General features: G+C 45.6%; 1 protein-coding gene and 1 long non-coding RNA gene across 11 annotated transcripts; one reads left to right on the top strand and one right to left on the bottom strand.

The window, feature by feature from the left end:
* Positions 1 to 100,021: 100,021 nt before the first annotated feature.
* On the bottom strand, positions 100,022 to 110,129 carry NR2F2 (nuclear receptor subfamily 2 group F member 2). Of its 2 annotated transcripts, none has more exons than XM_085644502.1 (3): positions 109,021 to 110,129; positions 106,904 to 107,452; positions 100,022 to 102,775 (listed from the first exon to the last, which is right to left on the bottom strand). In XM_085644502.1, exons 1-3 carry the CDS (start codon positions 109,442 to 109,444, stop codon positions 102,501 to 102,503), a joined length of 1,248 nt encoding a protein of 415 aa, XP_085500628.1. In that variant the 5' UTR covers positions 109,445 to 110,129; the 3' UTR covers positions 100,022 to 102,500. The 2 variants fall into 2 exon arrangements, with proteins under 2 accessions (XP_085500628.1, XP_085500629.1); XM_085644503.1 differs by having other exon boundaries at positions 106,904 to 107,431; positions 109,021 to 110,127.
* A 3,364-nt stretch (positions 110,130 to 113,493) lies between these two features.
* On the top strand, positions 113,494 to 250,644 carry LOC146860595 (uncharacterized). Of its 9 annotated transcripts, none has more exons than XR_014978837.1 (7): positions 113,494 to 113,915; positions 142,194 to 142,270; positions 199,732 to 199,843; positions 204,766 to 204,843; positions 225,401 to 225,498; positions 233,394 to 233,458; positions 240,083 to 250,644. It is a non-coding gene; the product is annotated as an uncharacterized LOC146860595 (long non-coding RNA). The 9 variants fall into 9 exon arrangements; XR_014978834.1 differs by having other exon boundaries at positions 225,395 to 225,498; XR_014978839.1 differs by lacking the exon at positions 113,494 to 113,915 and adding an exon at positions 127,926 to 128,554 and having other exon boundaries at positions 225,395 to 225,498.
* The last annotated feature ends 37,714 nt before the right edge of the window (positions 250,645 to 288,358 follow it).

Below are 288,358 nucleotides of genomic sequence, written 5' to 3'. Positions count from 1 at the left end.
CAGGATTTAGGTGCTGCCTCTTAAGTGAGTGAGGGACCCTGTGAAACCCACTGATCTTGCCCAGCAGTAGGAGGACCCAGAGAACCTCTGCCCAGCCTGACTAGGAAGGACCTAGTCGCCTTCTCCATCCCTACCCCCTGTAACAGAACCCCTTTAAGGGCGCCAGATACATCTGCGCCAACAAGACTTCATCTAACATCTGAGAACAGAGACTTATATGCCAAGCACTGAGACTGCGTGTCCAGATTGAACTCTAAATTTATATGCCAAGCACTGAGACTGCGTGTCCAGATTGAACTCTAAAACTTATATGCCAAGCGCTGAGACTGCGCGTCCAGACTGACCCCTGAAGCCGTATGCAAAGCAGATTGAAGAGCCACCGGGGATCGACCAGGTATTAGCGCTGTGACCCCTGCGCTCCCTGACCTGGTCTGGGACCCCCGGCAGCGTGCTCCGCTGAGCGCGGAACCCCCATCCTTAACTTGAGCACCCCCCTGTGACGTGGCAGCCAGCGCGCTCACCGCCGCGGCCCGGAGGCCTGAAGAAGTGCCCTGCAGAGTCGCGAGGCCCGTGAGAAGCCCGGGGTCCTGCCGCTGCCGTCGCAGCTGTGTGAGAAAGTAAGCGAGGCCTGGGCCGAGTTTCCCCATCGTCGCTGGAGCGGATGCCTTCCGACGCCGAGAACGAGGTAAGCCCGGAGGCTGGGATTGTCCCTGGTGCGCCCCCTACTGGTTGGGAGCCACACCGCACCCTCAGCCCGGGTCCCCTCTCCGTGGGAGTTCCCCCCTGTCATCGCGACGGAGAGACCCCGCCGAGGGATCCTTTCCTTGTGCCCCCTTGAACAGTACTGAAGCGTGGTGCCCTACGAACTGCACCGGAGCTGGGAGACTCGCTCCGCAAGTCCCGTGCGCTCCCTGCGGACAGCCCCCGTGTGAAGCATTGACTGCCCCGGAGTACGAGTAGCGCTCTGATAGCCCTGTTCCGACCTGAAGTGCTAAACACCCGTACTCACGAGTAGCGCTATGTTATCTATGCTCCGTAGTGAAATGCTGAATGTCATTGCTCACGAGTAGCGCTCTGTTATTCATGTGCCATATTGAAGTGCTACGTGCTATTGATTACGAGTAGCGCTCTGTTATTCATGTGCCATATTGAAGTGCTACGTGCTATTGATTACGAGTAGCGCTCTGTTATTCATGGTCCATATTGAAGTGCTACGTGCTATTGATTACGAGTAGCGCTCTGTTATTCATGTGCCATGTTGAAGTGCTACGTGCTAGTGATTACGAGTAGCGCTCTGTTATTCATGGTCCATATTGAAGTGCTACGTGCTATTGATTACGAGTAGCGCTCTGTTATTCATGTTCCATATTGAAGTGCTACGTGCTATTGATTACGAGTAGCGCTCTGTTATTCATGTTCCATATTGAAGTGCTAAATGTCCTTGACTAGCAGTAGCTCTCTGTGCTAGATGCCCCGTTCTGAGGTCATCACCGATTAGCGCGCCTAGCGCTATAATCACCCCCCTAAGGCGCTACAGGAAAGTGAAGCGCGCGAGTACATATATGTGAATGGTAATTGTATCTCAGGCAGTACTGATATTTCATGAATTGCATTTAGGGTATGACCAACTTTTATAGCTCCTGACTGACATATATATCGCTAGGAATTGTGTTATTAGCTTATGAAATGTACTGCTACCTCATGAACTGCATCTTACGTGATCTACTTGGATAAACTTGAGTATTTACATAACTCCTCCAGTGTGGCGTCACTTATTGTGTGTGTTCCGCGTCCCATGTGAGGTGCGTGTTGTATGGTTGCTTTACACACAGACCTTTGGTAGCCCGACCGCTCGTGTCACGTTACTGCCCCATAGGGCCTGGAGACCCCAGGTCCTACAACCAACTACAAATTAAAACAAGACGTGAAGCATATTTACAAAGGAGGGGTTGATTGACAGCCCAAACGGAGCGTATATATTGTTAAATTTCGGAAAATATTCCCGTACCCCACGCCACAGGATTGTTGAGGCTTGGAATTACCACCACAATAGGAATTACTATCAGTATTATTGTTCAGCCGTGAACAAGTCGCGTGTATGAAATTACAGAGGCGACAAAACACGTGTTGGCATAAGAACATCTTACTGGATTAAAGATAAAGAGAGAAAAATAAAAGAATGTGACTAAATGGATTAATTTTGTGTTGTGAATAACAAAATAACCACAGTTTGAATGTTACGTGTGCTAGGGTGTCAAACCATTGTACTTTGTTGCTTTTGCTACAATAACTTGGGGAGGCTGGTGGTTCTCCCTCTCCTTATAGCACCGTCTGGAATCAGCAACTCACCTTTTATATTTGGAGCGGAACTACCTCTGGCGCCTAGATCCTATTACCTATACCACCCAGATCTTTCCCAAATAACTCCTGGTGGCTTGCCACACTGGGAACCCACCACCATATCCCCACCGTCCACGTGGGCAACCTTGGCATCATACTGGACTCCTCGCTCACAATGAACTGCGTGATCAACTCCATATCCTCCTCATGCTTCCACACGCTGTGCCTGCTTCAGAAAACCTTCAGATGGATCCCCACCAAAGCAAGAAAGACGATCACCCACTCACTCATCACCAGCAGGCTCGACTATGGCAACGCACTCTTCGCCGGCATCACCTAGAATCTCCTCAGGAAACTACAGAACTTTCAAAACTCCACAGAAAGACTGGTCCTTAACATCGCCCGCCGAAGCCACATCACTGAAAACCTTTGCGAACTACACTGGCTCTCAGTCAACAAAAGAATCACCTTCAAGCACCTCACTCACGCCTGCAAAGCCCTCCAAGACGCTGGACCAGCGTACCTGAACCACCGCTTCGCATTCCACGTACCCTCCAGACACCTCCGCTGTACCCAACTGGCCTCCGCTGTACCCAACTGGCCCTTGCCTCCATCTGTCAGATCCACCAGACAAGAACCGGAGGAAGAACCTTCTCCTTATCCCTTTGCCTAGACCTGGAACACCCTGCCCCTCCACTTCAGGGAATCCCCGTTGATGACCCAATTCAGGAATGATCTCGATACCTGGCTCTTCGACTGAACCCAGATGGAGTAGCAATCCTCACCCCCCCCCGCGCCTTGACACCCTCATCAATCAATCAATCAATCATCGCATTTATATAGCGCGCTACTCACCCAGAGGGTCTCAAGGCGCTGGGGGAGGGGGGTCCGCTACTGCTCGAACAGCCAGGTCTTGAGTTGCTTCCTGAAGGCGAGGTGGTCCTGGGTCAGGCGGAGGTGGGTGGGAAGGGAGTTCCATGTCTTGGCGGCGAGGTAGGAGAAGGACCGTCCCCCTGTGGTGGCTCTTCGGATGCGGGGGACGGCGGCGAGGGCGTGGCTGGTCGATCGAAGCTGGCGTTTGGGAGCGTAGAAGTTGAGGCGGCTGTTGAGGTATCCTGGGCCTTGGTTGTGTAGGGCTTTGTGTGCGTGGGTGAGGAGACGGAAGGTGATTCTCTTGTTGACTGGGAGCCAGTGCAGGTCTCTCAGGTGTTCGGAGATGTGGCTGCGACGGGGGATGTCCAGGATGAGTCGTGCTGAGGCGTTCTGGATCCGCTGGAGTCTCTTCTGGAGTTTGGCGGTGGTTCCGGCGTAGAGGGAGTTGCCGTAGTCCAGACGGCTGGTGACGAGGGCCTGGGTGACCGTCTTCCTGGTCTCGGTGGGGATCCACCGGAAGATCTTACTTAGCATGCGCAGGATGTTGAAGCACGACGAGGAGACGGCGTTGACTTGTCTGGTCATGGAGATGGAGGAGTCCAGGATGAAGCCCAGGTTGCTTGCGTGGTCTGTTGGTTTGGGTGCGCTGCCTAGGGCGGGGGGCCACCAGGAGTCGTCCCAAGCGGCGGGTGAGGATCCCAGGATGAGGACTTCCGGCTTGTCCGAGTTCAGTTTCAGGCGGCTGTTCTTCATCCATTCGGCTACCTCTTTCATCCCTTCGTGAAGGTTGGCTCTGGCGGTGGCGGGGTCGTTGGTGAGGGAGAGGATCAGCTGGGTGTCGTCGGCGTATGAGATGATGTTGAGGTTGTGCTGGCATGCGATGTCTGCGAGGGGGCTCATGTAGACGTTGAAGAGGGTTGGACTGAGCGAGGAGCCTTGAGGGACGCCGCAGATGACTTCAGTGGCTTCAGATCTGAACGGAGGGAGACGGACTCTCTGTGTCCTTCCGGCGAGGAAGGAGATGATCCACTCCAGTGCCTTCTCCTGGACTCCGACGTTGCTGAGGCGTTGTACTAGGGTACAGTGGCAGACAGTGTCGAAGGCCGCGGAGAGGTCGAGAAGGATGAGGGCCGCTGTTTCTCCGTTGTCGAGCTGCGCTCAGATGTCATCGGTGGCTGCGATCAGGGCGGTCTCGATGCTGTGGTTGGCCCGGAAGCCAGACTGCGAGGGGTCGAGGGATCCGTTCGTCTCGAGGAAGGCGGCCAGCTGCTTGTTGACGGTCTTCTCGATGACTTTTGCAGGAAACGGGAGCAGCGAGATGGGGCGGTAGTTCTTGAGGTCGGTCGGGTCGGCCGATGGCTTCTTGAGTAGGGCGCTGAGTTCGGCGTGCTTCCAGCTCTCCGGGAAGGTGGCGGTGTCGAAGGAGGTGTTGATGATGTCCCGCAGGTGGGGTGCGATGACAGCGTCGGCTTTGTTGAAGACGTGGTGAGGGCAGGGGTCGGTCGGAGATCCGGAGTGGATGGAGTTCATCATGCGGACGGTGTCTTCGGTGCTGATTGGAGTCCAGGCGCGGAGGGTGGTGGTGGAGGGCGGTGGTTCGGTCGTGGCGTTCGTCGGTTGAGTGCTGAAGCTGTTGTGTATGTCCGCAATCTTGTTGTGGAAGTAGGAGGCGAGGGAGTTGCAGAGGTTTTGCGAAGGGGTGATGTCGTTGTTTCCGGCGTTGGGGTTGGAGAGCTCTTTAGCGATGTTGAAGAGTTCCTTGCTGTTGTGTGCGTTGTTGTCCAGTCGTTCATTGAATGCAGTTTTCTTGGTGGCGTGGATTAGTTGGTGGTGTTTTCGGGTGGCGAGCTTGAGGGCAGTCATGTTGTCCGGTGTTGGGTCTCTGCGCCAGGTTCTCTCGAGGGCTCGGCAGTTCTTCTTGGAGCTCTTGAGTTCGTCGGTGAACCATGGGGCTTTCTTGCTGCCGGGTCTGCTAGGCAGGGGCCTCAGGGGGGCGAGCTCGTCTGCGCAGTCGCTGATCCACTTCGTGAGGTTGGTGGCCGCCTGGCTGGGGTTCGTTGTGCTGGTGGGAGGGTTCATGTTCAGGGAGGTCGTGGGCTGGTCGGCTGTGATCTTGTTCCAGCTCCTGCGTGCAACCTGTTGCTGGTGGTGGTGGGTCGTGGTCCTTCCGAAGCTGAAGTGGACACAGCTGTGGTCCGTCCAGTGGAGTCCGGTGGCGTGGCTGAAGGCGATGTCCTTGCTGGATGAGAAGACGGGGTCGAGTGTGTGTCCGGCGTAGTGGGTGGGGGTGGTCACCAGCTGCTTGAGTCCCAGGTTGGCGAGGTTGTCCAGCAGGGTGGTGGTGTTGCGGTCGTTGTTGTTCTCCAGGTGGAAGTTGATGTCCCCTAGGAGGATGTAGTCAGCGGAGCAGAGGGCGTGCGGGCTGATGAAGTCGGCGATGTCTTCGCTGAATTGTGTGCGTTGTCCCGGGGGTCTGTAGATGAGGGTGCCTCTGAGGGTGGTCTTGGGGTTGATGTGGACCTGAAAGTGCAGGTGCTCGGCGGTTGCGAGGGTGTCGTCGGTGTTGGTCGTGATGAGGATGGTGTTCCTGTGGACGATGGCGATGCCTCCTCCGGTGTGGTTGATGCGGTCCTTTCGTATGATCTTGTAGCCGTCTGGGATGGCGATGGCGATGTCGGGCGCTGAAGAGGCGTTCATCCAGGTTTCCGTGAGGAAGGCGACGTCTGGTGAAGTAGTGTCGAGCAGGTTCCAGAGCTCGACGGCGTGTCTGTAGACGGAGCGGGTGTTGATCAGGATGCACTTTAGGTGGCTGCTGCTGTTGCTCGCCGAGGTCTTGAGCACTGCTGGAGTGGTGCAGGTCCGTATGCAGGTGAACTTGCAGGCGTTGCAGCAGAAGGGTCCGTGGGTGCGTCTCGGGGTGGCTCGGTAGCACCCCGGGATTCTGCCGGCGTTGAGTGCGTAGAGTTCGGTGGCGTCGTAGGTCCGGCGGGTGGGCTGGGGTCTGCGGGGGCCAGGGGTCCTGGCACTGGGTGCGGTCCAGGCGCGGACGGGCGCAGACGGGCTTACCTTTGGCGCACCTTCGGCGCTCAGTCAGTGCTCCCGCTGCACGCGTCCGCTGCGCGGTCGCTGAGGGGGCGACATAAGAAGGGATCCGGGAGGGCGGGTCAGCTGGGAGGCGGGGTCGCGTCCACCAATCGTCTGGCGAGGGGGCAGGGCCGCAGGCAGGAAGCAGCGGGAAACGTGATCAGGCTGAGCGGGCGGCCCTGCGGCGGCTGGGGCGCTGCTATCGGCGGCGGTGAAGAACACACTCAGCAAGGAGGTCTGGAGCAGGAGCGTAGAGGAGCGAGGGGGCAACCAGGCCAGAGGCGCAGTGGATTAGTAGCTGCACTGTACAAACTCCTGGTTGATTGATTAACATGCAAGTACATCTGACTCCACGGATTTGAACATAGCCCGTGGGCCCAAACAGTTCAGTGTAGAAGCGTGTAAATTATACCCTTCAATTCAGGCTCAACAACTGCATGGAGCAGTCATGGTCAGGTGTATGCTGTGCTAAGCAGGGGCATATCACACTACTACATAGCATCAGGATGTTATGAGGCTCTTGCCTTGACTGGCTGGAATGTCGTTGCCCCACACACTAGCCAAAATTTGGCAAAGAACCCACACTCGTGGGAATGCTATTCAGCACCCAGAGGGGTGTGAAAATTATAACTGGGACACAGTCACTAAAGTTCACATGTAGGGGCACTAAATTTGCACCCGTTACCCACATATATTATGATGATAGGACCAGACGAATTCTGAGAAAAAATGTACTACTCTAACTAACCTCCAGTTATGGTTACAATGTTCATTGGCCACGAGCACCGACAGCTCTGGGGACATGTGCAGGATGACACAAAGCAGCCACAAAACGGGACCTAAAGAACTGACAACCCGGCAATCCTTGCATGTTTTAGTTGCTTTTTACTGCATTGAGCTCAGCTCAACACAGTGGGTCCCTAAGCTAAATTCTGTTGATGAGGTGCAAATAGGCTGAAACCAATTCTCGGTTGGTTGTATCCTCATTCCGATGTGGCCTAGCCAGGTAGTTCAGGATGGACTATTTATATTGCAGCAAAAATAAGGCCGATTTGAATATGTCTGAGTTGGCATGGTAGGCAAAATAAATGGAGCACTCGGATGTGGCCCGGAATAACTACCAGAGGTAGAGATTATTTGAATTATTCCACCCATTACATTTTTGTTTTCTTCCATGCATGAGTGAAACGTGTCATAGTGATGTTTAACAGAGTCGCCTCATGAGCTGGTTCCAACCAGTTCAGGTGTAAATGTGGATGCTGGCCCAGACAGGAGGCCAATCATTTGGTGGCAATGAGTAAGCAGGAGGAGGGGGTGGGGATGAGAGCATATGGTGTGGTACGGCCTACCGCCCCCTCCTCCCCTGACTGTGACACAAAACCAATATAACATTTTGTTTGGAATAGGGGGTCGTTGACCCCCGATCGTATTTATTAACAAACAAAACAAGTTATATTCATAATTAGAATACGCAGAAATGACAAGACAGGATTCGGTACATTTGTTTCAATCCTAGCTTTAACAAAAACTCTAATACATAAATGTTCCTATCCTAGTCTAAAACATTACTGATCATATTTCTGCGTATTCCGCACGGCAAGGTCAAAAAGCTGGCCCCTCCCCCTTTTCACCGAATTGTCTCGCGCACCCCAACCGGGACGCGCATGTGCAGGAGGCCCAGCTGACCCGGAAGTACTTACCCCCAGGCAACCCCCAAACGTTCAGGACTTACTCCATAAAGGGGCCATGCAGACAGCGCAGCTTACTTACGCCCGCGTGCGGGGTGGCCAACCAGCCAATGGAAAGCGTAACCCCCCCTTTGTCCCTGCACCGTTCCAACCAACCGGTTGTAACTGCCCCTGGAGTCTGGTGAGAGCCAAATGTCCCTCCCCTCTGGGCGCCCCACGTAATAGGACGCCCCAAAAGATGAGTCAATTTAGTCTGCCCAACCTATGACCTTACCGCCCGCACATGGAATATGGCCTAAAAACACAACAAAAAAGGTGTAAATAACATATCTCCAATTGGCATCCTGTGGAAAAATTACAGAACAAACATACATTCTTCAACAAACTCTTATTTCAGGTATGGTGGGTGGGGAAAAAAGATTAAGGGACCTCCCGAGGGAGGATGTGGCACATGCGACGGATGTGCTGCCGAGGGGAGGAAGAGATCGTCTCTTGCGCTCCCCCCGGCTTTAAGGTCTCCGAGGGTCGCCCATGCCCCCGGAAGTGATCAGATCGCTTCCGGGGCGCGGGGGAGCCTCCCATGACCCGGAAGTGATTCAATCACTTCCGGGGCAGGTCCCCTACCGCAGGCAGGGACAGCGAATGGGGCACAGGTTCCGGGGGCACGGCCGACCCCCATAATGGCGGCGGGGCCTATGCTGGCCCCGCCTTCCTCTATGGTGTGGTACGGCCTACCTCCCCCTCCTCCCCTGACTGTGACACAAAACCAATATAACATTTTGTATGGAATAGGGGGTCGTTGACCCCCGATCGTATTTATTAACAAACAAAACAAGTTATATTCATAATTACAATACGCAGAAATGACAAGACAGGATTCGGTACATTTGTTTCAATCCTAGCTTTAACAAAAACTCTAATACATAAATGTTCCTATCCTAGTCTAAAACATTACTGATCATATTTCTGCATATTCCGCTGGGCCTACTGCAAGGTCAAAACGCTGGCCCCTCCCCCTTTTCACCGAATTGTCTCGCGCACCCAAACCGGGACGCACATGCGCAGGAGGCCCAGCTGACCCGGAAGTACTTACCCCCAGGCAACCCCCAAACATTCAGGACTTACTCCATAAAGGGGCCATGCAGACAGCGCAGCTTACTTACGCCCGCGTGCGGGGTGGCCAACCAGCCAATGGAAAGCGTAACCCCCCCTTTGTCCCCGCACCGTTCCAACCAACCGGTTGTAACTGCCCCTGGAGTCTGGTGAGAGCCAAATGTCCCTCCCCTCTGGGCGCCCCACGTAATAGGACGCCCCAAAAGATGAGTCAATTTAGTCTGTCCAACCTATGACCTTACCGCACAGGCCTGCATAGTAGACCGACTATCAGCCCCCCCCCCCCAAAACCCCAGATGATACTTACCAGTGAAAACCCTCTAGCCACGCTAAGATGTTACCCAGGAATAACTCATTACCCAAGCGTGACACGTGCACCCCGTCTTGCACATAGCACATGTCCCCCTTAATGCATCCATGCGCGATTACCTGCAATCTGGGGGTCCTAAACAGTTTGTCTATGTTGTTATTGATCCTCCGGGTAGAGTGATTGAGAGCCTTCACAGATACCCCCCCACGCCACTGAAGTCTTGGTATCATGTGTGACCACACAATAACCGTCTCAGGGCAGCGCTTGGCCAGCCATGCCGACTCTGACAGCACCGTTTCTAACAGGACCCTCCGATTGAGATGCACCAAGTCATTGCCCCCCAGATGCAAAATTATAGCATCGGGAGCGGTATCCTAAGAGGAGAGCATGTGGCCTACCCGTTCTCTGAACCTGTCAAAACGCAGGCCCCCATGGCCGAAAAAGGAAAGCCTCACACCTAACTGCGTTGCGCGCGCTGCTCCATCGCCTGCACTGAAAAACTTGCCTAACCGTGACACATAGGAATGACCAAAAACACATGCATGACGTTCCCGCTGTGCCTTCGGGGAAATCCTCGCCGTCTTGACTGTGCCACGCTCTTGGTGGGGTGTCGCCGTCTCTCTTCCTGCGTGACAGGCCGAGGGAACTGGTAATAGAACAAGAGAAAAGTGCCATCAGTACCGTTAACCCATGGGTCACAACATATCAACACGCACATAACGCTTAAAACAGTTAGAGGCCCACCGCCCAATCCTACGCACAGCCTCCTCCCCAAGACCTTGCGCAACCGCCTCGGTGGCGGCACCAATCCTGAAGGAATGTGTCCCAAAACTACCGGGGTCCAGTCCTGCCCTGACTATTGCCTTGTCTAAAACCCGTTTAAATTGGAATTTTGTCAATGGATCCCCTCCCGTGTGCATTAGTAAAGACCCCCCCCCTCCCACTCGGCCTGTGGGGCAGGAAAGCCTCCACATGAAAAACCGGACAGCAGGGATTGCCCGGTGCCCGTCTGAGAAACACTACCTGGCCTTTCCCCTGCTGATCTGTCTTTGAACGGCGGATTGTGACCTGCAATGCCCCGTTATGGAAGTGAATGTCACCCAACTGTAATCCACCCCCAAGTCCCTTTTGTTCCTAGCCACCAATTCCCCTATTCGAAAGGCCCCATAGAAAGCCAGAGTAAAGGCTGCCCTGAATAACAGGCATTCATAGAAATAGTCGCAAGTCTGATCTAACGCTGCCATGACTGATGTCAAGGTAGTCAAACCTATCGGGCGTCTAGTATCCGGTGCAGACCCCTGTAACCGCTGCCAACCCTTCAATGCCTTGCGCACAATGAATGACTGCGTAGGGTCCCGCCTGCCGCCCATCTGGGCAAAAAATGAAATGGCTGCAACGTGTTTCCTGGCCACCCCTACCGACTTCCCCTCGTCCCGCAGGGCTTGCAAGTACCAGCACACCCCGGCCGAATCAGGCCAATGTGTCCCACCCTGATCTGTTAAGAAATTACAATATGCCCCAAACGCCCCTTCGTATGCTTTTCTTGTTCCTGGCGCTAGACTCGCTGCCACCAAGTCTGGTAAGTGTGGGCACCAATCTGCCAGAGCTGTTCGGGAAAAGGCGTTGGGCATGGCGCTGCTCCGGGGAGATGAGCTCTGAAAACCTGCATCTTGAAACGAGATAGAGCGTCAGCAGCATGGTTCAACACCCCCGGGACATGTTTCGCCCTAAACAGCAGATTCAACTGGAGGCATCTCAATACTATCTCCTTGACCAAACGCAAGATCATTTTACACTTTGCTGATTGTTTGTTTATGCACTCCACCACGGCCATGTTATCCGACCAGAACACTACTGCTTTGTTGCGTAGCTGCTCCGGCCAGACCCACAAAGCCACCCAAATGGGGAATAGTTCCAGAAAACCAATGTTAGCGGTGAGCCCATTGTCCACCCACCATGCTGGCCAATGCTGCGCCACCCACTGAACGCCCAGAATGGCGCCAAAACCCTCACTGCCCGCGGAGTCTGTCATTAAACCCAACTCCGCGGTAGAAGTGACTGGGCCGGGCCACAGGACAGAGCCATTGAAGTCCCGCAGGAATGCCAACCAAATCCGCATGTCTTGCTTGACCTCACTGCTCAATCTGGTGTGGTGATGTTTCTGTTTAAGGCCTGACATCGCCTGTGCTATGGACCTTGAAAAGGGGCGTGCCATAGGGATAATGCGTAGTGCAAAATTTAACTGCCCTACCATCTGTTGTAGCTGGTGCAACGTTACCCTTTTAGCTTCCAGACATTGCCTCAGTGTCTCCCCAAACCTAATCACCTTGTCAGCGGGAAGCCGTGAGCACCCCACGACTGAGTCCAGTTCAATCCCCAAGAACTCTATAACCGGGGAGGGCCCCACAGTTTTACCTTGCGCTAGGGGTACACCAAAGCTCCTCATCAATGCACAGAACTGCTCCAGCGCCTGCCCACACCCTGCGCCCCCCGGTGGCCCCAGGAAGAGAAAGTCATCAAGGTAATGCAGCACATGCCCATGGCCTGTCACCTGTCTGAAAGCCCACTCTAAGAACGTACTAAACATTTCAAAGTAGGCGCATGACACCGAACACCCCATCGGCATGCACATGTCCATGAAAAACTTGCCCTCAAACTGGAAGCCCAGGAGGTGAAAATCGCTCGGGTGTATGGGCAGGAGCCTGAAGGCAGACTCTATGTCTGATTTCGCCATCAGTGCCCCCGGCCCTAGACCCCTCAACATGTCAATAGCCTGATCAATAGATGCATAACGCACAGAGCAGCAATCATCTTCAATGGAGTCATTCACAGACTGTCCCCGTGGCGCAGATAAATTATGAATCAGCCTAAACTCACCAGGTTCCTTCTTTGGGACCACCCCCAGGGGGGAACAAACAAAGTTATGCACGGGTATGCTGTCAAAGGGCCCTGCCACCCTACCCAGTCTACATTCCTTTCCAATCTTGGCCGCTGCCACCCCAGCATTCTGGGTGACCGATACCTGGTTCCTGCAAAACGAGGGACCCACAAAATTCTCCACGGGAATTCTAAAACCGTCTCTGAAACCCCCAATTAAGATTTTTGCTGAAGTCGCGCACCTATATCTATTTAACCAGGGCATCATGGCATGGAGGAGGATGGGTGTCCTAGCTCTGATGGAAACCCCTTCCTTCTGGTTTCTTCCCCCCCCCTATCTTTCTGCTTCCTAAGGCACTTTGCCTCGCCATGCCCTGAGTTGCCACAGAAACTGCTCGCATGTCTAAACCTGCATGTCCCTGGTGCCCTAACGCAGGAGCGCCTGTTGTAATCCCAGCAACATCCCTTCTTTCCGCCCCCCCGCCCTGTGCAGCTGGGGGGAACGCCCGAAAGGGCTGAGGTTTCGGCGGGTCACTGGCAGCCTCAGTTGAAAGGCCGCCCACATGATCTAACCAGGATATTCCCTCCACCTGATTCCACTTTAACGTAAGATCAGATGCCCTGATGCGCCTAAACTTCTTGTCATATTCCAACCACCCCGAGCCCCCTTTTGTCGCCTGCGCCGTGCTGATCCTCGACATATAGCAAGCCATCGCAGGCGCCTCCTCAGGGAAACGCTCTGTCATCACTGCCATGTAAATGTTGTAGGCCAACATCCAATGCCTGATGTTCTCCTCCACCCTGTACTTCAACATTTCGTTCGCCCACTCACGCGCAGGCATATAATCCTTCTTCCTCTTCATTTCCTCCCTCTCAACCTCATCTATCAAGAGTGAAAAAATATCGATATATGTCCCTTTCCAAATTCTCTCCTTAACCTCCTGCGACAGGTGGCGTGAGAGAGATTCGTAAGACGTGCGTGCCTCCCCCATGCCCAACAGTGGCAACGTCTGTGGCTTACCCTGCGAAGGTCCCGGGGTTTCCTTGGGGGCCCCCACCGCCGGCATGTCCTGAGGCTTGGCTAGATCGATAAGCTGCTTCGCCCTTTCCAATGCGTCCGCCCCGACAACACCCGCCCCACTCACGTTTAAACCCATGCCCCCCAGCCAGGGAAGCACCGCTGCTAAACTGGAAACAAAATCGGGAGGAAGTGTTGGCACCCCCACGGGTGCGGGGGGAAGAGGTACCGAAAGTGCAGGCACCGCCAGCACTGGCATTGTTGGCGCGGGGGTCGGAAACGCAGGTGCGGGGGGAACAGGTAAGGAAAGATCAGGCACCGCTGGCACCGGAACTGCTGGCACTGGCACTGCTGGCGCGGGAGTAGGGATAGGGTGCGCAGGTGCTGGTGACGGGATAACGGGCATCGCGGGGGGCAAGGGAACAGACCCCCCACTGGATCGGCAGGAGAAGGCTCGCCCCCCGGTGCATCAGGGAATGCGGGAAGTACAGGCGAAATTGGGGGCCCACCGTTCCCAGGTACAACCTGCGGGCCTTTCTTTGCCCTACTCTTCTTCGGCAAGGGGGGAAATGCCTCCCTTGGTGGCAAAGCGTCCCTGCGCGACCTCCCAGATGGCCCTTCCTGCGCATCCAGCCTCTCTGCCAGCTGCGCCATGGTACTATCCATCTCCCCAATCTTTCTCATGAGCGCGTCTAAAACAGTCGCTATACCCGGGTGCCGCTCGCCACGCTTAGTCTTAGGGGGCATGTCTACCCTGCTACCTGTACCAACTTTACCAATGTTTTGATGGAGGAAACACGCGGGCCACTTCACCCCCGCTACCGGAGCCTCACTACTGGCTAGCCCAGCAAGACAGGTGGGCAACAGGCTCCAACCTGCTTGGCTCCCAGCAGCGCCGGGATGCAGACCCCTGACCGTGTCCTCGGGCACCCTCTGCGCAGGTCTCCACGTCACCGCCGCGTCACACCAGTGAGAAGGCACCTGTAAGCACTTGAAGCTGCTTTCGCGATCGGTATATACTCCTTTACCAAGCTGTGATACAGTCACCGCCTTCCTGTTATGCAAAACAACAAAATTAGTGATCAATAAAATGCTTCATCTGTGTAATCCAACTATTAGGGGACCTAATGACACACTTCGCGCCCCAGCAGCTGTGAAGAGCAGGATGAGCTATGAAAAAACAGTATGCGAATCAAACTGATATCCCCCTGCAGACTTGCACCCAAAAGTTTCAAAACAAATAGGCCCAATGGGCTGGCACACCGCCTCAAAATTCTCCCCCTCCCCGCGATGTCAACCGATTACTGCTGTGTCCCACAACGCCCAGAAATACAAATCCACACGTTCCCAGTGATCCGCCCGGTGAGCTGACACGAAGCGCCTCGCTATACCCCCTCCCCCGCATGCGATACAATGAGTATGGGCCGAGAAGCCTGTGCGTGGCGCCGGGCAGCCTCCGAGGGCCAACACACACTACCTAGAAGCACTCACCCGTACCTAGAAGCACTCACCCGTCGACCGGGAAGGCCGCACGCACACCGCCCAAGCCCCCGACACCTTACCTCAGCAAGCGAACGATGATATCACCAACGCGCGTTCGATGCGCACTTGGACACAGGAGCTAGAGCGCTAACCTCGCTGTATCAGAGAAGCCACCTGAGAGGGTTGAAACGCACTGCCCGCGTCCCCACTGGGAGTCTGCCCGTCCGTGGTTCAAAAAAGGCGCCAAAAGCAGACCCAGCCTCCCGCTCGCTTCCGATGCCCGCTGCTTGTAACACGAAAAGCCTCAAGCTGCCACGAAACCGCCGGCGAGACTTCCTCCGATTCCACAGCAGCGCCGACACCTAGAAAACAGAAAGAAAAAAGATTAAGGGACCTCCCGAGGGAGGATGTGGCACATGCAACGGATGTGCTGCCGAGGGGAGGAAGAGATCGTCTCTTGCGCTCCCCCCGGCTTTAAGGTCTCCGAGGGTCGCCCACGCCCCCGGAAGTGATCAGATCGCTTCCGGGGCGCGGGGGAGCCTCCCATGACCCGGAAGTGATCCAACCACTTCCGGGGCAGGTCCCCTACCGCAGGCAGGGACAGCGAATGGGGCACAGGTTCCGGGGGCACGGCCGACCCCCATAATGGCGGCGGGGCCTATGCTGGCCCCGCCTTCCTCTTCTGCAAGCGGGGAGGAGGATACAACGGCAAAGGAGGACCCTGTCCCGCCATCTCACCCCATATGATGCTACAGCCCTTTTTACTGAAACGTTGTGGTTAGGAAAGGTATCATACAGTGCAGGTTACAGAATAGTAAAGTAAAAAAGAGAGTTTCTCTTGGGTGTATCAGACCACCTAACCTACAACCATATCAAGTTCACTCCGACAATACAGACCAACTCTACTAAGGGTCTAAAATACCCACAACAATAGCCGCATATATCTCAAAGACAAAGAACAAAATAAAGTAAAAATTAATATTGTGATTTATTGATAACAATTTGTCCACATATCAGTGATTGTGCACTCAAATTCATATAAACAATCAAAAAGAAAAGCATAAACAATGTCTAAAAACATAAAAGTTAGAGAGCAAAGGTACAATGTGAAATTGTACCTTTGCTCTCTAACTTTTACAGACTCATGCTGTGCTAAAAAAAGAATAGTGCAAAAAATCAAACGCAATGTGAACAACAGCCGCTGGTGTTTTGTTGTTCCAGTTCATTTGCTGTACATTTTTACTGTGAATGGAGTGTTCAGGGTACATTTTTACAGCGAATCGTGCATAATGACATGAAGTGGCATAATAGAGAAATTTTTACAATTTCGCGTACCAAGGGTACTATAAATTCCGCATATTTAACTGGCGTGATTTCAATTTCGCCCAGACCTACTTTCGTATAGATGGAAGTGAAAATCCACGGATATTAGAGACAAGCAGAATCTTTTAAGTGGGGGAGACCAGTAACATTTTCTGCTTCAGAAGAAAGCTAATAAAAATGCGTGTTACTTAGTAGAACTACTGCAGCCACCACTGCCAGACCCACAAAAGCTCGAGGGTAGTAGCCAAGATTGATGCGCCCTGAATGTCATTTTACCTCAGATTCATGCGTTTGGGTCTCAGTTAATGTAAACAGGAGGTCCATCACTTACCATGCATGATTGTCATGTTCACTAAGGTAAAAATTAAAACACCTACTCTCACACTGCAATGTCACGGCCCGTTAATAAACTTAGAGGAAGGGCGCAGGCTCGCTGGAGCCATGCAGGGGACATTGCCTTCCTCGCAGTAACTCTTATTACTAGGATCAACTTTTTGTAGTTCGTTCATTCTAGTAACAATGTATTAAAGTTTAATCTAAAACATTTTGCAGTAACAAATTCACTTCTTGATATGAGGTACAATATTCTTCGATATGTAATGCCTTTCACTGTATGGTGTCTCGGGACGCTCTAAGTGTGCACAAGATGGATGTTGATACCGTCCCAAACAGAAAGAATTAGGCTGAATAAAGACATGCCTCTGTTTCTTGTACACACGAGATTCTGAAGGCGTGTACGTGCTGTGCACACCATCGGTGCCACTGTGGCAAGAGCTGCGCCTGCACTGTTGTATTACCTGCAGCCTGTCTGTGAGTGCCCCCCTTCCCTTCCCTTCCCTCCCTTTCCCAGCACCGATGCCGCTCCCTGCAGAGAACGCTGGAACTCATGCCCACTGTCCCGCGCGCGCCACCGCGCGGGAAAGCCCCTCCATTACTCACGCTCACGCGCTCCTAATGACCTGCCTCGTTGGCTGGCACGAGGCTCTCTTTCCAGTTGCAACGGAGAAGATTTAGCCTGGGTTTAATGTGCTTGGGTTTATCAAAAAGCACTGCGGCGGCTAGCACGGGGGGTGTTCCTTCTCTCCATTAGCGTTAACTTTGGCTGTTTTTCAACCCCGACATGTTTTCTTTCCAGAGTCCTGTCTGAGCGCGGGGCACTATGGGGCTCGAGATTAAGACTGCCTATTTTACATGATAAAATGGATGATAAAATGGGTTAATGTGCTTTAATGTGAAGCAGGTGCTCCGCCAGGTACTTGGAAGGCGGGCTCCGTCTTCACACTCCTCTTAAAGACGGTGTGTAGCACGTGCATAGGGTATGCAAAATAAAAAACATTTTCCATCATACCTACGCTCACACATGGACACGTCTACATTGATCTACCGTAAGGCATGTGACAAGAAAATAGCAGTTCATTGGAACAAAAACCAACAACACGCAGAACAGAAATCAATTAATAATATACATGTATGTACGCAAATAAAAAACAAGAGCACAATCTAAATGGCGGTGGCTTGTCCAATAGGGGTCGGGTTTTTGTACGTGTAAAAAAACACATGAAGACAAGCACACCCAGTCACACACATACACAAACATATATATATATATATATATATATATATATATATATATATATATATACACATACACATTTACATACTTATATGTATATTTATGTGAATATATACACACATATACATACACACTATATATATATATATATATATATATATATATCACAATAAAATAAAAGCGATTATGTTATCGTCTTCATTTATGTTTTCAACAGCTTTTTTCTTTCGGACATGACACCGCAACTAGGAGTGTGCTTTTATTACTGTGTATCAATGTGTATTATTCATTGATTTCTGTTCTGCTTGTTGGTTTTTGTCACAATGTATTGCAATGTATTTACATGTCACAAGCCTTACAGTAGAGAGAAACGAATCCTCTCACAGTATACCTGTTTGTTGTTTATATGCTTATAAGTGTGGGTGTATAGACGGATAGATAGATAGATAGATAGATAGACAGACAGACAGACAGACAGACAGACAGACAGACAGACAGACAGACAGACAGATAGATAGATAGATAGATAGATAGATAGATAGATAGATAGATAGATAGATAGATAGATAGATAGATAGATAGATAGATAGATAGTTAGTTACAGTCATGCATATATACCCACGTCGGTGTGCTGAATACATTTGTTTTGGTTTGAAAAAAGGGTTTTGTTTGTAAGGATAAAGATACCCACAAGGGCTTTTTATTGTATTGAAAGAATTCGTGGAGTCCGTGCACAAAAGTGGCGTGTTCTGCAAAAACAATGTCTGGTCTGTAATTTGAAGCAAGCGGCAGACCTAGAATCAATAGTTCAGTGGACTCTGACCCCGCCCTCTGCACGGATCAGATTCAGCCGGAGCTGCTGGGCTCTGGTCTCGATTAATATTTCAACAAAGTGATAAATTCATTTCTTCCCATAGCTCTATCAGCAAACCGAATTAAAAGGCAAAAATTACCCCGCTGCACACAGCGACGCAGATCGAAAATGTATCAGTGATATAGATATTTCTTATCAAAGTTATCTGCATTTCAAATGCCCGAAATGTTGTCAATGAAAGTGGATACTTATAAAAGAGGGCTCCCGCATTAGGCAAGCTTACAGTAGCTGCCGGCGGACATTCAAGCCCCTCAGCACTGAGTTTGTGAGTTAGGGGTTGTGTTGTCTCTTAGTGTTTAAACTTTATGCAGCTCCGTAACTGGGGTGATTTTGTCTTTCATAAATACAATTTTGAAAATACAATAATAGATTTTCGTGAATAAAGGAATGCTGTGTATTGATTCTGTAGTTTTTTTCAGTGATTTCAATAGTTTTTAATCCCCCATTTAAAGTAGCCCTGACTCAGGTGAGGCGTAATGCATATACAGTGTGCTGTAGAGGTTTGTTTCCGATTGCAGACCTGAGACTCGGTTTTTCCGGGTGTTTTGTCTTTTTAAAGTCAGTTAAAAATCAGATTAAAAAACAAGGTTGAAAGCAAAACATCAGATATCCATCTTCCTTGTGTAAAAACGTTGGTGGTTGTGTGTGGATCTGGGAGGCGTGTCTGTGTACCGTGTCTTTCTTTGTGCTTTTGTGGGCTACGACATTCTTTATATGTTTTATTCATTATTTTTACAGCTCGGTTTTCGCGTCGCTTTTCCCCCTTCTTCATCTTGATAACATCACTACGACCATTTTAGCACCAATTAAATGAATATTTTTTTTCAGAAAGCTGACATTTCAGAGCTTAAAAGTTGATGTCTTGCTTCGAGGATGTCACATCTTGCCTTTTTTTTCTTTTTACTTTGCTTTCAGCTCGCTTCTTGCGATTTTACTTTGTGTTCCGTCGTAAAAGTATCCGTAAGATGTGCTTTTGAGCACTTCCTTTAGATCTGACAAGCTCGGCACTCAGTCTGAAACCTTTTGGCATAAAGGATATATAGTCTTGTACTTGGAAGGGAGGCCAGAATTGTAACCAAGCTGCCCTAGAAGTTCCGAAAGTCAATGCGAAGCCATAACTTAAATACCTACATAATCATATATGTGGAAAAAGAAATTGGAAGGTACTGGAACCTGAAAATAAAGGCATTATCGGATATAGATAGGCGACTGTTTCCTGCTATTGATGGAAGGCACTAAAAATATGTGAAGAGTCTTGGACATCGAAGTGCTTCTCTGGAGCTTATTTCTTCTAGTGTAACAATCTATGCCCACGTCATCATCCCTGGACTGAGGTCTTGGCGCGAGTGTCTTAACCATAAATAATATTCTTTTTGTGTAGCCCTACACATGAAGATAAAAACGGAGCCCCGGCGCTGGCGACAGTGGTGGACTCCATGCCGCGCTTCGCGGAGCTCTGGTCCGAGGGCGCGTCCGCGCGACGGGAGGGGAGCCCGCTCTCGCGGCGACTGAGGAAACCCGGTCCGGGGCGGGTGAGAGGGCGTTACACTGCGCACTTCTGCAGTCGGTCTATTTAAAGGAGTTTGGGGCAATAAAAAGTCACAGTAACAAGCACTGCCAGATATCTTTGTCGGGCTAATGCGAGTTAATTAAGCTGGTTAACATTTTAACAGCGACACTATTACGGCTGGGAGTAGAAAGTGATTAGCCGATGATGTGCGTGTCTCTGTGGAGGCAATCAATGTCGGATCTCCACTGAAACCCATCCTGTGCGAGGCCTCTGGTCCGTGCGCGGGAGCCCAGGTAACAACACACGCCCCTGTCACTGTAGGGCGCTCACTAAACCAGTGAGTTGATGCTCTAGTGAACTTCGTGCCAAGTTAACGCGGGGGATCGTTTCTAACGCTTCTGTTTACGTCTCTCACATAAGTGCGCAAGGAAATACACTAGCTCTAGCAGCAGCGGGTTGCATTAGTTGTAACTAGAGGGCCCCAGCAGGCGTTGTTTCAGCCGAGGCTGCCTGTCAAGATGCAGTCTCTGGGCTCCTTTTGCCCCGGCTGCTCTGTAGTGCCCGATATCACAGCCGTGTCAGGGTGTATGCCTCAGAGAGGGAACCGCTGCAGCGTGGCCAGGCTTGCAAGGCGCTAGCAGAGCTCCCTTTCTGATGGCCCCCCACTGGCCAGAGCCCGGCCTGCGAGCGCTAAAGCTTCTAATCCTTCAATCGTGTGAAATTTTTCAAAAGATCTCTCGAAGCAATCTCAAGCCGCCTGACCCCTGACAGACGCCGATCCCTTCATGCCTGTGGCACGCTGCACTTCATTTGTGGAGATAGATCTCCGCCTGCACCTCCAGATGATAACCTGACTACTTATTATGTGTACACGGACCCCAACTCTTTCATGGCCGAAAGGGAGAGGCGGATTTAAAAGCATGCAATCCAATTCAGCTTCGCCTTTTAATGATTTCCAATTGGTTTATTGTAGTGCCGCTGTGGTGGTGTGTTACCCGTCACTCGTGGTATCTATCTATCTATCTATCTATCTATCTATCTATCTATCTATCTATCTATCTATCTATCTATCTATCTATCTATCTATCTATCTATCTATTTGTCTGTCTATGTCATCTCTCTATCGATCTATATATTATATATCTGTCGAGCATCTATGTATCTGTATCTGTCTGTCTATTTTTACTTATCTGTCTGTCTATCACTCTAACTTCAGTATCCCGGTCTGTGGCTATTATTAATCTAACAAAGCTGGTGTGTGTCAATATCACAATCTAGTTACGTGTCTACTTAGTTTCCTACAGGCACTCTAAGCTTCTGCTAGCATGTCTTCTGTCTTATGTGGTGCCTAGACCTGTTGTATGTCTATATCTGTTTGTTCGTTTTCCTTTAAATTCTTTACTCGACACATTGTACAGGTTTAAATTCCAGTTTTCTTCAGCTTTTCAGGCGGTGTTAACGTAGTGCATTCCTTCGCCTACGAAATATACATGCCCTAGCTGTTAGTCTGTGTCCGTCTGCCTGGTCTCTGTGCGAGTCAAGGTCTATTGGTTCAATGCGTGTGCCTGTCTTTAGGGCCACTTATCTCACTGTCTGCCTGCATGTCTGGCTATGACCCATCCACGCACCTTTGTGCCTGTTTCTGTCGCTCGGTACTCTATCTTTCTATACCTTTTCTGCCTCTGTCTGCTTTCCGTCTAACTTGCCGTGCCTCATTCTCCTCACTCTCGGCGCCTAAAAGTTTGGTTGTTTCAAACAATGTTTTCTTCGGCTATTTCACTCCTTCCTCTTAAAATATGCAAACGAACTCGGTGCTCATACCTGTGCGACTGCGGATACTTGCGCCTGGTCCGTGGGCAGTGTCTTTAGAGCCAGCCCTGGCACCCTGAGCGCAGGGTCTGAGGTGTCTACCCTGCTGTAGCGGGGCAGCCGTCTTCTGCCCACGGACCGCGCGTGCACCCCAGCCCGACTGCTGCTTGACCTCAGAGAGCAGAGGGCAACAACAGACCCTCCCGGCTGCCCCTTCGCCACAGAACTCACGCGCAAGGAGATGGGGCGCTTTTTTTTTAGCAGGTTTAAAAACACAACCTCAAGCTGCCACTAACATGTTTTAAATCAGCAGTGTACTGTCCCGGATTGAATTGGACGGGAAAAGGGGAGCCTTGATACCCCCCCCCCCCCCTCCACACACACACACACAAACACACACTCCCGCCCCGAGTGGTGTGGCCTGTCTTAAACGTACGTTCACAAGGTTCTTTATTTTATCCATGTAGACTAAACACTAACGAAAATAAGCCGTTAATAATCGTGTGTAAGTGCCTCTAGTGCGCACATGGGATTAAATAACAGTGGCGTGTTTCAGAATTATTTATTTTAAGGAAAAAACTTTCTACGGATTTGTATATTTGTGTGCTCGTCAATATTGCCATATCTAACACTAACTACCTTTGAAGTTTGGTTGTACTGACTAAGAGTGTGTTTTATGACAATAGTTATCATAATGATGTGTGACAACAGTGTAAAAAACACACATCCACTTCACAAGCATTTGTTTAATACATGTTCTGGAAAACAATCCGACACAATTTACATCACATCTTTAAGTAGGGAAGTAGATGGTCTGCTAAGAATGGCTCAAAACTGTGAATGCTTTCTGAGCGAGCAAGAGAGGGACATCGAGGGGAAGGGAGGGAGAGAACACATGAGAGGGCGGAGAGAAGGGGACACAAAGGGGGAAAGGGAGGCAATGAAATAGAGAATAGAAAGAGAAAGACAACGAGAGACAGCGAGTTGGGAACAAAGGGGGTACAGGGGGAGGGAAATACAGAGAACGAAAGAAACGGGCAAGAAGGGTAGACAGATGGAGAGAGAGACCAACAAAGCAAAAAGAGAGACGAGAAGAAAGTACGGAAGGACAGTACATTACAGTATATTCGTAACTGAGTACTAAGGCCCAATAGTGGCAGAGACGGGGGGAGGGGAGCGGAGGGGCTATCAGCATTTTAATAATTAGGAGCCCAATGGCCCAGCAGTTTGTAAAGGTACCTGAAAATTCATTTTCATCGTTGGACCATAATATACCCTTTACAATATTTTCAAATGACATGACTCTTCAATGACAAAAAATGTCTTGAACCATTACTATATTAATGTCTAGACTTCCTTTTGGTTCAGTTCTACAACTCATCGATTTATGGAAACTTGGTGCGGCATTATTCACAGTCAATATGGGTAAAGACGTTTTGATTTGATGACACCCACACATATATTCCTCATACACTTGCACACAATCACTCTCACAATAATATTCCACACACACACACACACACACACACAAACAGAGAAATACATACATTCCCTCCCCTTTGAAATAGACCGCAGGGACTGTCATTAGATCAGATGGCAGTCTTTATAGAAAGTGTTTTGCATAATTACATACCAAAGCCAGAATAGTCACCCTCGCATTTTATGGGTCACAAGCCATCAACAATTGCCACATTATTGCCCATGCAGCCCGAAGCCCCGTCCAGATAGAGACAACTGGGCCGCCTTAATCTAGGACTCGGGAGATTGAAATTTCTCCCACTAAGAAGCCTGGAGAAGATTATTCGCGAACGGCCGTGTTTACATCTACTTCTAAAGTTCAGAGGAGGGACGGGGAAGAGGGGGGCTCCGCAACGTGATGAAGAACCGCTGCCTGGCCTCAAACAGGCATCCATCAAAAGAAAGCCACTGAAAGGCCGGCCTAGTGCGGGCCTCGGCCCTCCTACCTCTGTGAGGCAGTAATTAAGATATTCTTCTGCGGCAGACAGCTATCGCGATACCCGAGACCAGAGGCCACACTGACTGTTACCACATCAGTCTCTAGTGTCCAGCACCCTGGACCCCAGCGTCCGTCTTCTAAAGTATTGCATCTAAAGTAAAACATCTCTTTCATGCCTGGGAAGGACCACGCCTCTGGGGACCGGTGGACCCACCACCACAAACATCATTTTACACCGTGAACCTGAGATCCCCCGTGAAATGTGTGGGGTGGGTGGGGTCTGACTGGCGCACACGGGGCCCTCAGCGGAGCAGCTCAAGGGGTCCCACCCTCTAGGCTCTGCTCTGGGAGATTCTTCCTGAAGACCTCTACTGGCCCATTGACAGCTGGGAAGATGGTGCACCCTAACCCCCGAGCATGGAACCGCGGCTGGCGGCATACTCCCGAGGCCTGCTGCTTGCGAGGGGATACACACAGCGTGAGAAGGCAGAGAAGGAGCGAGCGAGGGACGGAGGGAAAGATGGGCCGGAGGGAGAGATAAAGGGGAAAGAAGAAGGAAGAGAGGGAGGAATTAAAAGAACGGGAGAGGGGGGAATGAGGAAGAAAGGAGGCAATGGGGAGGGATGTAGTGTGGAAAGGAGAAAGGAAGGGATGGAGGGAGATGGGTAATGACTGAGGGAAGAAGAAAGCCAGGTGGCAAGGAATGTCGGAAAGGAGAGGCAGGAGGGAAGGAACGAGGGAAACAAGGTAGGAATGGAAGAAGGGAGAGGGGAAGGAGGTAAGAAGTGGGGGTTGTGAATAAGAGCATCGGAAAGGAACGGAAGGAAAGAGGGGGATGGTGGAAATACGTTGAGAAGTGTTTAAATGGAAGTAAGGAAAAGGAGGAGGGAGCAGGAAGTAAAGAAGTAAAGGAAACAAGAAACAAAGGAAAGAAGGAGGGAGGTAGGAATGATGGAAAGAAGGAAGCGGTGTTTTAATAGAATGAAGGAAGGGAAGGGGGAGGGTGGGTGGGAGGGAGAAAGAAAAGAAAGAAACAAAGGAAGGAGGGAGGGATGATGGAAAGATGGAAGCAGTGTTTTAATGGAAGGAAGGGAAGACGGGACGGGGAAAGACAAGAAGAAAGAAAGGAGGGAGGGGTGATGGAAAGAAGGAAGCGGTGTTTCAATAGAATGAAGGAAGGAGGGAGGGAGAATGAAAAGAAAGAAACAAAGGAAGGAGGGAGGGATGATGGAAAGAAGGAAGCAGTGTTTTAATGGAAGGAAGGGAAGGAGAAAGAAACAAAGGGTGGAAGGATGATGGAAAGAAGAAAACTGAGTTTTAATGAAAGGAAGAGAAGGAGGGAGGGAGAAAGAAAAGAAGGAAAGAAAAAAGAAACAGAATTGAAGGAAAGGGGGTGATAGAAAGAAGGAAGCGGTGTTTTGGTCAAATGTATTTTTCTTGCCTTTCTCAGGGTGCGATGACACTCTTAGGAGCTTCCGTGGCATATGTTTCTCTGGGTGTCCTGTGCAGTACATTTCTAATATTTTGGTGAAACTATGCAGATGGAATGATCAGTGTGCCACAGTGCGTTCTTTGCTGTATAATTCACAGGGTGTGGGGGAGCTATTTACTTGGAATGATCAGTGTTTCTCTGTGTGCACTCTGTTGTGTACCTCCTGGGGTGTGGTGAAACCGTGTAGTTGCCGTCATTAGTGTTTCTCTGTGTGGACCCTGTTGTGTACCTCTCAGGGTGTGATGAAACCGTATAGTTGCCGTTATCAGTGTTTCTCTGTGTGTACTCTGTTGTGTACCTCTCAGGGTGTGATGGAACTGTGTAGTTGCTCTCATCAGTGTTTCTCTGTCATCAGTGTTTCTCTGTGTGTAGTCTGTTGTGTACTTCACAGGCTGTGAGGAAACCGTGTAGTTGCTGTCATCAGTGTTTCTCCTTGTGTACACTGTTGTGTACCTCTCAGGGTGTGCTGAAATTATGTAGTTGCTGTGATCAGCGTTTCTCCGTGTGTTTTTTATTATGTATCTCAAGGTGTGATGGGTCTGTGCAGTTGCTGTGATTAGCGTTTCTCTGTGTGTGTTTTGTTGTGTATTTACCATTGTGTGATAGGACTGTGTAGTTGCTGTGATAAGTGTTTCTCTGTGTTTTGTGTTGTGTATTTCCCAGAGTGTGATGGGACTGTGGAAAAGCACGTACTGTAAGATGCGTGCTGGACAAACGGTGGGATTTACTTCCGGGTGAATGTTGTGACGTCACTTCCTGCCGGTGGCGGTGCTGGAGGTGGAGGGGATGGTGTGGCCCTATGTAGGGCTGCTTGCCCAGGCCCTCGTCCTCTTTCCTAATCAGCGCCGACCTCTTGTACAGTGGATCCCACGAATCAACCACCCACCCATCCCTTGGAGATAGAATTTGAGAAGGTGTAGGAAGTCAAGCTATGAGTGACGGTAAGGAGGCCACATAGATTGCCTTACATTGTAAAGGGGAGTCCTCCTGCATACTCCCTAAGCCAGCACTGAATGGGTACACCGGCTGGGGGCAAGGGCGCCAGGTTACAAGCTAGGGCATGGGGCTGCGGCCCCTGGATATACCCACCGAGCCCCCTTGGGCAGCCGGTGGTGGAGGGGTGGGTCCTTAGGGTTGCAACAAGGACCAGATGGCAGGGGCTCAACTCTCAAGGACGCAGGTGTGTTGCGTCTGCGTGGTTCTCAGTTGGGGGACGCGAGCCAGAAGGCCCCTTTGTGCTGGAGCAATAGACAACATCTTTTATATATAAATTATGTTCTGTCCTTTGTGCTGATGGATTATGATGTGATGATGGACATACATGTAAATCTTAATGTGGTGATGCAATTAGTTATATGGATACTTCATATTGAATTGGAAGCATACTAGTTATGGGATTGTCATGTCTATTTTTGATGGTTTGTAATAAATATGGCCTCTTTATACCCCCAGCACTTGTTTTCAACTCAGTTATTTGTGGATTCTTGATGGGTGTGGGGCAGGGAACAACCTGGGGAGTCCGGGCCCTATGTAGTTGCCGTAATCGTCGTTTCTCTGTGTGTTCTTTGCTGTGTATTTCACTGGGTGGGATGGGACCCTGCAGTTGTTGTGATCAGCGTTTCTTTGTGTGTTCTTTATTGTTTATTTCCCTGAGTGGGATGGCATTGTGCAGTTATGTGATGTGTTTCTCTGTGTGTTCTGTATTGTGTATCTCTCAGGGTGTGATTGGACTATGTAGCTGTTGTGATCAGTATGATCAGTACTTCGTTGTGTGCTCTTTGTTGTGTATTTCCCTGGGTGTGATGGGAATGTGTAGTTGCTGTGATCATTGTTTCTTTGTTTGTTCTGTATTGTGTATCAGGGGTGATGGGACTGTGCAGTTGTTGTGATCGGTCCCCTCTGTGTGGTCTTTGCTATGTATTTCCCTGGGTGTGATGAGACTATGGCTTGCGTAGATGTGTTTCCAGGTGTGCTGTGAATTTGCATTTCACAGGGTGTGGTGCTACTATAGAACTGCACTGAAAGTTTCTCGGTGAGTTCTGTTCTGTGTACTCCCCAGGGTGTGTCAACACTATGGGGCTGCAGTTCTGTGTTTCTCGGTGCGTTCCGTGTGTATTCCCGAGGGTGTTCTGTGCTTTCTAGTGAGCGGTGGATCTCCTAGGAACTCCTCTAATGTACGTTTTTTCTTACACTTTTTACTTCTTTAGTGTTCTACCGCCGTCTACCACCTGCACTTTGTGTTCCCTCGCTTGGGTTTCGTCGGAGTTTTTCGCCATATTGTGTGTCATTTTTGGTGGTTAATTTTGAACGAATGGCTTTTCATTTTTGCGTTTACTTCGATATGGGTAAAATCGTCGCACGAAGAAAGGTTGCAGGTTTAGACATGCCTTTGGGCGGTATTGAAGATAAAACCAACTCAATTTTTCACAATTAAAACTGCTGGTGAATCCGAAGTGGTGTACGAGGGTACCGACCTCCTTACGCTCAGTGTCGTTTCCATTTGATCAGAGGGACTTTGGTGAACTTAGTTCTGAGCCCTTTTTTTTCACAGTATCAAAAAAGTGGTGCTAGGTTGCTTACATCATCATTACGGCTGCCACTGTTCACAGCATACGGCAATTGTTTTTGGCCGGGGGCCAGCGTGCACGACACAGCCCCCTCCTTTTATCAAGCACCCCTAGTTAAAAACTGCTGTGTACATTCCTAGTTCCATGAACTTCAACAACGTCTAGGAAAATAGCGACGCGAGTGGAATGTATTTTTTATTTTTCTGTATTTCTTTACTTGCACCAGGTATACATTGACGCATAACCAAACTCATTGTTAAAATGCGTTGTGTATTATGAAATCCCATTACCGAGTAAATTTGTTCTTCCCTCTGGGATGAAAATTACCCGCAAGGCTTCAGAGCCAAGTCCTCTCGCCAGTCGCCTCTCTTGCAGCTCGAAAGTAATAGGTTTTGACAGAGACTTAAACTAGATGATTGAGGGAAAAATGTGAAGAAATTCATCGATGATCGACAATAATTTAAAGATCTGCAGGAAGTAATTTTCTGAGAGAGAGCCCTTTAAACTTATAAGCAAACAACAGTAATCCGTGTGTCGCAGTGAGAATGATTGCACCCCTGAGGTGCGTGTGCTGTTTATAGATGGCAGAGAGTGAAAGTGCACATGTGGAAGGTGTTCGCACTGTGCTCTGGTGCCAGAGAGCAGTGTTGCACTCCTGAGGTGAGTGTGCTGTTTATAGATGGCAGAGAGTGAAAGTGCACATGTGGAAGGTGTTCGCGCTGTGCTCTGGTGCCAGAGAGCAGTGTTGCACCCCTGAGATGCGTGTGCTGTTTATTGATGGCAGAGTGAGGGTGCACATGTGGGAGGTGTTCGTCTTGTGCACTGGTGACAGAGAGCATAGTTGCACGCCTTGGAGCTGAGTGTTCTATTTATTGATGGGAGAGTGTGAGAGTGCACATGTGGGAGGTGATCATGCTGCACCCTGGTGACAGAGAGCAGTGCTGCACTTCTTGGAGCTGAGTGTTCTATTTATTGATGGGAGAGAGTGAGAGTGCACATGTGGGAGGTGTTTGTCGTGTGCACTGGTGACGGAGAGCGTTGTTGCACTCCTTGGAGAGGAGTGTTGTAGTTATTGATGGGAGTGAGTGATAGTGCACATGTGAGAGGTGGTAATGGTGTGCACTGGTGCCAGAGAGCAGTGTTGCACTCCTTGGAGCTGAGTGTTCTATTTTTCGATGGGAGAGAGTGATAGTGCACATGTGGGAGGTGTTCGTCGTGTGCACTGGTGACAGAGAGCATTGTTGCACTCCTTGGAGCTGAGTATTGTATTTATTGATGGGAGAGAGTGAGAGTGCATATGTGGGAGGTGTTCGCACTGTGCACTGGTGCTAGAGAGCAGTGTTGCACTCCTAGGAGTTGAGTGTTCTATTTATTGATGGGAGAGAGTGAGAGTGCACATGTGGGAGGTATTCATGCTGCGTACTGGTGACAGAGAGCAGGTGCTGCACTCCTGAGGTGAGTGTTATGTTTAATGATGGCAGATAGTGAGAGTGCACACGTGGGATGTGTTCGTGCTGTACACTGGTGACAGAGCAGTGTTGCGCTCCTGCGAGCTGAGTGTGCTGTTTATAAATGGCAGAGAGTGAAAGTTCACATGTGGAAGGTGTTCATGGAGTGCTCTGGTGACAGAGAGCAGTGTTGCACTCCTGAGATGAGTGTGTTGTTTATTGATGGCAGAGAGTGAGAGTGCACATGTGGGAGGTGGTGTTGTGCTCTGGTGACAGAGAGCAGTGTTGCACTCCTTGGAGCGGAGTGTTCTGTTTGTAGATGGCAGAGAGTGAAAGTGCACATGTGAGAGGTGTAATGGTGTGCACTGGTGCCAGAGAGCAGTGCTGCACTCCTTGGAGCCGAGTGTTTTATTTATTGATGGGAGAGAGTGAGAGTGCAGATGTGGGAGGTGTTCGTCATGTGCACTGCTGACAAGGCATTGTTGCACTCCTGCGAGCTGAGTGTGCTGTATATTTATGGCAGAGATTGAGAGTGCACATGTGGGAGGTGGTGATGTGATATGATGACAGAGAGCAATGTTGCACTCCTTGGAGCTGAGTGTTCTATTTATTGATGGCAGAGAGTGAAAGTGCACATATGAGAGATGTTCGTGCTCTGCACTGGTGACAGAGAGTAGTGTTGCACTCCTGATGTGAGTGTGCTGTTTTTTTATGGCAGAGAGTGAGAGTGCACATGTGAGAGGTGCAATGGTGTGCACTGGTGCCAGAGAGCAGTGTTGCACTCCTTGGAGCCGAGTGTTCTATTTATTGATGGGAGAGACTGAGAGTGCACATGTGGGAGATGTTCTTTGTGTGCTCTGGTGACAGAGAGCATTGTTGCACTCCTTGGAGATGAGTGTTCTATTTATTAGTGGGAGACTTTGAGAGTGCAGATGTGGGAGGTGCTCGTCAGGTGCACTGGTGACAGAGCCTTGTTGCACTCTTTGGAGCTGAGTGTTCAATTAATTGATGCAAGAGAGTGAAAGTGCACATATGGGAGATGTTCGTGCTGTACCCTGGTGACAGAGAGCAGTGTTGCACTCCTGAGGTGAGTGTGGTGTTTATTGATGGCAGAGAGTGGGAGTGTTAACAACATGGAGAGACAAAAAGGGCTTTGTGGGTCCAGCATATGTGCCCTGATACTGATAACAAAGATAGGAGTATGCAGTTCCTGAGGAGGGAGTATGGGGAATCCGTCGGGCACACTCAGTGGGGGCTCTTTGGCTTAGATCTTATATTCCTTGCCGTATGGTGAGTGTGTGTACGGGGCCCTAAAGTGTTGAAGTGTAGTGTTGTGGTTTCTAAAAAAGATCAAGTGAGTTTAAAACAGGAAAAGGGAGGATCAGGGCAACTAATTTAATAATCCTGTCTCCCACCCTGATTAAAAAGAGTAGTGGCGACTGTCTATAGTGATGTTATAGGCAGTTGCGCTATGCTTCATGCGGTCAACATTTTTCTAACCCTTGTTGTCCCAAGAGGGATCAGGCGGCAATTCTTCAGGACCTAATATAGAAGTTTGAAATCTACACTATGTGGTTGATAATGGGGTGTAGTAACCTAGATATTACCAGTCTGATAGCACCAGTGGCGTAGGGTGTCCGTGGGTGTGGTAGCCAATCTAAAATTTGTTCAAGACTGGCACCATCGGATATCGGCATGGAGTGGACACGTTGATTCAACGTGTGTCGGTAGCTCGCGCCCACTCGGCGGAGGACCTAACCTGCAGTGCCGGTTCCGGGACAGTTTAATGCAAATACTTTGAGCTGTTCAGTTCAATGTTGCATTGATTGTTTACCTTTAGGACATGTCACGCAGACATTGTGCATTATTTGGATGACTTAATGGTGATGGGCCCAGCATTCTTGGGGGTCTGTGGGAGGGCTTTGGGGGATCTAGTGTCAATGTTTGAGGAATTTGGAGTGCCCTTAGCACCAGGTAAGACGGTGGGCCCAGCAACATGTATGTCTTTCCTGGGGATTGAAATTGACACTGTTTTGGGTGAGAGCAGATTGCCATTAGACAAAGTGCAAGCTTTCTCACAAGCAATTGACTCCACCCTGGCAGGTCCTAAGGTCATGCTGCATCAGCTGCAGGTATTAGTGGGCCAATTAAACTTTGTGCTGCGCATCATAACCATGGGCCGCCCCTTTTGCAGGTCAATTGCGAGAGCAATGTCCCGTTTGACAAAAAAAGCACTATCATACCAGGTTGCAAGCAGAAGTGAAGGAGGACTTAGGGGTGTGGCGCAAATTTCTGCAGGATTTTAATGGTCAAGTGGTGTGGCCATCGCCACCGGTCACCAATGAAGCCTTATGACTGTTTACGGATGCGGCAGCCAGTGGGGGTTTTGGGGCACTTTTAGGGCCATTGTGCTGTTGGGATGATTGGCTTGTGATTTGGCAATCAAGCGAGTTGTCAAGAAACGTTGCCTTTTTGGAGCTATCCCCCACTGTTGTAGCGGTCACCGTATGGTCAGATTTCTTCCGCAGCAAATCTGTATTTTTTTGGTCAGACAACATGTCCGTAGTAGAGGCCATCAACAGGCAGGGGGCTTCTTACAAACATGTGTTGAGGCTGTTGAAACATTTGGTTTTGGTGTGCTTAAAGTTGAATCTAGTGTTTAGAGCTGTGCATATCCCAGGTGTTGATAACCACGCCTCTGACGCTTTGTCTCGATCCAAGTTGCAGGCGTTCTGGAGGTATCACCCTCAGGCAGCGGCCCAGAAGAGAGTGTTCCCGAGATCTCCGTGGAACATTAGAGCTCCGCGTTAGCAGGGCTAGTGGGGGCTTCGCTGAGCGAGCGCATCCGGAATGCGTACCAGCACCATTTAAAGAATTACAGGAATTTTGTGCAGCATCAGGGGGGTGGGGACTGGTTCTCAACGGAGTCTATACATGCCTTTTTGCAAGCGCTGAGGGACCAGGGCAGACCAGTGTCTTATGCCAGGGCTCACTTGTCGGCGGTCAGTTTTTATGCGAAGCTCAGGGGTATGCAAGATGCAGGTAACTCTTTCCTGGTTAGGAAGGCCTTAGCGAGTTGGTCCAAATTGGAGTGTCCAAAGAAAGATAGTAGAAGGCCCCTTAATCTACACATGCTGGAGAAAATGTTGCATGCATTGCAGTGAGTGTGCGCATCCATCTATGAGGCGTCCGTTTTTTCCGCTGCCTTCACTGTAGTTTCTTATGGGGCATTTAGAGTAGGTGAGTTGGTGGGGACTTTGAAGTCGGATAAAGTGGGTGTCCTGCAGTGGCAGGATGTAAAATTGGAGTCGGGCGGCATTTCCATCTTATTGCGTAGATCAAAGACGGATCCCTTGGGCAACGGGCCTGCAATTCGGCTTGAACCCGCTCCTGGGGCCCTGGAGTGCCAAGTCGCGCGAACTGCAGCATACTTGGCGGTTCGCCCCTAGGGCTGCTACATTCTCTTTTCGTACACGAAAATGGGGAGAGTCTATTGAAGTATCAATTTATAGCTGTATTCAAAAACACCTTGCGTAGTGTGGGATTGGATACTGCGGGCTACACTTCTCACTCCTTTTGAATTGGGGCTGCAACATTAGCAGCGTGAGCAGGTCTCTCCTTTGATGAGTTGAAGCGCGTGGGTCATTGGTCTTCTTCCTGTTTCAAGCGCTATGTGCGTCCCAGGTTATTATAGTGCTGCTGAATTGATGTTGTGCGAGGCCATGCTGATATTTGTTTTTCTTTCTGCAGTAGCATGCCCTCTAAGGTGATCTGGGTGTTGGGACACTCTTTCTTGCGGTGGGCCACTTACCATTTGCAGCAGCGGCGTAAGGCGAAGGTGGCGGGTTTGGATGGGATGTCATTCCTGTGGCGGGCATTGGAGGTCTCTAGATCAAGAAATTACAGCAGTTGGTGAAAGAGACGAAGGCTCACGAGGGACTACAGTCCCCGGACTTAATCATCCTTCATGTGGGCGGAAATTACATGGTAGAGCTGGGTCGTCGTGCTGTCAGAGATTCGTTGCTGGCAGAGTTTGCTTCGTTGGGAAGGACCTTCACTGGGGCACGGATTGCTTGGTCCTTTATGATTCCACGGCAGAAATGGGGCCCTGGAGTGAGGTCAAGGGCTCTGAACGTGTCAGTGAGGCGCTTGAACAGGGAATTTACCAAGCTGTGTTCAGGGCAGGGCCGCTTATGTCACATACCTCACAGGTTGCTGAGGGGGGACCACATGTTTCACCAAGATGGCGTGCACCTGTCGGACATTGGGATTGATCTATGGATTGACGGCATTTGGTTGTTCGTGCGGACTTTGTTTTGTAGTGGGGAGGGTGAAGGGCCGGTTGGCCCTCGTCGCCCTTGTGGCGCTAAGGAGGCCACATAGAGTGCCTTGCATTGTTAGGGGTTGTTCTCCGGCATATTCCCTAGGTCAACACTGAGGGGGAGAGATGGTAAGTTCACCCCAAAGAGAATGGATACACCGGCTGGGGGGCAAGGGTGCCACGTTACACACTAGGGCATGGGGCTGCAGCCCTTGGTGATACCCTATGAAACCCCCTTGGGCAGCCTGGTGGTGGAGGGGTGGGTCCCTAGGGTTGTGTACAGGGACCAGATGGCAGAAGCCCACTTCTTAAGGACGCAGGTGGGTTGTGCCTGCGTGGTTCTCATTTTGGCGGGATGAGCCGGAAGGCCCCTTAATGCTGGAGTCAGAGATAACATATCCAAGCTGATGATGTATGACATTAGGGTGAGCAGATATGTAACTAATAATGTGTGAGAAATTCTTAAAATTCGTGATAAGCGTTGGATTATTAAATTGCTAGTTATGATTTCTCGTGTTTATTTGAATGGTTATGATGTTATTAAACATGACCTTTTTCACCCACAACTTTGGTCGTTGAATCACTGATTTGTGGGGTGGTTGGTAGCGGGGTTGGGAGCAACCTGGGGGGTCTGGGTCCTATGGAAAAGCGCGTTCTATTGAAAAGCGCGCCATTATGGGTCCTGGTCACGCCCCCCCTGTTGGCAGCCTGAGAGCCGGGCCGGATTGGCTAACACAGCTGGCGAATGCTTCCGGTGCATGGAGGACAAGATCATAACGGCACTTACGGGCGGGGCCAGTGCTGGGGGAGGGGAGGATTAATTGAGGCCTATTTAGGGCAAGTCGCCCGGGCACTCGTCCTCTTTCCTTTTAGCACCGGCCCCTGGAGTCTGCTGTCCTCCCAGAAAATCCCACCCACCCAGCCCTTAGAGCAATGGTTTTTTGTAGGTGTTAGTCTAGCTCGGTGAGGTGGCTGTAAGGAGGCCACATAGAGTGTCTTGCATTGTTAGGGGGAGTCCTCCGGCATACTCCCTAGGCCAGTACTGAGGGGGAGAGATGGTAAGTTCACCCCAGAGGGAATGGATACACCGGCTGGGGAGCAAGGGCGTCACGTTACACACTAGGGCATGGGGCTGCGGCCCCTGGTGATATCCTACGAAACCCCCCTTGGGCAGGCTGGTGGTGGAGGAGTGGGTCCCTAGGGTTGCGGACAAGGACCAGATGGCAGGGGCAGGTGGATTGCGCCTGCGTGGATCTGATTTGGGGGCGACAAGCCAGAAGGCTCCTTAGTGCTGGAGTCAGAGATAACATCTCCAAGCTTATGATGTATGATATTAGGTTGAGCAGATATGTAAATAATAATGTGTGAGAAATTCTTAAAATTCGTGATAAGTGATTGGATTATGAAGTTGCTAGTTATGATTTGTCTTGTTTATTTGAATGGTTTATGATGTTAATAAACATGGCCTTTTTCACCCACAACGTTGGTTGTTGAATCACTGATTTGTGGGCTGGTTGAGAGCGGGGCCGGGAGCAACCTGGGGGTCCGGGTCCTATTCTTTTTATTGATGGGAAAGAGTGAGAGTACTCCTGTGGGAGGTGGTGCTGGTGTGCACTGGTGCCATAGAGCAGTGTTGCACTCCTTGAATATGAGTGTTCTGTTTATTGATGGGAGAGAGTGAGAGTGCACATATGGGAGGTATTCGTCATGTGTACTGGTGACAGAGAGCATTGTTGCACTCCTTCGATCCGAGTGTTCGATTAATTAATGGGAGAGAGTGAAAATGCACATATGGGAGATGTTCGTGCTGTGCACTGGTGACAGAGAGCAGTGTTGCACTCCTGAGGTGAGTGTGCTGTTTATTGATGGCAGTGAGTGAGAGAACAGAACCCCCAGGGTACTCTATGGGGGCTTCCACCAGTTGTTGGACATTTTCCCTGTGGTAATTGCACGTCCTGTAAACAGACGATTACTACCAAGGAGGTGATTTTGTCCGACACCCTAACTTGGTCACTGGCACGCCACACTAATTCCAATTCCACCAACTGCATTTATCTATTACAGTGCCCCTGTACATTAAACTACATAGGGATGACGACACGGGCTATTAAAACACGCATCACTGAGCATAAAAGTAACATAAGATGCTTGAAGGAGACCACAAAACTGTATTCACACGTCAAGAGTCTTCACCATACACCAGACTCCCTGAGATGGGTCGATTTGGAGTCACATCCAAGAATTACAACACAAGCTTTGTTTAGACTCGAACAAAGATGGGTGCACAGACTCTCATCTGAAACGAGAGGTTTGAATGACGATATACCGTGGGGTACACTAACACACTGATATTTTTATATTTTTACACTCTTCCCCTATATTGTCAATGACCTTACCACCCCTGATAGACCAGGGGCGGACTCAGTTACTTATTGATACGGCAGTGATCCCCGTATATCTTACACCATTTTCTGGAATCCCCTGATACGTGACCAATACAACAGTAACCCCGTCAATGACCTTACCACCCCTGATAGACAAGGGGCGGACTCAGTTACTCACTGATACGGCAGTGATCCCCGAATATTTTACACCATTATCTGGACTCTACTGACACGTGACCAATACAACAATAACCCCGTGGGTAGTTTGGTTCAACTCGCATTACCTGATCCTTTGCACGATGCATACAACCCAGTTATATACCCTGTCAAGCAGACATTTACCCGATTAACTACATAATATAGGACCAGAGCGAAATGGATATCATTATTCCTCTTGGGGTCCTCCTCTAGCCACTGTGAGACACCAATCACGACCTGATGCTGTAGCAGCACCACATTCCAAGATGGCGCCCATAGTCACTCTACTTGGGTGGGGCTTCCGACACCAGTCATCTGACATTAGACGCCCAATCAGAGCTCGCCTACACTTGACCGGACCAGTTCTTATTGGAGCATTGGAAAGTGAATCACACTTCCCGGTTTCGGCGGAGCGGGGTAGGTTTGCAAACCACCCTTGGGCAACAGAACCGTAAGTAACTACCACCTGGTTAGCATCACTATGATCGAACGGTCTGGGATTCCCTAGACGCCGGTGGACGGCTGACCGCTGCTTTTGTGACTGGCCGACCCCAACGCTGTCATGTACCGCGGACCACCGTGGGTGGTGCTTCAGGCTTGGGGTTGGCTCGCTCCTCGAGCGGTGGTTCCCGGTGACCGGGGTTGCGGGGGACCTTGCTTACCAGTTCCTTTGACAACACCTAGCACCAAGCAGGTGTATTGTATGTATACACCTACCTAGTTGAGTCTCTTGTTTTAGATACAAATTATAGCAGGCTACCACGCCATCCCAAGAGGCTCGCCACGCACCGATTGGAGCGGCACTAGCTCAAACCTTAGGTGAGCGTTGTCAGACCTCGTGACGATAATTCAGATTGTTTTGGATTTTTGTCTTTTGGATCACTTGACACGTGTTTTACACTGCATCCACTTATGCATGATCACTCTTTTCGAGCGCAATTGCTTTGTGTATTGGACATGCATACGAGGAGTCCTTGGCTCCAGATTACTATGTATATGAACGACTAAGTGTATTTTAATGTTCTGTGTTGGCCTGTTATGCTTCTTTTCTCCTTTTCCTTTAGGCCATTCCCATGCGGAAGTGTTAAGTTTTCTCCACACCTCCATAGGGTAGTTTTATCCAGGCACTAACACAATATTTCAATATCCTGTCTTACACCCTCACGTTTTGTAGATAGTTCACATTTCATTGGTCCTGATGAATTGCCGCTGGATCCCCCTGACCGTGAGGCGAGAAACATGTTGACCATCTGAGTAGAGTGGAGTAGTCTTTGACTCATTGTGTCCAGACTACCGCCACTCATATTGTTTTTAATAGGGTGGTTTACTGACCCAATAAACTTATTATTCAGACTAACCGACCCTGTTTTAAAATACACTCACCAACGTCTACACTTACCTGGCCCTCACTTGCACTCAACCTTCGGCGAGGAACAAAAGATCTCCGTTAAAGAGCCCCATCTTTGGGTGCCCGTTGGGAATTGCAGCGCCGACCCGACGAGGAGCAAAACCCAGATGATGAAGCATGACACCTAGCTTGCTGGGTGTGTGAGGGTTTTAGTTCCACCAGTGTGGGTTCCCCTACCCATCACATGCTATAAGTTCCTAGGCTGTCTAGACATTATCCCTCACTTTGTCTCTATCTTGGGGTAGAGTGTACATTTCACACTAACTCCCCTGACCAGGAGGAACGGCATACCCTTCTTTCCTAATTACCTCAGGGCTTGTATGCTGGACCTCGTTAAACATAGCCCACCCGGTTTTATTTCCTTCTCTTGATTGTGAGAGAGTGAGAGTGCACATGTGAGAGAGAGGTGGTAATGGTGTGCACTGGTGACAGAGAGCAGTGTTGCACTCCTGAGGTGAGTGTGCTGTTTATTGATGGGAGAGAGCGAGAGTGCACATGTAGGAGGTGGTGGTGGCATGCTCTGGTGACAGAGAGCAGTGGTTCATTCCTGCGAGCAGAGTGTGCTGTTTATTGATGGCAGAGAGTTGTATGACAGAACCCTGCATGCCTTTACAATGCAGTTACTACCTCAACTGCGACATTACCACGTGTTCCTTTACCATACAAGCTGTGCCATACGAGGCTCTAAACTTTGGAATAGTGTTAATTACTTTTCCAGCTTCAGTCTAGGCAACACCAGTTAAGGTGTTGGCCTTAAAAATCCAACAACAATCCAGCAACCTGCCCTAAAGCAAGTTGTTGTAATGACTTGCGAATTAAAGGAACGATTGGTAATATCGCAGTCAGGGTAGTGACTGCATTGTAAAGGCAGGTCATTGTTGTGACTGCAAGTAAAGGATGTTTCACATGGCAGAGAGTGAGAGTGCATATGTTGGAGGTGTTCATGGTGTGTGCTGGTACGGAGAGCAGTTTTGCACTCCAGCGAGCTGAGTGTGATGTTTATTGATTGCTGGGGGTTGTATGACAGAGCCCTGCATGCATTTACAATGCAGTCACTGCCGCAACTGCAACATTACCAAGTGTTACTTCTTCATGCATGTGGTGCTTTAGGGGGCTCGGGTCTTTGGAACAGTATAAATTACTTTTCCAACTCCAGTCTATGCAAAAGAAGGGAAGGTGTTGGACTTAAAAATCCAACACCAGTCCAGCAGCCTGCTCCCGAAGCAAGTTGTTGTAAAGACTTGCGGGTTAAAAGAGCATGTGGTAACGTCGCAGCCGGGGTAGTGACTGCATTATAAAGGCAGGTCGTTGTTGTGACTGCGGAGTAAAGAATCTTTCCCATGGCAGAGAGTGACTGTGCATATGTGGCAAGTGTTGATGGTGTGCTCTGGTGATGGAGAGCAGTGTTGCACTCCTTGGAGCTGAGTGTTCTATTTATTGATGGGAGAGCGGGAGAGTGCACATGTGGGAGGTGGTAGTGGTGTGCTCTGGTGATACAGAGCAGTGTTGCAATCCTTGGAGCTGAGTGTTCTATTTACTGATGGCAGAGAGTGAAAGTGCACATATTGGAGGTGTTCCTGTTGTGCACTGGTGACAGAGAGCAGGGTTGTACTTCTGAGGTGAGTGTGCTATTTATTGATGGCAGAGAGTGAGAGTGCACATGTGAGAGGTGGTGATGGTGTGCACTGGTGCCAGAGAGCAGTGTTACAATCCTTGGATCTGAGTGTTCTATTTATCGATGGAAGAGACTGAGAGTGCACATGTGGGTGGTGTTCGTCGTGTGCCTTGGTGCCAGAGAGCAGTGATGCACTCCTTGGATCTGAGTGTTCTATTTATTGATGGGAGAGAGTGCAAGTGCACACGTGGGAGATAGTGGTGGTGTGCACTTGTGCCAGCGAGCAGTGTTGCACTCCTTGGATCCGAGTGTTCTATTTATTGATGGCAGAGTGAAAGTGCACATATTGGAGATGTTCGTGCTGTGCACTGGTGACAGAGAGCAGTGCTGCACTCCTGAGGTGATTTGCTGCTAATTGATGGCAGAGAGAGAGAGTGCACATGTGAGAGGTGGTGATGGTGTGCACTGGTGTCAGAGAGCAGTGTTGCACTCCTTGGAGCTGAATGTTGTATTTATTGATGGGAGAAAGTGAGTGTGCACACGTGGTAGGTGTTCGTGGTGTGCTCTGGTAACAGAGAGCAGCGTTGCACTCCTTGGACCTCAGTGTTCTAATTACTGATGGCAGAGAGTGAAAGTGCACATATGGGAGATGTTCGTGCTGTGCACTCGTGACAGAGAGCAGTGTTGCACTCCTGAGGTGAGTGTGCTATTTTTTGATGGCAGAGAGTAAGAGTGCACATATGGGAGACATTAGTGCTGTGCAGTGGTGACAGGGAGCAGTGTGGCACTCCTTGGTGCTGAGTGTACTGTTTATTTATGGTAGAGGTGAAGTGCACATGTGGGAGGTTGTGGTGTGCACTGAAGACAGAGAGCAGAGTAGTGCTCCTTGAAGTGAAGTGTGCTGTTTACGGATGGCAGAGAGTGAAAATGCACATGTGGGAGGTGGTGGCGGTGTGCTCTAGTGACAGAGAGAGTTGTATGTCGTTACAAAGCATTCCGTTGCAACGCATGCCTTTACCTTGCATGCGTTACAACGGAATGCTATTTCCACGCATAACCTTTACCACGAATATTCCTTTACCACGCATACCTTTACAATGATTTTTGTTGTAAATGTATGCATGATGAGGGAATGCTCTTGGTAAAGGTTATACCTCTCCCCTGTACCCTTACGTGAACCCCCAGCCCCCAATCCTTCTTATAATTACCCCTGCCCTGAACCCTCAATCCTTATATATATATATATATATATATATTTTGGTTTTAACTAAAATTCCCCTTACCTCTTCACGTCGTCTCTTCTCCTTCTTCTATCCCTAGGTGAAGTCGCACGTCGTAAAGAGGAAGCGGAAGTTTCTTAACGTTTCCTCTCAAACGACGCCGATTGCCTCCACTTCGCGACGTGACATCAGGTGCGTGTTTTTGTTGGGGGGGGGAGTCCCCCCCCAAGTCCCCTTTTTTTTTTTTCCCACGCTTTATTTTGTATTCTTGGGGGGAGACCCCCCAAGCCCCCTTTTTCTAATTTTAGCCTTTACCACACATGCCTTTACTACGTATCTCGTAGTAAAGGTATGCAGGATAAAGGCTTTCGTGGTAACCACGCATGCGTTGTAATGCATGCCTGGTTAAGGTTTGTGTGGAAACGGGGGCGTTGTAGTGGCTGTTTCCCGACAGAGAGCAGTGCTGCACTCCTTGGAGCGGAGTGTGCTCGCTATTGATGGCAGAGAGGGAGACTGCACATCTGGGGTGTGTTTGCGGTGTGCACTGGTGACAGAGAGCAGCGTTGCACTCCTTGGGACTGAGGGTTCTGTTTATTGATGGGAGAGAGTGAGAGTGCACACGTGGTAGGTGTTCATGGTGTGCTCTGGTGACAGAGAGCAGTGTTGCACTCATTGGAGCTGAGTGTTCTATTTATTGATGGCAGAGAGTGAAAGTGCACATATGGGAGATGTCCATGCTGTGCACTGGTGACAGAGGGCAGTGTTGCACTCCTGAGGTGAGTGTGCTGTTTATTAATGGCAGAGAGTGAGAGTGCACATGTGGGAGGTGGTGGTGGTGTGCACTGGTGATACAGAGCAGGGTTGCACTCTTTGGAGCTGAGTGTGCCGGTTACTGATGGCAGAAATTAAGTGTGCACATGTGGGAGGTGGTGATGGTGTGCACTGATGACAGAGAGCAGTGTTGCACTCCTTGGAGCTGAGGGTCCTATTTATTGAGGGCAGAGACTGAAGGTGAACATGTGGGAGGTGGTGGTGGTGTGCACTGGTGACAGAGAGCAGTGTTGCACTCCTGAGGTGAGTGTGCTTTCTATTGAGGGCAGAGAGTGAGAGTGCACACGTGGGGACGGGGGTGTTTGTCGTGGGTTCTGGTGACAGAGAGCTGTGTTGGACTCTTTGGAGCTGAGTGTGCTCGTTATTGATGGCAGAAAGTGAGACTGCACATCCAGGATGTGTTTGTGGTGTGCACTGGTGACAAAGAGCAGCGTTGTTCTCCTTGGGACTAAGTGCTCTGTTTATTGATGGCAGAGAGTGAGAGTGCACACGAGGGAGGTGGTGTGCTCTGGTGACAGAGAGCAGTGTTGCACTCCTGAGGTGATTGTGCTGTTTATTGATGGCAGAGAGTGGGAGTGTTAATAACATGGAGAGACAAAAAGGGCTTTGTAGGTCCAGCATACGTGCCCTGATACTGATAACAAAGATAGGAGTATGCAGTTCCTGAGGAGGGAGTATGGGGAATCCGACGGGCACCCTCAGTGGGGGCTCTTTGGCTTAGATCTTATATTCCTTGCCGTATGGTGAGTGTGTGTACGGGGCCCTAAAGTGTTGAAGTGTAGTGTTGTGGTTTCTAAAAAAGATCAAGTGAGTTTAAAACAGGAAAAAGGAGGATCAGGGCAACAAATTTAATAATCCTGTCACGCACCCTGATTAAAAAGAGTAGTGGCGACTGTCTATAGTGATGTTATAGGCAGTTGCGCTATGCTTCATGCGGTCAACATTTTTCTTACCCTTGTTGTCCCAAGAGGGATCAGGCGGCAATTCTTCAGGACCTAATATAGAAGTTTGAAATCTACACTATGTGGTTGATAATGGGGTGTAGTAACCTAGATATTACCAGTCTGATAGCACCAGTGGCGTAGGGTGTCCGTGGGTGTGGTAGCCAATCTACAATTTGTTCAAGACTGGCACCATCGGATATCGGCATGGAGTGGACACGTTAATTCAACGTGTGTCGGTAGCTCGCGCCCACTCGGCGGAGGACCTAACCTGCAGTGCCGGTTCCGGGACAGTTTCATGCAAATACTTTGAGCTGTTCAGTTCAATGTTGCATTGATTGTTTACCTTTAGGACATGTCACGCAGACATTGTGCATTATTTGGATGACTTAATGGTGATGGGCCCAGCATTCTTGGGGGTCTGTGGGAGGGCCTTGTGGGATCTGGTGTCAATGTTTGGGGAATTTGGAGTGCCCTTAGCACCAGGTAAGACGGTGGGCCCAGCAACATGTATGTCTTTCCTGGGGATTGAAATTGACACTGTTTTGGGTGAGTGCAGATTGCCATTAGACAAAGTGCAAGCTTTCTCACAAGCAATTGACTCCACCCTGGCAGGTCCTAAGGTCATGCTGCATCAGCTGCAGGTATTAGTGGGCCAGTTAAACTTTGTGCTGCGCATCATAACCATGGGTCGCCGCTTTTGCAGGTCAATTGCGAGAGCAATGTCCCGTTTGACAAAAAAAGCACTATCATACCAGGTTGCAAGCAGAAGTGAAGGAGGACTTGGGGGTGTGGCGCAAATTTCTGCAGGATTTTAACGGTCAAGTGGTGTGGCCATCGCCACCGGTCACCAATGAAACCTTATGACTGTTTACGGATGCGGCAGCCAGTGGGGGTTTTGGGGCACTTTTAGGGCCATTGTGCTGTTGGGATGATTGGCTTGTGATTTGGCAATCAAGCGAGTTGACAAGAAACGTTGCCTTTTTGGAGCTATCCCCCACTGTTGTAGCGGTCACCGTATGGTCAGATTTCTTCCGCAGCAAATCTGTGTTTTTTTGGTCAGACAACATGTCCGTAGTAGAGGCCATCAACAGGCAGGGGGCTTCTTACAAACATGTGTTGAGGCTGTTGAAACATTTGGTTTTGGTGTGCTTAAGTTGAATCTAGTGTTTAGAGCTGTGCATATCCCAGGTGTTGATAACCACGCCTCTGACGCTTTGTCTTGATCCAAGTTGCAGGCGTTCTGGAGGTATCACCCTCAGGCAGCGGCCCAGAAGAGAGTGTTCCCGAGATCTCAGTGGAAGATTAGAGCTCCGCGTTAGCAGGGCTAGTGGGAGCTTCGCTGAGCGAGCGCACCCGGAATGCGTACCAGCACCATTTAAAGAATTACAGGAATTTTGTGCAGCATCAGGGGGGCGGAGACTGGTTCTCAACGGAGTCTATACATGCCTTTTTGCAAGCGCTGAGGGACCAGGGCAGACCAGTGTCTTATGCCAGGGCTCACTTGTCGGCGGTCAGTTTTTATGCGAAGCTCAGGGGTATGCAAGATGCAGGTAACTCTTTCCTGGTTAGGAAGGCCTTAGCGAGTTAGTCCAAATTGGAGTGTCCAAAGAAAGATAGTAGAAGGCCCCTTAATCTACACATGCCGGAGAAAATGTTGCATGCATTGCAGTGAGTGTGCGCATCCATCTATGAGGCGTCCGTTTTTTCCGCTGTCTTCACTGTAGTTTTTTATGGGGCATTTAGAATAGGTGAGTTGGTGGGGACTTTGAAGTCGGATAAAGTGGGTGTCCTGCAGTGGCGGGATGTAAAATTGGAGTTGGGTGGCATTTCCATCTTATTGCGTAGATCAAAGACGGATCCCTTGGGCAACGGGCCTGCAATTCGGCTTGAACCCGCTCCTGGGGCCCTGGAGTGCCAAGTCGCGCGAACTGCAGCATACTTGGCGATTTGCCCCTATGGGCTGCTACATTCTCTTTTCGTACACGAAAATGGGGAGAGTCTATTGAAGTATCAATTTATAGCTGTATTCAAAAACACCTTGCGGAGTGTGGGATTGGATACTGCGGGCTACTCTTCTCACTCCTTTTGAATTGGGGCTGCAACATTAGCAGAGTGAGCAGGTCTCTCCTTTGATGAGTTGAAGCGCGTGGGTCATTGGTCTTCTTCCTGTTTCAAGCGCTATGTGCGTCCCAGGTTATTATAGTGCTGCTGAATTGATGTTGTGCGAGGCCATGCTGATATTTGTTTTTCTTTCTGCAGTAGCATGCCCTCTTAGGTGATCTGGGTGTTGGGACACTCTTTCTTGCGGTGGGCCGCTTACCATTTGCAGCAGCGGCGTAAGGCGAAGGTGGCGGGTTTGGATGGGATGTCATTCCTGTGGCGGGCATTGGAGGTCTCTAGATCAAGAAATTACAGCATTTGGTGAAAGAGACGAAGGCTCACGAGGAACTACAGTCCCCGGACTTAATCATCCTTCATGTGGGCGGAAATTACATGGTAGAGCTGGGTCCTCGTGCTGTCAGAGATTCGTTGCTGGCAGAGTTTGCTTGGTTGGGGAGGACCTTCACTGGGGCACGGATTGCTTGGTCCTTTATGATTCCACGGCAGAAATGGGGCCCTGGAGTGAGGTCAAGGGCTCTGAACGTGTCAGTGAGGTGCTTGAACAGGGAATTTACCAAACTGTGTTCAGGGCAGGGCCGCTTAAGTCACATCACTCACAGGTTGCTGAGGGGGGACCACATGTTTCACCAAGATGGCGTGCACCTGTCGGACATTGGGATTGATCTATGGATTGATGGCATTTGGTTGTTCGTGCAGAATTTGTTTTGTAGTGGGGAGGGTGAAGGGCCGGTTGGCCCTCGTCGCCCTTGTGGCGCTAAGGAGGCCACATAGAGTGCCTTGCATTGTTAGGGGGAGTTCTCCGGCATATTCCCTAGGTCAACACTGAGGGGGAGAGATGGTAAGTTCACCCCAAAGAGAATGGATACACCGGCTGGGGGGCAAGGGTGCCACGTTACACACTAGGGCATGGGGCTGCAGCCCCTGGTGATACCCTATGAAACCCCCTTGGGCAGCCTGGTGGTGGAGGGGTGGGTCCCTAGGGTTGTGTACAGGGACCAGATGGCAGAAGCCCACTTCTTAAGGACGCAGATGGGTTGTGCCTGCGTGGTTCTCATTTTGGCGGGATGAGCCGGAAGGCCCCTTAGTGCTGGAGTCAGAGATAACATATCCAAGCTGATGATGTATGACATTAGGGTGAGCAGATATGTAACTAATAATGTGTGAGAAATTCTTAAAATTCGTGATAAGTGTTGGATTATTAAATTGCTAGTTATGATTTCTCGTGTTTATTTGAATGGTTATGATGTTAATAAACATGACCTTTTTCACCCACAACTTTGGTCGTTGAATCACTGATTTGTGGGGTGGTTGGGAGCGGGGCCGGGAGCAACCTGGGGGGTCCGGGTCCTATGGAAAAGCGCGTTCTATTGAAAAGCGCGCCATTATGGGTCCTGGTCACGCCCCCCCCTGTTGGCATCCTGAGAGCCGGGCCGGATTGGCTAACACAGCTGGCGAATGCTTCCGGTGCATGGAGGACAAGATCATAACGGCACTTACGGGCGGGGCCAGTGCTGGGGGAGGGGAGGATTAATTGAGGCCTATTTAGGGCAAGTCGCCCGGGCACTCGTCCTCTTTCCTTTTAGCACCGGCCCCTGGAGTCTGCTGTCCTCCCGGAAAATCCCACCCACCCAGCCCTTAGAGCAATGGTTTTTAGTAGGTGTTAGTCTAGCTCGGTGAGGTGGCGGTAAGGAGGCCACATAGAGTGTCTTGCATTGTTAGGGGAGTCCTCCGGCATACTCCCTAGGCCAGTACTGAGGGGGAGAGATGGTAAGTTCACCCCAGAGGGAATGGATACACCGGCTGGGGGGCAAGGGCGTCAAGTTACACACTAGGGCATGGGGCTGCGGCCCCTGGTGATATCCTACGAAACCCCCCTTGGGCAGGCTGGTAGTGGAGGAGTGGGTCCCTAGGGTTGCGGACAAGGACCAGATGGCAGGGGCAGGTGGATTGCGCCTGCGTGGATCTGATTTGGGGGCGACAAGCCAGAAGGCTCCTTAGTGCTGGAGTCAGAGATAACATCTCCAAGCTTATGATGTATGATATTAGGTTGAGCAGATATGTAAATAATAATGTGTGAGAAATTCTTAAAATTCGTGATAAGTGATTGGATTATGAAGTTGCTAGTTATGATTTGTCGTGTTTATTTGAATGGTTTATGATGTTAATAAACATTGCCTTTATCACCCACAACGTTGGTTGTTGAATCACTGATTTGTGGGCTGGTTGAGAGCGGGGCCGGGAGCAACCTGGGGGTCCGGGTCCTATTCTATTTATTGATGGGAAAGAGTGAGAGTACTCCTGTGAGAGGTGGTGGTGGTGTGCACTGGTGCCATAGAGCAGTGTTGCACTCCTTGAATATGAGTGTTCTGTTTATTGATGGGAGAGAGTGAGAGTGCACATATGGGAGGTGTTCGTCGTATGTACTGGTGACAGAGAGCATTGTTGCAATCCTTCGATCCGAGTGTTCGATTAATTAATGGGAGAGAGTGAAAATGCACATATGGGAGATGTTCGTGCTGTGCACTGGTGACAGAGAGCAGCGTTGCACTCCTGAGGCGAGTGTGCTGTTTATTGATGGCAGAGAGTGAGAGTGCACATGTGAGAGGTGGTGATGGTGTGCACTGGTGCCAGAGAGCAGTGTTACAATCCTTGGATCTGAGTGTTCTATTTATCGATGGCAGAGAGTTGTATGACAGAACTCTGCATGCCTTTACAATGCAGTTACTACCTCAACTGCGACATTACCACGTGTTACTTTACCATACAAGCTGTGCCATACGAGGCTCTAAACTTTGGAATAGTGTTAATTACTTTTCCAGCTTCAGTCTACGCAACACCAGTTAAGGTGTTGGCCTTAAAAATCCAACAACAATCCAGCAACCTGCCCTAAAGCAAGTTGTTGTAATGACTTGCGAATTAAAGGAACGATTGGTAATATCGTAGTCAGGGTAGTGACTGCATTGTAAAGGCAGGTCATTGTTGTGACTGCAAGTAAAGGATGTTTCACATGGCAGAGAGTGAGAGTGCATATGTTGGAGGTGTTCATGGTGTCTGCTGGTACGGAGATCAGTTTTGCACTCCAGCGAGCTGAGTGTGATGTTTATTGATTGCTGGGGGTTGTATGACAGAGCCCTGCATGCCTTTACAATGCAGTCACTACCGCAACTGCAACATTACCAAGTGTTACTTCTTCATGCATGTGGTGCTTTAGGGGGCTCGGGTCTTTCGAACAGTATAAATTACTTTTCCAACTCCAGTCTATGCAACAGAAGGGAAGGTGTTGGACTTAAAAATCCAACACCAGTCCAGCAGCCTGCTCCCGAAGCAAGTTGTTGTAAAGACTTGCGGGTTAAAAGAGCGTGTGGTAACGTCGCAGCCGGGGTAGTGACTGCATTATAAAGGCAGGTCGTTGTTGTGACTGCGGAGTAAAGAATCTTTCCCATGGCAGAGAGTGACTGTGCATATGTGGCAAGTGTTGATAGTGTGCTCTGGTGATGGAGAGCAGTGTTGCACTCCTTGGAGCTGAGTGTTCTATTTATTGATGGGAGAGCGGGAGAGTTCACATGTGGGAGGTGGTAGTGGTGTGCTCTGGTGATACAGAGCAGTGTTGCACTCCTTGGAGCTGAGTGTTCTATTTACTGATGGCAGAGAGTGAAAGTGCACATATTGGAGGTGTTCCTGTTGTGCACTGGTGACAGAGAGCAGTGTTGTACTTCTGAGGTGAGTGTGCTATTTATTGATGGCAGAGAGTGAGAGTGCCCATGTGAGAGGTGGTGATGGTGTGCACTGGTGCCAGAGAGCAGTGTTACAATCCTTGGATCTGAGTGTTCTATTTATCGATGGAAGAGACTGAGAGTGCACTTGTGGGAGGTGTTCGTCGTGTGCCCTGGTGCCAGAGAGCAGTGATGCACTCCTTGGATATGAGTGTTCTATATATTTATGGAAGAGAGTGCAAGTGCACACGTGGGAGGTGGTGGTGGTGTGCACTTGTGCCAGAGAGCAGTGTTGCACTCCTTGGATCCGAGTGTTCTATTTATTGTTAGCCGAGTGAAAGTGCACATATTGGAGATGTTCGTGCTGTGCACTGGTGACAGAGAGCAGTGCTGCACTCCTGAGGTGATTGTGCTGCTAATTGATGGCAGAGAGAGAGAGTGCACATGTGAGAGGTGGTGATGGTGTGCACTGGTGCCAGAGAGCAGTGTTGCACTCCTCGGAGCTGAATGTTGTATTTATTGATGGGAGAAAGTGAGTTTGCACACGTGGTAGGTGTTCGTGGTGTGCACTCCTTGGAGCTCAGTGTTCTAATTACTGATGGCAGAGAGTGAAAGTGCACATATGGGAGATGTTCGTGCTGGCCACTGGTGACAGAGAGCAGTGTTGCACTCCTGAGGTGAGTGTGCTATTTTTTGATGGCAGAGAGTAAGAGTGCCCATATGGGAGACATTAGTGCTGTGCAGTGGTGACAGGGAGCAGTGTGGCACTCCTTGGTGCTGAGTGTACTGTTTATTTATGGTAGAGGTGAAGTGCACATGTGGGAGGTTGTGGTGTGCACTGAAGACAGAGAGCAGAGTAGTGCTCCTTGGAGTGAAGTGTGCTGTTTACGGATGGCAGAGAATGAAAATGCACATGTGGGAGGTGGTGGCGGTGTGCTCTAGTGACAGAGAGAGTTGTATGTCGTTACAACGCATTCCGTTGCAACGCATGCCTTTACCAAGCATGCGTTACAACGGAATGCTATTTCCACGCATAACCTTTACCACGAATATTCCTTTACCACGCATACCTTTACAATGATTTTTGTTGTAAATGTATGCATGGTGAGGGAATACTCTTGGTAAAGGTTATATCCCTCCCCTGTACCCTTACGTGAACCCCCAGCCCCCAATCCTTCTTATAATTACCCCTGCCCTGAACCCTCAATCCTTATATATATATATATATATTTTGGTTTTAACTAAAATTCCCCTTACCTCTTCACATCGTCTCTTCTCCTTCTTCATGTTCCTTGGTGAAGTCGCACGTCGTAAAGAGGAAGCGGAAGTTTCTTAACGTTTCCTCTCAAACGACGCCGATTGCTTCCACTTTGCGACGTGACATCAGGTGCGTGTTTTTTTTGGGGGGGAGCCCCCCCCAAGTCCCCTTTTTTTCCCAAGCTTTATTTGTTTATTCTTGGGGGAGACCCCCCAAGCCCCCTTTTTCTAATTTTAGCCTTTACCACACATGCCTTTACTACGTATCTCTTAGTAAAGGTATGCAGGATAAAGGCTTTCGTGGTAACCACGCATGCGTTGTAATGCATGCCTGGTTAAGGTTTGTGTGGAAACGGGGGCGTTGTAGTGGCTGTTTCCCGACAGAGAGCAGTGCTGCACTCCTTGGAGCGGAGTGTGCTCACTATTGATGGCAGAGAGTGAGACTGCACATCTGGGGTGTGTTTGCGGTGTGCACTGGTGACAGAGAGCAGCGTTGCACTCCTTGGGACTGAGGGTTCTGTTTATTGATGGGAGAGAGTGAGAGTGCACACGTGGTAGGTGTTCATGGTGTGCTCTGGTGACAGAGAGCAGTGTTGCACTCATTGGAGCTGAGTGTTCTATTTATTGATGGCAGAGAGTGAAAGTGCACATATGGGAGATGTCCATGCTGTGCACTGGTGACAGAGGGCAGTGTTGCACTCCTGAGGTGAGTGTGCTGTTTATTAATGGCAGAGAGTGAGAGTGCACATGTGGGAGGTGGTGGTGGTGTGCACTGGTGATACAGAGCAGGGTTGCACTCTTTGGAGCTGAGTGTGCTGGTTACTGATGGCAGAAATTAAGTGTGCACATGTGGGAGGTGGTGATGGTGTGCACTGATGACAGAGAGCAGTGTTGCACTCCTTGGAGCTGAGGGTCCTATTTATTGAGGACAGAGACTGAAGGTGAACATGTGGGAGGTGGTGGTGGTGTGCACTGGTGACAGAGAGCAGTGTTGCACTCCTGAGGTGAGTGTGCTGTCTATTGAGGGCAGAGAGTGCACACGTGGGGACTGGGGTGTTTGTCGTGGGTTCTGGTGACAGAGAGCTGTGTTGGTCTCTTTGGAGCTGAGTGTGCTCGTTATTGATGGCAGAAAGTGAGACTGCACATCCGGGATGTGTTTGTGGTGTGCACTGGTGACAAAGAGCAGCGTTGTTCTCCTTGGGACTAAGTGCTCTGTTTATTGATGGCAGAGAGTGAGAGTGCACACGTGGGATGTGGTGTGCTCTGGTGACAGAGAGCAGTGTTGCACTCCTGAGGTGATTGTGCTGTTTATTGATGGCAGAGAGTGAGAGTGCACATGTGGGAGGTGGTGGTGGTGTGCCCTTGTGGAAATGTGTCTTTTAATGAGCACACCGGTGTATGGGTCACCCTTCTCTGTCCACGGGTCCATAGACCAACAAAATAGAGATTGGCACTGAAGCTGGAATTCAAATAACAAGTTTATTAATCACTCATGAGTGGGCAAGTCCATACAACACCCTCAGGTGTTGCAGGAGGTAGTACATTGAATACACAGACAGGCTTTTATACACACTTTGTTGCAGAGTAAGCATGTAGATACAAATAGACGGTACAGGCCTACACAGAAATAGTTACCGACAAATATGGGCAGATGGGTGCTCACTTAGTCAGCAAAGTGGGAGGGGGAACAGAACTGTTTACAACAGCAGAAAATAGTTGACAGTTACATCTTTAACCAGGTGCATTTTAGCAGCCAAAGGCCTTTTCTCAGCACGTACATTGCTTTGGCTCAGTACAGAAGGAGTTAACTAAAGCTGATGACACAAGTAGAATAGAAGAGCAAGCAACAGTGAAGACTGAAGAATTACATAGCTAACAAAATGGATGCCACAACTAAGATGGCTTCAGCTTATGCTAACGAAAATTATTTCAGATTTCCACAGACGACCCTTTTAGCATATGCTGAAGACATTTTCTTATGCTTTTGAAGGAATACGAAAAATATCATGGAAATCAATCTGTATCATTTCATTAATTTCTTGATCACTTGCTAGTCAGGCATTTACATTCTTAACTTTCTGTTTAGTCGGTATACACGAATTACAAGTAGAAACACAAAGGGAACAAAGCATTGGGTTGCATTGAATACGTAGCAACAAGTGAAAAGAATAGCAAGAAATATACATAGGGCTGACAATAGTTTCCAGCCCCATACAGTAAACATGTTCCATAGCCATCCAGTGAAAGTCATTGTTCCTGAATCCTGATGGATTTCTGTGGCTATTCTATGCATCTTGGAAATTGCATCAAACACAGAAGGGGCGTGGTCAGGAATGTATACACAGCAGCTGCTCCCGATAATGCGACATGCTCCACCACGGTCAGCCATGATGATGTCAAGGACCATTCTATTTTGGAACGCCACAATTCTCGCAATTTGTAGTTCTTCTGTGATATTTCCAAGCGCCATTGCTGTCTGATTGGTTACAGCCTCTACAACACGTGTTAAGTGTCTGATATTTCTATTGTTTAAGGCCGCACCAACAAAGAAGAATAGTCCCACATTAAAGTCAGTGTACTGCGGTAGTGCAGTATCAGTTTGATCCACTTCATAATTATTTATTGTTCTTTTGATTATGCTCTTAGAAATGTCATAATACAGTTTAAAGTCTTTATGGTAGGATGCAGGTGCCAAAAACACAGGTGGAAGCAAAAAGAACACGTAGCAACTTCCAGATCACCCAATAGGTAGGTGGTAATAACCTTTACTTCCGCAAATGAAATAGGTGTTGTGTGAAGACAAAAAACTGCTATTGTTCATTCCAGTAATATTCAACACTGAAGTACAGCCACTTTTTACCACAGGAATATTGCCAATACTGCTCACACAGAGATCTGCTCAAGCTCTAGTAAAGGCGTTAATAGGAGGCTCATTTCCCTTGGTTGTTCGAGTGTTAGGAAAAACATAGTGCCTGAGGAATTTCCTCGATGATACTCCTCCATTTCCCATACATTTCCTTCAGCTTGTGGATCTCCTTCCTCATCAGGGTAACAAACTTTTTTCAACTGAGCGTTTAGTCTTCCTACATCAGCATAAGTGATATTAGCAACTTAAGAAGCCCACAACAGTGCGAACCAGGCTCTGCAGGTGCCGTTATGTGAACACGGCAAAGGAATAAAATGTGTTCCTACCTTTTTCTGATGAGCTGGCATCATTCCACATACCCAGCAGTTGGTAATGTTCGTAGCATTGTTTGTATAGTACAACGTCTGAATGAAAGTGTTATTGAGGTAGGACATCCTGTGCTTCTGTTCATGATAAGGAAGAGTGAAGTAATGGTGTTCAATGGGGACAGGAGCTACTTCCTCTACAGCCCATGTTATTATAGCAACAATTACAACAGTCAAGGTGAGTCCAGCAACAATAATTGTTCTTTTGCTACAAACTCTTGCAACAGTCGGTTTCTTTTCCTTAGGCATATTCATTTCGTCGACAAACAACAAAACAGATGGTGCCCTAAGGTCCTGGGCAGACGTTGATTTCTTCACTAACAATGAGACGAATAGTCACTAAAAGGCTACCCCCCTTTGAAGTTAGTCTTTCACCACCCAGGACAGTGGCTCAAACAGTCTTTTTCAGCAACAAAGTGTCTTTCTTCCTGGGTCGCAGCTGATATTGAGATGCATCAGGAATCGTGTGGTCCGGGAAGACTTCCTCAGATCCTTCAGGTGACACAGCTTGTCCTGTCTCTGTGACCAGCGTATCGCGGTGATCTGCCAACGCAGCTGGGCTCACTAGGTCTTGCAACACTTTTCTGAAGTGTGTCGCATGGACCCAGTTTTTCCGGTTTGTCACTCGAACTGCAGTCCTGGTAGCCAGCAGCACTTGCTCAGGGCCTCACCATCTCGGTGCTAGGGAGCTGGTCCTCTGAAAGGATCACCACAAAGTCACCAGGGGGCAAACAATGGCCCTCACCTTGCGACCTCTCTGGAAGAGTCTCCCGAACTTGTTGAAAAATAGAAGACAAACTATCAGTCAACTGAGACGAATAGTCATTCATCAATACATAGGGTACATCATGTATAGGGCGTGGCTTAGGAATCCCCCAAATATTCATTGGCCTTCCAAAAACCACCTCATACGGTGTGAGGTCAGATCATGTATGTGGTATCGATCTAATAGATAACAATGCTAGAGGCAGTGCATCAGAGATGTGGAAGCCTGTATTTTAGCCAATTTCAATTTCAGGGTAGAGTTGTAATGTTCCACTAGTCCTGCTGATTGTGGGTGAAAAGCAGCATGAAACTTCTGCTTAGTTCCCAACCTTTTCATGAGGTACTCAACAACTTGCCCAATAAAATGGGGTCCGTTGTCACTCCACAAAACTCGACAAATGCCGAATCGGGGAAAAAACTCCTTTAGGTGCACTTTTGCTGTAGTAAGAGCTGTATTATCTTTTGTAGCGTATGCCTCCACCCATTTACTAAAGGCACAAACCACTACCAAGACATACTTTAGGTTGTTACAATGCTCAAACTGTATGTAGTCCATTTGCAGGACCTCAAAAGGTGCGGTGGGTATTGCAAACCCTCCTATTGTAATTTGTGTTCCCTTTCCAGGATTATACTGGAGACAGATCAGACAAGACTGGACTATTTTCTTAGCCGTACCGACAATATCTGGATGATCCCAAACTTGCATAAGTTGCTTTGCTATTGAGGATGCTCCAACATGTGCCGGCCCACGTGCCATGTGAATCATAGGATGTAAATAGGCTGTGGGTAACTACCATTTTGTCATTTCTTTATTCCTCCAACAGCCCTCATCATCCAATGCTCCCTCCTTGGACCATTGGTCTAATTCATCAACAGAGGCTGATTGTTGCATGTCCAGCACCTCTTGCCTGGCATCATGCCAACGTTTAGCCTGTGATTTACTACATACATAGATGTGGCACTTCGATGCATTGCAGTCTCCCGAGCTGTGTAATCTGCAAAGGCATTGCCTGCTCCTATTTTATCGGTCACTTTCTTGTGTGCACTACATTTAACAATTGCCACTTTCTTAGGCTAGGTAAAGGCAGTAAGGAGATTATGTACTAATTCCCCATGCACTATTTGTGTCCCATGTGAAGTGAGAAAGCCTCTTTCTTTCCAAAGCTGCTCGAAGTAATGCGCCACGCCGAAGGCGTATTGGCTATCAGTGTAAATGTTAACAAGCAAATCAGTACTAAGCTCACATGCTTGTCAGTGCTATCATCTAGGCTGCTTGAGCTGACTTCTGTGGGATACGAGCTGTCTCAACTACTGTCTGAAGTGTTGTAATTGAATAAGCAGCAGACGTCGTGCAGGACCCATCGACCCACAATTCTCCATCAACACTAGAAAGAGGTGTATCTTGTAGGTCAACACAACCCTTTTTTGTGTTCTTCAGTAAGAGATATACAGTCATGTAACTCTTGTGACTGAGACTGAGTAGCTGAAAGTGGCAATAATGTAGCAGGATTCAAAGTCAAACATCTTTTCAAAGTGATATGAGGGGCCAAAAGTGTCAATTCATATCCTGTCAACCGGGCACTAGTCAGATGCTGTGTTTTCGTTTGATTTAACAAGGCATCAACTGAATGAGGTACTAACACAAACAATCTATGTGACAAGACTATTCCCTCACTGACGTATGGACACAGCCGCTTCCGCCACTGCTCGGAAACAACCAGGCAGCGCGCGAGCATCTGGATCAAGGACAGCTGAAAAATATGCACAAGGACGTTGTTTATCACCGTGTGTCTGTGTTAAAACCGAGAGGGCACAACCTTCCCTCTAGTGTGGATAGAGTGTGAAAGTCTTAGTGTAGTCTGGAGTTCCTAATACTAGTGCAGAACAAAGAGCTCGACGTAGCTGTTGGAAGGCATTCTGGCATTCAGTAGTCCATGGGAGAGGCATTGGAGTGTCTTTAGTCAAAAGGGCCATCAAGGGTTTAGTAATGTACGAAAAGCTAGGGATCCACTGCCTACAGGAGAAAGTAAGGCCAATCAATGCATGGATGTCCTTCTGAGTATGAGGCACAGGAGTATCTAAAATGGTCTGAATGCGATCTGGTGTGAGTACACGTCCCTCCTTCGACAGGAGGTGACCTAAATAGGTAACCTGCTATCTACAAAATTTCAGTTTCCTCCGAGAGACTTTGTGATAATGAGAGGCAAGAAATGATAAAAATGACAGTGTTCCTTCTTTACACTGTTCAGGGGTATCGGCAGCCAACAAGATGTCATCGACATATTGAATAAGAGCCACCCCTTTCGGTACAGGAAAAGAATCAAGCTGCCTTTTCAATGCCTGACTATAAATGCTAGGACTCTCTGTATACCCTTGTGGAGCTCTACAGAATCTGAATGATCTATTATTCAAAGTGAAGCCGAACAAATAACGGTTGTCAGGGTGAATAGGTATTGAAAAGAATGCATTCTTCAAATCTATTCCACTAAATGTAGTGGCAGTGGGAGGAACCATAGTAGGAAGTGTCGTAATGTCAGAGACTACCGGGTATTGGGGCACCACAATTTTGTTACCCTCTCGTAAATCAATAATGAATCTGTAAATTTTAGTATCAGTGTCTCTTTCCAAAATAGGAAACATAGGGCTATTACAAATGTTATAAGGAACTTCTTCCACAAACCCTACCTTGATCAAATCCTGAACAATGTGCGTCAATGCTTCTTCGCCTTCCCGAGATGTTATATTGGAGCAATCGAGGCAATGAAGCACCTTCCTTCGCTTGAATATGCTCTGGTGGAATAACCATTTGTCCCACATCGGTATCTGATGTAGCCCATAAAGTACTAGGTAAAGATGCCAGAGCGATATCCTCTTTAATGAGACGAGACCTCTCAACCATTGGATAGTTATCATTTAAGATAACACGCACACCTTCTAGGGAACAACGTATTGTAGCACGAAAATATTTGAGCATATCGATACCCACAATGTTATCCGGCGTGTTAGAGGAAAGCAAAAATGGACATGCTGCAGTGAATTTATCAAGACTGAATGCAAGTGGCTGTGACAGTGGGCTAGATGTAGGTGTCCCATCGAATCCTATCGATGTTATCATTGCGCCAGAGAGGGTAGCCCTAGGAACCAATTTTTTAGACAGAGCACTACGAGTTGCTCTTGTATCAACCAGAAACCGATTAGTAGAGCCCAAGACATTTGCATCACGAATAAGGACCTTTCCGATCTACTGGGGGATCACTGACATAATATCGACTACAAAAATATAGACTTACAAAAATATCGATGCCAAAATATAGAATACCAAAATATCGACTCCCTATCTCCAAACAGGAAAGTACAAAAATATAGAATCCAAAATATCGTTGTAAATAATATAGTTAGTCAAAATATCGAATTTTTTAAATGCCTTAAAAGTAATGTAAAATTAATGAAATAATACATATAATTAACTGACACATACTTAAAAATACTTAAATAACATTAAAATTAACAAATATTTAATGTAAGTAAAAAAAAAAATTTATACATATATATTAACGTAATATTTATTAAAAATATTCAATATTTTCTGTGTAGGATAGCGGGCGGGTAAAATTTACTATTACCACTCCAGTAAGTGCAATAGTAGGGAAAGCGTTGGATAGCGGGAGGGTAAAAATTACTATTCCCACTCCAGAGAGTGCAACAGTAGGGAAAGCGTTGGATAGCGGGAGGGTAAAATTTACTATTCCCACTCCAGTGAGTGCAACAGTAGGGAAAGCGTTGGATAGCGTAGGGGTAAAAATTACTATTTCCACTCCAGAGAGTGCAGCAGTAGGGAAAGCATTGGATAGCGTAGGGATAAAAATTACTATTCCCACTCCAGAGAGTGCAACAGTAGGGAAAGCGTTGGATAGCGGGAGGGTAAAATTTACTATTCCCACTCCAGTGAGTGCAACAGTAGGGAAAGCGTTGGATAGCGTAGGGGTAAAAATTACTATTCCCACTCCAGAGAGTGCAACAGTAGGGAAAGTGTTGGATAGCGGGAGGGTAAAAATTACTATTCCCACTCCAGAGAGTGCAACAGTAGGGAAAGCGTTGGATAGCAGGAGGGTAAAATTTACTATTCCCACTCCAGTGAGTGCAACAGTAGGGAAAGCGTTGGATAGCGTAGGGGTAAAAATTACTATTCCCACTCCAGAGAGTGCAACAGTAGGGAAAGCGTTGGATAGCGTAGGGATAAAAATTCCTATTCCCACTCCAGAGAGTGCAACAGTAGGGAAAGCGTTGGATAGCGGGAGTTCAAAATTTACTATTCCCACTCCAGTGATTACAACAGTAGAGAAAACGTCTAATGGCGTAGGGGTAAAAATTACTATTCCCACTCCAAAGAGTGCAACAGTAGGGAAAGCGTTGGATAGCGTAGGGATAAAAATTACTATTCCCACTCCAGAGAGTGCAACAGTAGGGAAAGCGTTGGATAGCGGGAGGGTAAAATTTACTATTCCCACTCCAGTGAGTGCAACAGTAGGGAAAGCGTTGGATAGCGTAGGGGTAAAAATTACTATTCCCACTCCAGAGAGTGCAACAGTAGGGAAAGCATTGGATAGCGTAGGGATAAAAATTACTATTCCCACTCCAGAGAGTGCAACAGTAGGGAAACCGTTGGATAGCGGTAGGGTAAAAATTACTATTCCCACTCCAGAGAGTGCAATAATAGGGAAAGCATTGGATAGCGTAGGGGTAAAAATTACTATTCCCACTCAAGTAAGTGCAAAAGTAGGGAAAATAATAAATTAATATTTTGTTAAAAATTAATTAATTATTAATACCAAAACAAGTATTACAAATAATTACCAATCACACAAGATTTAATAATTGATTATTTATAAATTCCAATATATTTTTGTTTAATTAATTACCTATTAATAATTAATTAACAACCAATTGTTTTTCAATAACAAACATTAATAAATGCTAATAATACCAATTAATCATTAATGAATAATATATTGATTAACGATATACACAAATTATTTAAATAATTAATTGTTTACAATTATATTACTTCCCACCATATTCCCCTATAAACACACTACCCGCTACAGATATTAAATGAATACAATTAACATAATTATCAATTAAACAATTAATACAAATTAATTACCAATTAATACAAATTATTTACCAATTAATAATTAATCAACAACCAATTAATTTTCAATACCAATTAATAATTAACTAATAACAATTAAATTACTTCCCACCCTATTCCCCTATAAACCCACAACCCGCTACAGAACTCAAACGCTAAATTAAATTAAAGATATATTAATTAACAATATACACACATCAATTAAATAATTAATTATTTACAATTATATTACTTCCCACCATATTCCCTATAAACACACTATCCGCTACAAATATTAAATAAATACAATTAACATGATTATCAATTAAACAATTAATACAAATTAATTACCAATTAATACAAATTATTTACCAATTAATAATTAATCAACAACCAATTAATTTTCAATACCAATTAATAATTTACTAATAACAATTAAATTACTTCCCACCCTATTCCCCTATAAACCCACAACCCGCTACAGAAGTAAAACGCAAAATTAAATTAAAAATAATTAATAATTCCTATAAATTATTATTTAATGTACTATAATTAAATTACTTCCCACCCTACTCCCCTATAAACCCACAACCCGCTACGGAATTAAATTACACAAAAATAAAATAACATAAAATTAATTACTTTAAAAATATACTAACATACATTACAATATTAATACATACTTTTAACACATATACTAACACTTAAAACACTATAAAAAATTCGATATTTTTAACAACTATATTATGACTTTCGATATTACTTACTTCTATATTATTGCAATCGATATTTCTTACCTGTTTTTCGATATTCTTCACCACTATATTTTGGCAATTCGATATTCTGTCCATTCTATATTTAAAACTCGATATTCTGTCCACTCGATATTTTTTTTCGATATTATGTCTATTTACCCTACTGGGACCTCAAACTGTTCCTTACCACATCCTAGGCATTCCTATGCGTAATCAGAATCCCCAAGACCGTCAGCCGAATAATCTAACATTTGATATTGATTTCGTCTATCAAAGGTATTTGAATAATTTGGTCTGTGTTCAACTGCCTCACATCTGGTACGATTTCCTATTCCTCCCCTATTTCCTGAATTCTCTGGGCGTCCTCTCATACTTCCACTACCCCGTTGATACTGCTGACCTCGCAAAAGGGGGCACTCAGAATGCCAATGTCCAATTTCTTTACAATAAGCACACTGATCAGAAGACAAAGTTGATCAAGAGAAAGTGGGTATGCCAGAGGTATATACTAGACGTCCGCCTCTACCACCACTTCTGAATGGTGGACCATATACTTGAGCCAACATAACTTTCGTCTTTAAATCCTGTACGTTCTTATCCTCTTTGCCTTTTGCTTCCAATTCCTGACGCTCATAATACTGGGCCATAGTCAAAAGGGAGACTGGGGAAGACGTAGTCCACAAACTCTCACTTAAGGCGACTAGCTATTACTGGCAACATGTTAGCGACAAATTTGTTGACGAACAAATGCTTACCTGTGTCATCTGTCAATGACTGCCCACTAAAGTCATGGAATGTCTCTTCAAATCGTGTAAAGAAATCAGAAACTGACTCATCCGCTTTCTGTTTACAAGAGGCTAACGTTGTCCAATCTATTTTCTTAGGGGGTATAAGAGTTTTCAACTTAGTCACAGTAGCTTTGGGAAGATCTAATATCTCCTGTTGTGGTTTCTGCGCAGGCTCTCTAGCCACATCTATTTCTTCTAAATGCACCCAAGTATCACCATATGCTACATTATCATCTATTTTCTGAATTGTTCTCCACATATCAGGGGGCAAAATAAGTCCAAAAAACATATCGATATCTGGCAAGGTCATAGTGCAGGAGCTAATGGCTCTCTCCACTTCTTCATAGAAAGCAACCGGATTTGTTCGTGGGTCAGGCAAGGAAGCCCTAAGAGCCATAACATCTGCTCTACTCTAAGGAGTATAGACCCAATTATAAACAAAATATCCCTTTGCATCATCTGAAGTTTTATCGTCATTTGTTCCCGCACCCCTCGGAGAAACATACAGAGGCACAGCTTCACGCATTGATTTTACAGTTACCACAGTATCACTAGGGTCATTGTCTGTCCCCAAAACTTCTTCTTTTTGCACTGGGGTCTGAAAGGTTTGTGCAGTTTTAACTTTACTAGCTGATTTTTGCTCCGCTTTTAAACGTGTATCATGTCTTAATTTAACCACTCGCCTAATTAGATCAGGTATATTTGAAAAAAGGAAAGTTCCCTCATTTAATTGTTTAGAATCAGAGTTGATATCAGTGGGCTCTAAGTTTTTAGAAACGTTTCTAAAACTAAGTATTACCTCCCAAGTGAACTTCTCTGCAAAATATAACTGCTCTAAATCCTTCCACTGCTGAACCATTGCTACAAGGTCTGGAGCAGAAGTAGTCCCACGAGCTGCTTTGCGAGCAGTAGATCTGATAGTGGCTTTTTCGTCAGTAGTCTTTCATTTGAAAACTTTATTTGATTCTTATGAATCATAAAAGTACATAATTAAAACAGAAAAACAATACATAAAAATTATTCCAAATTACATTTTGCAAAACTAAATATAATCAAGTAGCATATATAGTTTCAGAGCATGGTTTTCTATAAACTACCCATTTCTTTATGTCAATCCAGAGGTATCAAAATAAATAAATTGCTTAAAATGACTTAAAACCCTAATTCCCAATTTCATTATCACAGTTCATATCTTTTCCTAAGTTGTAAAGCAGTCCTAATAAAATTTAGCACAGCACAACAAATGGCGGCATTGGGCAAAGATCGTAAGTAATTAAAACCATCCTGATGTGGACAGGGGGCAATTTTCCTCAGGATGGGCCTAATAAAACGTGCCCTTACATCTTTATATAAAGTGCAAAAAGGCATAACGTGCATTGTGCTTTGGTCAGCTGAATTATTGCATGGGCAGGGAGTCAGTTTCTCACACCAACTCGCCTGGATAGGGAAAGCCACTAAAAAGTGCAATGTGCAGAGGCGAAACCTTGTCAGAAGAAAGCGGGAATGTGTATGGGTGCTAAAAGGTAAATAAAATTGTTGGATATTTGGCAACCCATAGAGTGGGGTCTCATCATCCAGGTTGGATATGGCTGGCTCATTATAATAAGCATTTTTAATCATTGATTTTATGTTAGTTAAGTTTACTTAAAGCATTTTTAACATAACAGAGCCAGGGAATGGACGATACATTTACTAAACTTAAACAATCCCTTATAATCTCTGTGGTGAGTATTAATTCTTCTGATGACCACACTTTCCCGCGCGATTTTGACTCTATCTTCAACAAAATCCAGTCCCAGCTCTGCATGGCAACATTTTGAAGGAGAGCTTATGGGAACCATCAGCAATCTTTTTATGAATTTGTTTTCCAAAATTTGCAGATGACTGGTTTTTTGACTTCCCCATACTCCAGCCCCATAAGTTGTGACTGACCGACATTTTGATTTATATAAGGTTAACATTTCTGCCACTGGCTTATGACCCAATTTGGATGCAAAGCGAAACAGGCCCTCGATAATTCTACTAGTCTGTTGGGCCCTAGTCGCGATCAAATTGTCCCAGTTTAGTTTATTATTAAAAACATTCCCTAAATATATAAAAGAAGGGACTTTTTTGATGTTTACCACAAATGTCCTCGTTTTTGTGTTTTTCGGGCCACAGACCATAATAAAAGACTTATTAAAATTAACCTTACGGTCCAATTTCGTCATAAAATCAGTAAAAGCAATCAAGGCTTTTTGGAGAATATTGGCCGTCAAAGTCATTAATACGGTATCATCCGCATATGATAGCAGTGGAACCGGATTTCCTCCTACTGTAGGATAACCCAAGTGCTGCTTTATTAGGAATTTCTCCACCTCATTTGTGTATAAAAGAAATAAAAAGGGGGCCAAAATACATCCCTGTCGTACACCCTCTGTAGATGCGATGGACCTTGATTTTTCTCCTCCTGGTCCATAACGTGTAGAAACAGAGGTAGATGAATGCATCCTACGTAAGAGGAAAATAAGTGCCTCTTCAAAGCCCATCTCTTCCATAAGTGACCACAGCTTCCCCCTATTAACTGTGTCAAATGCACTGGATAAGTCCATGAAGGCCAAGTGTATCGATCCCCGCTTGGCCTTCATGTACTTACCCATGACTAAGGACAAATTGAGGCATTGTTCATTAGTACCCATCCCCGTTCAGAAGCCGTATTGTGAGTGGGATATCTGGCCTGTCTCATTAGCCCAGAGCTCCAGGCGGGCAAGGATTATCCTCCCGAAGACTTTACATGTTGCGTCAATTAGGGAGATAGGCCTGTAACAAGAGGGATCATTCCTACTGCCCTTCTTGTATATTGGGACCACCACGGCTTCTTTCCAGGAATCAGGGATACGGCCCACTATTACCGATCTAAAAACATTTGCCAGCAACGGTGTCGATATTAAGGGATTACCTTTAAACATATCTAAAGGGACACCGTCTGGCCCTGGGGCTTTTGTAGAAATACCCTTCAACAGAGCAGCTTCAACCTCACCAATCGTAATAGACAAACTCAGTTGGTTTGCAGTTGCGGAGTTAACGGCTAAGTCTTCTTTTTGATGTTGCAAAGATACACACTTAGGATAAAAAAAATTGAGAAATACATTACCCATGCTTCTTCATTTATTAACGATTCCATATCTCTAACCTTATCTGTAAAAAAAGGGCGATTTATGACTTCCCAGAAGCCTCTGGAATCCTTGAGGGCACCAGCTCTCTCAAGGTCATCCCAGGCAAGGCTTCTTAACTCTTCTTTTCTTTTCCCAATTACTGATTTATACATTTGTCTTGCTTTCCTGATTAATTCCCCAGAACGGGGGACTATATGCAGGGCTTTTTTGAGGTCTTTTTGGGCCTTAGAGCACGCAGCATTAAACCATTTTGAATCCTGTGGTCCTTTTCTCTTTATAGTACTAGTCAAATTACCAGCTACGTCTCTACAGATTTCCTCAAAGCTCTGTATGACCTCCTCCAGGGTAAGAACATCGGATAGAGATATCATAACCTTGATATTGAACCTTGTACTGGACAGTACAATGTTCTCTTCAAATTCAACTGGGTTTATTTTACTCCATTTTACTCTCACCCCTTGGTTAGGGTTATAATTTAAGAGGAGGTCATTACCATTGCCCTTTGTTACCTTAGTTCGCAAGCTGACGACCAAGGGGTTATGATCACTGGTAGGGTTAAGTTCCACCACAAAACTTTTCACCAAATGGGAGAATTGCCTAGAAATCAATATAAAGTCTATAGTACTTACCCTACCACCTCCCTGAAATGTTGGATACTGTTTGAGTGGGGTGCAGACCAGAGTTTCAACAAAACATAAGTCGTTAGTTACGATGATATCTTTAAAGCCTCAACCTGCTCAGTATGTTTAAAGTGCGAGAGTGGTTGATTTTCAATATCTAGTACCCCACAAACCGTATGCAGGCTATGCTGGCATAGGGTGCAATTGAAATCCCCTAACCAAATTATGCAAACAGGAAAACATTTGACTACGGCCTTGTTTATCTTGTCTTTTAAATTAGTAATGACCCCATTGTCATTGTAGTCAAAGATGTTATAATACCAATTAATTAGTAAAATTGGGACATCCGTTAGGTTTGAGACCAAAATGATCTGAAACCAAGGGGAGTCCGTAATCTTGTCAATCTTTATCGCTCCGTATTTTACAGAAATTAGGATGGCTATACCACCCTTTGACCTCCCTGCAGCAGATGGAATTGCCTGGGCACTAGATGACCAGAAACCATCAATTACCACCTCGTCCCTACTCCAAGTTTCTTGGAGACAAATAATATCAAACATCTTAATGTATGATAACCAGACCTCATCTGAGTTTCTCAATCTAATACCCGCAATATTCCATGAAGCCATTCTTAGGACATGTGAGTTTTGGGTGGATATGTCCATTTCTCCCGCACCTGCTTCAACATCCGAATATTCTAAAGACAAACTACGCATTTCCTCATTAAGCTTCTCACAAACTACAGGTAAGGGATGGTCAAAATTATCTACCTGACCAATTGTATGTAAACAATCTGCCGAGACATTAAGGGGGTCGGGGGCTATCCTAGGATTACTATTTACAATATCCAGTTTATGCCTTTCTAATATAGTTTTAACTAATCCTGGGGATCTGAAAGATAGGACAACACAATCTCCCTGTAATGCCCAACCCACCCAATCTGACGAACCATTTTAAAATCTGAAAACAGTGAGTCATCCATCCCCGTCTTCTCTCTCAAGAAATAGAGTGATTTGTTCCTTAATGAGGACCAGTGCTCAAATGCACCTGGTAACAGCGGAGGAACGTTAGCTAATATTACCGTATAGGGGGTGGCTTCAGGGGGTAGATGGAGGTTTGTGGGTTCACCCTCAGCGGAATTTTGCTTTCCACCTATTTTATTAGAAATAGGATGTCGTTCGTTCCATAACTGATTACCATTTGTGGCATTTGGTACCCGAGCTTGAGTGAGAGCTAAATTCCTTTCATGTGAAATGTCCACCACTCTATGCTGTGACCGCCCCTCTCCCCCTGCACATAACAGACTGTTCTGGTTGTTAGCAGTACGGCAGTTGTAATTTTGTCCGCATTACTATTAGTAACATCAATCTCCTCTCTATTGCAAGTAGTCAGGATCATGTTGCTATTTGTCGTAGATCTTTCAAGGGCCGACAATCTAGTTTCAGTAGTCGACAGCTTTTGAATCAGTGGGTCTAGGAGTGCCATTACCGTGGTTTCAAGCTTTATCCAGTAATCAACCTCTGTAAGAATTGGCCCCCCTAGTACGGCCTCAGCATTGGACATGTTTAACTCATGGATAGGCTCCTTATCAATAGATTTATTCTTCCGAAGCTTAGGTGGCAACAGTTGTTGTTGTTTGCCCACAACATGACCTTTTCTCTTCATTGGAGGTGGTGCGGAGCTATTCACATGATTAGTTTTAGATTTAGATTTTTGGCCCCGGGTAACCAGATTAGGTTTAGATGGAGTGCTGGAGATATCAACATTACCCCAAGTGTTTTTTGGGTTTCTTTGTCCTCTGTTACTTGGTCTATTATAGCTGAGGGATGATTTTGGGTTACAGGTGCCTCCAGGGTTAAACATGGGGTGGGAGCAATAGAAACAGTGGAAGATTGGCCCGTAATTTCAGATCTGTTATCAGTATTTATTACAGGCACAAGGGAGAGGCTCCTCTCCGTTAGTTCAATTTGGTGCATCAGTACCGACTCAGCCCTTAATAAGAAAGCGTCCAAAGTGCCCACAACCCCCGACCCGTTTCCATGCCTAGGCATACTAGCGAGGCCTTTTAAACTATAATACTGATTTTTGTTTTTCTTTCAATGGCTTAGTACCTTACGAATAACTGAGAGTCCGCTGTCCGCAATCCTCGGGCGAAAGTAGATGTTAACAATGTGGCCCAGCCCAGCCTCGATCAGTCTCGGACGGGCTCAGCGGGTGCCGCGAGGTGTTCATATACGCCCCTGGGCGCACAGCAGCAGCGGCAGCGGCGGAGCCACCTGGTGCGAAGGCAGGCTTTCTGGGAGTTGAAGCCCCCTTCACAACCACTCACTCGTGGCAATTACAGGCAGGCGAAGCAGATCCCGCGCAGCGGGTGCCGCAAAGCGTTCTTATACGCCCCCTGGGCGCGCAGCGGCAGCGGCGGTGCCTCCTGGCGCGAAAGCAAGCTTTCTGTGCGTTGAAGTCCCCTTCACAACCCCTCTCTCGTGGCAATTACAGGCAGGCAAAGCGGCTCCTGCGCAGTGGGTGCCACGAGGTGTTCTTATACGCCCCCTGGGCACGCAGCGTCGGCGCCTCCTGGCGCGAAGGCAAGCTTTCTGGGGGTTGAAGTCCCCTTCACAACCCCTCACTCGTGGCAATTACAGGCAGGCTACAGTCAAAGTAGAGCGAGTCTGCCGCCCATCTTGCTTATCTAAGTCTTTATCGTCTGAAGACAAATGTTCTTCTTCAGAAAGATCATTCTCAGGGGCAGAGGGAAATTTATACGGGGGCAGAGGTCGATCTAACAAAATGGAGTCATCCTGAGGTTTATTAAGTATGAGATAAATGGGGCGACTAATAGGGTATCCACCAGTTACCTCTAAACAACGCTCCCTTTCCTCTTTTTCTTTCATTCCCTTCATCTCTTTATTTTTTAATTTCAACGCTTTTTGATATATTGTTTTTCGCTGTTCTTTTTTTGCTATAGCTTCTTTTTCTTCACTCTCTCTTTCACTTCTTTCTCCCACATTCATACCCAATCAAACATATCTTGTCGACTTTTAAACAAGCACTGTTCTACATATTGAATCTTCTTAAAGTCGAATGACCTATTCACTGGCCATTGTAGATCAGGATCCTTTTTCGTATATTTGTTCCACAATGTACTATACATTATGGAAGAAATACCATATTTGACATACATATGTATATAAGGTGTCCCTTCTGGGGGAGCCAGCTGACTTCTTTCTAAATCCGTTTTGATACCAAATAGACAGCAACACAACCTACAGAGTGTGCTGGAAACAGGCATGATACCATTTTTTTGTAAAATATTACTTTTCCGAAATATTCAAAAGTAGAGAAAAATCTCCACATTACCTGCCTTTATCTTTTGCAAAAAATAAATCAAACAAACAAAACCAGAATCTTGGCCAAGCAAATCAAGAGTGCCGCTTCAGCGACCTTACCAAACAAGAGTCTCCAACTTCCACCTGCAGATCTCTTAGTCGACCTAATGGTCACTGCAAATTTTGCATCCAAAGGATAGCTCAGTCGGGACTGGCCAACATCCGAAGGGTCAAATCGAAAAAAAGGGAAAAGTCACTTTAGCTGCAAAGACAAGGGTCTCCTCATGCAGGACGTCTCCTCAGTAATATTCCACTCTTACGTCTAGACCACTCCTTCGGACGGCCGCATCCTCGATGAGGCCCCACGTGTTGGGCACCAACTGTGGAAATGTGCCTTTTAATGAGCACACTGGTGCAGGGGTCACCCTTCTCTGTCCACGGGTCAATAGCCCTACAAAATAGGGATTGGCACTGAAGCTGGAATTTAAATAACAAGTTTATTAATCACTGAGTGGGACCACGTCCATACAACACCCTCAAGTGTTGCAGGAGATAGTACATTGAATACACAGACCATGGGGCTTTTATACACACTTTGTTACAGAGTAAGCATGTAGATACAAATAGAAAGTACAGGCCTACACAGAAATAGTTACCGACAAACATGGGTGATCACTTAGTCAGCAAAGTAGGAGGGGGAACAGAACTGTTTACAACAGCAGAAAATAGTTGACAGTTACATCTTTAACCCCTTCGGTGCTCATGACGGAACGGTTCCGTCATGAGCCACGGTTGAGCTGTGCTCATGACGGAACCGTTCCGTCATGACCACGCCCGCGCAAGAAACCGTCAGCACAGCGGCGGAATTTGCGCAGCATGGAAGGGGTTAACCAGGTGCATTTTAGCAGCCAAAGGCCTTTTCTCAGCACGTACATTGCTTTGGCTCAGTACAGAAGGAGTTAACTAAAGCTGATGACACAAGCAGAAAAGAAGAGCAAGCAACAGTGAACACTGAAGAATTACATAGCTAACAAAATGGATGCCACAAACAAGATGGCTTTAGCTTATGCTAACGGAAATTATTTCAGATTGCCACACCCTGGTGATACAGAGCAAGGATGCACTCTTTGGAGCTGAGTGTGCTGGTTACTGATGGCAGAAAGTAAGTGTGCACATGTGGGATGTGGTGATGGTGTGCACTGGTGACAGAGAGCAGTGTTACACTGCGAGCTGAGTGTGTTGTTTATTGATGGCAGAGATTGAGAGTGCACATGTGATGGTGATTGTGTGCACTGATGACAGAGAGCAGTGTTGCACTCTTGAGGTGAGTGTGCTGTTTATCTGAAGAAAACACGGTAGTTATAGATTCCTTACCTTAGAATTACCCCCAGGCGTCAGACTGGATCCAGAAAGTTTTTTCTTCAGCAGTACCTCTGCGCGTCAGAAGGTGGTGTTGGTCGGCTCCTCGTCCGTCGTCTGCATCGTGGTCGCCGGGATAACGTCGCTGCAGCTTCTTAAAAGCCGCCCTCGCGCTCTGACGTGGTGTTCCTGCTATGTACTGGTGCCAGAGAGCAGTGTTGCACTCCCTGGAGCTGAGGGTTCTATGTATTGATGGCAGAAAGTGAGAGTGGCCATATGGGAGCTGTTCGTGGTGTGCTCTGGTGACAGGGAGCAGTGTTGCACTCCTGAGGGGAGTGTGCTCCTAATTTATGGCACAGAATGAGAGGTGCACATGTGTGAGGTGGTGGTGGTGTGCTCTGGTGGCAGAGAGCGACGTTGCACTCTTTGGAGGTGAGAGTGCTCTTTATTAAGGGCAGAGACTGAAGGTGAACATGTCGGAGGTGGTGGAGGTGTGCACTGGACAGAGAGCAGTGTTGCACTCCTGAGGTGAGTGTGCTCCTAATTTATGACAGAGAATGAGAGGTGCACATGTGGGAGGTGGTGGTGGTGTGCTCTGGTGGCAGAGAACGACGCTGCACTCTTTGGAGATGAGTGTGCTCTTTATTGAGGGCAGAGACTGAAGGTGAACATGTGGAAAGTAGTGGTGGTGTGCACTGGTGACAGAGAGCAGTGTTGCACTCCTGAGGTGAGTGTGCTGTCTATTGAGGGCAGAGAGTGAGAGTGCACACGTGGGGTCTGGGGTGTTTGTCGTGGGTTCTGGTGACAGAAAGCTGTGTTGCACTCCTTGGAGCTGAGTGTGCTCGTTATTGATGGCAGAGAGTGAGACTTGTGATTAAACAAAGAGGACTAGCTTAAGTTGACCAAAGTGTTACAGTACTCAAATTGAGCAATGATGAAGCATGCCACCAACTAGGTTGGTGGCTGAGGGCTTCATGAATACACCAACAAGGTGCCCGTGACCGAACTAATTTGAGTACTGTAACACTTTGGTCAACTTAAGCTAGTCCTCTTTGTTTAATCACATATAAACCCCCGGGGACTCGGACTAGCTAACTAGTCCTCTCTCTCCCTCTTGTTACACGCAGAGTGAGACTTCACATCCGGGATGTGTTTGTGGTGTGCACTGGTGACAGAGAGCAGCGTTGCACTCCTTAAGACTGTGTGCTCTGTTTATTGATGGCAAAGTGTGAGAGTGCCCTCGTGGGAGGTGGTGTGTTCTGGTGACCGAGAGCTGTGTTGAATTCCTTGGAGCTGAGTGTGCTCGTTATTGATGGCAGAGAGCTGTGTTGCACTTCTTGGAGCTGAGTGTGCTCGTTATTGATGGTAGAGAGTGAGACTATACATCTGGGATGTGTTTGTGGTGTGCACTGGTGACAGAGAGCAGCGTTGCACTCCTTGGGACTGAGTGCTCTGTTTACTGATGGCAGAGAGTTAGAATGCACGCGTGTGGAGTGGGGTGTTTGTCGTGTGTTTTGGTGACAGTGAGCTGTGTTGCTCTCCTTGGATCTGAGTGTACTGCTTATTGATGGCCGAGAGTGAGATTTGTGAGAGTGTGAGTGCTCACCTCGGAGATCCATGTTGTGTGTTAACGGGAAAGCGAGAGTACTCTTCAGCGGTGGGTGTGATATGTCCTTGTAACAGGGAGAGTGCAACCGATGCAAAGAAGAAGCGCGTCCCTGTGAGTTGGCAGAATGTGTTGGAAGAGCGCGAGCCTGGGTGAACGCGCCATTAGGGCCCAGGCCCCGAGCCACACACCCCATTTTTCCGATTCTGGGATTGGCCAGTAGCCCGGTGGGCTACTGGCCAAACCAAGTCCTTCCGGGTCAGGCCGCAATGTATTTCCGGTCGGAGGCCTGACCCGGAAGGGGGGAGTCAGGGTGGGGGCTATTTAGCCCCTGGTCTTACCTGGCCCGCCCTCTCTTCACCTGCAGCCGCCCCCTGGATGAGGACAGTTTTCAAGCTGGTCGTGGTCGTCGCGGTCTTCGTGGTTTTGTGGTCGTCGGGGTCGATGTGGTCGGCGCGCTCGTCTCTTCGTGGCAGCGTCCTAGATCGTGGGTGGCGGAGTTATTGTGACGGTACGGAACGGGATCCCTGAGGTGAGGTGTCTGGGGCCGGGGGAGCGCATGGTAGCTGCTGGTGGTTGGCGCGGGGAGGCGTGTGTACTTTGTCGGCCTTCCTCGCGTCAGGTGCCGGTGGCTGCGCACGTTCCCAGGGATTCCTTCAGGGATTCCGGAGGCGCAGCAGGGATTTGGTGGTGTGTGGTCCTTGTGTACCCGGAAGCGCGGGGCCGGGAGCCGGTAGCGCGCCTTGCGGCTGGGGGAATCGCGCGCTGTGTTCTTAGGCGCGTGGTGCTGTTACGGGAGCAAGTAGTGGAGAGGCGCGCTGGTATAGCGCGTTAACAGCCGAGCGGCTTTATCGTAGGGGATTAAGGAGTGAAGCCAAGCAACGAATCACGCTCTGTGTTCATAGGCGCAGTTACGGCAGTAGACGGGGGGGTTTATTGTGAGCTTCCTATGAGTCAGGGCAATTCATTGCTAAGCAGCAACTAGGCGCGCTGGTGTGTACAGCTGAGCGGCGCTTAAACCGTGTAACCCTTGATTGGGAGCGCGCGAGCAGGGTTGCTTTTGCGTGCAGTGTTAATTTTGTTTGGCATTGTAGGCCACCAGTGGGTAAAAATAAAGTTGTGTTTGCGTGGCAGCAATATTGACAAACCCACGGGGGAAAGTATACACGCTTGGTGAGGCTGATTGCTTACTGGTGAATTGACGGGGGTTTTTTTGAAGGGGTAAGAAGATTGATTGGTTTTCTCTGCAGTAGTTAGCTGGCGCAGAGCATATCTGTTGTGTAGGGCAGTAGCCACTGTAGAATATGCCTCCCAAGTGCAATCCAAAGAGAAAAGGGGGAGAATCTGAGATTGCGCAATTACTAAAGTTGGTCCTAGAAAAGTTGGGCAGGGACGATGCAGAAAGTGAGGAGGAACAGGGGGGCAAGGCTCCAGTGTCCAACAGTGAGGATGTCGCTGAGCCAACAGAGAGCCCGCCCCCGGAGAACAATAGTCTCGCCCAAGGCAGCATTTCCACCTTTAGTCAAGAAACCTAAAGTGGCTAAGAAAGAAAAAGGGGGTAAGGGATCAGGGGATGCACCTAACCTTCCGGTGATGCATCAGCAGCCGGTCCTCCCACTGCCGGTGGGGCTCCCAATTCCAGTTTTAACTACTTGGGGGGTCCGGGCTCTAAAGGTCGCCGTTCGGTAATGCATGCCATATTTAACTATTAACACCTACCCTGGCCTCCATGGTATTGGATTCAAGGAGCCTGGAGCTGGTGGGGTGGGTGCGGAATACGCCTCGTGGCGCTGAGGACTGCATGGATCTGTTGGTATGCAAGGCCGAGGGATGTGGCCTCGTGTTGGTGAGTTCATGGCGTATTCTAGTGAATCATCTGGGAAATGTGGTGTGACAAAGGCGGCTCCCGAAGCACGTGCATGCAGTAATAGCTGGTGCACTTGACATGATGCAAAAATGCCTTGCGGTGTATCGGGCATGTGGCAAATGGGGTATATTTATGTGGCAATTGTGACCACCAACGGCAAGTCGGAGCGACAAATGTGACTCTCGAGCATGTGAAAAATAGTGTCCAAAGTGGCATGCACATGCAGTCACCTTGGTGGCCCCAATGGGAAGTGCATTTGGCAAACGCAGCTCCCAGGGGCTTATGTTGGGAACCTAGGCACTGCTCACCCTTGGAATATATCCTCTCCAATTGGATCGCTGTGGTAAGAGCCGTAAGAAGCAGCCCTTGATTTATTTTGTAAAGTTGGCGCCCAGATCTTATAACCACAGTAGTAACCACACCAAGGCGACGGGCAGTGGGGCTCACCCTTCCGAGGACTATACATCTAAATCTTCGTTTAGGCTTAACGCGACTTGTTTAATGTTCAGCATAAAGGCACACATACAAGTGATATAAATCATTGAGAGAATGAAATGTGCATTTTTGCAAGCTGCCCTTCGTTTTTTGATGTAGTTCTTTTTGGCGGGCTTCGGAGGTCAGTTTGGGTGTAGAGCCAGGTCCTCTAGCTGTGGTTTAACAAGACACAATCCTGCTCTCAGCTCCATAGTTCGTGTAGGGCAAGGCAGCCTCGCAGATGAGGCGGCAGAGCTCGCCCCCTGTCAGGACTTGGTCCCTTGAGGAGCCTCATGTGGACTATGGTGTCACCCTCCTCTCCTCCTGCCTCTGACGTCAGTGGGGGGACCTCTGGCGCCGGTGGTGTGTAGGGCACGTCTCAGAAGGATGCAGGGGGCAGACCGGGGGTACTGTGGGGGTCTCCGAGGATAAGAGCAAGCGGAGCGTTACTATCACTTAAAATCAAAAACACACTATAATTAAAAGACTATTGTCACTTCCCATCAACTCTGCTCGCCCTACGCCAAAGAAATGGTTTGCGTTACCCGTGGCGCCGAAGACGCCGCATATAGTTGAATCAGTCGCGATGCCCTCGGGGGTGACAAATCAGACCCACAGGAAAAAGAGGGTGCTGCTAAAGCTGACGTGAAGATGAGTGGCTGCTATATATATTTATGTATATATATATATATATATATATATATATATATATATATATATATATATATATATATATATATATATATATATATATATATATATATATATTTATATACACACACACACACACACACACACATACATACATACATACATACATACACTGTTCAAGCCGGGAATCGGGATAGCACGCCGACTAATCGCATATTTTAGCTCTATTTTCAAAAACTAGCACGCGTATTGTATGTGCCTCACAAACTGATGCACTCTTATTCCAAAAGTAACTTGACAAGGCTGTTATAAACACAAATCGTTTTTCATAGTGTGGATTAAATTGTTTGGTCCAACTGTTTTCACCTAAATGCACAGTTTAAAACGGAGAAGCAATAAACATGCACGAATAGCTTACATACATTATTGCAATTAATGTATACATTGTATGCATACATATATATATTCATAACGTACATCCATCACTGCCCACATCAATCTCAATTTCTTCACACACATATATATTCCAGGACGTACACCTATTAGCAAACATGCACTTGTCTGCTTTTGCTCAGCAGGGACAGTGTTAGCCTACTGCAATAGAAGGAGACGCCTACTCCGCTTGGCCATCCCCCAGCAGCTCAAGGCATTAGTTAAAACAGCAGCCACCCCCAACCCCTCTCCAGCAGCATGTTTTACAGGCCTGTTGATACCGGCAGACAGGGTGACGACTCATCAGACTCCATTACTTTTAAAAGCTGTCTCTTTCAGATCTGTCACTTTTCATCACCTGGACCCACAGAAAGGCTGGAGGAATGAATCGAGGGAGGCCGCCAGATCATGGCGGTAATTCGCTGCCTCGTCGTTTACACCCCGGTGACCTAACCTGCTTAGCGCCACCTAAACCCAATTTGAGCTCCAATCGAGCCCGGAGTTGCGGGAATAGATGAGATCTTTACCCAAATACGAAAGGGCGACTGCGGAGGGGTGGGGCTGTAGTGAATACTCGTTATCCACTGTGCAGTCATTCCGATGGACAGTTCCCTGAATAAAATGCAAAATGTGTTTAGATAGCGAAAACCAGAGTCCCTAGATTGGTGGGTGGGTCTCGAGTAGGACATACTGCCCCTTCCCACCATTGTCCGACTATAGGTTTGTTATTTGGTATTTTCACGTGTATTTGTTTAGTAAAAGGATTTAACAAAACCAAGATTAAAGGGGTTGGAATCCAGCAGTAAAACAACACCATATTATGAAGGCCTCGTGACAGTTAAGAAAGAAGTTTCCCTGTGTAAAGTTACTGTAACATACATGCATTTAGTGACGCTGTATACTGTTTCTCTGTTGTGTTCCTCTAAATAGCATTCAGTTGAATTTACGTGTGTGTGAATACACACGTACACAAGTGTGTGTGTGTGTGTGTATGTGTGTGTGGGTGTTCGAGCCAACAGGTTTGAACAGCATCCAAGCCTCTAAGTCCCCCGATTCTGTGTTGAAATGCCTTGTTGTCATTCTGCCGCTGCCTGTGTGGAGTGTTGAATGTCATTCGTCCACTATTTTATTAATCTGAGTATTTAAATGCGTGTGTGCATATAAATTATTTCTATAACATGAACGAGTAACTGCTTTTATTGATCTGTAAATAAAATAAAAAGCGCACAGTTCTCATAGTGCACTTTTCACTTGAAATGTATTTTAATAATTACATATAATTAAAAGTAGCGCGAAATAACATTGCGAAATTAAATACAAACTGATTTTTACACCAGGTTTTTTAACTCGGTACATGTTTTCCTTTGTGGTAGTGACACTTCGATATCCTTATGTTCGCCAACGAATTTTGTCTGAGTTACAATGTTTTCGTGATCAGCTCCCATTATGGTTACACGTTCACCTGGCCGATCTGCTGCAGGAAAAACGTATAAAAATAATAATTTTGATAGTGGGAAAAAAACATTAAGTTGTGCCAACAATGCATTTTTCACATTAAAACATCTTTCAATACAATTTTTTGTCAAATGGGTCAATCGATCAATTATTATACAACGGCGTATAAAACGTTTCTATAACTGAGCCCTAGAAACATCGACTGTGGTAAATTTCTAGGCATTGCCGTCGTTTCCTCTGAGAAATGTCTGTGTTAATTGTGCGCCTTTGTAAACTGCTTCCCCACCGCAGACTTCTGCTAATGGCGTCCGTCCTCGCTGAATCCGAGGCTCACTCGAGCGCCTTGCAGCGCCACCTAGTTACCACATCTATAAATGCACCTTTAACAAGAGAAACAATGATCCGCAATCTGAATAATATACTCGTACGTTTGAAAATGAAAAAGCTAATGGAGCCGGACACTCAGAAGTGCTCCTCGAGCAATCAGTTTGAAAGACGTTCGTTTCTGACAGCACTGAGTAGGTAGGCTAGACCCCGTGCAATGAGCTGATGGCAGCTGCCTGCCCTCGAAAAGTTTGAGCCCAGACGTCGCACCTTAACATATCGTACGTTTACACTGGGCTACGGGGCGCACAGCAACCCGTTGCACTTCCGCATCCTACGTTTACGCGGCGTTTGGTGGACGCGCAGGCGGACGTCGCACTCCACGTATGACGCATCGAATGTTTACCCGGGGCTGGAGGACGCGCACACGCCTGCTTTCTAAAACAGTTAGACGTCGGCTATATATCTGCTCGGTGATAGCCGTGGACGGGCGGAAATCAAGTAATTAGGCATTGTCAGTCAAATAACATGACAGGTATTGGTTTTTAAGAATTTACTTCCACAACTAAGTGAAGGAGGCGCCGCAAGGCAATGATTTAACGCCGTCTGGCTGCGGAGTGTATGCAAGAAACCACGGAAGGTGTTTTTAGTGACACAAAGAAACCAGGTCACATTACTGTAGAAAATGCGTTTATGTCCTATTCGGATGCTCTCCTGACCCGTTTCTAGGTCGTTATTAATAATAAATTCCCTGGACATAATAGGATGTTCTTTTGCAAGGAAATGTGTATTAATATTAGTTCATTCGAAATTATCGACACTTTTATTTTCAGTAGGTTTCTCGGTCACTAATATTATTTTTGTCACTGTAATCAGATATTATAATTAGAGATTATTAGCAACACTTGGTCTCTGATATCTGAACGCCGTGTTTTAGCTACTCAGGGTCATACGAAATCTCTGCTATGCCAGATTGGCTAACGTGAGTTCTAGATTCCAAATACACACTTTGGGCTGCAGAAGCAGGCGATACGTTTTACATGTCTGCTTTTTAGAAGGCTGGCACGAAAGGCAACGAGTAAAGTGCACTGTAGTGCTGACTGTATGTCATAACAGGACATGAAGGCAGAGCCTCCGGTCGTGTAGTGTGATGTGACTAGATTGGCTCGAGATCAGTCGTGGTACTGAGATCTGCTTTGACAAAACTTTATTCCAGATGTGTACATTGTCGCTCATTTATAACACTACAGTTTTTAGACAGAACACTTTGCAGAAAATTGCTACAGTTTGGCAAAATGAGTTCTTGTATAGTATTAGCTAATAACGAACCTCTTTGGTAATAGAGGTTATATTAATAAAGCCATCCAGAGATCTGTTCAGTACATCAGCTGCACGGGGCGGAAAAGTACACAGGACATTTTAAAACACAGTTGCATGTCTTATGGTGGATGTTTAATTAATTACACACGCTGTATATTTCCTTCGATGTGACAAATGGTGTGTGTGTTTTTTCCAGCTATATCTTTAGGAGTATTCAGCATTTTTTGTTACATTATGCCCGAGGAACATTTTTTGTATAGCTATTACACATCTAACCACGGGATTCAAAGCGAGTCGACGGGGTTTGTATTACAAGTATGCCATAATGTTTCACTGATGCAAAACATGTAGCCAGAGGGGGCTGTTAATGATTCCTGGGCTTGGAGAGAAGTCGAGGAATGAGGGAAGCAAGGGAGGGGCAGACCTGGATGGGGGAGGGAACAAGATACGTACATGAGGTGGAGGCAGTAAGAGACAATATGAATTGTAGAAGTGAAAGAGAAAGGAGAGAAGTGAAGGAAATAGATATGCAGCTGAAAGTGTAGACATAATGCCAGTGAAAGATAAAGGGCTGAAATGATAAGGGGGATATGGGTAATAGAACTGGTCGGATCGGTGTATGTAGAGTGAGAAACGAGTAAGGAGACGGTGAGAAGTCGGGAACAAATGAGAAAGTGGAAAAGTGAGACGAGAGCAATGGAAATTCGAGGACTTAGAGGAATTAAAACAAGCGACGGAGATACATGTGGAGGGAAGAAAAAGGTCGAAACAGTTAAGAGAGGGTGTGTGTAAATGCGCGGGGAGACTTGACAGGTATATGAGTAAAGGTAGAAATAAAAAAAAGGACACTTCAAAGCGAATTAAGAAATGGAATCAAGAAAGGACGTAGTAGCATTGGAGCAATAGGTATGAAGGTCAGCTAACGAATGACAAGCAGGATTGTTTTATATCTTAAAGTGTATTAAATGACAAAAAGTAACAATGATAGGCAGGAGAGAGGTAGGAGGATAGTGAAAAAGAAGAAAGAGAATGTATATGCGGATGTGTGTGTTTGGTGTGTCAGTCACAGACAGGGAGAGATGGGAACAGATTTGTGAAGCGGCGACACGGAGAGACAACAGAGGTAGAGAGCATTCAATCCTATTGGCAATCCAAGTGATAGAAGAAAAGACGAATTTAAAGAGGAGTTATAAAAAGAAAAGGAGAGAAAGCAGGGTGAAAAGAAATGAACAATTAAGTAGAAGACATATGCGGAAGCACAGACGAGATGAGGCACAAGGTGGCGAGTTCAAATGCAGCTGAGGAAATAGCGCTGTGGGGGATTGGGGTGCACAGGAGAACTGAAGCATTGAAGTTTGCGGCCCAGGGAGAGTGAGAGAGCATGTGGAGTAAGGCAGTTGTGACTCCAGGTGAAACATGGGAAGTTAGGGGAGAAATCGATGGCGCATTGGAGGGTCGGGACATACATGATTTGAGGGGCAGGTGAGGAAAGTAAGGGCATGTGAGAGATGATTTTGAGGCGTAGGGTTTTGAGGGCAGAGGACGCACCATACAGAAGATGTAACGTGAAATACGGGGGGTGGCCAGACAGGTAAGCATTGGGGCGCTGAGTGATATAAAATAGGAGAAGTGAGGGGAATAAAAGGTGACAGACAGATGAGGAAAGACACATGGGTGCGACACGAGCGGTGAGGCACAGGCTCATGACGTATCCAGGATTGAGGCGCACCGCATGTTTTCCACGGGATAGGTGAAGCGAGAGGCGGAGACGCGCAGGAAAGGGGAAGGGCATAATGCCATGTGAGGCACACTAGAGGTGAGGCACTATAGAAGAGATGAGAACATACCGGAGAGAGTGAGAAACGAAGTAAAGACCAGAGTCGTCTTGTCCGTGAGCAGCACACAAAGGGAGAAATGCCTTTTGTTCGCGATGAAGCCATCTCAGGGCTCACAAAGTTGATGTGAGGTTTACTTTTACAAGCAGAGCAAGTTTATAATAACACTGCCTTGTGTGCTGATCAAACACCATCAACATGTTAACGTGTCCAGAGCACATGGGACGCAAAGTTGGATACAGCAGCCGTGAAGGCAAATCTTCTACAACATGCGATAACACAACTATTACTCTGAATCCACCGTATAGAACGTGAAGATTAATGTTATTTTACAGGGAGTCAAAGCCTCACAGATATTTAAATTCTTATAAAGCGGGATTTTTCCATTGTGGAGCAATACAAATAAAATGTCCCTTCAGAGTAGCCTGGAGGCTCAGGCGTCCTACACATATGTACATGCCTGTGGTGTTATTGGAAAGCAGTGCATGCTAAGAGAACATGCAATAAGCCTAATGCATTTAACCTGGTTTATAGCACTGAGGACATCCCGGGGTAGAAGTGAGGCTGTATGCGAATTCGATTCATATTCTTTATCAATAAAAGCGATATATCACTTTACCTTGCGTGTAACTATCTGGCCCTTGTCGGTAACTATCTGGCTTAAATGTGTGCACTAGTAGACGGACAGGACAGTGTCACGTTCATTTTACACAGGCGAGAGTTGGAGGCGCAAGCTTAACTGTCGCGCCATGACGGCCACCCAGCAGTGACATCCTTACTTGCACTACACTGTGGAGTGTTCCAACTCAGACCCGAAGGAGAAGCGACCACCCTACTAGGAATTTCCAGAAGTAACTAACGGGACTACAGTGTTCTTTAGCAATGTGTCACTGAACATGTGCCTGGACATCCTTTCACATATCCTTGCACCTTTCCAATTGTCTCTATACACATAGATTGCATGGAAAGGCTTGAATTAAACCCCTTTATCGCACACACTCAAACACACTAATATTAATTGCTAGAGCCTTGCAATGTGTGTGTGTTGGCTGGAGAGTGTGATAGAGATGGAGAGGGCGAAGAGAGAGACATCATTATATGTATCCATGTGGATCTCCTAATGAATTCATACTCTACTGTAAACCACTCCAGCGGCCTGGATCCCCCCCCCCCAATCCGCCCCCCATGTGCATTTTCTCCACCTTTATAGTAAGACATTCTTTAACTCGATGTTGATAACAGTGGCCCTTTCTGCATTGCATGAGGTGTAAGTAAGAAAAGGCCCTGCTTCTATCTACACTTACTCCCCCAGCCTCCATAGCCCTCTGAGAGGTGGTCACCCAGAGACATTGCACACTGGAGCTCTGGATACGTGTTTATTGGAACTGGTGATATCTTTACGTGCTCCTGTGTTTGAGATTTGGGCACATGTGTACCCTGGGAGGAGGCGTGCACAACTCATGACAGCCCGGAGAACACGGGAACAAAACGATAGAAAAAGGAAGACAGACGATATGAGTAAGTCTGAGAACCCCGACGACGGCCACGCCTCCTCCCGCTACAGGCGGCGCCTCATTATGCAGAGGTGCGGCTGCTACCGCGGCGCCTTTGTGTCCGAGGTGGACCTCAGCTGCTTCCGAGAGCGGCGGATCACCTACTTCACAGCACTGCCCCTGCACGCGCCCGGGTGGGCCTGGACTCTTTATATGCACGTCATGTGGTACCCAAGCGAGCTCTGCCACCTTTGCACACACACACACACGTCCCTTCATGTGGCACCCGAGCGGGCTCTGCCACCTTTACATACTCACACATACACGGCCTCTTCATGGGGCACCTACGCGGGCTTTGCCACCTTTACACACACACGTACATACTGCCACTTCATGCGCACAGGTGGGCTCTGGCCACTACACGCACTGCCCCCTCATGTGGCACCCAAGCGGTCTCTGCCACCTGTACACATGTACACACGACCTCTTCACGCGTCACCCAATCGAGCTCTGCCACCTTTACACACGCACATACGGCCATTCATGTGGCACCCACGCAAGCTCCGCCACCTTTACACACACGTAGGCACTGCCACTTCACGCGCCCAGGTGGGCTCTGGCCTCTCTACACGCACGGACCCGTCATATGGCACCCAAGCGAGCTCTGCCGCCTTTACACACGCACACAGGCCCTTCATGTGGCACCCGAGCGGGCTGTGCCACCTTTCACACGCGCACACACGGCCTCTTCACGAGGCGCCCAAGCGGGCTATGTCACCTTTAAATACACAAACACCACATGATAATGTGGCTCCAGGGCGTTTCTGCCACCTTTACACACATGCACATATGATCACTCCATGTAGCTACGACCAAAGAAGCACAAACACATAGACATAAAAGCACACAAACACATGTGAACACATAGGCACACTTACACAGCTCACCAAAGGTGGTAAAACAACCAGATGGAGCAGATTTCCCACATCTGACAAGACATTTGTCATTTTAAGAGAGAGAACACCTCTCGGATAGATGAGTGAGCGGTAGATTAGCCTCTTTTTTGGGGGGAGGGGACGGGGGGGGGGGGTTGTCTGCATCAGGTTACTAACAATTCCTGTGAATATTTAATGCAGCTGCTACAAGAACCGAGCCGGGGATTTAACCGACGTTTGACGAAATTGAATCAGGAAGCCAGAACTCCATTTATTGAAAGGATAAACCAGCAATTATTCAAATCCATTTATCAGTTCATTTGCTGGAATTATCTACACTATTTGGCCACTGCTGCGTCTCCTTTCGATTATTACTGAATAATTCTCATCTCTAGAAAAGTTTCTCTTTTTCTTCCCGTGTCTTGTGTAGAACTATATTTCTTAACTATGCCATTTCTTATCTTCCTGCCTCAATTCTAGTGCTCTTTTTACCCATCTTTGTTTGTTTCTTTCTTTCTTTCTCCCTCTCCACTTCTTCTCTTTGTCTCGTCCCTTCTTCATCTTCCTCTGCCCTGCTCTCCTATCCATTCCATATCCATGTGTTCTGTGCTTTTCATGACTGTAGCCTGTCCCATGTTCACTGCCTCCCTTTCTTGTCCCACCCGCCGTGTTTTGGATGCCCTTGCACTGTGCGCCTACCTGGCGCTCCCTTTAGCAGCCTGTTCAATGTATTCGATGCCCTTCGTGCTCCAGTGCCCGGTGAACCCATACCCATGGGCATGTACCACTCTGAGGTGTGAGCTTCAGGGAGCGCAGCCGTGCCACAGTGCAGGCTCTCTGTGCTTGCAGATGTGTCATCGGTGAGGAAGTCAGCGCCCTCCCGGGGTCAGGATGTTTAGTGAACTGCTGGTCCAGGCACAGCCGATGGAAGCGAAAGACCGACTTCTGCCCGTGCAGCCCGAGGGACTGGCGGAATATCCTCAGCCCTAATGTCTTCTTCATTCATCTGGTCATCCTTTTCATGCAGGTGCTGTCCTGAGAATCAGATGCACTTGCTACTAAAACACACACACACACACACAATAATACACAAGTATGCGTGGCCAGCACTTGCTTCACTTCATTACAGCTTCTTTAATGATATCGAACATGTGACGTGACCTGAATCTAACCTATGAAATAAAAATAAATTACAAGGTAACATAACATAACGTGCACGTGTAAATGCATGTTCACCCTGTGGGGCGCCTTAGCCCTGTTTAATAAATGGTCATTGTTAGCCATCTAAACCAGTCCCCAGTTTATCAAGGGTCGGAGGATGAAAGGCTAAGTTGACCCTCCTGCAGGGGATGCATTAATCACATCACTGAACCAGCAGAAGCTTCGCTCCGTTGAAGGCAGTTGTCCCCGAGACTTCTCAAAGGAGCATGGACACCAGGAGCACACGAGGAATGTGCTATTAGTGCACCAATGGCGTCGCTTTCACCACGGTGCTGCAGCTGTGCTAAAATGAGGAAAGGTTAAGTCGGATCCGGTGGGTGGGAAACCATTACCTGGAGATCGCACAGACCTCCACAGCTGGTGTGTTCGCGCATAGAGGTGCTGTTACCACAAATCCAAGCACTGCACCAGCTATAGCGCCTACTGGCACAGCTGTCTGGGCGCCGCACTGAAAGGAGGACAGTTTACTGGATGTTCGAATCTGTGGTCTAAGGTTTGAGCACAGCTCTCCCAAGCACGGGCTCTCACCGAGCTCCTTCCCGGAGGGAGTCACCTATAGCTGGGGGGGCACCGTACAGGTGCTTATGACACCTCGCCAGTTTGAGCACTCTGTAAACCACACTAGTAGCAACTAACTGTGCCAATCCGCTCACAGCGCCTGGAATCCAGCCGCTGCAGAAACCTTGCACGAATTAACCCTGGCATCCCACTTGTTGTTTATTTGATTGCAGTGTAATTTTGGTGCAAGCCTCTTGTTGGGCACAATGATGTACCTCGACGGTTGATAGCCAGAGCACATATGATCAAATAAAGTGATCACTTGGCCGGAAATAGCGCTTTTATTTACGCGGTTGAAATGTTACATCCTTCACTTTGTGCACTAGTAATACTGTTTATCATGGGCGATGCACGATTGTAACAGGCAGGTACTGTAAAAGGGATTCTGCCTGCTGTGGCCGTGCACTGAAGTCTGCACCCAGTGCGCCAACGCACGTGCACTCGCTCAGAAGGCTGCACCAGTAAAAAGGGGGGTCGGGGGGCTTCTTGGCTATGAAGCTTTGTAATGTCAGGGAGCTGGCGGGATATTGTAGTGCGCGACATCGGGCAGTTAGCACGTACAGGGAAATGGTGTGAAAGACAGGGTATCTTTTACAACAGAGAATATGCGATTGGACCCATATTATTTATAAAGCACAGAGAGAAGGAGAATTTGAGTATGCATATGGGCGCGCAGGACGCATACCTGTCTTTGCTATAGGAGGAAAAAATAAAACTATCGGGGACTGTGCAAATATAAAGTTTCAGTGGGTGAACACACACACACACACAACACACATAGACATATATACACTCATACAAGCTATGTGAGAGAGGGTAGATGTTTCAATCTCTAAGAGCACAGAGCAGCGCTTGCATGTGTAAACATGTTTATGAGGCCAGTGTTTCGTAGATCGTTCTGTCACATGCTGCAGGGCTGCCTGGCGCTGGGATGACGAGTGTGTGACGCAGAGGTCTCTGGGAGCCCCGGAGCCCATGCTGGATGTATCCTGTATGGACTCAGGAACCGACTGAGCACACAAGGGCAGAAAAGAAATAAATTTCAAATCAACACATCACTTCTCTGGGTTAGTTTCCGGCCAGACTGTGAGGCGGGACAGTAGAAGAATCGATTTTATCAGGAACTGCGACATTCTTAAAAAATCAGAAAGTCGATGATGTCGGTGTCCTAAAGCGTCCAGATGGCAGTGTGGATGGTGTAAGGGAACGTAGCCCGCACGGTGCTTCTGCGAATTCGATCCCGGCAGGACCAAGGCTTTTCATCGTGCCGAGGGGCTCACACCAGTATCTTCACACTGCATTCTGCAAGCACCCGTTTTTCACGGCGCTCAGAAACTGCACAAATTGCTCTAGCAAGCGATGTACAAAAATCATGTCATATTTTATTGTTGGCTAATGATTCTTAGCTGCTATACTAACTGGAAAAGTTGCATTTAAAATACTTAAAAAGATACACGGCCCAGTCCAGTCAGGTCCGAATCAACAGCAGAGCTGGAAACAGAGACTGGGTGAGTGCGTGTGGTGGTAAAGAGCCCACGTTCTTCTTCGCCCTTGTGCATAATGTGATGTTTTCTAATCGCTGCCTCGAACTCCCTCTTAACCGCCCCCCACCCTCCCCGGCCCCTAGCCGCACCTTTTCAAAGCAGTCTCAAATGTAGACGTGTAACGTGCAAAAAGAGACACGAATGCACCCACATTTCAAGGCCATGCTTAAAGGTAACGCAGAGCTGTTTTTAAGAGCAATAGTTCGCAAGTGGGTCGGAATTCGAAATATAAGTTGGCGACTTTGGTGTGTGTGCACTTGGCCAAGCTAAGTGGTGTGTATTTTTAGACAAATGAGGGCGCGTCGAAGCGCTAGCACACCGCTGCGGACAAAGCGCCTGCTGGGCCAGGGATCATTGCTCCGTTAGAGGCAGTGATTTTGTAGCGACGCTGAGCCTGTTCTCTGGTCGCACAAGGTGCGGAGGAGGAGGCGGGACGGCAGCTCATGGACATTCACAGTCGCACACACCTTCCAGTCGCTGGGAGCGCGTGCAGCCGCCCTACTTTGAATAAACATCAGGGTCGTGGCGTCCAGTGGTGAGCACATAGAGCGAACAGGGAGGCAAGTGTTGCGGCCCCCTCCCAGGACCGCAGTCAGTCACTTCTGAATCCTAGCAGAACATGGGCCAGGGCGCGATTCGCCATCAGTGCGGTGTTGGCGCTTACGTGGGCACGCATGCCCGCTTGGGTCCAGAGGGGTCGGGTCTTGCCTGGAAGAAATGATGCCGCGGGGGACCTCTGCCTCAAAGAGCCAGCTCGCAGGTTTCTTCACAGCAGCGACAGGGGTGTTAAAATATCGACAACGCTAATATGGCGCGATGGGGCATAGATTAAACAGGAGATCATTCAGGTGAAACCTCAGAGATCAGGTGCCGAAAACGCGCAAACTTTACGATTACATACATAAATCCCGTAGAAACCTGCTTCCGGCCCAACATATCTGCAAAAAAAAAGGCTCAAACAGACGCACGTGTATTGTGCTTTATTGAACAGGGAACAGCTTTTTCAAATAACATGGTAAATAAATTGGTTATCAGTGATTTGAAGAAGAAAAAAAAAGGTCACTTTTAAATTATTAATTTCATATACGCAAGCAAGAAAATGAAAATGTTAATCCGGAATTTAATTATACTGTGACTACGTTTTGCAATGAATGCAGACGCAGGATTGGTTTCACGCGCGCCGTATTGCACGAGCAAGAAGCAGGAGATGTTACTTCAGCAGGCAGACCTTGGTATTTCACGTTTATTTCACTGCAGGCACTGGGACAAGCCATGGCTTTGTTATACATAGTGTAGCTTCCTCCAGATCGCAAACACGGCAAGAAATAGTGTCACCAAGGAGACCTAAATGATGTATGTTTTCCTAGATCAGTACTGTCTTGGAGACCTGTGATGCCTGCAGCCCTGGGCAGTGGCTCTGCCAGTCGCCTGAGTAGGTGCCTCTCTCGCTCCCCACACTGGCGGATTAGTGTGTATGTGTGTGCTTATTTATCTCTCTCTCTCTCTCTCTCTGTATGTATATATATATATATATATATATATATATATATATATATATATATATATATATATATATATAGAGAGAGAGAGAGAGAGAGAGAGAGAGAGAGAGAGAGAGAGAGAGAGAGAGATCACTGCATCAAACCCTTAGAACACACACACGCTGGCGCAGAGTGGCCGGACGCCAGGCCTGACACTCTCCCCCGCCCAGCATTGCAAGCACCGAGCACAGCCGCAGAGCGAGGGGCAGCCGTTGGTGCGACCCTCCTTTCAAGGAAGAACAGGCATTCTGTTTATATGTGATGTGAGTCCGGTTGACCTCGGTGTGTATGGTGGCAGCGGTGAGTGCCTGTGGGTGTGAAGCTTGCACCATCCTTCCCTGACAGCAGCCGTGTGCTTGTCAGAAGGCTGCGGATGGGAGGGCCCTGCGGCTGCAACCTGAGACCGCTCAAGTGCACCCCAGCACAGCCCTGCAACCAGCCGATGCTCACCAGACGGGGCAGGGCTGCAGCCTGAGACAGCTCAAGTGCACCCCAGCACAGCCCTGCAACCAGCCGATGCTCACCAGACGGGGCAGGGCTGCAGCCTGAGACAGCTCAAGTGCACCCCAGCACAGCCCTGCAACCAGCCGATGCTCACCAGACGGGGCAGGGCTGCAGCCTGAGACAGCTCAAGTGCACCCCAGCACAGCCCTGCAACCAGCCGATGCTCACCAGACGGGGCAGGGCTGCAGCCTGAGACAGCTCAAGTGCACCCCAGCACAGCCCTGCAACCAGCCGATGCTCACCAGACGGGGCAGGGCTGCAGCCTGAGACAGCTCAAGTGCACCCCAGCACAGCCCTGCAACCAGCCGATGCTCACCAGACGGGGCAGGGCTGCAGCCTGAGACAGCTCAAGTGCACCCCAGCACAACCCTGCAACCAGCCGATGCTCACCAGACGGGGCAAGGCTGCAGCCTGAGACAGCTCAAGTGCACCCCAGCACAGCCCTGCAACCAGCCGATGCTCACCAGACGGGGCAGGGCTGCGTGTGCAGCCCGGCTGCGTGTGGACTGCCTGGCAGCGGTGACTCGAGCTACAGCCCAGGGTCCCAGGAACAAGGGAAATTGTAAAAAATGGAAGATGACGCCACAACCAGCTTTGTAAACGTATGATATCCACATGTTCCATCAGTTGCACACACACCATGACGTCATGAACAAGGCAATTAATCCATTCATGAAGGCGGGTTTCCTCCCTATCCCTCCGTTGTTGTTATTATTGTCAGATGTCTCGTAATGACGGTCCCTCCCTATGCACAGGAAAGTGTGTGTATTTCTGGGTAATGTTCCTCCATACAGTCGTACACGTTTATTTGACATTTGATCGAATGTTAACGCGCGCGCACACATACTGTTGAACTGCTATGTGGGAAGTCTGTTGTCACCCTATCTAAACAGCTCAACGGCGACAGAATACAGCCTTTTGCAAAAAAAAAGAAAAACAACTCAGCCGCCCTGTTCCGTTAAAATAGCTTTAAGTGAAAAAAAACCTTACTGTGCGACAATGTGGAGAGACGATCCGAGTTCAGCTGCGTTTTAGTGCAGCCGTCTTCTGAACTTTTATTTAAACGGACAGGAGGAAAAAAGAAGAAAAAAAACGTTGGCAAACTTTATGTCCTCTTCCTGGAGAGCTCCCGACCGGCCGTGCTAAGCCCCTCGGCCCGCGAGCCGAGATTTATTGGGAGTGGAAAGAAAAGAGGCATTCGCTATAAAAGGTTAACGCACAGCTCCCCAAACCGTGACTGGCATTGGAAGGGGGTACGCCTGGTCAGCACAAAGACGCTCCAACCATACCCTTTCGACAAAAACACACACAGTCACACAAACACACAAACACGCTCTCACACTTCAGCCTGGACTGCATATTTCTTTTCATTTGTACTACTTTCTGCCACCACAAAGCCCTGGGACCCCTTTGTAGGTAGCGGTGCTTTTTTCCAGTTGAACTTTGCCACTTTTGTGTCGACCAGCCCCCTCTTTTTTTTCTTTCACATTCAGTTGGGAGAGACTCGGTCAAACGATTGAGATGTAAAGAGGAAGAAGCGTGCAAAAAAAGGAAAACAACACCACGGGACCACGATTGGGGAGAAAACCTTCTAATGCTAAGAGACATAAGTGAAATACAACATTTACGAGCGCGAGCACAAGCGCAAGCCCACTGGTTCTCAAAAGCAAAGACAGTCGGAGTGGAGTTGTGCATGTGTGTGACGAGACCGCGAGAGAAGCAAGAGATAGTGTGCGTGTGTGAGATAGTGCAATGTGGTGAGTAGAGGTATGTGCGTCTGTTGCTGTGTGTTAGTGCTTTTACTGGTTTGAAAGTGCATGTGAGTGTGTTTTAAAGTGTTTTCGAGAATGTGTTAGTCTGTGTGTGTGAAAAAAATGCCTCTGTGTGAGAGAGAGCGAGTGTGTGTCAGAATAGGCCTGGGTATATGTAATTAAGTCTGAATTTCTGTTCGTGTGGATGGATAGATAGATAGACAGACAGACAGACACGGATATGCAGCTACCTTAAGCACACATTTGGGTTGATTTGAGGGGAGGAAGAGAGATGTACTGAGAGAAAGAGACTGATGCTGCTGGGGAGAGGCGAGACACATCGAGTGAAAGGAATACTGTAAGAAAGGATGGAGAGGTAGAGACGAAGTATAGAATAGTGAAAAAGGGTGAAGAAGAGCGGAAGAGACGCCAAGGACAGGAGAGGGACGTTGAGACTCTTCTCCTCTGCAGCAGAGTGTGCTGGCGAAAATCTAATTAGCGAAAGATAACCACGCCGTCAGTTCCACTGTGGAGGGACCGGTGCTGGCACGGGGTTCAGGGCTGTGCTCCCGGTGCAGTGATTACACCGTGGAGAGAGCGTGTTAGCACGGGGCAGCAGACAGTGCTGTTCTACAGACCCTTACAGTGTGGAGGGACCGTGCTCTCTCGGGTCTCTGGCCTGTGCCCCCCTCTGCAGTCTGTTACATGGTGAAGGCATCGTGCTCTCACAGGGCTCTGGGCTGTGCTCCCGTGTGCAGTCTATTACAGTGTGATGGGACCGTGCTCTCACGGGGCTCCGCGCTGTGCTCCCCTGTGCAGTCTGTTACAGTGTGGAGGGACCGGGCTCTTCGGGCTGTGCCCCCCTGTGCAGTCTGTTACAGTGTGGAGGGACTGTGCTCTCACAGGGCTCCGGGCTGTGCTCCCCTGTGCAGTCTGTTACAGTGTGGAGGGACTGTGCTCTCACAGGGCTCCGGGCTGTGCTCCTCTCTGCAGTCTGTTACAGTGTGGAGGGACTGGGCTCTTCGGGCTGTGCTCCCCTGTGCAGTCTGTTACAGTGTGGAGGGACTGTGCTCTCACAGGGCTCCGGGCTGTGCTCCCCAGTGCAGTCTGCTACAGTGTGGAGGGACTGTGCTCTCACAGGGCTCCGGGCTGTGCTCCCCTGTGAAGTCGATTACAGTGTGGAGGGACTGTGCTCTCACAGGGCTCCGGGCTGTGCTCCCCTGTGCAGTCTGTTACAGTGTGGAGGGACTGTGCTCTCACAGGGCTCCGGGCTGTGCTCCCCTGTGCAGTCTGTTACAGTGTGGAGGGACTGTGCTCTCACGGGGCTCCGGGCTGTGCTCCCCTGTGCAGTCTGTTACAGTGTAGAGAGACTGCGCTCTCCCGGGGCCACAGGCTGTGCTCCCCTGTGCAGTCTGTTACAGTGTGGAGGGACTGTGCTCTCACGGGGCTCCGGGCTGTGCTCCCCTGTGCAGTCTATTACAGTGTGGAGGGACTGTGCTCTCACAGGGCTCCGGGCTGTGCTCCCCTGTGCAGTCTGTTACAGTGTGGAGGGACTGTGCTCTTGGGAGGCTCTGAACTGTGCTGCCATGTGCAGCTTGTTACAGTGTGGAAGGACCGTGCTCTGGGGGGGGGGGGGCCTCTGGGCTGTGCTCCCCTGTGCAGTCTGTTACAGTGTGGAGGGACTGTGCTCTCACAGGGCTCCGGGCTGTGCTCCCCTGTGCAGTCTGTTACAGTGTGGAGGGACTGTGCTCTCACAGGGCTCTGGGCTGTGCTCCCCTCAGCAGTCTGTTACAGTGGGGAGGGACTGTGCTCCCAGGGCCACAGGCTGTGCTCCGGTGTGCAGTCTGTTACAGTGTAGGGAAACTGTGCTCTCCCGGGGCCACAGGCTGTGCTCCCCTGTGCAGTCTGTTACAGTGTGGAGGGACTGTGCTCTCACGGGGCTCCGGGCTGTGCTCCCCTGTGCAGTCTGTTACAGTGTGGAGGGACTGTGCTCTTGGGAGGCTCTGAACTGTGTTGCCATGTGCAGCTTGTTACAGTGTGGAGGGACTGTGCTCTCACAGGGCTCCGGGTTGTGCTCCCCTGTGCAGTCTGTTACAGTGTGGAGGGACTGTGCTCTCACAGGGCTCTGGGCTGTGCTCCCCTCAGCAGTCTGTTACAGTGGGGAGGGACTGTGCTCCCAGGGCCACAGGCTGTGCTCCGGTGTGCAGTCTGTTACAGTGTAGAGAGACTGCGCTCTCCCGGGGCCACAGGCTGTGCTCCCCTGTGCAGTCTGTTACAGTGTGGAGGGACTGTGCTCTCACGGGGCTCCGGGCTGTGCTACCCTGTGCAGTCTATTACAGTGTGGAGGGACTGTGCTCTCACAGGGCTCCGGGCTGTGCTCCCCTGTGCAGTCTGTTACAGTGTGGAGGGACTGTGCTCTTGGGAGGCTCTGAACTGTGCTGCCATGTGCAGCTTGTTACAGTGTGGAAGGACCGTGCTCTGGGGGGGGGGGCTCTGGGCTGTGCTCCCCTCTCCAGTCTGTTACAGTGTGGAGGGACTGTGCTTTCACAGGGCTCCAGGCTGTGCTCCCGTGTGCAGTCTGTTACAATGTGGATGGACCGTGCTCTCACGGGGCTCTGGCCTGTGCAGCCTGTGCTCCAGTGTGCAGCTTGTTACAGTGTGGAAGGATAGTGCTCTGGGAGGCTCTGGGCTGTGCTCCCCTTTGCAGTTTGTTACAGTGTAGAGAGACTGTGCTTTCACGGGGCTCCGGGCTGTGCTCCCCTTTGCAGTCTGTTACAGTGTGGAAGGGCCGTGCTCTCGGGGGGCTCCAGGCTGTGCTCCCCTCTGCAGTCTGTTACAGTGTGGAAGGACCGTGCTGGGGGGGGGGCTCCGGGCTGTGCTCCCGTGTGCAGTCTGTTACAGTGTAGAGACTCTGTGCTTTCACGGGGCTCCGGGCTGTGCTCCCCTGTGCAGTCTGTTACAGTGTGGAGGGACTGTGCTCTCACAGGGCTCCGGGCTGTGCTCCCCTCTGCAGTCTGTTACAGTGTGGAGGGACTGGGCTCTTCGGGCTGTGCTCCCCTGTGCAGTCTGTTACAGTGTGGAGGGACTGTGCTCTCACAGGGCTCTGGGCTGTGCTCCCCTCTGCAGTCTGTTACAGTGTGGAGGGACTGGGCTCTTCGGGCTGTGCTCCCCTGTGCAGTCTGTTACAGTGTGGAAGGGCCGTGCTCTCGGGGGGCTCTGGGCTGTGCTCCCCTCTGCAGTCTGTTACAGTGTGGAAGGACCGTGCTCTGGGGGGGGGGGGGGGCTCCGGGCTGTGCTCCCGTGTGCAGTCTGTTACAGTGTAGAGAGACTGTGCTTTCACGGGGCTCCGGGCTGTGCTCCCCTTTGCAGTCTGTTACAGTGTGGAAGGGCCGTGCTCTCGGGGGGCTCCGGACTGTGCTCCCCTCTGCAGTCTGTTACAGTGTGGAAGGACCGTGCTCTGGGGGGGGGGGGGGGGGGCTCCGGGCTGTGCTCCCGTGTGCAGTCTGTTACAGTGTAGAGAGACTGTGCTTTCATGCAACTTGTTACAGTGTGGAAGGATCGTGCTCTGGGAGGCCTTGGTCTGTGCTCCCGTGTGCAGTGCTTCCCTGTTCAGCCCATTACAGGGTGGCGGGACCCGGGTACACACGGGCCTCCGGGTTATGATTCACGAAACTCAAACTACCACTCGGGATTAAAGTCGTGAATACTAAAAGAAAGAAATGTAACTTTGGTTTCTGAGTCATGCCAAAGACAGAGGTCATGACCCCCGATGCTCAGTTGTGTGTGTGGCTCTCACATGAACATGTCCTCATCCCTTCCAATAAAAGGAAGATTCGAAAATGATATAATAATAACCAACTCTCTCGGCGAGCACCAAGGGGGTGTGCGCAGAGACTGTGGGCTTTGTTGTAATGTGCAAAACAGATACCGCTCCTTGAAAGTAAAAGGGGGTGCAGGCAGGATGTACGTGCCGTCAAATGGAAGCACTGGTCAGCTACACTTATTTAAATACTGTATTTGTTAAGAGATGCGAGGGTGAAGTAGTTCTAAGACTGCCATGGGAAAGGAAACACAAGACAAATGAAACTGTCAGAGGGTAATACATGCATGTAGTATATTCTACGTTGTGGCATTTCTGCCATTTCTATGCACTTTGGGTAATAGTTTTACTATTTGCCAATTGTTCTCATTGAACCGAATTCTGAAGGATGAAAGGGCGCGACAGCCTGGCGGCATACGAAATCGTGGCCTGCCTTCCACCCATAGCTAAACAGCAACGTTTAGTTCACTGAGCCATCGTGTAGAGACAGACCCCGAGGGGTAGAGGACAACAGGAAGGTGTTGTAATAATTCAGAGACACACGTAGTTGGTCGGTTGGTTCGATGTTTGTACAGACAAGGCACTTTGCTGACTAGACTGACACTTAGTTTAAAATATGTCATTTCGTTTATGGCATCAGCCGACACCAGGAGCTGCTGCAAATGTCCCCTGTAGGCGCGCGGGGCTTTGGGACCGGTCCTTGGGGGGGAAAGCAGCTTCACCACACATGTATTCAATGCCATGGACAGCGTGCATCAAGTGCAAACACGGGTGCTACCTGAAAACTGCGGAAAGGCTGAAAAAATACACTCAGTCACAATAAAACAAGGGTGAGTGTAGTAGGAAAGAGGCGTGTTATTTCTAAAATGCGATATGGTTTGCAATTAGCAGAGAACATTTACAATATGCTTTAAATAAAGAGAAGACGGGAGTGTTACTTGAATCCACCATCGGAACAAATGAAAGGCGGAAGAAGATATTTTACACGAAAACTCCAAAGTTTCAGCATGGTTTCTGCTCAATCTAAGTCAGCTTTCAGTCACAGCCCCCTGCAGAATTACTGTTCCAGCCTGCCGAAGGTCTCTGGTGCGGATTTATTTAGCCAAAGGAGAGTTCGATATGTATTGCTTCTCGGGACATCTGCCTGCCAAGCCTCTTTGTACAGTTTTCAGTCTCTACTCCGAGCGTACGCCTACGAAAAATACTTTGCATTTTCCCATACTCAAAGAGTTGAGGGTGTTCTGTTTTTTGCACTTTTGCATTATAGCGTGAACTCGATCCGAAGGTGTTGGAGCGCCTTACCTGAGCACCAGTCACTTTAGACAAAGCCCCCTTCATTTTTTTCATTAGGGGGGTGGGTATTAAGTCATTTGCCCAGAATAACACGCTGTTGAGCCGACGCCTACACTCGAACCTGGTTCCCCAGTTCGGAGGCTCTGGCCCTGACTTCGCATCGTCACTCCCGAAGCTGTTGTGATTGCACTACCTGGTTGTCACAGGCACACAGACAGCACTATACTAGTTGAACTGGGTGTATGAATGCAGTCCGGTTGTTAAAAACTCCTGTTTTGCTATGAAACGTTAATTGTTGGCACATGCTTCCATACACATGATGAACATATACACAAATATATGCTATGAATGTACATGTGTGTCTAGGCATATGCATAATTATATGCACATATGTGTGCGTGCTTATATGCGGATATACTTATTTATAATGGCATGTGTGCAGGTTGCCTTGTAGCTGAACTCTTTTACCTCTACGTATTTAAAATAGGCACACGTATGCATGTATGCATGCAATTTGAAAAAAATCGTTTGTAATTTTCCGGACATATTGTATCTGTGTATACGAGAAGCCTATATGCCTTTTTGCCAATGCAAAATGCACGATTTTTTTTAAAAAAAGTATATGTTTAAACAAGCACAAATATAGTTTCATATGTATATATATATGTATATGTGTCTCTCCACAGTTCCACTAAAATATCCGTGCCTTTCAAGTGACTGCATTTATCAATCCTTTTGCCTCAGTAGTTATAGATTGAGCTCTAGTTGTCTACAAACCCCTCTCTCTATATATTTTCTGGGAGAAAACAGTGGAACGAGGAGCTTGAAAATATATATATATATATATATATATATATATATATACATACACACAAACACACACAGACTCACTCTTTGAGCCACACAACTGAAGGATTTAGGCTAACTGCGCGCGCACACGTATTCCTAAATAAAAATATAGGTGTGTGTATTTCTGTGTGCCTGTGATTATTCGCGGCTGTATGCTAGCGCGGCTCAGAACTCTCCTTAAGGTACACTGAAATGATAAATAAAGTGTAAAGAGGCCCTCGCCGCCTGAATGCCGCGCGCTGACTGCGTGGGAGATAATTCCGACCCTCACGTGCAGCCGTCCGCTGCGCGCGGCCCATTATTGTGCCTTGAAGCTCCTGCTTCGCGTCTGAAACCTCCAAACCGCGGGCTTGCCTCGCTGCTCCCCCTCGCAGGCCACCCTTTGACACGGCGCCATTGAAGTCGGGCTGGAGGTCTCGGGAGGTCCCCGCCTGTGACAGTACTTAGAATAGCGGGTAGATGGCACAATTTTCTTACATTTAGAAAGAGGGCCTCACGCTGCGAGCAATGAGCCCGTTTAAAAAGCCCTTTCTCTGGGGTGAACAAAGATAACTGACAGGCGAGCCGCAGAGATATCTCAATGAGGATCTGTGCAAAAGAATACACACTCGGGCTGCACGAAAATACAAAACTAGGGTTTCCTTCGGCATCACACAAAACACAGCGCGCGACGTGCTCCAGATGGGCGAGTGAGAAGGTCTTAGCACCACAACAGGGCTCATGTGAAGCAGCAAAATTGTGCACAGTGCTGTGTTTGTGTGCGTTTTTCGAGGGGGGGGGGGGTGGAGGGGTGTACAGAGGGGGCGGTGTCTTTCCCTGTTATATGTTGTATTTTTTTAAGTGCTCTCTATATCTATCTATACATATACATAAAGAAAACACAACATGTATTTAATCGCTAAGTGTGTGTGAGGGGTCTGCGTTCAGAGCTGCGCACACACTATATTGCAACGTTGCTGCCTGGCAGGTCCCTAGCGCCTGGCCCTTCATTCGTGCATTCGCTTCTGTGTCAGCGAACTGAGAACAGAGGATGGAAAGCGGGTTTAAAAGAGTAGTGGAAAGAGACAAAGGACGCTGTGCCCGCCTGGCCCGGTCCTTCTCTGCAGGCCTGACATGCCATACATGGCCCCTGAAATAACCAATGTGAATGATGCAGCGACCCAGACTTCTCTCGCACCCGGAGACCCTCAAGCTTCATACAGCGCCACACAACCGTGTAACAGACACACGGAAGTGCCCGAAGACGGATTGCGAATAATGAGTGTTTTGTCACACTCTATGAAACAGCTATTAGCGTGGAACTGAGAGCCCGAATAAGACAGAGAAGACAGATGCTAGTTTACCCATCTCTATCAAAACCTGAAAACACGATGGCTGGTGGTGCTCGCAGGGGGTACATTGACCCGGACGGGGTCACTTTGCTGACCCGGATTGGATCACATTGGGTGTGGGCGAGTTTTTCTCTTGCGGTTGGCCGGGGTTGTCTCCTGTGCCGAGCCCTCCATTGTGTAGCTCTCTGTTTACAGCTTGAATACAGGGACCCACAGCGGAATCCACGTACATTTGCAGGCCGGTAAACTGTATTACACGTGTTTCAGAGAGCCATCCGGGGCCTGCCTCACCCCTAGTAAATGGCTGAGCAAGAAGAGAGCCTTAAGCATTAATTGACTGGAAGGGAAGAGCTCACGGGTGAGACTGGGGAGACATGAAAGACACGCTTACGAAAATGCTGAAAGGCTGAGCGCGGCCGCATGGAAAGGCCATGCTCTTCTCTCTCCTTGTAAGGAAGGCTAGGATTCCTTGAAATGTGTCTTCAGTGCACGCTTGACACGGGTTTCATACTCAGCCACTTTCTTCTTCACCTAGAAAGAAAAGTGGCGAGTGGGTGACACTGACTGTGCGCCAGCCTCCAGCACTGGGCTTAAATCCTGACGAGGATAGACATCTTACAGGGGCAACATGTGGCGAGCAGTTTAAACACGACAGCAGAGCACTGTCTGCTACACTGCAGCAACTGGGATTCGTTCGGCGCCCTCCACACCAGGGTCCACGGCTGCAACACAAACACGCGAAAGGGGGGGCTTCTAGGGGCTCCTAGGGTCCATGGCTCCCATCCCCGGGTATTGTCTGCGCTGCCTGCCTTGGTGTGTCTGTGCGAGGGTATATTACGTCCACTAGTGTTGCGCCAGAGATGCGCCTCCACTCAGGGACCGAAGCAGTCACTTTTTACGCATCGCGGACTGTAGGCAGGCCCCTCCTGATACGGGGGCCCACCCGAGCGCAGCAGAGGCTCCTCCAAGGAGCCCGTGTCCCCTTGAAAGTTTCCAGGGGACATAAATACAAGTGACACTGTGCGAGGGGAGAGCTCATTAGTTCGCTGTCCAACCCTAATAAACAGAGTGAAGTGCAAATTATATAGTTCAGTCTCAACACACGCTCTGTCAACTGGAATCAGCCCGGCGCAGGCTTGATTCAGATTGCTGCTAACTCGCCCTGCGATGCCCCCTCCCCCTCTCCTCCAGGGGGAGGCCGTTCGGTGGAAAATAGCGCTGAGGGGGGGTGGGGGGGGGGAGGGGGCTGGCGTCTTGGCTTAAAAGACTGGGCCTAGGCCATGCACCACTTTCTCCCATGTATGTTCACGGTCAGCTGTGCATGTGACGAGCACCGACGCAGGTTTAATAACAATACCACCCCGCACATTAACCCCCTCCTTTGTTTCAACAACCAACTGAGCCCACACCGGTGAAGCAGATGTGTTGTCTTAGCTAATCGCAGGCCTGGTGGTTACTGGGGACCTCTTTCCACGGGTCTTTTGTTATTTTTGTTGTTGTTGGGGTAGCTGTATTTTATTCGGGCGCCCAACCTCCCATCCTTTTTTTTGTACTTGATCTGAACAGCCCCCCGTCCCATAAACCACCGGCGCACTGAGCCGAGCACCTTATCTGGGGGTTTGAAATGCACTTTGGGGGTTGTGTTATTTCAGCTGCGGCACCAGAGGAGATAACGTTCATTGTTTTTTACTTCACGTAAAACTACGAAAACGCTCTCCAGGTGCTACACAACACCAGTATGCTTATATTTACAGGAATGTGAAAGCTACACTGACTCCTAGCCGGTGCCTCTGCCGACTGGAGTGGCTAGTGACCCCAGTCTGTAAACTCCAGAACTCGATAGAGAGGGGTCAGAAGTCTGACCCCCTCTTTCGCTCCTCGGTGGAGTCCTTCCCGCCTCCCTCAGAGATGCAGCTTCAAAAGTACGTGTAAATTCCGCCTTTAGAACGCGCTCTCCAGTTACCCCGGAGCCCCCTTTCCTCAGTAAAACTGGTCAGTGTTTTGCTTGGGTGCACAAAGGAGCGACCCCCCCCCCCCCGCACAAACAACATTCAAAGAAAGCTTCGTGGGGCTGGGGGTCCCATTACTAATAGGCGAAGGGCGCTAACTGCTTTAAAATCGCGGAATAATTAGATTGTGTTGCATATCGCCATTAATTAGGCAGGGACCCTGCAGGGGGGCTGTCGAATCTGAGAAAGTAGGGTAAACCACACGAAACTTTTTTTTTGCCAAACGTCAGCGCATTCCATGCTGAAGGCCGGAGTTCACTAAATCTCATGCGTAGTTCTGCGGCTCCTGGACAGTCAGTGCAAAGAAACGTGTACTTTAACAGCACCCCTTACCGCCCACGCAATGCCACAAACACCTGTTTTACTAGTCGCGTGCGTCTTTCAAATAGCCATAGCCCTGTGTAGAGTGTATTGCATCTGCATCTGCATGACGTATATCGCGTATTTAACTCTGTCGAGGCTCCAGTAACCATGATAGATTTAACGCCACTGTGCACTTTCCACATGTGGATTCATCATATGTGTGTGAAATCTACTTGTGTTCATGTGTCACGCATGTATGTGTTCATAATCAGATAAAGGCGCGGCATCAAAACCCCGCTTCTCTCGCTCTCTCCCACTCCGACACGTATACCACACAGGCGCACGTACACACCCAAACAGATACACACAAACAAACAGAAAAAAAAACCACCGGAAAACACACTAAAACTCAGACACAGACACGGGAGCACGCGGGCGAACAAACATACACAGAGACACAAAGAGGCACACACAGAGACCGATAACCATATACATGCACGCAATTAAATAAACACACACATTTAAACACTTATACAAAGATGTAAACAACTAGACAAAAATAAACTCAACGATTTAAAAACGTTGCTACAAACAGAAATAGCTACATGTTGACGCACACTGCTACCACTCAGGGCTACATATCCATTGGCACGAATATCATACACACGCCGCCTCGAACACATACCTGGAGCCACATACTGACAATAATAACAGTCGCATATTGACATGGTTGTGAAATGGGCTCGCCTTCCCACGTAGTCACAGGCAGGGACACCGGCCAGAGGGTACGGCTGTCCACAAGCAGCAATCACCGAACAGAGAAGGCAATCCCCAGGACTCGCTGTGGCTACAGGCAGCCAGCACTGTCTCCGGCAACAAACAACCAGCACAGCCAGGGCCGGGCTCCGGCAACAAACAACCAGCACTGCCCGGCGCCGGATCCGGCTACAAACAGGCAGCAATTCATGACCAGAACTGTGGCTACAGACAAACTGAGATCCCCGACCCTAGCTGAGCTTACAGACAAACACAACCCGCGTCCGGGCAGCGGCTACGTACTTTAATCATCTGTCTGTCTGTTGGTACAGACAAACGGCAACCCCTAGCCCAGGCTACGGCTACATACAAACTGCAATCCCCGGCCCGGCAGTGGATACAAATAGCAGTCTCCAGCCATCGCACTGCGATAGACCGACAGACAGCAGCGATCCCCGCCCTAAGTCCCGGGACTGACATCGGCTAGAGATTGGCGGCTCTAGCCGGCCTTCGGCTGCCTCTCCCTGCTTCGGCTGCAGGCAGGCAGCTCTGACCGGCTGCGGCTGCCGACAGACGGCTTCCCCTGCTCCCGTTTGCCGTGCACTCCCTCCTCGGCGGGAGAATAACTCGGCAACATTTCCCGGAGACTTGGGCCTGCCTGAAGCCGTAGACGAGTGGGCCTGAGCTGAGAGCGTCCCCGGCTCTCCACGGCACACGGCCCCGAGCCCAATGTGTTTCCCATTACACGGCTGACCGTGCTCTCCGTGAAGGCTGCACTGGGAGCCGCCATGTTGGCTGAGCTCACAGGACAGCTCTGTGTCGACTGCAAAGGCAGACTTTCACACGCTAGCTCTTCCCCTGCAAGCATCTACTTGAAACCACAACGGCACCCCAGAAAAACACTCCTACATCGGAGCCAGAACTCCGCTGGGCCCACGGAACGCGCCTTCACCCCGGCTTCAACCAGGGTATAATGTGCCTGCAAGGAGTGTGGGCGCTTTCCAGCACCCCGCCTATATTAACTAAATACAAGCTTTTGGCCGCCCCCACACCCCTACACCACCCAGGGATCATAAATCCATGTCAAGCAAATGAGCCAGGAGTCTGTGGGTTACAGAGGAAGGAGCTCGTTCGGTGTTAGGGCACCCATCCCCCAACAAAACACACGCATCTCAAACATTAAACATTCCATACAAGCCCGTGTGGCTCTGACACTCTTTTCAGCCTGGCCGATTTCAGCGATTCCTTCACCCCAGTCTTCATTTGTCGAAAAAAATAAAAACATTTAAAAAAAATCGGTGAATGGAAGTAAAGCAGATCAGACGGAAACCAGAAAGGGTGGTGGGGGAGGGAAGGGACACTTACAGGAAAGAGTCGCCATGTTTTTCAGCTTTAAAAATCTCGTCAAATTCACACAAGACAAGCCCTGCAGCCCAGCCTCCCCGCCTTTGTCCCATTTCAATTGATGGGGAGAGCTTTTGTTCTAACCCAGCGTGAAAAGAAAAACTTTCTTTAAATGCCATAAACTCAGACCGAGCAGGCATCTGTAAACACATCTTCTCAGTGAATCCCCAAAGCACACCCCTGTTTTTGGGTGAAGACACCATTCTCACGAATCTGCACTTTGTAAACACTGCTCACAGTGGAAGGAGTCAAGGACACAGAGGAAGACGTTTGATTTGAAAATCATAAATTATAATTTAATACCAATAACAATTTACAACAAATGCTTTGTTTACAATAGGCTAACACAAAACAAACGAGAAGATATCCTGTGTTTTAGTCGTAATATAAACTTCACATACTCACATGTCACTTGCAATAGAAAAAGCTAGCTCTAAAGTCAGCAATACCCTTCAATATTATTTTATTTATATATGTATATATGTATATAAAGAAGCCGTGGGTCGGATGTAAAACTACTTTTCAAAATCACAATCATACATTATATTTTTTTTGTTCTGGTCCGGAGTGCCTATTTGGAACAAGCTGCAAACCAGTGTGTGTTTGCTCGACTTTTAGGAAATTGCCCCTCGCTCATTGTGGTGAGGGCTGACATGACACAAGACTGTTCGCACGTGTGTGGCAGAGAGCCGTCTCAAATGAGGACATGGCGGCAAGCTTCCCTACACCAAGCATCTGCTGCAGACCAAAAAAAAAAAAAAATAGAAGCAAATTTGCTGAAAAAATAGCTTCCCCTCCAAACCAGCTCACCCTGTTCAGTTTCTCGATTATTATTACAAGGGCTATATACTAAATGCACAGATTGCATTTACACAATCAAAAATGTACATGTATATATACATATATATCTCAGATTTAAAATATGGTGATGACCTGCTGTCATGCTTTCACAGTCTAATGTAGAAAAGGAGGCATATGTGGGTCGTATGTACATTAAAAAACCTTCAGTGCTAAGTCACTAAGTTTTGAAGCCCTCCCAACAGCTACGACGATGAACCGGGACCGTACAATAAAGTTGAAATCACACACAGGTTTGAAAAGCGGCTCTGAAAAGATCTGACCTATATTTACAAATACTGCTTTTAGCTTGCACGAGTGAGCTGTGCCTGTGACTCTGAAATGTACAAACACATGGCATGTTTATTATCAGAAAACGAGATACTGATCCCACGCTTTGAAATACTTTTCACAACAATACCTTCGCTATGCAGGCACTTAAGTGTGACAAATATAAGGGCCTTTTTCTGCAAAGTCCTGGTTAGTTAGCAGGAGGGCGAGTTATGTGAATGGGGAGGTTCACAATCACGCAGGAAAACACTGTCTTCTGGGTCTGAGATAATACCATTCATTTTTTTAATGCCTTCCCCATGTTCAGTAGGCAAATTAACTACCACCTGCAAGCCAGTGGGCAAACTGTTTGTGGCAATTAAATAATTTGGGAACCTAGAAATAAATACTAAAAAATAAACCAAGGGATACTTGTGATTCCCTCTTAGTCCAAAAGACATTCGTGGTGTCCAAGCAACTTTCAGATATGAAATAATGTTTTAATTTCTAAATGCTTTTCAGTTTTTTTTTCTCTTCAGAATATAACACACAACTCGACCTGACAGTTTAGTTATTATAACTTTTACAGTATTACATTAAATGCTGCACTTAAAAAACTCAGTTTTAACACAAAACTGTAATGTCTGAGATATTGAACCAATTACATTATCTATAAGTGCCAACAGTGTTATTTGTCATGCTGATGTCAATTGTATTTTTTTAAAGGGAAACATATCAACATTTATAATACAAAGTGTTCGCAGAAATACAAACAGTTGTGGGCTTGGATAGCAACCATGGTGGAACCCAGTTGAAATTCCAAGAAATATTCAAGTTGTCATTCAAAGTCATACTGTGTCTTAGACACCACCCTCTTACTGAACGGAAGTTCAATTTTTAATGTGTTTATCAGATTATGGAAAGCTTATTGGGCAATTTATGTGACGTGATTGGTTCATTTGGGGAGTTTAAAATTAAAGCTCTCAGCTGTCACAAAATTTAGAAGGGTCATCACATATAAGTGCGCATTCACTGCATGTCTCATTTTGAGTCCCATGGAATTTCCTATGATATTTTTATGAACTGTGTTTTAGTTCTTGCAGAACACATATATTTTAAGGATACCATTTTCTATTTTTAAAAAAGAAGCCAAGATTATATCAAAAAAGTATTACTTGAACCACAGAATAAACTGGTTTGGAACCAGAAAAATACAAAAAAACAGCTATAGATACATTGACACAGGACAATTAGGAATTTGGAAAAAAAAGACTTACTTTTTCCTCTCTGCTAATTTTCTTCAAATCTCCTTAAATGCACTTTTAGCGATATTTTTTAAAAGTTTACAAAAAAGACTAATTTCTTTCCTTTTTTTTTACAAAAATGATAAGTAGCAAGTTGTTGTGAACGACACAGGAGTTTTTGTTTTCAGTCTGTAAAAGTTCAATAACAAGTCTTTTTTTCACTTCACAGTCCATTAAATTGTTCCCCTCACTCTCGTCTTCTCGTAAACGTGTTGTAACAGCGTTATTTTTAATTTTGATTTCTCCTTGCTTAGCAGGAGGACTTCAAGCAAACTGACCCCAAAGTCTGTGCACAGTCCTCTCGTGTTCCCGTTTTTCTCGTGCAGTGTCTGTTTACTGGATAGACATGTAAGGCCAGTTAAAACTGCTGCCAGACAGTAACATATCTCTTATTAGGGTCTCTATAGGGGTTTTACCTACCAAGCGGACGAAAAAAAGTTGTTCTATGACCGAAGAAGAGACGGTACGGAGGGATGGCAGGCGAAGCAAAAGCTTTCCAAAGCGGGTGGGCTGGTTGGGGTACTGGCTCCTGACATACTCCTCCAGGGCACACTGGGACTTCTCCTGCAAACTTTCTACGTGGGCTACATCGGACAGGCCACAGGCATCTGAGGGAAAAAGATACAACATATGCAATCATCACTTTTGAAAGATTTGAAGGGGAAAAAAACAGTCATCAGGTGCGTTAGGGGTAAGTAAGGCAGTCATTTGACACACACAGGCCTGCTTAATTGAGTCTGAAGGCCTCGGTGGGCGCCCGAAAACACACTATTCACGTTCAGTGGAAACATTTTGCAGACATTCTGTTTTGTCCGAGCTGGGGCGGGCTTGGGGGACTGAGTAAGGAGGGATTCTACCGGTGGCACACGGCAAAGGTTCGAACCCAGCCTGCCAGCAGGGGAGGCGGCGGTGTAAACCCCCATTGTTGTTTAGGGGGGCTTAGCTACAAGGGGCAGCGAGCGGACTCCCTCCCCGGATTCACGAGGGGCTTCTCAGAAGGCCGATCAGCGGTTTTTTCCCTTTCTACTTTGAAACTGACTTAAGTGGCGCTTTTAAGGGGGTCTTGTCAGTTTACCCTATTCAGGGGCAGCCATGCACACCGTGATCTCTCTCTTCAGTTCAGCCGACTTTTTTTTCAACTGTATCCCCGATCGAATGTGTACTTTTTTAAAAATGTTCTGGTGGGTGGGTTGCGGGTAAAAAGAGAGAGTTAAAGGGAAATTGGTCGAGAAATATAAACAAAGCAAATAAGAAAGGGGCCCCCGTTAAAGCGGAGGCGTCTGGGCACAGCTCGCAGGCTGTGACCTGACTCGCCAGTGTGCTGCCCCGGCAGCGCCCAAACATGCCTGCTCCCACACCCTCCAACGCCACTGGAAACAGAGAAAAAGCCTGTCCTTGTCTGTCTTCTAGCCACCAACATTTAGGGTCCTAAGCGGCCTGAAGCATGTGTGACCCTGCTTCTTAAAACGCGTCGCTAACTGGGAGGCAATTTGCATACCCAGCACAGCAGGCCCTGTGCTTTCCAAACAACGCTAAATCACCCCTAAGCAACGCCAGGCTCTGTGCTGTCAGCCCTGGAAGGCTGTGCCAGCGAGGCTCCCCCAACCCCAGAGCTCGGCTAAATGCGAGCTGTTCCCGTGGAAAATGTCAAAACACAATGTCTGTTCTAAACTGAGCAGAGAGGATGTTTTAATGATTAACTGGACACAATTAAAAGGCGTACTATTTTTACATGTGCAAACAGTGTATACAAAATATAGCGCGATTCACAGTGCAAGAACGAGATGACGTCAAAGAAATGACCTGGGTCTTAACAAAGCAGGGGGAGTTTGTGAATCGCGTGTCCCCATAGCCTCTCACCAGTTCTTTTTCCTGATATCCGGCTTAAAAAAACTGCGATGAGCCATTGCCGTGCACAGCCAGGCCCTGCCCCAGTCACTGGGACGGCTCCTGAGGCCCATGATTCTCCCAAAGACCCCTACTGTAAACCTGGACCTGCCCCAGCGTTCACATTCACAGCAGCGACAGAGTGAAGGCTTCAAAAGGACTGCCCCGCGCCGATCATTTCTATCGGAAGCAGGGCTCGAAAGGGTACCCTGCGGCAGGCCTCATTACACAGCCCAACATCGCCGGATTTGCATACAACAGGATGTGGCCTCGGGTTTACTGTCTTGGGGAAGTACTATACAGCGCCTCGACTCGAAAAAATGTGGTGCTGAGGCGACAAGTGCCAGGTATCATCAAATAACCCCTGGTCAGCAGTTCCAGGTTATTTGGGAAGAAAACCGGCTTTGTGTTCAGGCACACAAAGGGCGTGTTAAAAGCGTCTTACATGTTTACAAAGTATTTCTGAATTATTCGACTTTTTAGAGTGCTCTTCAGTATGTAGGGTTAGACTATGAGGAATTTCCACATGATATGTGCACATCTTCAGTCCCATCTAGTGAACAAGTGAGTGAGTGCTGTGTGCGTGTGTCTGGACACACACAAACACATATGTGGATGGATGGATGGAAAGATAGATAGATAGATAGATAGATAGATAGATAGATAGATAGATAGATAGATAGATAGATAGATAGATAGATAGATAGATAGATAGATAGATAGATAGATAGATAATGGAATCTGTTCACAGCATGGCTTCCTCTTGCACTTCAGTGCAAAGGCTAGCGAATCTTTACATGTTATAGTGTTCCTTTCTAAGGGGATTTCACTCCAATAAACTCATATTATTCTGCGCACCATGGAGCGCAAAGAGCTGCAGGGATAAGGACAGGCCCTGCAATGAAATGACCTACGCCTGAATGTTTATTTTTCGTCAGGGAGTGCTGGGCGCCCAGTATAAGGCATGCCTGGGATTTGTTGCCCCTTCATGTTTACATTTTTACGATGGCCACACTGAGCTCTTTCGAAGGGCAGTGGTGGTGAATTAAATGCTGCAATACTAGTGTGCGTGTCTTTTACATGTTGTAGGGGCTGGGTATCCAGCAGACGCGATTCCCATTCTCTACACAATAATGTCTATATTTACAAAATGCCTAATGTACATGACAACTGTGGTAGGTTGGGCGCCACAGAACACAATTTATTATAAGTGGTGATTATTTAAATAGACATGTACTCTGTGCCAGTGTTTATTTTGCTTTTGCCTAAAAGGGAAACTGTGTGCTCGTATTTCCTTTAGAGGGGCGCACGTTCAAGGGCTATAAAGCGAGGACCTGTACACGGTATTTTCCAGAGGAGCACGTGTACAAGGTCAAGCTTTGTATGGGCATATGGGCATACCTGCCCTTTGGAGGGGCACTTTACATGGGCATTCTTTGGAGGGGGCATGCTCAGGGGCATGATTTAAACTGCGTGCGTGCACGGTATCTGACAGATGTGGCAAGCATGTACACGAATACCCCTTAGTGAGGCACACGGCACGCGGATCCGGGCCCTGATCCATGCACAGTGGTATTTGTATATGTACGAATCTGTTTTAGTGGGGACCTCGCGCATGCATGTCCTTTAGAGGGCGCACATGTACCCGCGTATTCTTTGCTGAGGACTCGAGGGCAGAACTATCTTTTAGGACTGGCATGCACAAATGTGTAATTGAGGGGATTAGGTGTAAACGTTTTTCGAGTTTAGGAGGCACATGTGCATGGTTGTCTTTTAGGGACAAGTGTTTCTTCTTTATGGATTCCTTCGCGGTGGTGTCCTTCAGATGGTCAGGAGTACACACGAGTCTTTTACAGAGATACGTGCACAAAGGTGATCTTTTAGAGCTGAAAGTGAACATTGGGACACATGAGCATGTGTGTCTTATAGTGCCGTCACATGCACATAGCCATGTGTGCACCTCAGGCGCGGCACGCGTATAAACACGTATGTTATGTTGTAGGTGCACATCTGTGAAGACGGTACATGTATACGATTATCTTTGAGGGGTGGTACATGTGCACGTTTATCTTTGAGGAGTGGTACATGTGCACGCCCGAGTGGTGGCACATGCTTATCTTGGAGGGATGGAACATGCTTATCTTTGAGGGGTGGTATATGTGCACGCTTATCTTTGAGGAGTGGTACGTGTGCACGCTTATCTTTGAGGAGTGGTACGTGTGCACGCTTATCTTTGAGGGGTGGTACATGTGCACGCTTATCTTTGTGGTGTAGCACATGTGCACGCTTATCTTTGAGGGGTGGTATAGGTGCACGCTTATCTTTGAGGGGTGGCACATGTGCACGCTTATCTTTGAGTGGTGGCACATGCTTATCTTTGAGGGGTGGCACATGTGCACGCTTATCTTTGAGGGGTGGCACATGTGCACGCTTATCTTTGAGTGGTGGCACATGCTTATCTTTGAGGGGTGGTACATGTGCACGCTTATCTTTGAGGGGTGGCACATATGCACGCTTATCTTTGAGGGGTAGCACATGCTTATCTTTGCGAGGTTGAAATGCTTATCTTTGAGGAGTGGCACATGCACACGCTTATGTTTGAGGGGTGGCACATGTGCACGCTTATCTTTGTGAGGTTGAAATGCTTATCTTTGAGGGGTGGCACATGTGCACGCTTATCTTTGAGGGGTGGCACATATGCACGCGTATCTTTGAGGGGTAGCACATGCTTATCTTTGCGAGGTTGAAATGCTTATCTTTGAAGAGTGGCACATGCACACGCTTATCTTTGAGGGGTGCAGGGTTGGAGCGTGCAGTCTAGCCCCCTCCCACAAGCCCGGGGTCCTTACCTGACGTGAAGAGCACGATGGCCTTGAGGCAGCTGTACTCGGCCGAGTCCACGTGCAGCGCCTTCAGCTTCTCCACCTGCTCCTGGAAGATCCGTATGTGGTCCATGAAGGCCACCACCCGGTCGGCGGACATGGGCGAGGCGTGCAGGCCGGCGGCGGCCAGCAGGGGCGCCACGTGCAGGGGCATGGAGCACTGGGCGGCGTTGAGCACGAAGAGCTCGCTCCAGGTCAGCCGCAGCAGGGCCACCTGGTCCGTGATCTGCAGGTCAGGGAAGAAGGGGATGTTGCGGGCCCACTCCACGGCGCTGAAGAGCATGCGGGCGGCCAGCTCGCAGATGTTCTCGATGCCCATGATGTTGTTGGGCTGCATGCACTGGCTGCCGAAGCGGGACGTGGGGTAGGGCTCGGCCCGCAGCAGCAGCGAGATATATCCGGAGAGGTAGGAGTGGCAGTTCAGAGGGTCCCCGTTGGTCAAGGCGAACTGGCCGTGAGTGGGCTGTGTGGGTGGCATTCTGCCCCTCTGGACGGCTGCAGTGAATAAAGAAGAAACTGCAGCAATTAATACCTGAATTGTGCTGGGAACCTACACGCAACAAACAAACAGCCTGCCTGCCCTCTGTGGCTGGAGAGGGCATTCCGACTTCTGCCCCCTGCTTTACAAGCATACAGACAAGCCCTGCACACACTGTCCCCCCAAACAGCACCACTCCCCCTCGACTAAACAGCCTTTCCCCCTTAAAATATATTTCTGCTGTGAATTATTCCCGAAAACACTTCCTGTTTCCCTATGTAAACACAGATCAATTTCCCACGGTCGGTGTTTCAATTCTCTTTTACGTCTTTTTTTACTAAAACAAAAGTGTTTTTTTTTCATGCATCACATTTCTTCGCAGCCGCGGGCATTAGCCACAACTGTCTGGCTGCGGCTACCTTCACACCCTCATTGTATTTTCTATACATGAAGCACGTCAAAAGGCAGAACAGAAAATAACATTCCGAGTTCGTCTCCACGCGCTGATCAGCTGCTGCCTGGCTGCGAGGCCTTTCTTTTTGCTTTCGCATTTGCATGGCGAGATAGACAGACAGTTAAGCGAGGGAAAGGGGGATTCTGCAGACAAAAGGAAGCGGGAGGGCGAGGAGCCAGGCGAAAAGGCTTTGGGGTGCTTGGGTTCAAGCTGGGCCCTTTGAACGCTTAAGCACAGTTACTGTTGCAAAAAGAAACCAACGTACAAAGAAAGCCCGGGCACTTCCCTCACCCTTAACCTACATAGCAGCAGAGCTGCTGGAACACGCCACGACCACTCTGGAAATTCCTTGTACGGCTCACGTTTCCCCCCACCCTCCCAGGCTAAGTTAGTATCAGTGCGACCCAACTTTGCTGCACGGTTGCTGGGTGCGAATCCACCCGCCACCTCGCAAAACGAGCCGAGCTGACGACACAGATGCATGTCGGGCGTTTAAAAATAAAACGGGATTTTAAAATGCAGGATCAGACAAAAGCCAAAGGAGGGGGCGAGGGGAGAGCCATGCTGGCTGCAGGGAGGGCGGGTTTGCCTGGGGTGTGTTAGGCGTGCAGTGCAAAGCTGACACATGGGCAGCCGGGCTGTAATCTGAACCATCTCTCAGCTCCCTTTTACAAGATGACATTCTCGGGCGAAGAAAGAGGGGGTGGGGTATGGATAATGTAAAAGGCGAGCGACAAAGCAAACCACTTTCGCTTCTGCTGTGGGTGTTTGCATGTAAACAGTGCTGAAACACACAGGGAGATAAAGCACTAAACAAAACGTATGCCAGACACAAAGGCAAGAAGGCACACACAAGGACAGCAGGAAGACAAACACAAGAAACACTGGCGCACAAGCGGAATAAAATACCGAGATAGGGTCAAGCACATGTTAAAGTGAAACCGAAAGGAACATGCTGATTACAGATGTCACTGGGAGCAGCGTGAAGCTGACTGTCTCCCCTCCCCAATATTGTGTAGAAAGTTAAGTTACCCAAACCTTTTTAATCTGCTTTTCTCTCCTCCCTGACTCTAAGGGTTTAAAGCAAACACAAAACCGGAATTGGAGCGGGATGGGGTGGAAAAGGCTGGAAAACAAATGAAATCCCAATACCTTCCCGTCTCATGCCCACTTTGAGGCACTTCTTGAGGCGGCAGTACTGGCACTGGTTCCGGTGGTGCTGGTCGATGGGGCAGTTCCTGTTGGCCCGGCACGTGTAGCTGAGGTTCCGCCGCACGCTGCGCTTGAAGAAACTCTTGCAGCCCTCGCACGTGAACTGCCCGTAGTGCTTGCCGCTGGACTTGTCCCCACACACCACGCACTCAATGTGCTGTTGTTGCTGCTGCTTGTCCCCCTGGCCCTGCTGGCTGGACTGGTTCGAAGGGTTGGACTGGGAGGTCGGGTTCGGGGGGCCCACGTGCCCCGGAGTCTGTGAGGCTCCGCCGGGGGGGCCAGGGGGCCCCTGCGAGGGCTGTGTTCCCTGGGTGACTGGCACATCGTCCTGGGGGTCTCGCCAGGCGCCGACTACCATTGCCATATCTCTGGGGCACCGTTTTCAAACTTCGTGGTCCACCTTCTTCTGTTAGGCTGGGGTGGGGTCCTCTTCCTCCTCGCCGTCCTCCCCCCAGGTCAGCTGGCAGGCTGTGGAGATGAGAGGAGCCCCAGTGCGGGGGTGCGAAGGCAGCAGTCAGGGCGAGGACCTTTCAGACCTGCTAAGCAGCACAGGAGGGCAGGAGGGTACCAGGGGGCCGGGTCCAGGACTGCGCAGCCTCAGCCATTCAAGAAAGCCATGAGCAGGGGAGAGCGCTTCGAGGGGTGCCGGGGGACGCAGCCCGCTCTCCTCTCCTCTCACTGGCGCCTCAGCCGTTCCTCCCTCAGCTCTGAAGTCCACGCGCACCGCCAGCCCCGGCTGCTTCTTCCTGGGAAGCGCTCAGCCTCGAATGGCATGCACAGGAAGGAGTCCAGCCTGGCGAGGATGGAGGGGGTGGGGGCATGAGAAAAGGGAGCTCACCACCGCCAGAACATCCTCCAGGCTCCAGTTAAAAAAAAAAAAAACACAATGCAAAAAATATAAGACAGGCAGAGAATGGAGCAAGGGGGAATCAAAGGGTTCCAGGATGCTAAGGAGGGGGCTCGGCGGCGGGCTCTGCGCTTTAGAGGAGCAGCCTGGCAGAGTGCTTTCTCTCCCAGCCGCTCACAGAGCTCTCTATATAGTGAACTTTGACACGACTGCTGCAACTTAGCACACGTTGCCATGGCGACGGCTCGCCTTATAAGGAAGGAGGCTGTGTTTGACTGGCCAGGGCAGCCGACCCTCCCCTCGCCAGCTATTGGCCCGGCTGCCTTGAGTGGCTGCTGACTGCCGAGGGCTGCCACGGAGCCCTGCCTGGTCCTAACGCGAGATTCTGCGTGCCTTGTCTTAGATCAGGACTGTGTTCACAAATAAATAAATAAACACAAAAATGTGCATATGTATTTTACATAAGTTATGTTTTTCACGTATGCCTCTTAGCAACGCCAAGATGCAGGCTGGTAGTGGCGGGGAGGGGTAACTGATAAAATACACTCTAACAAGAATCAGGTTGCCCATGCACAACATATATTGCATAAACAGCATTCATTTCAAGTGCATGAACCTTAATACAAACGTGTGTGCAGGGTCCATAATGGAGGTCTCGTGTCCCTCCGAACAGCCTGGGGGCAGCAGCCTGTGGTGACCCGCTGGCGGCAGGTGGGTGGGGTGAGAGGGCCAGAGGGCTCTCAGTGGAGTGACACTTCGCAGCAGAGGTTAGACCAAGTGCACGCGGGGGCAGACCCTTCTCTGCAGCAGTTCTCCGAGGCGGCGACTGCCACGAACTTCAAGGGGTTTCGGCCCCTTCACCAGGGAGCAGAGGTCCCTGCGAGGGATGCTTACATGGGCGGTGGTGCTTTCAGCCTACTTCATAGCTAAAATAAGCCCACAGGGGTCAGTGGGAAAGCAGTTTTGTGACCGTTAAGGACCCGAGGACCTTCAGTGGTCAAAGTCCAACCTAAATGGTGTGGTTGAAATGTCGAGGAGATGTATATGTCATGGTAACCAGGGCCTGTGCGGACATTTGTCAAAGTGATGTGGGACGAGTGAGGCACAGATTGTATAGATTGTCACAGGCGCATAGATAGATAGATAGATAGATAGATAGATAGATAGATAGATAGATAGATAGATAGATAGATAGATAGATAGATAGATAGATAGATAGATAGATAGATAGATAGATAGATAGATAGATAGATAGATAGATAGATAGATAGATAATGGGTGGATAACACAGCCCAGGCAAATATGTGTTCACTTTCCCTATAGTACAGCATTTATATGTGTAACATGCTCACTCACACATATTAATCGACATAACATATTTATAAAAATGTAGCAAACCTTTTTCTATTGCGTATCTAATTTCATGTACTTGTTTTTAACCTCTACTTAATCTTTCTTTCTTACTCCTACCCGACGTCCAGTATACTCCTACTCGATGTCCAGTATAATTCTACCCTATGTCTAGTATACTTCTACCCCTAGGTCCAGTACACTCCTACCCGAGGTCTAGTATACTGGTAGCCGAGGTCCTGTATAATTCTATTCTCGGTCAGAATACTCCTGCCCGAGGTCCACTATACTGCTACCCTAGGCCCAGTATACTCCTACCCGAGGTCCAGTATACTCCTACCCTAGGTCCTGTATAATTCTACCCTAGGTCCAGTATGCTCCTGCCTGAGGTTCAGTATACTCCTAGCCGAGGTCCAATATACTCCTACCCGAGGTCCAGTATACTCCTACCCGAGGTCCAATATACTCCTACGCGAGTTCCAGTATAGTGTCACATTGCCTTCTGACTGCAGCGAATATTATAAGTTAGCGATGGATTCACATGCGACTCTATATTGCATCACCGATGCTGACAGATGGAAACATGGCCACCTCCTGCAATTATACCATCTATAATATCACCTAGGCAAGTATGTAATTAAAAACACACACATGTGTGTATATATGTATATATATATGTATATATATATATATATATATATATATATATATGCATTACACACATATGTGTATGCATTACACACATAAATGTATAGTGCAATTTTCCTTTCCTGTCTTCCCTAAGCAAACTCCTATCAACCACTAAAACTGCTTTAATCCTTTATCCACTCATCCCCAGAGCAGCGATCACCGATATAAACCTCTATATTCGATTGTTATAAAGCCGAACAAAAACTCTTAAAAAATAAGGCTCCGTGAGCGGCGATGAGCAGCGCGGGACGAGGCACGCACGGACACGGGGTTAAAGCACGGACAATTCGTAATCACAGAACCTAAGCACTTTTAACCTAACCAGACGGAGTGTTGAGGCTTTCAAATGTTTCAGGGGGCGCCTCATCCCTTCATTCCCAGATTTTAAAAGTAGAAAGTGCGTTGTATAAAATATACAGACGCACGTCCAGTTTGCACTAGGCGTAGCCCGTAAAGGCCTTCACTAGGTCTCACAAGAAATGTAATATGAGGTAAAATAATTTTAAAATCAGTACGCGCCCCCTGACCCCCCTCCTAAAATGGCATTCGCTTCAGTTACAGAATAGAGCATATGAAAAATGTCCCAGTTTTTATATGAACACTTTGGAGCAGTCTGTACTTAAGTGACTGTTAATTGAATCATTGGCGTCTGATCACAGACACTACACAGCCAGATTTGTCAAATATAAACAGACACGTTTGTCAAATGTCTTGCAATGCTTGCCTTTATGACAAAAATCACCCCTCCATTGCTGCTTTTAATTCAGTATCTCTACACTGAGCCGTGGAAACACCGGCCGCTCGGGGCTAAAGGGTATTTAGTTGTCATGCTGAAAAAGGAGGTAAAGCAGAGAGAGCCAGGCCGTCAGCAGCAAAGCACCCTGCTCACAGAGAACACACGTCTTTATTCATCTCGGGTGAGGCGCGGCTTCTACGCCACACTGGGGTCTTGGCTCCAGTGTATTTTTGCAACCCTGTTTACTACATTGTTCTGTTATGTGTCGGGAAGTCTGGCCGTGGGAGGAAACTGCTTCAGCAGAATGAAGGACGCTGACTACCTGAACCGCAAATGGTGCATCACTGCTTCTGCTTAAGCAACGCAGTATTCAGGCTGCGGCGCTGTGAGTGGCAGGGCGTGGGTCAGTGCGTGACAGAGCGTTGGTAAATGCGTGGCAGGGCCTGGGTCAATGCGTGACAGGGCGTGGGTCAGACCTCTGGCTTCATCCCAAACCCATTGGATGCAAGGTGGGAAGTCGGGTGCCTTTGAGTGTCTCTTCTCAGTGAACCCAGACAGTGTGTGCTGCCCTCGCCCCTCCCCCACCCCCCACCACCACACTCCAGAGCGCCCCGAATAGTGGAAAGTGACTCCCATTGTGCGCCTCTGAACTTCCAAGTCAATGTCATTTTTACGCACTAGCTTGTGGTACTTTGAAAAGCACCAGGGGCTGTCAGGGCGGGATCCTCTGACACAATGTGCAGTACTAAATCAGAGACAAGGCTGTGGTGGGGGCGGGGGTGTAGAAATCTGCAGAAGGTTGGGAGAAGTACAGTATCTGTCTGCCCCCTAGTGTATGCCTCTCATCCGCCTCAAACTCAACTTCCAAAGGAAAAAAGCTGAATCTTGAATGAAAACGGCGTTTGCCTCGCCATCTATCTGGGGACAGGGAAGGGGGGCACTTGTGCACATCCGAAACAGTCCCTTTTCAAAGAATCTGGGGTCAAATGAACTTTTGTGGACATATGCAGGACCGTTCCGGACCGGAGATGCCCTTCTGTCTACGGCAGGAGTCAGCGTTCCGCGGATCTCGTGCCTTGCTGCGCGAGAAAGCCCGGGCTGGGAGGTAGAGAGGCGGAGAGGAGACAGCGCCTCCGACGGGGCTGCCTGCCTCCCAGCGCGGTGCACAGAGACCCCACACGTGCCCGCCACTGCCGCCCCCCGGCCGCACAGGTGAGTCCCTTCAAGTCGATTATCGATCTGGCGTTCGCGATGTATCAGACCCCCCCCCCACCCCACACACACACACCACAACCACGACCCCTCAACCCCAGCTTCACCCACCAGCACCCCACGCCTCACACAGTCTGCAGGGCTCCCAGAAGCAACACTCGTACTGCAAATATGAATGCTCAGAAGTGAGTCGACTTTTTGCTAACATCGCAGTCTCGAGGTAGAGCAGTTTAGCGGACTGGGTCCCGGCTCAGCTTCCTTGCATGCACCCACATATGCCCAGACCTGAAGTGCCGCGCACAATCGGAGCACTACCCGGCACTCGCAGGTGAGAAAATGAAGAGGCAACTACACGCACCTTTTAAGCTTCCCACAGAAAGAGTGGCCGCGCGCACTGAAGCACCAGAAAGGCGAAATAAGGAAAAAAGGAAAATTATAAAAGCAGACATACCAAAAACATATTTTCCTTGCTCCGCGTCCCACATGGCTTGCATCTTCGCTCTAAACTCTGGATAGCCCTTTTTTTAGTTGGGCAGGTGAAGCGTGGCTGGTGCCCGCACCTGGAAAAAGACGTGCGCCTTTTGGAAAACACACAGTCGTCCTTTTCTGTGTTTATTTAGGAGATCGCACAAACTGATCGGGGAGGGGGGTAGGGAAGTAAAGCAGGCGGCTGCAGCCTTGCAGGAAGGAGAGGAAAGGTGAAAAGAGAATCCCTCCAGCCCAGAGGGGGCTGCTTCCCGTGTGATATTTGGCACCCGGGCGGGCTCTGAGAAGGCTGGCGCTATAACTTTAAAAGCGCAGGGTTTCCAGGAGCTGCGCCCATGGCTGGCGAGGAATGCCTGCCGCGCCTTTAAGAATCCCCCTACAGCTCCCTAGGTAACAGATGCCGAGCACTGCTCCCGCCGCCCATAGCACGCCTTAGAAGGAAGGGAGCGCTACTCCGCTCTGCGGCGGGGCTGGCAGAACAAGGCAGACTTTGGGAGGAACCCTGCCCAGCTGGGGGGGAGAGAGAGAGAGAGAAAAAAAAGCTGTAACTTAATGAGTTTGGGAGACAGATGTATTGTAATAACAAGAGGCCCGCTGATGCAAGGGAACTGGGACCTGCCCGGGAAGAAAGTAGAGAGGCGCAAAATAAAGTGCTGGTGCCTGGTGCAGCGTTTACTGATGTAAGGAAACAACATGTTGACTATTAGGGTCTGCGTGTCTGTGCGTACACACACATATATAATCATACATATATATGTATTTCTGTGTTATATATACATGCATATGTGTGTATTTATATAAATATCCTTCCCATATACGAACGTGTGTGTGTTCTGTTTGTATACATACATATATATATATACACACAAACACACACAATCTGCACACACATACACGCATTTATATATATATGTATTGAAAGAGAAGCAGACACGCAGACAAGACATGCTGACAGAAGCATACTCAACACACATATGAATATCGCAGTTGCAAAAAATAAGTGTCTTTCCCTCTACTTTTCTTCCTCTCGCTTTCACACACACATTTTCTCTCTCTCTCTCTCTCTCTCTCTCTATCTCTCTCTCTATCTCTCTCTTTCTCCCCCTCTCTCCCTCTCTCTTGGTGCAAGAGTCACTGCAAAGCCTTCCTTGGGAGAGCCTGTTTTCGGCGTCACACCGCAGACTCCCTGGAGTTACCTGCCAGTCCTGCACATTGAGCTGCCCCCTGAAATCAGAACAATGCACACTAAAATCCCCAGTAACACCCGAGAACACACCGGCCTGGCGGTGGCAGTGTGGCAAAGCTTTTACCAATTCATTCTGCTTTTTCTAAGGGTAGGAAATGGCGTCTTTAATTTCTTTGAGCAAACTGTTGTGTTAGGGTGTGTGTCAGCCTTGACAAATGGTGCAGACGTTCTCCGCACTCCTTGTCCTTGCCTGTAATAGGAATTAAGTTAAACACACTTCTGCATGCTAATTGCATGTTTACTGGCTAATGGAAATTACAAATGGTTTTCGCCACCTCAAACGAGGACGGCGGCCCACGACGAGCCTGTAATTAAATACTTTGAGGGAAACATAACTCGCGGTATTGATCAGGCGAGGGTAAATCTTTTAACTGTTCATTAATACTGTAAATATGCTGTACAAGAAAGCTGCCATTGTTGTGGGGGTAATCAGTGCATGTGGTATGGACGAGGCAGCCCTGCTGCTGGAGATAACGTGTTCTGTCTGTCTCTTTGCCAGGGGGGACATTGCCGTCACAAAAGCCCCACACACCAGCCTGGCATTAATAATGAAGCCATGATGAAACGCACGTGGTGCGTCTTTAGATGTGTGCCCCCCCCCCCCCGCCTTTCCACCCCTACAGAGAGACGAGCGTCACTTTATAAACTATAGAAGTTCCATATATATTCATTGCATACAAACTTATATCTTTCACATATTTTATACTTGGCGTGCGGTGGCGGGACTTCTGTGTACTTACACCATAGAAGCAGTGCAAATCACACAATTCCTGTAAAAAATAAAATATATATATATATATGTATATACACACACACGTTTATATATGTGTATATCTACGTGATGTATATATAATATATATATACATACACAGACTATATATATATATTGAGAGAGAGAGAGAGTGAGAGAGAGATTAAGAAAGTGCTTTTCCCTGTCTTCAGCTGACAGAGTCCGTGTCCGGGAGCAGTTCTAGATCAGGTCTTTTAAACTCTGGCCCGACTTGTGACGATAGCTGCAACTCTGATCCCAGAGGTCAAAGGTGATCACGTTCCTACCCCTTCACAGGAATGAGAGAGCGGGGTTATGAACAGCACGTGCATTTCGTCTAGTCGTCGTGGAATCAGAATGTGTAAAGGTCCGCAGGTTCCGTTCGTAGGGGTCCGGGTTCGTCGCGAGAGGGCTTTGGTGAGCACATATCTCTTCCCAGAGCCTTTCATTCTGTGCTCAGGAATCCACAACGTCCCCGGGCTTTGTCTTAGAAGCAAAGGGGCCCTGAATGGTGCGAAAGGGAGCGAGGGGGTCGCTTCCAATCGATTTCGCTTGTCTCCGCGGTCTTCGCGGATCAACGCCCTTCAATGGACACGTAGGTGCTCTGTCAAGCACAAACTTGGCGACATTTTCTAACCGTGTCCTGACTCACTACAATATCACAATCCTACTGGGTGCGTGTGTGTCCATATAGACAAGAGACAACCCTACGCACAAGGATAGCTACGCACACTTGTAGGCACATACATGTATGTATACGTTTCTTTCATTTCTGTACATGCATATACGTGTACGCCTCTGTTTGTGTGCGCGTGCCTGCGCATCCGTTTACATGTCTACGGGCTTGAATGGAAAGCAAAACTTAGATATGAAACCCCACTCTCTAAATATTCATGCACTCTTATGTGTTCAATAAAAGCCCAAAACGGAGATAGGTTAGTGCATTTGGTGTGCGGCCTTCAGCAGACCATGCTAGGCGTGTAGGTATTCATACGTAACTAAGAAACTGTCATTAACAGCTGCTTAATTCACAACACGTTTTGGGTCCTTCAACCGCAAACTGAGGGCAGCAACAGTGCCCGAAAAGAGAGAGTGAAGACGAGACAGAATGACAGGCTGCCGCTGGTATTGTTTTTTTTACACATTCTGCCAACTCACCCGCCTGCAGGTGATCACTGCACTCGAGCACGCGCAGGTCTGTCGGGATAGCAAAGTTCGGATGAGGGCCTCCCCCCCCCCCCCCCCCCCCCCATCACTGCACTCGACTCGAGCACGCGCAGGTCTGTCAGGATAGCAGATGTGGGAGGAGGGACATCCCCTCACCCCCAGGGATCCTGCACTCGAGCATGCCCCGGGACATCAGCCCCCCAGAGGTCACTGCACTGGAGGACACACAGGTCTGGGCAGGTAGCAGAGGTCGGAGAAGGGACATCCCCCCCAATCACTCGAGCACCCGCGGGTCTGCCCCGGGACATTAGCCCCCCCAGGGATCACTGCAGGGGGGCCATGGGCGAGCTGTGTCCATGGCGCCAATATTCCGAGGGGCACATGTAGCTGTGTGCATTAAGGTTATGCCAACACCAGCGCCTTTCCCTTCTTGCTCTAGCCTTGTCTGTTCGCTTCCATCTGAAGTTCCAGTTTAAAATTGGTGCAGTCCTGCGTTATATTATGGTGGGTGAGGTTTTTAGCAGCCCTTTAGCCCCCTCCCTTCATCCTCTGACCCCTGCTGGCACACATCAACGGAACCACCATCTGGGTGAGGCAGCTAAGCCATGGGTGATTTAGGTGAGATGGGGGGGGGGGGGGGGTGTTTGTGCTCAGGGGGGAGTCCCTGCTCTTCCAGGTACTGACCAGTGAACACAGAATGGGCCCCCGGCTGCCTCGTTTCATTCACTACCGTCAGGAAGTGCGCCACATTTGTCTCTTCCCACGCCCAGGGCACTATTTTAGCAAAGGCCCCAGGGATCAGTACATTGAAGCACGCGCAGGTCTGCCCAGGTGACAATGATGGGTGGGGGGCTGGGGACATTTCCACCCCCACACCACCCCACTGGGATCAGCTGGGATCGTGTGACCCAGAAACCAGCCTCCAGCAGCACCCTTTAATCGGTCTCTATTCCTTAATGGCTTTGAACGGGTGACTTCAAGCTGGAGGAGCAGACATGGACACCGGTCGATTATTGCTGATGGTTATTCGACCGTGTGAAGTGGAGAGAAAACAGCCGGCCTCGCAGACTTCCCAAGCGCTAGAAAATGCAAACACAGGTCTTTGAGGGCGAAATACTTTGATTTGATTTGCTAAAAATCTTATTAGGGTGGCACAAACCACCGGAGATCTTGTGTTTCCTATGTACACTATAACGCACAGGCCTTTGAGGGGTTAAAGGTCGATACCATTTTGAGTGACACCGAAGAAAAGTCTGGATTTTTCCAGATTCAAATAAACAGAGCAGCAACATAATAAAGCGCCACACGAAGGTCAGGGGTGGATTCGTTTCATCCCGCAGTGGCAAAGTGTAAACACTGCAGAACAGACCGGAAGCGGAAGTGATATGGTTGGTTGCGGGTGCGAGACTGTAAAAGGGGAAGGCAGTAGGAAGGGAGAAAATTGAGTGTTATGGGGGCACGGAGCAGAAAAACAACTGGCGTGGGTGGGAGAGACATGAATGACACATTGAAAACAGGGGTAACATGGGGTGCTTCTAACGTCAGCGCTGGGACAAGAGACACTGTGCATGGAGTGCAGGAGGGGGGCCGATGGGGGCTCGAAGAGGAGATGTTGAGAGAGAGCGGAGGAGGTACTGGGAGCGGAAACACTGGGGGAGTCCTTAGAGGTGGCACTGCCAGAGGGGCTCGGGGGTGGCGATAGATTAGTTGGGGGGCATGGGAGAGAGATTCTGGTTAAAGGGTGTCTAGAGAGGAGATATTTGGAGAAGGCTCCCTGGGTGAGGGGATATTGAGGGAAGGTCGGGAGAGAGGCTGGAGAGAGAGAGAATACAGGAAGAGTGGACGAGGTGTGAGGAGACAGTAGTAAGATGAAGGCGTCTGTGGAAGGGAGGGAGTCATGGGAGAGTCAGGGGCGTAATGCAGGCCCCCGCGGCGCAGAAAGGGAATCCTTGACCCCCAACCCTTCAAAGGGCTCCCATCTAGCCCAGAACAAATAAATATATGTGAGAAGGGAGTCTGGTAGTGGGGTCTTCGTATTTTGTATGGGGCTCCGCCATTTTCTGTTACACCACTCGAGAGAGTGTCTACTGTTGGGGCCAGCGTTGGAGAGGTGATAGGGGTTCAGGAAGAAGGGGGGCTGGGAGACGGGCTACAGAGAGAGGGGGGCTGGGAGAGGGGGGGGTCCTGGGAGAGGGGGGCCCTGGAAAAGGGGGACTGGGAGGCGGGATTCTAAGAGAGGGGGGCCCTGGAACAGAGAATATTGGGAGAGGGGGCCCTGGAAAAGGGGGACTGGGAGACGGGTTCTAAGAGAGGAGGCCCTGCAAGAGTGTATCCTGGGAGAGGGGGCCCTGGAAGAGGGGGAGTGGGAGACGGGTTCTAAGAGAGGGGCCCTGGAAGAGAGTATCTTGGGAGAGGGGGCCCTGGAAGAGGGTGACTGGGAGACGGGTTCTAAGAGAGGGGCCCTGGAAGAGGGTGACTGGGAGACGGGTTCTAAGAGAGGGGCCCTGGAAGAGAGTATCCTGGGAGAGGGGGCCCTGGAAGAGGGTGACTGGGAGACGGGTTCTAAGAGAGGGGCCCTGGAAGAGAGTATCCTGGGAGAGGGGGCCCTGCAAGAGGGGGAGTGGGAGACGGAATACTAAGAGAGGGGGCCCTGCAAGAGGGGATGCTGTAAGGGGGAGCCCTGGAAAAGGGGGACTGGGAGACGCGTTCTAAGAGAGGAGGCCCTGCAAGAGTGGATGCTGTAAGGGGGCCCTGGAAAAGGGTGACTGGGAGACGTGTTCTAAGAGAGGGGCCCTGGAAGAGTGTATCCTGGGAGAGGGGTCCCTGGAAGAGTGGGAGATGGGATACTAAGAGAGGGGGCCCTGGAAGAGGGAGCCTTGGAAGAGGGGATACTGGCAGAAGGGGCCGTGGAAGAGGTGATATAGAGGATACTGACGGGGGTGGGGTTGGAAGAGTGCGGACAAATTGCCGAATTAGCAGAAGTGGGAACGGCGTCATTAGAAGCAATACTGCAGGTAGGATTATAGTGCAAATGAAGCCGATAAGTAGACACCTGAAAGCGAGCCCGGACCAAGCGAGAGCTCCAGAGCGCCAATCAGAGAAGAGAAATGTGCACTAGAACCCTGGAGACTCTCCCGGTGTCTGAGGGGACAGTACGAGGAGAGACAGCGAGCCTCTGGAGACATGCCTGCGAGAGACAGTACAATGGATAGGCTGAAAAGAAGGTATTACAACACCGGAGAGACTGACAGAAGGAGCACTAAAAAGAGATACTTGCAGAGAGGCCGCGTCCAATAGGAGACCCGGCTTATGGCGCCGAGAAAGAGACATCCAGAGGAGGCGCTGGGGAGAGCTAGAGAGGGGAGACAGCAATTGGGAAACACGTTGTGAGAGTGGATATTAAGAGGGGCCCTGAGAGTGCCATTGGGAGGGGTTATTGAGGTTATTGACTCGGAGAAGATTTTGAAAAGTAGAACATTGAGAAAGGAGTACAAGATTTGTGGAACACACTGAGACAGAGAACGTTATGGAAGAATGGGAGACCCAGAGGCAAGCAGAGAGAGGGCTATGTCAGATACGTCATGGATAGATAGATAGATAGATAGATAGATAGATAGATATATAGATAGATAGATAGATAGATAGATAGATAGATAGATAGATAGATAGATAGATAGATAGATAGATAGATAGATAGATAGATAGATAGATAGATAGATAGATAGATAGATAGATAGATAGATAGATCAACTGTGTGAGAGAAGCAGAGGCAGGGAAAGTGAGAGGAGAGACGGGGTGACAGGGAAAGAGAACGTAAGAGGGAGATACATGAGATGGGAAAAGAAGAGAAGAGAAAGAGTGTGTGAGGGAGATTGAGGTGGAAAGAGCAGTAGAGTGAGTGAGGTGGGGTGAGGCTAGGATGGCGAGCTGAAGAGGGAACTTCGAGAGACTGGTGTAAGGGCGCGGAAGAGGGAGAGAGGGAGGAGTGGAGCTACAAGTGATGGAGACTGTAGGAAGAGAGCCGCGTCAGAGCGTGTGCTCTCTTGCGTGCGCTCATTACTGAGGTGTTCGGATGTCAGCAGGCCGAGGCTGTGTAAACACAAGTGTGCCCGGCCTGGCCCTGCCGGTGACACTGGAAGACGGATCGTGCGCTAGAAGTGGCCCCAGAGTGTCCTTAAAGCAGCCCAGGGGCTCCCCGGACAAAGGGGCCGCCCGCTGGGGCGCTATTGATCGGCCGAGGGGCCGGGGATGTCAGCACACTAAATATTTACTGATCACACACTCAGGGCCGCCACGTACCGCGCCGCCGCTGTGAGCGGGCGGGTAAATCATTCCATTAGTGTGCATCAGGCGCAGCGCACACTCTGGCCGAGCGGGCTATGGGGGGCGTCTACTGGAGCGACTGTAAGAGCAAAGAGTCGCAATAGGGCATGCAGGGGCTTCGGGAATGGTATCTCCCGGAGACACGAGAGGTACGCCTGCATCAGACTCGAGAGGAGCGGCGCAGGCGCGGTACGAAGGGCACCTACACATAAATAGATGTGCGTAGAAAAACTGCGGATGCACTCAAACAAAAACAAAATGCCGTACTACCTAGATATGTGTACGCACGTGCCCCCAAACATCTATACTTTTTTGTAATGCAGATTTATGTTGCGCAAACTCAATCCAAGGTATTGGGGGTCACTTTACATGAGCACCAGTTACGTTACACAAGGACACGTTATTTTTTTATTTTTTTTTTGGTATGCAACGTGATTTGCCTAGAATCACAGGATGCTTAGCCGACGCCGAGACTTGAACCTGGTTTCCCCAACTCCACAGTCGGCAGCTCCGGCCATAAGGCCACATCCTCACATCTACCTCATTAGAATATACGTGTAATAGCAGCACTATTATGCTTCTTGGCCCCTCGTTTGACAAGTCCCTCTACGTGTGAACAAACCTCCGCCCGCACATCTTTTGAAAGTAAACCCTATTCGCTCCAACTGTCGTTTGCAATGCGTCATTTGAGTGAATATATTCTGCAGATGTGTAACCATCACCATGTGTAACGCTGGTTGTAGTAGTTCCTCACCTCTACCTTGTTATCTGGGATGTCTGATCTAATGTACTTCACTCTATTGTAAAGCGCCCTGACACCTCTGGGTACAGTACCCGCTACATATAAGAGCATACACAAATAAACAGAGTGTTATATCCGTACGTGCAGTGTGTACAATGTGGGGAGCTGGGTCACAAGGCACCCGAGGCGGCCCCTTTGGTGAGGCATAACCCCCACCAAGTATCATGGTGCATAGCATGTTGTCAGTCAGCCTGCATGCATGCTTCACACCATGCTAGTTTTGTGAGTAGACCGTAAATAAAGCCGTGCCGTTGACTGCAAGCACAAGTTATAAACAACCTTCTTTAAGTGGACACAGAGCTCGGGGTTGTAGATGTGTGCACGGGCACATCATGCCATTAAGAAGGCCTTGTGACTTGGGCCCTGTTGTGCCCCCTTAGGGGCGTCGCGGTGATCTCGCTGCTTAGTTCTATATATGATCACTTCAGTGTGGGGAGGGGTCACGCTGCCTTCCCCTCCCTCAGCAAAGGTAACAGATCGGAATTCCCTCACCCGAACAGCACGTGTGGTTTATGCCATGGTGTTTTTTTTATGTAAACTGTTTACAAACAACTGTCTTTAACCGCGAAAAGAATTTGCACGTTGAGATAAAATCACAATTATTACCGATTGTGAGCATGGCCATGTTTGTTTTCTTGTGTTAAGTGATTCTAGAGTGGAATCTGTGAGGCATGAAGTAATGTTCTGTTTCAAATTAGTTACGCTCTACTACGGACATGATATTTGAATAGCACCAAAAAGTGCGTGAATCTGTGTTTATTGTGCACTTCTTTCAAATAACGTGTTTTGATTCTTATTCTTCACCAGCAGGTCATAAATAGTATGTGTGCGATGTGCAGTGAGAAATGTCAGTGTGATTTGCAATTTACTACCCTCGTTGAATGGGTGCCTCGTGCCTTCCCTCAACAAGGGTACACAATAGCATATTACCTCCTGTGCACCCAGAAATATGGTTTATGACATGCTATTTTTTTTTATATACATATATATTTAAATATATTTAGCCAAAACCAGTATATAAAGGGATAACATCCTTTTGGGTAGGCCTCGTGGTGATTAGCAGAATCATTTCCCAGCGCAAAATCATTGTATTTGTTATGATATGTCACGTTATGCAGATTTGTCGAACACACCAGCACTTCGGGGGGTATCCCGTCGATGAACATTAAAATGTTTTATTAAAACAATTACACATGAAATAAATGATATGACATAATCCATATATGAGATGAGCAGAGTATAATGGCCCCTTGCTCCCGCCTGAAATAGGAAAGTAGGGACATATTTCCGAGTTATTTGCATGCCTCGATACCGGGTGTCAGGCTGGATGTCAGGCGAGGAACACGGGGAGGAAACACATACAAAACACACTGATGTGCGCAAAAGAAGCGCGAGGCTTGCAAGAAGAGTGAACAACACTAACACAGGATGGGGACAGAGCCCCTCGGAAGCCTCCGTGCGCGTGGAGCCGCTGCTCCCACGCAACGAGCGGCAGGGGCGGTGGAGCCCACCATGGCAGCCCGCGTCTGGTGTAGGACAGAGCGGGGGATGCGCGCTCCGGGCAGGGGCGGTGGAGCCCACCTTGGCAGCCCGCGTCTGACAGAGCGGGGGATGCGCGCTCCGGGCAGGGGCGGTGGAGCCCACCATGGCAGCCCGCGTCTGTTGTAGGACAGAGCGGGGGATGCTGCGCCCGATCTGGGCAGGGGTGGTGGAGCCCTCCATGGCAGCCCGTGTCTGGCGTAGGACAGAGCGGGGGATGCTGCGCGCTCCGGGCAGGGGCCGTGGAGCCCACCTTGGCAACCCGCGACTGGTGTAGGACAGAGCGGGGAATGCTGCGCGCGCGAAGGAGATTCGGCGGCCAGCGTACGCATGCTCATGTCCCCGCTGGCATGGGTCTTGCACCTTTGAACTTTTAGATTCGCTTCAAGTGGACATGGAATGTATTGTCCATCAGAGCGGAGGCCCTGCATGTATTTAAAAAGACTGCTGACATCTCCATGCCTAGCCTTCTTTTAAGCATGCCTGTGTGTCGTCTGCATTCTCTGTGTGTGCATTTTTAGTGTCAGTTCAGTCTCTCTGTGCACATGCTCATTTGGGAGACGTGTGTGCGTTGCCTTGTGTAGATACGTGCGGGTGTACTGAACACCGTTGTTGTGTGTGTGCGCATCTCCATTTGGGATCTCTGTGTCTGTATGTGGCACACACCCTTTGGAGACACCGCGTCATTTGAAGGCTTACCATGTTTATATACCACTTGGAAATACCCGCGCGTGCACAGCTCTGTTCGAAATCTGACTGGTTCGGTCTTCGGAGAGTGTGCCTGCGCCTACCCTCCCCGCCACTAGAGGCCAGTGTGGGCCACTCCGTTTATGATGTCTGTGTGTGCATCCCCGTCTTAGAACTGCGTGTGCATCCTCTCCCTCTCTTGAAACCTGCGTCTTGATTCCCCTTTTCAGGACCGAGAGTGCAATCCATTAGAACATTTCTCCATGCATGGATTTATATTTGAGCATTGCTGTGTGCATGATCACTTTTGCGCGCGTTCTTCCTTTTGCATATCTTAATGCATTCTCACTCTGTGTGTACATTCTTAGTTTGGACTTTTAAATGTGGATTTTCCCTTTGATGAATATCTCTGTGGATTTTCAAATTGGAGGTCAGCGCGTGCAGACCCTTCTAAGCATCTAGTCCTACATTCTAATGACACGTTATTGTGTGTACTCGACTAGCCCCCGCCCCCCGCCTACCGACAGATATGTGCTTAATAGCTTCTTTTAGCATAGCTTCAAGCAGGTGGACTTGGGACTACTTTAAACACCCCGGGTGGCATGCCCCAATGTTCATTGTGGCCTTGAGTCGAATGCGCACTCTTTAAACAGGCATGAAATGTCTGGATGAACTTTTCGGCCATTTGTAAATTCCCCACTGGAGTGTTCCACCTCGTTGTGCAGTATCAGAGCTCGTAAAAATATGCCCTGTATGGCGGTGTGACTGAACATTTCCTTTGAAAAGCCTCAATGCGGACAACATTGCCCACGCTAGAGGAACGACGTCACCCATGTAGATGTTGGCATGGACGAAGCTAATGTGCATCAGTGCCAGGTTCCCCCGGCCACGCCGGCCACTTGCCAGTCCTGGGTTTTCAGCCAACGGGACTTGGATGCTGGGATTCTTAGCCAATACATGGAGAGGAGAGACTACACATCCCAAAATGCAAAGTGCTTGCTAAAACGTAAAAAGTTTTGAAAGTTGCAAGTGACTATTGTTTATTGCTTCATTTAGCAGCCCAGAAAGGAACGTAGCTCAGAAGGGTTGAAAGTAGGGGTGGGCGGAATTTGCGGAATTAACCTTCGCAAATTATCGCGAGAATGTTTAAAATTATCGCAAACAAGCAGAAATATCGCAAAGATGCGGAAGTTTTTTTCCGGCATGTTCGCGAGATTTTCTGCATGGTTGCGGGTCGCCAACTTACCCATGTGGTTGCTTGCGGGCGCGGCCATCTTGTTTTGAGTTGTTCTCGCGGTGCATGATCGCGAGAAGAAAGACGTGATCGCGCGACGCATGACGTCACTGCGGGCGCGAACTGTCGCGAGACAGCGCAAATGGCTAAAAACAATACAACATCTCATGGAGAACGCGACCGGATCAAGAAAACTTGTCGGCGAACGCAGGGATTCAGGTAAGGCGATCGCGCGCGCGCGAGAATGTATCATTTTACAGCGCGAGCAAGAAACAAATTATCGCCAAGCTGCGGAAACCGGAATTTTTGACATTTTCGCGCTCTCCGCGGAACGCAAAAATGTCAAATTATCGCAATTTCCGCGAACGGAACGAAATTTTTGCCCAGGCCTAGTTGAAAGTCCATTGCGTCTTACGAACTAGTCTTGGAAAGTTGAGTTAGAATTTCCTTCTCAAGATGAGGATAAGACAAGGCCCCCGTGGTAATTAATCTGATAAACTGTCATTAAGCGCCAAGAGGCCATTCAGTTCTGGTTTGCGCTGTCTAAACGGGATTGTCACATAAATAAACAGGGGGACTGGCATGGCAAGTACCCATTAATTCAACGTTATCGTTAAATGCCCTATTAAATAGTCCGCAACTTTTCATCTCAGTTGCAATTCTGGTTAATATTTTCTATGTGTAGCATGTCCTCGAAAAAAGGGTAGCTTGATCTGTCACTGAGCAGGCGGAAAGGTTGTGCTGTACCTGAGCTTAGGGCCGCCAGGCTGGGCAGGAGTAAACAAACTCCAAGAAGGGAACCAGCTGCAAACAGTCAACTGGACACTCTGGATGGGAAAGTGACCTCTTCCCCTCTCCCTCCCACCCCCCCAGCCCAGAGCCGCGCAGCAGAGGCTCGTGCGCCTCGAGCTGTCAGAGGCAGGGGAGGGGGCATCTTGCCCCGAGGGAGCAGGCAGTCAGACTAACAGAGACCAGCGAACAGTTTTCACAAGATGAAGTCCTTTGGAAGGAACGATTTTGCTGGAGATTGTGTACAGGTGTGAGAACGTGACATCTCCCCCACCCAGAGAAGCCTGCCGCACCTCCGAGCCAGGGGCTGCCCAATGTAACTCTAAAGCTCCAACTCGGGGCACAAGTGAGGCGTCAGTGGAGGTGGGCGGGGGCGCGGGATCATTAAAAAACGTGTGCAAGGAAAGGAAGGGCTGTGTGTGGGGGGTTGTAAGCAGGCGTGATAGGGAACGTGCATTGTTTGTTACTATTTACAGCGACAAAAGAAAAAGGTGGTCGTGGCAAGTTTCAGTTTTAAACAGTTGTCTAGGTTGCGTATTTAACTCCAGAAATTCTCCGTGTTCTATTTTAATTTACAGTACAAATAATACTGTCTGTTTTCAACAGCACACCTGTCTGTTCTATTCGCTGTAATTGCCAGTGTTACTGTCATCACATGCATTGACTCCCAATCAAACGACCTGGGCAGTCTCAATTGTTCTCGACACTTTTCGAACTCTTGAATTGCCAATGATGTAAGATCGCTGAGCCACCTTGCCAGCCCTATTGGTCACGTCGAAATCAGGAGTGGCATCTTTATGTAATTACATGTCTGCTTGGCTCAATAGTTTGTTTTATTTTGGACAGCTGTTTGATATTGGTTGGGCAGGTATAGTTGCTGCTCCGCCTGTACAAGGAAGCAACAGATTCGCTGCAAGAACACGTCCATACTTCCGGTCTCGTGACCTATCACCTTCCCAGCTAGTCAGGAAGCTCGGTCGTGGGATTGGAAATGGCGCCAGGTGGAGTGCGCATTAACTACACACGATGAAATTTCATGCTGCCGACAAACTTCGACCTGGTAACTACCCAGGGCAAAATATGTAATCGTCGAGATGTGCCAACAATTAGCTTTTAGGGAAATATCGCTACATCAAGAAAAAAATACAGACCCACAAACAAATTTCGGGAGGGTATCTCAGCCCTCCCGGCGCGGTCAAAGGACATGACACAAATACACCATTATATACTTTTATTATTGGAAACGATTCCAGCTACAACGTGCACCCCTTCTATTAAATGGATTGTCCTAGTCAGGTGTTTTGAACTTTAACACAGATGGTTTCGAGCAAATGTCAGTCTCTTCTGCAGAGCTCGGAGGGCAAAGTGCCGTCCAATCTGCATAAACTCAGGTATATATTGGAGGAGGCGGAGGAATGCGTCTGGCAGTAGCGGCACTTGCACAATTGAGCCAGCCATTCTTTCAGACCCGGCTGACCCACTCGGCGTAGTGTGATCGTCGGCAAATTACCCCTGCCACCTTACCGTTTCCCGGACAGCATGGGAGGTTACGCAACTGAGCCGTGCGCTGTGCAGAGGCGGACTCTTTCTTCCTCAGGTAAAGCATGCCCGCTTTCTTAATGCATGTGTATGTTTTACTTGCGCTATCATTGTGCATTGCGAAACTGCACGCACGCTTAGCGTCCAGAAACGTTTCTGTGTGGACTGCCATTGTTCAGATGTGTCTGCTGTGACAAGACACGGTGGGGCAGATTTATGAGCCCCTTGCGCCACTTTTGCGTCACTTTTCCCATGTTAAAAGTGACGCAAAAGTGGCGCAAGGGGCTCATAAATCTGCCCTGGTGTGTGTGTGCCAGGGAGCAAACATTATCCTAAAACTGTACTCAAAAGATGACGTTCCCGGTGTGCGAGGAGTGGAAAGAGAGAGTTTTGTTTGTTTAAGTGTGAGAGAGAGTGCATAGGCTGGATTTGGGAAGTTAGCCATCACCTCTCCAACTCTGCCTCAATCCCATGTCAAACAAACCTGCAGCGAAATGTTTCACGAATAGCAAAAGAAAGAGTCCATTTTTACAAGACTCCTTTTGCCCACTGACAGCCCACTTTCACGGACTGTGAGAAAGTTCACATTTTCATTGCTTTGACATTTTCAGAAGTTTTACGTCTCAGGTGACACAAATCCGTTTCCGAACTCCCCTTTAAGAAACACAAGCGGATGCGCCCGCTCGCTTGAAGTCCGTCCCCCCCCCCCCACATCTTCCCCCCGTCAGAAATCCTGCAGCCCTGACCTGTGTGCCTGTCGGCGGTACGACGGAGCACCCGCCATCCCACCGAATGCTCAACACGCTGCTGGAGCCAAGCCCCAAATAACAACACGAGCGAGCTTGTTCGATCCCACGCCGACACCGCAGGGCTGAAAACTATAAGTGGGGACCTGCTTGAAAACTCCGGGACGGGCGTGACATTCGACGTCCTGCACGTTTGTCACGCAGAGGGGAATGCTACTCCCTCAAAGGCAGGAGCTGGTCAATTGTTTTACTTCACTTCCGAGTGCCAAAGATGAATAGTACTTCCGGGATTCTGAAGCCACTACAGGTGAGTCTTCGCCTGTGACAATCCGTGGGTGTGCAGCGGAAGAAACCCATGACCAGCATTTCACCACAACAAGCTGGCACCAGAACAAACATAACCATTCACGGCATGCTGGTACTTTCATACCCAGGCGCATGCCACCTTTGCCCTGTGTAGCCGGCCCGATTATGTCAGATGTACACACAAGACTGAATGCTGCGGTGCCATTTCTCGCCAGGGAGTTATGATGCCTGCTGTCCACATAGCACACAGAGTTCTGGCAGAGAATCGCATCTGAGCATGAAGTTTTTATCCAAGATCCAGTACCAAAAAGTGCACAAAGTTGTAAATAAAAAAAAAGATAACAATAGGATTGCTTTCTGTTTGCGATGAATGCATTCTATGAAATGAACATGTGATGGCTGCTTGCAGTTTTCAGATCTAAAATAGTCCCTCAAGCCATGGAATAATACATTAAATAATAAATTGAGGTTAGAGAGAAATGCTCCTATAGGTGGAACCAAATCACACTGTATAGTTTAAACATGGAAAGGATGTATCATTCTGGCAGCTCTGCTATCAAGCCAGGCATAATAAACTATTGGCAACATTCAAAAGGACATGCCTACAAAGATTTGGGAAGAGTTCAACTAATGTGGCTCATAGGGCCTCGCCTAAGATACAGAATTCACCTATTGTGTCTGCTACTTGTGCCTCCCAAAACATCAGAAAATAAACCCAAGCCACAGCCAGATGTTCTGGACACAAGGAAGTGTGTGCCATGACTGTAAAAAAGCACTGGCAATGAAATGAATGGCATAGGCAGCAAGTCTGAATCTAAGTTATTGTGATCATATTTATTGTCATTAATAATTCCTTTGTCTAGCCCATCACCTGGTGTTACCTAAGAGCACGTTAAGAGAAGTGGGAGACTGCAGCCATAAGAGTAAAGCTTGTGGAGAAGGCAGAAGTCTGTAGAACTTCAGTGAAAGGGTAATTCCTCAAGCATCCACTGTAGGTAGGATGAAAAAGTCATGCAAATTACTAGGGGTGGGTGGAGTTACATAAATACTCTGCGGGATCCCGTGGTGATCTGAGAGTGGGCAGAATTTGGCAGTCGCACTGCTCGCACTGATTTTTACCGCCGGGAGCTTGTTCCACGCTGTAAAACCTGCACAAACTGCACCATGCGGTGCACCAGAGGGCACTGCGTATTTCTACTATTTGCGGCATCTTTCCAAACCGGAATGGTCGCGACCTGCCGCAACCACCCGCATTGAGAAAATCTCGCCGGGTGGCGTTATAGCGTCTGAAAATTCGCGCTGGGGAAAAAACTTCCCCCACACAGCGGTTAAAAAGGAGAGGGCAAAACTCTGCAAACTCTGCTGACGGAGTGGAGTTTATCGCCCACCCTTACAAATGATTCAAGAGGTGTGGCTAGGCCTTGTCTCGGGTACCAAGGGTCCAGTATTAGGAATCTGACCATAGTCTTGATGAGTGCCGGACTTCATTGGGGTTGTTTATTGCTATAATCATTAGGACAGAGCAAAACCCGATGGAGAACATTACAACTAGTATGGTGTAAAGGCAACTACTTTGTGGTGTGGGTTCTTAACAGGTTCACAGATACAGAAGTGACTCAGCTTGAATTTGTTGACTAGGAGATCTTTCAAGTGTCACAAACCAGCTCTCCTGGTTCACAAACTTCTTTGGCTTTTCCTTTTTATTGGGGACCGATGGGTGCAGATGAGATCACTGCAGTCCCAAGAGGTTCCGTGCCATACACATAGACCAGAGTATAAATAAACCTTACTCTACCTACAAATTCGAAAGTCAAATATGAAGCTAATGAACTGCCTGTCTTGTTTATCAACCAGAAGTTCATGGGACAGTTTTTCATGTAATTGGGGAGTAGCCACGTTTGCCACATGTTTTACTAAAACACGTTGCCAGCCCGTATGGATCTAAAGTTCGTAAACTAAACATGCCACAGGTAGTGAGGAACAGATGTAAACACTTTGCAAAGATTCACTGGTCACCTTTTAGTTATTGATTGTTTCAGCAACTAGTACTAACTCGGTGTGACTTACATATCGTTAATATTAATGCCCTTGGTTGATGAAGCAGGGACGGGCTTTTATTTGCAGCATGAAAATCATCTGGCTTAATATAAATGTAATTCACAAAGGTTGGTCAAAATGTTTTCATTCACTATTCAAGCGAATTAATGTTACATCACAGACACAGTCTCACAAAAGCAGTTATTTCAAAGAGGGCAAAAAATCAAAAAAACATTTACTTTTACTTTTGGGTATGTTGTTATTAATTTTACATTTGTGCATAGATTTCAGACAGTTAGTGCTCAATACTGTCCCAAAGGGCCGTTTCTTATTGTAACGAGGCGCTTCCAGGGGTCAAGTGTGAACCCACTGACAGCAAACTAAGGATCAGTGCTGAGATATATCTGGGTTCCCAGAATGAAAGAGCCACACCTTTTAGAACTAGAAGAGTTCGCCTGTAGGATTTATTATTCCAACATTTTATGTTTTACACAATATATTGTATTCTTAGGCTTGGAAGGGTTAGCCTTAAACAATGGGTGTTTCCTTTGCTTGTATGCAAGATATGATCTTTAATTGACAGTGAATACCATTTTCAATAGATCCTGTGAATGCTATGTTTTCTTGTGTAAGAAACCTTTGCATGGCGCTGACAGCTCTTTTATTTGAGTCCATTCAAAGGCTGCTTGTATATGAAGCACCTTGTAGCATAAATGTCGTGAGTAGAAAGAGTAACAGATTAGAATACAAAAAAATCGTGTTTTAAAATGACAAAATAGCAAGATAGTACTGTGAAAGAATGTGCCCCAATGAGGTGCAACACTTCCCATTTCGTACCATGTCATTGAAGATCCCTGCCATACTCTGATCGTCCACCAAAGCGTAATGGACATCGAGGAATGGGAAATATCATTTCTGTGTAAAGAACTGTCTAAGGTGAAGTGCCATGACCGAGATCGCCCAGTTTGTCCTCTGGTTTGCCCGATCCACGAGAGAGCACAAACAGTAATGTGCAGAATGCCTGAATTAATCTCAGCCATTTGTAATGACTCAGGGTCACAGCCTAACCTATGATTGTTGAGCGCATCTGTGGCATTGCAGAGAGGAACCGCCCAAATGCAAATCAGTCTTGTTCCCACCCCAATAGGGACAGATAATCTTTGATAACCAATAGGCAATGAAAAAACCTTTAATCTTAGTGTGCCGAAAAAATCGCATGGAATTGGAGGAAAGGGCATAGAAACACTTTTGGAATTTTAACACAAAAGCAGGTGAATAGCAGCACGAAAACACAACACACAGTAACAGATTAATAGGACACACAATAGTACAACGAAGCAGAAGCACAACTCCATACAACACAACAGCACAATACAAAATAACAATACAGTAACACAACACAAGCAGCACAGCAAGACAACACAACAAAATAAAACACCACAAAAAATAGCACAAAGACAAACTAACAAAACAAGAAAATCGTAAACTATTGTTGAAGAAAATTTTCTCAAGTGAATTGAAGTCTGAAAGGGTTTATTAACAAAATAAACAACATTATTCTGTGAATCACAGAGTCGTCGGCCAAGGGTGCAGCCTGCACTGGTGAATGGAGAAAGCTCTTTGAGCAACAACAAAACACAAATTCATACACTCATGCTTTTAAGTTTCAAATAAGGTCATGCGATTAGTTCTTAAAATACACGGTGGTGTCTAGGTTGTACTCATGAGAACAAGTAAAAGGCTTTCAAATAGTAACACGAATGTGCAAACATTTCATCTTAATCTTCCTTTCTTAACTCACAAGCCAAGAGGTGATAACAGCACATTCGCTTTCTGTGGGCATCTTTCGCATGAGCAACAGAACGTGGTTGAATAAAGTTATGGTTATTCTACCCACTTTTACATGTTCCACATAATGCAGCACATTACAAGAACACAGCCATACTCAAAGAGGTGACTGGGAATGGCATTTTGCCATAGTCAGTGTGGTGTGGGTGGTCAGTGTGGTGTGGGTGCATGGTCAGTGTGGTGTGGGTGCATGGTCAGTGTGGTGTGGGTGCATGGTCAGTGTAGTGTGGGTGCATGGTCAGTGTGGTGTGGGTGCATGGTCAGTGTGGTGTGGGTGCATGGTCAGTGTGGTGTGGGTGCATGGTCAGTGTAGTGTGGGTGCATGGTCAGTGTGGTGTGGGTGCATGGTCAGTGTGGTGTGGGTGCATGGTCAGTGTAGTGTGGGTGCATGGTCAGTGTGGTGTGGGTGCATGGTCAGTGTAGGGTGGGTGCATGGTCAGTGTGGTGTGGGTGCATGGTCAGTTTGGTGTGGGTGCACAGACTGACAGAAGGCGAGGCCCAAGGTCTGTATATAATCTGCTGAGGAGGGATACACCAGGAATTATAAATCACAGGATAAATGCCCTAATCATTGTCTTTGTACTGTCATGAGTACTATGAAGTTTTCCTCAAGAAAAAATGAAAACGTATTTAAAATAAACATTAATTTACTTTAAAAATAATCGTACATCACCTGTGTCCAACCACCAAAAGTCATAGTTTTCAGTGATCTGTTTTTATGATTGTCAATTCTGTTGGTGCTACAAAACTCATGGTGCATTGAATTATGTGAAGCACCCTCTTTCCATCAAAGTGCAAAAGGACCCACCCCCCCAGTCAATTTTCTTTTTTTGCCTTGTGTTTGGTATAGTCATTGATGTTCAATTGTCATTAGGTAATTGATATAATATAAGAATCTTCTTTTGGTCGACATGTTTCAGCCTTGTAATTAATTGTGCTGGTCACCATCAAGACTTTGAATCTGAATGTGTTAAAATATATTTCATTGCATGTGATTATATTAGTGATTAACACTATTAGAAACCAAAGCAATGGTCGATAATTCTATAAAGGTGAGTTTGTTCATTCCTGCACCAACCAATGCAGTAGAAAGAGCCTCTCATTATTCATTCAATATAGAAAGTGCAAAATGTATTTGTGGGATTTCAACATATAAATTTCACAAGCACTGCAGCAATCAATGTTGAAAAATCATTCTCTCAATGTTGCAGTGCATTCATTATTTTAGTTTCTTACTTCTATGAATAAATGAGGGCACGAAGAGAAAGGATGTTCGAACTATATGCAGCAATTGAATGTAGTTTTGCCTTTTACCTACATAAAGTTAAAATATTTTAAGAATAATTTTAGACATATTCATGATAATTTTTGCAAATATTGAGTCACCCTATTATGAAAATGGAATAAGTATTAGGAAATACGTGGTTAGCTAGTATGCAGGTATACTCTAGGGAGTCTGTTTCTCCACCTGGCAAAGAATGGTACTTAGCAAATGGGGGCTTTCGGGAAAAGAAAACAGAAAATTCATGTGGGGCAATGGAGGCTCATTGTACAGTAATGGATTTTTTAAAATTGTGTAGGTAGCTCATAAAACATCGGGTTTAAAAATATTTATAAGGGTGTGTGAAACGTGCTTAAATTACTTTTGCGTAATTTTGCAAAATTTAATCAAATTCAGAAAAATTCTGTGAAATACAAAACTGGCATTTGGAGCTGTATTTTGGCATAAAAGTCATCCTTGTGTTAACTTTGGCTGCAACTATGTATTACACATTAAAAAAAGTGTGCACCAAAAAAGCACAGTGGACAACAGCAGCTCGCACTCTGTCGTTTGTACTCTTCCCATGTGTTCGTAGTCAATTTTAATATGATTGGTGTATTTTTGGTAATTTGTTACTGCAAACGGCACACAATTACACCACTGGCATGATTTCAGGAGTTTTGTGCAACAAGAATGAAGCAAAATTACCAAAATTGCACGAATTACTCCGGCGTAAAGCAAATTACGCCCAGGCCCATTCATTTCCCAATTCAAAGTGACAGATGGCATGAAGATTACTCGCCATGATGTGCACTTCCACCCTGGAGTGCCCCTTCAAAAAAGTTTTTTTTAGAGAAATGTCAATATTTTTTATTTCAGTTTATTATTTAGGTTTTGCAACGATGTATTGTGATCCCTGTCTAAAGCAAAAAACATCCCACAGCTGTTTATGGAATTAGCATCATATCTGGTCATGGTGTAGTCCTCAACCATTATTTTTTTACAGATTTGGGACCAGCATCTCCTCCTCTGGTGTTCTATAATGGCCCACAAAATAAAAATATTCAGATGCTTTTTAACCAATGAAACTGATCATATCCTACGTTCCTCTGATGAGCCGTAGGTCATTGGGAGGAAATGAGGTGTATGATATGGTGTGGTTGTGTGATCACACTGTGTAATACACTTACAAGCCCCTTCTGGACCAGTTAGTTTAAAGTGTTAAACCTCAAGCTCAGCCCTGGATAGCTGTGGCTCCGAGCAGTCAGGCCTACACAAAGGAACAAGTGTTAAATATCTAAACAGCACCAAAGCAGTTGAAGAAGAAATACAGAGACACTCAAGAAATCTGCCACCAATTTATAAACATCGATCATATTTTAAAGTATTTTTAAACAGCAAAATGAAAAAGATCCACTAGAGGGTTTATTTTGATAATTTTATTTCTAGTATTTTACAAAGCGCAAAATGACCATCACAGTATCAGAGCGCTGTACAAAGAGAGATTTTGAAGAGGGTTCCAGTGCAATAAACACTTGTCACATTCGATCAGCTGTACATCTATTGGAAGAGGACGGTACAAAGCAATAGATTAGAGTATAGATTAGGATGAATGGCAGTTGCAAAAGAGTTCTCTTATGACATATGTTTTTCTAATAGTAAGGATTTAACTTCCATCTTCAAAAGCCTGAATGAGGTAACTGTTCTTGTTGAGGGTGGTAGGCAGTTCCATATTTTTAGGACAACTCCGGTGAAAGTGCATTTGTGTGTTTTCCTTTTTAAAAAAAAATCTAGCTGGTTCTAGTGTGAGGGATTAATCACTTCTGGAATCCCTTCCTTTTCCTGATAGCTTGATCTTATTCGTCATGTATGTAGGACCAGAATAATGCATAGCTTTGACTGTTAGCATGCCGCCTTCAGTTGGATCCTAGCTTCAACTGGGAGCCAATTGAGGGCTCTGACTTATGGGGAAATACAATCATATCGACGTGTGCTAGTTAAGAGACTTGCTGCAGCATTTATTTTCACTTTCATGGGGGCGAGACTGGTTTTAGGTAGGCCTATGAGTGTGGCCTTTCTGTAGTCCAGTCTTGAGAGCACTAGAGATTGAACCCCCGTATTGAGCTCTCCTAGCGGTATGATGGGTTATTTTTCTTAGAATATGCAGCTGTAGGTTATTGCTTCTAGTTGCACCTTGGATTTATTGGTTTGTAAATCGCCTGAATGACCCCCCAAGGGGTATCTCCGCTTGTATGAGCTTGCATGTTTAGATTTGAGTCTAGTTAGATGCCTAGTGATTATACAGAGTTGTAGAGTGTTGGTGTGCAGTTTAGCGAATTGAGGTTTAGAGCCCATAGTTGAAGTTGTTGTGATCTGAGGGTTCGGGAGAAAAGAATTAATTCAGGCTTCTGCGGGTTTAGTTTTAGCTGGCTGTGTTCCAGCCAGTCATGTGTTTTCCTCAGGATATTATCCAGTCTCTGGATATCTTCTTGCAAGGAGTGTTTGATGTAGAGTTGAGTGTCATTCGCATACATGTGGTACAAGATTTTTGATTGTTTATGGATTTCAATGAGAGGTTCCATGTATAGATTTAGGAGCATTGAAAAAAGGGTGGATCCTTGAGGAACGCCCCAGTCAATGTTTGCTACATCAGATAGTATGTTTCAAAGTTTGACTCTTTGTTGTCAGTTCTGTAGGAAGGAGGTGAATGAAATGAGGACGGGCTCTGATAGACCAGTTCTGAATTCAGTAGTTTCTCTGAGGCATTTGTGACTGACTGTGTCGAACGCAGCTGATAAAACCAGAAATATTACGAGGCAGGATTCAGATTAGTCTAGTCATGTTTGTATATCATCCAGGATGTTTAGAATGGCGACCTCAGTATTGTGACCAGGTTTGAAACCTGATTGGTGTTTGTCTAATAGGTCAAAATTATTGATGTGTTCACAAAGCTGACCATATGCACATTATCTAAATTTAGCCAGAAAAGGCAGACTGGATACCGGTCGGAAGTTGTTTAAATCTTTCTGGTCCCCGCCTATTGTTTTTAGCAGGGAAGTAACTTGGACCATTTTCATGCATTCTGGGTGGGATCCTTGCTGGAGAGATGCAGTCACAATTTTCGTCCATAAGTGGATGACCATTAAGTGGATCTCTTGTCAGTAGCTGGGGAGGAAGGGGGAACGGGATCGCTGAAATGTGTGGTGGGTTTCATTGATTGAATGGTTTTGTGGATTTCCGTCTCCGACAGAGATCTGAAACTGTTCCATAACGCTAAATTTTTCCATGGGACAGTAGGATTATGCTTGCCAATATTCGTGCTGTGAGTTGTGAAAGTGGGGTTGTTTGTCACTTGCTTGGCTGGGAATAGAGGGCCTTATGTATCAAGCCCATTCCCGTTCGTAAACGGGCTTATTCTCAGAATCGGCCCGTTTGCGAACGGGAAAAAGCCTTTTGGGATGTATCATTCCAAAAGGCCCTCGCAAAATAAGGAATCGCTAAATTTGCGATTCCCTATTTTGCAAATGCATTTAAGGAATCCCAAATTGCGATTCCTTAAATGCAATGTGGGAAGCACCCATTTTGTGCAATTTTGGCTTAAGGAATCGCAAATTACCACTAACTTCAGGTTGGTGGTAATTTGCGATTTCTTTGAAAAATGCATTTTTTTGCATATTTCAAAGTGCCATGTGGCAGACATACATGCCTTTAGGGCATGTATGTGCACCACATGTGCACACATACATATTTCAGGGGTGTAACAGGGTGTCCTTTTGACACCCTGGCACACTTGAAATTGCATTCTCAATTTGCGATTCTCTAATTGCGAATTGACAATGTCTTCCCATTCATTCCTATGGGCCTCCTATCTCATAGGAATAAATGGGAAGGAATTCCTTATTTGTGAATCTCAATTGCGATTTGTAAATAAGGAATATGTAGGATTCGCTAAATTATTAGCAAATCCTACATACATTGCATTTTGCGATTCTCTAATAGCGATTTGCTCAAAATCGCAATTTGAGAATCGCAAAAAGCGTTTTTGATACATATGCCCCAGAGTTGCTTATGGTTGTGATGTTTTTCTTTAAAGAAAATTGAGAAAGCATTGCGGATGCCCATCGAGTTGTTTGCGATTGTGGATTCTGGGAGTTTTCCTGATTGCTCCTTTATTATGTCAAAGAGTTTTCTAGGCCGATTCTTCACTTTGTCTAGTTGAGATCTGATCGCTGTTGTTTTGGTTTTCAGGATAGCCTTTTTGTATGAGATTCTGTGCGTTTTCAACTGTTCAAGATGGTAAATGCTTGGGTCCTTCCTCCATAGACGTTTCAGATGTCTAAATTGCCGTCTTTTATTGCTTATGTTTTGGTTGAACCATGGTGCTGATGGTTTTTTCTTTTTCTTTTTCAATAATAATGGCACAGCCATCTGGTTTATGTTGATCATATTGTTGTAGAGATATGTCTGATCTTGCACCAATGTTTGCTCAGATCAGGGTGCCCCAGGAGGTTTGGCATAGCACACCAGTTGCGATCTGTTTACGCTTCTGTAATCCCTCACCCATGTTTTTTCACTTCTCGTTTGACCCTTGATTTTAGTTTCTTGTGTGGATATTGGGAAATCGTTTTTGCTAGCAGTTTATTTTCACGCTTGATTTCAGATCCCATGAATACAGTGATGGTGTTTCTTCTAGCGAGAGTAAGTTTAGGGTTAGGGAGTTTCTGTAGATTATGGTGAGACGTCCCCCCTGTTTCAATATGCGGTTTAGACGAAAGAATGGCAAAATCTGGGGCAATTAAAAGGTCCCGTATTGGAGCTGCTGTTGGTTTTAGCCAGGTTTCAGTTAGGTACAGAATTTACAAGCTATTGTAAATATGCACTTTCTTCTTAACTGCGAACAAGCATTTGCACATTCAACAAAATTGACTCAAACTTTTCAAGAAAAACTTGGGTAAGGATCTATGTGGTTATTTGAGTTACTTTAGGTGACCAACTCCCGCAGGGAGAGTACATAGAAAAATTGTAATGCGGGAAAACATCTATGAAAAACAAGTACAATGGTGATTACTTGAATTAGTCACTGGCATGTAGTACAAGATTATTGCAAATTTATTTTGTTTACAACCATCCAAATTATTTTCGTCCTCACTCAAACAGATACCTAAATTCTGCATGGTGTCACACGACAAACAATAAAGAAAAATATATAAATATATATAAACATCACAGCCGACATTATTCCCTTTACAAACAATATTACAAAACAACAGTTAACAAGATTGTTTGACTTTTCATTAACAAGGTGTTGTAGAGTTTGTAGAGACTCCTCCAACGAAAGTGTTGATGCGTTTTGGCCTTGCAATTATAGCTTCTTCAGGACAGACGAAAGTCCGAGTACTTTAGGACTACCTTCGCATCCCTATGAAAGGCCTGATGATTCGAAGGTGCCTTCACAAAGTCAATTACAAATTCTGACAGTAGGGAGTGCCAATCCTCGAATACGTCCTATAGATGCAAGCCTTCATGTCCCCGTAAAGGGACTGATCATTCGGGTCTTACCATGAGCTGTAAATGATATATTCCAAGGCACGGGAACCAATCCCCCAAAAAGTTCAATCCATGCACGTTGACGTAGTCGTATGGTCCATATGCGGGCTATGCAATTCGAGCCTCGCCCTTAGACAGGAAAGTATATCCGCTGGCTCATCGGTTCCAACAGGGAGCCATTTGGAGGGGACTCGCAAGGTCCACAGAAACAGTTACCTCGGAGGAAGAAGTAGTCTTCAGTCATTTCCAGGAACATTTATCTATTTGTTACAGATTCCTATGGAAGTGGTCCTGATGCAAGGGATACAGGATGCTGAAGATGCTCAAGGATGCTGTAGATGCGATGCAGTTGAAAAGGGCCCTCCTGCAGATACTCCTAAGTCTACAAACATGGCAGGATCTCTCTCTTTGTATGTGGAGCTCCTTGGCTCAGCTCAGAGGTTTGACAACCAAGGGGCTAACACCCCCGAAAATCTGGTTTGAAGATTGGTTTCCTCTCTCCTTTCCAAGTTCCAGCCTGTGTACCTAAACAATAGAGCAGCACCTCTGCCAAGTATTCCTTATTAATTCTTCAAATGTTGCCAACACCCATGTGGCTTCCTGCCAGGGAGAGGTAACACCTCTCTTCTGCACAGGTTGCTATTGTCCTCTTTCCTGGGAGTTGTTTGCATGTTTCCCTTGGGTGGGCAGATAGCTGTATCAAGAAGAACACCCTGTGTTCAGCTGTGGACGGGCGCAGGGATTTAGAGCAACAAAGTGGCTACTTTGGAAAAGTTACACACTGCAACAAGTTACATTAATTTTGACTTGGACATCATGTCGGGCTTAGTGTAGCTGGTTGTTTGCTACCTTACAGTAGCCCCAATCAGAAGTTCGCAGGACTACTGTGGCACTCACCAATGGGTCTACTGGCCTTTCCACCACAAGAATGACAACTGCAGGTTTTACACTGTAGGATCATGTCAAAACACATTTCACTTCGCAATATACTGCACCATGCCTTAGGACTTCCTAAGCCTACCCTAGGGTTGATTACATATATTATAAAGTAAAGTCGAGTTAGCAGCTTAAAACTTCCCTTCCATTCTGAAGTGGCAGACTAGGAGCCATGTTTTGCCTTTGTCACACCCAGGGTGGCGCATCCAGAGCTGCAGTCCATTAGATGACCCTCTAACTTGCAGGCTCTTGTTACTCAGTGTACCATATCCTAGGGACATACAGGTAAGTTAGCTTATGCTAATTGGATGCACACATACAAGCATGTACAATTTTAAGGTCAGGGCACAGGCACTGACATCTGGTTAGCAGGCCTCAGTTCACTTTCAGAGTCGAAAAATCAGCAGCATCAGTCCAAATCTTTGGGGGTGTATATATAAAAAGAGACATTTCCTTACAGTCGTGCATTGGACAAGGGAGAAAAGGCTTTCTCTTTTTATGGGTTTTGGTTATTTTTCTAATGTGTTGCTCTCAGAGGATCTGTGAATAATCTTATGATATCCTTTTAAGACTTTCTGACACTATGTGTAATTAATATATACCCAAAACTATTAAACATTTTTACATTCATACAAAATAAGCCACTAGGTGTATTGGAATTCTAGTTTCATGCTAATTGTGGTGTAATTTCATTCAGGGTTATTTGCTGTAGAAGACAGTAAATGCTCCTGTGGATGTTAATATTAAAAATGTTTTTTTTTTACCTTTTACTTTCACCTACCCATTAAATGAATCTTCATGAAGCTTCATATCTTTGCGAATTCAGCGACTCATGCTATTGAATGGAAAGCTTTGTCCAGATTTGTCAAAAGGTATCAACTTTATAAACCAATAAATATCCTTTCGTCATGCATCTATATTTTTGTGAAGCCATTGTAAATAAATGTGGTACACAAACAGGTTTGCACATGTTGGACTTTAAAGGTGATCCATTATGTAGTTATTTTATTTTTCAGGTCACCAAATTTCAAACAACACATCTTCTGTTGAAAGCCGACTTCTGTTTAGAAGAACACTGTGCTTTATCAGAGCTGTAAGTAAAATAAAGAACAATCACATTTTTATCTGTGGACATAGTAATATTGTCATAATCAAAAACATAGTAACTCTAACTCTACTACCATCTTAGTAAAAACAACGGAACAAAGACATTTTAAAAATTAGAAAAGGATGTGACAGAAAATATATATCCCATGGAAACATTTAGTTATAAAAGATAGCTGAAATATTGAATCATATATAGCCATTTTGCGACAGTTAAACACTATTGTCACATGCGCAGTGTAGCAATTACAAGAACAAATAAGTAATGATTGTCAATTTGAAAAATAGAGAATTGTAGAGGCAAAAACAAATAGAAAATGCAATTACAAACCCAAACTGGGTCAATAAGAATACAAAATAAGAAAGGAAAGGAATAGAATAAAAGAGGTATGGATTTTTACCCCATAAGGTAAAAAAGGTAGAAAGTATAGTAAAGTCACATGTGTGAAAGGAAAGGAGTTCAAATAAGAAATAGGGACATAAAGAAGCAAACCTTTTAAAACAAAAAAATTAAGTTTTATAATTAAAAGTAATACACTTGAGAAACAAAACTTTCAACATTTTGATGTCTTCAGCTGGGCTCCACCTAAATAGTTAAATATTTTTAATTTGACAGTAATACAAAAAACACCAACCTGTTTTACACCTTATAATACACTGTATGCATGAAAGTGTGGTCTCTGTCTATGCATTACATTTAGGTCAATATTTTCAAAAATGTTTTTAAGCTGTGTTTTGGCATACTACAGATCTGGAAACATGATTGTGATTCTAAAATTTTGGAACAATCACTATAGCTCTCACCTCTTTGACCAATCTACCAAAATTATTGGGCCTGACTCACAAGAAAGTAGTAAATCTACACTTGTAGATTTACACCTAGTGGTGACTGTAGATTTACTACTACTTGGGATTCACAAATAGTCCCAGGAATCCTCGTGGAAAGCTGCACAAGGTTCAGGCTTCCATGTGAATTCTTTGGAAGGTCATATGACATTCCGAACAGGAGCTTTGATTCCCTTGTGAAGAGTTCTCCATAGTGGATCATGTGAGGAAACTCAATGTTTTTTCTCCGTGGGGAAAATATTCATGCCTTTGAGGAAATACTTTTTTCTACACAGCCACCAAATTTGGGGGTGATCGATTTACCTTTCTACCAAGGAAAGAATTTATGCCAGACATACGTTAGGGAAAAAATCTTGCTGTTTCCCATGTGGAAAGGGTAATGACAGGACTTTGTGAATGCCCACAAGGTTACATGTTTGTGGGTGTTTACAAACCTCCAAGACTAACCACGCTTAGGAACGCCCTTTTTCCCACCCCTTGAATGGGATTTATGGGTGTGGAGGAATCCATATTTGTGACAGAGATCTTCTCTCCTGTAAATGCTTTCCGGAAATCTTTGTGATTTCTCATGAAGCATCAAAAACACGAATTGAATGGGCCAGGCCTTGAACCTAACCCCACATTATGCATGGCTGAAGGCCGTAAGCATGAAGGGTGGGTTGGCATGCTGTGTACAGCCAAGGACCTTATGCGCGGCGAGGTTCTGCAGCCCATGTGCTGTGGAAGGTAAGGCACTTGCATGCAGTTGCGGCCAGGATCTGTTCCCAAACCCCATGCCTCACATGGCAATTGACATATTACTTGATGTTATAAAAACCATAGGAATTCACTGAAAAAAACAAAGGTTAAAGCGACGTTTTAGTTTAGAATTGTAATATGTTACTTTACATTACAAAAAAACCTCAGAAATTCACTGAATTAACCAAACATCAAGGGAACGTTATTGTTAGATGAAAATGTAAGTTAAAACATATAGTTTTAAACAAAAAAACCACAAGAATTCACTTGTTATAGTTATCTCAAGTAACTATAACCCGCGCCCTTAAGTAACTATAACTCACACCCTCGCTATGCAGTGCTAATTAACTCCAAAACTGCATTACTCATTACATGTTCTATGAAACCGTTGATACCTTCACTGCAACATATGAAATGACATCATTGATGATAACACTGTCCAAGACGGGGTCATGCGTTAGAGTTACTTTAGGGAACAAGTTATAGGAGAAAACTTCTATTGTGTTGGAATCATTAGTTTTTACCTTTCCAAGAACAAACTCCAGGTTTGGGAATTTACTTTTGTAAAAGTAGAAATTTTTAAAAGTTTGGTGAAAGACTCTGTCTCCAATGATGGACAAAACCAAACTTCTAAATGACTTTTTATGAACCAATGTGACAGCAGTTCTTACAAACCCAGAAAGTTCACCACGGGGATGATGGGGAATTCTAAGTGCCTGATTTAGTAAGGTTTTTATGTGTAGAAGAGTTACGACTGCATGCTGGGCGAAAACTCTGCACTGTAGGTCTCAGTGCCGAGATTCCGCCCCGAGTATGGAGACTCTGCAGTCGTAACTTTACTGTACGTTAATACCTCTGTGAATCAGGGCTTAAGTTTGATGGGCAGAGCATGGCAGGGTTGTGGACGTAAAGTTCTCTCCCACCCTTGCTGCCTTTACTCCGTCCACCAAACTCTAAATTGGACCCTATATCTTTGACTATTTGCTGAATAAAGGATACAAAGGAATTACCATAATGGAGTGCCACTCATTTTTAGTTCTCCTGCTTGGGATTTATGTTTTCCTATGTATACATTACAGAGAACTGGCCCCAACAGTGAGCTCTGGCCCAAACGGAGTTGGCAAGGGCTTGCACCTTTGTCCAGGTAGGGAGCCTTCTTCATAGTCAGGATAAGGGATTTACACTCCTAAAATAACCCCTGCTCACCCCTTTGGTAGCTTGGCATGAGCAGTCAGGCTTATCTTAGAGGCAGTGTGTAAAGCATTTGCACATAACTAACAGTAATACAGTGTAAGCACTCCAAAAGGACACCACACCAGTTTAGAAAAATATGCAATATTTTTATATACTTAAGACAAGACCAAAAACGATAACAATCCACAATACAGTACTTAGAAATCCTCAGTTATCAAAATAACCTTGAAAAGCAAATCCTTGAAGTCGATCGCTCCCTCTGGGGCTATCATGGCGTCGTGAATAGACAAATACAAAAAGTTCTGGCTGACCGCGGCGTCGCGGGCTAGCTACGCTGTCACAAAGACCCGCAAAACAGTACCTTTAGAAATACAGGGAGTCGGCGACATCTCGTTGAGCTTCCGAAAGCATGGCATCCGCAGGCATTGGTTCCGGAGGTCGATGCAGGAGTCGTCGGTCCCTTGAAGTCACACGCGTTGCAGATCAAACTCCTCACGGTTGAAGTCAGGAGCACTGGCGTCGGCATGCGTCGGCATGCGTCGGGTGCTGCGGTGCAAAGGGCAGCGGTGCGGCATGCAATACCTTCAGGTTTTGGTGCAAGCAGCTAGTCGGTGGCGGTATCAGATTCTGTTGTCGGGGAGACCAGGGTTGGGGTGCGAAGTGATGCGGTACTGGCAGGTTACGGTGCAAGCAGTGGCGTCATCGTTGCTGAAGCGCTGTCGTCAGCAGACCAACTGGAGTCGATGACGCCGGCGTCGGTAGGCCAAGGCTGCGGTGCGGGATGAGGGCGGTGTGTCGTGTAACTTTACGAGCGGTGCCCTTGCACCACGGTGCAGTCAGCGGTGTCGATTTCGGCATGGAGCGGCGTCATCGGGGATACCAAGGTGGCGTCCTGAAGCGAGACGGTGCGGAGTGCGGTGGCCACAGGTCACGGTGCAAGCAGCGGCTTGGTGGAGTCGTCAGCAGGCGGCATTAGTGAGACCAGGGGTGCGGTGTGGTGTTGCGCGGTGCCCTCTGCAGTGCCTTCAAGACACGGAGTCGGCAGCGGTGTCGTAGACGGCATCGGGTTGCTTTTTCTTCTGTTGCAGCACAACACACACAGTCCCCAGTGCTGAGGGTAGAAGGACTTGAAATCTGCTGTTCCTGAGACATCTTGAACAGGGGGCAAGCTCTACCTCAAGCCCTTGGAGAAACTCACAAAAATAGATTGCAGAAAGTTCAATCCAGTCCTTTCACTGCCCAAGATAGAATCATCCACTGCAGGCCAACACAGCAAAGCACTCATCAAAGTGGTAGTTCCTCCTCACAGCTGCTCCAGCTCTTCTTCTTGGCAGTCTTCTTGGTCCAAAAGAGTTCTAAAGTTCAGGGGTTTGGGCCCCACTTTTTATAGCCCAAAATTATTTGTCCCCTCAGGTAGATAGTGTCTGTGCCCTGCCAGAACCAGTTGTGCCCTCTCTGGTGTGGCTTCCTGGCAGGAGGTGGAGACGGGATTGTCAGAGGCAGACCAGGACCATTCAGGTGAAAGAAAATCTCCTCCCCCTACTCTAAATGCAGCCCAGGTCTATTCAGCCCTTTCCTGACCCACCTAGACTATCTGGAGCCACTGCTCCTCCCCAGCCCCTGTCATCCAAAACCCAGACAGTCAATCCACAAACCCAGCAGAGGCCTACTGGATGGCTGAGCAAGAAAATACCTACTTTCTAAAAGTGGTATTTTCAAACACAAAATGTAAAAATCACCTTCACTAAAAGATGCGTCTTTAGATTCTGAGTTCAGGCACACTAAACTTTATTTTCCTACCTAGTTCCTAGGGCCAGTTATGTTTATAAGAGGTTCATAAACAAACTCCCCATTCTCTCCTATGGGAACAGGTAGCCTTGCAATAGTGAAAAACGAAATTGGCAGTAATTCACTATCAGGACATGCCGCAAACACCAGGGCATGTCCTACCTTTCACATAGACTGCACCCTGCCCACAGGGGTACCTTTTGCCTACCTTAGCTGTAATTGACATGTACGAAAATAAAAGGTTAGGGCCTGGCAAGTGGGTACACTTGCTAAGTCGAAATGGCAGTCCCAGACTGCACACAGGCTCTCTGCAATGGCAGGCTTGAGTTACATTTACAGGCTGTTTGCGTGGGGGCACAATCCAGTGCTGCAGCCTAATAACAGCATTTGATTTACAGGCCCTGGCACACTCAGTGCACTTTACTAGGGACTGACAAGTAAATCAAATATGCCAATCATGGAAACACCAATCCATAACACAGTTTACCACTGGAGCACTTGCACTTTAACACTGATCATCAGTGAGAAAGTGCGCAGAGACACTAAGCAGGCAAACACAGAACCAGGAGGTCAGAAAGCAAAAACTCAGGGGAAACACGGCAAAAGATGCGAAGTCCAAAAGTGCATAACTATCTATGTTGAAGAGTGTAAATGAATATATATTTCTCCTCATCTCAAATGTCTGTTCTAGCAGAGTTTTAAAGTGGGGTTCGGACAGTGCCATCCATTTATAATAATAAATATGTATGTTTGTGTGCATTACATTTATTTCTAGGGATGGGCAGAATTTATAGTACATCGAGGTGATGCATGTCATTTTGGAAATTTCATGTTATGTTTGTTATTCAAAATTCCCCAAATTGAGCCATTACAAAACATTTATGTAACTACCCGCCATTCGCAGTAAAAATTTACAGCAAAAGTATGGGATCAAGAGAACAAAAGTAGCTGTTGTTTGCACTGTTTTTTATTTAAAACCAATCCTAAACTGCGCGATTTCATTCTAAATGTAAAGTGATAGTATGGTTTTGTGCTTGCAGAATTTTTTGTAAATTTGCTGAAATTTCACAAAATTACAAAAAAGCAAATTACTCAACTTTCACCCCCCCCTAATAAGTAGATAGATTAATAGATAGATATTGCATAAAGATTAAGAGAGTCAAATAGAGGTAAATAAAAAGTTGATGAGACAGAAAGATTAAGAGACTTCTCTGCTTCTCTCTGATACAGCACCTGAGAGGCTGGATCTTCCTGCTCACATTGTTCACGTCTCTATGGATATATTAGCACATTTTAAAACTGTAATCAAATCTGTATATTACACAATCTAAACTCACCTAAACATAAACTAAATTTAGACCATTATTACCATATCAACACAGTTACAGAAACGGTATATTTTAAATACCTTTTTTGCTGAACAGACCATGTCAATGTAAAGATAGCTTTTTCAGAGCTCGATCCGTTGAAATGGAGGTGTTCACTTGTCTTTGGTGATGTCAGAGTGTTTAGATGCTGGGTGCAGATGGATCCACCTAGTGACACGTTTCTGGCAAAGATTAATAGTTCTTGTCAGGGTTGGCAAAGCACTGCTCTGCTGTAAATTCCTCCAGCAGAAGATGAATTGCCGATGATTGCTCAGTTATCAGTCCCATCACTACCAGCGGCCACTGCATTGCATGGAGCAGTTATCTGGACTCAGGAAAAACCTTCAAACAGAAAAATAGCAACACATATTCAGGCTTGATTATCTGAGCACACCATCACTTCCCAAAAAATAGCAACACGCCACAGGCTTGAGCACACAGTCACTTCTCAAAATTGGGCCAAGTGGTTTGTATGAATGATAATCGCATGTGTGGCTATTATTACACAAACAACAGGGTTAGAAAACAAGTAATTCCCTGAAATAATGTCTTACCTGTAAATTATTGTTTAATGCACTACAAAAATGTACACACACATGTAAGTTATCTAAGGCATATACAGTGGTGTAGCAAAGAGCCCTGCAGCCCCTGCGGTGCGGGGGTCGAGGGGGGAACGAGCTCCAGGGGGCCTCTTCAGTACAGCACACTGGCATGACAGCTCCTGACTGAGTTCCGAGGGGGGCCCATCGATATAGTTTGCAGAGGGGCCTCTTTAAGTTTAGTTACACTAGTGGGCATATATATTCACAGCTAAAGTGAGTTTATCGTTGTCTAACAGAAATAACATCTGATAAGCATTGACAAAGGCAATAGGCACTGCCTATGCAAAAAGTATTGGCTTTGTCAATTGTTTTAGACATGCTGCACAGCAGCATGGAACACAAGCATTGGTATAGCCAATAGGTCTCGCCTTTGGGACCTTTAAGTGTTTAGCCATGCAACAGTTGCATAACTAAATACTTATAAGGTCCCAAAAGCGAGACCTATTGGCTATGCCAAGCGGCCGTGCGACCGTGAAAGTGATCGCGATCACGATCAAACAGTGAAAGTAATCGCGGTAAAGCGCGGCGCGCGCGCCCGCGCACTTGAACTGGAGCTCTAGGCTGGCTTGGTAGCACTTTTTGGAGCCCTCTCAATAAGTCTCGCCAGACTGGGTCAGGCGCATGCGCTGGGTCAGGCAAGACCTAAAAAGCGATATGACATGGCCAGCGTTGACCGCATAATATCTCATTTTCACTTTGACCTATGTTGCACAGCAGCTGGTGCTGTGAATCATGTCTAAAAAACATTGACAAGACCAAAATGCTCTCTCGTATGCGAGAGCTAGTTGGCTTTGTTTATGTTTTTTGTGGCTGATGGCAGGGATGGAGGAGGCAGGGGAATCCCAGGCACCAAGACAACAGGCAGGGCACCGGGAGGAAGGTGGCATGGTGCACCAAGCCAAAGGATAGGGAGGAGGTTGGGAGGGGGCATCAGGGCAGCAGGATGAGAGTGAGGGGGCACCAGCACAGTGATAGGAGAGTGGGGGAAGCAATCATCATGAAGGAAGGGCGAGGAAGGAAGTATGAAGCAAGAACACGGACAGTGGGAGGAGGGAAGAAGCAAGCAACAGAGGGAGGAGGGTGGTACGAAGCAAGCAGAACGCAGACAGTGGAAGCAGGAGCAGCTGAGAGCATAAATGGTTTTTAGCCATTCTGTGACTTGAGGGCTCTGCTCTTTGTTGGAGATGAGAAGGATTTTCGTCATATCTTGGTTGAGTTTCAGGTGGTTGAGGGATAATCAGTGTTGGACCTTTCTTAGAGTGTTGTTTAGTCTCTGTATGTCATCAATGGAGGAAGTTTCTAGGTAGATCTGGGTATCGTCCGCATAGAGGTGGAAGGGGATGTTGGCTTTTTGTGTATGGTGGTGAGGGGGTCCATGTAGATGTTGAACAGTGATGGGGAGAGAACTGATCCTTGAGGGACACCCCTGCTTATGGGGAGTAGATCAGACGGGAAGTTTTCAATTTTTATTCTTTGGGGGCGGTTCTGCAGAAAGGAGGTAAACCGCTTCAAGACCACCCCTTCTGCTCCAACCCTTTCTCGGAGTACATTGATGAGCAGTTTGTGATCTACCGTGTCGAAGGCTGCAAATAGGTCCAGGAGTATGAGTAGACAGCATTGGTCCGCATCGAGTGATTTGTAGACATTATCTATGACATTCAGGATCGCTGTCTCTGTGCTGGAACCTTTTCTGAAGCTCTATTGGTGAGAGTCTAGAAGGTTGTTACTGTCAATGTGTTGGTTAAGTTAAAGGAGAACACATCTTTCCAGGATTTTGGCTAAGAATGGGAGATTGGAGACGGGCCTGAAGTTTTTGAGATCATTTAGGTCAGAGCCCAATTTTTTTAGTAGTGGCATGACTTGGCCGATTTTGAGACAATCTGGCATGACTCCGGTTCTCAGGGAGCAATTTATAATCTCAGTCCAGAGCGGGGCTAGGGTGAGCTTGAGCTTTTTAGCCAGTTGGGCAGGGATAGGGTCCGCAATGTGTGACGAGGGTTTGGATCTGCTAATCATTTCAAAGATTTCTGCTTCAGAGATGGGATTGAATGACTTCCAGTTGTAGGGTGGGTTGTTGTCTTCTGTGCAGGGGGGTGGGCTTTCGTTGGGTGGTCGGAGGTGGACATCCAGGGAGAGCTCAATCTTGGTGATTGTATTGTTCAAGAAATTGGCAAAGTTATCACATAGGTCTTTGGAAGCCTGCACTGAGGTTGAAGGGGGCTTGGATGTTTGTTGTCTAATAAGATTAAATAGTTCTTTGGGAAGAGTTTTGGCATTGTTTAGTGCACCACTGAAGAAAGAAGTTTTTTCATTCTTTATGTGTTTTTTATATTTCCTGCATTCAGTTTTGAGTTGATCAAGGTGGATTGTGGACAGGTTGTTCCTCCAGAGTCTTTCTGAAGCTCATAGTTGTCTTCTTTCAGAGTTTAGGTCTGTGTTGAACCAAGATCTCAATGGGATGTTCCTGGCTCTTTTTTGTTTCAAGGGAGCTATTTGGTCAAGTATGGAAGTCATTGTTGCATTGTAGTGTGAGGTAAGTTCAGTTGTAGAAAGGTTGCACGTGGTGGTGGGAAGTATTGAACTTACCCTTTCTTCCATGTCGGCCAGGGGAATCTCTCTTAGATTTCTCGCCCAATGGGGGGATTCCTGTGTACGAGGTAGGCAATGGATCACGTGGTTGATGTGAAATAGAATGATGTGGTGGTTTGACCAGTCAACAGGAAGGATGTGGCCGATAGTGACTGTATCTTTGTGAGCTATAATGGCATCCAGGATTGAGCGTCCATTATGGGTTTGCTCTGTGCAGTGTTAGATAAGATCATTGTTGCGTAGAAGTTCATTCATGGTTTGGATCAGATAATTATTTTCATCATTCCAATGTAGGTTGAGGTCACCTAGTATTATGTTGTTAGAGTCCAAGAGTGAAGAGTTTGTTTTCATGGCGGAAAGGTGTTCTCCGAATGAGAGGGTGTTGCCTGGCGGATGGTAGAGGAAATGGCAGTTTAGCGTTCTGTTGTTAGTCGTCTTAATGGTGGAGGTTAGATATTCAAATGTGTTATATTTGAAGGAGTCCGTTTCCGTTACGGAGATGTTGCTCTTGTGGATGATTGCAATACCCCCGCCTCGATGGTTCTTTCTGTCTTCATTGATGATTGAGAACCCAGGGGTCACAAGCATGTTGATGATTGGGGAAGGGGACTCATTCAACCAAGTTTCTGTGATGTCTATGTCATGGGTGAGGATGGCTTTTGCCAGTTCTGTTGTGTGCTTGGTAGCAGATCTGCAGTTTATGAGCATGCAGTTGGTTGTCCCCGTGTTGTTGGGTTTATTCGTTAGGGGAGCCATGAGGATCTAAGTGAGGAAGGCTTGAGGCCTCGCCGTTCTAGGTGCGATGCGGTCTCTTCTAAATCCAGTAATAACCTCGATCTTGGAGCTGGGGTTGACAGTTGAAGATGCGTCATAAGAGTTGGCAAGATCAATCGTCTCTCTCATAAACATTGCGGTGCTTGTTCTTTTGGGTCTCTGAGGCTGGTTCATCAAGGGGGTTGTGTTCCAGCTGTGCCGTTGAGCCTTGGAAGGACTTGTGTGTTTAGTGTTGGTAACTGTGGGTGTAGGCTTTGGGCGTTGGGTAGGCTCCAGAGGTGTGGTGAGGTTCGATAAGAGTTTGTTGATGACCTGTATTACGATCTCTAGCTGGCTTTCCATCAGAGCAAGTCTCTGTGTCATATTAATTGAGGAGGGGTTAGGGAAGTTTATGTTAGGATGTCCTGAGCGGGGTAGTCCAGGGATGGAGAGAGCTTGTCGGTGGGAGTGTGGCTCACAGTGTTAATGTTGCCTATGTTGCGAATTCTCCAAGGGGGTCGGTCGGTTGGGGGATAGGGAGTTGCTCGAGTGGGAGTAGTGTAAATGAGTGAAGGCGTTGCGTAGTGTGGGGATAAGGGAGTCAAATGAATCTAGGTTCTCCAGTATTGAATCTTTCATAGATTCACATGCTTGTATCTTCCCCGTCGTCATGGTGGGAGTCTCACGGTAACAGAATGACCACAGCAGTATAAGAAAAACTGCATAGCAAAATCCCATAGGGAATCATCTTATTTGGTAACCAAATCTCATCATTATGTGGTCCAAGACTCAGCCAATCGGCTGCTAGCCCTGCCCTCACACTCCCCAGCAGAGCCTTCCTGCCTCAGATTTCCAACCGCCTTCGTGTGAGGAGGAGTCTCCCTGAGCCTTGCTCAGTTTTGTTCCTGTGTGAATTTTTGACCTCTGGTTCATCTAAACTTACCTTCTTCTGGCTGGTTTAAGGTATTGTGCTTCACCGTTTCTTGTTCAGTATGGCTGAAAGCTCTAAGAAGAGGCTTTTCAGGCCCTACAGATCCTGTGGAAAGCCTAGATTGTTCTCTGAGGACCCACATAAGGACTGCTTATATTGCTTGCACCCAAAACATGTGCCTAAGGACTGTAAACATTGCAGAACCTTTTCTGCGAAGACCCTACGTGACAGGGAGGCACGTCTTCTGCTGTGGCTTCAGAAAAAGAAGGTCACTTCAGATTCTGACTCTGAGGAGGATTCTAAGTCTTCAAAGAAGAGAAAATCTTCAACTTCGGAAGATATTTCAGAGCTGAAAAAGCAAAAGACAAAAGACAAAGGGGCCCCTGCGTCTTCATTACCTCATACTCCTCTTAAAAAATCTAAAGAGTCAAGAGAAGTTTCCTCAGCCCCGTCGCCGGCGATTATTGCTTTGAAACCGTCGACGACGACTCCGTCGACGACCAGCATATCGACGACGACTCCGTCGACGACCACCATATCGATGACGACAGCGGCATCGACGGCGACTAAAACCTCGTCGTCGAAGAAAAGCCCGTTGACGATTCCGTCGACGGCCTCATTACCTTCGTCGACGGGAACTTTTAAATCTCCTAAGGTAAAGAAAATAACATTGAAGTCTATGGCGTCGTCGACGGGCTCGTCGACGAAGCAGACTAAGTCTACGGATTTTACAACATGGACAAAAATTTCTCCGCTTCCGCCTTCAAATTTACTAGACTTACAGTCCGATGATGAGGAGTCTTCAGGAGTGGCTTATAGTCCTTCCCAACTTCGCATTAAGAGTCAGGAAACAGATGAGGAAGAATTTCATGAGGTTCAAGAAGTCTTCTCATTTCAGGATCGTCCTCCGAGAGATTCACGGAGATATGATTCTTTTCAGGCGTCTTATGCCTACGAGGAAGAGGAAGAGCCTCAGCATACTTCTAGAGAGGACTCTATTTCTATGCCGGTGTCCTTGGTGACTGACTTACGCCTGATGATCAACGATTACTATCGGCGTTTCCCGGACGCAAACTCTCAAGCGCCACAGACGGTGGAGAAGCCGACGCAGGTACGACCACCTCACTCTTCTCCCAAAACTTCCACTCAGAAGATCCGATCTCCACCGATTATGACAATCAGAGATGACTTAGAAGACAGTGATGCCGATCAACTGGAAGAAGGAGAACTCCTTCAAGATAAGCAGGTTGACGATGAATGGGATCAATATATTCTCCCAACTACGCCGTCGCCATCTCCAACACCTGCGAACTCTCCGCCGCGAGATATAGGAGGATTCCATGACATCATGGAGAAAGCATCAAAGCGCTTTGATCTTCCGATTCCAGTTCCGGAAGCCAAATGTTTTCTTTATGACTTTAAAGAGGAGTCACGCAAGTCTATGCGATCCATTCCAATAATCGACCATATTTGGGAGGAAGGCTTGAAGATTGTGAAGAACCCGGCTTCAGTGGCTACTTCAGTTCCTCGAATAGACAAAAAATATAGAGCTCCGGAATCGTCTCCGGCCTGTTTGATTGGTCTTCCTCGACCAGACTCTGTGGTGACGCAGGCCGCCCAAAGAAACTCAAAAAATCCGGTTTCAACAACAATGGTTCCCCCGGACAAAGACGGAAGACGAATGGACGGCGCAGGGAAGCGCTTTGCAGTGATGGCAGCGTCTTCCATAAAGGCTTCTAATGCATTAGCCCTCATCAGCAGATTCAACCGGCAGATGTGGTGCGATATAGCGCCCTTGCTCTCCCATCTTCCAGACGATAAAAAAGAAGAAGCGGTTGCTATTCTACAGGATGGGGCTAGGGCAGCATCTGAATCTATCGACATCGCTATGGATTTGTCCTCAGTGGCTTTTCGACAAATGGCTGGTGCAGTATCCCTGCGCAGACAAGGATGGTTGCAGGCCACCTCGTTCAGACCTGAGGTACAGGCCAAAATAGTGGACATGCCATTTGATGGAGAGAACCTGTTCGGAAGGCATGTCGATGAGGCCCTCCAAGGTATCAAAACGGACACAGATACAGCGCGGGCGCTGGGATCTCTGCAACAGGGCAGGTTTCAGTCCTTTCAGAGGAGAGGATCCCGAGGACAATTTACACAACGATCCTCGTTCCAATCGAACAGATATCAGCAGTACCAGCAGCAGGGATCTCGCCAGTACTCGAGCAATCAACAATTTCGATCTTCCAATAACTATCAACAACAGTACAGAGGAAGATCATCTACGAGAGGGAAGTCGCAGCAGTCCAATTGACGACAATGACTTCTCCAACATATCTGACACTTGTCCGAGAAGCAGCACCCATTACCTGACTTCATTTTACCCAGCTTGGCTGTCAATAACAACGGACAGATGGGTTTTAGATGGCGCTTGATTTGGCGACCTTTCTCCTTTTTGAGTACCATCTGGCTTTCGTTGGAAATTATACCAACCATTATATCCACCTTAATACCCAAGGATAACTCATTTTATTTTGCGATGTGGAATGATGAATGTGATTTAGATTGAATGAGTAGGTGTATGATTTTGATTGTTTGTGTATGGGGCTTTGAACGCTGTCTTTTACGAACAGATACATATAGATTAATGTACCCCCACTGTATGTTTAATACCTAGATTTGTATCTATTGGACAAAGAATGTTTTTGTATAAACTTGAAGGTTTTTGTATAAATTAAAATGAATTATTGAATCAAAAAACAAAAAATAAACAAAAAAGATATATATCTGTATATCTGTATTTGTGTTGGGTGTTTGATGCATATCCTGTCCATTCTTTTCCAGTTTTGTTTTGTTTCGTATAAGGTACCTATCTACTAGGCCCAAACATATACCTCTTGAACCGGCTTTGGTTTTCTGCTTGAGTTTTAGATGTAATACAACATGGCCATACTCTGGAATTCGTAGACAAGCCTCCAATTCAGCCTCCTATACACAGGAGGCAAGAACATCTATCAGCCCTCAAGGCAGAAGTGATAGCGTTATTACAAAAGGAGGCGATAGAAGAAGTTCCGCATCTTCAACGCGGTAAAGGCTATTACTCGCATTTCTTTCTCATCAAAAAGAAGGACACATCAAAATGGAGGCAGGTAATGGACCTCAGAGGTCTCAACAAATTCATTCAAAAGAAATCATTCCGAATGTTATCCCTGCAGGAAATTCTTCTCCTAATTGGCAGAGGAGATTATTTGGCATCCCTGGACCTCTTAGATGCTTATTTTCACGTCCCAATCCACGTAAAACACAGAAAAGTTCTACGCTTCATGGTGGCGGGGCGTCATTACCAATTCAAGGTCTTACCTTTCGGACTAAAGTCGGCACCGAGAGTCTTTACAAAGTGTATGGCGCCAATTGCGGCCCACCTATGACTCCAAGGTCACCAGATTTTCCCGTATCTGGACGATTGGCTTATCAAAGGAAGTTCTTTCAGAGACACCCTCTGCTCCCTTCACGTTTGCATGGAGCTTTTCGATCAGCTAGGTCTCAGAGTCAACCTAGAGAAGTCCCATCTCAGACCAGCGCAGTCCATTCAATTTCTGGGTGCTCTAATCTGCACGGAGGAGGCCAAGGCTTACCCGTCAGAGGAGCGTATTCGAAAGATCATACGGTTGTCAACACAATTGCAAACAAAAAAGTCTGTTTCAGTAAGGATCTACAAGTCATTGTTGGGAATGATGTCCTCTTGTATTCCCATACTCCCAAATTGCAGGTTCCGCATGAGGCCTATACAAGAACTGCTAGACGAGCAATGGCTTCAGTCGCAGGGATCCTTCGAGGATCGGATAGTAATCACTCCTCAGATCAGGGACGGCCTGTCATGGTGGAAGATCAGGGATCATTTAGCGGAAGGACTGACTTTCGAATCACAGGTCTACAATTTCGTGATGATGACGGATGCTTCTCTTCAGGGTTGGGGAGCGCATCTCCAGGAGCTCGAAATTCAGGGCCACTGGTCAAAGGCCGAAACGCAGCTCCACATCAACTTGCTAGAGCTGAGGGCCGTGTTCTTGGGACTCAAGGCTTTTCTACCCAGAATTCGCGGATCTACGGTTCTGGTGAAAACGGACAGCTCCACGTCTATGTTTTACCTGCTAAAACAAGGGGGCACAAGGTCGAAACTTCTGTCAAAGGAAGCACAAGACATTTGGAAATGGCTTCTAGCTCACAACATCTCGCTGCAGGTGCAACATGTTGCAGGAGTGGACAACACAAGAGCGGATATTCTGAGCAGGTCTCCCGAAATCTCTCACGAGTGGGAACTACATCGGAAGCACCTTTCCGGAGTTTTCAAGGTATGGGGCACGCCAAGGCTAGACTTATTCGCGGACCGCCACAATTCAAAATGCAAAAACTTTGCAAGCAGGTTTCCGCAGAAGGGATCGTGGGGCAATGCGCTACAGATGTGCTGGACAGGAATGTTTGCGTATGCCTTTCCCCCCTTTCCTCTCATACTGAAAGTCTTAAGGAAAATGAAATCAGAGCCGTGCCATCTGATTCTGATTGCACCAGCGTGGCCGAGACAAGCGTGGTTCTCCGAACTGCTCAGCCTCTCAATGACGCCCAGGATACAGTTCCCATTAGTGCAGGATCTGATAACGATGAACAACGGACAGATACTGCATCCAAATTTGAATTCGCTCAGCTTGTCAGCATGGAACCTCACGAGCATGAATTCCACCTGTTAAAGATCCCTCAGGACTGCAGAGACATTCTATCACGATCCCGGGCAGTCTCCACAAACAAACCATATGCGGCGAAATGGAAAAGGTTCTGTCAGTGGTGTGCATCTAACAACTTGCATCCATTTCGGGTCTCTTCGGATCAGATTCTCCCATATCTACTGACATTGGCAAAATCTGGACTCTCTCATATGTCCATAAAAGTACACCTAGCCGCGATTTCAAGGTACACAAGAATGCCTGATCAGCCCTCTCTTTGGTCCCAGAGAGTTATTAAGGAATTCCTCAGAGGGCTCTTCAGAATGTTCCCTCCTGTTCAAAGACCAGTTGTTCCTTGGCAGCTGAATACAGTTCTTACACAGTTGATGAAACCGCCCTTCGAGACAATCCATAAGGCGGAATTACAATTTGTCTCATGGAAGACAGTGTTATTGTTAGCGCTCACATCGGCAAGAAGGGTTAGCGAGATTCAAGCGTTCTCGATTGCAGAACCATTTCTACAATTCAGGCAGGACAGAGTGATTCTCAGGACGAATCCCAAATTTATTCCTAAAGTCCCTTCCAGTTTTCATCTGAATGAACCAATAGTTTTGCCTACATTCTTTAAAGACCCGTCAACAGCGGCAGAAAGAGCATTGCACACATTAAGACATTAAACGATGTCTCAAATTCTATATCGACAAGACCCAATCATTCAGAAAGACAAATCAGCTTTTCGTAACCTTTGCTGGCCCCAGGAAAGGGGTGGCACTTTCTAGATCTAGTATCTCGAGGTGGATATCGTCAGCAATATCCTTGTGTCATGTCAAAGCTGGAAAACCTTTGCAAACCAAAGTACGTGCGCACTCCACGAGGAAGATGGCAACTTCTACGGCCCTATTTGCAGGGGTGCCATTGCCAGACATTTGTAGAGCTGCGACATGGAAGAATGCGCACACCTTTACTAGACATTATTGTCTGGACGCAGGGTGGAGAAAGGATGCAGCAGTGGGACAAGCAGTTCTACGGCACCTATTTCATTAAGGTATTTATCATGGATTATAACGATGTATGTATGTACAGATATATGTATATTTACGCAAATTTTTCAAATACTGCAATTTATGTTAACATTCTATCCAAAAGAGCAGAGCCCACGTTTATTAGGGGTTCTAGCCTGGAAATGCAGTTTGGGATAAATACTGCTTACTATTCTGATACAAGCATGTGAATCTATGAAAGATTCAATACTGGAGAAAAAACGAGTTACTTACCTGTACACTATGGTTCTCCAGTATTATCTTTCATAGATTCACATGCGGCCCGCCCACCTCCCCATTTCTCAGGCAGAACCCCATTGTCTCTAAGTGTATTTTAGTATCGCACTCGGGGCTGGAAATCTGAGGCAGGAAGGCTCTGCTGGAGAGTGTGAGGGCAGCGCTAGCAGCCAATTGGCTGAGTCTTGGACCACATAATGATGAGATTTGGTTACCAAATAAGATGATTCCCTATGGGATTTTGCTATGCAGTTTTTCTTATACTGCTGTGGTCATTCTGTTACCTTGAGACTCCCACCATGACGACGGGGAAGATACAAGCATGTGAATCTATGAAAGATAATACTGGAGAACCATAGTGTACAGGTATGTAACTAGTTTTTTGTCATTGTTGGCTTGAATCAGGACTCTACCATTGCTGTAGATGGTCGCAGAGGTGTTTCCCCTGCACGTAGGTCGGTTTGAGATTGAGATTGGCAGTTTGCAGCTGAAATGGGTGCTAGTTGTTTTGGATATGTGAAGGTGGGTTCTAAGAATGGTGTTCCATTTCGCAGGGCTCTGGGTGTGGAAAATGAGATCCATTTTCTGTTGGCCTTTGGAGGACCAGTGGTTTATATCCGCGAATAGTGTTTCCGGGTGTTGTCTAATCAGCCTGAGTTTGAAGTTTCTTTTCACTTTGAGTGAGAGATTGGGGGGAAGATGATGGAGAAAGAGTTAGGGCCATGAGGTTTCAGGCAATTCGGTGCAGCGGCACAAAGGGAAGTTAAAGTGGCAGGTATCATTTTGCCTCAGTTAGCTAGGTGGATAACCACCCAGAGCTCTCCCTAATCTATTGGTATTAGAGGGGTGGAACTAGGAGGTTTCACTCTTAGTGGCTTAGTGACAGTTAGTTATGAGCCCCTTCTCTTTCTAAGAAGACGAGCTTAGCATTCTAGTCAACAGCGTGAGTTTTCTGGACTCAGTGGTGGGAAAATTCCTCCCCACCCCACCAATTCGTTGTTCTGTGAGTCCCTAAGGAGAGGTCAAGTCATGCAGCACCTTCGCGCTGCGGGTCTGTTGCCGCCATGTAGGGGTGCAATGTGTGGGGGGGAGGCTGCAGGGATTTACACTAAGGAGTGATCCCGGAGCCCAGGAGCTCGATCCTAGAGCTCCTTCTCCACGCCCATCTTGCCTGTCAGTTATCAGTGTTAAATACTTCTCTTGTTTATAAAGCTAATGTGGAGCTGAACCTCTGTCTTGGATTGAATCTTCGTTATTCCAGTGTTCAGCTTGTGAGGAGAAGTCAGGCCATGTAGGAACCTTCGCGCTGCGGATCAGTTGCCGCCGTGAAGAGGTGTGGAGCGGGCCGTCTCTCACCCTCCATTTGTGGACTGAGGAGCCGCCATCTTAGGGTTTGGCACCCAAGTTTTCATGTACCGCGTCTCGCCGCTACTGAGGTCAGCGCGTCGGAGGTAGCTGATCCCGAGGTGCCGCCATCTTAGGGTCAGGTGCCCAAGTTTTCTTGTACCGCCTCGCAGCTACTGAGGTCAGCGCATCGGAAGAAGCTTAACTCAGGATCCGGTGAGTAGCCCTTGCCCTTAGCTTCTCGGGTACTACCGGCATTGTTTCAAGTCCAGATGTTGGTGATGGACGGAAGCCACGAACAAGAGGGGGCCCCTCACTCCAGCAATCCCGGAACCACTCGCTGGGTTGCACAGTCCCTCTCACCAGCCGTGTATCGTCTATATCAGCTATTTCTTGGGACTCTCGCGGGTCCAATGTGGGGCTGACCCAGAACCCCCAGTTGTGGAGTCCGCCGATTGCTCACCTCCGAAAGTTGTGTTTTTGCACACACGTTGCTGTATAAAGTAGTATGCTAAAAGAACAATTGATGGACAGAATGCAGAACAATGTCATACATTCACCCCAGTACAGAGATGTGGGCCTAAATCCATTGTTTTTTGCTCACCATGCCATTCCAGTTTGAACCCAGCCATATGCAAATCAGTCTTGACTCTGTGCCCAATGTGAACAGTCCACCCCAGACTGCCAGGCCAGGTCCTCCCTGGACAGGAAACCAGCATCCTAGGACTGGTTTCAGGGTTTCACCCTTCGGCTTGACAGATCACCCTGAACCATTCCAGGATGAAGCTGGGGTGGATGAGACTTTCTTTTTGGAAAGTTCTGAGAAGATTCTTCAAACGGTGTTAAAGTTATAAGCTAACCAAAAAATCTATTTCCTATGGAAACATGGTGGAAAAAATAAATAGCAAGTGGCACACACATATACAAATATTCTTAGCTAAAACATTTAGATTTATACAAATTGATAAAGACATTCTAAATCCCAAATTATAAAACTAACATATGCATAATATAATGAACTTTATGGAAACTATAAAAGCACTAACAAAATCCTATACCATACCTTTCCAACCTATTATAAAATACATCCATGCAATGATTATCATAATTCATAATCCTGGAACTTGACAGGAAGTGATCGTTCTCTGCATGATCTACTCTGATCATCAGTCAGAATCTCATTCCTGTGAGTTACATCCAACTGAACCTATTTCTGCTCATTGTCCCTCCATCCTTATTCTGACACCAAGCTCTATTAAAGACTTCCAGGCGACCCACACATTGGCCAACCAAAAAAAGATTTTTGGAAGACCAAGTGGTGGGGTCTCGATTTTTATAAAATTAAACCTGCATGTACCAGTTAAGGAATGGCCCACGTACTCACCTGACCTTCATATCATAAATATAAAAGGAATAGGATTAGAGGGCACTCACATTACCATTGCAGTAATCAATCTCTATGTTAACCCAAACAAGAAGGCAAAAACCACGAACATTAGAATGATCACTGGATTAATCAGAGAATAGCTTTACAAGTACCCACGGCATGAGCGCATTGTAACCAGGGACTTTAATAAGAGAGATCTGTGTTGCCCGGAGCAAAGCCAAGGAGAAAGTGGGAGGAAAATCACGGAAGCCTGCATTAATGAATTTAATTTGGGACCCGCGAACCAAATAGAGCAGATAAATAGGAAACCACAACCCACATTCAAAAACATCTCCACGCTAGATTATATCTTCCTGAGCAAGGACTTATTGAAGAGGTGCGAAGAATATAAGGTGCAACATACTACTGCAAGCAATAATCATCCATTATCCATCCTTGTTAATGTAAGTGCCACGCTGCACGAGGAATGTCTCCCAGTTGGTCAAATGCTTAATTCAATCAGTGAACCGGCATCGATAAAATGAATTAAATGGGGACCTTCAAGCTCGGACAGATATAACCAGTGGAAACAGGTTATACAAACAACTGGCCTTCAGAAAAGCTGGTAAAAAATAATGGACTCGCTATCCAAAGCTCTGAGTGCAGGAAAGCAACCCATACAAAGGTAAATGTATTGGAAATGGGCCAATTATCTCTTAGATAACAAAGAATTCAGAGAGAGCAAAATGAGGTGTCGTCAGACAGAGCTACAGTTTAGGAGAGAGAAGTGCCTGCGGACAGAAAAAATCCTGAAAACATCCAGAAAACTGCATTAAAAAAGCGTTTGGCAGCTGAAACAAACCTACATGGAAGAAAAATATATATGCCCTGTTAGTGCCCAATAAGAACAGGGAATTTTGGAGCTATGTCAACAGCCTAAATGGTGGAGGCAATACAGAAAATGCTTTACCTGCCAATAAATGGGCAGTCCAAGCAACAATGATGTATGTCGACTTAGATAAACCCATGGCCAAAACTATGGAGGCGGAGGGCAACTATCCTGACAAGCATGAGGCAGATTACATTGCCATAAGAGATAAAGAAACCCTCATTATTCTCAAGGGAATTAGGAAGGACGGAGCTCCTGGCCCTAATGGGTTACTGGGTGGCATCTTTAATGAAGATCGAGAAATTTGGGCCCCACACATGCATAGCCTGTTTTACCAATGTTATAATACTTCGGTGGTACCAGACTCATGGAAAGGCTCTGTCTTGCATCCCATCTATAAAAAAGGGGATGCCTCTCATCCGAAGAACTATAGACTGATCGCACTGTTGGATGTTGATGGGAAGGCATTTGCAAAAGTGCTCTTGAAAGAGCTAGAGGCATGGATAAAAAAAAATCATATCATACCTCAATATCAGACAGGATTCCGGACCAACCCATCTATGCTGGACAACACTATTGCTTTATCATATCTGGCAACCAGGGCCACAGAAGTCACCTCCCCACACCTTTACGCATGCTTCGTCGATCATAGTGCCGCCTTTGACGGTATTAATTGTAACATACTTTGGGCAAAACTTGCAAAGTGGGGCATTCTGAGGAAACTTCTGGCAGCCACCATGGTGCTCCACACCGGCACCTGGGTTCGTACTAAGCTCACACAGACACGTGTAACGGGTAAGATTTATACAAACAAAGAGTTAAACCAGGGCTGTATTATTGCCCCTACATTGTTCAACTTATACACTGCAGATTTGGGAGAGGCACTTCTAAAAGTCCACCTAAACTAGGCCATCTTAGACTCCCGATCATGCAGTATGCGGATGACCTGGTTCTACTCGATCAAACCAGAATCGGTATGAAAAGGGCATTGGAGACATTACATCTGTATAACATGGAAAACAAACTTCAAGCCATTGCCACAAAAACAAAGGTGCTGGTTTTTGTTCATAAACCAATAAAACAATTATTGGGATGGTATCTTGGCCCGCTAAGGATTGCTACTGCAAATCAATACAATTATCTGGGAGTTCAATTCTCAGACATTGGCAGATAGACATTGCAGGCCAAAGCACTCAAGGTCAAAGCGGCTAAGGTCACACATGGACTATGCAAACTAAATCGTAAGCTCTAAAGTCATTCTGTAGAGGGCATCCAATGGGTAATGCAAGCAAAGTTAATTCCAACACTGAGTTATGGCCATCTCGTCTTTCCGGGTTTGCTTACTGAAACATTTGAGTGCTGGCATATCATGGCTTTCAGAAAGGTTTTCAGTCTTCTATATTCAACATGGCGCACACTGATTCAGTTGGAGTTCAATATCTCAGCGATAGACATTGAATTAAAAAAATATATAGTCAATCTTTACTATCACGTGATTAAGGCAGGCCCTGACATAATCAGGGAAGCATTACAAACAGCTTTCCAGGATAACACTAGCCGCTGGGCAAGGTATCTGTCGATGGACAATAAGTCATTGGGGCCTGCCACTAGACCTTTTAACCCACACATCCTTAACAATAGCCGGCCTTAAATGCCTGTTAAAGAAACAGGGCAAGTGCATCCCAGGGCAACAGGATCTTGAACGGATTAGATACATTCCTGGCGCAGAGGGTCTTGTCTACTCACACAAAGCCACATCACGTCAACCATACTTGATGGCAGGATTGGAAAGGCAAGCCCTACAGAACGTTCTGTGAACGAGGCTCCTAACATTACCAATATGGGAATATAGGGGCCACTGAAAAAACACACTGCCAGGAAACAGGTGATGTTGCTTGTGCCAATATTACACAGAAACGGCTGAGCACATTATTTGTTGTTGCCCAGACTTGCTGGGCCAGACGCGACTATATTTAAGAACAATGTTCCTGCAAAATGGCGTAAGATCATGTAAAGAGGCCCTAATGTTCATTTACACTAACACGGTGCTGATGGCCCTCGCACAAATTGACAAGTTTTATGCAGTACCTGGAAGGATTCTACGCACAATGCAAGAATCGAAGCCGAAAGTGAAAAAGAAATAAGCTGTTGTTCATCTATTGTTTCAGTAACTCTGGCACCATATAATTCTACACATGCACTTTAGGACACTCATAAAGGTCAAACTTTCTGATGGCCCTGGGCATGGGTTTGTCCCTATACCTAGCATATTTTTCATTTCTGGAGAAGTTTCCCAGTGGGGACCACTGCACAATAATGCTTTCCTTAAATGCCCTGTTACAACACTCAACCAAGCCATTGCTTCTCGGATGATACATAGACGTAGGGATATATTAAATTTCAAATTTGTTGAGAAATTCTTCAAACTCCCCGGAGACAAAGTGTAGACCATTATCAGACACAATTTCAGCCTGTACACCTTCCCTCAGAAGCAAATTTCCCAGCATATTCCTCATGGCAAGAGATGTGATGCTATTAACAAATACTGGAATAATGGTCCATGGCCACAATTCCGTACTTAACCTGGCAATTAGCTACACTCAATGGACCAATTATGTCTATAGCCAATTTAGAACATGCTTTTCAGGATCAGGAACAGCACTCCTAGCACTGGGTATGGTTACCTTTGTCTTCTTACTGGCCACACAATATACCCACTGCCTCACATATTGCTCCACTTTTCTGCCCATAGCAGGCCACCAAAACATATCCCTCGCTCTCCTCTTCATGGCACACATAGCAATATGACCCTCATGTGATAAACTCAACTCCTTAGAACTCATTTACTCAGGAACAAGCGGAACATTTGACCTATGCAGGAAACCACATGCCTATGTGCATCCACCATGGCATCCGACAATTTAGATCTTAGCCATCTCCATCACCAGCATATGAGTGTTAATTTTGCTCCAAAGCCATGAACCACTCACTCTCAGAAACAGCTTCCTTAGTTATTCCTGGCAACTCATTAACCACCATTTCTTCATCCTCCTTGAATGATGTGTGATTCTTCTGTTAATCACATTCTAAGGGAAATCTTAGAAAGGCAGTCAGCCATTACATTCTTAATAGCTGTCATTAAGCTATATATATATATATATATATATACACCATCCTATAACGATAATCCTGCAAGCTTGAGGACAACATTCCCACCCCCTTTGTAGTAAACAGATCGACCAAAGGTTTATGGTCCATACGCATCTCAAATTCAGAACGCCACAGATATTGAAGAAAATTGTAAATTTCTCACCAAAATGCCAATGCTTCCCATTCCACCATCAGTACACCTGAGACTTGCAAACGCCACAACCTCAACCTTCCCATTTCTCCTTTGCACCACTACTGCTCCTAAATCATGCTGGCTGGCATCGATAGTCACAATGCTAGGGTCTTTGGTGTCAAAAGGTTTAAGTGGAATGGCTTTAGCCACCACAACCTTGATATCATCAAACTCCATCTTGCAATTGTCATCCAACACAAATTTCTCACCTATGTTTAGAAAAGTATACAACACATGCGTTCTTTCAGCATATTTTGGAATAAAACAGGAATAAAAGTCCATGAAACCCATAAAGGAGTGCAACTGGTCCGTGCTTTCCTGCATAGGAGCTTCAACAATGGCCGTCACCAAGTTCTCCTTTGGCTCCACACCATGTGAAGATAGTTTGTGTCCAGGATAGTCCACACACTCCACTCTAAACCTGCCCTCCTCTACTTTCAAAGTTAACTCTTCTCCTCCAACATGGTTAGCACTTGGGCCCATTTCTGTCATGACTAGCCTTGTCCTCCGCATACACTACCAAATCATCTTGGAAATAAGTAACTCCAACCCCTCCTTTAAATATTGTGTCCATCGTTCACAGTAAAATAGCCATTGCTGAAGCAAACCTGTACAACATCCTCTTAAAACAGAAAGCCCCTTCTGGAGTGATAAAGGAAGTTCAATACTGAGAGTTTGTAATCAAAACAATCTGATGATACCTGGATGCCATGTCCAATGTGGAAAATATCCTAGCTCTCTCTATCAAGGACAGCTTCTGAGTGATGTTGAGCAACAGATGTCTGTCAACCCAAATTCTCAAATTCAATGCCCTAAAATCCCAAACTGCCTTTTGCCTTGCATGCTATCACAATCATTCTGACCCCTCAGTGGGTTCTAATATGTCAGGCTCACATAACCTATCTAATTCTTTCCGCAGTTCCGGTCTAACCACCAACAGGACCCTTCTTGCCTTATGTACCACCGGTTCTACACGTTCCTTTAGTTGTATTTTATGTTTGAACTTCTTCAACCTTCACAGTTCACCCGTAAATACCTTAGAAAATCTCAATTCCTATTCACAATCATGCAAAGTTTACAGATTTCTTCAATAGAACCTTTTCAGGATTATTTAGATCCAGTATTATTTCCAAATTTCGCTGTTCTATCCTTCCTAATGAGGATGAACCATACTTAGGAACATAGACAGTGGCAAGCAACTTGTTTCCTTTAAATGATTAAGGAACTCCTGCTTGGGTCTGGTTTCCAAGTGGATTAATAACAATTCACTTAAACTTAAAAGAGACAAGCTCGAGGTACTGGTACTAGGAAAGAACCCGTCCCTCTCGGGTCCACAGCACTGGCAAGAAAACTTGGTTGCTGTTCATGCCCTGGCTCATAAGGTCAAGAGCCTTGGCTTTTCTGTTGGACAAAAAGCTGTCCATCAAGCCTTGGGTAGGGAAGGTGGCTGCTACCTGCTTCGCCATCTTGAAATGACTGCGGAAAATTATCTATATACTTCCATTCCAAGCTCAAAGGACAGTTATCCAGATACTCATTTTTTCAAGACTAGAGTATGGCAACATACTCTATTTGGGGGCAGACAAAGTCTCCATGAGACGGTTGCAAGTGGTCCAAAACTTGGCTGATAGGTTGCTCTCCCGACACCCGAAAAGTGCATTAGCCTCGTCTCTCCTTCTCAAGCTTCACTGCCTTGAGGTGGAGAAGCAGATTCAAGTCAAAGACCTATGCTATGTGCACAGAGCAAGGTCAGAGGTCGGCCTCCGATTTCCTCATGAAATGGTGAGACCACATCAGCGAGCTCATCCCCTACGTTCCAGTGATGTTTCCCTGCACACCGTTCCCAGAGTTAAACAGACATGCATGGATGGCCGGTCCTTCACATATCAGGGCCCTAAGTTGTGCAATGTCCTTCTGGAATCCTTGTGAAGTTGCACCTCACTGACCACTTTTCGAAAACAGATGACGATCTGGATGTTTTGAGTCAGGATGGCCTGGTGGGACCCCACCTGTTGCTAAAGCGCAAGGAATACCTGTGTAGGTAGCTGAGCACTATGTAAGAATTGCTAATAATAATAATACCATTAACGATACAGACTATTATTAAATTAGACCATGGGCGCTTGACCTTTATTAGTTCCTAGTCCCCTTCTTTTGCTTTACTGTATCAAATTCACCCACAACTTCAATAAGATTTCCTCCATATACTATAGGCGTAATTGCTGTTTTTTTAAGAACAACGTCCTTGTCCTGAAAGTTCTTTCAATCATTCACTCATATCAACATTAACCACTGCCCAGAGTCAGCCATCATGTTTACATCCACACTTCCAACTTTTACTTGATAATAAGGTCTTCTTATCATGCTACCATCTGTGAGCAAAACAGAATTGCTCTCCTTTTTAACAGAAACATCAACACACAAAATAACGCTCATCACTAGATTCTGAAGACTTTGAATCATTTACGGCACTGACAACTTTTTCCTTTTCCTTTGGTTGTGTATACTTTAGCAATATGGCTCTTCTTTTTACAATTCCCATAAAATGTCCCTGCAGATGGGCAAAAAGATGAATTACCCAAATGATAGGCACTTCCATACCTATAACACAATAGGTTCCTTGATTCAACTTTACTTTTTTGGGAATATTGTTAGTACCTAGTTGAGCAACAACCTCTTTGGTTGAATATGAGAAAGACATTTGAGCCATGTAGGAAGCTGTGCTTTCAATACCCATAGCCTACCCACAGCTTTGTGCAAAGTCAAATTAGGAGTAGTGAGTGAAACTTGTTGAACTTTCCTATTGTTAGTATTCTTCTTCAAAATCTGTATGCTCTCACATGGCTGTTAATATTCTTAATGCACCCACAAAACGTTCCGACTCTCCCGGTAAGTAATAACATCTGTAAAATGTATGTATCTCCAGTATTATGTTCTTATGACGTTTAAACCTTTCATCTAACGTTATAAGAGCAGATGCATATCCTTCCTCAACATTTCCCTCACAAAACATAGATTGCCACGGTAGATGTGTTAATATTTTCCTACCTTTTTGGGCCCCAACAACGTTTCAATAAAGCAAATTTCTTTTTGTGATTAAAGTCATCTCCATCAATAGCTGTGAGATATGCTTCAAAACCTTCCTTCCAGTGTTCCCAATCTATGGAAGATTGTCCAGGATTCACAAGAAAAGGAAGAGGAGGAGCAATATTCTGCTGCATTTTTCACAATGTGCTGTTAACCTGCCAAACAGTAATAATGCATCTGCACATTTCAAGCCTTAGTTGCTGAAAATTGTGGCATATACTATAAACAATTCCACCTAAGCTATTGTGTTATTTCCCAATATGTATGTCTACTATTCAGGTGTGCATATCACCAAATTTGTATGTACCAAAGGCCCAGTGGGCACAACACTGTTGTGCCAATTAGACCAAGTTATTCACCAATCAAGTATGCATCCCCATAAAGCAGCGCATATTGCTGCAATGTGTGTCCAATATTACAATTTACCATTAAGGTGTGTGCATCAGCAATGTGCAATTGTAACAGAACGTGTTCCTCCAACCAATGCGCTGAATGAGCACTGGCCCTATGACAACCGCTCAACGCAGCCACTCAACCGTGACAACCAGAAAAGGAGTACACAGTACTGCCTGTAACTTCCAGCTCTTGGCTTTATGTACAATGGCAGCTTGTCAGAAGACGATGCGGTGAGAACTGGGTTAAATGGCCACTTCACACTGTACAAAATACGCTGTGTGAATGAGGCAAAAACTGGAATGCTTCATCTGTCAGCAAGAACTGGAACACTGCATCTGCTGATACACAAATGCCACAGAGTAGTGACGTGACCATACGTTATTTGCTGGAAAAAGCTAGAATGCTCCACTTTGAGGTGGAACCAAACCAAAATGGCCACTCAACAGTCACACAACAGTGACACAACTGTACGTCACTTGTTGGCAAGAGCTGGACAGCTGCACTTTTAACAGGACCCAAAATGGCAGCTAGCAGTGATGCAGCCCGTCAAGTAGAATGTTCACTATGCTGCTTTCGATACCGACAACAGAGCTGTGACGTGGATGTACTTCACGTCTCAGTGGGGGGCAACTTTGCGCATGATTTTCAGCTTGGGATTGGCCTCCCAAAACGGACACACGATGTGGAGGAATCGCCACCCAAGCAGAAAGAGCATCCGCTGGCATCCACGACATCAGATCCGAACGAGAGCCCAGAAAACGCAGCCTGAGCAGGAAAAGTGACTCTCACAGCGTTTTTCTTGAAGTGACCACAGCATGTCGGGGACCCAGCCAGTCATCTCATCACCAGTGAAAAAGGATCTTTCGTACACAAAGGTCTCATAAGTTACTTTCATCGAGTTCCTTGCGAAATTAAAGATTCCAATAAACACACAGTGATGCATGATCATTCTACTCTCCTCATACAATTCCAGTTAATAACCCAACAGGGTGTCCCAAGTTGCTCGGGTACGGAGAGATTTGAGAGGAGGAGAGGGGAGGCGCTTTCCCAGTTTTCCTCGGTTTGCAGTCTGTAGTTTGTACGGAGCAGAACTGTGGAGCTGTGGTCGGGACCGGGAACCAGACCGGACCCCGGGCCCAGACAGAAGCCGGTGGCCAGAGGAACTGGGGCCAAGCGGAGATAAGTCGGGTTGAGCGGGTTGGAGTGGTGGCCGTTAACTCTCCTGTCCCCGCGGCTTCCGCGGCTCCTGCGGGTCTCTCAAAGTCAGGTTGCGCGGTGGTTGTTGACTCTCCTGTCCCCGCTCCTCGCTTCCTGCTACTGCGGCTCTCTCTGCACTCTCTTCACCGGGCGCAGAGCAGAGCTGGGCTGAACTGAGCGAGCTAGACCAGGAGTGTGGAGTTCCTCACTTTCCTCGTTCCCCCAGCTACAAGCGGCAAGCCGATGCAGAAACCCACGCTGAAATCACTGCAGATGCAACTCCGACTACCCTGATTGAAGGGTACCCGCACGCCCTTACTGTCTTCACTATCTGGAGGACCAGACAAGCATCAGGTAAACTGGCATAAAGCGCAGCCAAACAGGCACGCAGGCCAGTAGATCCTCCTGCAGGGCTTTCAAGAAGAAGTGCATGTGTGAGTGCGAGCGAGAGTGCGAGAGCGCGGCCTCCGCTAGCGGCGGCCACACAGTGTGGTCCCCAGGAGTGCCTATAGAAGCGGCCCAACTAGGTTGGGTGCCACTTTTGGCACCCCCAGTGAGCCCTGCTCTCGCACCCCTTGCTTCTCGTGCTCCCATTGCCTCCGGACCCCGCAACCCAGGTCTGCAAGCGGGAAATGCGTTCAGGAAAAACTAGAGGAGCGCCCCTACCTAAAGAAAAGCACAAGGTTAAGGAGGAACGTATGGCACTTACCACAGCCATTCCCAGCAAGCTCCCCTCAGGACCCGCCTCACCAGGCAGAGTAGATCCGGAATTGCTGCATGAGTCAGCAGCCTTAACAGCATTAACAGCCTTAAAAAATGCAAACCAACCCCAGGCAAGCGCTGAGCCAACAGCAACTCTGAGAAAACCTACAGCATCGACCCCGTACACTAAGCGGAAAGGCAGCGCCACAGCTTCACTCACAAACTCTACCAGGCCCCACTCAGGCCGAAACAGCAGCAAACGGGCTCTGATCACCGACTTTTTAAATCTACTTCGGAAAACCGATACCTCAATGACTCTAAGACTCCGAAAGCAAATATCTCAACTCATCCCATCATAGATTTTGTAAGTGAGGCCTCCACGAGTCACTCAAGTGACAGAACCACCATAAGTTGCGAGACCGATAGGAGTTGACCCCAGACCAAGGGCAGGGTAGCTATGCCCAAAGCAACCAGCGCAGTCCCAAGTCTTCAAACACTATCATCAAAAGCCCTCCACCCCCTGGATCCGCATCAAAAGCCAAAGCCCCTAGTTATTGAGGCACAAATTCATCATCATTTCCAGCCTTTCTCAGCCCCTCTCTGCTCGCAGTCACTGCCTTCTCCTTCACCAGGCCCCGTTGGCCCTAAAAGCCTAAGGATGTCATGTCTACTCAACAATCGATCACAAACATCATGAGTCCGTTCGGCAATTTGATCACACTATCAGGAGCCCCACACCCCGAAGTGCAAAAGTCCACCAACCCTAAAACAAACAGCAGAGACAAGCCCAAACAATCTTTGTATCTGTTGAATGCAAAACAACTCAAAGGCCAGCACTTCAGCATGGCCGAATTACTGGAGGAGTCGCTCTTCCAGTTCGAAACACACAGAACTATCCTTTCGACGCTATCCCTTCGAATCAAGGATCCAAGAAAAAAGGACCATCCCAGCAGGACTCCGGGATGTCGGAGAGATCCTCTTCCCGCATTCCGAAGCAACAGGGAACACCACACTCAGGCTTCCTCCGGTGAATCCAGTTGTTCCCCAACACCTTTTGTGTGGCCACTTCGGCTCAATACCTTGGACACAATCGGCAAAGCCATGACCCTCCATGCTGACAAGCTAGATACCCAAGTAGACCGTTTAAACATTCTAGCAATTCATGTCCAGGGGGTCATACAGAAACTACACAGCTTTAACAAGATGATCACGAAGGTGCAGCGAGACCGGGACACCACATACCAATCGTGCCAATGCCATTGCACTCAAATCATCAACAAACGCGCCGTTGTTCCAACATTACTGACAGACCTCCTGGCTACTATCAGGGAAGCCCTATTAAATACCTCTTGTCAAGCTGGGAAAGTACACAAAGCTCCACGGGAAAGGGAAACGGTATGCTCCAGCCCCATGGAGGGACAAACTACTGGCGGTACGAGCACCTCCCCAACACCAATACAAGCAAATACCCCTGCACCCACGGCCGCAAGCGCCCGTGATAACTCAAACATTTTGGCCTCCCAATCCTTTGACAACATCGATCAGTCACCAGGAAGGCGGACTAAAGAAATCAAGCCACTAATCAAGCAGGAGAAAAAACACCTCAGAAAAGCGAGAAAAAGTGAACAATCAAGACAGTCAATTAACGCAACCTCCGTCAAACCTGAACAGGGAAGGAAACAAAGCGAAAATGACTAGGTCTCAAATGCTCCGGGTGGTGAAAGCTACAAGATACCTTCAACCGCCTCATCCGACTCCCCCACCACACTTAGTAGCCCAAACCACATCAAAAAGGAACAACTGTTGTCAGATAAACTATACAGTTTATTTAACCCTCCAACCAGGAAAGAGAAACAGCATTCTAACACCTCGGTCACACAAACAGCAAAACGCGTACCCCCATCAAGAATAGAAACGAAAGAAATAAGCACAATGCATCCTAGAGGGGTCAACACGATCAAGGATAATGCCAGGAAAGACTTTCGCAACCTTGTGATAACCGACAACCTGAGTCCAGGAAGCAATGACATTACCAACATAAGGGTCAGCGAACATCACACTCAAAACAACACCTATGTCTCTCCGCACCCGCCTTTGACACACTCAGAGCCCAAAGGGGTAGCCAAAACAATGGAAAGGGGTGCTGATCACGTGCCACAGCATGTCTCCTTTTTACACAATAAAAAACTGGACTTTCTTCCCCACTATGTTTCAAGGGGCAACCACGACATCCTCAACCGAAGCATTCTGTTAAAAGTATTCAAAGCTCACCCTCCATTGAGCCACATTAATACTAGTGACATCGACAGTATAGGGTTCAAACAGAACCCGCATTCCACGGAATTCCAAGAATCAACTACAGCCACGTTCGTAGACTCCCTCTTTATAGAGCAAATCTGGCAGCAGAGGGACCCTCTCAAAAAGTGGGGCATCAAGCTAAAAAATATCGACCTTCCGTGCTATCCTAGCCCACTACACCCACCTATACATTCAGCGGGCCTGTCAAAAGGCGCCAAAGGCCCGGATACCTGAAGCCCTCTACCAGAGATAGACTCTAAGGCCAGGGCAATCACAATCACTTTTGCTCACCCTGAAGCCAACCAGTCAACAAGACTTAAACACGGCCGGAACATCTCAAGCCAGGGCAAGAAAAAACCCACATGCAGCTACTAATCCACCTAAGGGCTACAAAATCTGCTCCTGGAACGTGTTTGGCCTCTGCACGAAACTAGAAGACCCAGACTTTATGGAGTTTATCACTCAGCATAACATACTCCTCTTCCAGGAAACATGGCTGACAGATTCTACACCCCTAGTCGGCTACAAGGAATTCCTGACACCAGCTAAGAAGGGGACCAACCATGGGAGAACAAAAGGGGTCTCTCTACTTTTATTTCGACCGATATTTCCGAACTCGCCTCTGCCATAGACCTCGATTCCTCCTGGTTGCAATGCGTCAAACTTGACACCCCACCTTTAACCAGCCTGCTGATCATGAACATTTACATCCACCCTGCACTAAAACAAAAACGGGCATTTACTAGCCTCACTTGCCACACTAAAACTTGCCTGCCCTGACGCCAACATCATTCTGTCAGGGGACTTCAATATGACCTTATTGCAAGATACAAAAGGCACTAGGGGACACACTCAGGTCCCAATTCGACGCGACACCTTCGGCAAGAGATGCGCTGCTCGCCTGCATGACCTCTCATTGCGCATGATCAATGGTCAAAGCTGTCAGACTGCCCAGCAGCATGCACAAATTTCACTCAAAAGTCAGCTACAATCATCGACTACACTCGAACGGATCACGATCTTGCTCCCCATATAACGAACTTTCAAATCATGGATAGAGCAGAGAGCGACCATCAACCTCAATCCTTCACGCTCTTAAGAAAAATCACAAATCCAGTCCTTGTTAACGCAACGCCACAACAACTGCATTGCTACAACCTCAAACGTCTAACATGGAAAAAGGACAACATATGCGACTTCATGGGTACATGCATTAGCATCTTGGAGAAATCCAAAACAGAACCATCAAGCATCCTGGCCTGGGAGTTATTCATCAGAGAATTAAATCAAAAATGCTCAAATCATGTAACTGGCAGTAAAGCAGGAAACCTTTAGGGGCAGCATGGTTTACTAAAAGCCTCAGAACTCAAAAACAACACTTGAATAAATATTTACGACAATTGAGAACTCGGGGCTCACCCTCCTCCCAAGACCTTCTGCTTGTTTAATTTCTAGAGCCAGAAAAGACCTCAAAAGAGATATAAAGGCGGCAAGAAAGCATTCCATGAACACCTTTGGTCTAAACTCCATTACTCTTGTAAACAAAGAGACTCCAAGTGCTTTTGGAAAATTATTAACCAGCTAACCAGTGGTAGGAACCGACACCACAACTCGGACGTAATGGAGGAAACATGGAGACCTCATATTGAATCATTATACAACGAAAATCCATCCCTAGGCATGGCTGACTGTGGCCTCCAAAACAAGGAACGGAGTTGCTGCCAGAAACCTAGTAAAACACGACTCCCCCTCTGATTTACTAGACTTTCCCCTGCGGGTCCTTAACGAGCAAGTCTTAAAAATAATAAAAAACATAAGATCCGAGGGCGCCCCAGGGCCCAACGGCCTCCCAAACACCTTGTTCCGGCATAATCCTCTACTGTGGGCGAACCATCTGACCCCGCTTTTCTCCGACGTTTTAGCCTTCAATACGATCTCCGCCTCCTGGAGGGGAAGTATCCTAAGCCCAATATACAAATCAGGTACTCGTTCTGACCCCTCAAATTATAGATTTATCGCGTTATTCGATGTGAAGGCTAAAATACACACATTGAACCTGCTGACAGACTTAGAGGACTGGGCGGCAAGAATGAATTTTATCCCTCACACGCAAACTGGATTTAGGGCCGGGATGGGCACTCTTCCGAACATTTCTGCCATCACCCTCCTAGCCAACCAAGCCAGTGCAAAATCAAGGCCACTGTACACATGTTTCATCGACCTAAAAGCTGGCTTTGACAAAGTCTCGAGAGCCACGCTATGGGCAAAAATGCATAATTGGGGGGTTCCAGCCAAGTTGCTGAAGGCCATAATCAACTTGTATTCTCAGGCGTGGATCCAGATCAGGAAAGGAGACGGGCGCAGTATAACTAACAAGATCACAAATCTTAACGAGTTAAAACAAGTGTGTGTGCTGGCGCCCTGCCTTTGTAACATTTACATCGCTGACCTGGACGAGCACCTTCGGTCTATTCAATCTGACCCTCCAAAACTTGGCAAAATACCTACACCTTGCCTTCAATACACGGACAATATCGTTCTACTGGCGCAAACGCCAGTGGGCTTGCAACGATTAATTACCGAACTTGGAGCTTATACCACCTCGGATCAATTAGCCATCAACCACCAAAAAACGAAGGTGATGCGCTTTGTCAAACATCTTAAAGTAGTGAAAGATCGTAAATTCATTTGGACCTTGGACAAGCGAACCCTGACCGAGGCGGACTCGTACAAATACCTAGGCTTTCAAATTGACCGCAACCTTAACTTCAAGACACATCTGGACTAAGGTCGCACAAAATTCAAACAGCTGCAGTTTGCCTTTAAAATCCTAAAAAACAAGCTTGCATGCTGCTCCACCGGTCATTTACTAAAGGTTATCGCAGCAAAATTCCTTCCCTCCATCTCATATGGTACAGAAATCTTGAACGGCAAAGACGCTACAGGTCTAAACCTAGCATAATCAATTATTTTCAAGAAACTGTTTGCGATGCCCCGCCATATTCCGCAAGCTCAAATTCACCTAGAATACGGTCTAAGAAATCAAATCCCCGATAGACAAGGTTCTCTAGTCTAGTACTATTGGAGGATGAGGGACGCAGAGGAAAACACACTAGCTCGTCACTGTTGGGTTAAGATCGAAAACCAAGCCAGGCTTAACAATTCAATCTTCAAAGTTCTGAAGGCTTCACTCTCGGCACTGCAGCTAGATGAGGCCTGGCTCACTGCTCCTACCTACTCTGGCTTCGAATCTGTGGTCAGCAAAGCCATAAAATGGAATTCTTTATCATTAGACAAAACAGCCCTAGCATAAAAAAATCCAATGCCTGGACCGTTATACAGACATATTAGAGGCTGCAACTTCAACCTTATTTGTTAGATCATTTTCCTCATCATAAAAAGCACTTCTTCACGCTACTGAGGCTTGGGTCATATCCATCAAAGGACCTAACCCCAAAATTGAATTACGTATGGCAATCAAAGGAATGTCGCCTATGCGGAGCAGGGAATGAGTCTTTACTGCATCTAAAATGTATCTGCCCTGTCCTAGCAGAAACACGAAAAACGGCCCTTCGGTAGGTTTTCAAGAAGGAACAAATAAGAACTTGTAGAGCAGCAGTAATTCATTGTCTCAATTCAGTTTTCCTGCAGTGCCACAAACTTTTTGAAAATTGAGGCAAGAGAACTGGACAAAATAGAATCCGCCAATCAACTCAAGTAGTTTTAGAACATTCAGCCTCAAAACCCTTCTATTGCACTGCTTGTACATTTTAATACTTTTTAAAATACCGCTTCTTGCCTTCTGACTATTTTCTATGTGCTTTTCCATACTTAAATTTTTTATTTTTTTTATTGTATATTTTATGTGTCTCTTACCCATGGTGGTTTGCCCACCTTTTTATGATTTTTTTTAATGAAATCAAATAAAAGTATATTCGACTTGACCAACACTTTTCAAACCAAATGGAAAGTTTATAAAACAAGAATTACTTTTTCAATTCAAATTCTGACCTAACCATAATTGATTGCACTGGGATGGATTTGCATGAATTTTGGCAATTTACTAAGTTAGTAAGCTAAGCATTGGCATGCCAAGATTTTTGTAGATGCGTCCATGGAGAACAAAATGAAGGATGTGAACACAAATAAGTGTTTTCCCATTTAAGCTCCCTGAGAAAAATGTACTGAGGTCTACAGCACAAACCTCAGAACAGAATTACATGAAAATTGGCATGAAAGTAGAACTTTACTCAAAGTGTGCTTTTATTGATTTGGTGTAAATTCATTCAACAGTTTTTGCAATATTTAAAATAGTTGGCAAATGCGTTTTCAAGGATTAACACTTTTATATATCTCTGCTGTTTATGACTTGTATCCTATATATTAAAGAAAAGAAAGGACTGGCCAAAATACAAACCCTATGGGTAAACCTTTAGTAATCAGAAACAGGGCAGGTCCTGTGATCAACACCTGCTGTGAATGGGCAAAACGTTTGCGCATGTACCCAAAACCTACACCCATATTAACAAACCTTTCACCCAACGCAGCTGTAGTGATAAGCATGGACATGTGTTCGCTGTGTATAGCCTTTTGTTTATATCTTTGCACATAAACTGCATTAGTATCGTTATTAGCTTCACACCATGCTTGTAATTGTATGTTTTTTACTTAAGATGGCCTTCACGCTCTGTGTTCCTTCACCATGGTATCCTACTACATCTCTAGCAGTTGCAGACTAGACTCTGTGGAGGCAGGACATGCGGGGTGTGGGCTCCTGTTATTTGAACATTAAACCTACACACTGAAGCTACTACTGAGCCTCCTTGTTACCTTCATTCCCATTCAACATATTTGGAGACATATGGCGTTTATTAGGTTTTGGGGCTCACCATCTTTGCAATTTCCCTTCACGATGCAGGAATTTTCGTTTGCTTTGCTTCAGATGCCCAGCTCTTCCGAAGGCATTCAGTCACCAGCTGACCTGTGACCTGAGGTGTGTGCCTGAGGCGGCACTGTGGGTGCGTACCTGACGCAGCACTAACGCACACAGCATGTGTATTCAATACAGTATGTCATCTGACAGCTCAAGTCATAAGTATACAACAGCTATCTTGAATTGGGCCGGGCAGGATAACTTTCAATTACAAGTGCTTTATAAATCTTGATCTGTAAGTCTTAGCAATTACTTCAACTTCAGTTGACAGTTACACAGAGGATGGTATACTTCAGGGGCATAGAAGAGACAGTAGAGAAACATTTCAGACTGTATGATTGATGGATTTCATTTATAATGTCTACTTAACAGCAGTTTGTTCAGATCAAACCTTTTCTTCAGAATCCTGGTACACCTACACTTGCATTGGAAAAATGGTTCAAATCTTTGAGAATTTCATTGTCGCTATTGATGCTGAGAAGTTTCAACCCAGATCTGTGACTGGTGGTGAGTGAAAAGTTTCAGTGCTCCGTCCATCATCTCCTTGTGTTTGGTTTGTTAGCCCTAAGTTGGCAGGGTATGCCCAGTCGTGAGTCCCTTGCTCACTTTGCCACTGTATTCAAGCTTGCCTGGCTGATGAGGGTTGTTACCCCAAAAACGGTCCCATGGTACTTTTTCCGGTCGGGGAAGACCGGGATTGACAATTCGACTGGACTGTTCCCATGCGGCACAGGGCCAAGACTGATTTGCATATAGCTGGGTCTGAACTGGGGTGGCGAAGTGAGCTAAAGAACGATGACGGACTCAACCCAGATCTGTGACTGGGGTTGAGTATCTGAAAAGTTTCAACACTCCGTCCATCATCTCCGTGTGTTTGCTTTGTTCGCCTAAGTTGGCAGGGTATTCCCGGAAATGGGTCACTTGCTCACTTTGCCACTGGATTGAAGCTAGCCTGGCTGATGACGGGGGTTACCCCGAAAACGGTCCCAGGATTCTTGTTTCCAGTCCAGAGAAGACCTGGCTTGGTAATTTGGGCTGGACTGTTCCCATGAGGCACAGGGCCAAGACTGATTAACATATAGCTAGGTCTGAACCAATGTGGCGAAGTGAGCTAAAAAACAATGATGGATTCAACCCAGATCTGTGACTGGGGTGAGTGAAAAGTTTCAGCGCTCCGTCCATCATCTCCTTGTGTTAGCTTTGTTCGCCTAAGTTGGCTGGGTATGCCCAGACATGGGTCACTTGCTCACTTTGCCACTGGTTTCAAGCTAGCCTGGCTGATGACGGGTGTTACCCCGAAACCGGTCCCAGGATGCTTGTTTCCGGTCCAAGGAAGACCTAGCTTGGCAATTTGGGCTGGAATGTTCCCATGAGGCACAGGGTCAAGACTGATTAACATATATCTGTGTCTGAACTGATGTGGCGAATTGAGCTAAAAAACGATGATGGATTCAACCCAGATATGTGACTGGAGTCGAGTGAAAAGTTTCAGCGCTCCGTCCATCATCTCCTTGTGTTTGCTTTGTTCGCCCTAAGTTGGCAGGGTATGCCCAGACGTGGGTCACTTGCTCACTTTGCCACTGGATTCAAGTTAGCCTGGCTGATGAGGGTTGTTACCCGAAACCGGTCCCATGATGCTTGTTTCCGGTACAGGGAAGACCTGGCCTGGCAATTCGGGCTCCACTGTTCCCATGAGGCACAGAGTCAAGACTGATTTGCATATAGCTGGGTCTGAACTGGGGTGACGAAGTGAGCTAAAGAATGATGATGGATTCAACCCAGATCTGTGACTGGGGGTGAGTGTCTGAAAAGGTTCAGCACTCCGTCCATCATCTCCTTGTATTTGCTTTGTTCCCCTAAGTTGTCAGGGTATGCCCAGACATGGGTCACTTGCTCACTTTGCCACTGGATTCAAGCTAGCCTGGCTGATGAGGGGTGTTATCTCGAAACCAGTCCCATGATGCTTGTTTCCGGTACAGGGAAGACCTGGCCTGGCAATTCGGGCTCCACTGTTCCCATGAGGCACAGAGTCAAGACTGATTTGCATATAGCTGGGTCTGAACTGGGGTGGCGAAGTGAGCTAAAGAACGATGATGGATTCAGCCCAGGTCTGTGACTGGGGGTGAGTGTCTGAAAAGTTTCATCGTTCCGTTCATCACCTCCTTGTATTTGCTTTGTTCACCCTAAGTTGGTAGGGTATGCTCAGAAGTGGGCCCCTTGCTCACTATGCCCCTGGATTCAAGCTAGCCTCGCTGATGAGGGTTGTTACCCCAAAACCAGTCCCAGGAGCCTGTTTCCTGTCCAGGGAAAACCTGGCTTGGAAACTCAGGCTGGGCTGTTCCCATGACGCACAGGGTCAAGACTGATTTGCATATAGCTGGGTCTGAACTGAGGTGCGGAAGTGAGCTAAAGAACGATGATGGATTAAACCCAGATTTGTGACTTGGGGTGAGTGCCTGAAAAGTTTCAGCGCTTCGTCCCTCATCTCCTTGTGTTTGCCTTTTTCGCCCTATGTTGGCAGGGTATGCCCAGACGTGGGTCCCTTGCTCACTTTGCCACTGGATTGAAGCTAGCCTGGCTGATGAGGGGTTGTTGTATTCCACTTTAGTTGTCCGTATATAGGTTTTCCTGAAACATCTTTATATAGGCACAATTCGCATTGCCCTTACATAGGCATAAGATCCCAGTCCTTATTTAAGCATTAGCCATGCTATCCAAATACAGGCATGGTCACCTACATCCGTCCATCCCATCGTCACAACGAGTTCTTAGAAACCAGACCCTTAAGCTCTTGGGAGTTCCCCTAGCACAGGATTATTGATTTCTCCAAGAACTCATTTATTATGCATGAACCGCTATTCCTTAAGGGTTCATTCCTGGCGTCTTCCTCTGCCCGACTTTACGTCAGTGTTAACATTCCAAGGCACATACCAGGTATAAATATACCTTCCCTTGCCCAAGCAAGTAGGAGAACACCTCGACTTTAGAGGAGCCCGTGTCCCGGCTTGACGCACTGACAAGAGACGCTGTCACCCCTGCTCGCAGAGAATCCAGCTTACAGTGTTCTGACTCCCTACGCCGGGTGTTAGAGTTCGAGACGCGGAAAGAGATTCCCAGCTCTCTCATTCTCAAGGTATGGAACTGACTAGAACCTAGAGGGACTCTTGGCATACCAGACTTGGCATACCAGATTATAGCATACCATATTATAGCCTACCATACTATAGAATACATCACCTACTTCTTACTTTGTACTGCACTTAGGTTAGGTACACTGGGGTAGAACTAGTTAGAGAAGCATCTTATGAGTACTCGCATATTTAGCTTATGTTATTTATGTATATGAATATGTGTCATAGCTAAAAGATAATGCTAGCGCAGTATTATTTCTTTCTACTGCTTACGCTGTACATAATATATCTTGCATACTGTCTTACGATTGTAACAGCTCATATCTCTTACACGAGAAACATGACTGTTCAATAAATCCTTTTATTGAAACGCCCATCTATTCTTTCTGTGTAACTCTGAAGAAACTAAGCATGCACGATTAACTGAGTGAAACTGTTATCTGTGGTTTCCACGATTCCGAGAGTGTTCCCATTCTAAAGGGAAACAAAGTTGTCATGTTTATGCTGTTGCCAGAAACTACTCCCTTCTTGTTTACAAGGAGTTTCTAGTGGCCTCTGAATTAGCTGGCACAAAGTAATTAAGTTTAATATACTCGATAGGGGCATACTGACCTCAGTCCTATGCCAAATCTATAGGGTATATTATTCCAATGCGCATAGCCTATTAGGGAAATAGGAACTACACTACAGGGTGTTATCCCGAAACCGGTCCCAGGATGCTTGTTTCTGGTCTACTCAAGACCTGGCTTGGCAATTCAGGCTGGACTGTTCCCATGAGGCACAGGGTCAAGACTGATTTGCATATAGCTGGGTCTGAACTGGGGTGGCAAAGTAGGCTAAATAAAATGATGGAGTCAACCCAGATCTGTTACTGGGGATGAGTGTCTGAAAGTTTCAGCGCTTCGTCCATCATCTCCTTGTGTTTGCTTTGTTCGCCCTAAGTTGGCAGGGTATGCCCAGACGTGGGTCCCTTGCTCACTTTGCCACTGGATTCAAGCTAGCCTGGCTGATGAGGGGTGTTACCCTGAAATCGGTCCCAGGATGCTTGTTTCCTGTCCAGTAAAGACGTGGCTTGGCAATTCGGGCTGGACTGGTCACATGAGGCACAGGGTCAAGAATGATGTGCATATAGCTGGGTCTGAACTGGGGTGGTGAAGGGAGCTAAAGAACGAGGATGGTTTCAACCCAGATCTGTGACTGGGGGTGAGTGTCTGAAGAGTTTCAGTGCTCCGTCCATCATCTCCTTGTGTTTGATTTGTTTGCCCTAAGTTGGCAGGTATGCCCAAACGTGGGTCCCTTGCTCACTATGCCACTGGATTCAAGCTAGCCTGGCTGTTGAGGGGTGTGACCGCGAGACCGGTCCCAGGATGCTTGTCTCTGGTCCAGGGAAGACCTGGCTTGGCAATTTGGGCTGGACTGTTCCCATGAGGCACAGGGTCAAGACTGATTTGCATTTAGCTGGGTCTGAACTGGGGTGGCAAAGTGAGCAGAAGAACGGTGATGGATTCAACCCAGATCTGTGTCTGGGGGTGAGTGTCTGAAAAGTTTAAGCGCTCCGTCCATCATCTCCTTGTGTTTGCTAAGAAGTTTTCGCCAAAGAGAAAGGCAGCTATTCTTTATGGTAATGGAGGAGTTGAAGGTAAACAAATTGATGACCGTTTAACAGTTGCCTTACTCCCATTGGACATTGAGGGTTGAAATGAATACCTGGAGGAAATTACAAGGCTAAAAATCAGATTTACGGAACAACCAAGTGTTTTGGCTGAAAAGTTTACATTTTTCAAGAGAAAACAGGCTCAAGAGGAATCTGTTGAGGAATTGATTTCTGCACTTCGGAATTCAGGCAGTGAAATGTAACTTTGGAAATTCATTAGACATCTTCCATCAGGAATCAATTTATTTACAGTTGCGACTTAAGCAAGATTCAGGAAAGATTACTACGTTTTGATTATCCCACGTTAATGGAAGTTGTGGATATGGATAAAGCTATAGAACGTTCTGTTATCTCGAACAAATCCATTTCTACTGATCTTGGTGCGCAGGCACTGAAATCTGTATAAATTCCTGAATCTGTGAATGTATTGTATTTTAGAGATAAAAGCACCAAGTTTTCACAGAAAAGCACTGGGACTCATGTGCAGCTTTGGGAAAGAGGTGCAAACAAGTGCCTTAAAATGGAACATTTCCAAAATGTTTGCAGGAGCATCAAAGATGGCACTCAGTGGGTTCTGTGGACATTGCTTCTGTTGTAGCAGGATTTGTCGAGAGCGGTCCTTACACTCAAGGCCCTAAGGAAGAAAAACCCATAAAAGGTCCACTTTGTGATGTCTATGTGGGATCAGTCAAACTCAACATGATGGCAGATTCAGGTGCACCCATAACGATTATTTCGGATAGTTTGTTTAATCAAGCATGGGGTGAAACCGCAACTCTATGTGCACCTGATTTTTCCCCAAAGCTTAAAGGTGATCAGTATATTAACACGATTGGTTACATTATGGACAATATAAGATGTTTGGGCAGGGAGCTACTAACCAAGGTATATATAGCTGAAAAAGGGTAACTTATTGTAGCATAGCGAGACTTATCAAATTTTGGTTTAATCTTTGTGGCTGGTACCTTGAATCCTATAAGGTTGAATAATTTGATGGTGACCTCAGTCATTGATAACAGTGACAATTTACAATTGGAACTAAGTCAGCAGTTCCTGGAAGTTTTTAATAATAAAATTGGCACCATCCATAAATCTGAGCACAGGATTAAACTCGAGATGAATGCCATACCTGTTTCTCAAAAGGGTAGACCAGTACCTTTGTCGGCAAGATCAGAACTCAAGGCTCTCCTTGATAAACTAGTTGCAGAAGGTGTTATCACATACACAGATTCTTCTGAGCGGGTAAGTCCAATTGTCGCTGTACGAAAAAAAGATTGGGACATTAGGCTTTGTGCAGATTTGCACACCCTAAACAAAAATTTGGTAGTTGATTGCCTTCCTTCGCTTAAGATAAATGATTTGTTAGCAAATATAAGTGGGGCCAAGTATTTCTTCTTGTTGGATTTACACTCTGTATAGCACCAGATTATGTTCGCTGCAGATTTGCAAGACCTCACCAGTTTCGCTTCACCATTTGGGGCATATAAATTTCTACGGTTACCTTTTGGTCTTCCCTCTGCAGCGGGTGTTTTTCAGAAATTGATGGATTTCGATCCTAGGCAACATACCAGGTACTCAGTCCTATCAATATGATGTTCTGGTGTTTGCCAACACAGCTACAGAACATCATGTTATACTCAACAAAGTTTTGGAAGTATTTAGAAAGGTTGGTATTACTATTTGGGTCACCATATTTCTGACATAGGCATTAAACCCAAATTTACCTTGATTCAGGCAATATAGGATGTTTGTCTAACCAAAGACAAGAATACCTTGAGATCTTTCCTTTGTATGAGTGAGTACTACTCCAGGTTTATCCAAGTGTATGCATTAGTTGTCCAACCTCTCTGCAAGTTGTTGCATAAGGGCATACAATTTACTACGGACGCTGTTGCTGACCAAGCTTTTTCAAAAATCAAAAGTTATAATTGATGCTCCGGCTTTATCCTCATTTAGACCTGATAGTAAATGCATACTTAATTTTGATGCAAGTCAAGTTGGTATATGTGCTGTCTCTCACAATTTTATGACAACAAAGAACAAACCATTGCCTTTGCTTTCTTATCATTGAAATCCCCTGAATCACACTACAGCACTCCTGAGGGAAGCTTTGGCCTGCTCATGGCGATTGGGACATTTTAAACTTTTATTTGGGGCATGCAATTTGACTTGTTCGCAGATCACAAACTCTTAATACATTTGTTCAATGGCAAAAGATCAGGAAGGGCTTGAGCAAGGTTGGTCAGGCTTCTCTCCCGTTTGCAAGAATGCAATTTTAAAATTGATTACATGTCTGCAGTCAAGAACTCTACGGATGATTATTTCTCCAGACTGACTGGAAATTATGGATCAAACGGAACTGCTTGATATTGAATCTGTGGTAGCCACATTGGATGATATTTTAAGGTCTTCGGGATTCGTTTCCCGTGATGAATGGTTGAATGCACTTAAAAATGACAATGTTTTAACTACGGTTATTGACTTTATCATAAAAGGCTGGCCTAAGGAGAGGTCTTTAGACACTTCTCTCAAACCTGTTTAGCATGTGGAGAATAAACTGTCTGTTGTACATGGTATTCTGTAACACAATGATGTCACTGTCTCTCCCCCTGCTGTTAGGTCCAAACTTATTGAGGCTGCTCACCATGGACATTTAGGGGCGGGAGCTACTTGCAAAAATCGTAAACACATTTTTTTGTTGGCCTTCATTAGATTCCCAAGTAGAGAGTTGGATTTCAGAATGTAATATGTGTTTGTTGTCAGATGAGCATTGGGTATCACACAAAACACCTTTATACACAGTTCCACTTACTAATTATGTATGGTCCTAGGTTGCATTGGACTTTGAGGGGCCTTTAAAATTGTTACCTTCTGACAAAAAATCCTTACTAATTAGTGGATTATTTCTCTAAATGGGTATATTTCAAATCTGTCCTTCAACTAGCACTGCTAAGGTCATACAATTCTTGATGAGGGTGTTTGATATAGAAGGACCTCCAAGGGAGTTAGTTACTGACAACGGTACACATTTTGAAGGAATGTGTTCATACTGTTCATATCAGACATTTGAAAGTGGCTTTGTACTCTCCAAGTTCGAATAGTCTGGTGGAGATAAGGAATAGGTTCCTAAAGAAAGGAATACAGTCTGCCATGGCCAGCAGAATTCCTGTTGAAGAGTTTCTTAGGAAAAAGGAGTTGGCTTATTATCTTACCCCACATTCTACCAATGTTGTTTTACCTTTTTGTCTATTAAGGAAAAGACAACCGAGGTCTGAACTATATCCTGATTGTGTCAAAGACCTTATGCCAAAAAAGAAAAATGGTTAATGCAAAATTAACAGTATAGGTATTGAGAAAGTAAGTGCAGTCCAATCTGTGCATAAAACATACAATGATAGAGTGCAATGTGGATTTTAAAGTTGGTGACTGGGTTTTAACTAAACGTCCCATCAGAGTAAATAAAAAGGTGAGACAAAATCCTTTGAGCCAGTACAGATTATTAAGGCTTCTAATGGCTCAGTTTTGAATAATGAAAAAGGGTGATGGAGCAAAAGAGCTTTTTGAGCTTTCCTTCATCATGGTATCCAACAGCAACTCTAGCAGTTGCAGACTGGACTCTGTGGAGGCAGTACATGTGGGACACGGGCTCCTGTTATTTGAACATTAAACCTACACACTGAAACTACTACTGCGCATCCTTGTTACCTTCATTCATACACAACAGCAGCGCAGCACCAAAGTTGCTGCGCTGTGTTGTGTGTCCGGTGATAGCAGGAAAGCACCATGTCTATGGAGATATGGCACTATGCTGCTCGCTCCCTAGTGCTGGCGCACAATTAGGCCATTGAGTGCGACTCACACACTTTTGAACCACAGTTCAAAGGTGTCTTTTGGAGTCTAGCATACGCTTTGTACTGGATATAGGCTCTTCCAGTACAAAATACTATGACTTGACAAACTTCAAAACCTTTCCCACTTTGGACGTGCGTGGTATGGTGCAGCACAAAAGCAAAGTGGGAAAAGCTAGAAAAAATTAAAGCATTTCTTCTTTTTAAAGCATGCTTTGAAGTTGTGTTATTTATGTCGCAAAACCCTGTCTACTATTGTTAGTATGGTTGTATGGGAACATCCTAATACCACCCATGGAACGTTCCCCTGACGCAGAGTAATGCTACTTTCAGGCAGCCTTCCAGCGTAAAACAAGTTTTTCGCAGGAAAGTAAATCATAAAAAAATATTTTGTGCAGGATTGCATCACTTTTGTGACACAAACCCAGCGCAACATGTTTGTTTATCTGGGCCTTGCTGTGCATGGGTAAAGGCTGTGCTCAGCATGGGCTTGCACCATCTGCAGGTGGACATTGGCACAGGATGGAGACTAGGTTCTTTGCCAAACACCCAGTGTGTTTGGCAGAAGGACATGTGCAGTTGGGGTTGGGCACAACTGGTGGAAGGGTGCATCAGGGTTGTATGCTAACAGCTGGTTGGGCGCAAGATCTGGCTACATACAAGACAGGTGCTAAAACCGCCACTACTTACAGCTTTAGTCCTAAGCACAAGTTTGGCGCCCCGGTTGGTTCTCCCCCTAAGCCCCTCTGTTCACATCTGGGGCTGTGTACTGAGGGGTTTATTGCTTGTTGCAAATTTGGCAATGGCACAGAAACAAAAACAGCTATTAGGAGAACAACATATTTATCTAAAGTGTCTTCAGTATTTGTGATTGGTCTGGGGTCTTCCTGTAATCGCCAATGTGACCATAGGAGTGACCTTTCAATCAATTATAACGAGGAAAACTAGTGCTTTCAAACTTTCTTTTTTTATAAGTTGTATTCATGTGTTCAGAACTCAAGACTTTGTGCCTCTTTCTGCCACTGCCAATTTAGTTTTGATGTGCGACCACATATGTTTTAGCTTCCAGACTTGCTCCTCTGAGCCTGCAGACCTATTCATTACAAAATAGCTTGAGTTCACCTTAATTCACTCTGCAACTGACAGTGTGGCTCTAAACATCACCTATCCATCAATGCATTTTTTATCAATTTTTAGTCCTCATATTCACTGATATTATATCCTTTCTAGCTTGTAAAGTTCTCTGACTGGGTTGTTTCATGCTGATCCATTTTGTGCTCCGTCCACTTTCTGGAGCAGTCTGTCTCTGCAGGAAAGGAGGGGTTCTATACAGGTGATCTGGATAAGCTGCAAATTTACAATGGCTTCTGCCATAGGTTGTTGTTATACTGTCATTATAGCGCTCATATACATTTTGTCCTGATGCACAAATGTGTTCAACACCCACCATAAATACAATCATTTTACACAATCAAATGGTTTAGCTTCATCAACCAGGTAGATATCTTGGGCATAGTATGTTGATAGTATTTGTTGTGGCGATATCTATCGTAGCAATCATAGCTTGTATTAAAATCTCTTAAAAAGCAGCTTAAATAAATGTGAATCACAGTCTGAATGACTTTCTGTATTCATATTCAGGATACTCGTGAACATCCTATGATTCACATTTAGTAGGAAGATAGGTCAGTATTGGTCAATGTCGGAAGATAGTTCTCACATAGTCAAGGGTTTAAACCAGGTTTCAAAGACAAACAATTGATAGATTCTGGGACTTACATGTATGTGGGCAGTCCATCCAGACCTGCTGCCTTCCCTGTTTTATGTTCTTGGATTGTATCAAGTAGTTCATGCGCTGATCTATCCCCTGCCATTATGGCTACATCATCCATAGACAGTCTAGTAAGTGGAAGTTTTTAGAGATAAATATGGCAGACATGAGTTGGAACAGTCAGAATCTGCACAACCTCGTATGATATTCAGAAAACATATAATGAATGTACATGTGACATTATGGGTGGCGATTCATTAACAGGCTAACTTCTGTCAATATCAGAAGTCTCCACTTTTACCCTTTTTGTCCTTCAGATAGTTCCTTGGACAGTAACCTGGCTCATCTAGATTGAGAGGCTTCCTTCATGTATCAGCTCCTGCCAGCTTGTAGCCATGAAATGGGCATGGTGTTCTTCAAGAGCCTTGCTGCTTGTTTAATGGTTCTCAGATCCCTCTCTAAGTGGAAGGCTGCTGGCATCAGTGTTCACTGCCAGGTGCAGAATGTGAGCCTTGATTGTTACATCTGTAACTGAAGAAACTTCATGAATTCAGGAAACCATGGAAGAAATCAGACCTAAGAAAATTGGTAAGGCAGATCAGATGAAGAGGCAGTCTTAGTTTGGAGTTGTGCCCCAGGGGCTAGATCTTGCCATCTCAACTCCAGTGGTTGGTGGCAGAGGTGCAAGAAATTAGATATTGGAGTCAAAAGTAAGGTAGGTAAAGACGTCTTATGGTTCAGAGTCACAGCTGAAGCCCTTGCATCAAGGAAGGAGGTGGGAGGATCAGTAGATAGGCAGGACAATAGAGTTGCAACATATTGAAAGGTATAAGAACACAATCCCTGAAGGCATGGCAGCAAAAATGCTAAGGTGAACTCTAAAGTGAGCTTACAATTTTTATTGGTTTTTGCATTGCCAAAATATAAACATCACCATAGCATGCACCGATGCTCCCCAATACTCCCGACCTGTTGAAATTTATCTCTAAATTTTGATTCAGACTTTCCAAGGTGAGTACAGTGGATTGCAGCCTGTAAGGGATACACTTACCCAGTACAGAGTAGGGCATAGCAGAATTAAAGCAGTAGATATCCCTTAGGCGATTATATTTTTCAAGCTAACCAATGCAAAACAAATGAAGCATAAAACCAAAATGCCAAACATCCGGGAAGCATCTCATACTATTTCATCTGCAGTTGCACAAGTTGCCACAATTTTCTATACCCTCTTGTTCTATAGGCAGTAATTTTACAACTCCTGTTAACATCAGTGACATTTAAGTGGTTAAGTGATCTGTAATGGAGGTGGCAAATATTCAAATATGATTGCACTAAACAGCCATACAAGCATTTCTCTAATGGACACTGGGACATGTGTGACAGTATAGGGGGCTGTAGCAGTGCCCTTATCAGATGCTCAAGCCAGGGTAGGTCTGTATCAGGACCAAACCGGGACGATGAACGTTGAAACGGATTCATCTCTCTGCTGGGCTCACAGAAGCAACTGGGACCCAACAAACCCGGTTAGCGGCCCGACCTTTCAACCAGTTTTCCTGGGAAGGATGCACCTTGCACACTGAGATCCCCCCTGACGGATGACCCCAACCTTGCTGGTTGGAGGATGACGTTGTGCAGCCCGGGAGATCCTGACAGTACCCCCTCGTCCAACGACAGGGGACAGGGCCAGGTTTGTGAGGATTACACTGATGCAATATACTCAAAGACGAGGGGCTTGGACATGCGATGCTGGTTCCCAGGTTCATTCTTGTGGGCCATACCCTTTCCTGCCTACCAGGTTATATAAGGTACCTGGGGTTCCCTTAGAATCAACAATGAAATGCACTTCATGTTCTATGTGACCCTCAACATCCACTGGTGACGGTGGGGTGAGGTGCCGAGTGTTTGGTTGAGTGGAATGCCTTCGGCTAGAAAGCAGTGACACATTTTTGTTAACAGATCGACTACAACCACAACAGATGTAAACCCTTGATCTTGAGGTAAATCGACTATCAGGTCTATGGATACCAAATGCCAGGGCGATGGTGGTGTTGGAAGAGGATTGAGTAGCCCCGCAGGTTTCTGTCTCTCAGGTTTAGTACGGGCACAAGTGTCACACGTTTTAACATACTGATGGCAATCAGAACGCAGGTTCGGCCACCAGTAGTCTCTTTGTAGTAATTCTAGCATTTTTGTGATCCCATGGTGACCAGAAGGTGGAGAATCATGACACCATTCCACGGCTTTGTGTTGAAGATCGGCTGTGGGGAGAAACAAGCGATTTCAATGGCACTGTGCTCCTCCTGAAGCTGTCTGGGTGTTCCTTTATCCATTGTGCTAGGAACTGTAAGTTCCTATGGTCCTTGTACATGGTAACAGGATGTTTGGTGCCAATAAGATGTCTCCACTCCTGAAAAGCTGCCTTAACGGCTAACAGTTCTATATCGAAGATGGTGTCGTTATTTTCGGCTTTGTTAATGCTTAAATACGGTTACAAGGAACCCGTGCCCCTGGTTCTAAATTAATTTGGCAATCAAACTGCTGATGGGGAGGGAGAGTTTCTGCCTTTTGCTCATGAAAAACATTGGCAAAGTCCTGGTATTTATTTGATAGGCCTGCAAGAGTAGTGGCGACTACTTGACATCCAGATGATTGAGTGGTGGTACAGGGCTTAAGAGCATGACCTTTACAAAACAGAGAGCAGTACTCGGACAGAAAGGTGACAAGCCGCTTATGCCAATCTGTGTTGGGGTTGTGTTTTACCAGTCAAGGGATGCCTAGAGTGATGCCATACTGGGGAGTGTCAATTAAATACAAATTGCACAGTTTTTTGTACCCTGTGTTATGTTATGTTATGTTAAGTGTTGCTTGTAAAGCGCACTGACACCGAAGCTTCCTGGCGCTGGTAGACAGAACAGAGCAGAGTGAGGAGGAAGTAGAGGTACCAGAATCTACATGGGGGTAGGGAAAAGAAAAGTTTTTAGCATTTTCCTAAAGTTGAAGAAGGAAGAGCAGGATTTGATAGAAAGAGGGAGGGTGTTCCAGAGTCCAGGGGCCAACTGGGAGAACCGGCGTCCGCCGAATCTCTTGGTTTTGCCCCTGGGGATGATCAACAAGTCAAGGTGGGCGGATCGAAGATGGCGTATGGGACAGTAAGGGTGGATGGTGGATTTCAGGAAAGCAGGGGAAGGGCAATGAAGTGCCTTGAAGGTAAGACAAGCCACCTTGAAGGCAGCCCTTCGCTCGACCGGGAGCCAGTGCAAATTCACAAGCAAAGGTTTGGCTGATTGCCATCTGGGTGTTCCATGGATCAGGCGGGCAGCCTGGTTCTGGACAATTTGGAGGCGTTGAGTCAGGTATTGTGGAAGACCGTGATAAATAGCGTTAGAAAAATCCAGGCGGGAGAGTACCAACGAGATAACAGTTTGGGTGAGTGCTGCCGGGGGGAGAAAATGGCGGATTTTGCGGATCCTCCGAAGTTGAAACATACAGGAGGAAACCACCGCTCCCACCTGAGCCCTGAGAGAAAGCTCGGTGTCAATGATGACACCTAAACTTTTTACTGTTTTTGCAGGAACGGGGGGGGGGGCGAACTCTGGAGGCCAGAACTGTGGACCCCAGTAGGTGGAGCTGAGTCCAGGAAGTAGAAGCTCAGTTTTACCGGGGTTCAGCTTCAATTGGTTCTGGTTCATCCAGAGTTGGATATGAGTCATGGCTCCATGAAAAGTTTTGATGGCATTTGGTGAGTTGAGGGGGAAGATGATCTGGAGATCGTCAGCGTAGTTATAAGTGACGATGTCCCATTTCAAGAGTGATTGAATGAGTGGTCGGAGGTAAAGATTAAAGAGAAGCGGGGAAAGGGAAGAGCCTTGGGGAACACCACAGGATGTGAGAGTTTTTTTAGCAGTGTAGGGACCAAGGCGGACCGCCTGTGTTCTCCCCGAGAGAAAGGACCTGACCCACTCAAAAGCAACGCCCTGGATGCCCGCCTGCCCGACACGGTGGAGAAGGATGTCATGATCCACCGTGTCGAACGCGGCCGACAGATCCAGTAGGACGAGGGCTTGGGGTTTTCCTGCGTCCGCGTTGCCTCTGAGTGTGTCAAGGGCTGCCAGGATAACGGCTTCAGTAGAATGGGCGGGTCTGAAGCCGGCCTGAGTTGGTACAAGGTAGCCAGAGGATTCTATAGACCTGGATAGGCAGCGAGTGACGTGAGCCTCCATAAGTTTAGAGAAATAAGGGAGAAGGGAGATGGGGCGGTAGTTTGATGGCTCCAACATGTCGGCGCCAGGTTTTTTTAGTAAGGGAACCAGAATGGCTTCCTTGAAGGAAGTGGGGCAGACACCGCTACTGAGGGAGCTATTAAGGAGATGAAGGATACTGTCAGGTAAATTGAGACATATGCTCCGCAAAACGGACGGTGGGCAGCAGTCATTTGGGGAGCCGGATTTTACACGAATGGCTAGTTCCGCCAGGGAAGAAGAGTCTAGAGGCGGGAAAGAAGTGAAGGACAATGTGTTGTTAAGGGATGTATCCGGTAGTGACAGTTGGGATAGTGAAGGAATGGATTTTTTAATTGTGGAAATTTTTTCTAAAAAGAACGAGTTCAGGGTATCACAGGCCTCCTGAGTAGGGGTCTGGGCTGGTAGGGTCCTGTCGTCTGTGGTTAACTCGTTCAAAACTCTGAACACCTCCTTAGATTTGTTAGCTGCCAGAGAGATCCTACTGGCGAAGTGTTCGGTTTTTGCTGAGCGGATAGCTGACTTAAATTCTTTACGGGCAATCAGGTAAGATTGTTTGGCTAGGTCAGAATAATCATGTCTCCAGATGCGTTCCAACTGGCGGGTTTTGAGTTTCCGGGCTTTGAGGTCGTCGGAAAACCATCTGTGAGAGTTCCTGTGTCTGGTGCAGGGGAATTTGACCAAGGGAGCAAACAAATCGCTGGCCGACTCAAGCCAGGAGGCCACGTTATGTTCTAGCCTATCCGTATCAATAGGGTCAGAGATCGCCGGACAGGAGTCAGCCAGGGCAATAAGAAATCCCTGGGAGTCATATGAACTCCATTTGCGGGCAAGGCCGCCGGCCATCAAGGGAGCAGGGGCCTGAGCAGCAGCCGTGATGATGGTGTCTACCAAGTGATGGTCAGACCAGGCACACGGACGTATGACTGGTGGAGACAACTCCAGGTGAGTGTTTCCATGATCAAGGACATAGTATTATGAGAAAAGGGCCCAGAGGACAACGGAGAACCATCAACGGCACAGACATGTTTTATGATGGCTTTTTTCGTCACAGGGATTCGATGAGTGCAAGCAAACCCCCAGTCACAGAAGTTCCGATTGGCCCCTGAGACAATCATGACTAACACACTCTGGAGGTGGAAATTGGGAAAAGTTAAGGGTACATCCAAAGTGACATGAGTGGAAGCATTCTGGGTAGTATTAGCCACTGTACCCTTCCGGAAGGTGGCTGTTCTCCAGTCGTATTTTGGCTTTTTCATGCAGTCTTTTACAGAGTGGCCACTCAGTCCACAAAAAAGACAAAGTTTGTTGCGCCGTCTTTACTCTTTTTCAGCTTTGGAAAGAGGAGGCTGAACAGAGCCAATCTGCATAGGTTCTCCGCCATCTAGCACTGTACTTTTGGAAAAACATAGGTCAGCGCGGGGCTAAGGGGGTGGCAGTCTGTTCTCCCAACGCTTCTTCTTCCCTCGTCGTTCCGACAACCGGTGATCCAATTGTAGAACCAGGTTTATGAGAGCATCACAGTCTTGAGGCCGGTCTATCACCTGAGCCAGCAGGTCTTTTAGTTTGTCACGCAATCCCGATAAAACAACAATACTCTTTTGTGTTCAGGACAGTTGGACTCTACAACCAGTCTGTTAGATTGCACAAGATAAGCAAGAAGGTCTCTGTTTCCCTGTCGTAAATCCAGTAGTTCGCTGTCTACCGTATGAGGGGCAGTTCTTTTGTCGAAAATGCGCCTGAGATCCTGCTCAAAGCGCTCAAATGAATACAAAATAGGACTACAAGGGTCGTGGACCAGGCCGCCGCATCCCCAGAGAGATATGAGAGAAGAAAGGCCATCCTCGATTCAGGTGTCGGGAACGCAGCGGGTCTACACAGAAAATGTAATTTGCATTGTGTGAGGAAGACATGCAACCTCTGAGGTTCCCCTATATAGCGCTCGGGAGGTGCCAAAGGAAAAGTTACCTGATGACATGCATGTGAGTGAGAGGCATATGTTCCCTCCGTGGGTGGTGAGGTCCAAGATCCGGTCCCCCAAGATGAGCGCGAGCTAACCTTTGGGACATTCCTATCACGTGTGACCGCAATGTTTGATTCTCCACTCGTGCCAACTCCACCTGTCGTTGGAAATCCCTCAAGGTGTCATTTAGGGATGATACGTCAAAAGAACCAGACGCCATGCTGCCTGGGCGAGACAAATGTTTTAAAGGCTTCGCATTATATCAGGACCAAATGATGAACGTTGGAATGCGCTGAACCAGTGCTCATCCGATGACCTCAGGGGAAGGGGGTTTGGGAGCACACAATAAACAAAAAATTTAGAAATTAAAATAAGAAGGTAAAATAAAGAAGGAAACAACCAGTGCATGTTTGTGCTGGTGGAGCAGCAAACTCTGGGTCACAGAATCATCTGGCACATTTGAACTTAATAAGAGTGAGTGAGGAGACCAGCTCCTGTGGCTATTGAACGAAAAAACACAAAGCACAAAAAGCAAACAACAACAAACAAATGACAAGTCATGCATTAGCTTCGGCATTAAGTCTTATTTAACCTTAGAGTCTGGTATAAAATCAAAAAACACACACACCCCTTGGTATGTAATACTTAAGCACACACACATACACTGCACACTGCGTAAAGATAGTCTTTCAATAAATAGGACGATATCTATCAACCCAACTTGAATCTTGGGGAGAGGATGTAGCCTTACTACTAGAGTAGCCGATCTCGAAGCTGGGGAACCGGGTTCGAGTCTTGGCAACGACGCTCAACATCCGGTGATTCTGGGCAAATCACTTAATCTCCCTGTGCCTAAGAAAAAAAGGAATGTGTCCTCATATAATGAAACTGTTGCTCATGTAAAGCGCTCTAATACCTGATGTCTCTGGTCTAGTTCGCACTATATAAAACTAAAAAAATAAAATATTAAAACCCTGTTCCCCTCCGCTGTAGTACCATGCAAGGCTTGGGAGTGCTACCAAGACCTTTCTCCAACGGGGACTACAGAGAAATCCAATAAACAATCAGACAGGTGAAAATACAATTTCACAATGGCACTAAAGTGACAGAATTCTGGTTCAGATGCGTGAAGAGGTCTTTGTGGGCACATGAGGAAAATGCGTTACTCCGGAAAAGAAGTCAGGAAGTTTATGACATCAATAAACCTCATGCGCCATAAGCAATGACCTCCACAAAAAATGGAAATCAAAAGGAGCTGCCTCTAAGTACAGAAAAAGGCAGAACAGGAACTTATCTGAGAGGAGCTGGAACAAGCCAGAAATCTCCAACTGGCACCTTTAGGGACCAGACGTTGAGCCGCAGGACCGCTCTGGGAGAGATTCTCAATGCAAAGCATTGGGGCGATGCTAGGGAGGGGTTTGTATCAATAAAAGCTGTCAGAAACATCCCTTCTTCGGACTCTCAGTTTCTATGCTGACTGTCTCCCTGCGTCACATATTTGCCTTATCTTGTTGACCTATAATTCATTCTTTTCATCTTATGTGCTGACAGAGAGTTGCTAATATTTGTTTTAGGCTTCTTCAGCAGTAGTGAAGTTGAGTGCTAAAGCGTTCAAACCATTTCCTGATTTGCCACTCAGATCATTTTATGGTTGACCAGGAGCTAGATTATTGCTAGAAGGGTAATTAAACAATGTAGCCAAGACAGATCCCTTCTATCAGAACCCTAAAGCTTTAAAAAAATGGTAATTGAACACCAAGATGTTTATGCAGGTAAATCTGGGACCTTTTACCATGAGAGCAGTGTGGGATAGCTATAAAACCTGAGGATTCATAACCTTCATTATTGTATCTGAAAACAACAAGCTAGATCAACACAAATGTCAAATAGAAGAGCTAGCCAAGGAATTTGAATATGCTGGGATGACTGAACAAAGTAAAAATAAATTACAGTCAAAATTTGAACTGAATGCATTTAAAAATTGGTAAGCCAGCAAGCTGACAAAAATTGAATATGGAGAAAAGGCAGTAATCTGGATAAAAAAAAAACACATACAAATCCAGTTAAAATAAATACCTATATTCTAAAGCTTTATTAGATGGATAGATATTCCATTAGCATCACTCGATTGAAAACCAGTTCCCAGCAACCATGGCTTGAACTGATCAGCAGACCATTTGTTAACAGATACGTTAAATAACTGATTTATAAATAGGACGCTGTGAAAGACAGACGATAATTATTTCTGAGTTAAAGGTACTCATTTTGTTCAAATATAACGCAGCCTGTAGATGAATTACTTTTTTTTCTTATTATCTGATAATCCCACTCACTGGAATGTGTTTCCTCAAACAGAACTGAAAACATATGGCTGGAATGAGTTGAACTTGACAGGACATTTTTCATCCAGCTATTGAACATTTATTGTCATGTGCACATGTCTGGTAGTGGGATGCCCTAGGCATAAAGACCTTTAGGCAAGGGCTGACTTTTGGCCAGTCATGGCATCCAGTCCTCTTCTGGTACTCATCCCCTTTTTGGCACAGCCTTTATTTGTGCAGAAAGATGGTTTGATACGGAACGTCGCTGAAGTCCAGGCTCTGCCCCTATCCTGCCATGAGACACTAACGCTGGGTGTGAAGAGGGGGTTGACTACAGGATCTGGCAACCATAAAGGAGGAGTTTGCGAGCTTGGACTCATGCGTATGAATTTTACTAATCCCATGTGCAGGCTCATTGTTTGCAAGCATGGCCTAGGTAAGTGAAACCAGTGTAAATGTTGGCATTTTTTAATATTGAAATGAATGTGGGCTCCCTGTGGTGCCCATGTGGGGGTGACCATCAAGGAATGCTCATGCTACCGTCTTATACAGCCGTCTAACCTCACACACAATGTGAAACATCACACACAATTGACATAAATGGTCTCTTAGGAAAAAGTGACATATGTGACCTTCCCAAGATAGGCATTTTAGCAGTGTGCATGCAGGATGTGAGGCACTTCATACAAAATGTCAGCGTCCAGATTACAGTGTGTGAGGAGTTGCTGTGCTCTCGGAAAGTAAAAAAAAATCAAGATTATGAAAAGAAAATGTAATGCTAATTTAAAAAAGAAAGGTCTCATTGGCTCACCAGCCCTTGTACTGAAGTGAAGTGTTTTTCAGGCAGCTATGCATATTACGCATATTTAAAATTCTGTCCCTCAAAGAGATGGGAGACACTGGTTTAAAATGGGATGAAACATTTTCCCATGATCTGTGCTGTTGTGAACGGAAGCAAAATATATGCAGTGCAGTGGATAAGGAAGGCTGGCACAAACCCCTTTATTTATGTATATATACATATGTATATTGGTTTTGTGAAATGTTGTAAAAACATGAGTTTGGCAAGGCAGTGAAAGTTGTCCTACAGGCCATACCTAAAAAGCACATAGAAATAATAAGCTCAGTCTTAATGCCAAGTTTTATACAATTTCACCTATTTGTGTGCTCCAATTCAAAGGAATTTGAATCAGAACCATAACCTTTTCAATTACAATCACTACCCACTGACTAATCGGCACAAATCTGTATATCCAAAATCTGATACTACAATTAAATTGGTTATGGGAAGGTTTGTGAAGATTTGTCCAACGGGGTCAAAGTTATTACTATAAAAATGAATTTCCTGTGGAGTAGGGATCTGAACTACAACTATAGAGCCCCTAGTGCCAACTCTGTACTTGTACTGTATGGCAGTGTCTGCAATAGCGACTCTGAAGTTATGAAAAAAAGCATTAGACCATAATGGATAATAACCCTTGAACGCAAGATTGATTTGGAAGGTTTCAGACAGATTAGTCAAGAGGAGTAACACTTACATGGTGTCCCCAATACTTTTTCTTCTCAATCCGATTTTTAAAGACATTTTTCTGAATGACACATCAGAAACAACCAGTAAGATAAATATCAAATTGGGCATGAAGGCAAGTTTGCTATCCTCTATTTTCCTCCTTTTATTTAGTATAAAGTCATCCAGAATGAAAAAATAACCAAACCCCAAATTGAAAGCATGTTTAGCTGTTCGATGCTGTGTCACAATCGCATTATTCTATACCCTCTTTTGCCTATTAACAAAACTTCTCTCCCATTTTACAGGCATTGGAATTAGGACACTTGTAGTTCCTATATATATCTTCTATTGTTTGGCTATTGTTTTTACCTAAACAGCAGTGGTTTCTGTATTCATATGCATCTACATATACTTGCCTCGTCTGCGTGTATGTTCGATGAAATGCTATGCTACAAGGCATGAAAATAATTAAAGTTAAAAGAAAAACAATGCGAATTTTGGTAACTGAATAACATGTTTTATAGGTAAAACAATTTGTCAAACATTGCCTTGCAGAAAGCAATGATAGGTAGAATGCTTGAATTGATCTCATCCAATGATAATTACTAAGGATTGTTTTCGGGATCATTATTGACATGGTTTCTTGTTTGTCTATATAGACCACAAGCCTAACTTCCTGAGAGGTCACCTATCCACCTTTGCAGTTCGAAAAAAACACAAGAGATCAACCATCAGATGAGTCGACCCAAAGATGCACAACTGCATCTGGAGGTAAGTTATTCCTGAAGTTGTTGGTCATGATATTATTAAGAGTATTCATTTACAGTATGGTGGAATGGGACATCTAAGGTAGATAAGGCAATGTCTCATTCCTATACCTCGTTTAGTGGCAGGGAAACGAAATAGTTTCAAAGGTAGAGCCACAGAAGGCTTAATTATCACAAACTACTACTTAGTGACACCGCCATCACAGTGCTGCTTCCTTTTACATATCCAAAGGCCTGCCCTGTTTAGGGCTGGCCTTCCAATGCTCATATTTCCTGTTCGTAGTCACCATTGATTGCATTATGAACAATGACAGAAGAGTTTAATTACCTCTGGTCACATGGATTTTGTCCTTTGGTTTTAAATAAAAGCACTTTGGAGGTTTTATAAGCAAAACAAACAGAAAGCTATTTATTTCTGCTAAAAACGTCCCAACTGTATTGGTGAAAATGCCACATCAGAGCGATTGTGAATCGTAAACATGATGGGCAGGCTGACATGGTGAGTAGGAGTAGGCTCTATGCTGGCTTAGTAGCCCAACTACCCAACCTAGAATGCCCTCTTTGTTTAGCCTTTTAATATAATTTAAGATTAGAGCAGAGTCATCATATAATTAACTATTTTAAATTGTCATGTTAGAAAATTGGGTTATTATCTTGGGAGTGGATGACCCCTACCACCTCAATAAACACAACCTAAGAAGGCCAAAAGACAAGGCCTGAATTAGAGTTTGGAAGACAGGGTACTCGATCAAAAAACATGAAGTAGTACCATACCTGCCACAGCCTTGGTTCACATGCCTCATCAGCCTTGGCCCACATGCCTCATTTAATAATTAATTAATAATCGGCGGACCTAAGTGTTTTTTTGACAGAGCCCCATTGGCTCAGTCGAAGGAATATTTCCTCAAATGGCCATCCATCAGTGTGTGGACCACCGGATGAAGGACATTACACTGTCTGGCCTATTTAACATGGACAATGTAATATGTTTTTTTCCTGTCCATCACCTGAGGAAAAACCTGACCTGAGAGACATGAAGAAATCAATGATGACACCTACACACTAGGAGAAGTCTCCCAGTGTGTGTGTGTGTGTGTGGGGGGGGGGCATTTGTTAATTAGTTCTTTCTTTTAAAAAACAAACTTCCTATTTGAAAGTTTCTTTTTGAAAAACAAAAAGTGTTCGAAAAGTTTGATAGGCTTCCTTCATAGCTGACTCTACCATTTGGCAAACTTATCTTAGATTAACAGGAGCCAACATGATGGTGGTTCTTGTCAATGTAGAGAGATATTCGTTGGACCTGAGGACATCTCAAAATTTGGTGGATGGGATGTCTGTAATAGTGATGCAGTAAATTACTTTGTCGTCCTTATGGGCATTAATCCGTCTGCCAATCTCTAAATCAAGCCCACAGTTCTTAGAGAATTTTTGTTCAACTTCTGATTGCTATGACAAAAGCAGCAGGTAATCCCCAGAGAACTGCTTGTTAAGTTCAAGCTGTACTAGTATTTTAAAAATTTCTAAACCAGTTTAGAAAAATAGGGAAATATTTAATAAGCAAAAAACATAACCTGAATAAAATCCGATAATGGGAACCAGATATATGAATTTTTAAAGTTTTAAGGCAAAAAGCAATTAGAAAAAAAAAACATCATTTAAAATAAGAATTTGCAGTTGACCATGATCTAGGCGTGATTTGAGGCTGACCACGATGGTCTGATAATTAGACACACTAAGCTAGGAGCCCCGGACAAAGGGCCTAATTAAGAGTTTGGCGGTCCGATGGACCACTGAACTGTTGGTGGCGGTGCGGCCACAGTCGCACCAGTGGTCCGACCTGCGTTTTTAGAGTTTGGCAGTCATAATGCCACAGGACCGCTGCACCCGCTGGGGATTATGGATCCCGTGGCAGTGTTGCAGTGCTCAGAGGCCGCAATAAACTAACAACCATCCTTACCCTCCCATACCGGTTCCAATAAGCCTCCTAATTGCGAAGAATTTCCATCCTTCTTGGGAGATAAAACTATCATTATTGAAAAGGAGATACAGACACTGAGGGAGATTCTACCTTCTAACTTTCCCACCATTAACCACTTATCACAGTCCGCTATCCCGATTGGTTACCCTGTGCTCTACCCCAAAAAGAATCCTGGCACACTTTTACCCCCCTCAACGAAAGTGACATCCAACACTTGCTCACACTGCTGAAACCATCGAATCACTTCATCGACCCTCTACCTCCATCCATATTTAAAGAGATCAAAATGTCTATCCTCCCACTATGGACTAAGATAGTAAATGCCTCTCCTCCTCCAAGGTACCATCCCTGATTGTCTAAAAGTAAGTCAGGTAACCCCCATCCTAAAAAAAAATGGCAAACTGCACAGATTGAAAAAATTTCTGTCCAATCTTCAACATTCCCACTCTGGCGAAACTTATCAAGAAATGTGTACAGAACCAACTCTGCTATCACATAGATCAGTACCAACTCCTAGACCAACACCAGTCTGGTTTCCGCCAAGATCACAGCACAGAAACAGCACTCACTCACATAGTGGATGATGTCCTATCAATGTTGGATCAGAATGAAGCGTGTCTTCTCATCCTTCTTGACTTGTCCTCATTATTTAACACTGTGAAACACATCAACCTTCTAAAACTACTTGAAAGTAGGATGGGTCTATCTGGTTCTGTCCTCCAATGGTTTACTTCATTCCTCCATAGCAGAACCCAAAGAATCAAGGTCAACTACTCTTTGTCAAAAGCCTCAACGGTCACCTTGGGAGTCCCACAGGGATCCGCCCTCTCCCCCATTCTTTTTAACTTATTCATGGAAACTTTAGCAGACTCCCTTTCATCTTCCAACTTCACTACCACATGTATGCAGATGACACACAACTGTACCTGAAAATCTCCTCTCCTGATGACCTCAATACCCTTAACATTATTCTACAGAATACTCAAAACTGGCTCAAGCTCACCCATCTCAAACTTAATGCTAACAAAACGGAATTCCTCCTCATTACCCCACCCAAACACAATCTTTAGATCGACAAATTGATGACCCTTCTAACTGCTCTCAATTGTTCTCCACACCTATGGACTCTGCAAGATCGCTGGGAATTATACTAGGCAAGCATCTGAACATGCAGCACCACATCAGCAACGCGACCAAAGGGGCCAATTACCAGATGAGCATTTGAAGGAAACTAAAACCCTTCCTCCCCCAGGATGATCTGAAATCAGTGGTTCAATCCCTAATCATCCCGAGGCTTAAATACGGAAGCGCCATGCTCAGCAACTTTATCAGATCCAGACTGGCTCCTTTACGAGCCGCACTTAACGCTGTGGCCAGACTCATCACCGGATCTAAAAGAAACAATCACATCTCCCCTGACCTGAAATCCCTAGACAGGCTTCCACACGAAGCACAAATTCATCTAAAAGGTGCGTGTATGACCTATAAAGCCATACATTTCAACACCGCAAGATACCTAGCACATAAGCTGGAACTATCTGGCAGATGTAGGACATCCCGTAGCAGTTGCTCCATGCTACTGAAACCACAGTGTTTCGCAAGAAAAAAACATGCAACAGGGCTTTCTCAGGCTTTGCACTGTAAATCTGGAATTCTCTTCTGAAGGAAATTTGTTTGATTTACCCTACTACCTCCTTCAAATCAAAGGCAAAATCATTCCTAATGTCTAAATGGTTAGACTAATAGTCGTCACTATACTATATATCGTTCGAACTTACCTGTTGAATTACTATTCTGTTGATCTCGACCACCTCCGTTCTGAGCTCCTAGCTAAATCATTCTCCTACATTTATTACTCGCCTATGTTTATATTTCTGTAAATGCACTTTATTGTTGTCTTGTACTGATGTATCCACCCTCCCTTGTAAAGTGCTCTGATACCCTCACAGGTCTTGTTCACGCGATATAAAACTTTATAAATAAATAAAAAATATGCTAAGCGGTGCCGTTATTGCACAGCAGTGCATATTACGAGTCGCCTCACTGGGACCCTATCCACAGCGATGAGCCCACAATGGAAAAGGTGGCTGCGAGGCAACTGAGGGGGCCCTTACAGGTACAAACTGGTAATTAGGGCCATAGGTATTACCTTCGGGCTTAAGGCCTTATTACGAGTTTGGTGGTCTCACAGCGGGCCGCCACTGCCTCGCTGCGAAACTTCCCAACCCGTAGTCTGACTGCCCTGAATCTAATGTGGGTGGTCCTGCAGCGGCAGTCCCATGGCAATGTTTTTCTAAGGCTCAAACAAGAGCCATATAAAGGCAGCGCCTTGGTAGCACCCCAGCATGTTCCTGCACAGGGAGAAATGCTCCATGTCATGCATTTCTTCCTATGCAGGAACGAAGGGTGCTAACATGCAAGGGGCCACACCATGTGCCCCTCTGCATGCATACCCCTAACCAGAGACAAGAGGAGGCCCTGTAAGGGCCATCTGAGTTGCCTCATTGCCACTCTTTCCATGGCGGGCTCACCACCGTAGATATGGTTGCAATGAGACAACTCGTAATATGCTTGGCATATTGTGGCCTCAGACCTCTGCACCACCGGCGGGATCCATGATCCCCGGCGGTTACGACAGACATGTGGCGGTCCCACCTCTGCACTCAGAATACGGCTGTTGGACCTCCAGTGCATCGGTGCGTGGACCGACACCGCGGTTTCGGTGATCCCATGGACCGCCAAACTCCTAATCGGGCACTAAGTCTTTGAAATGGAAGTCAAAATCCTTTAGTGGGGTAAGGTCTGAGACTGAGGTTGGTGAGTGTCCCCCAAAGTCATTCATATTGTCAAACTTTTGCTAAAGCAGTTAATTTTGGCACCAAAAACTCCAAGCAGGATAAAGGTTTTACATTATGACTCATTCACTTAGTCACTTTTTTGCTTTTCAGATTTCTTCAGTGGAGCAAGACTAAAAGCTGTAGCTGGACAAGGTTCCATGAAGCCAGATTCTTTCCCTGCAATGCCCAGTAAGATTTTTTTTTGGTGCAGCAAAAAGCTCAGAGTGCGACAAACCTGGTTTTCTTACCTAGCTTGGGCGCAACCTCCCTTGGTTGCTCCTTTGGTTGCTTCAGCAACTTGTCATAGTTTGGGAAAGTTTGTTTTGTTCACTCCTAGAGCCTCACCTCCTCAATACAGGCACTAGGTCTCTCTCCAGCCAGGGATCATGCAATATACAGTTCTCTGTGGTCATATTGGCCCTCTTGTAGTAAAGGGTCATTCTACTTTCTGTGTTACTGGAAAAAGCAAACAGGAGACCAACTATCTAGACCTTGAAGAGCAGTTCCAGGTCCTGGGTGCAAGCAGGAGTCAGGCGGCCTTGAGCTGTCTTCTTCCATAAGGTGTCAGTAGACATCTTTCTTCCAGCAGGGCCTTCTTCTTCAGATGTAGTCTTTCCAAATTCAGCAATATTCTGGGGAAGTGATGGTGAGGTCCCAGTCTTTTTCAATGCGCTAGTCAATGATTGCGCAATTTTCAATACTCCGCCCTGACTACTTTCATGTCCTGTGTCCACCTCCTTCTGCAGCACTTCCTCTTCACACTACTGTAAAAATTACGAGAAGCTCAAATTTCAAGACTGAACTGAACCTTTCCTCCCTCTGGTAGATCCCAAGCTTTTGAGGTCTCACCTTGCTTGTTAGGGTGCAATCTGTTCTTTCCCTGCTGGGGATGTAGCCAAGGGGTCTAGGAGGACTCAGAAATGAATAGGGGCTGATCCTGTCAGCCCTATTTGGGGTCAGAAATCTAAAACAAGAAGTGTTAAGGCTGTCCTTTGTTCTGCCTGTTGTCCCAGATTGGTAATTTATGCTTAGTAGCACGTTGTTGACCATACCCGGGTCTCCCTGGTTCCAATTATCAGCTCATTATCCATTAACAACAAACAAATGATGGACGGAATGCTGACAATGCAGACATTCTCCTCCAGTCAAGAGATCTGGGTTAAATCCATCGTTCTTTTGCCCACTACGCCACCCCAGTTGAAACATGGCCATATGCAAATCAGTCTTGACCCTGTGCCTCATGGGAATAGTCCAGCCCGAACTGCCAAGCCATGTCTTCCCTGGACCGGAATCAAGCATCCTAGGACCGGTTTCTGGCTATCAGCTGTCATCAGCCAGGATAGCTTGACTCCAGTGGCGTAGTGAGCACGGGTCCCACGTCTGGGAATACCCATCCCACTTAGGGCGAAAAGCGTTACAACAAACAAATGATGGACGGAATGCTGACAATGCAGACATTCTCCCCCAGTCAAGAGATCTGGGTTAAATCCATCGTTCTTTTGCCCACTACGCCACCCCAGTTCAGACATGGCCATATCTCTTGACTGGGGGAGAATGTCTGCATTGTCAGCATTCCGTCCATCATCAGGAGGCCCATAGGAATCAATGGGAAGCCAGTTACCATTACCGAATCGGTAAATACCGATTCAGTAATGGGGGGAGGCATCATCATGGGTGGCAGGGTGTCACATTGACACCCTGTTGCACCCCTGATTCGTCCATGTGTGCACATGTGGCGCACATACATGCCCTAGGGGCATGTATGTCTGCCACATTGCACACTTCACAGTGCACAAAAATGCATTTTCACACCTATTCGTCATTTACCACCAACTTTTAGTTGGTGGTAAATAACGAATCCCCACACCCACCACACACTCCCCCTACATCTCATTTCTGTATTCGGTATTTACCGAATCGGTAAAATTACCGATTCGGTAATTTTACCGATTCGGTAAATTACCGAATACAGAAATGATCCCCCTACATAGCAAAAGCCTAAATACCGGTCGGTAACGGTATATTTACCGAAAATCGGCCGTTACCGACCGGTATTGGGCTACCTACATATGGCCCAAAGTGATTACACAGTGATTTTTTAGAAGCTTCCTCCAATTTATGGTTTTGCCACTCCTGTAGAATTAGCTGTAAAGTTTCACTTCTTCTTCCATCTTTCTGCGTGTTATAATGAGGCAGAAACTCTGCAATATAGGTTTCCTCTTCCTGTAGTAAATATGTTTTGAAACAAGCTGATTTTTTGACTTTCTTGTAGGCCCTGTAGATTTTATCATCATACCAAATCATTTAGATGTCTCTAGAGCAAGGTGTATTCAACTTGCTGTAACCAAAAACAACTGAAATACACTATTGCGCAAGTTTCCCATGTGCCAACAAACTGATTATTTCAAAGCTTTATGGGAAGTTGCAAAATCTGGATAATTAAAATCACTGTTTTCTTTCTGGGCCTTAGTAGTAAGGCATGCAAACTGAGGTAATTTCCAAGTTTCTCGTAAATTATTTTGAAAATTGTATCCAAACAACATACTCAATATTCTTAATATTTTACATCCAAAATATTAATTAATAAGTTATTGATCTTTGCCCCACTGCATTGCATGTAGTAGGTATGTACAGTTTACCAACAATATCTTTCTCACAAATGAGTACAACTTGATTCCTAAATATGTGATCTGCTCCCTGGACTTTTTAAAGTTTCACATAACCACGATACCTTAAACACAACAACCGAAGATTGAAAATTCTGCATTTCTTTCTCGGTTCCTTTTACATTCTGGAGTAAAATAAATGAAATGCAAGATAACTGTCCATAACTAGTATAGAAATCCCCTTATAAGGCATTTGTAGGGTACTATTGACTTTTGGAGAAACTTTTGAAAATTACCTCAAAAATACATTCAACAAGTTAGAAAAAACTGGAACTGTAATGAAATACATTCTTATATAAATGCTTATTTCCGGCCTTCTTGTGTTCCGCAAATGGACAATGCACTTTGGTTGGGGTTTTTCACTGCCCTGTCTATTTTCTATTTTCTATTATATTTGCCCATCTTTAGGTTGGCAGTTAAATTAGCGCTGAAAGTGTCTACAAGGGGACATAGTATTTTATTTCCAAGATAAACAAGTAATATAAATCTGCTAGCTAATGAGGAAGGAAGCGTTATGACGAACACAACACTTTTGGATGTCATTTAGTACATTTAAATATTACTTTCAAGATTAGGCAGCCAATGAAATGCAGCTTTTAGTAGCAAAAGGATTTGTTTACACATACAGATGTGCAAAAAGTTCAATGCTTTTTCATATTCAAAACGTAGCCACTAGTATTGTAAAATGCATATTAAAACCACAAACCCAGTTCTGATACCATTTATTTATTTGTAGATAAGTACAATGATATGGAAAAGAAAGGCAGCACAATAAAATTTCATTTACTCAATAGAGTGAGTGCTGTTCTCAAAAAACAAGAGGGTTTATCTTTGCCTTTGATGAATATTTTTGACAGGAAATACAAATGTAACACATTTCCAAAGCTCTGAAAGGTTAGTGCAGTCTGCTGTCATGAAAATTGCAGAACACTAGTCTTTGACCACATGGAATATATGAACCATGCTCTTATATTATATTCACACTGCCGGCAATATGCCTTTAGAAGGACTGAAAACCATTAAGTATAGCTGATTTCTTTCTTTCAATAATGTGCAGATCAAAACTAACAACATTTATCTTTTGTAGAGACTATAAATGATGCAGATATAAAAGCATGTGCATTAATAATATAATCTAGGACATGCCATTGCATCTTGTATTCACACAGTGCATCATTTCTACATCCCCTCCTTGGACTGAGACTGGCCACACAATAAATTCCTAGGCATTGCAGAAACAAACAATAATACAAAAAAACAAAATACATAACTGTTATAAGGCATTGCGGCTACCAGGATCACAGTTGACAAAGTCACTAAGGTGTCACAATGCCCTCATTGAAGATCTCCTCAGGTGAAAGGAAATACCTGGAAGCTGCATAGTAATAGCATAATGATCTAATCCTGCTCGGAAGGACATAAAGGAGATAGTCTCAGAACACATTAGAAACACAGTTTTTTTCTCAAAATTCTCCTCTTAGGTGAAGTGAGGATAACAAAACTGAATTTCACCTTGGAATCTTGAAAAAGGAATGAGGAAGATGTGAATCAGTGATATAAGGGAAATTATAAAGGGACAGGCTGCAAGGGTTCAAAAAAAAGTGGCACCTCAAGCTGCTCAGCACCACTTTTCCCTGCCAAGCATTTTCCATTGATAGCTGCAGCCTGTCAGATAGCAATGGAGAACACAATGTACTTACTGTCAGTGGAATACTATTTTATGGTATTGGAGCAACAGTGGCAACATAATGGAAGTAAACCAACCATGACCTAGAACATATTCAGCTGCTATAATGCCCATTAACAGGACACTCTTGCATCAGAACAACTAAGTGGACACATATGCCAATGCACAATAGTGAATTCCAGAAAACAAAACTTTTTCAATAGATACATGATTGTTTTTTTTTTAACCATTATTATTTTCCATCAATGCATATAATATTACATTAATGCGGTATAGAATGAAAGCCTGTACTACAACACACGTTCCTATCTAGTATAGTAGTCCTTTCTTGAGTCCATTAGGGGGTACAGGAGGTATTTATTCAATCATTTCTTAACACAAGTCAACAAACTTCCCGAACAATGCAAGTACAACTGGCAGGTCATACCAAGCACAAATTATACGGGACACTTCATAACGGTATGTAAACATGATGGCACTTGATGGGAAATAGAAAGGACGTAGGAGTTATATGCATAATACAGTTATTGCAGTGGAATGAAAGTTTACACTAATAGGTAGCTCTGCTACTGACTGCATGTTCAGCCCAGGATGCAGTAGGGGGTAGTGGAGGGATAGGGGGAGATGGGAGAAGTACACTGATGGGGGCCTTGTGATACGCTATCGGGTGCCTTGGATCTCAAACCCTTGTAGTCATCTCAGGACATCAAGGCTCCTCTGAAAGTACCTGTAACTCATGCAGACGGGTGTCACACTCTAATGCGATGGAGACCTAGTGCAGGCTTCTAGCTTCTTCCCTGTGGAGTGCAACTGATTCAGCTCTACCCCATTTTAGTGTGGCCGCATACCAATATGATAACTCAGAAAGACGGGCACCTTTCCACTTGATTGTGATCATTCTTCGAATCTTTAGCAACACCAGGTCTATGAATCGGCTATAGGCACTCCCCACCTTTTTACACCTGTATAACCCGAACGACCCTGCCTACATACTGTATAGGTTCTCCCTCCCCATGACAGTCACCAGAATCTCAGTGACTGCCCTCCACAGGGACACTGCGTCCAGGCAATTCCACAACTTGTGGGCCATGTCTGCACTTTTTTGATCCGGTTTTAGTCACCCAAAGAAGAGCCCTAAGGAGGGCTGTGCGCCAGCATAAATCGAAAGGTACAGAGCTTACTGCCAATAATGTGGCCTTATTACGTAAAGCCTATAAAAAATCAACATGGGAAGCTAAGAAACAAAAAGAACAGAACAACTGGCTAAAAATATTTACCCTGTTAAAGGAAAAAAACCTGACTCACTTTTGGAACCATATAAACAAACTTCGTTCCTCGAACAAGAGCAGGGGTAACGCAGTTTCTGAAGAAGTCTGATCTCAGTATGTGACCCAACAATACTGCTATGATAACCTGGACTGCCCTGAGGTCGAAATCAGAGATCCTGCTGACACTACGCTGATGGAAACCCATGAGCACATTACCTCGGCCCAGGTCTGCAAATTTCTAAAATCCATGAAAAACGATGGTGCTCCAGGGCCCAATGGCCTCCCATCTGCTGTATTCAAATGTGCGCTCAGTCTTATGCCCAATTTTCAAGAAAGGAGATCCTTCCCTTCCAGCTAATTACAGACTCATTACCCTATTAGATCTTGAGGCCAAGGTATATGCTCGGTGTCTTCTCAAGTCGCTAGAAAAATGGGTAGCGGAAAATAATATTTTACCATACTTCAAACTGGGTTCCGAACTTCTGCCTCCACAATTGACAACATCACCGCCCTAGCCATCCTGAGTCAACAAGCAGCGAAAAAAAACACAAATCTCCCTCTATTGTGGCTTTATAGACTACAGCGCCGCCTTCGATAAAGTGTCTCGTAACACTTTTTCAAGGAAATTGGATCAGTGGGGGATCCCACAGAGCCTGCTCGGAGCCCTTATCTCCTTGCATAAGAACACATGGGTAAGAGTTAGAACTGGCCCCACGACAGTCTCTGCAAAAATTCCAACTTCAGACGGCCTAAAGCAAGGATGTGTTCTTGCTTCCCTCTTGTTCAACCTCTACACCGCTGACCTGGGGAGATTCCTGGAAAAAAGCAGTCTCCTTCTGCTAAAAATATGTCGGGGCTGGAACTCAGAACCGCAGAATACCCAGTGTCCACAGGAGCGAGGATAGTGTCTCAATTCTCCCTCAACGTATATCCGCAGATCTGTACCTTAGAAGTAATAGACCAAAGAGGAATACCCAGAAGAAGAAAAGGAGACGTCAACAGGACCACGCTAGATATGACATCAACAGGGGGTGGATGGATCAGAAGAAGGCGGGACTGTAGCAACAAAAAATAATAATCAGGAGAAAAAGAGAGTGACAAGGTTAATTACCTGAGGGGGGGAAAATGTGAGTACGTACGCCACCCTGTATCAACAAAGCTGGTTGTGTGCTCTCTCAAACTTACATAGCGGATGTACACAACAATCCTGCCCTGATGTCTTCGTGATAAGGCAAGGAATACCTTATTCTTTAACAGTCCGTTGAGTAATAAAACGGGGGTGGCTCCGTGAATTTGGGGAGAGGAAGAGTGTCTGAACGAAGCATGCACTCCCCAGGAAATCAAAGAAAAATGTTCGTTGAGCGTCTCTCTCTTCAAACAGAAAGTGGTGCAAGTGCAATTCCCAGTAATCGTTGGCTGACAAAAAACGGGAGAGTTCTCTGTCCCTGAGTTAACTGTCACTCAAGGAAACATCCCTTTCACCGCAACGCAGTGGCCAATACGTGCTGAGAGGTAAATAATAGTTCAACAGTCTAAACACAGCATTGATTGCTTCTTATGCGCCCGAGCTTTGTTCCGTGAGCGTACGAGCGTCATAAGTAAATAATAAACGAAATTTGTCTTACTGTTATCGTTTTGGCTGGTCCTTCGCCAAGACTCCGGGTAACAAAGTTTCTTCGCGCTAGCGTGCTTCTGAAGGGGGAGGATTGGAAAGCACCCGGGAGCGGGATAATTCTCTTCCCGAAGGCGTTCTGTAAATCCAACAAGGCAGCTGAGTCAATGATGCCGGAAAGAGAAGGAGGGAGGACGTGCTGCTCCGCACGGCGGGATTCAGACGAGTTGCCGTGAATCCTAATTACCACAGGAAAACGCCAAGCTGCTGAAGGTTCCTTCACAGGGTCGGCGTAGCTGATCATAGAACAAGTAAGCGCTGTCAAAAATGCGAGGTCTCTTGGAAATTTCCGGGGAACGGGTTCACGGCGTGGTTAGCTGGAGCTGAGAAAGCCAAGCGCTGATCATCAGACAAACGGTCCGTTTAAACACCAAGCGCTAAGCAGCATGGGAAGGCACACAACCCCTCCCCCCAGACTCAGAGCTTTCTGGGACATGTAGTGTATCACATGGGTAGAAGGTTAGGAGACAAGAAGCGGGACGGGTAACAAAATAGGCCTCGCAAAAACGAACTTGCACATTCTGCAATACGCAGATGATATTGTCATAATGGACCAGGCCAAGTCTGGCCTCCAAAGAGCCTTGTGCATGCTCCAGAAATACAACACGGCTAATGCTCTTAAAATTAACCAGGATAAGACCAAGGTCTTGATTTTTGGCCATTGCAAGAAAAAGAAAAGTCTAACGTGGAACATTGGGCCCGCAAAGATTAAAACAACATCAAAATACAACTACCTGGGGTCTGGCTTAGCGAGTCTTCCAGACCTTCAGTCCACTAGGCTGCCTTGAAAAAGAGAGCTGGAGCAACAACATACAGCCTGACTCGACTTAACCAGTCCCTGAGTAGTCCTTCTGCTGAAGCCATTCTGAAGGTGATTAAAGCTACCCTTCTTCCTGCCTTAAGTTACGGGCACCAGGCCTTTTCTGGTGCATGCTCGGTCAGTCTCGACCATGCCCAGGTCACCATTTATAACTAAATCTTTCGACTCCCGGATTACATTCACAGGGCAAGACTACGACTGGGGCTGGGCCTTCAAAGACAATCGATTTTCTGTGAGGCTGACACTCTGAAGTACTATAAAAGGGCACTAAAAGCCGCAGATAATACGCTTAAAGCCCGGTTAAAAGAAACTCTTTCCAGCTCTGGGAATCCATGGAACCGTCAAATTGTAAAAGCCATAAGAACACTACATATTGATGAAACATCACTAACTGCAGACTCTATTCCATACACGTCTGGAAAAGGGTTATCAACAACCAGGTTAGACAAATTTCCTACCAGATGGACATTCGGGTCTTAAAAACATCAACTATCCTACTCCCCTTGAACGATTCATACCTCCCTGGGGTACCACAACCTTACCTTCTTGATAGTCTGAAAGTAGTAGCCCGCAAAAATATAATGTTTATGCATCTTCTGGGTCTGAGCTCCACTGCCTTCAACCGATGGGCTCCAACTAGTGAGGAGGGGGCTTGTAGACTGTGCAATTACAGGTTTGAATCATGGCTGCATCTACTGTGCTGTTGTCCCGCCCTTGACGCTCCCAGAAGACTTCTCTTAAAACCCTTATATCTAAAAAGGGGCATCAGCACATGTTGGGAGGCATCTGCTCTCTGTTTTACTTTCTCAGATATTCAAGCGCTTGCAAGGTCCGGAAAATATGTGAGACTCTTGGTCAACCTGCTTTCTCCCTCTCCTGCCCCAGTCCAACTGGCTCCTCCTCCCCAAAAACTCATCACAGACTATTTTTTCACTTTTCCCTAATGTCTCTGCATCAGATCATTTTATCATTGGTTTTTTATGCCAGTTACGTGATTACAACAGTAAATACAAGACTCCCTCGTCAGAAATATGTGTATGAATATTGATGGTTTGCTTCGCTTTGCTTTTTAAAGTCGTAACAATGTTACGATTACATTTTATTGCAATGGTTTTAATTAGCTTCTTAAGGAGCGAGGGAGAAGGACGCTGCCGACGCCGTCGTCACCGTGCAGGCTACCACGCTGATACCGCAGACCCACCCCCGGGCTCCTAACTTGCTGCCTTGCTCACCTCTCCCACCTCGCACGTCCTCCACATATGAGCGGAGATTAAGGGAGATAAAGAGCACGGTTCCAGCGAGTACTACGTGGCTACAGCAGGCGAGTACGCCCGTTTTTTTTCTAGTTGTTGCACCGGCCAGGGAATTTTCCACGCGGGAAAGAACAAGAACAAAACAGAGAGTGGCTGCAGGAGCCTGCCCATCGATGATACTTCGCCACCCCTTCTGAAATGGAAAGAAGATCCATATGAACTGTATGTAGAAGCTGAGGCAATGCTTTAGCGCATTTGTGGGCAGAACACTGCACTGCGTTGTTCCTCGCCATTCCTCGCCCGCCTGCCTTTCTGCCTTCCTGCTGAGGCAACAAGCTAGCAGTGAGTCCTGTCAGCGGGGGGTCAGCTTGGCAACTGAAGCACACAATCATTGAATAATCAATTGGGTGGAGGTGGTAGCGTTGGCGAGAGGTGCCCTAAAAAAAAAAATTGCGCTCTGGGCGTGTACTTACCTCGGGGACGCGCAGCGCTAGGAGTGTGGACCTTGCTGTTTGGAATTTGAAGGAACTACCAAGCCCAGAACACCTTGGGGCAGTATCACCACCTGTTGCTCCTCCCTTCTCCCGGCGGCGGACTTAAAAGCGCCTCGCGCCTCCCGCTTCGCGGGACGCGCAGCGCTAGGAGTGTGGACCTTGCTGTTTGGAATTCGAAGGAACTACCAAGCCCAGAATACCTTGGGGGCAGTATCACCACCTGTTGCTCCTCCCTTCTCCCGGCGGCGGACTTAAAAGCGCCTCGCGCCTCCCGCTTCACGGGACGCGCAGCGGGACACGCCGGGCTAAGCCCAGGCAAAGGGCGGGCCGTCTACGGCCGTCCAAGGCCGACCAAGGCTGGGATGGACCCCCTGTTGTTGGCCGTACAGCTCTCATTAGCCGCTCAGGACTAAGGTGATTGAAATAGCATACAGCTTCTTATTTATTTTTCATTTTTCTCACTAGTTATACCTGTTATATTTCAGCCATTTCACGTTAATTGCTGTGTATAGGCTCTTACTGTTTGGGAACACATTGTTAGCACCTTATCGTACGCAACTAAGTATAATGGCAACACGCTCTTCAAAATCTAGACACTCTTTGGTGGGGGGCTCGGTTAGGGGGACACTAGACAACTTTATCACTAGGGCCGCTACTGTTCTAGAACAAGAGATCGCTATTACAGAGCGCCGTTTATCTTTGGACCCTATTTATCAGAAGCGCTCGTCTCTGGGTCATATTCAACAGGTCCTGTCACCCCCAAACAGGAATATGGGCCCTGTTCCCATGGATAATGTTGCCCCCCCTTTGCAGTCACCTGATAAAATGGATACAATGGCTACTCCAAAGCCTTCTAATACATGTTCCCCCAACCTACAATCATCAATGGATATTTCTCTTGAGGACCCAACCCCAATTCAGCCCACCAAAACGGCTAAGATAAAACACGCAAAAATTAGACCCACCCCTTTTAAGCTCGCTGTAAAAAAATCATCTGCGCCAAAAAACAAAAAAAGACGAAAAGACCATCCTTCTGAGCCTCTTATCCTCACGCCTCAACTTACACCAAACTCAATGAGAGCCGGGCCCTTAAAAGACTTAAAAGACTTGACACAGCCTTCTATATCACCTTATTCTAACTTACTGGCTGACATAGAGCTTTTGGTAAAATCTCTACTTTTACCACTGATGGAGAGAGTTAAAAACATAGCAAACCAGTTAACCTCACTGGAAACTTTACATACATCATTCACCGCATTAAATAGCGATATAAACACTTTTCTATCTAAAATCTTTACTCCAGTTACTATGCCTTCTCCATCCATTCAAATAGTCACTCAGTCTAGCACTCTGAATCCTATGGACACCACTCCCGTTCCCATGCCTACAGTAGGGAAAAAACCTATTGCCGAAGGGGCTCCAATAGGAGATCATCTCTCCCACCCTGTAGTCCCCTTGGGTAAAAATGCCAAGTGGCAGTCCCCTTTAAAAAATAGAGTGGAAAAGACTTTCCACATCGACCTGCCCCCTGAAGCAGCCCCCTACGTAGTAACACTTACTGGCGCCCCAGAGCTTACCCAGGGTCAAACGGAGAGTTATCAAGGACTTAAAAACAAAGTAGTACACTGGTTAACCCAAAATAGACTACTTCCCCCTGAAATAAACGGCGAAATATTGCACGTGAGAAGACTGAGATGGTTGGGTTCTAGACCCAAGGACATACAGGGCGATATAATTATAATCAACTTTAGGGATCGCAGGGTATTACCCCATATAGTGGATTGGTATACTCCGAGTAGGGGCGCGGGTATCTCAACGTACGATCTGAGTTACTTTTACCCCCGCTCCCTCCTGTCTAATTCCCAAATCCCACATCCATCGCTGAGGACTAACTCCGAGGCCCACCGTCCCACTCTCCCTACTTCCAATAGATTCGCCATTCTTTCCGGTTTGGATGAACAAGATTGACTTTCTAATTTTGCACCCTTGGAGGATAACTTCCTTAACACAAATATCCCGCCGGCCACTTCAGAACCTGATATTCTTAATGTCAAAAAGAATACCCCGCTCATTGACAACCTCGGGAGCAAGCAGCTCGAAGGCATCGCTCCTCTTTCTACTCCCTCTGAGCAAATGAGCGTAACTGGTTACTTATTACCCAATTCTTCTTTGATTACTCATTCTATGAGGGATAGCTCCTCTCCACTAATCTCCCAGAATTTGCAAGAAACAAACGAGACCTTAATAGATCCTATGATCGGTAATCCCCGTACGGATGAAACTCCACTGGGTGATAGTCTTTTGTCCTGGAATGTCGCAGGTCTTTCTGACAAACTGACCAACCCTGCATGGGTTCAGATCGTCTCCTGTCATAGCATTATTTGCGTACAGGAAACATGGACTATCACCGAGCTTCATCTTTTAGGGTATCAGACCTTTCATACCCCAGCTTCCCCAAGCCTTCAAGGCAGAAGCAAAGGGGGCCTCGTGACTTACATTTCTGTAGAAAGTCAACTAAAAGTAGCCTACATCACAGGGACTTCAAATTATCAGATCATTTGTTTAACCGGTGGTTCAATCAATTACACTGTTTTGGTTAACTTTTATAATAACATCCCAAGCCATCACCTTGAACAGATACTTAATGGGCTTAAAACCGATTTATTAAAAATAGAGAATCAAAATAAATCTGACTCATTAATCATTTGGCTGGGTGATTTCAACTGCCCTCTGTGTTCACAGAGCATTAAAGGCACCTGTGGAATGGTATCTGATATCGATGATTCTTCTTCTAGCCACTTCCGACACTCTAAACTAGGAGACTTTTTAAATGGCTTAACATCCTACTTTAACCTATCCTATGCCAACGAACTATGCATTCCACCTAAGTGTTTTAAACCCACTTATAACGGGAGAGGTAGTCACACAATAATTGATTACATACTCATATCTTCCAGGTATTCAGGGCTTATACGTAACTGGGAGACTCTTGATTCTGTAATCAGTGACCATTACCCAATTGGATTGATCTTAAATCTCACCTCACACGCTAAGCACAAGGTTAGGCAGAATACTCCCTACACCCAACCTCTTCAGCCAGGAACCACCATGGGGCTTTACCTTAAATGGGACAAAGTAGTCCCTTCCACCTTTTTAAATTCACTGGTGAAGAACACATACGATCATATCCAAACATGTCTATCACTCTCAGACAATCCGCACGCAATAAGTCACTCCTTTTCTCAAATCTTATTGGAAATAAAAAGACAGCTCGAATGTGCCCCAAGGAAATCCTCTTCCTCTAGTAATTGTTGGTTCGATAGGAACTGTTCTAAAGCTCTGCGACTCCTGAAAGCTGCTTTAAAATCTAATCCCAGAAATCGCTTGGAAGTCCAGCAAGCTAGGAAAAATTACCACACTATACGCCAGGCCAGGAAAAATCAGCTGAAGTCAGAGGCCTGGCAAGCTCTTACGGAAGCTTCCACTAAGAGGGATAACACCGCTTTTTGGAGGGCAGTCAACGCCCCTTTTTTTCGATCTTCACAGCCTCCAATGTTGGACTCAGCCATAACTGCTGAAACTTGGGTTAAACACTTCAGTGCCCTATATAATCCCCTTGATCCGGGTGACCAACTGAATGAGAGGGGAAGTAATCCTAACCCCTTCCTAGATTCAAATACTCCTACTCTTTTTCCCCTGAACATTTCCTTCGAATATGTCGAAGTATTGATGGCATTAAAAGAAAGTCCTTCTGGGAAGGCGCCAGGTCCGGACTGCGTACCGATAGATGTTTTTAAATCACAGCCAGACCTTTGGGCACCTTTGCTTACAAACGTTCTGAACTCACTGAACATAACAGGTTTCATACCCACCTGGCCTGAGGCAGTCGTTGTCCCGATTTTTAAAAAAGGCGAGAGAGATAATCCCGCCAACTATCGCCCAATTTCACTATTAGACTCTCTCATGAAGGTAGCTGGGCAAATTATTTTAACTAGAATACACGATTGGATAAATGGCCAAGACATCATTTCTAATCTGCAATATGGCTTCAGACACGGCAAAGGTACTATCGAGCAAGGCCTGAACTTGTCTCTCATAATAGCTAAATATACTCAGGCCAAAAAAGGCAATCTCTTTATTACCTTTGTAGATCTGAGCTCGGCATTCGATTGTGTTGATCATGAGCTTTTATGGGTCTCCCTTGCAGAGATAGGTTTAGACCCCTTCATCCTTTCATTTATTAAAGAACTGTATAGGGACGCATCAGCCCGCGTTAGGTATGGCAGAACGGGAGAATGTACTGACAGTTTTTTCATTAGGCGTGGCGTTAGGCAGGGTTGCATAGTAGCTCCCCTGCTTTTCACCCTTTACATCAATTCTGTTGGTCATCATTTAAATAGACCTTTTCATGATTACCCTACAATAAATGGTAAACCCATACCTATCCTGCTCTACGCGGACGATGCAGCAATTATGTCCCAGACACGAAGGGGGCTACAAAGGGCAGTAAATGAATTCACTGACTATATGTCAAAGAGAGGCCTAAATGTTAACACCTCTAAAACCTTTACAATGTCATGTGGCCTAGGGACTGGGAAAAAACCATGCTCTATTTTTTTAAACGGTCAAAAACTGGACAGCATTGATAGTTTCTCTTATTTGGGCATTACTTTCAATAAAAGGGGTACCTGGCGTGCCGCAGCTCAAGCTAGGGGGTTAGCTTTGTCCAAAGCCATAGGCGCATTGACCAACTTTTCAAAAAAACTTGGGGGCCGCCCGATTAACTCCTTACTTCAGATTTATCGGGCGAAGTGCATCTCAGTTGGAACTTATGGAGCTGGGATCTGGGGGATTGACTCCGTTGACCAAATTCAACGCCTCGAGAATGCCTTTTTGCGTTATCTCTTGGCCGTCCCCTCTGGTACATCTACCTACTTGGAACACACTGAATTAGGTCTTACACATATTGCGGATACGATTAATTCCTCCCCACTCATCCTATGTCACAAAGTCTGGACCAACCAAGAGACTCGTTTTAACAGAGAAATCATCAAAGACTGTCTTAAACTGAACAGGGTCAGGAATATTAAATGGTTGAATTATGTAAAGAATTTGTCTTCGGACTTAGGACACCCAGAATTCTTTTCTGACCCCTTAGCCTTAAGTAAAATAGCAAGAGTTACGCTAAAACGTCTTGTCCTAAACCACTTGAGCAGCCAGCGATGGGTCTCTGAAAAACAAAAGAGTTCAATCGTGGAATATCAACACTCAACCATTACAAATGGGATCCAGCAATATCTACTCCTAGAACCATCGCCTTTTACTCGCATGCTCCTGACCCGTTTTCGTACTGACTCTTTTTTCAGATTTTTAACTTTTCCTAACCCAAACTGTTGGTCTACTGTCATGGAGAAATGCCCGTGTGACGGCCTATCTACACAATCCAATATACACTGTATCCTATTCTGTAGATTTTACCAACTGCCAAGGACTATTTTTTTGAAACCTTTGCTCAAATCATGGGGTTTACGCTCACATAGAGTGGCTTATTATAAATTAAAGACCCTGGATACCCCTTTAGCCTTGGCAGCCATGTCATCCTACTTGAAAATGACCATGAAGCTGAGGGCTACAATGCAGACTTAGTTGATACCTGTCCTAAAAGTTCTATTGTGTATCTGCAATTTTAATTGAATTTGAGATTGTTGTAAAATAATTGAAATTTTATTCTATTAACAAATTTTATCTGTATGTACTTTTATGATATTGTTTTTACATATCGAATAAAGTTCATTATCTATCTATCTAATTAGCTGTGCTAATTTAATAAAACAAACAAACATGTCTGCACCTTGATAGCAACATCGGGGCGAGTGGGTGCAGTGCCATATATTCTATGCAGAAGCGCAGGTGTGAGATGTGCTCTGCTCAGTACGTTGGTTTGGATGTATTGAAATTTCGCATTGTAAGTGCTTGCGCAGGTATATGAGGATCTTGTCCCACTCTTTCTATGACAGGACACAGACAATATCCTGTTCCCAGTCTTGCCTGATATGGGGCAGTAGGTCTTGCGCAGTATATGCTAGCGCTTTTGCAAAATATCCTGTTCCCAGTCTTGCCTGATATGGGGCAGTAGGTCTTGCGCAGTATATGCTAGCGCTTTTGCAAACCGCGATAAGCCAACGCCCACTTCCCATGATGTGGAGCGCATGTCCTAGGGGATGTGTGTTAGGTTCAGCATCTATAATGTGCCAATTATGCCGCAACTCAGCCAGTAAAGTGTGGTACGCTACGAAATGGCACAGAGGTATATTGTGGTCATTTGCAAAGCTGTTCAAATGGGATAAGGGTAGCATTTTGGAACAGAACACCCAGGGTAGCTTTAACCTCTGATCCCAGAGCTCCATCCCTTCTCTCCCAAGCAGCTCTCTGAAGGGGCTCAGCGAGTTGATGCGGATCTCTGGTGCATATGGCACTAACGTCGGGGATAATCGTAAGCTTCTAATGTATCTGGCATGCACTGTTGTCAGTAGCTTGTTTGAGCCTGCAGGGAGCTTGTCCATCAGCAGCAACAGTTCATTGCTCATTCGCACAGTGCAGTTCAACGTGGGAAGGCCCAGCTAAGTTGAGTGTCGCTCCCTCAGCCAGCTGGCCATTGCAGCTGGGCTGCCAGATAGTAATGTTAAAAGTTGAGGACCCCTAGGTCCATCTCTTATAGTCTCTTGACCGAGTAAAAATTTCTCACACCAATTGCATAAAGGGTGTCGTCCTACTTGGTTGAAGACTCACCATGGAGTCAACTGTGGAGACTGTAATTACTCTTGAACCAGTAATAGCAAAAGATACGAATCTCTGTCATGTACTTTATTAATTTACATTTTCCAAGGAAGTGTGTTAAATCACTTATATACATGGACACATCGATCTAATCACTGTGAAAACGTTTACCAGTCTATGTATCATCATTATACACAGGCCCTAATATGGGCACAGACCAATATGTTCAATTGGCCAGAAAAGAACTTGAACCCTGCATTTTGCAGATGCACGGTCTACAAGAAAAAAGGGGTCCTGTCATGACAATTATGAGAACTCTCCCTCGCATAATGGATATCAGGATATCAGTACCATTGTTGTTATATCTAAAAGCCTAACGCATTATGAATATTGTGCATTTAGAATTCTTAAAACAAAATTCTGGGGAAGAAAAACTAAATGAAGAAACCACTCTCACAAACACACTGACACTCACAATGAAAGCCATGCAAAGTATCAAATAGCTGTATTAACATTGAAACAGCCAATAAAGACAATATAATCTCCAGAACCAACTTAACCTCCAAATAATTAGAAAGGTCAATGATTCCAGACTTGTAAAGCATAAAATTGAACCTAGAGCCAGCCTAAAGAACCAATCCTATAAATGAATCATAAACAACTCAAGGCAGTTTTCCAAAAATGATTGCCTCAATCTCCAGCCCTTTACTAGAAAAGCAAGATATACTAGAAGCTCTGAAATGCACTAACATTGCTCACTAACCCCAAAGCCTAACTGTGGTCGAGACCAAGTATGAATCTACTGAACAATACTGAATATGCCTACTATGGCCAGCATTGCAAAAAATGCGATATACGATGACTCTTTCAAGCACAAATTGATTCCAACTGCAACCTAGAACACCAGTAATCAGTAGGCCAGCTAACTATACACCCCAAAAGTTGTATTTGGAAAAAATATCAGTTAAAAAATATCAAGAGGCAGAAATATCGAAAAATAAATATTGTGATATACAAATATCAAAAAGTAATATCATTTTTAATAATATCTATGTTTTTAATGTTTTCAATAATGTAGTAGAAAAATATTAATATGTTTTTTAATGTAATGTGTTTAGTTGATGTATTTTATTTGTTACTATTATTTATATAAAGGTTATTTTATTTTAATATAGCTTGTAATTTATAGTATCATAGTGGGTTGTTTGGTTTGTAGGGGAATAGGGTGGGAAGTAAATTAAGTAATAAATAACTATTGTTAATTAATTATGCAATTGATTTCCATTATGTAATTTATGGAATATTTATTTTAGTTCTATTTCATTTACAGGCTGCTAGGTTTGTAGGGGTCTAGGGTGGAAAGCTAACTAATTAATAAATTAATATTTTTTAATTAATGTTTAATTATGCAAAATATGGAATACTGAATTACTGTACAAATATTTTGATTGCTGGATGCTATGTTTGTAGGGGTATATGGTGGGAAGTTATTTAATCAAAAAGTAGTTTATTTAATTGTTTAATTTAAATATTTAAACTATGGATTATTTAAAAAAAAATGTTAGAGACTGCTAGGTTTGTAGTGGTCTAGGCTGGGAAGTTAAGTAATAATTAATTAACAATTAATTGATTTTAAATATGTAAATTATTGAATACTGATTCTTAAAGTTATATTTTAGGGTCGGGCTGCTAGATTTGTAGGGGTAAATGGTGAGAAGTTAATTAGTAATTGAATAAATGGATAAAATAATCAATTAATATGGTATTACTTATATATGTAATCTATTTGAACTAGTTTCCCTACTCCTATTTAGATTGCAAAAGGAATAGTAATATTAACCTCTTTGCAATTTGGCACTTTCTCTACTGTTGTACTGTTTGGATCGGGAGTAGTGCATTTTGCCCCTCCAAATTCCAACAATTCCCCTGCTGTTGGAGAGACTGGAGTGGGATTAGTCAATTGTACTCCTCAAAAGTCTAACACATTCCCTAGTGTTGCGCTGACTGGAGTGGGAATAGTACATTGTACCCGCTACGAAATTAAACGCTACCTACTGTTGCATAGACTGGAGAGGGAATAGTAAGTTTTACCCCTCCAAAGCCCAACACTTTCCCTACTTTTGTGCTGTTTGGAGTGGGAATAGTATACTTCACCCCTCTTAAATCCAACACTTTCCATGCTGTTGAACAGACTGGAGTGGGGACAGTCAGTTTTACCCCTCCAAAATCCAATACCTTCCCTACCGTTGCAAATACTAGAGTGGGAATAGTACCATTAATAATCTGATCCTCCAATAGTTTTAATAATGGTGGTTGAATAGCATTTGTTTTTTATGTAACATTTTTTGTTTCTGTTTTAAAATGTATTTGAATGTATATAGCATTTTTTGTAATTGTGTCTTTTACATAATATGTATTGCATACATTAATTCATTTATTTTATTTCCGATATTTTTGTACTTCCCATTATAGAATCACGATATTATGGTAAATAATATTTTTTCCTGATATTTTTGCCAACGATATTTCTTACACCAATATTGTGTCAGTGATGCCCCAGAAGGATCTAATAAGAATGGCAAAAGAGAAGACATCGCAATGCAAGTTCTATTTAATAAAATCACAACATTCAGTTCCTTAGCACTCTGTTGCCACTGATGGGTCAGATGAAGTCAACACCAGTCTCCCATACAGGAAGTAGGTAAGACAGGTGTGATCAACAGGAAATGTCCTGCTGGTTCTTCAAGACCTATCATCATTACAGGTAGTTCTAGACTAAACACCGGCACTTTCAATGACATTTAGGCTATTGTATTGCAAATGTCTATTAGATACAAATGCTCCATAACGTAGAACAATGCCTTCTTACATCATATGAAGCAAATCACCTATCTACATGTTTAACACTCTTTGTTCAATCAAGAATCAATGCCTACATCCTTAGGCATACACTATGCTCAGCTGCGTCAAATAGGTCTGTATATATGGAGAGAGAGCGTTCCCCTTCTTGGCCCATTATTCAATTGGAATGCTGCCCATCTGCCTGAGAACCTGGTTATTCTGCTAAAATGACCTGTCAGCTCTCCCAGACCTAGGGCCAGGACTCAAAGTATTGGGTACCTCTGCACTGTAAAAATACTCATTATAATAATCGCCACAAGGGACAAACTTTCATATTTAGTTGCAACATCACACATTGGGCACAATATAATAGCTTCTCCTCAATCTTGCCTCGCCTGATCATTCTGAATCGAAAGCGATTCATTCTCCAACTCCCTGTGGTACTGCCTATTACAATATGTTGCATGGAACGACCCTTGATGCTTATGTTCTAGAATATTATCACAAGCTTGTACATTTCTGATTCAGCTGAGTTAATGAATATTTGTAAAATGACCCCCTTAGCACAAAACGTGAGGCTAATGTGACTTCCCAGAGGGAGTATTTTTAAAAGTCGTAGATAAATGAAATAAAGTTTTGTGACTCTTTTTTACACCTCTCTTGGGAGCAAGCAAAACAGCGCTGTTGTTGCGCAAATATATTGAAAACTTTGAAGAAACTAAAAACCAAACATCTGGAATTACTGTTGTTGCTGCTCCTTGGAGGATTCATCACAACACAGTAATTAATAACCGGTTAGTGTCCGACAGGAAGGAAAGTATTTGTGCATATTTATTATTGAAACGAGAAGTTCTTAAAGTCACAGTGACAATTGTATTCAGTTAATTATTCCAGCTTTGTACTTCAGTGAAGAGGTCGGAACTGTATTAGTGTGAGTTAATGGTGCTAAAGCAAAATAATGTAAGACATAAGAAGCAACAGCCAATGCACAAGTCAGGAGAGGTTGACAAAGTAGCCACATGTAGCACAAAAGCGACTTATGCCACCAAAATGGCTAAACTGAAAACAGATTACGTTGTTGTGCCTTCTGTGCTGTTTAAAAGAGCTGCTCACAGAAACAATAGACAAGTTAGTGGAGAGAAGCCCTAACTCCATTTTAACTCCGCACTGTCCAGAAACCATTGTGCAATTAGTTTGCTATGTTGAAAAATCCCTTATGGAGTGAACTCTCTTGACTGGCTTTCTACTATATTTCCTTTGAGTCATAGCTGCACAAGAGTCATCCCACCACAGATGATGGATTGTATGGTTACACAGCTGAATCCGTGGAGTATCAACTTCTGCACCGTGTGCACAACATTAAAAGGTTAGCAATCATTATGTTCACATTGGAACTTATAAAAATCTGCTTTCTCTATGCTGTAATTCTTCATCAGTCAACATTAGTCTCAAATAGAAGATTTTCTGTGAGGTAGAGGAAGTATACTGAGAATCGACACCCACTAATATTTTTCTATATAGGTTCTGAAATGGACTAATCATCTATGATCTAACCGATACTTGTACCCCTACTTTCCTGTCTTCCACCAGTTTGTAAGTTTTATTCGAGTGCTCTCCTATCAGAGGGTCTTTCCTCAGTGCTCTATTAGAGATGTCTGTGTAGGCTATTCTTGCTGGCCTTGCTGTTTAAGACTGGACTTTATAGACTCTTGGCATTCTACTAAAACGTTTCTAACCAGATCTTTAATTTTATCCATGTTTCAAGGGCACATTAGCAATCAGGTCAACAATCTTTTTTTGCTTCTCAAATATAGATTTTTACCTTATGTTGCATGCAGACTTGCATGACTTGCACGCTATATCTCCAGCATGACCATGTTAGACATATAAGGACAGGATCTATTCCAGATTTCCAGGATGGTCACATAATGTAAATTTGCATAAACACATTTAAAAACAACTCATTTATATAGTTAAAGTTTGTACTTAAATCTAAGTACACTCTCTGTTGATAAGGAAATGCAATTGTCACTCACGTCTTCCTCCTTGACAATTTGTTTCTATATTCATCCAGTAGCTTGTGAACGATTTACATACTACTGGCTAAAAGAGACTCTTTACATTCACCCGACTCACTTCACTGTATCTTGATAAATACTTTTAAAGGATTGGCTAGATACAAAACAGACACGCTAAAAACAATTATCAATGTCTCCGTAACTGCAGGCTTAATGCAAATTGCAGTAAAAGAGCTGGTACATATCTCAGTTTACATGTACAATAAATATATATGAACATCCTGTTGCCCAAAAACTGAACCCAAGCTGCAAATTGACTTAGTAGACTCACTATATCCATAATTTTATCATTACTTGATGAGCTTGAACTAGTTACTTTGAACTAGTCACTAGCCAACCCTCCAATACTCCTGTGCATTTGATAGAATATCTGACGTTACAATTCATGCAATTACAAAGCAGTCTTTACATTAACCGTGGGCGTAGTTCGCGAAGTAGCACTACGCGAAGCTACGCAAAGTGCACTTCGCACTTCGCGAACTGCGTAGTACCCTGTTCGCACTGTGCAAGTTGTCGTTTTCAATGATTGCACAGTGCGGACAAGCAACCGGCACTGTGCAATCATTGAAAACGGCATCTTGCACAGTGCGAGCTGTAGTTTTCTGCCGCTCGAGTAGATTTTTACTCGAGCTGCAGCTTTCTCAACACGGACTGTTAGTTTATCATCGCGAGCGGTCGCGAGCATACGCGACCACTCGCAAGGAGAAACCTGACCTCCTCGCGTTGAGAATCTCGCCGGGAGGTTTATTTTCCACGCTCGCGATCACCAACTTGATGTTGCTGATCGCGAACGAGGAAAAATCTCGCCGGGATGTCATTTTGCTTGCTCGCGGTCGCCAACTTGACGTTGAGGACCGTGAGCAAGCAAAAAATGACCGCTGCAATACGCAACACTACGCTACGCGTGTTTGCACTGTGCTACGTGCAATTCGCGTAGTGCGAAGTAGCGTAAACTTCGCAAACTACGCGAGCGTAGCGTAGTGCTTTGCCCAGGCTTACTTTACATCACAACTACCATTACATTATATGATTTTACAACGCATGCCATTACAACATATTTTAAATAACTACCATTACAACGCATTCCATTCCAACTCAAACCATTAAAACACATTCCATTACAATGCATAATACTTTTAGGGCAACAGTAGGGTAAGTGTTGGATAGTGTAGGGGTAAAAATTACTATTCCCACTCCAGTGAGTGTAACAATAGGGTAAGTTTTGGATAGTGTATGGGGTAAATATTACTAAGTGTTGGATAGTTTAGGGGTAAAAATTACTATTCCCACTCCAGTGAGTGCAAAAGTAGGGAAAGTGTTGGATAGTGTAGGGGTAAAATTTACTATTCCCATGTACCCCAAAATACATACCCACCCTAATACCAAAAAAAGTACCTTATAATGTGTTGTAATGGCATGCGTTGAAGTGACATGCGTTGTAATGGCATGCATTGTAATGGCATGTGATGTAAAGGCAGTTGCGTTGTAACAGTTGTGTTGTAAAGGTAGGTGGTTGTAATGACTGCGTTGTAATGGATGTTTCCCATTTGATATCCCGCTTCTAGTACTAGACTTTATTCACTTTTGTGTTTAACAGAGGCCAAACAGTTATTGCTGTCCCATTTAAATCTCAAAGTTGAGTTTCAGCCTTTTTCCTACTCCTTTTCATAATTAAAAGCCAACGTTTGGCCAGAATCGTCTCAGTTGACTTATCTTGATTTTTCTCCATGTTTAAAACATTCAGGTTCTTCTTCTCATGAAGGACAATCTCCAGGAAGGGCTGCAATGCTGATGCTCTGTTTATATCGGGAGAAAGAACGAATTGTAATCTACCAATGGAAATGAATCTCATACAAATTATGATTATTTTGTAACTGTGAATCACCCTTTGACTATATGCAATGCAATAAGTTGTTCCCCAGTACAGTGATGAGACCATTTCCATTTAATCAATGCACAATTACATTTAAATTGCACTGTGATTTATGATATAGTTTTATACATTACTTGTCCTTTTCAGACAAAATTATGTCGATAACGATTTTTAACCTCTCCTGTCTCAACAAGCTGCAGTGAGTGTTTATGCTAGCTTACCATATCATTCTGAAATTTAGTTTTTTTAAATGTCCTGTTGACAAATCATATTAAACTTAAATATTTAAGCCTTATGCACAAAGCTTTCTTTGAGAATCTTCCTTGGTTCCTAGTAGAGAGAATGTCCTGCATGTTGTAAAGAAGACAGCAGTGACTCTGCAACACTGCAGCAAGTATCTTCTTTCTTCCACCTCAGCCACTACAGCAGTAACTATAGTTTCTTCTCCTTGTTCCCTTCGCTGCATTCTAGAACTATTTACAGTGTGTGACCTTATCATAAGAGATAGGCCTGTCCTAGAGCTAATCTAGCACAATACCACATATGCCTTCATTTGCATTCAGTTGACGTGAGCATTTGGATCTAAATGATTTCCAAATCCTATAGGTGTGTCCACCTTAAAAGGTTGCCATTTTTTAATGCTACATAAATTTTACCTGGAATTATGTGGCCCATAAATTCTAGTATGCCTACAAAGAAGCATCTCATTTTAATCTCCTGTCTACCGAAAGCCCCTAGCTTGATATTCGGTTTACACAAACTTATTTTATCGCTGAAAACAGCATTGAACACCTTTTGTGAGATTATGATGAAATGAGAGAATGAATCAAAACATCATCTTGATTGCTTCATTTTTCAATGAAACAGCTTCAGTAGGTTTTACAGAGTCCTTACTTCTTTCTTGCAGCACAACCTCTTAATTAATCTCTCAACACTATGCGGCTGATTACGATGGCAGGTGGATCACCACCGCCAGCCCGGCGGTGGCGATACGCCCGCCATCGTGCCCTGATTTACCCCCCGCCATATTATAATGGCGGAGGTATCGCGGCGGACGCAAAGTGCATCCGCCGTTTTTTCGCCGGTCCGGCCGAGCAGACTTGGGCCACAATAGGCACCGCCATCCATATAATGATGAGTGCGGTGGAAGACCTTTCCATGGTGGCAATGTCGCCATGGAAAGGCTGGCGGGGATGAGCCTGCGGGGCCCGTTGCGGGCCCCTGAGGGGAGGGTTGCACTTGGGTACCCAGGGTGCCCCCACTCCATTTCCATGCATAAGGTGGCATGCACCGCGTGGTACCTGCCACGTTGTGCATGGAAATGCATACCATGGCACTTTGGCATTGCGGCAGGTCCTGCCGCCGCAATGTCAAAAATGCGGAATGCGACCTCCAGGGTGGCGGTCGCATCCTAATTAGCGGTGCGGGACTGCCGCACGTCTGGCGACCGGTCCCAACACCGCGAGGATGGCGGCCGGACTCAGGTCCGCCGGCCATCCTAATAGGCCCCTATGTGTCCTTTACTTTAAAAGGAGCTTTTGCAACATGTTTGAAAAATATCCTTTACACCCACATCTGTTACAATGTACATGTTTCATTGGACATTTCCTTTCTGTTTTCAATGTGCCGAATAAGGCCACACCTATAACAAAGTCCTTCTAATTAATATATTGTCTTTCCACTGTTACTTTTACCAACATTACACTCTCCAGTCTTAACACCCTCTTCCTTCTTTAACAGTTCCACACAATCCATCATATGCTCTACTCTCTTAGCATTGGCAATAATATCTTCTAAAGGTGGCTCATCCTTAAGCCAAAGTTCTTCACTTTTACACTTTAAGAGAAATTGATCCCTACTATGCTCATCAGTGTATGCTCCGAAGTTTCATGAAGAGGACAATTTACTTAAAATGGTGACATACTCTTCTACCAATTCATTTTCTGTCTGAATTCTACATTCAAAATAGTATCTCTACAATATGGTACTGACATGTGGCACTATGCTTCAACTGCATCTTCTTCTTGTGCCCGGCGAAGTCAAGTTTTGCCTCCTGGTCCAGAGTCACGTTTCGCTGCACGAAGACACACTTATTGCATGACTTAGATTTATACATCATTCCCTATAACACTGTAAAACGTTTTAGTGTTGTCGGAAAACCGACAAGGGGTAGGTCCAATTTTCTAATGGCCACCTCAAACTTTTTTAAATCCTGTTCATCTTCATGGGACAATACTGGTAAATTTTCCAACACTTCTTGGCCTTCCCCTCCCAATGTATGCAAGAGTTCAATTTGGCACTAAGACTTGTGCCACACACCATGGCATAATTTAGGAACACTTTTCTGCTGCCCTGGACACAAAAGAGTAACAGTTTGCATGATCTTTGCTGGTGTTTTTATGTTCTGGGAGGAAGTGCTGAGACGTTAGCTAAAGCCCCAGTGGGACCAACCAACAAATGGGCAAGGTTTTACTTCAACTTTCTTCTCTATCAAAAAGAACCAAATCCTAAACATTCAGGTGAAATAGAACTTGAAAAATGTAAGATTTTACCTTAAATGTAGGTCTTTATCCAAAAACCTATCACACAGTTGGTTGCCTGAGTTAATGTTATTTGCGACAAACATATATTGTGTGAAACTACCAGTGAAAAACAGTTACTTGTTCAAATAACCCTATGCAACACTATGAGTTTATACACCTAAGATGGCCATCATGCACTTAACGAGTGTAATTTTCCAAGGTCGAAAGAGCTTCCGTTGAGCAGACGGTAATGGCCATGAACATAGCCACACACGAACAAGTATGCTTTTGTGGAGTTCATGGTGCCTGTTCTCCTTTTAGGCCCCAATGAGATATGCCCACTATGCACACCATTAACCTCTGTTTCTGTAGTCAAATGTAACAAGTATTTGGCACAATCTACATATGGTCTGCTCCCATGATGTCAGTGCTTCAGGGGCGGGAAAATCAAGATTCTTTTATAACTATCCTAAAGTGTGGACCAGCCTTCACTCCATATTAGAGCCATCCCTGTTCTTGAAGTCCCGGCTCTTCACATAGCTAACCTACCATAGGCAGGGCTAAGCACACACACCAGCTCCTCGCCAGGATTCCCTCACAGGTGATAGTGTGCTTCACAAACACACATAACACAACATACCATCACATAACAGAACTCTAGAAAATGACGGCCTCAACATACCAAAGACTACTTATAATTGCATCATCTTTCCTTCTGATGGCTCAGTCACTGGCACTTCAGTCACTCTGACCTGCGTCGAGAGCGCCTCCCAGAGTAGGAGCAGATGCCCTGATGGGTCCAATCTCCTCAACGTGTTGAAGTGGCCTTCTTCATCTCACCCAGAGTCACTAAATGTAAAGAAGACATCAGCGACCCAGCAAGACTGCAGCCAGTATTTTCCCTAATTTACCTCAGTCACTGCTGTAGTAATTGTTGTTTCCTTCTCATTAATTCCTTCACTACATTATAGAACTATTCACAGTGTGTGTCATCCTCATAAATCATAAGCCTGTTCATGAGGTAATCCAACACAATACCACGCATGTCTTTTTTGCATTCCCAGACCTGCCAACTCACACGGTACCACTGTGTGTCACACGATTTCAGCTCACTTTACACGGTCATGCACTGAGGAGCTGAAATCACATGGTGGCAGGAAAGGCGAGCTGGAAACCACTGCAGAGAGTGGATTTCTAGCTCGCCTTTTAAGGCTGCAACCAGGAAATGTCCATTAAAGGGTGCAAAGGCAATGTCCATTAAAGGGTGCAAAAACACCCCAGGACATTACCAGCAGCCTCAACAACCTTTTGGTAGACGGAGGAGGTGGATGAGGGCAGAAGGCCCTCTCAAGAAGTTCAGGCATCAATCCCCGCTGCCTCCAAGGTCACACACCCCTTCCACCCCACACAGTTGATTTTGTTCTCAAGTTCACAGGTCTACATTAGTAGCCAAATTTAGCAGATTAGAAAGCACGTTGTGTGTTTTTTATATTGGAAGAGTTTTTGCTGAACTCAATTCTTGCTATCCTATACTAAATCATACATCCTGAAAGAATTTGCAACAATCTATCTCTTAACCGAGCCCCCGAAATCCGTTCTTCTGACGTGTTTCAAACACACTCTGTTACTTCTCTGTCGATTACAAACCTCTACCCTTGCCTTATATATATATATATATATATATATATATATATATATATATATATATATATATACATATATATATATATATATATATATATATATATATATATATATATATAATATATCCTATATTCCGCTCTACTTGTTTTCCAGTACCCACTCACATTCCTCACTCACTCTTTTCAGTTACCTCTCTCTTTTATAATGACTCATTGCTTAATTTTGCTAAAAGTGTGCTATATGACTTCTTGCCTACATGTATACATATATTGTCTGCAGTCTATCATTAACTGGATGTAGGTTTGTCTGCAGTGCATGGTCTACCCTTCATTTCTCACCTAATCTGCTGCTACTTTTGAGGTCTGTATTTGTTTATAGCTCTGTTAGATTGGTTATAGGTCATCTATCTAGGCTTTATGGATGGATATGGACCAGTTGAAGAGTAAACGATAGATAGAAATATCTCATCATAGGTATATTGGCATTACAACTGTGGCATCATGGGAGTAACCTTTGAGGTACTGTTTCACTTTTCTTTTTCTGGTGCGCAGACATAGACAGAGAGAGAGACAGAAACAGAGTGGTTGCCTTTGTCTTCCTAAAGATTTGCTTTAATTTTTCCTGGCACTCCTTAATACTGTTGTATATAAATATGTGGCACGGAGTTACATTGTTCTTTCATTTAATGGTGAGTGGCTGTACCTATCCATCACTGCCGCCTTTGCACTGTTGCACATGTTCTTGCTCTTTTGGCTACAAACAAAGGTGGGAGATGCACCAATACCTGTCCTGCTCCTAGAGGAGAAAAGAGTGACAAGGATTTCCATCTGGGATAATTTTGACTCTTTCCCTTCAGCCTACTGTCAGTCATTCAGAGTTTTGCAAGCATAGTGCATCAACCGGATAGAGTCTGTAATGAAAGGGGAGTCAAGTTCATTTATATGTTCAGTGCACATGAATAATATGTGCTGGTCTGCTTGTCAAGGTGGTCATGTACCAAAGCTATTTTGATATGTTTAAATTACTAACAGATTGTCTTGGTCACAGAGAAGGTATAGGCCCTACATTTCGAGACACTGCATTATATGTAGGACGAGTTTCCAAAGATCTGAAATTTTGTTTCTCACTTTCTTTCTAACACTAGAACAAGTACGGAATCCAAAGGCATGGCAGGGATGCATGCTTGCATCGGCTCGGCAGTAGTTTCAGGTACAACGGGATATGGCTTGTGAATGGCAGTAAACCCATATACGTACTATTCAATATTCTATAATGCTGCTATACCTATAAGTCTTAAGAGTGCTTTACAAATAATAGGAAATATACAATTCAATAACAGTTCAATGGGAAGAATAATATTTAAATTCAACTTCAATGGAGATTGAGGTAAAAAGAAGAGCGCCTAGAAGTAACAATGGAAACCACAATAAGAATAGTTTTCAGAAACAGGAGGGCTATATAATTCAGATTCTTTGTAAGTATACCTTCAACAGGTAATTTTTCAGTAACTTTTTAGGCAATTGGCATCAGCTCACAAATTCATCATCTGATGAATTGCTTTGGTGCAGATGATCGCAGGAGGAATGAGCTTTCCTACAACCACAATGGTACAATGTGTTTTCAATGGGATTCACGTTCAAGGGATCATGATCCAATTCCACCTTTCACATGCTAACCATATTTCAGTATGCTACTGTCTTGTGCCACATCACTCCAGTTTTAATTGGGCTCAAGCAGACCTAATAATTAACACTTGGAAGCCTGGTTGAACGGCTTATAGGACACCATGTTCTCATTAAATGCGTAAACTTGTGTCTACCTGAGAAGTGGCCCCTTGTCTACCAGCAGGCTGAATGGTGGCTTCTTTAGAGGTCCCTTGGCAGCCATTTCCATGGTCAGTTTGAGGGATGGGTGCAATGGTAAAGATGCTGTCACCACAGTCTAAGCAGCTCCTCCACTGGCCTCTACATTTGGCGGCATGACAGAAGCCTCATCCTGGGAAGTTCAGATTCATACCCATAGCGCTATATGACTACTCTTTCACAACAAATAATTTGATATTATAAATTGATAAAAAAAGATATTTCTAAGTACAGGATATGGCGGTTTTTCTTGGATAAGTGTGGCAAAACGTCGAGAAGAATGAAGACTTTGTATGGCTTCTGGAAACAGGGAAGGAAAATTAACTTTATCTGTGACAAATTTTTTTTTGTGTGTTTGAATTTTTGCAAGTGATTTCTGCACCGCTGGTGAATCTGCTAATAGCAGACTTTTAATCTCTGATGTAATTCAGCAGATTTGCAGTTGCTTCCCACGTCCACCTCATCCACCACCTGCCTACATGCAAAAAAACATTTATAGTAATTTTTTCTATGAAAAAACCAAAATTAATTCTGCCAACTCCGAAACGAAATTCCAAGTTATATTTTAGGCGAAGAATTCCCGAACTGTGTCAATATCATAATGTAGCTGTCATTGCCTCATAATGTCGCAAGTCCTCAAAGTCAAGCTGATTTAATTTTTACATACGAATAAAGTAAAACGATAAAAATGGCAAAGAAACGAAAATGTCATGAACACGTTGGCGAACCCTAAAAGTTAATATAAAAGTATCGTCTTTTAATAAAGTTGCATTTTACAGACACATTTCAAGAGTTCAGCTACACTGATCCCGTCACTGCTTCATTCTCAGAGGCCTGCAACATTTGTCCTATTACGCCGGATTAGGTAGTTGACGCTGCAGGCGGTAGGGTTTATAGAATTGTTCAGACTAAACCTAGTAAGTGGGATTAATATCAAATTGCATCCCAATTCTTAGTGTGTTCAAACATTCTTTTAAATCTGCTCATTGTACTGTTGAAATATTAAGGTCAAACATTTCGAGCAAATAATTGAAGGGTAGAGTTACTTTCAAACTGTGTTTTACCAGCGTGCGTGGAAAAGTAGGCCAGGATTCCTAATGTCATCACTACCATATTTATCTTCTGCAACGATGTGACAGAGAAACGACACGACACAAAACACCCAAGAAAATAAAACTAGCACAAAATAAAATCTGTACAGCCTTTTTTTTTACAAACAACAGCAGAATTTACAAGATGCAACGTGGGACTAAGGGCAAGGTAGGGTTTTATTTTTACACGTACTTATTTGGAAACATACAGACCTGGCAACAGAATTGATCTGAGACCCTTGAGAGAAGTGGATGTTTTGCAAAAATCTGAGGCCTGAGATCGCTGATGGTGAGTTAGGTCAGTTACTTATACAGACTTAGGCCATCACTGCATTCCACATCTGTCTTAACTATGCCCAAAAATAATCCGCTAATTACTCACATCTTTTCTCTTAACATTGACTAGCAAGATGATAGACTTTGGTTGGCATTTCCATCAAACATGGGCGCTATTTGTGTGTCATTCATAGAAAGAGAAAAGATACAAGATCATAATGAGGGAGAAGTGGGTAGGTAGATGTAAAATAATATGGGGGAAATAAGGATGACTGCAGTGGTCCCAGGAGCACAGGTACACTGGTGGTGATAGATATAGCACCCCACTGGCGACCTGACAGCCCCCCCCTCCCTTCCCCTCTTAGAGAATTATTCCTTGGAACGGGCCATTGCTCCCATATGCAAGAGGTAGATTATAAGGTATGGGACTGCCTCAAGAAGCATAGTGAGGTAGGGGCACCATGGCGTGATACTTACCTATGACCACTCACATGGGCATAATGCGCTAGTCGAAAAGATGCCAACTACTTACTTGATGCTCCGAGGTTTATTTTGAATTATGATGCTGTGTGCCTATTTAGGTAAATGAAAATGTATTTAAAAAAGGTTTATATAATAAAAGGGGAGAGCAAGATACCCTTACAAACCACTCTTCAAGAAAATCGTTTCTAAAAGGAAGGGTGGATGTGAGGCTTTCTGTATCTGTGAACGAGTGAGGAACATTTTAGGCAAATGCAGTTAAAACTTCTGCTCGCAGGTGGACGAGAAGAACTGAAGGGTCACTTTAAATAGATCCAGAAGGCATAAAGCTGCAATACAACCTCTACCCGCTATAAAGCACATGCTATCCGAGAAACACAGACTTGAAAGAGTTGGCTGGTTAGTTCCCTTCAAATTAGGACTGGATCTGTCTCATTGTTGCAAACTGCAGCAAGCACAGGTTTGAAGTAGGCCACTTACTTGCCGGGCCTAAAGAACATAAGGCTGAATTTTTAATTATGGGAGTGGCTATGCCTTATTTCACACCCCATGAGACTAACTGTATAATGTTACCTGAGAGCAAAGTGAGAGGCACGTAAAGTTACCCACAAAGAAGAAGCAAAACAGCTCTGCACCTGGTGAGCCCTATTAAGGCCTTTTATCTTTAAATTCACAAATTGCCAAGCAATGTAGTAACTTTCTTCTGCTACCACATTTTGACTGGTCAAATCCAAGCTATGCTTAAAGCTCCTGATGGCTTGGATGCTTTGTTAAGATCAATGGCTGCTAAGATCTGCAACACAAGGATTAGGGATTGGTTGATAAAACCTAGATATGTGTGGATGCTCTTCAACAAATGTAATACCTGCAAAAGTTTGATTTATTATTTTTTGTTAATTTTTTGTTCCTTCCAATAAGTTTCTGTCTTTTATGGTATGAACTGAAATATAATGCCAATTATGTATTTTTCATTGTATGGCCTTTCTTTTATAAAATCAATAAAACAATATTTTTAAAAGTTAATTGAAATGCTGGCTCAAACTTAAATAACAATTACAGAGACATATTTACCTGCCACAGAAAACCTCAAAGAAAGGTTCTTAAAGTATACCAAAGCTATCACTCCAAGATCCATATTTACACCTGCCTTATGCTTTGCTCTATATAGAACAACCACCTTTCAAGTCTCATCAAGTTAAAACACGGATTATTTAAACAGAAATGTTTTAAACAAAACACCCCTTTCCTATTAAATATCATCAAAACACAATCAAGTTTTTTGAATTGTGAAAAAAATAAACATTTCTCTTCATGTTGATTGTGCAAGTAAGATGGAGCCTGAGAGTTGCATGGAACATGCGGGAATAGGAATTTTTCGTGGGGTGTTTAAACCACGTAGGCTAAATATTTAATCGGCTCATTCACAACATGTATTTGGCACAATGTTGCAGATGGTCTATGCGGGGACATTTACTCCACCCAGTCCATATTCATTCCCTTATTACCAGGCAGCAAACTATTTTTATTTTAAGAGAGCAGATAAAGATGCATGTCAGTGTTATTGTATTTGTATGCGTGTTATACCTGGCATGCTTTTCCCCTTAACTTTTGCCTTCAGAGCTCCTGTTTTTCTGACTTCGTTTTTGCTGGCCTTAGGACTCCGCACACTTTAACAATGCTAAGCAGAGCTAAAATACTTGCGTTCTCTCCTTTAAACATCGTGAGGTTGGCTTATACTCAATTGGCACATTTAATTTACTTGAAAGTTCCTAGTAAAGTGGCTCTACCTGTGTCCGGCTCCTGTAAATTAAATGATGCAAGTAAGCCTGCAGCACTATTTGTGCCATTCACCTAATTAGCACTTTAAACATGTCTTAGGCCTCCCATTGAGGCCTGTGTGTGCAATTTTAAACTGCCATGTCGACCTTGCAAAATAAACCTTTTTCTAGACCCAAACTTATTTTTTAATACATTTAAGTCACTTCTAGGGTGGGCCCTGGACAGCCCAGAAGGCAGGGTGCAATGTATTTAAACATTAGACTTGTACCTTTAAGGTTTGCATGTCCTGGTAGTGAAGATCTCTTAAACTTGTTTTTCACTACTGCAAGGCCTACTTCTCCCATAGGATAACATTAGAGTTACCTTATAGCATTTGTAAAAGTGTAATTTCCAAATGGGAACAGGTTACCAGTTCATGTTTGGTTTCTTTAGAATTGCAATGAAAAATCCCCCATTATTGTGAAATCAGATTTTAAATTGCAATTTTTAAAATGCAGCATTTAGAAAGCTGGTATTTCCTGCCTTAGCTGTTTGGTGCCTGCAGTCTGTCTCTGGATTACATCACTGGGTGTAGTTGACAGTTGAGCTTTGCATATTCCTCGCAGACAGACGCACAATAGGGAGCTGAGGTGTGCCTGGATGGGCTATTACTGGCAGGCCGGAAGGGATGAGCTGGGCACAGCCACACTGACACTCGAATAGGCTGCGTCCTGCCTTCACACAAAGGGCTATATTCCTCCATAGTTAGTAGGAGCCAGTTCAGGAAGGGCAAGGCACCTGTGCACTTCGAAGGCATGCCTCTAGAAGCTTCTCCCCACTTCATAGTAAACTTCTGGACCTATAGATACTCTACCTGGAAGAAAGGCTGCTGTGTTGCTGAAATGACTTCAACTCTGCTGCTCTGATGGACTGATGTTCTGCTATGCTGGCCTACCACCCTCTTGCCTGCATGAGACGGACTGGACCTGCATCTCTTTTACCCAGAACCCCAGAGGGACTCCAAGGGCTAACTGACAGCCTCCTGCTCTGAAGCCTCAGGGACACAACAGGCTTCCAAAAACCTTGTACCTGCCCCTGGACTTTGCCATCTGTGAGTCTACCCTGCCATGTGGTGCCACCCAAGTCCTGAACCCTAGGGAGGAGCCTAAGTTGCTCTGCCAGCCTCTGTGGATTCAGCAGAGCCAACAAATTTCCTCTGCTACACAGTGCAAACCCGAGCAGACTCTATGCATCACCACTGCTGTGTGGATTGCACCCACAGCCAGGCCTGCATCGATTTCGTAGGCCCATCGGAACTGCCTGTGCACAACACATCCACAGAGCAGAGCCCTCGCTTCCCTTGTTGACAGCGACACCAGACTCCACATTGCAGCCTCGTGGCTCGTCAGAATAGATGCAGCACCCTGACTGAGTGCAGCATCCTCAACGTCAGACTTCGCATTGCAAGCCCCATCGATGGGATCTTCAATGGTGACAAATTCTCTCACTTAGCTGCCTCGACTCATCTTGGAACCGATGCATGACTTCAGCTGCGCGAAGCATCTTCGATTCGGATCCTTGCAACGCTTCGCAAGCCATGATTAAGATACTCTATTCAGGGGGCCTTACTGGGTCCCTGTAGCTGGTCCAAGTTCCATTGCAGTCAGCCTGAACTTGTGACTTTGTCCCGGTCTGGCTTGACCAGATATTGACAGTTGGCGCTTTGTGCTTTTTGGTGCTATTTTCACTAAAATCTTAAAAATTTAATATTTCTGGTTCTACTGATTGGATATTTGTTTTTTTGGTCTCGTTTTATTTATTAGACATCATTCTATGTTCCTAACTTGGTGTGAGAGCCTTTTTGTGTGGTATTTTTCACTTTATTACTGTTTGAAGTATTGCACAAATGCTTTGCACATTGCCTCTAAGTTAAGCACGACTGCTCTGTGCCAAGCTACCAGAAGTTGAGCACAGGTAAATTGAGGGTTGGCTTGTGTCTCACCCTGACAAGGATTGTGGTTGCTGCTTGACTACGGTCACACCCCAGTCAACCAAACAGCCTAATTTCTTGCAGTGTGGAATTGGCATTGTAAGTAACTTATGTGATGAGGGTGACATTGAATTGCAGGATTAAAAAATGGGACCTAAAGAACATAGATTTATTGTACTGAATTGCATGACTTGTCTAAAGGATTTAGAGCATTATTTGCACTGAACCATTATCACCGGTCCAAATCTTTTTCTCCTGAAAAAAACCCCCCGTAACTCAGAGATTTAGGAAAAGATTCACAACTAATTTTATGTTAACTATTATCTGTGAAAGTTATTTCATTTTGACATATTCTCCTCTCTTTGTTTTAATCTAGATCGTTGCTCCTGATGAATCATCATCGAAGAAAACACTTGTTTGGTGATACTTCTGTCCCTGTTTAGACAACGAACCTCTGGAATTGATTTCTGGGGAAGAGAAGAGCCATTAAGGATAACTTGGGATTCATGAAGGTGTTAAAAATCTGTCTGTTCCCAAAGAGATAGCATTGTTAGCCTTGGAGGAGGATAATATTCTTAACTCGGTTTATACTTCCACATCCTTCCAAAATTGATGGAATAAATGCAGTTATAGTACCAAACGTCTCAATTGTAGCACCCGGCAAACTACAATAGATGGTTCCTAAGCACAGCCACAAACTTGCTCAGACATAGCTCAAGCATCCACCTAAACCTATTCATGGGGAGAGGATGTGGCCTATTGGCTAGGGTAGTCGACTGCAAAGCTGGGGAACCGAGTTCGAGTCACAGTAGGGATGCTCAACATCCTGTGATTCTGGGCAAATCACTTAATCTCCCAGTGCCTAGCAAAAACACAAATGAACGTATCCATCTGTAACGCAACTGGTGCTCATGTAAAGCTCTCTGATACCTTTGGGTCTAGTTTGCGAAAACTCCCCCTCAAAAAATATATATCACTCAACTCTTCCTAAATTGGCTACTCTGCACACCTTCAAACCCCCCACAAATGATGGACTAGCTACACCTACAAATATGGTAAGTATACATAAAATACAAGTTCATCACTCATTCTTTCTTGCTTCGCCCAACTAACCCTCTCCCTTTCCAACGAACCCAACACCGCCAGACTCAACTTTCGAGGAGGCATGGAAGCCGTCGCCAAATGGATGAAAAACAGCTGCCTACAACTAAACACCAAAAAAACAGAAGTACTCATCATGGGCCCAAACCCTGACGCCTGGAATGACATCTGGTGGCCCCCCGCCCTTGGAAGCGTGCCTACCCCCACGGACCACGCACGCAACCTGGGAATCATCCTGGACTCAGAGCTCAAAATGGACCGCCAGATCAACTCCATCTCGTCCTCCTGCTTCCACACCCTCTGCCTCCTACGTAAGACCTTCAAATGGATCCCCCTCAAACACAGAAAGACCGTCACTCACGCCCTGGTCACCAGCAGGCTCGACTACGGCAACGCACTCTATGCCGGAATAAACAAAAACCTCACCCGCAAGCTACAGAACATCCAAAACGCCGCCGCAAGACTGGTCCTCAATCTGCCAAGACACTGCCACATCTCCCAGCACCTGCGCACACTCCACTGGCTCCCCATCGAAGCTAGAGTCACCTTCAAGATGCTAACCCACTCTCACAAGGCCCTCCACAACACCGGACCAGCATACCAGAACTGCCAACTCAAATTCCACGCACCCCAAAGGACCCTATGATCAGCCCAGCTCTCCTACGTCATGGTCCCCCACACCAGAAAGACCAGAACGGGAGGCCACTCCTTCTCCTTCCGCGCGGCCAGAGCCTGGAACGGCCTTCTGCTCCAGCTCAGGCAGATAACATCGCTCCCCATCTTTGCAAGAAACCTCAAAACCTGGCTCTTCGACAGACCCCCTCCTTGATGGACTGGAACCTGCGACCCGCCTCCACCACCCAGCGCCTTGAGACCTTTACGGGTGAGTAGTCGTGCTTAACAAACACCTGATTGATTGATTGATTGATTGATTGCTTCACACAGTAGAAAAACACAACATGTTTGCCAGGGCATAATCAGTGAATCCCACCAGACCTCATTCAAAACATCAATGTGGATTAGCCACAGTTATCTGAAGTAAAATTGTAAATTTATTTAAGACAGATAGGCGAGTATTATCCTTAAGCTTTCTGCTATTTATTCAACAGCACCTACAACAGAAACTACTGCAATAACCACTATCGGCTTTAAGCAGAACTAGGAGCAGAGGGTGCATAGGGACAGCAATCAAAGTAAAGCAAGTTATATAAGTGGCCCCAAATTTAGGCATCTACATTTCTTGTTCTTACTAGGGCAGTCTGTGTGCCAAGGGAAATATTTGGAAGAATAGTTAAAAAAAAAATAAAAAAACTTGACAATGCCAAAAAGGAAGACAAAGAAAATAATTAAAAACAATCTAGTACAGGGAGAGAGAACATGTAAAAAATGCTTCAACAGATGATGGTGGAGCATTTGTAAAGCATGGACTGTCATCCAGCAGGGTCTCTTGCTCTGAAAGATCGATCATGGTAAGTGATTACAGCATCCATAAAGATAAGATCTTATGTCAGAAAAGGTGGGTTTTGGGAACTTTCCTAAACTGAAGATGATTGAAGATGATTGCTGATCATGCAAAGCACAGGCAGAAAATAATTTCTGAGTTTGCCTGGAAGATGGGAGAGAGAACTACCATAGAGGCGAGTCTTCCTGTAGGTGAAAATTATGAAGAGTCTTCTGGGGGATTGCACATTTAATGAACCATAATAGACCTGAGATGTATCTGCAGCTTAGCGCAGGCCAGAGTTGTGAATAGCCCAGAGAAATATGCATATGGACTTAAACACAATGCGAGAATGGACTGTTTGCCACGTTTACGAAGATTGAATGTCAGATGCACAAAAGTCAGGGAACCAAACCTTCGTAAGAGGTAGGTACTGAAAAACAATAGCCTGGACCATTTACTTTTCTAGATTGATCATAGAACCCAAGTTTTTAAGAAATACTGTGATCTGTAAATGGGATTACAACAAAAGCCAGTTCTCAGCCATAACCAAGGGATCATCAAGACAGATAAGGAGACATAAGCCTCAAGTCCTCAATTTAGAACTAACTAGTATAAAATGTTTTGTAAAGCACTAAGGGGCGTATTTATGTGAGTCTTGTGCTGCTCTGGTGGTGCAAGCCTCTCAATCATATCTGTGAGGTCACACAAAGCCACTTTGCGTGGCTTTGCATGGCCTCATAGATATGGAGTAATACAAAGCAGTTCAAGTTGCCTCATTGCCTTATTTTGCATCAGAGAGGCGTTCCATGTGCATTGTGATGGGTTTTCCCATGCAACACCCAAGGATTTGGACGCTGCCTCAGATTTACTTAATCACGTAAACCTGGAGCCGCACTTAAACCTTATGTTATCCCCAGAGCAGGTGTAATAAGGAGAAATATTTGTATTTCTTCCTGTTTTTTCCTCTTTTCATGTGTGCTGCATTCTGCAACACATATAGAAAGAGTAAAATGCCTCGCGATTATTTTTGTGCAGTAAGGTGCCCCGTCCTGCACAAAAACAATCCTGCAATGCAACACAGACACCCATGCACTATGGTGCAAGAGTACCTGTGTTGGTTCTATGCAGCAAATTGTGCACCAGTGTAGGGGAAAAGGACATGAATGCACCGTATTTTGTACATACTGTGTATTCCTGCCCTTTCACATTGGAGTAGGGCGGCGCAGCAAGAAGACATGCGGCACTACACTACGCCAATTCCCCATAAATGAGGGCCTGGAGGTTCAAGGACAGGCCAAGCCTGACAGGAGTGATTTGATAACCAAAGCTCTGCCATGGGAACTAAAGGAAACAACTATGCTCAAGACAGATAGCTATGGCTATTAGAAATTAAGCCTCCTCCAAATTCAGAGCATCCAATCAGAAGTCTGAAGGACAATTTGGTAGATGGACAGTAGGTTTCATCTTCATATCAAGGGCAATTATTAAGGCATTGAATATTTTCACATATGTCACAGGTCACTTTTTTTGGTTTTCTTTTGACAAGAAAAATATTTTTTAAGAAACCACTGGGTCAGTAGCTGGAAATTGTAATCAATCAATCAGGGAATTGTAAGAGCGCTATGCACTCGTGAGGGTCTCAAGGCGCTGAAGGGGGTCCGCAGATCAGTTACGCCGAAGAACCAGGTCTTGAGGGTCTTCCTGATGGAGTTCAGGGAGGGGGTATGTCTGATGTCTGCCGGTAGCTCGTTCCAGGTCTTTGCTGCAATGTGAGAGAAGGATCTTCCGCCTTTCTGACTCTGTGGTTGCGCAGGATTTCGGCCAGTGCGAGGGCGGAAGTTTCTTTTGGGTACGTGGAAGTTGATTCTGTCGTTGAGCTATTTGGGTCCGTTGTTGTGTAGGCATTTGTAGGTGTGAGTGAGGATTTTGAACGTGACTCTTTTCTCCACAGGGAACCAGTGGAGACTTCGTAGGTGTTGGCTGATGTGTTCGTGTCGGGGGATGCCTTGGACGAGTCTGGCGGCGGTGTTCTGTATTGTCTGGAGTTTGTGGAGTAGGAATTTGTTGATGCCGGCGTAGAGTGCGTTTCCATAGTCCAGTCTGCTGATGATAAGTGCGTGGGTGACTGTCTTCCTTGACTCAGGGGGAGATCCACTTGAAGGTCATGCGGAGGGTGCTGAAGCAGCTGGAGGTGACTTTGTTAACCTGTCGGTTCATGGTGAGTGATGAGTCGGGTACGATGCCAAGGTTCTTGGCGTGGTCTGAGAGGGTAGGTGGGCTTCCGAGGACGGGTCGGCCATCAGGTGCTGTCCCATGTAGAAGGGGGGGGTACCGAGGACGAGGACTTCTGTCTTCTCGGCGTTGAGCTTCAGGCAGCTGTTGGTCATCCAGACTGCGACGATCTTGCTTTCCTTTCTGGAAGTCGAGTTTGGCAGTAGTGGGGTCTTTGGTGTGGGAGAGGATGAGCTGGGTGTCGTCGGCGTAGGATACGATGTTGAGTCTGTGTTGTCGGACGATGGCTGCAAGGGGGGCCATGTAGATGTTGAAGAGGGTGGGGCTCAGTGATGAGCCCTATGGGACTCCGCAGGTGATTTTCGTGGGGTCGGAGAGAAAGGGTGGGAGTCTGATCCTTTGGCTTCTTCCGGTGAGGAATGATTGGATCCAGTCCAGGGCTGTTCCTTGTATGCCTGCGTCATGTAGTCTAGCGACTAGCGTGCGGTGGGAGACAGTGTTGAATGCTGCTGATAGGTTGAGTAGTGGAGGGCTGGGCAGTGGCCTTGGTCCAGGAGGGTGCTGATGTCGTCTGTGGCGACGAGTAGAGCGGTCTCTGTGCTTTGGTTGCTTCAGAATCTGGATAGGGACGGGTCGAGGACGGCGTTCTCTTCAATGAATAGTGTCAGTTTCTTGTTGACTTGTTTTCTCTACAACTTTGGCTGCGAAGGGGAAGAACAAGATGGGCCGATAGTTCTTGAGGTCGGTGGGGTCAGCTGTGGGCTTCTTGAGCAGGGGTCTGACTTCTGCGTGCTTCCAGTCGTCTGGTAAGGTGCCTCTTTTGAAGGTGGTGTTGATGATGCATTGTAGTTCGAGTGCAATGACGGCCGCGGCTCTGTGGTAGATGTGAGGAGGCAGGGTCAGTGGGAACCCCTGAGTGAATGCTTTTCATGTTTAAGGCGGTGTCTTCGGCCGTGATCGGTGTACAGTTGGAGATGGTGGGCTGGCTGGTGTTTCTAGGGGGCGGGGGCCATCTGTGGCACCTGGTGGATGGTCAATGAAGTTGTCGTAGAGGTTTTTGATCTTGACGTGGAAATAGGTTAAAAGCTTGTCGCAGAGGTCTTGGGATGGGGTGATGTCTGTTGCTTCGCTGCGTGGGTTGGTGAATTTTTGAATGACACTGGAAAGTTCCGTGGAGTTGGTGGAGTTGGCCAGGATTTTGTTGTGGATGAAGTTCCTCTTGGTGGCTCTGATCTGGTTGTGGTAGTCCGTCATGGCGTCCTTGTAGGTGGTGTGGTTTTTGGTTTTCTTGGTGTTTCTCCAGTTCTTCTCCAGGCATCTGCATGTGCGTCTGGCTTCTTGGAGAGTGGTGGTGAACCAGGCGGCTTTCCTGGGGCGTTGTGTGTCGGGGTTGCGTAGCAGGTCTGCGTCTTTTGTGTCGGGTGCCCAGGTGTAATTGTCTCGGGTGAGGGTGGAGTTAAATTGCTCGTGGGTAACCTTGCTCCAGTTCCTTTGTGTTGGGTGTGGGGCTGGTTTGAGTGCCTTGGGTTTGTTGATGGCGAAGTGTACGCAGTGGTGGTTGGTCCATGGTGGCTGCGTTGTGTGGCTGAATTGGACGCTGTTTACTGCTGATACTGTCACCTTTGTGAACATCTTCTTTGAGGGAAGAAAGTGGGGCTACAATAGATGAGGACAGACTAACCTCTGGTGTTGCTGAATTGAGAACAGTCATACGTAAGTTGTATGGCCCCTGTATGTACTGGTCATCAATAAAACATATTGCTTAAATACTAATCCTAAAAAAGAGTGAGCCTTGTCTGTGAAGGAAATGCAGACACATATTTCAACTAATGTTTACCTGTGGAAACTTTGTATCAATCCTTATTTGTAAATATTTTGACCATTCCAAGAAAATCAGTTTGCACTTCCAATTAAACAGATTACCCTTCAAATCCAATTAAATAATCATATGGATCACTGATTGGAGAATCTTGTTTAGTTTGTTCAGATATCTGACAAGAAAACATATCAATTTCCTTCTTGAATCCTTCCCAGATTTGTGAAGAATGGTAGGCACTTGGGAACACTGAAAGGAGTTATTGTTATGAAATATGAGTTGGAAGGATGAGTGCATCGTCTTTAATTTTTTGCAAACATTTTTGCCCAAGGGAGAGCAATTCTAGCTGTAATATAACCTGAAAGATGGTGGAAAGGTGATCATTCTGAAGATAACTGATGTTTATGAGAGTGGGATCTAGAATTTCAGATTGAGTTTGAATAGTACTATTCTTCAATAACAAACTTGGGAGGCTTCATGGTTCTCTTCGCTTTGGTACAAACCACATAGAGTCCTCCTTCAAGTCCACCAAAAAGAAAGTTAGGTCCTCATCATGAGTATAAGGTGCTACAAAATCAAAGTAGCATTCAACAAGAAGGATAGCTTAGAACATCCTTACTAAGCTTTTAATTGTGTAAAGCTGTTCTGAGGCTCTGAGGAGATGGCAACTGAAAACCTTATAAAGTAAACCGACAATTTTACAGGTCCTGTGCCACCTCCCACCTCACTGCCAAGCCCCCTGTCTATTTTCCTGGTTTCCCCCATGTTTCCTTTCCCTCCGTTCTGTTGATTGTTTACTGTGCCTTTATTTTCAGTTCGAGCCTTGTTATGTTGTTACTCTGTGTCAATTGCGTTAGAGTAATCTCGCTTTCCAGGCTCCTTTCACTGTTGTATCCTGTGCCTTCCGCCGTTTTTTTTTGCAGTTGGAGCCTTGGTATTTTATTACCCTTTGTCACTTGTGTTACATGTAATCTCGCTCTCCAGCCTCCTTCCACTGTTGTATCTGTGCCTTGTGTCATTTTATTTGCAGTTTGAGCCTCATTATTATGAGTATATTGTGACCGTCTTTGTTTGAGATTTGTTGTTTAAATATTTTGGGTTTGTCTACGTACAGCGAGCCTGCCCACCTCCCCAACTGCTTTCCTGCCAGTAGCTGCCCCTGCCTCCCAGCACCCCTTCCTGGACCTACTTAATTGAGGCCACAGCTTGTCTGAACAGTAGCCATGCCACTGGTGCACTAAAGACAAGCCCTTCTGCACCCATCCACACCTGTACCGCGCCTAGCACCAGGAACCCTGCATCTCCCATCACTCGCTGATACACCGATGCTGAGCTCAGAGCCCTGGACCCTCACTCCGCAGCAACAGCTGATGTCCCAACTCTGCATGCTCCACGGTGAGACCTTCCCCATGCCGCTGCTGCTGCTTTTTGTGCAACAGCAGAGCACCCACACATATAGCTGCCACCACTAAGCTGACCGTGACTGTGCCCAGACAACTCTACTACCTCCTGCTCAATGCCTGATCTCTCTGAAAACATGCCACCAAGATCTGTTACACCATCACCTACCTCACACTCAACATTGTCTTCCTCACCAAGACCTGGCTCGAACCCAGCATTGCCACAGCCATGCCCAACAGCTACAAGAGTGCACACCGGGACAGCAAACATTTAGGTGGTGTCGCCATCATCTGCAAAGAATGCATCCTCTGCACCACCACCACAGACAACACCAACCCGATCATGAAACACTTCAACTTCCAACTCAGGACAGATGGCAAAACCACCTTCAAAGGCACCCTTGCCTACAGACCACAACCATGCCCCAGCTTCTACGATGTCATCCCCAAATTTGTCACTCATCAAACCAACGACAGTGAACACTATATCTTCCTCGGAGACTTCAACTTTCACCTTGATGACACCAACAAAGCCAACCTCCTCGAAAGCATGAGTAACATTGGCCTCACCCAGCTTGTCATGGATCCGACACACATCGCAGGGCACACACTGAATCCTATCTTCACAACCAGCGACAGAGTCCAATACAGCCATGTCTCCGAGCTCACCTGGACGGACCACTCAATTTTCCACTTCACCTTCACATCAGCCCCCAGCGCTGTCACCAGACTGCCCAGCTCTTCACACTACAGCTGAAACAAAGAATCCAAAAGCCAATGGACCGACACCATCAACACCTCTCACCCTGACACCACTACCAACCTTGAACAGGCTGTCAAGAACTTCACCAGCTGGATCAATGGCTGCGCCAACAGAGTTGCTCCATCCAATCCCCCAGACTCAAGAGAACCACCAAACATGCCAGCTAGTGCTCATTGAACTGAGAAGCACAAAATGCAACTGCAAGAAACTAGAAAGGAAATGACACACCAGCAAGGAGCCCAACGACCAGACCATCTTCAAAACATCACCCAACTACTACCACCCGCTCTTGAGGCGAGAAGGAATGCCCTAGCCGATCACATCAAAGCCAGCGTCAACCAAAGGAAACAGCAACAGAAAACTTCATCACCACCTCCCAAGAACTCTGCAATACCTTGGCGAACATCTTCCATGCCAAGATCTCCACCATCTACAAACACTTCAAACCTCAACCTGCTGCCACTGACACCTTCAGCCTCCTCGCTTCCACAGCCTTAATCTCTTACCACCGGATCACAGCTAGAGACTAGCTCACCATGCAGAGCACCACAGACATCATGCACTCCATCCACTCAGGAGCACCCGTGCACTTCTGTCCCCTCTACATATTCAACCTCAGCAACAACATCATCATCAACAAGCTCACAGCTATCTTTTACACCACCATCTCCTTGTACACTCTCTCAAAGGAGTGGAAACATGCTGAAATCCAACCCCTCCTCAAAAACACAGTCCACTGACTTCAACTAGCTAAATAACTACTGGCCCATCTCCCTGGACCCATTCCCTGCCAAAGTCCTCGAAAAGGCGATCAACCGACAGCTCATAGAATACCTTGAGAACTGCAACCTTCAGGGTGCATCTCAATCTGGAATCTGCCCCAACCACTGCACTGAAATTACCCTGATCGCAGCCACTGATGACATCAGAACTCTCCAAGGAGAAGCGGCGGCCCTGATCCTCCTTGACCTCTCAACAGCCTTCTACACTGGGTCCCACCACACCCTGGTCAAGAAGCTTCACCAGAATGGAGTCCAAGAGGAAGCTCTCAATTGGATAGCCTCCCTCCTCACCTGAGGAACACAAAGAATCCACCTTCCACCATTCACCTTGGAGCCCAAAAACATAATCTGCGGCATCTCCCAAGATTCATTCCTCAGCCCCACTCTATTCACCTACATGAAGCTCCGGCCTAAATTGTCTGAAACCGTGGACTGAACATCATCTCCTATACAGACAACACCCAGCTCATCCTCTTTCTATCCAAAGACCCATCCACCACGATGGCTAACATCCACCTTTGCACGATGAGCGTCGCTAACTGGATGCAAAACAGCACTCTGAAACTCAACACAGACAAGATAGAAGCACTGGTTTTGGGGAACAAAACTTCCCTGTGGAACAACTATGGGTGGCCTGCTGAACAGGGACCCTCTTCCACCCCCTCGTACAATGCCCAGAACCTAAGCGTCTTCTTGGTCAGCAAACTCACCATGAAGAACCTAGATCAACTCAGTCTCCTCTGCCTGGCTCCTCACCCTGTGAATGCTCAGAAAGATCTTCAAATGTCTCCCAGTCTCTTCCAGATTCACCATCACTCAAGCCCTCTTCACCAGCTGTTTGGACTACGACAATGCACTCTAAGCCGGAATCACCACTAACCTCTTGAAGAGACGTCTCCAGATGGACCCAAATTTCCTCACCCCTGAAGAAACTCCACTGGCTGCCCATCCATAAGTGATGCCAATTAAAGATGCTGACCCACGCCTACAAAACCCTGCACAACCAAGGATCAGCATACATCAACCATCGCCTAAGCTTCTACATATCCACCAGACTCCTGTAACTCCCTCCCTCGCTCACCCCCTGCATCCGCCAAGCCAGCAGTGGAGGACACTCTTTCTCCTACCTCACAGCAAAGTCCTGTATCAGCCTCCCCTTCGATCTCCGGACCTCACTCTCTCTCTAGGAATCCAGAAGGGGACTCCAGACCTGACTTTTCAACTGATGCACCTGCGCAACTTGTCTCTCAGCTCCTGGATACCCATGTGGATGATTAGCTTCGCTTTATAAATGCTGGTTGATTGACTGACTGACAATTAAAAACATGGAGCAATAAATAAATACTGCCTAATAAATGTATGAAGTTTTAAATATTGAAGAAAACACTTAACGTTACACTTTAAAACTGTGTGGACCCACACCTTTTACTTGTGCTTTGAAAACTGTGATTGCACTATGTGTGAAATTGAATGGTTGTAATGAGTATTTTTTTGTTACTGTTTACCGATGATTTAATTTTCAGTGAATAAATCAAGCACAACATTGGCTATTTGGAGTACTTCACACAGTTCCATAACTTTTTCCCCTTAACAAACCCACACCAAATTTGAGGGTTTGTTGCCCAACATCCTGGGGATTCTAAAGGTACTCACTGACAGAAAATAGTCAAAATATAGCTAGATTTTGAGTGTTTTCGGAAAAATAGGAAAAAAGTGCGTGACAAAAAATTGTGGGGGATTTTTCCCCTAAAAAACTAAAGGTTTACTGTTCTAAACTCACCATCTTTCCAGATTTCAGAGACATGAAGAGGGTAGGCATATTGCTTGTGACAGAGAATGGTCCAAAACACAACATGAATACCAAATTTTTCCACTGAAAACTGACTTTTTTTTTTAGCAATGTGGTTTAGCTGTGGGTTTTGGGCCCAAGACCAGTTGGCACCTAGGAATGCTAGCACATCTGCACATTTTTGAAAACTAGACACCTAGGGGAATCCAGAGTGGGGTGACTTTCAAGGCTCTGACCCTCTTTTCATACCCAGAATTCTTTGTAAACCTCAAACTTTGGCTAAAACGCAAACATTTTCCTCACATTTCTTAAGGAAAATGCCTGGAATATACAGGGAACCATAAATGTCCTACCACCCAGCATTTCCCCAAGTCTCCAGATAAAATCGGTACCTTACTTGTGTGGTTAGGCCTAGTGCTCGTGGCAGGAAATGACCAAAACACAACATGGACATATAACATTTTTGCACTGAAAAATTACCCTTTTTTGCAATGTCAATAGCTGCAAATTTGGGGCCCTAGCTTAGCTGGCACCAAGGGAAACCTAGCAAACCTGTAATTGTGTTTTTAAACTAGGCACCCGGGTAATCCAGGGTGGGGTAATTCAAGTGGCTCTTCCCGGGTTTTATTACCGAGAAGCACTTCCAAACCTCAAACTTTGACTAAAAACAAATATTTTCCACACATTCCTTTGAGCAAAACGTATGGAATCTGCCAGGAGCCACAAACTACCTACCCCCAGCATTCCCCAAGTTCTCCTGATAAACATGCTACCTCACGCCTAATGCCTGCAACAGGAAAGAGCCCAGAATGCAACATAGACATCTCACAATTTTGCACTGAAAACTGACCCTTTTTTTCCATTGTGCGTAGCTGTGGATCTTGGGCCTAACTCAGCCGGCAACTAGGGAAACCTAGGAAACCTGTGCAGTTTTGAAAACTAGGAGACCCTAGGGGTGCATGACGTGTGGCTCTCACCTGGTAATTTTACCTAGAAGCCATTGCAAACCTTGACTAAAAAATAAGCATTTCTGTGATGATAACATCTGGCATTTGTAGGTTGCCATACATTTCCTATTACCGAGCATTCCCCCAAGTCTCCCAATAAAAAAGGGTACCTCACTTGTGTGGTTAGGCCAAGGACCCACGACAGGAAAGGCCCCCATACACAGCATAGATGCATCACATTTTTGCACTGTTAAGTGACCGTTTTGTGCAATGTTAACTCACCCCCCAAATAGGAAATCCTAGCAAACCTGCACAGGTTTCAAAACTAGACAACTAGAGGAGTCCCGGAGTTTATGACTTGTGTGACTCTCACCAGCTAATTTTACACAGAAGCCTTTGCAAACCTCATACTTTGACTAAAGCACACATTTCTGTGTGGAAAACCTGGATTCTGTTGGTAGCTATATATTTCCCACCATTCAGCATTTCCTGCAAATCTCCTGATAAAATGGATACTGCACTTGTGTGGGTAGGGCTAGTGCCCACGACAGGAAGTTGCTCAAAATGCAACATAAACACATCACATTTTTCCACTGAAAATGGTTCTTTTTTTCTACTAAGTTGCTGTGGATTTTGAGCCCAAGCTCAGCCGACAACTAGGAAATTCTAGTAAACCTGCACATGTTTGAAAGCTTGACAAATTGGGGAGTCCAAGGGTGCACGACTTGTTAGCTCTCACTAGGTACTTCTACCCAGAAACCCTTGCAAGCCTCAATCTGTGGCTAAAAAAACATTTTCCTCATAATTATTTGACTGAATGTTCTGGAATATGTGGCAAGCCACAAATTTCCTACCACCCTGAGTTACGACACAAAAGGCACTAGAGCACTGCGTGGAGAGATCAGCAATAGGGATGGAAATGCCACCACCCATGGAATTCTACCAACCATGCATATTTATAAAAAGTAAACACGCAGGGGATCCCCAGGTGGTGTTTCTTGCATTGACTCCAAATGTTTTTCCTATGCACAATGCTCTGCAAACCTCAAGCTTTACCTAAAATCTGACATTTTCCTTACATTTCTGTGATGGTTACTTCAGGAATCCAAAGGAATCCACAAAAGTCCCACCACTCAGCATTACATCACTTGTGTTGATAAAAACTCTGACCCACTTGCGTGGCTGGGCCTAATGCCCGTGACAAGAACGGATCAAGACATGCTGAAGGTTGGTGCACCAACGACCTTAACAAATGGAGAAAAAATAGTTTGACTACATTTCTTACTACCTTTCAAATATCTAACTCATCAACATTCTGACCATTACTGAATGTGCGGCTATTGAACCTTAACTAATGGCTCCCATGACAGCCACCTGATTCTCATGGAGACCTGTCTTTCATATGCATTAAGCGCACTCACTGTGCCAAATCCAACTCCTTCCAGTTTGTGGATGCAAGTTGGTCGGTGTCTGAGACAATCTTTCAAGGCCTACATTCTACCAACTGAGTGAGAATATACACCTTGGAAACTAAGGTAAACCTGGTGAGAAAGACTGTCCTAAATTCCCTAAAGCCAGTGCTTAATTTGAGCCAGTGGTTTCCAGTGCTCAGCACTGGCACTTAATCTTGAACATCGGTGTTTATACTGCAAACTCGACCCAAAGGTGCTGGACCACGGAAACCTTCATTTTTGGTAGGCACAGGAGTTCTGTTTTAGCCAGCGTTTACAAAGAGAAATGGGCTGGTGCAAGCTGCCTCCCGACGAAAGTCCCAGCACTTTGTTGTTGTTTGTTTTTACAAATTAACCACAACCTAAAGCGCACATCCTAATCTACAAAGAACGTTAGTTTTGACACACAGGGTAGCCATTGAGAAAGTGGCATAGATCCTATCCACTGTTATCTGCAGTGCTGTGAGTGTAATGAACTTATCATATGGCAAACTGAACATCTACTATGTTCTGATGGAGGATGAACATGGCAACTAGGACAAATATATTATCCATGCATGTAGCATTGGGTGCAGGGGTCTCTGTAATGTTATGATTGTGTGTAAAGCCAACTGTCACCTGGGAGGATATCCTGCCGACAACGCAGGAACAATCAAGGATGACACATGGACTCAAATATTTGGAGTGCCAAGTGTTCAGCTTTATGCAGAATTCAGGAGCATATTATCAAGGACGGCGTTAAAATTATCGCTGCATTAGCGGAAGGAAACTGCCGCTAAAGCAGCTATAATGGGCTTGATAATATGCCGCAGAGAATCCCAATAGAAGCCCATGTTCACATCAGAACATGGGCTTCTATTGGAATTCTCTGCGGCATATTATCAAGCCCAGTATCACCGCTAATAGCGGCAGTTTCCTGCTGCTAAAGCGGCGATAATTTTAACGCCGTCCTTGATAATATGCCCCTTAATCATTTTAGAGGCTGTGCACATGTGTAGGAGCAGGTAATTCCAGCCTTTCGGAGCAAGGTAGGCAAATCCATTACTGCCTGTTCTTGTGCTGCATATGCATGGCTTGTGTGCGAGTACGACTCCGGCTAAGCAAAGGTGTCTGGAAGGTTTCTGAAATCAAAGGCAGTTTTCAGGTGTGCTGGGTCAGTGTTGTGTAAGAGGTTAAATTTGTGTTGGCAGGAATTTGCAAAGAGCTGTGGATGGGGAGCCAATGAAGTTCTTTGAGGTGCAGGGTGTGTGCATGATGGTAGGCTGGCTGCTCTGTTCTCAATGGTTTGGAGTTATCTTATCAGATGAGTGAGGGACTAAATGATTATTGGGGTGAGTGCAACATCGATGGGGTCCTTTGGTGAAGCTGGAGTGACGGCATGTGTATCTCTACTACCTTCAGTGTGTCCTTTTTCCCTATGCAATATCCCTGAGAAAGCACACCTAGCCTAAGCATTATCAACATGTTCATGTTTCTGTCCCCTTCAAAGTCCTGACTGATCCCATATATTTGCGAAGTGAACCGTCTGATGCTAGCTACCTAAGCTCAAGAAAACATGTCTTTCAAGCACCTTTAGTAAAAATCACTGTGCTAAATCCAACTCTTTTCAGTTTGTGTATGTAGGTTGGGGGTGTCCGAGACTGCCTTTCAATTTCCACATTCCTGGAACTGAGTGAGCATATCTACCTTCGAAACTAAGCCAAACATGCTGGGGAAGACTGCATAAGTTACCTAAAGAGCACTGCAAAAACTACTAAGGACTTTATGTTTTTGCCACATGGAGTAGTCTGTAACAATGTGGCTTATGTTCCATCCACTGTTATGTGCAGTGTGGTGACTGTAATGCACTTCTCATACAGCGAACAGAGCACCTACCCTGTTCTGACTGCAGATAAAGGTGTCAGCAGACCATAAGCAAGTCCAAGATTTTCTCAAGTAGAGGAAAACAATTTGTCTGCTTACCTACGGAAGTAGTGGCCCTTTGAAGGTATATATCCTTGCACAGCCGTTATAAGGTATATATAACAGAAGCTCCACCTTAGTCAATTTTCCAAAACTTCACTTTTGTATGGTACAACATAAAGCAAGCAGTGGTAACATATTGCTGGTGGGATGGGCATTGGGGACAGTGTATGTGAATCTCCTGCCTCTTTCCTTGCTTAGGGCAGACTCTGCAATGGCAACATGGTTGAGTCTTTCTAGCTGTTGCAGAAATGCGGTCAGCAAAGTGTCAATTTTGCAGGCTTGCCACATGCTCCACAGCAGCTGAAGTGGAGACTGCTGCTTTTTAGCAGTAAGACTTTGAATGGCAGTCGACTGAATGTTAAAGAAAGACATCTGTCTTTCTGTGGTGGCCTGACAAAAAACAACATATGCATGTATGTTGCCATCTGGATCAGGTGAGGAAACAGCTTCTTATACCATGTTCAGGTTTTAAGACTCACATTGTATGGCTGAAAAACGTGGCCATTCTTATCCATTCTGCCCATCTACTTGTTGTAATCAAGTATACAGGGAGGCTTGTGGTCTTTGACCAACTGACCCCAAACTGTGACGGGGAATTGCTCTTATCATGGATTGTATTGAGCCACTTAAACATCACGTCCGTAAGAGAATTTGAATATGAGCAGTTTTTGGAACACAACTCGGGCAGTGAGATTTTTGGAGCTTCTTACAAACAAGCTCCTGCTAGAATCTTTTCCTATGAAGTCGCACTGTACTGCATGCCACAGTGCCAGCTTTTTACAGCTTACTGAACAGTTCTACTCCCGTTTAGAAGTTCATAAATGTTATGACCTTTATGGAATAGTGGCTGGACTAGCTGCCATACTATCTTTGCCATGACTACTAGCGCGGAAGGGCAACCTACAGGGTTAATGGTGGAGTCCTTCCTTGTATACACACTCAAGCTGTATACATAGCGAGTAGAGCTCTCACACCGCATGTACAACATGGTGCATTACCAAGCTCTTTTGCACAGTACTGCCTGAACAATGGCTATAAATCTCTGGAAAACTGACAGGCAAATGTTACATGACGGGCCGAATTTAGAACAACCTGTCATATGCTGCAATAGAAAAAAACAATCTCTGCTCCTGTACAGTGCCGAGATGAGTGTTACCCAAACTGTTTGAGTAGACCAGCTAACTGCAGTCTTGGTTTCTTCACTAACAACATTCTGAGTGTAAGGCCTAAAAAATGTGTTCAACTCCGCAAGTGAAATCGTAGTCCACCAGTGTCCCTAGAATGAGCCTAAGAGTGCCTCCATGCTCCCTCAGAAATTTTTCTACGAGCAAATTTGTTTGCTGCCCAATTTCCCCAGGAAGTCAACATCCAAACAGAGATGGACACAGTCAATTGGCAAAAGATTTGCTGTATCGACTTTACGTCCAACATCTTCAGTGAATGGGGAAATTTGGGGCTGCACTAAATTGAGGGGGCTGCCAAGAGAGCACTTTGTCTGTGCTTGCCTCTGCATGTGCCTGCTCTCTGGGTTGATCTACCCTGCTATGCTCGCTCTGCTGCGCCGATGGGCTTGCCAGGAAACATCATGACTACCATGACCTTGTTCCTCAGAATCGCTGGAAGTCATCAGATGGAGCTCTATCAAAAGCGCTAAAAAAATCACATCACGTCGCTGAAAAACAAATTCCAGATGCTGCTCCATTTTCCTCTCCCTCAGATGCTGTCTCAGTATCTAATGCTGTCTCAGTATCTAATCCTGTCTCAGAGCTGTCCTCCTTAACTCAAATTAGGGCCTGGGCAGCAGTCATCCACCAAGATGCCATCTCTGCTGACTGGCTAAAACCTTTCTTTTAAAGCTCTGTCCTACGTAGAAGGCAGAAGTATTGTTCTAAATTAGCCAGTGGGTGTGTGCATCTCTTAGATGTGTGCAACAGTAAATAAGCAAAAAATACTTAGGGCCTGAGTACGACTTTGGCGGTGATGCGCCGGCTATGCATCAGCACAGCACAGCACCACCAAAGCCGTGCAAAGACCGCCCGCCTGATTACAAGTTGTTGTTTCCACGGCGGTGCCCTGAAATAGTGTGAAGTCCATGCCGTGCTAACTGGGAGTGCAAGCAGACAGGGGGGGCACATAGTGTGCTCCCCGAATGCATACTCCTGGTGGAGGGTATGCGGGGCATCATATTTCTCCCCACCATCAGCATTTTAGTGGCGAGCTCACTGCCATGGAAAAGCTCGCAGTCAGGAACTCAAAATACGCTCGACAGGACTGTGCCAGTTTCTCTCAAGCATATCGTATTGCTCCTCCGCCACGCCACCACCAGGGAACAGCAGTTCCCTGGTGCATCCGCCAGTGCACCGCCGTAGCGATTAAGAAAGTTGTAATCCAGCAGTTGGACCAATGCCACCGAGAGTTTGGCAGTCCACATGTAATCAGCCCCTTAGCTTTTCGAAATCAGCTGTAGGTTCTCCAAAGACAATGAAAAAAGACAAACAAATACAAAGTACTACGTCACCTTGCCACATACCCAATTTCGCAGCATACATTTGTCATGACTTATGAAAAACGTTATTATTGGGTGAGCTGCTGGGCCATTGCCAGTATGAATCTCATTTCCTTAGGCCAAACCTTAAGAAGCACACATTCACATTGATAGCTCCTGTCACTTGGTGCACATTCGTACTCCTTGCGAAACTCTGTGCTATCACCAGGATCACTGAGATCATTCGGCAGAAGAACACCAAATTATGTGACAGGGTTGACTAAATTTTATGGCAAGAAATGGCATATTATGCGGCATAATGCAGCAACGGCAAATTATGCAACATAATGCAGCACATTTTGTTTTGACCGCATTACTTAATTTTTGGGTGATTTGTACACTTGGTAATACTGTCTGGCCGAAGATTTAATCTCATTAGTACCAGTTTAGCAACCAAATACAGAAACAAGCAACTGAAAGATGACCAGTCAGCCGTTGCACAGGGCCTTTCACTGCGTGCAAACACATGTCGCCTCATTTTTAGTTACTTTTGATCAGTCTGAGCTAGAAACAGTTTTGTTGTTAAAATCTGCAGATTATGCAGCAGATGATGGATTATGTGGCAAATGCTCATTTTTTTGTTTTAAACGTGTGTTTTCCCCACGGGACCGCAAGCAGCCCCCAGGGTAAAACACAAATTTCTAAGAAAAATGTATATAGCCCCAAACGGGGTCTACCCATATGCTAAGAAGTCCGGCCCCCAGACTATTTCCTTGTTTAAAAAAAAAAATCTTTTTCAAATTATCTTGTGGGTGCAATCATGCCCCCCAGGGGAAAAACACTTCTATTTTTTACATTTTTGCTCCCTGAAGGGGTTGGCCTTCCACCACAAGGGCAGACCCCACAAATTCTCTAATCCATGGTGGCCTAGTGGCATTCCTGGTTGTAGATTGTGGTGCGACCTTGATCCACAACCACAAAAATCTTTCAGGGAAGCATTGTTGGGAAGGGGAAACTCTCGCCTTTCCAATGATGCCTCCTTGAAATGTCGAGAGGCATCGAAGTACCTGCTCTGGTGGGGAAACTGTGATGTTAGCCTGCATCGCAGGGTGCTGGCATCACTGATGGGTGTGAGGGAGCTGTGGCTAAAGGGGAAGCGATTGCGCATCGCCCAACCCTTCCAAAAAAAAAGGTACCACACAACCTCCCCAGTGTCGGCCAATGGCTGACGAACGCAATGGGGAAGTAGAGCGGGCATTGGCCACTGGCCGACGCCCGTACTTACGGGGTTAACAAAAGCAGAAATGTTTTTTCAGTTATATCAGATGCAGTAGGAAAAAACCTTAAATATGAGTCTTCCTACGTGCCTTACAAAACAATGCATACAAAATGATGAAAAGTTGCTCTTAATTGATATTTCAATTGTGAAAGATAGTGAAGGACACTACACCAAGAAATAAGTGGATATGGCATAAGTAAATACACCTCAAGGCTTTTCTGAAGCTGATTTGAAACAGAAAACAGAATGCATTGTCTGCATTTGAAAATATTTCTGTTTGGCAGCGGTGTTTATTATTAATAAAGCAGACATATATGTTCAATTTAATCCAGAGGAAATGTGCTTTGGTCCCAGAAACACCTTCTAGATGGTGACATTTCATGTAATAAGACAGATAGAAAAGGTGAATACATTTTTCTATAATTTAGTAAGTTGGCTACCATAGAAGAAGGTGAAACCCATCTCTGCAATACATTTAAATGTAAAAAAAGTGCTACATTTGAAAAACAAATATTTAGCTATTTACAGTGTAATTAAAAAATTTAGACCCTAGAGTGAAGCCTGCCAAGTAAGTAAAAAATACATGGTCAGCAAAAGATGGACCCATTACCGTGGTCCTACAAATTCTTTAATGAAGTACAGAAGAATAGCTGAGGCTAAAGAAATGGAGAGCAAAGCACTAACAAGAAATGCAGAGGTGCAGCAGTAAGGTAATCTCCACAAAAAAGTTTCCTGTTCCAAAACATGCTGCAACAAATGTTGGCAGATTTACTATGATTTGAATTGTAAATATTCACAGTAATATACTTGGAAAGCAACACTAGGGGCAAATTGCCAGGTATATAACTTGGAATGCCCTGTGGACATAGTACCTGGGCTACCATTTTCCCAATTGTAAATCCTACATAGCATAGACAGAGGCTTTAGGAAAATGGTGCCAGATGTGCAAATGTACGTATTTAATTTTATTTTCTCCATGGGAAAATCATTTTTCCTGTGGAAAATTTACTTCCACAACATCTCCTATTTTGATCATGATTTCTGGAAAGGAAGTTTTTCCATGTTGTTGTTGGAGTAAATCTCCCATCGTTTCCAGGATGGAAAAGGTCATATTGTAGTTTGTAAATGACCATAAATGTACACGTTTGTGAGTATTTACAAACTCTCAACGTAAACTATGCCTTGTTCTGTTCACCTCTCACCGCTTGCATGGGAGTTCAACAATGTATGAAGATGTGGCGGATAAATATATCACAGTAAACTCTTATAGTGAGTTTACTGTGGGCAGTGCAATCACCTTTTTAAGGGTGATTGCACTGTCTATCCAGCATACATTTAACTTGGAAATTATCCAGACAGCAGAGCTCAGAAACAGAGGGAGGCAACCACTGCTCACTGTTTCAAGGCTTTGGTGTCTGCCGCTCATGCGCTAACTTTAAGAAATTCCAAGCTAAACTTACGTGCTCTAGATAGTGTTATTGCGTAAAGCAGGTTCAAACCTGTTCCCTGGATGAGTGCAAGCGTTTATTATTCAGCCCCTGGTATAGTCCTTCTCAGTGGGCTACAATGCTTCATTAGCTTATATAGCACACTCTACAAATTGAAGCTAGCTACTGATAAAGGGAATTATCATCACCCATCTCATTGACAGAAGATTAATACTGTCATTGGATCCAGTAGGATGCCAATAGTTTGATCTCACTAAAATCCTTGGTATAAGTAGAATGACAAAGCAGGATGTGGTTTCATCTGACCGTTGACACTGAGGATGGGTCACAAAATTGTTTAACTTTTCCTAGTTGATAAATAGTGATAAAAAATGCATTACTAAAATTACCAATATTGAAAGCACTATCACTTTTAGCCAGATTTGGGGATTAACAGGGGGTTTAAAGAATGCATATTGGTTGAAAGAAGCAACACAGTTGCAGTAATTGCTGCCCCTAGGTATTGCCCATTTATAGTACTACGCCAGTAATTAAATCCTATTAAATTCAAGTCGCACATAGATCTCTGCAGCAGAGGCATTTATTTAGCTGCTTCATTGGTTTTTAATGAAGCAAATGGATGTATTTGTACTCATATAGCGCACTTCTACCCAGGGGGCTCGTAGCGCTGTATTCATACCGCTGTGGAACCCTTCCTGGTTTTCCTGTGAGATGTTCACTCCTGGGCACCCCCAAGGTGAAGCCAGGTATCCTAGCGCTGTGGGGGCCGTTGTGGAGATTAAGCAAGCTATTGCCCAGAGTTGCACAGTGGGACCCATGATTAGAATAGGCACCGAGGCGAGAATGATCAGGTCCGGGGAAATTGAATCCAAGAGCCGCCAAGGCGGGAATTGAACCCTGGTCCCGGGCCAGACCTCTGCATCAGGGTCTGCCGCTCTAACCATTGAGCCACACTTCTCCACCATTTAGTAGATCAGTAGAGGTAGTTTTTCAGTGTGTACATCCATAGGGAGAATTTTACATTGCTAACAGACATATTTTAGAAAAGGGCTTGACGATCCCATGTAGACATTCACATTTCAATTAAACTAATAACTGTTTTTTCTAAACAGTTTGTATGGGTTGAGAAAAGAAGTGATGACGTAATGATCAAAACCTTTCGTTCAGTGTAGGTGATAGTGATAGTTTCAAAGGCAAATGCCAAATCCTTTGCAACCTTGATGGCTAACAAGGAGTCTGAATAGAAATTTAGGAACCAAAGGAAAAAAACATTAGGTTGAGAAATTTAAAAACTCTTCATTTGAACAAGTCATTTTAATAAGGTCTAACTGGGAGTCCATGAAAATACAGTGAAGGCACAGCGAACCCATCACCAACTTAGGAGCAGAAGGCATTTGGATGTGGGATCTTTTTTTCTCTCATGAAGCGATTAGACGATGGAATCCTTCAAATATCAAGCAGAACATTACACATGGCTGAGCTCCAACATTCTCAAGTGGTTCTTAAAACCTTGATTGAAATAACAATAGAGAAATAAATGTGAAGGTGGTTTTCTTGCAAGATTAATGTATGTACAAAGAAGTCGCGAGCAGGATGCTGTAAAAGTGAGAGCATCAGAAAATGCTGACGATTTGGAACCACGTATCACTTAAAGAACTGCTGTAGCTGAGTAATAAATGCCTTGGTTAAGGGCCTTATTTTGAGTTTGGCAGTCCAATGGAAGCCAAACACAGGGTGGCAGTGCATCTACAGCGCACTGGTGAACCGACCGCCCTATAACAAGTTGGGCTGTCGGACCGTCATGGGACTGCTGCTGCCACCAGGGAGCCGCAATCCCTGGCCGTCTTGCAGTGGTCTGAGGCCCCTAATATGCTGGCGGTGCAGCTACTGCACCACCAAGCATATTAGGAGTTTCCTCACCGCCACAGATTTCATGGCAATGAGCCTACCATGAAAAGTGTGGCGGTGAGGAAACAAAGGAGGCCCTACAGGGCACCCATGGTGCCTCTGTGCCAAGGGATGCATGCAGGGGGCCACCTGGTGTGCCATAACATGCTGTCTATACAATATTGTTTGAACACTCCTGCCTCACCACTGAAATACTAAAATGTAGTACCTCAAAATAAGGCAAGGGTGAAATTCGCATAATTTTCTTTGTGGAAATTAAGTGAAAAGCGCAAATGATTTTAAAAAATCGTCAAATTCAGGTCCTGCACTTGGTGCTATTTTTTTTAGAACAAAATGCATCCTTGCCCGCATGCATTTTCTTTTAAAAATAGCACAAAATCTCAGTTGACGTGAAGAACAACTATTCTCCTTCTGTTCTTTCATGTTTTTCCTATGCTCCCATGATAGGAATTTGACCCTACCAAATTTTCAAATAAACACTATGGTGTAATGGTTTCATCTCTGGCATGTTGCTTAACAAGAGTAACGTGAAATGCTGGAAATTATGCAAGATTCCCCTAGTGTAAACAAACTTTTGCCTGGGCATACCGTGAAGATGTATCCAAAGTAACGGATGTGCATAGTGGCAAACATTCCATCATATCTTTTGAGGGGGTTTCTTCTAGGTTTTTCACTGTTCACCTTCCATTTTTTTGTATTCTAAAACCTTTAACACTAACTCCGTAACGTTGCACAGCAAGCTCTTCATTACCATTTCAACACATTTGAAAATGTATGCCAATGAACACAGGCAAAAACAAGCACACTGACATTCCTTGTATTTTCCTATGAATATTACCCTCCTGGTAGGAAATACACATGTTAAGTTTCTAAAAGCTGTCTGAACTTAGTCACTTGTCAGTATAACAAATCCAATTACAGTACAAGGCTGCTGAGACATTCCCTTCGGGTGAACAGTGATTGCACCAGTCTAAAACATCCTCAACATGAGAATACATCATTAACACATTGAAAAACATCTCAGAGGAACAGATTTTGTAATGGTGGCTGCTTGCCCAGAATTAAAGGAGTACATTTGTGGTTCCACTAAAAATAAATGCATGTTGGAAAAGAAATTAAATTTGAATTAATAAAAGGGTCTCCATGTTAGGAAGCAGTAAAGCTAGAACAAAGAAATAAAAGATTTTCTGGTGTAACCAATTATTGTAATTATGCAAATTTACTGCAGTGTGTTACTGAATGCTATTTTTAGAACTAACTTGACACTGCAGGCTGTCTACCAAAATGTTGGTCACCATTCTACTAAAAATATGTTTACTGCTACAGTGGCCTTCATTTCAGTAAACATCTTTCACATCATGGTATTTGGTATATCATTCTGCCTCCTAGGAATTGCTTGCACTGAAACACGAGGGCCTGTTTAACATCTGAAAAGGTCAGCCAATCAGCACACTTTTTGGCAAATGCAGTGCTTCATGTCAGGCATGTATTCTAAGCAAAAAGCAATCCTTCTTATTCCACAGCATGAAATGCGTCTGTGACGATTTGAGTAGGGGCCTAACCCAATCATGGCCACCATATCAGCTTTTCACATACATCTGCATCTGGAAGACCTCTCTGAATGTAGTGGCGCATTAGAATTCTCGGTTATGTATGGATATATTTCTCGAAATGTTCAGAAGGAAGGTATGGCTAGTTAAACTGTTTTATTCTTGAAAACATTGCCACCATTAAATAGAAACAGACAATTGCTGATCCAATAGGTCTGGCTTTAAAGCACTAATGCAGGTAAAGATCATCTCTGCATGCCTTTCTGTTCATGGCTGTGGTTGCATTAGTTAGCATGTTAAGGCGGCCCTATTGACTTTGCTACTGTTGTTTGATTTATAGTTTGTATATTGTTAAGGAGTTCTCTTGTTGTCCACTTGGAGGGGACACTTTCATAGATTGTTGCTCTTTTTTTGGCTCAATGTGAACCTAATATTCTGAGAATGAGGCTACGCATGTTAGGGTAATGGCTGCAGGGAAAAGTTTTTTTTGCGGGAATTGAAGGCCTGCAATATCACACATGTCACGCTGCAGAAAGAATAGCACATACAAATAAATAATTTACTCACATCACATCAAAATGTACCCAATGTATAATACAGATTTCTTTTTTCACAACAGTAGAAATGGAAGAAATGTTTTTGAGAACTATTGGTAAACATATAAAACACATTTAATCGTTTAAATATTTTTGAAATGTGTTATATAAGGATTAAAAGAGAAATCCTGCATCATAAATAATTAAAAAACATCTGTCATGTGTAAACCAAAATAGTATCACATCAGTTTAGTCCACATTTTGCCCCAGTGTGAAGTTCAGAACAGATATTTGTTTGCTCTGTCTCCCATTAAACAAGTAGCAAAATGATGCAAATGAATTTGATCAGATTTTTGCACCAGTGAAAACGTTTCTATCTAATATGGCCAATATTTACAGTTTATAGTATAGCCTTATAGCCCGCCGTAGCGGGCTATACCAGCTATTAAAGGCCCGCTGCAACGTTAAAGGCCTGAGCCGAAGGCGAGGGACTTTAACAAGACAGCGGGACTTTAATAGCCGGTATAGCCCTGTTACGAAGGGCTATAAGGCTATTAGACCATTCTGCCACTAGAGGGCAGAATGTTCTAACAAATTAGACAAAGGCTTCAGGGAGCGCAAGGGGATTAACATCCCCTCAGGCTCCCTGAAGACTTTGTTCACAGCCACCAAGAAGCATTGGAATGTTGGAGCTCCGGGCTTATACCAGCCATTATAAGCCTGGAGCACGCCATTGTTTTCAATAGAGCTCCCAACATTCCAATGTTCTAATAAAATTAAGAATAAAATAATTTTCAGCATTTTCTTTTTTATCAATGTGGTTTATTTATTTGTTTATTTATGAGTTTTTTTCGAGCACAATCCAGGCTGCAGTGAGCGTGAGAAGGCTTTAATGAAAGGGCAAGAATGCTCCACACAGACACATCTAAAATATCAGTGCAAGGCAAGAAGAAATAATCTACACAGGGAAATTGAAGGATGTGCCTTTGGCGTCCACAATGGAGCATTAAGGTACATTACAAAAAATATAGACTGAGTGCTTTTACTTATGAGATCAGAAGGGTATATGTTAAAGAATACAGTTGTAAAAAAATGTGTTTGACATAAATATCATCTCCTGCTGTTTACAAAAAATATTGCCATGCTGAGTGTAGATTTGCTATTATTAGTGCTAGTGAAACAATATTTTTGTAATCGATTGTATTAACCTTTAAGTAGGTGTGTTGCCAAGTATGTAGTATTGTTCTCAGCCGCAATAATCTCAGCAGACAAATCTGGATGGGCTTGCCAACATCAAAGGAACTCCATCGACCATCCAGCACGCCCAGCTACAGCTCCACTGCAAAACACAGCAAGATGATGGACGGAGCACTGAAACGTTTGAGCCAGTCAAGAGATCTGTGTTGAGTCCATTGTTCTTTTGCTCACTATGCCAGCCCAGTTAGGACCCAGCGAAATGCAAATCAGTCTTGACCCTACTCCTCATGAGAATAGTCCAGTCCAAACTGCCAAGCCAGGTCCTCCCTGGACCAGAAACAAGCATCCTGGTACCGGTTTCGGGATATCACCCCACGCACCCAAAAGACACCTCGATCAGCCAACCTTGCTCTGACCTCCGTCCCACGCATCCACAGGACCAGGTCAGGTGGAAGGTCCTCCTACCTCGCAGCCAAGGCCTGGAATGGCCTCCCCTCCACACTGCCACAATTCAGGAAAGACCTCAAGACCTGGCTCTTCGGCTGACCCCGGCACTCAACGGAGCCACCCCTCTCTCCCCCCACGCCTTGAGACCCTCACCGGTGAGTAGTTGCCCTTTACCAACCCTGATTGAGTGACTGATTAATCAGCCAGGCTAGCTTGAATCCAGTGGCACAGCGAGCAAGGGACCCACATCTGGGCATACTCATGCCCACTTTGATCAAACATAGCAAACACAACATGATGATGAAAGGAGTGCTGAAACTTTTCAACCACTCACCCCCAGTCAAGAGATGTGGGTTGAATCCATAGCTCGTTTGCTCACTATGCCACCCCAGTTTGGACCTAGCCATATGTAAATCAGTCTTGACCCTGCAACTCATGGGAACAGTCCAGCTCGATCTGCCAGGCCAGGCCTTCCCTGGACTGAAAACAAGCATTTTGGGACCAGTTTTAGGGTATCACCCCTCATCAGCCAGGCTAGCTTGAATCCACTGGCACAGCGAACAAGGAACCCACATCTGGGATATCCTTGGCCACTTATGGCAAACTCAAGACGATGAACAGAGTGCCGAAACTTTCCAATCACTCCCCCAGTCAAGAGATCTGGATTGAATCCATCATTCTTTTGCTCACTATGCCACCCCAGATTGGACCCAGCCATATGCAAATCAGTCTCGACCCTGCATTTCATGGGAACAGTCTATCTTTAACTGCCAGGCCAGGTCCCCACTGAACTGGAAGCAAGCATCCTATGACTGGTTTGGCGGTATCACAGCTCATCAGTCAGCTCCAACTCCATTCAGAATATTTAGATGCTCATAATAAAACATTCTAATGCAGAACAGTTTTGTTCCAGGCTGAGAGACTAGAAATCTAACCTCAAGATACCACACCACCTGCCTGCTACAAAACTAACAAGAGAAAAGAAGACTGTAAACAACAGGAAAGGAAGAAGGGAAAATATGAGAAATTATTTAAAGGAGAAATGATAACATTTAGAACAGCAGTGCAAATGACCTGAGAAAAAAATATTTCTTGACAATAGAGTTGAAGTTGGCATTCCAAAAGTGACCATCACCAAACCCTTAAACAGTTTCATCACTCGAAGAGAATAACTGAAATTAGAATTTCCAACATTAGACATAGACACTTTCACAACAAACACATCCTGAGTATCATTACCCTTATCAAAATAGTCCTTTCTGTTGGCCTGGGAAATCTGCTCTTTCGCCAGTCTTCTTGAAATCACTGTATATTGAAAGATTTCTTCAGTGTTTTTCCTGACCCACAGATGGAACAATGTTGTACAAGGTTTCCATTTTCTGAAAAGTTTGAAAGGTGTGATGCCAGTGGTGGAAGGTGGAAAGAACCTGTACTCTTCCACTCTTTTGTCATATATCACTCCTCTAATTCTTTCCTGTTGCTTATACACATCTGAACACAGTCTTATAAAGTTGCATTGAAGTGTTCAATGATTTTATTAGTTTGTTAATGGTATGATGCACACCTCTTGTGAAAAATTCTCTGTATACTTGGATACTAACCATTCACCATTGAGCGTTAGAGGAATATTGGGATTACTTTTGAATGCAAAATATTTTTAGGAAAGCAAATCACTGACTGAGTAGTTATTTCATGGACCAGAGTTATCTTTGGCCATCTGTAATAAAAATCGCTCAAAACAAGAACATAAATTGGCATAGAATCAAGACACAAGGGGCCCAATATGAAAAATCCTCACCTCCAGACTTGCACTCCCCTGGACTGCATCAGCTGCACTGCCTACTTATGTCCTCTGGGACAATTCTGCTTATTTGATTGATATCTCAAGAGTAACACAGTGGACCTCCAGACTGTACCCTCCCATAGGAAACCTGTAGAAACACTGATAGGTGCTGGGGAAAGGCAGCCAGGAGATCTTCAAGCTCCACATTGCCCAGAATTTCCCAATTTCCTGTTTGGCTATACTTTTGAGATATAATTTTTTTGTTTAGACCAGTCTGGGGTTTGTTGTACGAAGGGCCCAGTCTGAGTTTAGGACTGGGTGTCCGAGGTTTTGAATGAACTATCTGAGAAAGATTGGGATTGGTTATGCTTGCTTCTAAAGCATGGAGCAAAGGAATGGTGGAGGATTGTTCTTATTATTTTGTAATTTTTACTAATAGTAAAGCTACCAAATCATTGACTCTGAGGTTGAATAAGACCATAAGTTCTTGAAATGTGTCTCTAGGCTATCGGAGAGTGAGAAGGAGTGAAAGACATGGTGGCTAGTGTAACCTGTCTGAAGTCAACCGTAACATATTACCACAGCCCTAATAGAGTTCATGAAATGCCTGCTTTATTTGCACTTATATCAGATAAGGCCAAATATATTACCAATCTAAGCTAAAACACAACAAAGTATAAGAAAGAAAAGAGCTAAGATAAAGGTAGGGCAACCTTTGGAGCACCTCATCAACACTGACTCCAAGCTGAGTTGAACAGGAATGCAGGACAAAGGCCGTTAGACATATTACATATATCATTGCCAGGTTCGGGATATAATGACTTCATTTCATTCTTCTTGACAGCAGTCCACTGTCTTCAATATCAGACATGGGTGACAGAGTTAATATCACTAACAAATGAATCCTTACATCTATTACACTGTCAACAGAGACGAAGACAGTCATAATGGCTGGGAATCTTTCTCTTCAAGATTTCCCTTGTCTTGTGATAAACAACGTACACATTGACTCCATAGATGCCCAGCACATGCAGCCATCAAGGCTTCAAATAAATTATAAGATGGCCAACCCTATCATAACAATTAATGTATTCCAGTAGGCAAAATATTGAGAGAGCCGATGGACCTTTGGAGAACGTTTTTAAGTTCATTGACGCAAATACCGAGAAGTACCTGAAAGAAAGATCTCGACATCAGTTCACCTGAATGCCAAGACGACGAAAAAACAGTATTGACTCTACATAGATATTAACTTACTTTATAGTTAATATTCAAATACAGAGCACAAAAATTTAATGATAGCATTTTTATTTGCATCCTATCAAACGATTTTGATTTGATGCATTGATCTCCCTATAATGTCATGCATGCTACAGTATCCTAATACCTCAAGAAAAGTGACCCTATTGAATTAAACTGTACATTGAATAGCACTGAACGATTGCAAACATAATCGACTCTATCCACTGCGACATAGCTTGTGCAATGGTAAGTACTATTCAAATTCACACCCTTATGTGGTTGTGTGGTACACTTTTTCTCTGATGTGCACCGTCTCACATCGACTATGGTGCACTCGGCACATTGCTCAAGGTCATTACTTTTTCTGTAAATTGCCATCTTCCCTTTGTCTTAGGTAAGCAACAGAGTGTGCCTGGGATTGAGGTATAGTCTATGACTGTACCCCCTTTATTTATGGAAAGCTTTTAAGAATGTGCTGACTACGCTTGACCCTGGCCATGGAGCAGTTCTTTGAGCACTAAAAGAGTGACTAAAGGACTGACCGAGGGAGTAATTTAAGTTTTGTAATTCATAATTGAAGTAAAACTGCAACAGAGCAAGGTGAGAAAGGTGTATAGGCTTGTGGTCAGTATCATGCAAAGGGCACATTTTCTTTTTTGTTTCCGTACAGAAATACCAAGTATGCCTCCACATATTAGTAATTGGACACCTTAAGGAAAACACCTCTCTGCTTAATTCCCATCTAAGGTCTTAAGTGATGCATACTAAATATGCATGTTTCTGTGCCAGGACATTGTGATACCAACTCACCCCATCTGCTGCCCTGTCTAGTTCATACTGGTAACAGGGAAGAAGAATCCATGATGCTGGAAGGAGGTAGGGGCATGCAGAGTATGAATGAGGCTAGAAGGGACAGTGGCCACTGAAGTGGGATTAAAGGAGGCTGGAAGAAGAGTAATAAAATAGCAGCAAAATAGGGGGGAAATAGGATAGTAAGCTAATGAGAGAAAGAGGATGGGGACAAGAAGGCTCTGTTTCTTAACCACTGATACAGGTGCACCATGTGTTCCCCACATCATACATAGTCCAAAGAATGCCAATCATGTAAGCCAGATGCAACAAATTAGAAATCCTCCTGATGCAGGCCAATTTATTGGCAGCTCCTGCTGTTAAAAGTGTTAGTTTCAGTTGAAGAAATGTGTTTATTATTATGAATGGAACTACTTTTTCTTGTTCTACGTGCAGACAAGAGAAAATATGAAATAACACAATTCCAAATAAGCATTGCATTTCATAAAATGAGTATTAGTACATTGTCCCATGTTACTGTAAGTCTATTCTTACTGACCTGGGTTTTTCTATTGGACATCATTAGCAGATCTCTAAAATAAATGGACAAATCCAGATTGCAACTCACAAAATTATTTTGCTTGTCATATTAAAGGACACATTGGGCCCAATTTATATTGAATGGCGCATCGCTGTGCCACAAGCAATTTTGCAGCATTGCACTGCGTCAGTCTAAAAGTGCAGGAATGTGCCAAATTAACAATAATACGGTGCATTCCTGTACTGATTCCTGCACCGTGCGAAAAAAGTAGCCCAGCGCCACTGCAGACATCCTTGCGCCATGTTGCAAGGGTGCCTGCGTTGCTGGGATCATTTATTTTGCGCAGGAAGGGACACCTTTCTGCACCAAATCAATCAATGAAGGTGATTTCCTCCTATGTGTGTTGCAGAATGCAGCACACATAGAAAGAGGAAAGAATGAAGCGAAATAAAGACATTTCTCCTCATTGCGCCTCATTAACGCCACCCCTGGGGTTGCATTAGAATCTTGCACATTCCCAGGTTTCCAATTCCTTGTAAATCTGGGATTGCTTCAGATTCCAGAGGTGTTGCGTGGGACACCCACAACAACACTCATGGGACGCCTCTTTCACGCAGTGTTCTGCATAAAAGGGGCACATATTTACAAGTCCATCAAAAGTGGCCTTGAAAATATGCTGCAGCACATTGCGCCACTGGAGCTTAAGAAAATGTCCCACTAAGGCCTGCTTAATGACATCATTATTCATATGTTTTCCATCTTGATTATATGTGTTGGTTGTAATCACAAGTCATTTACCCGTTCTGGGATCCTTATAATCACACATAGAGGCACTCAGGCAAAGGTAGCCACATTGGCTTGTAGAAAACAAGTTCCATGTTTTCCACCCTGCAGACATTTCACTTCCGTGTTTGGCCACACAGTAGCACACTGGCCTTCAGTATGTATCATCAGCGCCCCACTTTTCAACAACTTAGTCTCTCATACTGTCTGCATCAAATTATACCACAAGACTAAACCTGGCTTTCCCCCACCTTCTACAACCCAGTCCGAATCAACCCTCAGCATACATGCACAGAAAAATGTATGTGTATTTGTACTCTCACCTCCCTAATTTTTCACCCAGTGCACGATAACGCCATAAAAAATGCCTTCAAATTTGAGGGCAAATTTAAGTGCACCTAGTCCCTCCCATATCTTCCATTGGCCTTAGACACATACACAAACAGTATAATTGGTGATTCACAAAGCAAGTCTAAACCTAGTGGCAACTTCCACTGCTGCTCATATATACATTGTAAACAGCGAAAGTATTATTAACCATCCAGGAAAAATCTTTGCTGCCCCGACTCTCTACTGCACATCGACACATACCAGCAGCCGATTGTCTAAAGACCATTAATAATGACACTGGTTTCAGATCTGTACAATCCACAGAAACAAATGTGGGAAATAAGTAATGGAAACCTCCAAATGTCCACTGTCCCAACTTGTACAGATAATAGCAAAAAGTAAAGAAGGAATTGAGGCTGAATCTGAGGTAACTCCACTGTTTAATTGCAAGTCAGACAAATAAAAAACGCTTTTCTTAAACTCTAAATCATGCAGACTGCAGTTCCCGCTTCAGGACATCTTTCAAGTAACTATGCACATTACAAATCAAAATATAGTACCACAACCAACAAAAATGTGCTACAAAACAAGGATACAAGGGCAACCCTAGTCTTCAATTACCCCCATCCGCTCAAAAATTGACTGTAGGCATAAGTAAAGCATGTATGGTTATGATCATCTGTTGCACAGAAATAAAAGTTGAAGATAAAATGTCAGTCAGTCTCCTCTCTCTTTCTTACACACTGGCATATAAAGACACAAACACACATATATCACAAACTTCATGAAACACCCCACCCCAGCACATAGCCAAAACCTTGAGGATAAGTCTTGGAGCCCCCCCCTCCCCCCCATTCTTCTACATCTTCTAGGCTCGTAGACTCCTGCCAGTAATATAACAGAAAATATCCAAATATTGAGGATTGGCAGTGCTCCACACACAAAGCAGGCATGGCAAAATGACCAAATAACTAAGACTAAAGATTAATGGCACCGCCACGATTCCATTGCTTGCAGACGCATAACAACAACTGCAAAAAAATGCTTCCAACAACAGAAAAAATATACTTATGAAAACCGTTGCTCGTGCATCCCCGTCAACTGTACAAAAAAGAATCTATCACGCAAACGGAGACAAAGAGCAATAGAAGATCCAATATCACGGGCCCTGGAATGCTTTCATCACTCGCCCAAGACAAAGTTCCTGGTACTAAGAGGAGAGAGCAGCAGATTACTGCTGATTTGGACAACTGCAGATGACGTTTACCGCCATGGTCCCCGCAAGGAGTGGACAAGCAGACTCATATGCTGGCAACTGCCAGGGCATTACTGAATGCACGGACTGGTTACTTAACCAAAGTTCGCGATGTGGGACTGTTGACTCACACAGTGCGTGGGACAATATGGACTGCGGGACTCCAGTGACCAGCATACTTTGCGTTTACCATCCACAGAGATTGAAGAATTATCAAACAGTAAGCAAAGTTCCAGGACATTTTGAACTTGTTTTAAAACACAATGCTGGCAATGATTAAGGCATTCGCCGAAACGCGTCTGCCAGGTGTTTGAGTACTTACCTGCTGTACTGGTGGCAAATAAATCTTACCTGCAGTGGTCCAATAGCATGTGTCGGACCCGTTCTTTTAAGAGGCGGGACTGGTTGTGGATGTTAAAGTGCAGCAGTCGACGCTGTACATCCGACACGCCTCTCGGTCAGGTGCTCCGCTTGATGTCGACAACTTCTGTGGTGTGCTGTGCGGAACGCGCAAAAGCGGCGCCCCCTCGCCCAAGACAACGTTCCTGGTACTAAGAGGAGAGAGCAGCAGATTACTGCTGATTTGGACAACTGCAGATGACGTTTACCGCCATGGTCCCTGCAAGGAGTGGACAAGCAGACTCATATGCTGGCAACTGCCAGGACATTACTGAATGCACGGACTGGTTACTTAACCAAAGTTCGCGATGTGGGACTGTTGACTCACACAGTGCGTGGGACAATATGGACTGCGGGACTCCAGTTACCAGCATACTTTGCGTTTACCATCCACAGAGATTGAAGAATTATCAAACAGTAAGCAAAGTTCCTGGACATTTTGAACTTGTTTTAAAACACAATGCTGGCAATGATTAAGGCATTCGCCGAAACGCGTCTGCCAGGTGTTTTAGTACTTACCTGCTGTACTGGTGGCAAATAAATCTTACCTGCAGTGGTCCAATAGCATGTGTCGGACCCGTTCTTTTAAGATGCGGGACTGGTGGTGGATATATATATATATATATATGTATGCAAACACCAGGCGCATTCTCCCACTTCCAGGCGGGCGAAGAAGAAAGCACACGGATATATATATATATATATATATATATATATATATATATATATATATATATATTAGGCTCAAAGAAATTCCCTCGTCAAACAAAGGAATGGACCGCACTCAGGTTGAAGTGGTATACGGTATTTATTTCCGTATAAAAATCAGCCAGCAGGACGCGTTTCGGCTTCGCGTCTTTTTCTTACTAGTCAAAAGCACACAGAAATCAATCACCATATTTAGCCATTTCATTCATGGAGTATTTCCGGGTGAAAAATTACACAATTTTCGGCCGTGCCATAAACATAAAAGAAGTACCTCGATAAACACTAAATTCATTCGCTCTTGGCAGCCATCTTAGGCTAGTAATGAAATTACATACACCACTAGTTGCAATAATTGCAAATAATACTAATGTCAAATGAAACAAACAAATTACGCCCAGGATGGGCAACTCAGATCACAATGCTTAACACACAGTGATATCCAATGACTCAGAAATACTCGTGTTCTTTGATTATTGTATATCCCAGGAAACAGTCAAATAATACTATATGCATTATGGTCCTTAAATTCCGATCAATGAAATTCATGTAGCAGACACATTTCCACTACGTTGTCACAAAAATAAATTACAAAAAATTATAATTCAGTACTGTAATTATTTCAAGTAACATTGCTCATGCGAAAGATTAACTGTTTAAGCAGTGATAAATATCTTAATTCATTAGTTTGTGATCTTAATAACAGTTCAGGAAAACATTAATTTATCCAGTTACATATTGTAGGTCTTAACTGGACTCAAATAAAGTGGTGATAACTGTCCTTGGTGATCTTAACCTCCACTTTGACCTCTGTCATATTCCAGCTATTAGTAGTACACTTGCAGATTTAGAGGCGCTGCAGTTAAGTCAGGTGGTCATCCATCCCACGCATGTGGGTGGACATATCCTGGACCCCATTTTTACTAATCTGACAGTTGCTAATGTCCTGCCACCGATTCCGATAGCTTGGTCAGACCATTTTCTGGTGGAATTGAACCTCGCGACCACAAATCCCCCTTTTAAAAACTTAGACAGATCTGTCTTTAAACGTCCTTGGAAGAAACTTAAGCTTGAGGATTTCCATCGCGTACTTAGCGAATACCCGCTTGGTCCTCTTAACGACGTCGAGTCTGGCTACGATCTCTTCGGTGATTGGGTCTCCCGGGCACTTGATTTGCTGATCCCTGCTACGTGGAGCAAATGTCGCTCTGCTGAACCCAGTCCATGGTATGATAGTGCCTTAGTGCTCCTAAAAAAATCATGTAAACAAGCGGAAAGAGACTGGCGTAAAACTTATGATGCAGACAAAAAAACGCTGTATCTTGCTAAAACTAAAATCTACCATAGAGACATATGCAGAGCCCGTGCGGCCTACTATTCCCAGGAGTTCAAACGCAGCTCTAATCCTGCGAAGTTGATTTTTAAAGTTCTCAAAGACCTGACTGCTAAAAGAGCCTCTGTAGCGGAGATATGCTCAGTATCCCACTGCGATGAGCTCGCTACCATTTTCTTTGAAAACGTGCATACTATCTATCGCGCCTTTCCTAGCATCATCTCTCAATGTGAGAACCAGAGGCCTAATCCTACTTCTAATGTGGCATTATCCTCACTTCCTGGAATCCCAGAGGCAGAGTTCGATAGGCTGGTGGCTAAAGTTAAATCCGGGTCCCCTGCCGACCCGCTCAGACCCGCACAGTTCAGAGAGTCGGCTGCTTTATGCTTCCCCCCTGTGCGCCAACTCATCAATCTCTTGCTGTCTTCAGGGATTGTACCAACTAAGTGGAAACAAGCCTATGTCACTCCTATCCTGATGAAACCCGCCTTGGATCCCCTCAAACTGGAGAATTACCGCCCTATTTCTCTCCTCCCATGGGCCGCCAAGGTTGCGGAGGCTCATGCCAATGGAATCCTGACTCACCACCTACAGATTGCTAATATCCTGGATTCCTCCCAGAATGGTTTCCGGGCTGGTCATAGCACAGAGACTGCTCTCCTTGCGATGACGGAACATCTGCGTTCTGTGCTTGATTCCGGTCAAACTGCGGCACTGGTGTTACTTGACCTCAGTGCTGCGTTTGACACGGTCTCACACGTGATATTATTGCAGCGTTTGGGTGAAGCAGGTGTTTCTGGCTTGGCACTTGAATGGTTTCGGTCATTTTTAGCGGGTCGCTCATTTCGGGTTGCTACACCTCCGTTTGAGTCTAAACCCTATTTCATCGAGCAAGGAGTGCCTCAGGGGTCGGCACTTAGCCCCACGTTATTCAATCTGTATGTGCAGCCGCTGGCTGCGGTCGCCAAGCAGTGGGGCCTGACTATGGTCTCCTATGCTGACGACACGCAGCTGGCGGTTGCACTTAATGGGGATTCCGACTCTGAGGCCCCTAGGTTCAGGGAGGGTTTGACAGCAGTGGCTGGCTGGATGACTGCTAACTGCTTACAGCTTAACGCCAAGAAAACGGAGGTTCTTATTGTTGGGAAACAGAGCTTCCTCTGGGGTGCTCAGTGGTGGCCCCCAGAGTTGGGCGCAGCCCCCATCCCGGTCCCCGAGGTTAAAAACTTGTGTGTCTGTTTAGATCCCGCCCTGAGTTTCTGCAGACACACTAAAAAAGTGGCTGCTTCTTGCTTTGGTGTCTTGCGGGGGCTCAGGTCATGTGTGTACAAAAAGGACCTGTTCACAATGTGAGCAAATAGTTCATATATCCATAACGGTTGTCATACATTTTAGACAATCTTTAAAGCAAGTGATTGTATCATCTATGCTACTTATTGGTGTGGCTCACTAAGAAAAGAAAAGACAAGTATTTTTCATACGAGGTAAGACAAGAAAACTATCTATATGTCTAAAAACTTATGTCTCCAACACCCAAACGTGGTGAAAAAAGTGTGAGAGGGAGTGTTGGTGCCTCACGGTAGCAACACCAAGGAGGATTAAGCAGGATGGTACTCGCCTGCTACCTCAAGATCTCATCATCAGCTACCAACACTCCAAAAACAGGGAATATGTGTAGGAAGAAATGAATGACTGTTGACCCAAAACAAAAACAAGTGCTAGGGTGTGTGGTAAAAGAGGAAAGAACTGTGCAGTGATATGTGCACCACGTTAAGCCCCACAATGATATACAGATTTGAGCTAAATCACACTGGCTTGCGTTTTTTATTCTATGCTGTGTGATTGCTCATATTTAAAATGCCGACATGTTTCATTGCCTTCTGGGTAAACTCACGGCAACTTCTTCAGGGCGTGGGGTATTTTCATTCCACCCTGCACCACTGTTTTGTCAATTAAAAACAATTCGGGATATTGCCCACCATGGGCATACCTTTACCCTCGAGTCCTTGTGGCTGTGTATACGCATTCAAGGCTCAGCTATTCAACTCCTGTCGTGAGTCGTAGAAGCATCTGTAACTGGCGTTAACTCAGCCATAGCTGAGCCTTGAATGCGTATACACAGCCACAAGGACTCGAGGGTAAAGGTATGCCCATGGTGGGCAATATCCCGAATTGTTTTTAATTGACAAAACAGTGGTGCAGGGTGGAATGAAAATACCCCACGCCCTGAAGAAGTTGCCGTGAGTTTACCCAGAAGGCAATGAAACATGTCGGCATTTTAAATATGAGCAATCACACAGCATAGAATAAAAAACGCAAGCCAGTGTGATTTAGCTCAAATCTGTATATCATTGTGGGGCTTAACGTGGTGCACATATCACTGCACAGTTCTTTCCTCTTTTACCACACACCCTAGCACTTGTTTTGTTTTGGGTCAACAGTCATTCATTTCTTCCTACACATATTCCCTGTTTTTGGAGTGTTGGTAGCTGATGATGAGATCTTGAGGTAGCAGGCGAGTACCATCCTGCTTAATCCTCCTTGGTGTTGCTACCGTGAGGCACCAACACTCCCTCTCACACTTTTTTCGCCACGTTTGGGTGTTGGAGACATAAGTTTTTAGACATATAGATAGTTTTCTTGTCTTACCTCGTATGAAAAATACTTGTCTTTTCTTTTCTTAGTGAGCCACACCAATAAGTAGCATAGATGATACAATCACTTGCTTTAAAGATTGTCTAAAATGTATGACAACCGTTATGGATATATGAACTATTTGCTCACATTGTGAACAGGTCCTTTTTGTACACAGTTCATTGAGTGGGGGATGACCTGTTCTCTGCCTCTTCAGCTCCTTATTGTAGATTGGGGGCTCAGGTCAACCCTGAAATCTTTTGACGCCCCCATTAGACAGCTGATAATTCAGGCCACCATACTTTCGCGGCTTGACTATGCGAGCTCACTCCTATTGGGGGCCAATCAGGCGGAAGTTATCCGGATGCAGCGCGTACAGAATGCGGCGGCCGGAGCCCTGGTGGGTCTTCCCAGGTTTTGCTCTGCGAAGGAAACTATCCGGAAACTCAACTGGCTGCCCATGGCTCAAAGGATTGAGTTTAAGACTCTATGTCTTTCCTTCAAGATTCTTAAGCTGTCCTCCCCTCCGATCTTAGAGCATCTTCTTACCCCCTATGTCCCCTCTCGCTCTCTGAGATCATTGGGCCAAAATCTGGCAGCAGTCCCTCGGTTCAAGCGCTGTAGAGCGGGAGGGCGGTCCTTCCGCTATCTGGAGGCTAGGCTTTGGAATTCATTACAGCTCACATCCGCGCTCTGGATGATTTGCTTATGTTCAGGAGGGTGATTAAAACCTATCTTTTCCCCCCTGGATCTTAATATACTGCACAGGACCTCCTTTCCCTGTCCCGTTGCTTCCTTTCTGTTTTTTTTTTTTTTTCTGTTTTATGTATATTTCTTCTGCCAGTCAGAGCGCCGGGACGCCCCTTTGCTGGGGCAGCTGTGCGCTATAGAAGCTCATATAACATAACATAACAAACATAACTGTAAAGACACTCATGTATGGATCTACAAAGAAAGCACATGATATTCTGATAACGGGGATACACATTGTTAGAATAGAGGAATTAGCGCAAATGAATGGCCAATTCCTCTTCTATATTGAGACCGAATGGATTCTTAGTTTGTAATTCAATAATATATCTGGATTCCAATTTGCGTAGATGAATCTCTCTCTCTCCCTCACGTTCTTTAACTGGGACATGATCAAGACAGAAAAATTTCAGCAAATTCCGATTGCTTTGGTGCTTATCAGCAAAATGCCTTGCAACCGGATAGGTTGGATCTTTATGTTCAATTGCCCTTGCATGTTCAAGTATTCTGCGTTTTACTGGGTGTATTGTGCTGCCAATGTATTGCAAATTGCAAGGGCAAACTAAACAGTATACACAATATGGTGTAGTGCATGTCAGAAATTTTGTGATTTTCTTGCCCTTCAATATGCCTGGTATGTAGTATGTTGATACTTTACTACTGTTTTTGCAAGCTTTACATCTGTTGCACGGAAAAAACCCAGTTAGATTACCTAATCTGAGATAGCGTGATGTTGTTTCATAGTGGCTTTGAACTAGAAGATCTTTAAGTGAACGATTGCGCTTGTATGTTATGCTGGGATAATCTGGTATATCAGTACCAATAACAGTATCAGATTTCAGAATATGCCAATTTCTTGATAAAATATGCTGCAGTCTTTCCGAGTCTCTAGTATAGGTAGTGATGAAACGAAAAGTATTCTCGTTTTTTTCCAAAGGTTTTGTTTTATCTTTAAGAAGACATAATCTAGGGATCTTTATGACTGTTTCAAGATTTTTCATTAACAGTTCATTTTTATAGCCCCTTACTTTAAACCTTTCAATGGATTCATAGGCTGCTGTTAGAAAGTCCTCATCGTCTGAACACTTTCTCTTAAATCTTAGTAATTCCCCATATGGGATACTATTTTTAAGAGATTTAGGATGGCTACTATTGGCTTCTAAGATGGAGTTCCCAGCTGTAGTTTTACGAAATAAGCGAGTACAAATTTTACCTTTTTGAAGACTTTGAGATCTAAAAAGTCAACCTCTTTGTCACTTATGTGGCCACTAAAGTGCAAATTCACTGCATTGCGATTAAGATTTGCAATGTATCTGTTTTGGGTCCTTTCCAGCAGATGAAAAGGTCATCGATATATCGGTACCAACCGATAATCGAACTGACCCACTGGTTATTCTCATCGGCCCAGGCCTCCTGCTTCTCCCACCAGCCTACGAACAAGTTGGCATAGCTAGGGGCGAAGCAGGTGCCCATTGCCATGCCTTTAATCTGTCTGTAATATTGTTTCTGAAAAAGAAAAATGTTGTTAGTTAAGCAGAAACTTTCAAAGATCGACTCTTGAGGAAATATTTCACTGCATTGATTCCATCCTGATGCGAGATACATGTGTAAAGACCTGTGACATCTAAAACAATCATGAGCATATCTGGTTCCCAGTTAATGTAAGAGATGGTCCTTATAAAGTTTGTGGTGTCTCAGATGTATGATGGTAATGTTTTAATAAAATCAATTAAGAAAAAGTCAAATACTGAGACATTGTTTCCGTAAGGCTGCCTTTAGACGAGATTCTGGGTCTGCCTGGTGGTTTGAGTGAGTTTTTATGTACTTTCGGAAGATGATAAAATGTAGGAGTTACTGGTTGTTGGCAGCTCAAAAATGTATGTTCATTATCACCCAACATGCCTAGTGCGGACCATTTGTCTAATAGCTCATGATATTCTGCAATACTTCTGACATATTCATCTTTAGTTATTTTCTTGTAGCAGGTGATGTCATTCTGTTGTCTTACGGCCTCAGTACAATAAAAGTCTCTGGTCATAAGTACGATATTCCCTCCTTTATCAGAGGGTTTCCATACTAAATTGGTGTCAGTTCTTAACCCTTCTAGCGCCAGTTGTTGATCTCTTGAAAGATTTGGTTTCTTATGTTTCAATTTAGATGAATTAGTTCTCATTTTCAATAGGTCGCTTTTGACTGTTTCCTCAAATGTGTCTATAGCATCATGAGGCAAATTTGGTACAAATGCTGAGCGTGGTTTAAACTGAGTTTTGGCTTTTTTCTGAGCAATGCCAAAGCTTTCAGCAGATGCTATCGCGCTTAACTCTTGTTCTTATGTACTTAAAGTCTGTTGACTTGTAAGTGTCTGTAACACTTGTAGGTCTTCTTCCACTAGATTGTCCGTTGATGTAATAATGCCTGTATTATTGTTGATGTTGCTAGAAATATTCCTCATTTTGTGATACTTGTGAAGTTTTAATTTTCTTGTAAAGAGGAATAAATCAATTCTAGTCTGAGTGAGCTCAAGATTGCGTGATGGACAGAATGACAGTCCTTTCTTGAGAACAGATTCTTCATGTATAGTCAATTTGCGTGGTGTTAAATTAACAATGGTGAGATCATCAGCTGGAATTATCTTCTGTTGCCCCTTTTGCTGCGTGTGTGTGAGGCTATTCCTTGATATTCTTCTGTTGAAGCACCCTCTACGCGTCTTTTTGTCTTTTTTCCGGTGGTTGGCCTCTTGATCCTCTCTGCCATGTTTGTGGCATTAGTTGAAACTCCTCGCGAAAATGGAACTGTGTAGACTGTTGGTCTGGTGGTATTGCCCTTTCATCACCAGATTGTTCAGTATCTGTTGTAACGTCTGATTTTGATGTTGCGTCTGTATTTAGATTTGTCGCAGTTTTCTTATTCACGGAGCCTCTTAGTGCTTTGCGCGGTGCATCAAATTTGCGTGCAAATGTGAGAATACGTCCTTGTTCGTAGTCCCGTGCATCTCTTTGAAATTTCATTTGTTTGCGTCTTCTAATTTTGTCTTCATATGCGAGTAGCCTCACCTTCAGGCTTTCTCGCAGCTCATCTTTAGATTTAGTGTCCGGATCCTGTGCTATCAATGCCTCTAGTTCTTCAATGTCTTTCTGGCATTTAGCTTTGTCACTCCACGCAAACTTTATTAGAATTTTTAGCATCCCGCCTGACATCTCTGCGCTGTAGCTGGCCCATTCGTCGAGTAATAGTGGGTCCGGATTTTCATATGCAGGGACTGTGTAGATGTGGAGACCACGTGGGATACGCTGTACTTCTAAATAATTTTCACAAATAAAGATTTTAGGGTTCCTTGTGGGTTAGAATTTGTGCTGCTTGTAGAGCCATTTGGTCTAACTCCATTGCTTGCAGACGCATAACATCAACTGCAAAAAAATGCTTCCAACAACAGAAAAAATATACTTATGAAAACCGTTGCTCGTGCATCCCTGTCAACTGTACAAAAAAGAATCTATCATCTCAGAACACCCAGTACGCAAATGGAAACAAAGATCAATAGAAGATCCAATATCACGGGCCCTGGAATGCTTTCATCACTCACCGACAACAAAGGAGGATATATATATATATATATATTATCTACTGGTGGTCGCCAGTAGATAGTTATAGTTAGGACCGTGTTTCCATAGGAAATCCGCAACATTCTATTTGGAATAACTTTTGCGTCGATTGACGAATCCTCAGGAAATTTTCAAAATAGGTGGGGCGCTCCGCTCCGCTCCTTCCCTGAAAGTCTCGGGTGAATTCGTCAAGCAGGGGCTGAGAAAATGGGGGGGTCCCAAAACGCGATTTCCCATAGGGCCTTTAGTCCGTGCTACAGCCCGAACGGCTGAACAGAAAACCTTGAAATTTGGCAGAGAGGTAGTCCTCAGGTCAGGGATGTGCCTTTTGCAGGTCTGGTGTAAATCTGTTCAGTATTTTATGAGAAAATAGCATTTAAAAAACATATATATATCTATATGCGCGCACGTGCGCGTACGGTAAGCGCACCCTGCCGTGCGCGAGCGCAATTCTGATTGGTTGTTAGATCTTAGTAAACATTCGAATCGGTCGAAACCAGGAAGTGTCGGCCGCCATTTTGTCTCTCGCAGTCCGAGGGAGGTGAAAAATAAAGGTGGAGAACATGAAAAGGGGGCAGGGTGGACAGTTCCTGACCCCCTAGCCATTGTCAGGGAGTCCCCAAAGGACCCCCAAGGGCCATAAATGTTTGTAAGATTTTTACGAAAAATCGCGGAGTGCGCTTACCGTGCGCGCACGGTAGAAATGGGAAAATTACGCGAACGGCGTAACGTGGGCGCACGGCACGCGAAGCGCACCGTGCGCGCACGGTACGCGCACGGTGAAAAACCTTAAAAAAAAAAAAATAAATACATAACTTAGCATTTAAAAAACCGTACAAATTCACTGAAAAAACCATAGGTTTCACACATGTTATAGTTAGGAATTAGCATTTAAAAAACCTTGCAAATTCACTTAAAAAACCATAGGTTTCACACATGTTATAGTTAGCTGGACATTTCCCTCGTAAAAAACCAATGAAATTCACCCGTTATAGTTAGTAAAGGGAACTATAACTCACGCGACCGCAATCCACTGCTGATGACATCAGATATTACATCACTGATGACATATGTGTCTTTCTGTAAAATAAATATTTATTAAATATGTATAGCTAAAGGTTAAAGGAAATAAAAATGGGTAAATAAGTGAATAAATACAGTGATGTAATATCTGACGTCATCAGCAGTGGATTGCGGTCGTGAGTTATAGTTCCCTTTACTAACTATAACGGGGGAATTTCATTGGTTTTTTATGAGGGAAATGTCCAGCTAACTATAACATGTGTGAAACCTATGGTTTTTTAAGTGAATATATATATATATATATATATATGTACATTAATATATATATTCTCTGAAAAAACCATAGGTTTCAGGGGTGTTATAGTTAGCTGGACATTTCCCTCGTACAAAACCCTAGAAATTCCACTGTTATAGTTAGTTCAGCTAACTATAACTCGCGCCCCCGCAATGCACTGCTGATGACGTCACATATTACATCACTCATGACATGGTCAGTGACATCACTGATTACATCACCGATGACATTTGAAATGACATCACTGATGACATCACTGAAGACGTCATCCATGTGATAAATTGGTGCATCTTCTCACACCCTAATATAACCTTTGATACACCGACTCAAAATTTCAGACGGCCATTTTGACAACCATAGATACTCCAATACCAATAACTACTCACCCACTCATTGACTTTTAGGTCTACATACATCTCCACTCACTCACCTGTACAGTCACTCATACTTACAGTCACTCTGTGCATTTATACACCTATATAGACACTCACACACCGCCAATCATCCATTGAGGTACTGACACATCTAGTCAGCCATGCAAATAATTAATCACAGTAAAATTTACTCACCTATACAGTTAAAACACTCAAGTTCACTTACTCATAAAAATACTAACAAATTCTGTGTCTTCCTGCAGAAAAACAAACAGCACATGACACAGATATCCTTGCACTATGGCACATACAGCCACTCCCAAAATCACACACTCTCACATATAGATAGTTATACACTCTTACACACATATACACTGCGTTTCACATATGTAGTTACTGACACTTGTACAACTGAGCTATACATTCAATCACTAACACACCTATACATACACTCACCCAACCATACAGTCCATCACAGATGCACTCTTAAAAACATGCACCCACTGAATCACCCACTCACACATCTAGTCACAGAGTCACACACACCCTACCCACACAAACACTCAGGCACCCATACAGATACTCAGACAACCAATCAATAACCCATATAGACATTCATATAGCTATTCACAAAACCATGTAACCACGTTTACACCAACACACAGACACATACAGACATTCACACAGTTTATTCACTAGTCTGCAGTAAGATACATTTAATGACTCACTTATAGACTCAGTTACACACCTAGAAAATCATCCATTCACACACTTGTACACCCACTTATTTTTCAACAGGCCTTTCCCTATATATATTGAACATAATAAAACTGTTCAGAAACACATACTCAATGGATGATGTCATCATTGATGTCATTTGAGATGTCATCAGTGATGTCATCCGTGATGTCACTGACCATGTCATGAGTGATGTATATGTGACGTCATCAGCAGTGCATTGCGGGGGCGCGAGTTATAGTTAGCTGAACTAACTATAACAGGGGAATTTCTAGGGTTTTGTATGAGGGAAATGTCCAGCTAACTATAACACCCCTGAAACCTATGGTTTTTTCAGTGAATTTCTAAGGTTTTTTAAATGGCAATTCCTAACTATAACGCCCCTGAAACCTTTGGTTTTTTCAGTGAATTTCAAAGGTTTTTTTAAATGCCAATTCCTAACTATAACGTGCATGAAACCTATGGGTTTTTCAGTGAATTTCAAAGGTTTTTTAAATGCTAATTCCTATCTATAACTTATCTCTGAAGATATCATGAAAACCATTCTTTTTTAAAAGTAGGGTGCACATTAGTTTTGTGGAAAAGCATCTTTGTGATTGGTTAAGAAAAAGCATTTTCAACGTGGAGTACATCTCATAGGATAAAATTAGCTCAGCTCAACCACACCTGCTACTTGCATTTGGAAGGCACTGTTCGAACTTAAAACAATTGTCAACTTTTAACCTGCACGTGTCGTTAAATGTTCAAGAAAATGTTACAAAAAAATATCGTAAAGTTTTAAAAAATTGATGAACTTTTAACCTGCACGTATTGTAGAATGTTCTAGAAAGTGTGTTGATAGAATACGTTGCACTTCTGACTTCTATGTGTTGTTGAATATTAAAAAAAACGGTTCATTGGGAAAATTAAAAAGAAACCAATAGAGAAGTTTTGAAACCTAAAAGAATCAAGGAACTATTCTAATTTATTCTTTACATGTATTTATGTGTGCAGCAACAAAATTATAGACACAACAGCACTAGGAAGAGGAAGAAGCAGGGAGTGGGGGAGGGGGGGAGATGGGCAGAATGGCACACATGCACAATTAAGTACAACACACATGTAGACTAACAATGGCCAAAATGAAACACACCAACAAGGAGCACAAGTCACACAACCTGCCAACATCACACCACTGAACGAGCATAGAAGTGAAAACCACGCTGCATTCATTCAGGATGTGTACAAAGGCCAGTTGTTGGTGTTGTGGGATGTGTGCGACCGTGGTCATCATGGATGAGATGCCCAGCATGTGGCACATGGTCGAGTTCACTGTGTGTTATGTTGCCAAACGGCTGCTCCTCCCTCCCACGAGCCCCCACACTTTTGTACGGTGAGCTGTTGCATCTCGTGCACTCATACGGCACGCCATTGTAATGCCTATTTGCGCATGTCCTGCTACATTCCAACTACAACATCACAGTGCCGTTTGGAGGTGGTGCATGCCACTTTACAACATCGACTGCTGCGGCTCTTGTAACAGGCCACACCAGAACACAGAGACACACTTACCGCACTTCCTGTACACAGACATGTCCGAGACACCCCGTTCCCCTTGCCGGATAGGCACACCCCTGCACTGACCTGTTAATAACAGACCAGCACACGCCAGTTGTGCATGCAGGAGGATGTGTACGTAGCTACACATCCAGGCTCACTGCCAACGCTGAGGTGACAGCACACTGTGATGTTGCAGGGCTCGTGCCTATCATGCTAAGACAATGACCACAGGGACACACTTACTAAGATGTGGGTTTGGGGGGCATTGGCGGTCCTGGAGTTGTTGAGATGAGTCTTCTGGCCCTCATGGGTATCCCTGTATCATGCTCATTGACTCTATGGCACCTGTGGGTGTTCTGGTGTGGCTCTTGGCTGTGTTCCCTTTCATGGTGCAGGTAGTTGTCCTGCTTAACACCAGCAGAAAGCAGGTGTAAAATCCCTGGTGCTAACGTGTCTTATCGCCAGAATTTGTTTCGCATTGCAATTGGTGTGAAAGTTGTGATGTGATTTTTTTCGTGTGCACAACAATATACAAACTGAGCCGTTTATCTCGTCAAGATCCAGAACCTGATGCTCTATTCCCAATCAATATAAATACAATGAGATTTCTTAATAGATTTTGTGTGTACACTGTAAGTGCAGCCAATACCTCAGTGTAATACAATACAGGATTTTAGAATTTAGAATAAATCGCAAAGGTGCACCTCATGTCTTTTTGCACGGGAACGGCTACTCTCCATTTCATTATCAGCACTTTAACAGAAGTAAAGTTGAGATAAATCAAACACACTATTCAGAAGTTGGTGCAAACTGCAGATATCACCAGTATTCCAGCGATAAGTGCCCCAAAATGTAACACCATGGTGGACTCCATCAAATAACAGTAATAAGAACAAGAAAGAGTCACACAGCAGTTAAGAGAACAACCAAAAACATTATTAATTTTTTTTTCAAACTTTATTTTTTATAATAATAAATATATAAATGATAAACTATTTTCAAACTTTATTTTTTTATTAACATAAATATAAACAATAAACTAATAAACAAAATGTAATAACAATAATACAAAACAACAAGACGGAACACTCCTGTGGGAACAACGGATGTCGACGACAGACCTGGAAAATCAGAAAGATTGTTAAAAAAAAAAACAACATGGTATTCTCAACAAAATACCACAAGAAACAAATCACAGATATATAAAATGCATACAGCTAACAAAATTTTATAAGTTTAACCCCTTCGATGCTCATGACGGAACGGTTCCGTCATGAGCATCGGTTGGGCTGTGCTCATGACGGAACCGTTCCGTCATGAGGACAGCCCCTGGGGGAAGCGCTGGCGCTCCCCCCCTTGTGCATCGATCTTGCCCCCCTTTACGGGGGTGGCAGCGGAAGAGCTTCCGCTGCCACCCCCGAGCCCCCCCACGCTTTCTGATGACGTCAGTGCGCACAGCGCGCGCCGGCGTCATCAGGAAGCGTTGGACGCGCTGGAATCCATTTCTTCCAGCGCGTCCAAGGCAGCAACAGGTAGGTTCCCTTGTTCGGTGGGGGCCGCGGGGGTGATTTCTTTTGTATTGAGGCATCGGGGGAGAGGAAAGAGTATTTCCTCTCCCCCGATGTCTCAATACAGGGCATTCCTGCTCCACGATCGCGCACAGCGTCGCGATCGTGGAGTAGGGATGCCCCACTAGACACCAGGGATTTGTTTCTTTGAATTTGGGAAGCGACCCCTTAGGCAAGGGTCGCTTCCTTGGGGTGCAACATTTTTCGAAGTCTTTTCTGCCCCCCCTGGGGGCAGATCGGTCCGCTTTCTGCGCGTTTCTGCCCCCAGGGGGGGCAGAAAAGCCCACTAGACACCAGGGATGTCGTTTATGTTATGTAGGAAGCGACCCCTTAGGCAAGGGTCGCTTCCTTGGGGGGCCAAATAATTCGAAGACTTTTCTGCCCCCCCATGGGGGCAGATCGGTCTTCTTTCTGCCCGTTTCTGCCCCC

This window comes from Triturus cristatus, chromosome 3_1 (genome assembly GCF_964204655.1).
Source record: "Triturus cristatus chromosome 3_1, aTriCri1.1, whole genome shotgun sequence".
Lineage (NCBI taxonomy): Eukaryota > Metazoa > Chordata > Amphibia > Caudata > Salamandridae > Triturus > Triturus cristatus.
Note: the sequence above shows the minus strand (reverse complement) of the source record. Positions and strands in the feature narration are given on the sequence as shown.

Coding starts and splice junctions, on each gene's coding strand:
- NR2F2 (XM_085644502.1), bottom strand. CDS start 109,444: ATGGCAATGGTAGTCGGCGCCTGGCGAGACCCCCAGGACGATGTGCCA. Junction 107,453..109,020: donor AGTGGGCATGAGACGGGAAG/GTATTGGGATTT, acceptor TAATTGCTGCAG/TTTCTTCTTTATTCACTGCA. Junction 102,776..106,903: donor CATCGTGCTCTTCACGTCAG/GTAAGGACCCCG, acceptor TTTTTCCCTCAG/ATGCCTGTGGCCTGTCCGAT.